This window comes from Plasmodium gonderi (assembly GCF_002157705.1).
Source record: "Plasmodium gonderi DNA, contig: Chr09, whole genome shotgun sequence".
NCBI classification, from domain to species: domain Eukaryota; phylum Apicomplexa; class Aconoidasida; order Haemosporida; family Plasmodiidae; genus Plasmodium; species Plasmodium gonderi.
Window position 1 is genome coordinate 1636485 of NW_021628934.1, and position 288358 is coordinate 1924842.

A 288358-nucleotide genomic window follows, 5' to 3' on the forward strand; every position below is an offset into this window, starting at 1 on the left:
GAGGTTACACAATACTATGGCCTGTGAAAAGTGAAGCACATTTTTTTTCTTTTTTCCCTCTCGCCTTGGTAATATCTATTTTATAGCTTCCCTTTTGTGAAAAATGATGTCCCTGTTATGCCACAAAAATTGGTTATTTCTTCTTCTGACATATGTTCATTTAATATAAGTTTTCCTCTTTTGCGTGTAATAAAATGATTCTTGTTACAATCTCTTTATTTTGTTACATATTATTTGAATACAAGCCTTCTCTTATTTTATATATACATATATATACGTTGTACACATATGTATGAGTATTATTTTGCTGCTACTTGGTGTACCCAACTGTTGTGTTTATTTAAACGTATGTTTTACACATGTGTGTGACGGAAAAAAAAAAAAAAAAAAAAAAGCGGGAAACATTCCTGTTCTGCATTCAACGGGGAATAGGAGTAATTTGTGTAACTTGTACGAACATTAAAATATGGGTTAGGAAATCGTTAGTTTGTTTTATATTTGCAGGTTTTTGCACATGTGGTTCCCATTTCTTTTTTTTTTTTTTTTTTATCCCTTAAAAATTACATATATATGTATAACTCATCATGTGTGACACATTTCTTGAATTTTCTAGATTGTTGCTTGGGGTGTACATGGCACAGCAAAAATTAGTTATTTTATACTATGACTCTCTATTATATTTTTTGTTAAAAATGCATGACATTCAATGTGAATAGGGAAAAAAAGAAAAAAGAAAAAAGAAAAGAAAAAGAAAAGAGATATCAACGTGGCACATAAAATGGAAAATACCTCAAGAACAAAATGAGTAAATGTACAAACATATGGAAGCAGAAAAACGTGTGGACGTACATAGGAAAGGAAATATATCGTAAACACAAGAATACAAGAACATATCCAAAATGCATTTGAATGTACTTATCCCCATATATATATTTATGCTTGTGCCTTCACACCAAGCAGATAAAGCTTATGTATATATATATATATATAATATGTAAACAAATCCATAAAAACTGTTTATTTTTCAAAGAACGAAATAAAGGTTCTTTCATCTTAAACGAGCTGATTGCTTTTTTCTTATTTTTTAAAATTTTCTTTCCTTCTTGGACGTAAAAATTTTACATTTACTTGTTTATTATTAATTTTCCTTTTTTTTTTTTTTTTTTTTTTTTTTTTTTTTTAATTCTCACTCGTTCTTTATTCAATGTTTCAAAAGTAGTAATGCGTTAGCATTTAATTATTTTGGAAAAAAAAAAAAAAAAAAAAAATTCTTTGCAGTAATTCCCAATCAGGGGTTTTGTTATTTTACTATTTTATCATTTTACCCTGTTTATTATTTTATTTTTTTCAGAATGCAAAAATTGAATGTAGGAAAAAATTTAAAACATAAAAAATTTAATCTTTAAGAGGAGATGTGAAAATATGCGTATGTGTATCTTCACAATATAATACAACTTAGGGTATATACTTTGAAATGTATAAATGGAAGAGGGTATATTATAACATTTTTTTATATATGTAATATTGAAAGGGGAACATTAAACCAAATAAATAAACTCAATGGACGAATGGGTAAATGAGAACAACATAGCAAAACAAAGCCCCATAGAATTAAGGGATATAACTCCAGATAAATATGTACTTATGTTTGACAAATGTTGAATGAGAAGGGGAAAAAAAAAAAAAAAATGAAAAAATAAGGGAGGGTTGAGGGAGTTATATACTTGAAAGGGTAATCAGTTGTATTAACAAACAATGTCCTTACAAATCCTTAATAACTATTCCAGATGTGGAATGTTGTCTTTCTTTTCTATTTGATGTAAATAAGAATTATAATGGTTTATATCAATTCCCTGATCTGTATAGTTGTATATGTATATATGTTTATGATTACCGAAAAAAAATGATGTGTGGAAAAAAAGACGTTTACTGAACTAGGCTATGCGCGTTCGTTAGGAAAGTGTGTAATGCATGTACACCATGGTATATTAATGGTATGTACATATATATATATATATGTATATTTACATATACAACTTTATATGTTTAGCCATTCTTGTCTTATTTCATCCTCCTTTCCACGTGTTCATAACAAAATAAAATACCATCTCTACTATGTTTTTATCCCAATAGTTCACGAGAAACGTGAAAATGCAAGGGTGTAATAATAGGACATATAGTGATAAGGTGTGAAAAAAAAAAAAAAAAAAAAAAATGAAGGTTATATTTCTCCCAACTTGAGGCCCATTCATTTTACATATATAACTCAACTAAAATACTTTTTTTATAATATTAATTTCTGTTAAGTTTTTTTTTTTTTTAACGTTTTGTGAAAATGGATCAACATGTTTATGAACATTTTTAACCATGTAAAATTGAATGTTTTAATAAATTGTAAACCAATATGAAATTGTAAGGGAATATATTATACATTTACATCTCTTTTTTGGGACAATTATTGTGCTCACAGTTCTTCATAAATGGTATTGTTATATATGTATGTACATTTGCATGTTGTCACCAACAGGAGTGTTGTTTCCCAAATTTTATTTTTTTTTTTTTTTTTTTCTTGGAACGCACATATAAAGGAGATTTAAAAATCCAATTGATGACAACCATTTTTGCAAGTTGTTATTTCCCCTTGCCCTTTTATCTTTTCCAACCGTCCATTCGTAACAATTCCTTTCTTCTTTTTTTTTCAATTTTGTTTTCTTTATTAAAATGAACAAGGAACTACATTTTAGAGATTAAGCTCATTCGAATGGAAGAAATTGTGAAGAAGCAATTGTTTTAGATTATTGGTAAATATACCACAATAGTGTAAAACTAATACGGAACTCGATAAGTTAGGTGTGAAAAGGTGTGTACTTTGCCACAATTAGATCTACAGATGTAAAAGATAAAATATGAAAAGAAAAAATTCCCCCAAGTGTTCCTTAAATACTTTCATAAATTTCCGTAAATTCTTGTTAAATTTTCCCTAATTTTTTGGTTATTTTTAGCCAAATTTTTTATGTTCATTTGCCTTATATTATTGTATTAATTTTCCGTAATTTTTGCTTTTGTTTTATTTCCCCAATTATTGCTTTAATTTTTGTGTTATTTTTCACGAAAATGTTACACTAAAATCGTTTCTTTGTTGACAAAACTTTAACATTAGGGGAAAATTTTCCAACCATAAAAAAAAACGATCTTCTTTTATTTTTTTTTCGAATAAGTTATAAAATTCACTTAATAGAAAAATGAAATTGTGGATCAGCGTGGTTTTTTTTTTTTTTTTTTTTTTTTTTTTGTCCCTATAATTTTTTTCCCATAATTTTTCACAGAATATATAGAATTTATAAGCTTCCTCCACTCTTACAAGTTATGGAATTTTTTTCAAATTTTATAAAATTCACAACTTCTTTACACCGTTTTCCAATATTCCATGGACAATTGAATTTTCATAAAAGAACTTGATTGACGTAAATTCGCATGACTGTTGTGTGTTTTATGTTACTGCAATTTTTAAAATTTTCCCTTTTTTCCCCCCATTACCATGAAAAAAACAAAAATTAATAGACTCATTTAGAACCATTGTTGAAACTTTTTTCTCAATTTGACAATTTTTTACACTTTTGCGTCGACTAGTTTCGACCTCCCCAAACGGTTCACTTTTTTAAAAACAGGAAAAAAAAAAAAAAAAAAAAAAAAAAAAAAAAAAAAAAAAAAAAAAAAAAAAAAAAAAAAAAAAAAAAAAAAAAAAAAAAAAAAAAAAAAAAAAAAAAAAAAAAAAAAAAAAAAAAAAAAAAAAAAAAAAAAAAAAAAAAAAAAAAAAAGAAAAAAAAGAAAAAAAAGAAAAAAAAGAAAAAAAATGGAAAAAAAAAAAATATACACATGTCAATAGGAACATTTATACACAAACAAAACACATGTGTGGGAGTACGTTATGAAAAACTTCACAGCTGATTTTTCAATATTTTTAAGAGACATTTTTTCCCACTTTTTCCATTTTTCTCTGTTTTCTTTTCCGCTTTTTTCCTTTATCTTGCTTTTGATTTTTTTTTTTTTTTTTTTTTTTTTTTTTTCCTACAAGCGTTATAAGAGCTCAAGTTCCCCTTTATAAAAATTTAATTGAAAATGGTTTACAACAAAATTATTGAAATTATATAGACCATAAATGATCATAAAAAAAAAAAAAAAAAAAATTAAGTATTACAGATGAAGAAGTCTGAAAAACATATATATATGTTTTTAAATATATTAAATTGGTTGTGCTGTAAGAATTTTTTTTCTTTTTTTTTTTATACACACACTGGAGAAACATATTTGCGTGAAGATAATCATAGAACTGTGTATATGCAGACACATGTGACTATAATATACATATATTTGTATATATTTTTCTACATTCATATAAATGAGTCCATATATGTATGTGCGTATATACAGATACGCACAGCAATGTACATTAGAGATTTCATACATCATGTCATCAGTTAAGATTATAATGGAAATCAATTTTAAAAGAGTTATATAACTCGTTAAACCTGCTACGTATATGTAATTTTTCAAACCTCTTTTTTTTTTTTTTTTTTTTTTTTTTTTTTTTTGTGTCTATCCTTAATTTTTTTTTAAATCTTCATATTCTCTAATTTATTTTACTTTCTTTTAACTCTATTTTATTTCCCGATTTTTCCACGTATGTGCAGTTCATACTATTCATTCCGTTCACATTTTTTCCTAAAGAGATGTCCTTTTCTTTTTTTTTTTTTTTTGCTAATATGTAGCCTGATTAAAGGGATCATATGTTAATTTTTGCGTATGCATGTTTGTGATCTTTTGTGCTAGATTTTCTACTAAAAGTCATTAATATGAACGTTCGTTTGCCACGAAAAAAGAAAAACAAACAAACGAGAGAAAGGACGAGAGAAAGAACGGGAGAAAGAACGGGAGAAAGAACGGGAGAAAGAACGAGAGAAAGGACGAAAGAAAGAACGAGAGAAAGAACGAGAGAAAGAGTGAACGTGCACCATCGGTGTAGTTGCAAGGACTCGTGTCTACATAAGTGGACGGGCTCTCACTGTGCAGTGTTATACTTAATCCATTTGCAGAAAGGTGTTCCTATCGTTGTACACAATCTATATATGAACATATACATATGAAGTCGTAGGTTTCAATTGTCTGTAGCTTAGTTGCTTCATTTTAACAGGAAAGATGAAAGCTAGTTTATTTCTATTTTGAAGAATAACACTCTCAAAATGTAATTAAGTTTTTATTATATTATGAACCACATTTTCTTTTTTTCCCACTCCCTCTTTCTTATTTTTTCTTCTTTTTTTTCCTTGTTTTTTTTTTTTTTTTTTTTTTGTGTATGTGTACTTTTCCAAATCTCTAAAGTGTTCATAAAATGCTGAACACATTTTATGTAATACCGTTAATATTGATGAACATTTTATTTCAAAACGATTGGCATAATAAAGTAATTTTAAGCAAGTTAAGGATTTATAACAACAAATTTGTAAAAAGGAGAAATCGTATTCTGTTAAACAATGTAACAGATAGAGGAAATTTTTTGGATGAAATTAAAGAAGGATATAAGCCATTATTTGAAGTTTATGAATTATCAGCTAATTTTGAAAAATTAAGAAATGCCAAAGAGAAAGAAAAAGAGAAAGAGAAAGAAAAAGAGAAAGAGAAAAAAACAGGAGGAAGAAAAAAAAAAATAAATAAAATAAAGAAATATAAAGAAATAAAGGAAAAAAGTAATAAGAAGACAACAAACATAAATTTAATCCAATTGTCTTCTAGAAATCCTGATGTTCATACAAATATTCTGATAGATTCTAAAAACGGGATAGCTAAGCAGAATTCAAATAATAGCGTAACAAAAGATATACGCAATCATGTATATAATTCAGAAAGTATGTTAAATAGTAATGGATCCCATAAAAATAAAGATACTGAAATAGATGATGCGAATGCAAGAAATGTGTTCGGAAAATTAATTAACGATGGGAATATAGAAGATTTTGAAAGTTTGGATGATGATACAGGAATGAACCAACATGAGAATTATCACAAACGAGGGGGAAAATATGAGCTAAAGTCGGGTAGTATAGAGAAAGAGGAAGGACAAAACATCCCTCATAAATCTACCTATATGAGTGAAGAAGAAGAAAAAGAGGAGCTGAAAAAACAGAAGGAAGAACATGGAAAAAATAATAATCTAGAAGAGAAGCCCAAAATGGAAGATGAACACAGGAATGACCAGATAGTAAGTGAAGAAAAAAAGACAGTGAGAAACTTGGGAGATGCTAAAAGAGAAAAGAGAGAAGATGACAAGACAAACGAGGGAGGAAATGAAAAAGATAATTCTGTTCAGGTTGATGAGACGAATGAGGAGGAGGAGGAGGAAGAAGAAGAAGAAGAAGAAGAAGCGGATAAGCAGGATGAGTCTGAAAATTTGGAAGCACCGAGTGAGTCTAACAATTTGGAAAAGCCGGGTGAGTCTAACAATTTGCATGCTCCGAGTGAGTCTAACAGTTCTGGTTCATCTGGTGAGGTGAAAGAGGAAAGAGAAAAATGGAGTGAATATGAATTAAATGAAGAGAGTGTAGACCAAAAAGATATAATAAAACGCGAGTTTGAACATTATACCATCATAACTAATTCAAATGAAATTATAAATGATATTATAATTGATGCATCAGATATATCAAAATTGAGTATCGAAAGTATAAACATTCCATACAACGAAAAGAACAAATCCACATTCACACATCAGAGACACATAGTACTCACGAACAATGGAAATAAAAAATACAATGTTGTTTTAATGACAAAAAATCCAAAGTTTTTTGAACCGGAAAATGACCCAAATGAGAATCCCACCACTAATACCTTCATTGAAAAGAATAAGACACAAGAAAAAAATAAAAAAATAAAAAAAAAGGGAGAACCTGGTAGAGGCCAGCAAAATCATGATCCGAAAGGTTTATATGAAGGAGTGGGAACTCTCGATTTTAGTAAATCATATAACGATAGAAACAAACAGACGCGCAGCAAGGAAGAAATGAACAAGATTGATGGTGCTGATGAAAACGGGGGAATAAGAGGAACGATAAGTAGAATGATTAGTTTTTTATCATTTACAAGTTCTCAAGATATACCTGTAAGGGGAGAAGAAAAACTTAAAAATGGCCCTAACGTGGATGCCACAAATACGAGTAGGAAAAGCAGCACCGAATCAGATAGCAGAACTGACAGCGATAAAGACATGGGTGATAATAGCGAAAAGAATCAAGGTTATGAAAAAGAGAACCAGGTAATAAAGGAGATGAACAAAGCTGTAAGTGCCGACAAGCTAGTTGATCAATACCTGCTGAATCTAAAAAACACTAAGTCCTCGAAACAAGAATTAATTTTTGTCTTGAGAGGAGATCTAGACCTAAATTCCACGCACATGAGAAATGTTATAAAAAGGGGCAAATCTAAATTTGAGAATCAAATAAAAAAACATTTTGAACAAGTAGACAAAATATTATACGACGTCTCATCACCAATAAACTTTCTGTGTTTTTTTGTCCCCAATGTTTTCAATATGAGCAATTTTCATTTATTGAAAGAAGCGTTGATAGTGCTACACAGGGAATTGGAAGAATACACAGAGAACTGGAGTTTTTCCAACACGTACGTGACATTTGATCAGATGCACATGGGTAGTGGTAGTAGTAGCAGCAGTAGTAGTAGTAGTGGTAAAGATAGTGTTTTAGATAACAAAGGAGATGATGAAGATCCCAAAAAAAAGGAGAAAAAATTCGTGAAGAAAAGAAAAAATTTATATAATGTAAAATACTCCTTTTTACGTAAATTTTGGAGTTTCAATTCGATATTTTCACTTGCAAAAAAAATAAATAAAAGGAATTTAGACATTGAAAAAGAAATCTTAAATTTCCTACCAAAAGAATTAAGAGAATATTCTACATGGAATTTGTCCGTTATACGAGTATTTAATGCCTGGTTTTTAGCAGGGTATGGAAATAAAAATGTTAAGGTTTGTATAGTCGATTCTGGAGTTGATAAAAATCATATTGATTTAACGAAAAATATTTTTATCCCTGAATATTCAGAACAATATGAAATGACTGATGCTTTTTATGATTTTATGGTAAGAAACCCAACTGATTCATCTGGGCATGGAACACATGTAACTGGAATTGTAGGTGGGGCAGCTAATGATTTGGGAATGGTAGGTGTAGCTCCTAATACAACATTAATATCATTACGATTTATTGATGGGGTCAAATATGGAGGAAGTTTTCATGCTATTAAAGCTATAAATGTCTGTATTTTAAATAAGGCCCCTATTATTAACGCTAGTTGGGGTTCTAATAAATATGACGCCAATATATACCATGCTGTGCAGAGATTGAAATATACATTCAATGGAAAAGGTACTGTTCTAGTTACAGCTGCTGGAAACGAGAATAAAGATAATGATGTTCATCCTTTGTATCCAGCTAGTTTTAAAATGCCTCATGTTTACAGGTAAATGCCTCGAGACCTTTTTTTTTATTTAAAACGTTGTATAAAAGTCTATAGTTTCATGTTTTACATTCATTTAGCTCACGGGTGGTACAATGCTTCAATCTGTGGTGTGTAAGGGTTACTGCTGATTTTTTTTTTTTTTTTTTTTTTTTGCAAATGTTTTTTTCTGTGCTGCGTTGATATTCTTACCCTACCACTCCTGCCACTTCAACCACTCCTGCCACTTCCTCACCCTTTGCAGCGTTGCATCCATCAGCAAGAACTTTGAAATATCCCCCTTTTCAAACTACGGCGAGAACAGTGTGCATATCATGGCTCCTGGTCATCATATATATTCCACGACACCAAATAATTCGTACAAAATAAACACAGGAACATCTATGGCAGCACCACATGTATGTGGGGTAAATGCATTAATATACTCAGTGTGTTACAACCAAGGGTTTATACCACAAGCAGAAGAAGTGCTGGATATCATAACAAGAACATCCATAAAAGTTATATCAAGAGGAAGAAGAACGATAAATAATAGTTTAATAAACGCAGAAGCAGCTGTGTTAACTACATTACTAGGAGGGTTATGGATGCAGATGGATTGTCATTTTGTTAAATTTAGTTTAGATAAAGGAAAAAAAAAACATATCCCTGTTGTATTTTCAGCCTATAAAGAAGGAATTTATGAAACTGATATAGTAATAGCAGTAATACCTACGGAAGAAAATTCAAATGTTTACGGAGAAATATTGATACCTATACGAATTGTAACTAATACAAAAAGTGAAAATTTTAAAGAATCACCAAGAACTGGGAAAAAAATGATTATCGATGAAAATGAAGCAAGTAATGATGAAATATTGTCTTATATTTGTGAAAACGCATTATATAATTTATACGAGTTGGATAGTTATTTCCTTGTTATTTCCTTAGTATTACTTTTTTTTGGATTTATAATTACAGTGGTAGGAACTGTTTTATATATCAAAAGAACGCGTTTTACTAAATGCTGTGATGATGAAAATCATGAACATAATATGATGAGGAATAGTGTTATTGAACATAATCATATTTTAGGCAGAAACATAAATAAAGATCTTGAAATTACAAAACGTGCACATGCAGAAAAAGTCAGAAGTGGTGTCCGTTTCAGTATTGTAAAAGGAAATAATAAAAATTTTTCATTCATGACCCATGGGGGATATAAAAAATTAAATTCACAAAAAAGTAACGATTCTAAAGATAAACCTATTCTCAAATCACGAACTAGCAAATTTATGAATCACAAGATTGACCACGGCAGTGAATCCCCTAGTGGTGGAAAAGAGGAAAGAAGCAAATCAGTCATGTAGCTACGTATATACATACCTACATACATGCACACCTACATACATGCATACCTACATACATGCACACCTACATACATGCACACCTACATACATATATGTATCATGTATGGAGAACACATAATAACCTCGCAATCATATAGAAAAACCTCGGAGTTGGGGGGGCCCCCCCCCCCTAAGTAAAAGATGTTGAAATATAGCAACTTTTACGTTTAGTGAATGCGTGTCGATATGAATAATTTAATTTGCCTCCGACAAGGGAATATTATCCTGATGAATCCGCAAAGGTGGATAAAAGAGATTTATTTAATTTTTTCACGCCATTTCTGAAGACATTTTTTTTTTTTTTTTTTTTTTTTTTTTTTTTTTTTTTTTTTTTTTTTTTTTTCAACTTTTCCTGCAATTTTTTTTTTTTCTTTTCTTCTAGAATTTTTTTTTTTTTTTTTTTTTTTTTTTTTTTTTGTTGTTGTTCTTCTGTTACTTGCTTCAACTGGTCACTCGTCAAAATCAAGTGACACAAACGCAAGCACCACATCATCATTGCCGATAATTTTTTTTGACAATAGTTTGTTATAAAAAATAAAATAAATAGTCAAAAAAAGAAAAATTTATATATATATTTTTTTTTTTTTTTTTTTTTTTTTTTCTTTGCCCTTATCTTTAGACATGTGTACAATAGACATAACATATTTGTTCAGTATTGCTTATATGTTTTTTTCTACACAATTTCAAATCGTTCATATGGTCTAATTGCCGTTTTCTCCCTCTTTAGCATTTCTTCTTTTTTTATGATTTTTAAGGACCCATAATTTGGTATACATATATATATATATATATATGTATATATACGCTTCCCCTTATACACTTTTTATCTTTTTTTTTTTTTTTTTAAATTTTATATATTTATTTTGTTTTGTTAACTTTTACTTTTACACTTTTATTATCCCCCCCCCCCCCCTCCCTGCGCCATGCGCCACATGCATATGCTGCATTTGCGATATCCGTGTTAAGTGTGAGGAACACGTGTAGTTTGTAATAGCTTTTAATAGAGGCAAAAAAAAAAACACTTTTCATCTCTTTAAAAATTATAAAGGGAACATTATTATTCGGGTGTTTTCTTTATCTACATATATGCATGTGTATATATATGCACGTATGTATGTATGTATATATATATATATGTGCACAATATTTGTGTACAAAACAAACTCCTTAATTTTATTTAACCCCTGCAATCGGTTAAGCTAAAACAATTAGTAGCTAAAAATGTGTACAAGATAAAAAAAAAAAAAAAAAAAAAAAAAACGGACAGACATTATAAATGAACACAAGGAATGTTTCTCCTCTAATCATTTCGGTAGGGAATAGTGGGTAAAAAAAAAAAAAAAAGTGCTAACAAAATTTTTACCAAAAAAAAAGGACATGTGTTAAATATGCAAAAATACATACACATATATAAACATATATAATATATATATATGTGCATGTAACGCGGTACTACAATTGGGGATGTCAAAATAAAAACCATCACAGGTAAAAAAATGTACATAGGTTTGAGATTATATCCTTTCGTTATCTTCATTCTATTTTTTACACGAGGATTCCACCCCCACATTCTCTTCATCCTATGGGGAGAATTATAACAGAGAAAGGGATGGGGAAAAATGACAAAATTTGTAAAAAATAATGTTCAATGTGAAAAGAAGAAAAAAAATTTTACACACATTTTTCCACTTTTTTTTTTTTTTTTTTTTTTCCTCCTTTGTAAAAAAATATACAAAAACAAGTTGGGATAATATATTATATAAGACTAAAAAATTTCCAACATCTATCCAATTTGGTAATTTTAATAAAACCCTAAGAACACTATTTTTACAAAGCAAAGTTTTGCATAAAAAAAAGAAGCCAACGTTCAACAGTAAAATTACCCCATATATACATAACCGACAATTGTGATAAATATATTGAGACCCACTTATATTATTATCAAATAAAACATTGTGTGATAAAGGAGATTATTGATGTTGGATAGGATAGGATAACGAATTAGTTTAATTAAATGTAAAATATGAAAACCAAAAATAAGATATGATGATATGAGATGGATTTATTCGTAGCAAATTTGATACATATTAGCTTTTATTCCTTACAGCTGGTAAGAAAAAAATATTTCAATTAACTTCTTCACCGTTTAGTAGGAAGTTGCTTGAAAAAAAAGCTCAGCCGTAATCACAAAAAAAAAAAAAAATACATATATATATATATTATGTATAAATATATACATGTACAAATGAAATAAATTTCTTCCAACATATATATAAATTTTCTTATAGCTTGTAAATTCATAACTGAAAAAAATTTGATGCATAATATTATTTATATATATGTTATACATATAAATATTGGCATTTTTTCACAATCAGTGAAAGTAGTAAAAAGTATATATCGCCCAAACACACAAACAACTTCCATATTATAAGAAATTGATAATTGATACATAATTTTTCATATACACTTCCCGCGCCACAAGCCATTCCTCCATCCAATACAAATTTTTATACATAAGGGGGGAGTTAGTGTATTATAAAATTCTATAAAAATTATGAACGCCATTTTTAATGAAAAAAAAAGAATTAAAAACAATGATATTTTTATTTTGCATGAGGGAAAAAAAAAAAAAAATAAATAAGGTAAAAAAAATTGATTCATTATAATTGTAAAGGGTGCACTGTACAAACCTATTTGTGCTAGGGTTAGGCAACGCGCGAAAGGTTACTTGAAGCAAGCTTCAAAATTATCCTTTCCCCTATAAAAAATTACTGTGAAAATTGATAAGGTCTCGGTTGAGACCATATCAGCTATCACGCTGATAAGAACAGGTACTACAAATTGATCTTAGCCAAGAGGCCGAGAAGGTTAACTTATTTAACATTTGAAATTCCATTGGGTATATATTTCGCTACCAAAAGTGTACCTATTATGCGTTCATTTTTTGTCGATCCCTGGCAATTCTGTATATATATATTTACATATATGATTATATATATATATATATATATATATATATACGTATATACATATGGGATTAATTTTTAAAGGCACCATACATAGACAAGCAAGTACAACGCTTGAATAGATGAAAGTGTGAAACATATTCGAACCTATTCACGTTTGTGCATATGCACATACACATTATATATAGATGTACAGAGAGAAAAATTTTAAATCCAACTCCCCCCTTATGCTTCTTTGGGAGCATATTAATTATGTTTTGTTGCTTTTGCTAAATTGATATGAACATGCGATTTTTACTCGACTTTCTTTTTCTTTATTTATCTATTTATTTTTGTAGCTTTCTAAATATTCGTCAAAATTGAAGCATATTTATTGCAGATCGGAAAAATGATATTTTCAAAGAATATATATATACATGTTTAAGTCACACTTTTTTATAACCCAATTTGTTAAAAACTTTTGCGAGAAGGGTTTTTTTTTTTTTTTTTTCCTTTTTCTTTCTTTTTTTCCCCTACATTATTTTATCTGGATTTTTCACGTAAACCCTTCCCTTCGATCTTTAGAAAATATTTTTTACCACATAGAAGCAATAATTATGCTGTGACACAGATGAAGCAACTTTCATTACATGTCACAATGGAAAAGCGGGGGATGGAGTGTAGAAGCTATATATGTATACCTTATCCAATGTTGTAACCAAACGTGGGATCGCGATATGTGACAAAATATACACAATCAAGTAGGTTGCTTGATTTACACACACACATATATATATATATATATATATATATATATATATATATATATATATGGGCATGCATGGAGGTACCATTTCCTGAGTCTTAAGTGGCAATACAGAGGTTCATATTATATTGCGAAAAATTGCTGAGAAGAAAATGATGAACATAGTGAAGAAAATTGGGCAGTTACACAAAAGATACGAAAAAAAAAAAACCAATGTGGTATTATTATGGGTTCCTAACAAATATATAAGCACCAGCAACTTGAAGAATGAAAAAAATGTAAAAGTGAAAGTTAACACAAAGAATTACATATTATCTCTTGATGAAGCATTATATTTATCCAAAGAAATGGGGATTAAAACAACTACAGAAATCCAAAAAATGATCATGAGGTCCCCCCCTTTCTCAGCTGATACTAGTCCGTTTCTCATTGACAACTTTTTGTGTAGTGAAAATAGGAATAGCGATTCAGATGATATAGACCAGATTGATCAGAAGTTAAAAGCACTAGGGGAAAAAGAAGAAAATGATAAAAAGGATGAAAAGGATGCAGAAAAAGAAAAGATAAAAGAAGGTTCTCTATACGGTGCGGATAATAACAATGTAGATATTCTTAGCAAAGTTCTTATTGAAAAGTTTAACAAGAAGAGGGCAAAAACATTTATCCATAATGATATGGAATGGTTAGAAGAATCAGAAGGCATAGGAACAAACAAAAGATCCTGTGCATATGTCTATATAAGAAGAGGTAGCGGTATTGTCAAGGTAAATAACCAAGAAGATTTATACATTAGATGGCCATATTTTTATAACAGAACTGATGTATTGGAACCCTTCTATCTAACCAATACTGCATGTGTGTTTGATGTATTTATAAAATTGAAAGGAGGTGGTATAAGTGGCCAATCAAAAGCAGCTAGATTGGCTATAGGGCGTGCCCTACTCAATGCATGTCCATTCATTTATGACGAACTCAAAGAACATGATATTCTTTATGAAGATATGAGACAGAAATTTCCAAAAATGCCTGGAAGGAAAAAGTCAAGGGCTATGAAGCAGTGGTCCAAAAGATGATTTTTTTTCCATCGAATATCATTCCATACCTTGTTACTTCTTCTTCTTTTTTTTTTTTTTTTTTTTTTTTTGGTGTATGTGTCCCTTTCAAATATTCCTTATTATACATTATTCAGGAATGTAGCTACCTAGTTAAGGGATTCTTATTTGTTCTATACATAAACAAATAAACGGTTATACCTGCACAATTGGGTATATAAACCTCCTTGTCAGTTTGGAAAAAAAAAAAAAAAATAAATGACGAGATGAATGGCAAGATGATTGGCAAGATGATTGGCAAGAGTAATGGTCAGATGAATAGCAAAAGGAATGGCCACAGGAATGACGAGATGAATGGTGAGGAGAAGAATATAACTTCCAATTTGTATTTCCTCTCGGTGCTTCCCTTGTTGTACTAAAAAATTTACATAATAATTATTAACGAGACTCTCCCTACTCACCCCCTGAGCGCATCTCCAAATATATGTTCATGGTGGATATGGTTGGCTATATAATGTATCTGCCATTAGACACAACTTTCTTTTTATTTTCGTTTTTTGGTATTTTAAAATTTAAGGTTACGTTTGTGCTTTTTTTATTTTCGTGTTCCTCATTTTGAATTAATTTTTTCAATTTTTCATTGGACTTTTCCAACTGTTCTTTGGTTACTGCATATATATCCTTTTTGTAACCTTTTTTGATTTTTTCAGATTTTATATTATTTACAACTTCATTTTCATTAGTTTTCCAGTACTTTCCCAATTCTGCATCAATGGCAGTATAAATGTATGGACATTTAAATAAATCATCAATAAAATTTGCATACGTGTGTAGACTACTAAGAGGAACTATGCAGTTTTTTGGATGTTTTGTCTTTCGAATGTTAGCAGGTAAAATGATATCTGGAATGTGTCCATATAGTAGCTCTTTTTTTTTTATTTCTGGAATGTTTTTTTCAAAAATACATTTATTTTTTTTGTAAAATTTGTAGGTACTGAGAAAACTTTCCAAATTATTTTCTTCCTTTATTTTTACTATAAAATTTTGATCTTTAAAACTTAATTTTTCATATTCCTTTTGAAACTCTTTTTCTTTTTCTTTTTTTTTTTCTTCTTCCTTCTCCACATTTTTTAGCTTATTCTCTTTTAATTCTTCATACAGTTGCAATCGTTTGATAAAATATTCATCATCCAAATTGTAGTACTTTCTGTATATATCTTCATGTTCGCTCATATATAGTTTTTTCCCGTAAAAATAGTATTTTCCTCCTTCATCTTTTTTTTTTATTTCATAAGGTTTTTTAAAAAAGTATTCATAATCCTTTGCTGCTTGTTGTTCTATGTAATCTTCATAAAACATTACTTCTCCATCGTATATTTTTTTTCGTAAACTTTTTTTTTCCTTCTCCTGTTGTCTTACTTGTTCATCATCCCGAGGAATCCAAAGTTTCAAATTACCCTCGTAAAAAATTGCATTTTCCCTCTTTCCATTTTTCTTTTCTTCACCAGATTTCCCTTCTTTACAAGACTTATTTATTTCGTCATATAAGTACTCTGTTTTTAATTCATCAAAATTGGCATTTTTAAAATTTGGGGGATATCTGTATGCATATACAGGAAGTTTGTTGAACGATTTAGCTGAGTTTTTTTCTTTATATTTTCTATACAACTGAGTGTAATCTAAAAAATTGTGCAGTGTCAAATTGGGGTGTTCTATTGAACCTGTCTTACCACTGAATGTGACACTCCCACGTTTTGCTTTTGTCCGCTCGAAATCATCAGGTTCATCTAAAATTTCGCAGTTGAACAGTTTTTCCATGCCTGTTCAGTTATGAAGCGTCTAAAAGAAGGGCGAAATCTGTGCAAAAATGTGTGCAAAAATGTGTGCGAAAATGTGCGCGAAAATGTGTGAGAAAATGTATGCAAAAATGTGTTCGAAAATGTGTGCGAAAATGTGTGAGAAAATGTATGCAAAAATGTACGCTTACATGTATGCGAAAATGTCCGCTTAAATGTATGCGAAAATATATTTCCCACCCTTTTTTATAGGTCTATTTCTAACCAGAAAAGACGTCTGTTAATGAGACCTACCATTCACAGCGTTGTATAAACTGTTTGTAAACATAATGAACATTTTGCATATCCGTTCGTCGTAGTGCAGTGGGTATGTTATTTATTTTTTTTTTTTTTTTCATATTTATTATTTTATTTATTTATTTATTTTTAAATAGTTGTATAACAAAGAATTGCATTGGTATAACTGATCGAATGTTTACAAAAAAAAAAAAAAAAAGTAATAAATATAAAAAAAAAAAAAAACACCGCACAAATGAATATGTTATACAACCATTATGTGATATGAACATATTCACGAACACTGTGCCCACGATGCACCAAAAAAAAATGAGAAATTTATGACACGGGAAAGAAAAATATATGCAAAATGTAAACATAAGTATTGTATATATGCATATATATACTTATGTATATACTTACGAATATATATAAATATGAAAAGATAAAATAAAAGTAAGGAAAGGATAGAACAGACGCATCAATTTCCTTATCGAAAACTTTTAAAACATAGACAGTAAAAAAAAATTGTCAACACATGTATGATGCACACTGAGTATATTAAGCACCTCACCACCATCAAAGACGCACACACAGACACAGATACAGATTCTGCCTTTTAGGATATTTTAAAACATAACTGGTTTAACACCAATTTTATTCACTTTTTTTTTTTAGGGATAATCTACAATTTTTCTGAAAAGATGGAAAAAGTTTTAACTTCATAAATATTATGCAAATGTAGTTTGTATTTTACCATTTTTTTTTTTTTTTTTTAAAGAGTTGTTTAACAAAGAACTGCATTGGTATAACTGACCGAATGTTTACAAAAAAAAAAAAAAAAAAAAAAAAAAGAACCTATACATGACTAGGAAGATATAAGAGTGATATTATCACTTAGTAGGTTCATCGCTTTGTTATATTTTACCATTCCTATTTGGAAAAACTTCCACCCCTATAAAATGTTAACAATATGAATATGCGTAAATAGGTGTACAGATACATGCACACTTTTTTATATATAGATAAATAGAGTAACAATTGTTCGAGAGTTATTTCTACGAATCAATATTGTGAAAAAAAAAAAAAATGTAACAAAGGATATATAGTATGGCACACATGCGAATCAAAATAGAGTAGGAATGTATGGACACCTTTCAGGGTTTCTTCTTTATAACAATCCGCAATTTTAAATATTTTTATAACTTTAATTTTCTAGCTTTTCTTTAAAACTTTATTTTGTAATTTTTTTTTTTTTTTGGAATAACCTTTGATACAGGAAAAAAAAAAAAAAAAGAAGAAGAAAAAAATAAAGATGTAAACTTATTTGGAACGAAAGTTAAGCGAATTATGTAAAATTATAACAATGAGATGGAGATATGGAAAATGAAAAGGTGAAAAAATGGAAAAATAGGAAATGTATGTGCACATTGGCCTATTACAAGTAAATTTAAAAAAGTAGAAAACATGAGCTTTCAATTTTAAGTAAAAAGTGAGAATAATTCTAAGAATAAAAATTAATGCATCTTTCGGGCAACTCACGTTATGGGAGCTGTGCCAAACAAAAGAGAATGGTGTATAAGTGTTATCAACAGGTGGTAGTGCATTTCCTGCCTCTTCTTCCTCTTCCATCGGTGCTCAGAGAAAATACAAACGCACCAATAGTTGCATTTGTAAAATACGGGAAACGACAATATATATATACACTATGTCGATGTGTAATTATTTATTTTATTTTTTTTTTTTTTTTGATCTTCCCACAATCCACGCGAGAATGGAAATAGGGAACATTTACACATTCCTGGAAAAGGGCGAAGCACAAATTGTGATTAATTTATAGCCGGCAAAATGTGGATGATGGTTCAAAAAAAATAAGACAAAGTAAAAATAAACAATGATAAGTAAATAGCCATAAATATATTCGCATAAATAAAAAGAAAATATATGTACAAATTTTCGCTATTCAAACCGTATGGGGTGCACCCAAATAAAGAAAATCGTTATATTCTATGTTTGCTTTACTTTATTGTGTTCACTCCTCATACATTTTATCTATCTTCTTGTCTATCCTCCTGTCTATCCTCTTGTCTACTCTCTTGTCTATCCTCTTGTCTTCCCTCTTGTCTTCCCTCTTGTCTACCCTCTTGTCTATCCTCTTGTCTTCCCTCTTGTCTACCCTCTTGTTTGATATTTTCTGTCTATCTAAATTTTGCACTGTTTTTACCCTAAACTGATAGGATGTCCCATTTTGTTATTCTTCACAGTGATGAATTTTATTCATCAATTGAAGACTCATATGAAATGTTGAAAGAACACATACTCGTGACGTCGTGGTATAGGAAGGAGGAGGTGGGGGGAGAGAAAAAAAAAAAAAAAAGTGAAATAATATAGAAACTTCATACACACATGTTTCTAATTTCACTGGAGATCCCAATGTTCTCTAATCATTTTTCTTGTCCTTTGCTTGATTCTGAGTTGCTACTTGACTTTGTTCCTGTGCTAATTTCTGGTGTCTATTTTTGTCCACTTTGTATATACACCTCTGATATATGTAACATAAAAATATGATATCGTCACGAAAACATGAAAGTTTATGCATCCAAGGCATGTCAATTAAGAAAAAGGCAATGTCATCAATAAATGTGTTTAATGATTTATATATGAGAGCCTTCCATGGTAGATGTTCAACTGATTTTAATTTGTAATTTATATAAAGTTGTGGAGTCATCATAATAAATCCGAAAGTGTAAACAGTTCCGGCTAATACTGATATTATGTACGAATACCAAGATTTGTATTTGTAATAAAAAAGAGAATAAATTGCATAACCAATAAAACATGGTATTAGAACAATTCCAACATATTTTACAGCTATTTTATCATACTTCTTTGTCATGGATTCTGTATAATTTTTTTTATCTTTCAATAAAATATATGGATATGATTTACTAAATGACACATGAACAGCTTTTGTAACTTTCCATGCAGATAGTGCAACTCCTACGAACATTTCGAATAGTAGCAACCATGACGTATTTTCTGAATCGTATAAATATAATGCTAATATGATATCACATACAAATGTCGTTATAACACTGAGAGCTGATAAACCTTCCATGGATTCATTTTGATACCAAAATTGCATATCACTTTTGAATGCAAAAAAGGAAAATATCGAATGAAGTAAGATAAATAAGGCTGAAAAAATTAGCATATATATATTTGTAGTCATTATAATTTTTTTCATCATATTTATTTCTTTACTAGCTGTTGCATTAGTCAAATTTTGAAATGAAAAAGTTTTGTTATCACTATCCATCATCTGTATCGATGTATCCAACTGTTTTATAAACATGTAATACATAAAACTACAAGTAGAATAATTTATTTCTATATTTAGTACTTTATTTTCATCTGCATTTTTTTCTATCACATAGGAATGAATTTCCTCTTCACTCTTTTTTATTCTGTATGGATCATAAACCGATATATAACTCGTCCTTTTGTCTTTATCTTTTAAAAAATTTTGATCCAAGACGTAATAATCATTTTCTATTAACCAAAAATCGGATAGAAATAATGGAGGGGTATATGTATTGTTGTGTACATTGATTCTCCATCTCTTTAAATGTGGTACGTTAAATTCATTAATTCTGTGTTTTGATTGGTCATAAATAATGTTAATATCTATTCTTTTTTTTATATGATAAAATTCTTCTTTTTCTCCCTTTTCTCCTTTCGTTTTCTCTTTCTCTTTTAATCTTTTTTTTTTATTCTTATAGCTTTCGTCCATCAAATTATATTTTTCATCTTCTTCCGATTCGTACGGTTTCATTTTAACTGTCAGTGGGATATTATCAATTAAAATTTGTTTTTTAAATTCATTCTTTATAGTGCTACTCAGTAACGATTGACTATTTCGATGTTTATAAAAATGTAAAGGTATCATAACGACACTTAAATATTTTTCCCCTTTCCATGAATCATTTAAATAAAAACTGAAATCAGTCTTGTCATATGCACTGAACTTTTTATATGTATACAATTCTTTTTCTCTAACTAGTATCATTTTACTCTTTTTAATATAATCAAAATCGATTGAATGGTTATCACTTAAAAATACATATATGTCAAATATATCCCCATTTTCCAAACTATTACTTAGTATTAAATTTTGACTTCCTACATTATTTCCATTTTTTGGTGCCATCTTATTTTTCCCTCCTGATAAAAAGTACATAACCATGTGCATGATTAGCATTTGCACAATTATTGAAATTAGTTTCTGAAAAAAAGGAACTCTCGCATTTTCGTTCGTACCCCCAGCCCCGTTCTCATTTCCATTCCTTGCTTCACCCACTTCGGTGCTCGGAGAACTTAACGTGGATCCCATTTTTCCTTGATTATCGGTACTTGGAAATTTGAAAACCCAGATGCGTTACTTTTTGCCAGATTGGCTGATTTGTTCTGAATAGGCGTTGCGTATGTGTGTGTGTGTGTACGTATGCATATATTGTTGCATCTATATATTGTTGTATCTATATACTGTTGCATCTATATATTGTTGTATCTATATATTGTTGCATGTGTTTCGTGTTCTTCTTCAATGTTCTTACATTGGGGTTTGCTGAAATGTAGATCTAAGTGCATGCATACTACGTATATAACGTTACTGTGATTGCGATTGTGCCTTTTTGAGGGGTCACGAGGAAGTATTCTCACACCTGTTGATAAGTTTATAAAATTTTTGCCTAAGGAAAAGGAAAATATTCGTTTTTAACCTATAATATAAGTCTTCCTTCACTTACACACTTATATTCCCTCCTTACGATGACATCTTAAGTGTGTATATTTATCCACAGTTCTGTATTTTCAATAAACAGGGGGAATTATAGAGGTACACTCTCTATATGTTTTTTTGTACATATGATTTTACGGGAGGAAAGCTTGGAGCATATACATGTTAAAACATATACAAAATGAAAATGTTACATATGTGCATATATATTATATATATATATATATATATATATATATAAATAGGTCTCCTCGCTGTTTATAACTGAGACGATATCTAAAAATATACATATATGTACAAATGAGTTAAAAATTAATATAGACTACTTCTCATCATTTTAACATGGTCATCCTTGACATAGCATAAACTTTTTTTTTTTTTTTTTTTTTTTTTCCCTATATTATTTTTATCATAACATTCCTGTAAAAAAACTAATCCTTCTTAGGCACAAATTTTTACGTCGCACTGCTGGAGAAAAGTTGCTATGCTTATTTTCTATTTTTGATAATTAAAAATAAAAAAAAAAAAAACATGAAATGTGACACTAGTGTGGCTGAAATAGGAAAAGTTCACAAAACAATCTCATCCAGAGTGTCGCTATATAAATTTTTTTTTTTTATATTCATATGTAAAATGAATATATAAAGGAAAGATCATAGATTTTATTATTTTCCCTCCTATAAGTTATATAACAAAGGAAAAACAAACATTTTTTAATCTGTTCCTTAAGTTTATTTATTATTGTTTAACTTTTTAAATTTATGGAAATCGCCAACCACAATTCAACACTGCCCAAAAAAATAAAAAAAAGGAAATGTAAAAATATGGAAGAATATATAAAAGAAAAAAGATCCTCCCTTCTTCCTTTTAAGACACCTCTATAGACTTAACTAGTTCTTAAGAGTATTATAATTCTGTTCGCATATAATACATTCATCAACAGTAATTTTTTAATACAACATGAATATAACAACTCTGTTTCTGTGTAGTTTGCAGCACTGATTGAGAAAAAAAAGAAAAAAAAAAAAAAAAGAATAAATAAGTAAATAAACTAAAGCCTAAATATTTTCCCATAGTCAAATTTCAGTTCCTTCTGTGGAGAACACGGGAATGAAGCGCAAATTATGCATAAGAAAATTAAAAGAGCAGGTAAAGAAGTGTATAACTTGTAAAATTATGATTTTTTTTCATTTTCTTTCTTTCTTTCTCTTTCTTTTTTTTTTTTTTTTTTTTTTTTTTGCTTAATTTTAAGCGCGCGATTTGTACATATATTAGTCACAGTGCATGTATCAAAACAACGCGAGGTTTTATGCATGTTTTTTCACATGTATTCAAAGGAGAATACTGAAATAGGAAAAACCCTATGGTTTTTTTTTTTTTTTTTTTTTTTTTTCTTTGCATGTTATTTAAGGAAAAGTAACATAACTATATATATATATATATTAACTTCCCCCACCCCCCCCTTTCAAAATTTTTTCGCCGTTTTAAATGAAACACACTTTTGTTACTCTAATATACACACATACAACAAAAACGTAGAAATGACATGTGAATATTAAAGTGTGTCTCATATCATCGTCCACAATTTTGTTAGTGGAACCTTATTTGCAATTTCATTGTTCAAGATAATGATGAAACATAATTGGAACTACATATAAAATGGGCCTTTTTTTGCCCATGCGAAATCTCCAAAATTTAAATTTTTTCCTTTTTTTTTTTTTTTTTTTTTTTCATGAATAATAGTAGGCACATTTTGCAATGTACACCGGGGTGTTGGTGGTCTATATTTTTTGTTTTATTTTTTTTTTCTCCATTAATATAGTACCACCATATATAATTTCCATTGCTTAAAGTGTTCTAGAAAGAAAGAAAAAAATGTTAAACGATAGAATATTCTTTCCGTATTTATAGAAGACTATAAAAATATGCACAGTTTTTTAATAGTCCAAAGGAGGGTGGTGAAGAAACCTTTATACTTGTAAAGTTATGAGGCATTTATCCCATACTTGTGCTCCAAAATTTCCGTTTATTTTTAGTGTACAATATTTTGGAAATATCTTTCCAATTAGTAAATAAACCCTGTTCTCAATTTTAAAATTTTAGGTCTCAGAACGAGTATGTATATACCATAGAGGTATATGTACAGAGGTATCCAAGAGTGTGATAGAATTAGGTAAAAAATTTCAAGCTCTTTCTTTAATATTATCCCAAATGGGTGTGTAAAAAAGAGCATAGAAATCATCCTATGCTGTAAACGAATGAGGGAAAACCCGTAAACTGCTCCTTTTCATTCGCATTTTTTTTTTTTTTTAAACAAAATTGGTGGAAGAGACTACATGGCACTTCATAAACATGCACATAATATATGCAGTGTCATTGTGTATAAAGTTTTAAATTTTTTAAAAGTGGAAGAAAGATGGAAAGACAAATATTTGCACATGTTTCTTTATAAATTTCATAACTCGATAAATTCAGGGGTAGCTAGGGGAAAAGGATAAAATGATTAGTGTGAATTATACAGGACTTTAAATTATTGATAAAATAGGCCCCCACACACACACACATTCCAAATGTTAAAAACAGAACAACTGTGGATAGATACATCACCCAATGATTAGGTGATAAATGGTGCAATATGTTATGGTAAATAAACCATTTAGATATGACAACTTAAATGAGGACTATATTTTTATCATGTTTTGCATTGCAATATTCCCCCACTCCCCCTCAAAAAAAAAAAAAAAAAAAAAAAAAAAAATTTTATAGCACAATCTCCACAGACACATCAATTAGAGGCCAACGTTTTTGCGAGAACTCTTCCCCTTCCACAGGAAATATCACAAACAATTTCATCATTAAACAGTTTTGAATCTACTAGCGTAGGTTCGTTATGATTCTTTTTATCACTTAATGCCAAACATGAGGAGTTGTACTTTCCCCATGAATATAACTTATTATCAGAAAGGAGCATTGAATAGTAGTAAGTACTTCCACCTGCCTGTATTTTATCAATGTTTTTTTTAATAATACTATTTTCATATACTGGACTTAGTGTTATAGCTTTAGGTTCTAACCAAGCCCTTGATCCCCAGAAATAAATAACATTATTTTCTGAACAAGCAATCATATGATTGTCTCCACAAGCTATAAATTTTATTTTAATATTTTCCATGTCGAAATATTTTACTTTGTTTGGATACACTTCATGAGAATATAAATCTCCGATACTATTTTCAATACCTAATTGTCCATAATCATTCCTTCCCCAAACATAGACTTCCCCATCAGATGATAAAGCTGCAGAAAAACTATGACCGCATGAAATTTCTTTAATAATAATATTATTACTTATAAAAAAATCAATTTCTTCAAAAAATAATTGATCTCCATGATTCCCTTTACCTAATCTACCAAATTCACCTCGTCCGCACCCATAAACTTTTCCATTTTTTGTTAAAACTAAACTATGTTGATCACCACAACATATATTTATAAATTCTGCATCATCATTTTTAATAAATTCAACTTTTTTAGGGGTACTTAAATTTTGTTTATTTCCATGTCCCAATCCATTTGCACCTTTAAAAAAATTCCCACCCCATCCCCAACTATATAAATCATTATTTTCATCAACAGCTACTGTGTGTTTGTAACCACAGCATACATCTTTAAATTTTACATTATACTGAGTTTTCACCTCCTTTGGTGTTAATGTATAATTTTTATTTTGATTATTTTCTTCATCTATAGATCTACCCAGTTGTCCTTTGTCATTTAAACCATAAGTGAAAATTTTTCCATCTACTATAAAAGCTGCGTGATTGCAACCAGCTGATAACTTTTCAATTTTTACATTTTCAAAATTTGGTATTTTTTCAGGCATTTTATTTTTTTCTCCAACTTTTATAGATGAAAATATACTTTCACCCGAACATCCCCATCTCCAAAGATTATATTTTTTTTCTATCTTTTCCCCTATTTTTAATTTGCTGCTATAGGATTTTATGTGACATTTGAAAAATCCATTTTTTCTCTTCACTGCGTTTTGAATTTTTTGCATTTTTGCATTTTACACACAAAAAATATATACCTTTTATATATATGCAAACTTGGAAAGGAGTTTTTCCCCTGGAACTTTCCTGCAAATAATTTGGCCACTTTTTTTCCTAGACAGTTCTCCTTCTGCTCCTATAATGCAAATCTCGAGAGGGACATATCACAATCTGTCACATAGAACTTTTATTGTAATCCTTTCTCTCTTTACAGCGTGTATTTTTTCATTAGTACACCTTTGCCACATCTCACTTTACTGCAGTTATCTATATCATATCACATAACTCAACTCCTACAATTAATTAACCACAAGTAGAGAGATAAAATGGTAATAGTATAAAGCCATTCACTAAAGAAAAATGTTGTAAACCTTCTCAGTTTAAAAACATTAAATGGAAATTTTATTTTTACGTATCAAGTTAACAATATTATTTTTATGTTTTTTTTTTTTTTTTTTTTTTTTACAAGTATTGACTGATTTGTCAAATTTTTGCAAAAATGTACCACATCAAGCTATGTAACTCTTCAAAGGATAGAAAATGATGTTCTCTTCTGCGGTTACGTTTTATAGTAAAAAAAAATGTGAATGATCAATGTGCGGGAAAAGTAAATTGAGGTTTTTAAGGGGGCGAAAGCGAAAAAAAAAAAAAAATATAATAGAATAAATAAAATTAATAATAGTAGAGATAATAATAGTGCTTAAAAAAATAAAAAAATGTATGCAATATATTGTCAATAAAAAATAAAATGAAATGAAATAAAATAACACGTTCTACAAGTCATTCTTTACAAAAAAGAAAAGGAAAAGGAAAAGAAATTAAAATAACCGTTGTTCTGTTTTCCCTACCCCTTTTAGTAAAGTTTTACAGACTTTTGTAAATAAACTGTTGCGTCATACAAAATTTGTGAAAATACATATGTTCCGTGTACTACCAATGTTCCTGCTTCACAGACAAATATACAATGCAACATGCAAAAAATCTAAAAAAGTAAAAATGTTGACTTTGCAAATTTTTTATCATACCTGCATTCACACAGGGTATATATAGTGGAACATTTGAAAAAAAAAAAAAAAAAAAAAAAACTAATTCTAACTTGCAGATATATATTCATAGGGTGTACTCGTTAGATACATGTAGGGGACACTATCATGTTGATCCAAAAGAATGTATAATAATAATTGGGAAAATATTTTTTCTTTTTTTTTTTTATGATATAAATAAAATTAACACTTCAAGGTATATGCAAAAAAGGAGGGAAATGCAATTCTTAGCAAATGATACAGGCGAATTTTAAAAATTACTCCTGTTCTTACCAAGTGTGTGTGTGTGTGTGTATATATATAGTATATAATGAATAAGGTGGAATACAAATTTACAACTTTGTGAAAACATTGAAATAATCCTCATGTGTTTCTACGTTGGCATAACATTGTACCATAACCTTCGTATGAAAAAAAAAAGAAAAAAAAAAAAAACTTACGTTGTTAATCGAATGTCCATTTTTTTTTTCTTTTTTTTTTTTTTTTTTTTTTTTACAATTATGCCATTGTTGTAGCAGTTTTCGGTTTATGGTTTTTCGAACGGGTACATAAAAACAAGTGCTTTCTGGACTCAGTATGTGATAGCATCTTTGCATTGTTTAAAAAAAAAAAAAAAAATAGGAGGAGTAGCGTAAAAATACATGATCGAATGAAAAAATGTAGAAAATTAGAAAACAGTAATATGTTTTAACAAATCATTTCTTACAATAAAAAAAAAAAAAAAAAAAAAAATTCTTCCATTTCTATTTTGGTAACTTTTAAAATACTACCAACATGCTTTAACAAAACCTGGGAAAAACATTTTCTGTATCAGTGCTCGAGCTTGATGTCTACACAAACCAAAGAAAGAATAATAACCTCGCGCCCTGCCTGAAAAAGGGGAAGTGTGTGGTACGGGAGGACAGGAGTTGCAATTTGTGTTCATGTTATTGGTAAAGTAGGTACATGCATCAATGTGTGCACATGTACGCAACTTCATTGCACGCCCATGTTTAAATATGTAAGCGACTTCAGTATATATGTATGCGCATATATAAACTCCTTTTTTGTGTGTGTCTTGATACACATACAAACATTTTTCCCATGTGTGAATTTAGCACGAACCTGTGATTGCACATCTGTTCCGGTACCTGACTGGGCAAGAATCCCGTGGTAAAGAAGACAACTTGTATTTCCAATAAACATATTCTATAGGTGATGATGCTTCTGATATATATTTTTTCAACAAATTTCTTTTTTCCTTACATCTTTCAATTAGATATTTGCGTTTTAAATTTCTCTGTACTTTTGCTTCATGTCTTTTTATTACTGTGTACTTATCGTTAGGATCTAGTCTTTTCTTCAAATTTAAAGGAGTTATTTTTTTTATATTGTTTTGACCTTTCCTTTTGGAAACAAATGTTGTAAATCTATTTAAGAACAGTTGAAATGCGCGTTTCTTATTTGGGCGAAGAATTTTGGAGTTGGTTAAAACCAAATAAAAGAACAAAAAATTTATTAATTTCAGCATTTCACATCGTCATGCTTTGGAGAGAATACGTGTCCTGTAGAGACGTATGTTCGTGTCTATGTGGAGAACCATGGGGTTGTAAAATAATAAAACGTGTTACATGAATGTGATTAATAAGTCTCTAGATTGATTGACATACCAATTTATGTGGTATTTCTTCAGTGTCATTTATCAGGTACGTGTATTCAAGTACATTCACACATGTCAATGTGCATATGTGTACTATAAGCGCACTATGTACATAACAAATGGAATTTTCCTTATGTTTGCGTTTCTTTTTTTTTTTTTTTTTTGTTTATTTAGTGGGAAATGCTGTTCATTCGTTAGAGGAGTGCATGCATAAACGTATTTGCTGCATCATGTATATAAACATTTTTAATGCTCTTCAAATGTGCCACTTTGAATGCTCTTCAAATGAGCCACTTTTAATGCCCTTCAAATGAGCCACTTTTAATGCCCTTCAAATGAGCCACTTTGAATGCCCTTCAAATGAGCCACTTTTAATGCCCTTCAAATGAGCCATCTTTCATGTCGTTCAAATATACCCTTTTAGTGTTCTTAAAGGGTAACAAACTTAATATACTACTCTTAAATGGAAGAAAAGTGATTGAAAATTACACTTGGATACGAAAAAAAAATATTGAATAAAAGTTTCCTCCTACGCTTTGATCATTTAAAGTTAACTGAAGAAAAAATTTTGTGCAAATTTTCAACAAAAGAAAGTGGAAAAGGAACAGGTGCACCGCCTAATGTTTTCTGTAAGGGTCTGAATTTCTTCCCTTTTTTTTTTATAAGGAGTTGAAAAAATACTTAAAATTTTGAAAAATCTCCTTCTAGCATAACTTTAAAAAAAAAAAAATTGATAAATCCCAGAATTTTTTTTTTTTTCTTTTCTTTTTAAAAAAAGTGTTTAAATAAACTTCAAAAATTTTAATAATACACATAGATAAGAAGCATATTTTATATGCAACTCCTAAAAAAAAAAAAAAAAAAAAAAAAAAAAAAAATCTTCACAAGACAAAGGGTTCATAATTAAAGAGGTTTACATAGTCAAAAGAATATTTTTAGAGAGAATTTACAATCGAATCGTTCATTTTCTAATGAAGTGTGTCAATTCAATTGAAGGATAAGAGTCCCTCCCAGTTGGGTTTTTAGGAAAGATACTTTTTAACCCATTTTAACCAATTTTAACCCGTTTCAATCCATTTTTACCCATTTTAACCCGCTTCAATCCATTTTTACCCATTTTAACCCGTTTCAATCCATTTTTACCCATTTTCACCCATTTTAACCCCCTCCCCCCCCCTACACTGAAATGGAGTAGCAACAATGCATTTAGAGTAATAGCTCAGTGGACGAGGGAGTGGAACACATTACCCCATACATTTATAAGCAAATAATGTGATCTACTGAATTCTTGTTCTGATTAACAAAATGTTCACGCGGGTTCATAATTTCTCTATGTATAGTGTTATACTTTACATACTTTGGAGCACTACTATTTTCTATGTGCTCAAAGGAGGTATTATTTATTCTATTGTTTAAAATTTCCATTATGTTGTTATGAGCACTAGTAATATTACTGGAAATATTCTTTGCAGATATGTTATGGTTTTTTTTTTTCCCCTTACTACTATTTATACCTTCTATCAAATTCGTTAATCTTTGTTTTATGTCCGTATTACAGTTTACAATATTGTCCACCCCTTTGTGTGTTTCCAATTTTATTCCTTTTTTTTTGTTGTTTAGCATAACATTTTCACCTATTTTTCCATCCCACTTTTTTGCATTAAGAACGAATTTGATATCGTCCTTATTTTTCATGTCGCACTCTTTGATATTTTCACTTTCAGATGCTGAATGGAATGAATTGTTCTGATGAATGTTTAATGCTTTTTTTTTTTTCTTTTTTTTTTGTCTTGATGAAATGTTGAAATTGTCATTTTGTTTACTTATGTTGGAAGAATTCCCCGAATTTAAGGATTCATTATCTATATTTTTGAAGGATTCACATAAACTTTTTATTTTTTCAATTTTTTCATTGCATAAATATTGTTCATTTTTTATTCGTGATTCATTAAAGGGTGATATATCAGGTTGGAAATGTGGCTCACTTTGTGTATTTTTCTTATTATTTAAACGTTCCCTTGTTGCTCTTAGGTAAGTATACTCTTTTGTGTGTAGCTGCCTTTCTTCCTTCCTCGCGCTTTGCATATATTCTTCTCCCCAATTGGTATAAGAGCCACCATCATTATTGCCAGCTTCATCATCATTACCAGCTTCATCATCATTGCCAGCTTCATCATCATTGCCAGCTTCATCATCATTGCCAGCTTCATCATCATTGCCAGCTTCATCATCATTGCCAGCTTCATCATCATTGCCAGCTTCATCATCTCCCTTGTCAGATGTATTAACCGAAAAGGAAATTTTGGGATACCCCTTGTGACGATACATTTCACTATCAAATAGATCACCAACATCGGGAGAGGAACTTCTTTCCTCGCCTTTAATGCTATCCAATTTGCATGAAGCAATTGCTTCGGTGATTTTATTTAAATTTGTGAAGAAGTTTTTAAAGTATTTATCTTGTTCTCCTACTACTTCTTTGTATTCATTTTCTTTGTCCTTCTGCGGGAGGAAGTATGTATGTGCATGTGTGTGTGTGTGTGTAGGGTTTGACTAGAGGGCAGATAAAAGTGGAAGTGAGGATAGTACATGAAAACATTCATATATTGATAACTTTCGAAAGATAAGTAACATGATATGATGATCCATGAAAGACCCTTATCATAAAAACTTACTGTGTAACTCATGAGTTCATTTACTTTTCGGTTCAACTCTTCTAACTTATTCCTGTAGGATTTTCCATTCTGATAAAACTTATCATAATTTTTTGTTAAACTTTCTAAATTCTTTGCTCTGACGGTTAAAATGCTAATCTTTTTCAGTGATTCTATGTTCACTGAATGTAGCCTTTTATTTTCAGCATTCAAAAATGTTATTAAATTTTTCAATTCTTCCAACGTTTCACATTCGTTTTCTTTAAGCATATCCGAAATATATTTCTTTTCGATTTTTCCTCGTCTATCAGCACCCTCTTTATTTTTTTTCATTTTTCCTCTCCCAGATATATGTATGACTCTGTCTCTGTTTATAAAAATCGTTGTGTTCCTTCTTCTGTGTATGGTTAATTTTTTTTTTTTTTTTTTTTTTTTTCTCCTTTTCTTCTTCCTATATCTCCAATTATTCACTAGGAGATGTTCTTATAGAGCATTAAGGAGATCACTAAACTAGGGATGAGAAAGAGGATAAAAATTCTCTCAATTTTAACTTACATTTGTGCTGGTGCATTAGAATATACATGCTTATGTGGATATAAATAAAACGATTTTCCAAATGCATAAGTGGGAAGAATAAGCATGTGTCCCCAGTAAAATGTTAAAGCACATTTGTATGCAGAATGTGTAGATTGTGTAGAATATGTTTGTATCCCTATCCATTCCATTTTTATGAATATTTCAGTAAGACACATTTATGCGAAAGAAAAATCATCGCGACAATTTAAATAAATAGAAATAGAGTATATTACGGTATTAGAATAATAAAAAGGAGAAAAAAAAAAAAAAAAAAAAAAAAAAAAAAAAGACATCCATTTTGGGGATGCAACGATAAGAATAATTTTTTTAGATATATCTAAAATTTCATTTTTTAAAAATTCATTTTTTTGATATTTAAAGAATGCATAATTATATATGCTTGTGTACCCAGTTCTTACTTGTGTAGAAATTTTTTTTTTTTTTATCTCTGTATAACTCGATCTTTTGTGTGAATACATTGTCCTCTTTATACATGCTTATGTGTATATCTCTAGTAGGAAGAATATACAAAAAAAGAAAAAAAAAAAAAAAATTTGCTTACCCTTCCTTTACACGAACATGTTAATATTATAAATGGCAACAAAGAAAAAAGAAAGGTTCCATAAAACAGGGAAATCGAATAAACAAAGTTGTTACCTTAATTTGTCTCATTATTCTAGTGCATCTGATTATGAAATCGGTAAAAGGGAACATCATAAAAACAATTGGGATAGTGAAGGAAACCATTCTTTTGTATTAAATTATAATGGAGAAAATAATAAAAATGTAAACTATTGTGTCAAGTATCCAAACAAATTGATGAATAGACATATAAATGAACAAGAGAAATTTCTTAAAATTGGGAAAAGTGAAAAAAAGCACATAAACGAAGAATTTGTTGATCTACCTAAAACTCTGGATGATGAAAAAAGTGTATATTTTAAAGGTACCCCCTGTAAATTTAAACAAAATAAATGCAAAAAAAAAATAAATGCTACTAATTTAACGGTGCATGATAATACAAATGATAAAATTGAAAAAAAAATTGATATAACCGAACTATGGAATTATTTAAGCCATGTGCACAATTCGGGAGGTAACAGACTGAGGTATAAGTTTAATGAAATAATAGACACACGTAATGATAAGCATAAAAAAGAGATGCAAAATAACACATGTGGAGGAGATAAAGACAGGAAAAATGTACCAGAGGGCAAAGGAGGAGGTGGAGAAAGAGAAGATGACAATTTTAACTATGATGAATATAAAAGCATGGTTAAATACATACTCCCAAGTATGTCAGATAACAAAATAAAATATTCTTGGTGTGTTTTGAAAAATAATTTAAAATGTGAAAAGGACATAATAAATTATAAAGAATTTTCAAATTTCATAAATGCCAAAGGCGGGAATGATGAAAATAGTTATGTGAACAAAATAGTATGTAGTAAATTAAAAAATAAAATGTTAAAGTACAATTTCAATCCCTCAGATGTGAAATTAAAGACAATTAATTATATTGATAATGTTAGGTTAAAGGCTTCTGAATTTTCTAAACATTTTAAAGAACTTATGTCAGAAAAGGAGTTAACAAGTTTGTTTCAAGGAAGGGAAAAAATAAAAATAGATGAACTGGAAAAGTGCATTATGGAAATAATTGAAGAGCGAGTGGAGAATATTGAACCTGTTGGTGGAAAAAATAGCTCTAGCAATCATACTGATCAAGTGGAACAGGAGACATGTGCAAAAAAAAAAAAAGAAGGATTAACAAAATTTAACATGAAAGCTTATATATCCACCTTGTTATCAAATAAAAACAACGAAATACTAGTCGAACATTTCATACATAATTTAAATATTGATTATGAAATGCTGCATAGTCAAAACAAAAGCATAAAAGATGCATACGATTTTTACTCTAGAAGCATACCACCTACAGAAGTAGTGGATGAATTTTACTCAGACGAATTAAATAAAGAAGAAATTAAAAGAGCCAAATTTTTAATTGAAGAAATAGATTATTCTGTCAGAAATAATTTCAAGTCAAATTATGTAAGTTCAAAAAATAGCAACAAAATTGATTCGGAAAATTCATACTTATCCCTTTATGAAATTTTCAAACATCTAGATATTGATAAGGATAGTTATATAACTAAAGAAGATTTACATAAAAGTTTTCAAAAGTTAAAAATTAAAAACATAACAAACACGGATGTAAATATATTTCTCAAGTATATAGATATACAAAAAAAGGGATATATCAATGTCAACGATTTCTTGACAAATTACCAACTTGAAGAAAAATCAATGATTAATTGGATTAAAAATACTAATAAACCATATTTCGAATTTGTTAAAAACCTAAAAAGGGAAAAATACAACCCTAGTCAAAATTCTAGGCAAAGAGCCACAAGTGAGCACGTCTTAACTAATAAAAATGCTTACAATGCAAACAAATACAATAATGTAATAAAAAATTACAATTTAGAATTGGATCCATTTTGCCCTTCTTATGTGATAAGAGAAAGAATACGAGAAAATTTTATGGCTAAAAAAGATGATTTTTTAAACAAACATCTAAAGGCAACTCGGTTCCACTTAACAGGACACAAAAATACCTCTAACATAGTACAACCTATTGAAAGTTCAGACTTGTATATGAGTGATAATTTAAGGTTTAAAACAACATACAATTTAAATTACAACAAATTATAATAATTATGGATACAGGGATGAAGAGTAATTTACACAACATATAAATTGTATCGCATGGAGCAAAAAAATAATTTTTTTTTTTTTTTTTTTTCTTTTTTAAAGACTATGGGGAGAATATAATTCGGTGTGTACTGATTTAAATACGCACTTGTAGAAAATAAATAAAAAGATTATAAAAACACACATGAAATAGTGCATTGTAGCATAGCAATTTTACGCAATCCGATTCCTCAAGTTTGGATTACTTTTTTAGAAAGAACTTCCCACAATTGTGTGTAAAAACGTATATATATTATAAAAATAGGAAATATGTGCAGCATATAATAATGTTTAGCAAATCCTGAGGCGAATTTTCTTAGTTTTTTTTTTTCATAAATGCGTTCGCCTTTACGTTGAAAGAAACCTGTTTTGGGATATCTTAGATTAGGTTCTTGTCATCCTTTTTTGGTTTTTAATAGCAGAATTTTTAAGGTATGCATTATATTTTACCTCTCGTAATTTTATTTACTCTTATGATTTCTTTTTTTATTTTTTTTTATTTTTTTTTTATTCTTTTGTAACATTACAAGGATTATGCTTCACATCGAAGGAATCCTTTCATTCATTCGATTATGCATTATTTTTTTGATTTATTTTATTAATGTTTTTTGTTTTTAAAAAAAAACCGCAAAAAGTAAAAACAGGTGTGTTTTTAAATATTACTCGAGTGACATTGCAGGTCAATTAAGGGACGTTTATTTGGTTTAATATTTTGTATATACGATTCAAGCAAAAAAAATAAAAAAAAAAAAAGAATAGAATAAGGATAGAAAAGGAGTGTTATTAGAACGCCATAAAAATATTGTAAAATTAAATTATTTTAAAAATACAAAGGATAAAAATGTGTTACTACAAAACATATTAAATATAAAAGACAGAAAAAATTAAGAATGATATCCAACAATTAAAGAGGGTAAGAAAAGGATGGGGAAAAAAAAAAAAAATGTTAAAATGATCATATAAAATGTGTCTCTCTATTTTTTTTTAATTTTGTATTTTTCATTGGCGTATAAGCAAAATAATATATATATTACACAAGTTGTAACTATGATTTGAATGCTTCAGGAAACAAAATATCTATATGTGCCACAGTTTGTGTACAAAATAACATATATAGCATATGTCCCAAATGTTGTGTAGAGGGTAAAAGTTTACATAGAACTCCATCTCTACAAAAATGTGGAACTATGGAAAAAGGATTGCACGTGGAACGTAGTAACTGCTGGTGTAATAAAAGGGTTCTACTACAGGTACATAAGTCTTCACCACCCTTTCTCTATCAACATATTCATACTTTTTTTTGCCTGAACTATTTTTTGATGATTCCTCGCTATCACTACCTTCCTTTGAAAGTTTGTCTTTTGACTCTTCCTTGTTTTCATTTTTTTCTTTTTTCTTATCTTTACTTTTTTTTTTGTCGCATATAGTGATAGTGGGCAATTCGGCGGGAGTGTAATAAACATAATAATAGTAATATGGGTAGTAGTATATTTCTGGGGTCAAAGTATATTTTTTTGTACTACCAAAACATCCACTTGATTTCGAACTTGTCACATATTTCCACGTCATTCCCAAGGGATAATAATAGGTGCTGGTTGCTTGTGGTCCTTTAAAAAAAAAAATAATAAATAAAAATATGTGCATGTACATGTACAGATATATATATACATATGCATGAATGTACAAGTGTGAAGTTGTGGAAATATAATCACCAATGAATAGAGTGCTTCGAAATATGCACATTGGGAAAAATAATCCATAATTGAGTGTGCAAGTATATATGTACTGGTGCTGTGGGAGTATACATACGATATACACTCCAGAGTTATTATTTTATTATTTTTTTTTTTTGGTTTAATTACTTAAATAGACGCAATCATAGGTATCTACTATTAGAGGACTCATTTTGTACGTTTTCCAGATGTCTATTTTTTTAATATGTTAAAATTTTCCCATACAAAGGTTTATGTATATGTGTATATATATATATATATATATATATATATATTACGTAAAAAAAAGGAAACTTTCTCAATGTTCTTTTTTAAATTAATGTTTATGTATAAAATTTCGTATTTGGAAATTTTTTTAAGTTCTTTTATTACTGCATTTTTAACTTTTAACACAAGTAATTGTTTTTTTTCACTCTTTTACGAATTCGTTTTCAAATACCTGTGTGTACAAATGGGCTTGCAAAAATGGATTTTTCTTTTTTTGTTTTTCTCCTTTTTGCGTTTTTTTTTTTTTTTTTTTTCTTTCTCTCTCTCTCTCTCTCTCTCTCTCTCTCTCTCTCAATGATTTAATATGGGAAGAAAAGGATTAGATCAAAAAGCATTTTATAACTCAAAAGGCTCTAAAACAACAACAGATGTGCATGTTCGTGACATCCATCTTGAATAAAAGTCATTGTTACCTTCATTTCATTCCTTAGATGAACTTATCCTTTTCCAAATTGGCTCTTTTTTTTTATTTTTTTTTTTTTTTAATTTTGGTTAACTTGATCCCTTTCTGGACTTGGTGTCTTTATGTGTTTGCATGGAACATTGTGAATAGTGCGTTTTCTCATTGCAGTTTATCAGTGACAAAAAAAAAGATGCGCTAAATAATCTGTTTTATTTCATTTTATTCTGCTTTATTTTACATTTTTTGTAAAGATCAAAAATATTGTTACTTGTAATACATATGTGAATCCTTTCATTTTAAATGTCCGACCATAATAGGGATGGAAAACATTTCAGGTAACCTATCAATGTGTGCATTTGAACATTTAACAACTTTTAAAGGTTTGAAGTTTACAAAAAAAAAAAAAAAAAAAAAAAAATGAAATAAAATAAAATAGATTGTAATGTGCAAAATTTTTAATGTGTTGATAAATAATTATAAGTGAATTTTTTTTTTTTTTCCTTCCCTTATTCCTCACAATAACAATTAAGACAACATCTGGGTCAAAATTGCGCTAAAATAAAAAAAAAAAAAAAAAGTTCTCTTAAAAGCGCAACATTAAGCTGTTTAAGCACATGTTTTTCTCGCAAAAAGGAAAAATCAAAATTGAATCACTTTTATAAAGATTTATGAAAAGCACAATGAGAAATGGTCGAAAGGTAATGGACAGAATTACATACAAAATAAAGTGTATGACGTAGTCTTACGAAAAAGAGTTTATAAAAAATTCAAGGTCTTACTTAAGTAAATTCTGAATTCATCATAAATAAGTAAGGAATGTATATGTTCTTCTTCATTCTCTTAAATTGGTATATTTTTAAGAAAATCGATTACACTAAGGGAGAAAAAAAAAAAAAAAAAAAAAATGCAACCAAATTGTCTTATGTGTTACCGTTCACAAAATTATAAAACATACTGTTCAAAAGAAATGCAAGTATAATCACAATTAAATTAATTAAAATATGCTTTGCATAAATATCTACTTCATACAAATGAAAAATATTTAAATGAAAAAATAAGCATGATTTTGTACCTAGTTGAACGATAATTACTAAATTTTCTTGTCTTTCCTTTTTGAGACACAATTTAAAATCTTAACATTAACTGTGAAAAATTATATATCATTTGTTTTGCCATAATATATATGCACCTTTTGGGGGTGGGTGGGGTGTTAATCGGTGTATAAGAATAATATTGTCTATAGGTAAGCTGTTTCGATTTGTATTTCGATTTTTTTTTTTTTTTTTTTTTCATTCAATTTTGCGCTTTAAAACATTTGCACCTTTAAAATTTTTTTTCTCATTTTTTGCACCCCTATTTTTCCATTTATTAGTTCCATCCATATTACCCCTTCCTTTCTCTTAATTTTTTCTTATTTTTTCTTGCTTTTTCTTACTTTTTCTTACATTTTCTTACATTTTCTTACATTTTCTTACTTTTTCTTACATTTTCTTACATTTTCTCACTTATTTTTCTTCAATTTTTTCTCCCCCAAGATGTTTACTCTTAAATTTCCCTTTTTAAAAGCAAAATTGGGCATAGCACAAAAATATCATGTTGGGAAGAGAGGAAATAAAATAGAGTAAAATAATAGACCCCGAAAATTTTCATGCTTACGTAATTTTCACCGAATCTGAGTTAAATTAGCGTTTTCCATTTTGAGGTTATTTTTGAAAGTGGCCCTAACACATGCAAAATATATGAATCTCTTTTTTTTCGGCATGTAGATATATTTTGGCATTAATGATTAGACATGTGCACATATACACATAGGTGATCATATGCACACACACACACACACATGCATGAGTAGCATGTTGTCCGGAGTTTTGCAGTATTACAATGACAAATGAAAAGAAGAAAATTGTAAGTAATGTGTTTTACCAGTTCCATGGTAAATTAATGTTATACATAAGAATTAAACAAAGCCTTATAAACCATAGCGAAGTAAGCAGAAAGGTAAAGGAATTGGAAGAATGTTATAAAAAGTATGTAAATTCGAATTCTACACAATTTCGACAACTTAAATTCTGCTATCATTGTGATGATAATAAGAATGAGGAATTTGGAGAATATACTGAATTTCCCAACTGTTCTGGATGCCCTGAATGTTCGAGTGAGAATCAAATAAATAAAGATATAGTGCATCACCTTTTGAATAATTATATAGAAAACAATAACGGGTGCGTTGTCTCATTTTTTACTAATGAGGAAAATTCACATATATGTAAAAATAGCAGGCAGCGGAACAAAAGAAATATCCCAAGCGGAAACGAAAGGGATATGCAAATAAAAAACTTAGTAAATAAATTTTTTATAAAAATAAATGAAGTAACATTAAATAAAAATAATCAAAATAATTATTCATTACAGTATGGATTTTTCGATTCAATCAGTTCATATGATCTTTTGGAAAAGTATTGTGAACATAGAGAATATTATCAAAAAATAAAAAGTTGCACTTTAAAAAGTGATGAAAAAAAAGTCAAAGGAAAGATTGATAATAAGAGATTTAATAAAAAAAACATTCCTCCTAAAAGTGAATTGAAGAAATTCATTCAAAAGACAAACTCGGTGGAATTTTCAGACTCAAAAAAATTAAATGATATTCTCAATTTTGCAGAAAAACAGGAAAAGGTCATAATGCATAAGCTAAACAGAAAGGAATGTTTATTCTGTACAATAATAAGTATACATATTAATAATGCAAAAGAGGGAGAAGTGCTTATGCAAAGGTTTATGACACATAACACAAATGACAAATCGAAAGGGAGCACATTTTTCTTTGTTAAAATTTATTATAAAAACGACAATAAGGAAAATGAAAGAGGAGAAAAGGGAACAGAAGATGGTGATATGGTTATGCTAGACAAGTTGGAACAACTTAATAGCGTGTTCACGCAATTCAGCATCTTGCTTAGTCAACCTCATAAGGAAAATAGTCCCCCCCTGGGATTTTCAATCTATAACAAAGTGACAAAAATAATATACGAAATTTGTTGCAATTTTGATCTTATTCATCTGAATGTTACTTTGCATACATTGGACGATAGTAATGTGAACGAAATGGACAAACCTATTTTTAATTTCCTTTCTTCTGTCGACTCTCCTTTGGAGAAATTTTTAAAAATGTTCATAAAGTGTATAAAGAGGTCCAAAATATTAACTTACAGTTTGGGGGAAAATTGTGAGAGTGGAAAAAATAGTGATAGTTTCAAAAATTCAAAAAGTCTACAAAACCAAAACATGGCACCAAAATCTGAAACACAGGCAAAAATAGAAAATATATTATTCGATAATATTGATTTAGATGAAAAAACGAAATGTATCATGACAAAGGAAGCCATGAATTTTCCTGAGCAACATTTGAACAAACTTGCGTTATTAAATAAAACATTTCAACACAACTGTAAATTTTTCAAAAAAAAAGAGAAAGAAATTCATACTAGTTTTACAAGTATAGTGGAAAAGCAAAACGAAATTATGAAACATTATGAGGAAGAAGAAAGGCAACAAAAAAATGACATAAATCGAATTCTTAAGGAAATATCGTACATCAATGATCAAAATATAGAAATACAGAATGAAATAGAAAAACATAAGAAATTCAATTTCAAATATGGCCACATAGAGAAAAACAGACAAGAGGAACAATCAAAGAAATTCCAATACGTTGATAGTGTGCTAGATAGGGAATTCGAATCATTACTAAAATTTCGACAGGAATCGTTAGTGAATAACAATTTTATAGGAAAATGGGACACGAAGCAAGATGAAGAGACGGCGAAAGTGGTAGAAGAAAATAAAAGAGAAGAGTTAAAAACATATAACATCATTTCACAAAATGACATACAAGATATCCGAAAAAAGAAAGAAGAAGAATATTCGAAAAATTTAAACGAAGTAATGAATCACGCGAAGAAAATGTTTCGAGAGACTCAGGACATGAGGTAATTATATAGAACAAATCTATGATGTTTTATATACATTATCGAATATGCATGTGCAAGTAGCGGAGTTTTCTCTTTGCTTAAAACGATAAGCAGTTAGGAAACATCCCGAACGCACAAATGGTGCAGCACCCCAAAATAAAATAAAATAAAATAAAAGAGTAAAACAAAATAAAACAAAATAAAAAAAAAAATAAAAATAAAACAAAATAAAATAAAATAAAATAAAATAAAACGAAACAAAACAAAATAGAATAAAATAAAACGAAACAAAACAAAATAAAACAAAATAAAACGAAACAAAATAAAACAAAACAAAATAAAACAAAACATAAGAATCACTTCTCACTTTTGTGCTTAAAAAGTTGCATGCACATGTGGGGGTACACATGCATAAGCATATTCGTTTTCCGGTTTGCACCTTACATCCCTTTTTTCTTTTACATTCATTTTTTCAAACCCCTGAAAAAACTTCAGAAAAAGGTATGATGAAGTTATAAGGCAGAATACAAAATTATTTTCCATTTTAAAAGACACTGCAATAAAGTTTAATGAAAAGGCAAATTATCTGATGAATAATTTTCAAGGTGCAGATGGATTGAAACTTATAAATCCCATAGAGGACAAATGTGTGGATTTTATGGAAAAATATGAATGCCCTAACCTAATCATAAATAATGATATGAAAGAGTATAATGCTTTATTAGAGGAGTTGAAAACACGTAATTTTAACGAAAGGCAATTGCGTTGGATTCACAAAATGAGCTCTTTGTCTAAAAATTTTTAAAATTATATTCATGTACATGTGTATTTAATGATACTAATTTTTTTTTTTTTTTTTTTTTTTTTTTGCCACAACCATTTGCTAATTTTACCGTCCGGAAAAACCACACTTTAACGAAAGCATACAGGAAAGTTACCAAGAGATACTTCAAATTTGAAAAAAACAAAGTGGACGGAAAAGAAACTGCAAAAAATGATTGCAAATGTAGAGGGAGAAAAATATATGCCTTTTCAGTGATATTATTGAATGATAATTCAGCAACGATTTTGTGGAAATTTTCTTTACAATTATTTTTGCAATTTTTTTTTTGTAGTTTTTTTTTACAGTTTTTTTTTGCAGTTTTTTTTTCTCAGTTTTTTTTTGCAGTTTTTTTTTGCAGCTTTTTTTTGCAGTTTTTTTAAGATTTTTTTTTTTCTTGAATTTTTTATACTTTTCTATGGTGCATTTTTTTTTTTTTTTTTTAAGTATTTTCAATTTTAGCATACGTTGCGCATTTATCACTTTTGGACAGTTTTGTTTCAAAGAAATACATTAGAAAAGGGGAATACATTTTAAAATTTTAAATAAATTTTTTTTATTTTAGCAAAAATTTATATTTTTACAACTCATTTGGACTCTAAAAAAAGGCAAAAATATTGTTACCAGTAGATCGTTGTGTGAATTATGGGGATACCTTGTTACACTTTTTAAAGGTGTGTTTTTAATGCATGCGTGTATGTGTAAACATGTATGTATGCAAGCTTATGTGCAAACGTATGCTTATGCTAGTGTATATATATTAATGCAAAAAGTGCAATTTTGAAATTCCCCAGAACGTGTTTGTTGCGCTTTTTACGACATTTGGTTAATTCACATTCTGTGTACTTTGAAAAAAAAAAAAAAAAAACCTCACAATAATTAAAGAAGAAATTCTTGCATTTATTTATTTATTCATTCATTTATTCATTCATTTATTTATTCACTTATTTATTTTCATTTTTAGTTTCGTCATTGTTTTCATATTCCTGAGAATGCATATGCTGACAAAACAAATTAGACAAAGTAAAAAAAGTGAATGAATTCAAATTAGTTTTATTTTGGAAATCGTGGAAATGTTTTTTTTTATTTATTATTTGTTTTTTTTTTTTTTTTTATTTATTCTTTGTTTTTTTCTATTTATTATTATTATTTTTTTTTTTTTATTTATTATTTATTTTATTTTTTTTTTTTTTTGGACATTTACATTATAAAATCGCAAGAATGTGAATATTTATTTATACCTTTTTTAGGGGAATGTATAAAATTTGCTACATTAAGTAGAAATATGCATGCTTTGTGCAGACGCATTTGTTTTATAATTTTTTCCCTTCGTATTTGAATTTTTCCAGTTTGTAATTTTTTACAGGATGGGTCCTGTTTCAACCATGGTCCATTTTTACCGCTTTATGTTCTCATATTTATATGCATATATATTCATGTAAGTATATACATAAATGTTCATGTAAATAAGTATCAGTGTATAAATGTGTGTATGTCTAGCAACATACCTATTTAAGTTTGTAACTTTTTGAATTATGATTTCATTTGAGATGAATTAGGAGAAAGTCCTCTCATAGATAAACACCACACTATTGATTTTTATTTGGGAGCGTTTTCATACCCAGTCTTCTTGCTACCCAAGTAATATTTTTACATACCGAGATTTATTCTATTTTTAACATTTCAAAAGTAAGGGGAGGTACTCTATAATATACCCAATGGAATAAGTATTCATGCACACTTAAGCAGAGATTTGTATTTTTCCTTTTTTTTTTTTTTTTTTTAATGTACTCTTAAAACCTATGTGAGCATCTGTTAATTTTGTAGAAATATCAATTGAAACATAAAAAAATGAACAAAAATTACGAATTCGAGTATTACACAAATTGCAACAAAACTGAATTAAAGGATTATGAAACTCACTCAGATGTTTCTTGCAAAATTGGATACAGCGATTCCGAATCGGAAGGAGTAGCATCAATTAAGGAAATTCCATATTATGCATGTGATAGTAACTTGAAAAATTATAAAAAAGAAAAATTAGAAAAACCAGTGTGGAAAAGTATTTACGATATTGAAAAGACAACAAAAAATTCATATTCAGATTATGAGTATAGTAAGGATGAGCAATGGAACAGTGAAGCGGAGTCCCCAAGATTTGGTAACACATCAGAGGATGAAAATGAAGTGGATAAAGATGAAGGAAATGAGAAACACTGTCGTAACAAAGGAGAGTCATATGAGCCATATGAAACGGAAGAAGCAGAAGATGAAGAGGGAGACATAGAATTCGTGAGAAAAATGAACGAAGCGAAAGGCTATGAAAGAGAAGGTAAATGGGAAAATGAACTCATGAAAAAGGTTAATGGCTCTAAAAATTTTGACCCATTTAAAACAGCAAATGGTGAAATAAAAGGACTAACTGGTAGGGAATCATTTGAAAATTTTTCAAATGGAGATATGTCCATGTCAAACCACCTGAACTATAACTTCAGAAGAGAATTCGAAAATAACATGTACAATAACTTAAGCATTTTTAAAAATTCCAAAAATAAAGGTGATGATGAGGCGGCTAAACACTTTCTGAAGCCCAAAACATTTAAGGATAAGAATGGTTTTTTTTGTGATTTGGATGATGAAAAGTTGGATATCGAGTTTTTGAAAAAGGAACATGAAAAGTTAACGAAGGTGGTAAAAATAGGAAACGCTGGAAAAAGGACAAATGATAATTCCTCCCATAGGAAATTCTCCCACAATTCGAGTGAAGCTAATCATAGGAACAATCAAAATGTCAGTAAATTGAAAAGAAAAACAAACAAACAAATATTGGAAAGTGTTTCGAATAATATAGACAAGAACTCTACTTTGTCTTCTGAGAATAGCACATCAGACACATATGACCATGATTCAATAAACCGCAAGAAAGTCCATTTTAAGAACGAAAAAATTATCAAAGAGAGGAACGGGCATTTAGGAAGTTCTATAAGAATGAAAAATTCCTTTCTGAAGAAGATACCCGTGGATAACATGGGAGGAGAAGGTGTACAGGAGGAAGAAATAGAGGAAGAATCGGAGGAAGAAATGGAGGCACAAATGGAGGCACAAATGGAGGCACAAGTGGAGGAAGAAAGGGAGGAAGAAAGGGAGGAAGAAATGGAGGAAGAAAGGGAGGAAGAAATGGAGGAAGAAATGGAGGCACAAGTGGAAGAAGAAACGGAGGAAGAAATGGAGGCACAAGTGGAAGAAGAAACGGAGGAAGAAATGGAGGCACAAGTGGAAGAAGAAACGGAGGAAGAAATGGAGGCACAAGTGGAGGAAGAAACGGAGGAAGACGTGGAGGTGAATCTTCAAAGGGACAAGAGAGGTTTTACAAAATGTAAACAAAACAAAGGAAAGGTTAAAGTTCAAGAAAAAAAATACCCTGGAAAGAAGCATAACGATAAATCAGTCAATTTGTTCAAGAAAAAAACAAAGGCTAAACAGAAACAAAGTAAGGAAAGGGATGAAGATAAAAGTAGAGACAATAGAAAAAATACATTTTATGAGGAAGAAATAAACAATGATCTGACGAATGAATATATTGCAAAAGAAATGAACTTTGAGTGGTGGAAAATTAATGAAAAAGAGGAAACTGTGGATGAGAAATCAAGAAATAATGGCGATTTAGAAAAATCAGAAACGGGAAACATGAATAAGGGAAAAATATCATATCGTTATGAAATACCAAAGGATATTTCTTATTATGTAGAAAAGTATCAAAAGAGAAAGGATAGGAAAAATGCAGATCATATAAATATTCGAAAAAAAGGTGAACAAAATAAGAATACAACAAATGGAAAGATAAAACCAATTGAAGATGATCCCACATGTTTGATAGATAACCCTAATGATTACTTGAACAAAAAAGATTTTACTTCAAACACTACATTCCATGAGAACAGTGAAAATGTCAGTAATTCCACATTTTCAAGTGAACATAGTAAAAATGAACATAATTCAGATAACACAAGTCAGGAGTTCTCCATCGGAGAAGAGAAAAGTAACGATGTTCAACTTGAAAAAGGAAACTGGTCAATGTATATCCCAAGAAATGATATTAAAAAAGTAAAACCTAAGGATGAAATGAGTCCAATTGGTGTGAATGTAAGTGAAAAAGCAAATGAATTTAAAATTTTGAATAAAACGGGGGAGTCATATTCAAATAATAGGACCACAGTAGTACGAAAAAAATTAGATATGAACCCCGATTTGAGGGAAATAAAATTTACTGAAGAAAATAATATGAGCAGTAGTGCAGCAACACATGATAATTCCTTTTTTTATGATAATAAGACAGATGAAAAAAGTGTTTTTTGTACTTCATCTGAAAATAATTTAGAAAAAAAAACATACGAAACATATGATACATGTAACAATATGGACGACATTTACGACAAAATAAATGCATATTTTGAGAAAAATGATGAAGGGTGTAAAAATATGAATAGTAAAGATTATATGCAGATTATGATTGATACCATTAGAAACTGCAATGCAAATAATAATTTTCATATTAATGTAAATGAAATGGAAAATATACAACTTTGTGAAAAGGAAAAGAACAAAAAAATGGATATTTTTTTAAAGTACTTAAAATGTATTGATGGGAATTCATTAAATAAGGCTTTCAAATATTTTGTTGAGAATGAAGATGACGACATCAGGAGGAAACAATTGGAAATGTGCTTAATCGAAAAAGAAAAAGAAGGGGTGACTAATAAAGAAAATCTGGAAGAAGCAGCAGAAGTAGCAGCAGAAGAAAAAGAAGCAGAAAAAAGATATCCCTTGCTGATGAATAATCAAAATACACAAACGTATAACAACAGTTTAAAAAATGAACATGTACAAACACACAATAAAGATATAAAAATGGAAGACAATTTTATGCAAACAGATATAAAAGATGTTAATACAAAATTGTGTGTTAAAAATGAAATGATAAGCAAAAAGACAAGTATAGATTCTATTTTTTTTAGAAATTTAAGTAGGGATAGCAATATTGCGTCAAGTGTGAATAAAAATAATATATCCATTTCTCAATTTGAAGCGAGAGGAGAAAAGAAAACAAAAAATGATTTACCACATGATGATGGAAGCAACAATTTAAACCGAGATGAATACAATGAACTAAAAAAGGTAAGCGAACTGAAAGAAAAGATTTTAGAAAAAATTAAATCATGCTATGAAAACATGAGCGAAAATAATGATGAAGCAGCCATACTGATGTTGCAAGATAGAAACGAATACAAACAAATTGGTGAATCAAATGAGATGGATAATAGTAGAAGAAACTGTACTCATCGAGTAGAGAATGACAATGTGAAAAAAAAAAATAATAAAAATAAAAACAAAAGTGTAATCACAATGGAAACATTCGAATCAATGAAATCCTTTGAAAAAGAAATGAATTTACTTAAATCACATAACGAAAGGTTAAGAAGAAGGATTGAAAAGTTGTATGTGGAAAAGGAAAGGATAAAATGTGATTACTTAAAAATGGAAAAAATTAAGCTAAGTCAGGACAACCTATTTTTAGCAACGGAAAAGCATATTGAAAAATTACACGATCAATTGGATAATTTATCTAGACAAAATGAAAATATGAAGGGTGATTTGAAACAAAAGAACATTAAAATCATTGCCCTCGAATCTCAAATAGACGTTGCTAGTTCAGATGAAGCTAATTCAGATGCTGCTCATGCCCGGTGGGGATCCAATAGAAAGACAAATTCTGACAAAGAATTATCGCATATGAACTTACACACATTCAGGGAAAATAACGAGGAAAAACAATTTGAGCACCTAAACTTAAACAAAAAAATAGACCAATATAAAGGGAAAATTAAAGATAAAAAGAAAATAAAGGAACAGATCAACCAACTGCAAAACCAATTGCATATTTTGAAAGATGATCTTAAAAAGATGGAATCTGTAAAGCTGGAAAATGAACAACTGAAAAAATTATTAAGTATGAAAAATTCTAGTATTCATGAGTATGAAAAGAACATAAATAAGTTAGAAAATAACATTGGGAAATTAAATGAACACAATTTCCATTTATGTAAGGAAAATTCAAATATGTGTGAAAATATTGTCAAGTTAAAACATGAAAATATGATGATGGTTTTACCAGTTTGTGATAAAAACACATTAGATAATCCTAACATAGAGCAAAATACTATTCGTGCGAATTATCAGGAAAGAGAAAATGAGAATTTAAAAAGGGATAGAGAAAATAGAATAAAATATTTAGAAGATTATATTGATACTTTGAAGCAGCAAATTTTTGATCTAAATGAACAAATTGCAGATTTGAAAGAAAAAAATCTCCACTTAAAGAAATTTTCTATGATGATGAAAAATAACGAAGAAGGCGACTCAGGATGCAGCAATAGAGACATAGAAATCATACAAACAGAGACAGAAAAAGTATATATGGAAAAAATTAACTTATTAAAAATCAAATTAGAAGAAAGTAAATCTAAAATCAGCATGCTCAATGACTTGCTCAAAACATCTAATAGTCAATCAACTCAGTTAAACAAAAAAATAAAAAACATATTAAGAGAAAATAAAACTTGGCGAAAAAAATATGAAAAATGTCTTACTTATTTGGAGCAATTAAAAGGGAAATATGATGAGGATGTTTTAAAAATACAAAGGGAAAATTTATCTTTATCATTGGATCCATTGAGCCAAGAGATCATGCCTTCTCTGCACCATAGAAGCATTGATCAAGGAGCTCAAAATGTGTCAGATGGATTAGGTAATTACAAACAGGAGGGAGGAAATATACAACACAATTGTGTAAATATACTAGATAGAGGAAAGTGCATATCTGAAGAAATATCACATGATGAGGAAAAAAAAAAAAATGAAAGCGTCGAAATTCCCGACCGTTCAGATAGGAATAACGATTGTAAGAACTCAGCAGGAATGGAAAAGGACCTAAATGAAAATCGCACAAAAGAAAGTAGAAATTATAAAAATGTAGATGTGGAAGAGGAAAATAATGTTAAACCGTACAATGTTTTTAAGATTAACGATGTTGCGGAACATGTTGGGGGAAAGTTTTCTCTGAGTAATGCATCACTCATTTGTGAATCGCCCATTAATGCAAAGTCAAATGTTAACCTGAGCATGGATAATAAGGAAAATAAGCATGTCTACATAAATGATATTTTCGAGATCGATAGTATTACAAGGGATATATATGATATGTTCCAAAATAATGAAAAGAATGTGGAGGAAAAATTGCGTGAAAGGAAAAAGAAGAATCACAATGAAAAAAATTTTAAGGATAATGCTGAGTCTTATAGCATTAACAATACTTATAGCGTGAATAATAACTACTTAAGCAGCACAAATAGAACAAATGATTCACATCGTATGCATATTAGAAATGCTACAAATGATATGGTGAAGAAGAATGTAGACTATTTGAGAAACAGTTTCGATCACAAAATAAACGATAAAAGAAAAGCTGAGGAAATAGGAAACTTCAATTTTGAGGGTTATCCACAACAGGTTAAATGTTATGCGAAGGAGAACATGGAAAAAATGCAGCAAGAAGATGCAAAATATGATAGTCAATATACAGAAAATATTAACAAATCAAGAAATGGAAAAAATATTAATAAAATGCAAATGTTACAAAAGGATATAATTTCATCACAAAATAATGAATTGGTGAAGAATAATATTCATGCGTTAGAAAACAATTGGTATGAAAATAAAAACATATTACATGAAAACAATAAATATGAAAACACTTGTGCCATTTCGCAAGGTTATGAAATGAGTATTGCAAGCAAAAACGATGGACAGAGAACCGAATCAAAAGAAAACAACATAAGCAATAAAAGCAAAAAATCACAAGCGTGGATAATTGACATTAACAATAATAATGTGTTCCCTTATAGGAAACTACAAAACACACTTCTAGCAGATGAGGAAACAGACACTTGTTCCAGAAGTAGTCAAAAGGATAACCAGAAAATAGGTTCTAGGAATGGGTTGAAAAATGGGTCCTCAAAAAGTGCGAAGATGTTGAAGAGGAAAACTAAGAATAGAATGGATGAAGATATGAACACGAACAGAAAGAGAAATTTGCATAATTTTCTGATTGAAAAAAAATGTACAAAGGAAGAAGTCGCACAAAAGGCGAAAAGTAAAGAAAAACTACATTTACTAGTTAATAATATTTCGAATCTGGTTAAGAACAAAATAAAAGATGAACTAAATAACAAAAACATCCCAAAAGATATATTAAATTTTGAAATAACAAAAATAAAAAAAAAATCCAATGGTTCAAAGGATAGTTTAAATAATAAACGACAAGATACAACTATCATTTTAAGTAGTGATTCTATGTCCTTATCTTCTGAAACTTTAAATGATACTTTTGAGATGATAGATAATTATAAGAAAAATGAGGAATCACAAAACATTTTAAAAAATCACAAGGGGAAATCTCATTCCACGCACGGAATTGACAGTTCAGATGCATGCATAAGTGGAAGGGACACACATGCACGTGTAAACAAAAATATTGGTGGTATTTCGATGGATTCTGGTTTGCGAAAAATTGGTATAGAAAGTGTGAATGTCCCTGATGATATGTATCTTCTAAAGGACGCAGAAGCAGGAAGGCACATTGTCCATAAGGAGAATGACAATAAATTATTTCCGTTCCAAAAGGACACGACATTGGTAGGTAAGGAAAACCATCTATACAATGGTATGTTGTCTAAAAATTTGACGTTGAATGGAAAGACCCTCAACAATGCTGCATATGTAAACCCAAACTTCAATGATACACAACAAACTGGGGCATCTGATTTAAATTTTAACAATGTGGTAGGGGAAGAATTATACATGAATAATTTTGAAAGTAGCTATTTAGACAATATGGAGCTTTACGAAAGCAGGAATAGAAATAAAATTCATGAATTAAGTCATAACGCTTATATGAATGTTAACCCTTTGAGGAATAGTAACCTGAATGCATTTGTGAAGGAAGCGATGAACATTAGGAATAGCAATGTAGAGATGAAGAAAAACATAAAAAAAGTGGAAATGAATAATACCGATTTTAATATAAGCGTGAGGAAAGATATTAATGGAATAGGAAGTGAAGTGGTTACAATTACAGATTATGCAAACAATAATAATATCGAAAATGTCAATAATTGGTGGGATAAAAATACAGTAAATAATAATTATCAAGGATTGGATAATGTCATTACATATGATTTTTACACTCCTTCCTCCTTTGCATTAAATTCCAGAATTCAAAGAAACACAAATTATAATAATAACTACGATATGTTAGAACAATCGAATAAATATGAAAACATTCGTTTCAACAATTATGAGAATATTCAATCTAATCAGAACAACACTATTTTCGAAATCGACAAGCTGAATAGTTCCTACTTGTTCAACATTAACTCTTTGAAACCGGATGTAAATTCCCCATTTTCTGATAATACACTTTTAAATTACAACCAGCTGGATCGAAATAACCTCATAAAGAGAAACATGGAAAGTCCTTTAGATAACACTTCTGTTAGTCCAATATCATTTCAGCCAAAGGACAATAATAATGTTTGCAATGATGAAGAGATTCCAGTTGGCATAGGTAAAAGTGCAACAATGAACTTAGTTATGAATGATACAGATCAGTTAGGTCAAAAAAAGAAGCTAGACCTTCCTTCTTGCTATCCCAAAGCAGGGAATAATCAGCCACAGCAAGGAGATAATATCTGCAAAGAGAATCATAAGAAAACGAAACAGGTAGTAAGAGAGGATTTTCTAGATAAGAAAAAGAGTGATATTGAAAAAAATGTAAAGAGATCTAAATCGGTGGATGTTAAAAAAAATGAAACGAAAAATGATTTGACGGATAGTACAGGCTCTATGAAACCTAAGATGAAAACAAAGATATTTAACTATTCTGCAAATAAAAAAAACGGGCTGAGAGATATGTCAACGTATGCTGATAAAGTTCTTCAGGATATGAAATCTCTCATTCCATTCAACGTTAACAATATAACTGAAAAATTATCCAAGGAGGAAAAAATGAATAATAGCATCAGCGGAATTATTCCTAATAAGAACAATTCTACCAATAGTAACAAAATGAATAATAAAAATTCTAAAATGTTTGATGAAAATAACGCAAACAAAGTTAACATTGAAAATAATAAATCCAATTGCTATGATGGAGAACCTATTATTAAAAATAGTTCTGTCTCTATCAATTTAGACTCAAATTGTAAGTATAAGGAAATGAATGATCAATCTTGTACATCTCGAACGGATGATGTGAGCTGTACAAGGCAAAATATGATGAAAGGATTTCATAGCAATAATGAACAAGAAAAAGATGATTATATGGGGAAATATATAAATGATCAGCATTTGAAAAATATAAGCACATCAAATAATGTTCATACGAATAATTATTTTGTCACGGGAGACAAAGTATATGACAATGTCATACAAACAAATAATGAGAAAAATATTTTACTAACTAGGCTTTATTCAAATTGTGATAAAATAGAAAAAGATATTTACATTCCTTTGGAAGAACAGAATAATGACGAATATAGAAAAATAAATGTCGATTTAAATAGCAACATGGATAATATTAATTTTTCAAATTTGAGCAATTTTCCACTTAATACATTTAAGTTCGATAATGTGTTAAAAGAAAACCATTTAAATAATTATTCAAATATTGGAAATAATGGTTTAAATAATAAATTAATCCCAACTCCTAGTTTTGCTTCAAGCATATTAGCTTATAATCATAATGAAGAAAATCACCAATTTCAGTCTGAAACACGCAAAAACTTAAGTAGTTTCAGGGAAGCCTTAAAAAAAAAAGGCATTCTGGGTTAACAGGAAAAATTTAGAACAATTTTATATTTTTCCAAACGGATCAAAAATTGCCCCTTTTCTAATATATTTTGTCTTACAGTCATAATTCTTTGCTACATTTTTTTTTTTTTTTTTTTTTTTTTTGTGCTCTATTTTATACTCCTACACCAGATGCACATACGCAACGCGTTCATATAAGGCGTGTGTGTAATTTGTGTATGTAATGCGTGCAGCAATGCACATTTGTAATGATCATATGTTCTTCACATATGGAGGGAGGAGAACCATGCGTATTTCACCTTTATTTTTGCTTTCTCTAAATTTTTAAGGAATTTTTTTTTTTTTTTTCAATTTTAAGAGACCAAAAGGAACTCACGAATATAAAAATGTAACATAAAAATGCAAATCCAAATGTCGCATCTAAGTGTAGCACAAAAAATGCGCGTAATCCTTGGCATGAATATGCAGTGAGATCAATGTTTACCAGTTTTCATGCAACATGTGTGACAATTCATGGATGAGACTAATTCTTTTTCGTTTTTTCGTTCGTCCCTCTCCCCGTTTCATTTCTTTTTCTATAATGAGTTAACCTGTATGTTCATATGATGCGAGTTAGCAATTTATGCAAGCACATAGGTTCAGCGTTCATGTCACATAGAAAAATTGCAACATTTGATGAGTACCAGCTTCGCACAAAAATTATACCTAAGAAATGCATAGGCAAAAAAGGGAAAGGTCAAATTGTTTTTTAAACTATGAGAAATAAATTCACAAGCATGAAAATAAAATAAACCTGTTGTTGCCTCACATGGGTGTAAAAAAAAAAAACAAAAAATTTTAGAAAAAATTTATTCTTTTGTGCCCTTATACTTGCCAAGTTGAAAAGAATTAAAAAAAAAAAAAAAAAAAAAGTATATATATATAGGTGTATGGATAGAAAATAAATTTAGAAAATATAGCAAAAAAGAAAAAAAAAATGAATAAAATATACCTTCACTTTACCTTTTGAATCTGCCTGTTAAATGTGAAAAATAAATTTAATCAACCAATCTCACGTTTGCACAAAAAAAAAAAAAAAAAAAAAAAAATTCCTTATTTAGATGAACAAGAAATAAACTATACATTATGAAAAGAAAAGTAGAATTAAAATTTTTGGGTGGCCTAGAAAGCTATTTGGAAAATAAGGAAAAAAATTATGTGACATTAGAAATTGAGTCAGAGAAATTTTCTTTTGAAAATTTAGCTGCCTACATAAGAAACCACATACTTGTTGAAAGAAAGGATGTATTTGCAGATTATGTTGTAAGTGACGGTGCCGATTTTTGCAAAGTACTACTTGACAAAGTAGAACGTGATAACTATAACTTAAATGAGAAGGCAAAAATAAAACCTGGTATAATAGTTTTAATTAATGAATATGACTGGGAAATTATGAATACATATGAATATAAGATTAAAGATGACGACAAATTATGCTTCTTATCAACGTTGCATGGAGGCTGAGGTGGAATGAAGACACATTTCCTTATAGTTCTACGATTGTGTTATGTAGATATATGTACCTATACATACTGATGACTGTGCTTATATATACTGACATGTATATTCCTGCAATGTGCAGCAGGAAGAAGTTCCCTGCTCTTATATACCCAGTGCGTGTCCAATTGTCGCATCTGGGGATAGGGGGAGTATGTGTAGTTAACCCTACCACTTTATCATGATGAGGGAAAATGCATGCACATCAAGAATTGAAACATTTTTACAATTGGTTTTAATTGTAGTACTAAAAATTGTGATAGTAGGTATTGCCATTTTCTTTTGCACCCCGAATACTTATAGGAACAGTTAAATGCGCTTTCCATTTTTAATAAAAAAAAAAAAAAAATGCTAGGATTTCTAACCCACATCACCCTTTTGGATTAAGCGGAAAAAGACAAAAAAAAAAAAAAACAGATAAATCATGAGGACCCTTAATTGTGCATGGTAAAATGACATATATATATATTTTGGGATATATGCTCGAGCATGTGCACATTGTACTTTTTTGAAACTTGGATTTTTCACTTTCCTTTTTTTGAGTTGTCCTCCTTTCGTTTGTTATTTTCTCCGTATAATCTATGTATATATATATATATATATATATGTATTTTTTTTTTTTTTTTTTTTTCTTCTTTTTAACGAAGAATTTGTAAAATTCATTTTTTAGTTGTACACATGTTGGCATAAACCTGTTTATGTTTTTTAAAAATAAAAAAGGCATATCTTAGCAATATCGCTGTTATATAGGGGTATCCAAGCATATGTACTAACTTTTTCATCTTTTTAGAAAAACAAAACGAGGAAAAAGGAAATTTTCTTGAATATTTTTCTTTTCTTTCTTTTCTTGTTTAAAATGAAAATCCTGAATTACATATGTGGTCGCCCCCTAAGAAGCGGTGGAACGGCTCCACTCATCTACAATCCTATTCGAAAATGGTTAATCATTTTAATGATACTATACATATTTTTATCCGTTTTCTCATATGGAGTATTTTTATATCCTAAAGTATCGGATTTACATTGTTCACCTTTAATTGACTCTCTGTTCAAATTTTCCTTATCCATAGGTAAGCATATATTGTCTTGACTTATTTTCACTTTATAACCATGTAGTGATAATCTACATCCTGTATCATAGTGTTTCCAAAAATTCAATAGAATAAAATTTGAAACTTCTAGTTTTTTCCCTCCACTGCTGCTGTTATTTTGTCATTTTGCCATTTTTTCGCCTCGTCAGTTTGTCTTTTTTTTTTTTTTTTTTTTTTTAACCATGATTATCATAAATAATAACGAATTTAAAGTAATTTTCTTTCTTTTTTTTTCTCCCCATTTGCACCTTTTTTACATCCTCAAGGGGCATCAAACTTCATGGCCCCGTACTACTCTGTTATTAGTTGTAGAGAATGGGGAACGGAAAATGAATGGGCTATAGTTGCAATCATTTCAGCAGTTATGGCAATTATTGATGTTGGTTCCAGTTGTTACGGTATATATGTATTGTGTACAATTATTGATATAGTGTTTACGAATATTACAGGCATGCCTGACTGTAATTGTTACAAAGCTATATTTTTTTTTTCATCAAATGCTTTCGTAGTTTTCCTTCATTTAGTTGTTGCTATAGTTAGCATTGTTGTGTATGTCTTACTCATGGCAAATATAGACAGACAATTACAGGATAATAGAAATATTGTTTAAATTTTTTTTTTTTTTTTTTTCTCAAAATAATTGTTTTCGTGCATGACATCGTGTTTTGCTTATAATGTATTTAGAAATGTGTGTTTTTTTTTTTTTTTTTTTTTTTTTTTTATTCTTTTTTAAATTTTTTTTTTTTTTTTTTTTTTTTTTTTTTTTTTAAAATAATTTTTTTTTTTTTTTTTTTTTTTTTTTTTTTTTTTTTTTTTTGAAATTTTTTTTTTTTTTTTTTTTTTTTTTTTTTTCCGCTTTTAAGCATTTTCTACAATTTTTGATTATTTGCATGATTTGAAACATAACTTTGGATGTCTTTTACCTTTTTTTTTTTTTTTTTTATCACTATTTTTAATTTGTTTGGAGAAAAGTATTTCCAAGAATGCAGATTTTATCAAACATATTATGCAATTTGTACGAAATTGAAAAGTTCAAATTATATACTACTTTTTGTATAAATAAACAAATACAAAATAGAAATTAAAAATTAAAAAAAAAAAAAAAAAAAAATAATAACTCAAAAGTTAATTATTTGAATGATATTCTTTTATATTATAGTTTCATGCGTAATAAAACAAGATTGGTATAATTTTGTTTACCCTTTTTTCTTTTCTTCATTTGCAGTATCGGTCATAATGAGTATCAAACCAATAATAATAAGAATTCCTCCTAATATCCAATAGTAATTCCTTTTTTCATTAAAAAAAAGTGTACCCATTATAGCACTTAAAAAAAAGCTTAAAAAAAAATTCAGGACAGTTGCAATAAAAGCTGAGTAATGATTCATTAATAAGATGTAATATTTAATCATCAGCATGTTAAAAATAAGAAATAGAAAAAAGTAAATTATTCTTAGGCTAATTTCGATAATCCATTTTATATTTATTGTAACAGAACTATTTCTAAAAATAGATATATCTGATGCCTTTTTAAAAAAGACAGATGCTAATGTCCCTGAGAGGCTACTAATGAATGATTTAGTAATGTTACTGTTGGAAACTTTGTTAAGTAGTTGTCGGACACACATCACTTTTACTTTTTACTGATCTAGCGGGTGGTGATGGGAGGTGATAAAAAGAATAAAAACACGTATTTATTAATATATTTACGCTTGTGCATATACATATTCGTGTATATGTACATGTAGAAACGTTTTAAAATAAAACATGGACGCCTGGAAAAGCATTTCATAGAACTTATTTGGGCTACACATTTCTTACCAAAAAAAGGGTATTTCGTATGGTCTGAAATAAATTAAAATAAAAATTAAAAATTATATTTTTTCTCTGATGATTGAAGTTCCCCGGATTTGGAAATCGCTTCGTGTGCACTTGTGCTGCTTCAATCTCATGAAATGACTTTTTTGAGAATTTGGGTTTTGCTGCTATTCTTTCTTTAAATAAGTGTGCAAAGTCATCTAATTGGTTTAGGCGTGCGTGTGTGCACATGGACAGGTAAAAGAAAAAGTACAATATGAGTAGTACACGAATAAAACGTGATTATTGGGTAACTAACGTGGAAAAGTGTGAAAAAACGTAAAAGAAACACTCTCTGGTTTCCACTGATTTTTCCTACGATGCAAGGTTTACGTGAAAAAAAAATACTCTTTACAAGTTTGGTATTGGATGAACGATAATGTAGGCATACGTAGGAATACATAAATTAATTTTATTTTTTTCCCTTTTCATTCTATGAGTTGATACTTTTCTTTTTTTTTTTTTTTTTTTTCTGTACCAATTTCATCCTGTTTTAGTGACACAAGGCGTTCAGCCAATTTTAGAACTTTCAAATTTTCAATTTTTTTACTCATTTCGTTAAAAATCGCAAGGACAAAATGAGTCTTTTAAAGAAATAAATTATATTAAAAGCATTTAAAAGAATATGTGTGAATATATTCATCCAGTCAAGGTAGTAAAAATCAATAATGTGCAATTTTTGTGAAAGATAACGTAAAAATTAGGAGGACATTATTCTCTTGTGTTTCATGTAATTTTGCCTATGCAATAGGTACATGCTACACATGTATATGTACATACGTGTATGTAGGATGTGTATTATTGTCAAAGATCAAGAAAAACAAGCGTGAAAAAAAAAAAAAAAAAAAAAAAAAAAAAAACAGAGAGACAAGTGTACAACAGATGGGTGACGAAAAATCCTCTTATAGAAGCTGGTTCAAAATAATAAACGATGGAGAGAGAGTACTCAAGAAAAGTTTAACTCCATGTTCGCATAAATGCATTTCTGAGGGGAAATAAACTCTGTATAAAAAAATGAAAAAAAAAAAAAAAAAAATTAAAAATGGGGAAGCATCAAAATGTAGCAAGAAATAGTGAATAATAAATAATACATAAAGTACTGAAAAGGGAAAATGAAACGTGCAAAATGTGTGGGGGAAAAAAAAAAAAAAAAAAAAAAAATACAATTTGAGTTAATTATATAAAGCTAAATATTTGTGAAGTATTTATAATACGCGTTAAGGGAATGCGTAGGGATATGTAATATGAAGACGTAGGTTATATACATATACATATGTATGTATACTTTTAGAAAACCCGAACTAGACCCCAAATAACTCCTGGCATCGTTAATAAGACGATTTTCATCAAAATTTGTGCCGGGTACATACCTTTAAAGTTTGTCAATGTGGAAGAAAAGATATAACCGTTAGGGGTTACCAAATATTGACCAGGTCCAATGTATTTTAACAAAATAAAAATTTTTCTTCACGTAAAGTTGGATTAGGGAGGTTGTTAATTGGATGGAGAAGTTCTTCACTGTGTTGAGCTAAAAATTCGATTCTGCATCATTCATATTGATGTAATACAAATCTTTCTTTGCTGATTGTGTATTATCAAAAGAGTTAGAATTACACATTGATGAATTGAAACTACTTCGTTTTCTGCCTCCAAATAGTAGGTTAGCATCTAAATGGTTTGGTCTTTTAATTTTTCGGTTAAGTAAATATCCTCTATTATGTAAGTTTTGGGAGTTATTAGAAGCATCGATTTCTTTTTTATCAGTTATGATAAAAGATTTGACATCCTTGTAAATTACTCGAACTGTGGTATGTGGCTTAAATATAAATCTATTTTTAAATTGTTGCAATAGAAAATTTTTCAAAGTTTCAGAAACGTTAATTTTTCCAGGTATTCCATTGCTTTCCATGAGATTCCCGGTAAGCACATCAATTCCCCATAAATCATATCGGAGTCGACCAGACCCAATAACACCTCCGACACATGAACCATAATGTAATCCAATTCTCATATTTAGATTAGGAATAGATAATTTTTCTCTTATTTCTTTTATAATTCTAATCATTGAATATGCCATTTCCAATACCCTTTCGGTTCCATCAACTGGATCATAGTCTTGATTATCTTCTGTGACAGGTTCACTTATAGCTACATATGCATCACCAATAGTACACAATTTGTATAGCCCATATTTGGTACTATCATTATCAAATTTTGCAAACAATTTTTGTAATAATGTTAAAACTTCAGATGCATCTACTCCGTTTGCCCATGAAGTAAAACCACAAATATCAGCAAAGAGAAAAGTTAATCTATCATGTGTATATGCTAATTTCAATCTATCTTGTTGAAATTCATCTAATACATTTTTTGGAAGCATATCATTAAGCAATTCTGTTGCTCTGTTTTCTGTCTTCTTTGCACTTTCATTAGCATAAAATGTTCTTCTATCTATAGATTCTTTACAGTAGGTAGATATTAAGTTAAATGTTACATACCATGGGATAAGCATAATTGTAGAATCAGTTGTTAACGTTTTTACTACGCTTGTTGATATAAATGTTAGGGACATTGTGATGAATAACAGATCAACTAATATACATGTCTGAAATAGCATTCCTGTATTATGGTGTAATATAACAAGGTAAAAAAAAAATTCAATTGTATCATTTGTCATCCAAATCGTGTAAGAAGTTGTTTGATCCCTCTCTGAAATAGCCCATAAATATGCAATGGAAAAGATGCATGCAGCAGATATAAATAATAAATTTAAAAAAAATATCATCCATTTTACATTCAATAAGGAAGAAACTTCAGGTCTAGTTCTATAATGAAAAAGTAGCCAAAGAATAAAACCAAAATAGGTATATAAAGACCGCACAGACCAATAAGCAAAATAGTTTACTTCTAATGTCTGAGTAGCTAGCTTGTGATCAACAAATACAATGGAAACAGTACTAGAAATTAACGTCTGCATAACAAAAGTAACCAAGAAAATAATTAAAGCTTGTTCTATTGAATTAATATTCGATTTGTTACTATAAAAATGTGCTCTATATTTTGCCTCTAAATTTTTGTCACTAAATTTCAGAAAAATCCATTCCCTGTTTAGTGACATAACACTTTTTGATTTTGTCTCCTTCTCGTCTACTTGTTGTTCCGTTCTATAGTTGTCCACTTTGCGACTCTTACTGTAACATTCTTGTCTTTCTCTTTTCTTTTTTCTTCCAAAGAAGGTAAAAATCTTTGAACAGTATGAAAAAATATTTGAAGGGGATAATAAATTTCTTTTAAGGCCTATTCCACCCTGTTCTTCATTTCTATCAACATCCTTTTTTGCATCGTTTCTTATATTTTTAAGATAATTCTTCCTTATATTACTTAACATTTTATGATATGACACATGATTCACATGATCATAATTGATACAATTATTTGGAATACAATAATTATCACCACAGCTATTACACTTACTAGTACATAGTTCGATATTCTTATAATCATCTTCATTACTGTTTTGAAATTCTTTGTTGAATTGCATCATGGTGTTCCTCATATGCTGTTTACTATGATGTTCAGTTAACTCTTGAGTATCAGATTTTATGGGGTGATGATTATCATTTTCTTGATCTTTTTTTATTAAGTTTTCATTTAAATAATATAAGGAGTCACTTAGAGAAAGTTTATTCATCTTGACATCTAACTCTTTTATGTCATCCAAATCTTTACTACTTTCAATGTAAGGATTAAAATTTGTTGTAGTTTCATTGTTCATACCATTATTTAAGAATGTCATATTGAAAATATCCTTATGTTTTAGTTGATGCCCAACAGCTGTACCTATTTTTAAATTTCTCAATTTTATAATCTCGTAATAGTGGGTATTAACATCTCTTATATGTTCAGTAGGTAAATCATGAAGTGATAAATCTTTTAAATTTACATAATCTTTGTTTGTGTCATTATCTGAATTATTAAAACTCTTTTCATCATTATATATAGTATCATTTATAGTGTATTCATTATTTTGATTAATTTGATTAGAATAACACCCTAAAATATTCTGTTTGGGGTCTAGACTTATATTGTTACTTATTTCATTGCTATCAGCATAAAATTCTGATAAGAAATGATTCTTTTCATCTAGTGCATCTCCTAAAAATGGATAATTCAATCCAATCACAGATGTTAATAGATATGTCGTCATATTACCTTTCCCCTTAATTTCTGTTTCCTTCTTTTCATAAATCAATGTTTTGTCATCTTTAACCAAATTGTACGTAGCTTCTGATATATGTATGTAATCTGGCTTTCCTGTAGTTTTCATTCTAGATGCTGTATTAACAGTGTCACCAAATAGTGCATATTGCGGTTTCTTAGACCCAACCACACCTGCAATAATTCTTCCTGAGTTTATTCCTATTTTTACTCTAATTCTGGTCGGTCTGCTTTCTGTATCTTTGCTTCCACTGAGAACGTTTACTCCTATTCCTGTTTCTGCATTTAATCCTTCTTCTAATTCAATTGTTTCACCTTTGTATGTATTTCCCATGGATTTTTTTTTTTCATATATATTATCCCCAAGACCATTGTCATACGAATTACTTTCTTTGAACATATGTTTTGTCTTTTCGTACTTTATATGACTACTGACTTGTAGAATTGATAATGCAAAATCGATAGAATCATGTGCGTCTTGTTGCCCATTATTTTCTTTGGAATCATTTCCTTCTTTCTTCACCAATCCGCATGCAGCAAGGTAAGTTTCAAAAACTGTTTCGATTTTGGTGCAGTTAAATTGTTCTGTGCATTTATCAAAACACAGGAAGAGTCTATCTAACACTTCCACAAGTCTAGTAGGTTCAATACTAGCAACAATATTTTGAAATTCATAAATGTCGCAAAAAATTACAGTAACAGTTTCGATATCTTCTGCTTTTAACGACGTTGGTATTCCTTCTTCATTCAATTCAGAATATATCATTTCATCAACAACAAAGGGTGGAAGCATAGTATTTAATATTTCTCTTTGTTTTCTTCTAGAAGATTCAACGGAATATTCTAATAAGAAATTTTTTCTTTGATTATATTCTAAACGATACCCAACGAAACCTACAAATACATCAACTCCTATAAATAAAGGGATATAGTGAGCTAGTCCTTTTTTATCTAAAAAGTGATCTCCTTCAAATCTTATAATGAAGAGACTTAAAAAAATAATATTACACAATACAGCATTAACAAAAGGTAGTCTCAAAATAACGAATGTGTATAGAGGGAAAAGAACTGCTTGAAAAACTCCATCAATATGTGTAATTGAATAAGTAACTACATGATGAGTTATTATTATTATAACTACTGCACTAATAATTTTGTTAAAATTTTCTATAAATATCTTTTGTAAAAAAGTAGTAACAGTTGCAGCAATGAGCACCAATTCTAGTAATAAGGACAAGATAAGTACAAACAAATCTGTTGAAGCATTTGATGATACATTCCAATATTTCCTCAAGGAGGATTCTAACTTCCAAATATACAAAAAAAAGATACCTAATAGAATAAAAATAAATCGATACCATGGGGTAAAAATTTTGTAAAATTTATTTTTTTTGTGTACTTGAAATCCAGATTCCAGTTGCATGTCTTTAAATGCTAAAGTAAATCTGTTAATCAAACTGCTAACTTTCACAATTTCTTTTTGTGAATTTTCGTTTTGTTTTTTCTTCTTATCATTGTAATCATTCAGACTATCTGTGCTTGTATAGGAAAATTCGGACGTAGATTCATTATCATAAAACTCAGCATTATTTTGTATAATGTGATAATTTCTCTTATTCACATCTAACGGTTCAGGAATGTGTTCCATCTTTTCGTTATTTTTGAAGAATACATGATCTTCATTAATTTGAAATCGTTTCCCTTGTGGTAACAAATCTACCAAAAAAGTATTTTTTAATGGGTTTAAACAATTCTTCATTTCAGACATCAACGATTCATCAATTCGAGAAACTGACGATTCTGCATATTCATCTGAAGGTGAATATAATAGTTCTGAATCTTCCATCTGATCATTATGTTCGCTAATCACTGTACTGTTACATGTTGGTTCATTTTTGTAATCCATTATGTTACTACTAGATAGGTCCCTTTCGACATTCTTTATTTTACCATTTTTTATTATGACGTCTTTTTTGTCTTTATTTTCGTTGCCATGCTCTTTATACGAATGTGTGCTTTCCTTACGTATATTTTTAAACATTATTTCATTTTTTCCTGTGTTAGAAGTAACAAGATTTTCTTTTTTGCTCTTCTTTTGGAAAACATCTACCTTCTCAGCTCTTGTAGCATTTCCCTTTCCTAATTTGTTCACCATTTCGTTATTTGAGTCCTTTTTTGGATCCTTTTTTGGGTCCTCTTTTGATGCTTTATATTCCTCAATTTGACCCTTCCTATTTTTAGGCGCATCACCCATTGTCTCATATTCACTCTTGTTTTTTTCTTTCAATCGGAATTTCCCTATTTCCTTCGCTTGCTTCCATGTGTTTATTTTTTCTTCTCCCTCGCTTTGTTCATGGCGTTTATATTGTGTTTCCTTAATTTCTAGTTCGTTCGGATTATCTACACTATTCTTATTATGCCCATTGATCATGTTTCTCCTGTCTTCCCGGTAACCCTGCTTCTCATATTCATCATCTTCAGATTGACTAAAATATTCCATCCCATGAATGGTTTGCTCACACAATGAAACTCGAGCACCTGCATAACTTTTCTCTTCATCAAAATGTGTATCGTCGTTGTAATCCAAACTATCGACATTTGTTTCATAGGCATGATGATCAAACTTTGAATCCAATGATTTGTTGAATGCTTTTGAAGAGAGATAAGAGATATCCATATTTGGCTGTTTATTCAAGTAATTTTTAACATTACCCTTTAATTTTTGTTCTCGATTTAAATCATTCGTAGAGGAATTAAATTTGTATTTCTTACATACAAGTTTCTTGAATCTATGTTTAATTTTTCTTCCGAATTTTTTTAAGTTTAAAAATTTTTTCTGCTTCGATAAGAAATAGACATACTTGTGTTTATTTCTCTTTTCCTGATACTGCTCGAATAACCAATGGTTGACAACGTTATAGATGTCTGGAAACATAGCAGCTTTTATAAAATTGATAAATATGTAACATATGATACAAGTTGTGAACCAAAGAATTAGAAGAATGTAAAGAGGGGTCCACAAAAAGGTCTGTCTGAAGACCTCCCTTATGTAATCATTAGACAAGTAAGCAAATGAGATAAACACAATAGAAGGGAAAAAAACAAAAAGACAAAAACCCAAACATGTGATCAATATGGATGGAGACCATAGAGATCCTTCCATAAAAAGACGAAGAATGGAAATTAAAAAACAGCCTAGAAAACAAATATTTCCAAAAGTACTGATCGTAACTACTTCACCATTACTCAAATGAGAATTTTCCTTTAGTGCTGTATATGCAAAAAAAAATACTATAACTGAATAAAAAATGGCCTCAATTACCCATGGAAAGAATTTTAGCATACTCATATTATACTTTCTTCTACTAAGAGCATAAAATAAAGGAATGTTATACAATATGTCATAATTTAAATTATGTTGTAAAAATATATAATAAATTATCGGTATAAATATCCAAAAAATGTTAAAAAAGGTGTATAACAATTCTGGGTATATCTTTACACAACTCCAGGATGCATATGCTTGATAAAAAAAAACAGGTAATATGAGAATTATATTTTTAAAAAAATTCCAATATAAAATTATACTAATAGTATATAAATGTTTTGATCCATATATTAACAATAGTTTCCTAAGATAACAAAACTTTTTTATACAATAGTCTGAATATCCCGCAGATATGATGCAATCAGGTGTCATAATGCTTACTCCTATATTTGCTTCTTGAAGCATTGCTATATCATTTGCTCCATCTCCAATAGCTAATGTGTTAGGTGTTGGTGTTAGTCTATGTTTTATCAGTTGAACTAGGAATGCCTTTTGTCTAGCGGTTATTCGGCAAGCAATAACTACGTCTGAAGTACATGCCATGTTTAAAAAATGGGTTTGTAAATCAGTATGATTTAAAAAATTCTGTAAATTTTTTCCATTTATTAATAAACATAATTTTTCATGAGGTTTTTTATCCTCTTTCTCTAATTGAAACAATTCATATAATGCTTTTCCTTCTCGTTTTAATTTCTTATAATTCGTATTTTCTAACATGGCATGAAATATTTTCGTATGTGAGTTTAAAAATTTGCATAAAAAGGAAATGTGTAATGAATATTCTACATTATCGCCTGTTAGCATCCATATTCGAATTCCAGATTGGCTTAATATTTCTATTGTCTTGGATACATTTTTTTGTAATCTATCTTTAACCCCTGTGATTCCTAAATAGGTTAAATCTGTTTCTACAGTTTCAGCCACCTTTTCGAGTCTCTCCTCTTTGTTATAAATCGACATGCGAGCATCATCATACATCTTTTTATACTTTGCTGTTTCGTGTTCATTTAAATATTTAAATGCAAATACCATGGTTCTTAGCCCTTTTACTGAAAATTTTCGTAGTTGTTTTTCTAGATGCCTATACCGTTCTATATATTTCCAATTTGAATTTTTCATATTATATTCAGGGTAGAGATGAATGTCATTTATATCTCCACCGGGGTGCTCACTATTAGCGTCATACTGTTCAGAATAACTGTAGCCCATATTTTCATTTTTGTAACATACTGATTGATTGCAAAATTCCGATTGAGGGTTATCACAATCCTCATTGTTTTTATGTTGTTCTTCGTTGTCTCTTTTCTCATTATTCGTATATAATTTGTCTCCTTTTCTTTGTTTTATTCCATCATTGTTAGATTGGTTTACTTTTGTTGTTCGTTTTTCACTATTTTGTTTTCTTCTTTTTCTCTTTTTCTTTTTCTTTTCCAAAAATTTGCTATACTTCAAATTTAGCAAGGATAGAATGGAAGTGTCGGAACCCTTCACATATAGAATAGATCCTGATTGCATATACTCTGGCTTAACAACGACAGACATTCTACCCCTTTTATTTGTAAATTCATTTACTCCAATTATTGTCCATTTGTGTAAATTTCCGTCTATTTCGACACACATAGTATTTTGGTTTCTTAATATTAGTCTATAACCTATGTAGTTAGATGTGTATATTAAGCATTCTTCATCAAGAGAACTAGACTGATATTTTATAGCATCCCAATAGGTATAGGATTCAGATGTATAATTATCTCCCATTTTTATATCCCTACATTTATCCAAATCAAAATAAGATTGATGTATTGTATTTCTTTCTTCCAGCTTTTTGGAAATCCTTCTTTCATCATAAGATGGGTTATTAGTATTTGTTGCATTATTGAAATCTCCCTTTTCAGTAAAAAATGAAGTTACTTCAGTACTTCTTTCTTTTAAATTGCAAGTTTTAGTTTTACATTTTTTTTCTCCTCCACCACCTCTTCCGTTTCTTCCATTGCTATTTTGAATACTCGAACTACTGCTCAAGGTTAACAATTTTTCCTTGGATATTTGTTTAAAGGAAACTACGCTAATCCTGTTGGAGATGTATACACTCTCACTCTTTCTACTATTCTTTTCATTCGATAATAAATTTTTACTTTTTTTCATATGTAAATATCTATTCCATCTATTTGAATGTTTTTTTTCTACCCCTTTGAATGTCTCTGAGCTAATTCGTGATGTAAAACTTTTTTTATTTTTTCTATAATTCTTACTGAAAAGGAATTTAAATTTAATATTATTCCTTGTCTTTTCATTTTTGCCTTTTAAATTCTTCATAGTGTTATAATTATACAAATTTAGTTCACTTCGTTTTTTTGTATTAACAACTGTTTGGTTAGCATTACTACTAGTCCTACCCTTAGCATTTTCCAAGTTTTCATAGGTCCACTTTTTTTGGCACTTTTCTAATTTACTTCCTCCATCCTTATCCTCTAAATCCTCGTCATCCAACTCCTCCTCGCAGTCGTAATCTATGGATGTTTGAACATTGGATTCATTTTTCGATTTTACTACATCATTTGAGGATCCTTTAGGAGTATTATTATATCTTTCCTGATATTGAGAAGCGCCTTTAGAACTTCGTGAAGCGTAATGAGATAAATTTTTATTTCTGATAAAATCAAATTGAATAAATGGAACAACAGCATGACAAAGTGTTATGCATTTAAAAAATTCATCTATATAATAACCTCTCCAAGTGTCTGAATTCAAATCTTCATAAATTCTTTTATCCTTGAAATCACATCTGGATTTAATAGACTCAGGGTTCATATTGATCCTGAATTTTTTTGGTCTGCAACATTTTTGTTGCATTAAATAATTTTGATAATTTTTGTCAAAAAAGTAGAAGCCATACCTAGACTGGTTAGGGTATTTTTCATTATCATTGCATTTGTCTTTATCTATATCATCATTTTTAGTTTCATCTTGAAGATGATTTTTGTCATTTTTTTCTTCCCTCAATTCAGAGTAGCTTCTAGTGTTGTCCAAATCGTTATTCATTTCATATTTGTCGTTGTTGGACGATGAATACATGAAAGAAGAATTGAAGCTATTTGAAATATCAGAAGAGTAAGCAGATGATTGTGAATAAGAATCAGATGAGAGGCAAGAGGATGATGTGAGAGAAGAAGAACAAGAGGAAGACATTGACGATAATGAAGAGGAGAACCTTGATGAGTTTCTCAATGTTGAAGACTTTTTTAAGGAGTTGCCAGAATTTTTGCGATTAACACTTTTCGATCGATAATGCCAAAAATAACTAGATTTATAATTTGGAAACACATTACTTTCTTCATCTAAATTATTATGATCTATGGATTGTATATTATCCTTTTCACAAGTGTAATGCGGCTGATATTCACATGTGGTGTTCCCACGGCTAAAATGGCGATTCTTCTTTTTACTTTTACTTTCTTGAGCTTTTCCACATTCAGAAAACGATTCATTGTAGACGTTGGCAGCAAAGGAGATTTTTTTTGCAAACACGTCTTCGGATTTTCGCTTTTTATAGAAGCTATTGCCATTTCCATGATTGCTGTTGTCATGATCGCCGTGGCTGTTATAAACACTATTGTTGTTATAAACACTGTTTATGTCGTTGTTATCACTATCGTAAAAATACATCGGATTCTGATTGACATCTTTTCCCTTTCTACTTTTTTCCTTTTTGCTCATGCGCCTTTCTCCATATGTCCTCCCACCAATGGAACACATGTTAAAAGACATACTATTGTTTGTCAATGTTCCTGTTTTATCAGTAAATATGAAATCAACATTTCCCAAATCACCATGCATATTTGAATTAAGACAAATGCCCCATCCATATTCATCATCATTTGAAACAAATCGGGCATCAGGAAAATAGCATTTGCCGATATTCTTTGTCTTATCTACTTTTTTGGCTGAATAAGTTGTTTTGATTCCTTTTTTTCCCTTTTGTAAAAATGGAAAAAGAGTGTGAAATATGTTTCTTCCATCCTTCGTTGTGTTCTTATTATTTACCAAAATTCCTTTGTTATTATTAGAATAATTACTGGGTGCATAAGGACCGATTTCGGAAATACCATCAGTAACATCATCCGTAAGGTAAGGAGTCCTGCCATCAATCCTATAATTGGTACCAACAGCTCTTTGCAATCCTTTGTTTGATAGGTTAACAGAATATTTATCTCGCATTATATATTCCCTGTTTGAGACCATGGCAGATGAAGCACTCTTCACGTATTTATTGTAGGATATATGATTTCTAGATATATTCGTTTCAAAATTAATAGATTTATTTTTCTTTAAAAGGACATTTTTTTCTTTTGTAAAGTTGTAAGTAGTGTCTACATTTTTCTGTTGAATATTATCACTTTCTGCTATGGAGCTCCTATTATAAACCGCATTGGAGTTCGCTTTTGTACTCATTAAACTGTTTCTATTATGAAAATAACTTTTGAGAACCCTTAGTTTATCAAATGTGCTTATAAAACTTTTCCTGTTTTCAGAATTTGCATCTGTGTTGGCTGCAGCAATTTTGTTTTTTGTAAAATTTCTTCTACTAAAATTGTTTAGAAAATATGTATATTTTCTAAAAAAATTACAGGATTTGATAATGCTTAAAGTATCATATTCATCATTTTCATCCATGATAGAATATTCGGATAAATCATTTTCGAATGTACTAATTCTGTTATCATTTTCTATTAGCATACTTTGTAATATAGAAATTAGATCGATAGTTATTAGGATACTAATTGGGATGATATTTGCATAGAGCAAGATATACTTGATAATGGATTCAAATAGACTATCTTTCTCTGTTATTAATAAAAAATGAGTTCCATTTTTGAATTTTTCATCTTCTGTCCACTTACACAAAACTGATATAAACACAACAATGAGGGAAAAGAGAAGAGTAAATATAGTATATGTATTTAATTCTTTATTAACATATCCAGATTTGTATGTATTTTTAAAAATATTTTTCATCATTTTTGTGTCTATCCCAGTGTATATAATAACTCCAAAAATGTAATCTGTGTTTTTTATGTAAGATCCTTTAAAAACAACATTGTTAATGGATAAAGATGTAGCACGCGGATGTGCATCTAATTTCAATGACCCATTAAATGATTCCATATTACTATTTGGCTTTTCACAAATGATTCTTCCTTTTATATGACAGATTCCATAAATAGATGTTTCATTTCTAGTTTCCTTAACACAACATTTTTTGTTTAAATTTGTTTCTCCATTTATTAGGGATGTTCCAATGTATACTAATCCTTCATTATTATTACAACTGAGCAAAAGGATATCAGCAGGTACTTGCTCATTTTCTATCAAGCGAATAATAGTACCAACAGTTAAATCCATCCATCTAACGGCTTTTAGCTGATTATTAGAACCATCTACAATATGACATAATCTATTATTTATTTGAGAATCTATATTTGATCTTCTAGAATCTTCATACACATTTTTGATAATAGATACACATATAAAACATATTAATAAATATATGGAATAATGCTTTGAATAATACATATAATTAGTTAGGTTTTGGAGAGCAGGCATAAATTCTAACAAGGATATAAGCAAAAACCAAATATTAGGTAAGCGTAAAAATTGCTCGTATATGCTCTTAAAAAGAAACGAGTAAGTTCCATACTTGTTGGATGTTATTTTATTTGTAGGAAAACTAACCAATTCATCTACGTCGGTTGGATTAATTTGTATTTTTCTAAAATCCCACAATGGTTGATTATTTGCGTCTTTATATAATTTCTGCTTCTTTTCCATCCATGCAGCTTCAGCTGTTGTAAAATCATTTTGTTGCTTATTTTCGTTGAAATTCTGATTCTTCATATTTCCGTTATTCGTTAATAATTTATCCGAGAATTTTCCTTTATATCCATTATTTATTTTATCGTGACTCTTTTTTCTGTCTATCATTTTTTCCTATATATATATGCATAATTGGTCTTACGGAATTTTGTTATCATAAGAATATTTTCTTTTTTATGTAAAAATGTGCACATTTTTTCCCCTTAGAAGATTAAAAAAAAAAAAAAAAAAGGGTGGGGGGAGAGAGAGAGAAGCACAGCAGTGGAGTGCAGAAGAAAAAAATATATAAGAGGAAGAAATGGAAGAAAATGCTCAAAGAAAAAAGAGAAAAGTATAGCATGTATATATTGTACCTATACCATAAATGCTCATATTTCCATACGCAGAAGTATATATGTATATATTTTAGGGAATTTTTTATCGCACTGTTGTATTTTTAAAAAGGGAAAACAGTGGGACAAGGGACAACAACATCGTGCTCAGGTATAAGACTACACACATGCATTCGTACATACAGGATAGAATGAGCACTACACACAGTCTTGCACGCGTGCATACAAGCTAGCATACAAGATTACATATGTACGGGCATACAAGATTACATATGTACAGGCATACAAGATTATATATGTACAGGCATACAAGATTATATATGTACAGGCATACAAACAGACAGACTTATATACACACATCAGTAATTCATCTAGAGGTAGAAATATACGATGCGCTTTTTAACAACATATTAAAAAAAAAAAATCTTCATACTTTAATGACAGTTAAAAAAAAAAAATAAAGCTACAAAGTAGTGAATAATTCACATTAAAATCCGTGAAAAGAGGAAGAACACACACTAATAAAAGGCAGTTTGCTTACCGCATTTATCTGTAAATCTAAGAATATACAAAGTGTGAACAGGCATTGTGTGCTAGGAAAAGGTTACACAAAAAATTTTAAACAAAATTTTATCTAAGTTTGTGCCATTTGTACATTCGTACATTCCTGTTTGGAAAAATATTCAAAAAAAAAAATTTAATAAATGGAACATTAATTAGAAGGAAAAAGGGAAATTAAGAAAAAAAACTTATGCATATATATGAACATAAAAATAGAATGTAATGTGGACATATGCTAGGAATGACATAGTATAAAAAATAAAATAGTGAGAAACAAAGAAAGGTAAAGAAAAATTAAGTCAAAAAGGAAAAATATTCGAAAAATTTAAACAAGTGTGTAAAAACTTTTATCACGTAAAAAATTGATATTCTTAGAAAAGTTTAACATATTTTTGTTATGAATTCAATAGCGATTGAAACTAGCATACACATGTATACACACTTTTAATCCTTTTTAACTTTATATATTATTTATTTTTTTAACACTTGGAACTTGTTTAGCTTTTTTTTTTTTTTTTTTCTTTATGGAATATTTTTTTAAGTCAATTTTTTTTTAATTTTTAAACTAGTTTTTTTTTAATTTTTAAACTTTTTTTTTTTTAATTTTTAAACTAGTTTTTTTTTAATTTATAAACTAGTTTTTTTTTAATTTATAAAGTTGTTTTCTTTCTTTTCCACTTATCTTAACCCTATTTTAGTCGCATAGTGAGCATTATTCAATTCCTTAAAAATACGTATGAAAAAATAGACTGAAAATTGGAAAACATAATACTAGTATAACTAAAATTTTTGTATATAAATGAGGAGTGTATTTTCACATGGTAATAGAGGGGAAATATTTCCATATATATACACAGGCATAATGTGCTCATAAATACGTACTTATGGAGAAAATATATTCTGAACAATTGTTGTTGAAAGTAATTTGCGTAAAGGTAGCAGTTTTCCATACAAATATTTTTAAAAATTAAAAACAAAAGAACAAAAAAAAAAGGGAGAAAAAAGGGTTATACTGGTTTGTACCACGTACATAATTCGCGTCCTGTATTAATTTCATTATACCCCACTTTGTGTTTGACAACGAAAATTAAAATGTACAAATGAAACCTTTAAATTGTGAAATGTAAAAATTTATAACATTTCAGCATTTTTAGAAATACCCAATCTTAATTTTCGGATGGAACAAGAAAATAGGAAGATTGGTTTTATAGGAAAAAATTAGTAATTTCCTTTTAAGAATACGCTACCTTCACAACAAATGCAGCAATAGGAATACGGAATAGAATTTACCAAATTTTATGGGTTATCCATTCTACACCTAGAAATTTTAAATAGAAAGAACAGACGTAGATGAAATAAAATCTTGGAGGTGAAAAATGTGGCAACAATAGAGTTAGAATATTTTCCATTGCTTAAATATATGTGCAGACTTATGTATATATCATTGTGCCAACCATAAACACGCAAACAAATTTCTAGTGCAATATTTTATCCACGTTTTAATGCTTAATTATATTGCTTCCATCATTCCTATAGTATTAATAACATTGTATTTTCTTATATTTGATAAGAATACCTTGAAAGGTAATTACGAATGTTACGTGTTGCTACATAATGTCCTCAGCTTGCTCACTCATTTAAAAAAAATAAAACAGAACAAAAATTCCATTAAATCTGACTTCTTAATATTTGATTCACTTGTTTTTTCTTACAACCATGGGTAAACTAGTTGAGCAAATTGCAGAACGTTTTTCGTCATATAAACCATGTCAAAGAATCGATCATTCTAGTAGCATGAACAATTCTTGCGACAATTATGCGGAAATTATATTATCTTCATATTTTGGAGGTAAATGCATGTATAAAAAGGTATAATGAGCAAGTTGCTTCGAATTTTAAAATTATATTTGGTAAATAAAGCATGCATGGAAAAGATCCTTATACGTAATACAGTTTTTCATTTTGTCAAAAAAAAGCAATCTTAGTAACTTCCCTTTTCATTTTTATATAGCAGATTTTATCATGAAGCACGTTGGTTGCGAAAACGCGGAAAATAAAACAAAATGAAAACAAAATAAAAAAATAAATAAAAACAAAATAAAAAAATAAATAAAAACAAAATAAAAAAATAAATAAAAACAAAATTAAAAAATAAATAAAAACAAAATAAGGTAAAAACAAAAGCTTTAAACACAACGTAAGTTTATAAAATATGCTCATTCTCTATTTTATCTTTTCAGATATTAAAAAATAGGTCGAGGTAGTAGTATTAACTATCCTAATTTTGAAAATCGCACATGGGATGATAACATATTTTAAAATGTAGTGTATATCAAAATATTTTATGTCATGAAGATTCGTTCTATATTTTTATTCTCTGTAGTAAATTTTTATTTAAAGGATGATACAATGAGTTGTTTTCACTTCACTCCTTATCTTTATATGGCGTGGTTGTGGCATTGTATCATAAAAACTGGAAATCATACACATGCATTTGATATACGTGTAATATGTACATATGTGTAAACATATACAGTCTGTTTTTGGACAATAGTAAATCATAGTAATATTAAATGAAAAAAAATAATGGTTATGCAATACTAACATACACAGAAATATGTACACTCTTGCGTTTTTAGTTGTGTAATAAATAAAAAAGCCTGAGACTTTCCAAATTTTGTGTTCATATATATTTTCATTTGTCAAAAGGGAAAATTCTAGAAGGTTTACCGAACCGTTAATCTCATATTTTTACAGAATTGTTTGTTAACCAATTCCATCACCACCCCAATCTATGTAATATAAAGAATAGTGAAAATGATATTTTATGTATTTTGTGTAGTTTGTAATTATATGAACTATGTTTCTCACACATTTGTAATTACCTACAATTAAAAAAAAAAAAAAAAAAAAAGTACCTGATTCAAAATAATGCTGCTTAATTGAAAAATATTTGAAAATCAAATGATTTCATAAAATTTTACTTATACGCATAAATATTTTTAAAAAAAAATAATAATAATATTCTCCGTGTAAATAAATGTATTTTACTAACCATTTACCCTTATGCCTCCTTTCTGGGTAATGAAATGTGGAGCTTATATTTATGCGTTTATACTAATGCTCATATGCTAGCCCTTGTGAAAAAGAATGATGTAAGATTTGAGAAAGAGAAATAAACCAAGGCAAAACATTCATTACTCCGTTAATTGCTGTTTCGAGGTAATGTTTTAAGCAGAATTTTTTTTCTCTTTTTTTTTGTGATACACACTGATCATAATATATTGCTTAAGTTCTCAAAAAATGATTGTAAGGGTACCGTAACTATAATTTTTTTTTACATGTTTAAGGGAACAATACAAAGAGTGCTTTAAAGTGTATTTTTTAAGCATGTATTTAAGTGTATTATTTAGTGTGTATTTAACTGTATTATTGCGCGTACTATTATGCGTACTATTATGCGTATAATTATGCGAACTATTATGCGTATAATTATGAGAACTATTATGCATATTTTTAAGCGTACTTTTTCGTGCATGTTTCAGCGCATTTTTAAGAGAATTTTTAGGTATATTTTTAAGTATATTTGTGAGAGCACACGTTTTCCTTCATACAAAAAGTGTTATGAGAAATCCTATGTATACTTGCGCTACATAAGAATGAATTTTGCGTGAGTTATTTCCTCAAAGAAAAAATTACATCCTTTTAATTTGGTACAACTTGGTACAATTTCGAACAATTTGATACAATTTCGACAATTTGGCACAAAATTTCTAGCGTAATTTGGTTTAATCGATATCTTATCATTTCCTTTAAACCCAATTGTTCAAAATCATGAATGAGATATTATACTTAGTAAACATAACAAAAAACTCAAAGTGTAACTTTATGCAAAATTATTAATATGTTGTGCAATGCAAAACTCATACCAACATATAAGGAGCTTAATTAACGTGCCACGCTTAAAAATTATATATTTTTTTTTTTTTAAAAAATCGTGCACGTGTATGCTTATCGAAAAAACATATATGTACACAATGTACGGGTATAAATACATAATGGAAACCGCATTTGAAAATAATATTCTATTTATACTTTTAAGCCCATACGCATAAGCACATGTATATATTTTGCATGTATATAAAAGTACTTAACAATCCTGGATGTGAATTCAATGCATATACAATCCAGAGGATTATAATTTAAAAGTATATTTATCATTTTCCTCTGATTTTAATATCATGTTGTAATTATTGCATTTGATGATACCTCTATCTTTAACAAAAATTACTGTTTTTTTTTTTTTTTTTTTTTACTTCTCCCAAAAGAAAAAGGATATAACTTGTATAAAAAGGAAAAAAAAAAAAAAAAGAGGTAACAATTTTTTGTTTTTCAAACATTGAGTATATTGCTCTCACATTATACCAAAAATTATACAATAACAACTTTTGACAAAAGAACAATAAATGTCACCTGCATATTTTTGAAGCCGTAGGGGAAAGCCATAAAGGTAAAAAGAAAAAAAAAAAGAAAAAAATGAAACAATTAGAATGCAAAATATGATAAAAATAGCCGGTGAACAAAGTAAAAAGGAAATGGCAACACATAAATACGCTGTCAAATTATATCATAAGAAAATACACACACACATATATATATATATATATATATATATATATATATATATATATAAGATATGAAGTACTATATCAGTATACGTAAGAACAACTTAAGTACATATATAAGAGCGAGGGAAAATAATAAGAAAGTAAATCACTGTCTTAATGGGGAGCTTCAATTTATATTATATGCTTAGTATGACAATTCAGTGCAACCTACATTTAAAATATAAATGCATACGCGAACACACATTGATAAGCTTGTGTGCGTATGATTGCAAGTGCAAAGTGTGATTAGACAAACGCTTAGAAAATATGCTATATATACATATATACACAATCATTTGATGTGCACTTGAAAAAGAGTAACCAATAACTCTTCGAGTACATTGATTTAAAACTGTTTTTACTCATGTCCATTCTTACCATGCTTATTTTTAACAGATGGGAGCATATTTGTCGGCACCTAAAACAAATAAGGAATCCCTTGACGGAGGAAATTTAGAGTTGGATCCTAGCAGATATGGACTGTCATGTATGCAAGGATGGAGGAAGAATATGGAAGATAGCCATATTTGTTATAATAACCTAAAACTGAATGAGATAGAGGAGGATATTTCTATTTATGGTGTTTTTGATGGCCATGGTGGACCGAATGTTTCGAAATGGATTTCTTATAATTTTCGAAGGATATTTTTAAGATGCATAAAAGAATCTAGTGAGGAATTAAAAAAAAAAAATCTTGATAAGTCGAAAAATTATAAATTAAAACTAATTAAATTGACACTTGAAAAAACATTTTTGAGATTAGACGAAGAAATGCTGTTAACAGAAAATCAAGAAAAATTAAAAAAGTATAGCGTACCAACACAGGAAAATGAAGAAGAGTCTGATACAAGAGACAATTATTTATATTCAATTTTGAATGATATAATATCCAAAAATATTAGCATTAAAGCTGTAGAGAAAGATGGGAAAAGGTGTTTACAGGTTGTATATAATAAAGATGGAAATCCGATAGAAGAAGGGAATGCAGAAAATGTAGAAAGTGTAGACAATGTAGAAAATGCAGAATCGTCTACTTCTCAAGCTGATGAGGAGAATAACAAATCTTCAAACTTGTTAGACAAGACGGATAGCGTAAAACAGGAGGAGGACGAGGATGACGACGAAGCTGCAAAAAAGAAAGATCACAAAGTTACAGACATTTCGCAAGATGGTAACAATAATACATTAAAAAAAGATGACGAAAATTCTGAAAGTTTAAGTTCCAACAATAAGGAAGAAAAAGGTGAAGTAAAGGCGGAAATGGAAAAAAGCAAAAAAATTGAAGATGATGAGGAAAAAAATAGTGTTAGTACAGAAGAGAAAAATAAAGAAATAAATAAGCCAGACAGTAAGGGTGAAGTGAATAGGAATAAGGAAGTCCATGATGGAGGAGTGCCAAATGTCAGTAATGGTGATAATAAAGACAAAACGAAAGATGAGGACACTAAGGGGTATTCTGATGAGTATATGAATAATGGTGAAATCACGGAAATGAACGCCAAGCGCTTGAAGAAGGATATGGACAATGAGTATTGTATTAATGAAAAGGAGAAAAATAGCAAGGAGGAGAATGATAAATTGAATAGTAACATCATCGAAAACAGTAACAACAGTAATAATAACAATTGCGTGCAATATGGCAGAAACGAGGCTGTAGGAAAATCAGAACTAACATATGACAATCTAAAATATATGGAGGAAGTAGCAGCGAAGGAGGAGAAAAATAATGGTGAAAATGAAAATACAAACCCTTTTGACGAAAATGCCTTGAAGTTATATGATAAAGGGATTAGTAGTAACGAAGAAGGATTTTCATACGATGAAGCTATAACAAACGTAATTGATAACAACATAAGTAGTAACAACAATAACGATACAAATAACGAGACAGAAGATTGTAATGGAGTATATTCATCGGATGAATTACGTTTATTTGAAAATTATTATTCAAATGATTATGAAGATAATATAGCATATAGTTGTGGATCAACGGCTATAGTAGCAGTTATATTAAAGGGATATCTTATAGTAGCGAATGCAGGAGATTCAAGAGCAATCGTTTGTTTTAATGGAAGTTCCTTAGGTATGTCTACTGACCATAAACCGCATTTGCAAGAAGAAGAAGCACGAATTAAAAAAGCAGGTGGTTATATATCTAATGGTAGAGTAGATGGTAATTTAAATTTAACTAGAGCTATTGGTGATTTACACTATAAAAGAGATCCATTTTTACCACAAAAGGATCAGAAAATTTCTGCCTTTCCTGAGGTTACTTGTGTTACTTTAACTCCAGAAGATGAATTTTTATTTCTTGCATGTGATGGAATCTGGGATTGTAAAGATGGACAAGATGTTGTTGGTTTTGTAAAAACGAGACTTGAAAAGTTTGTAGAACCAACAAATGATGAAATAGTTATTGATAATACGGATAACAATAATGAAAATGCAACCACCACTATTACGACCAATGAAAATATTGTAAATAGTATGGGTAATGATGAACACGATAAATTGAAAGATTTAGAGGAAAATAACGTAAACGAAGAGGAGAGAAAAAATTCCATTGCGATAATAGATAAAGATAAAAATAATAAAATGAGTATCAAAAATGTTGATAATAATGAAGATGATAATAATGATGATAAAAATACAGAAGACGGAGCAGGCATTTCTGATGACATTCCTGGTGAGGAAGATTTTGATGTAGAAGAAGATGATGATGATAATGACGATAATGACAACGAAAATGTCAATCAAATGAACGTACATGATGAAATTGACATGGGCACGTATGATGAAGATGATTCGAAATTCGATTCTGCACCAGTTATTGTAAGAAAAAAATTCGAAAAATTTAATAAATTATCACAAATTTGCGAAGAATTGTGTGATGAATGCTTGTCAAATAATTATAAAGAGAATGATGGAATTGGATGCGATAATATGACTTGTTTAATAGTTCAGTATAATCCCGTTTATAAAATACACACGGAAAAGAAGTTTTTGAATATCGACGACATTGAATAATTTTAGATCTTACAATATGCACATAGCAGGCCTATACCTGTGTTTGTGAGTTGTAGTCAAGGATATGGGCTGCGCCAGCAGAGAATTATTCGAATAAGAGATATTAAAAGCGAACATATGCAAATCGTATACATATGAATGTATGCATAGCTTTTTTTTTTTTTTTTTTTTTCTTTTCAAATATAAAATAATTTAGAAAATAATATACCTTTGTTACAAGATATGGTTGTTTTTTACGAATATGAAAAAAAAAAAAAAAAGTTAAAGTTATTTACACATGCGTTAAAAAAAAAAAAATAAAATTACAGGTTTTCTATTAATTTTTCCTTACATAATATATTTAAGCACATATATAATACTTTAGTTTAAATAATTTATAAAAGACACAAATATTATTTAAGCGTTAAAAATAGGAGTTAGAAGAAGAAGAAGAAAAAAAAAATATATAATTAAAAAAAAAAAAAAATTAAAATGAAATATGAAAAGTACATTTCATATGTATGAAAATTGCCTTTTCTTTCTTACTTTAAACGCATACACATCCTAGTGTTGCTTACATTTTTATTTTTTATATTTTAGCACACATGCTATCATGTATAAATTAAGAAACGTGCGCCCTAATGTGTACACTTGCTCTTTCATCCCCATACGCTCTCGTTGTGTGTGTATGTTTTAACATCCATATATATATATTTATTCATTTGTTTTAATATTTTTTACATTTTTTTGAAGATACATATACCCCCCACTCCCCTTTTCTTTTTCATTCCTCATTCTAATACCACTCAAATATTATCCAAATTTTATCCAAGTATTAACCAAATATTATCCAAATATTATCAAAATATTATTTACATATCATTATAGTAGTTTTATAATAATATGTTATATTTGCGTATTCAGGTGGCACTGTGGGAAGAAGGCATTATGTGAATTGTTAATGGTTTATTATGTAGGCATGTCTCTTCACGTGTTCGTGTAGAGAATTTATGACACTCGTCTGTTACCCTGCCGGTCATACGACTTTACAAGTGTACATACATTCGTATATGAATATTTTTCTACATGAATATTTTTCTGCATGAATATTCTTCTGCATGCATATTCTTCTGCATGCATATTTTGCTACATGCATATTTGCTACATGGAGATATATATATGCATACCATTAATTATATAAGCCCATATGCAAAATCGTGACTTCACGGATGGATTTGGTGTGTTAGACGTGAACCCTAAACTCTAAACAATTATTGACGCATATTTATATGCGAAACAAACATGCACATAAAATTGTTGCTATGCATAGAGAAAAATATTGCATAATTATTTTTTCATGCGAATAATGTATCGTAAAAACTGTTTTATCGCACAACTAATGGATGTTTCTGTCCTATTTAACTGTTAATCATATAATATAAAACCCGTTAATTTAAAAAAGATAAATAAGTAAAAAAACAAAATAAAACAAAACTAAATAAAATAAAGTAAAACAGAACCAAATAAAATAAAGTAAAACAGAACCAAATAAAATAAAGTAAAACAATATGAAGTAAAATAATATAAAAAGAACGATTTAGGAATCCCTCAAAGGTTGCACATGTGGACTTCGTTTACAGAAACAGATTCGATTCCTTGGATGCTGTTAGAAAAAACGTTAGCATTTTTTTTAGCTTTTCTTTCAATTCGTCATTGTCTAGACAATCCAAAAAATCTGCAAAGTTGGAGGAAAAATGAAACACAGCATATTCATATGTATATATATATATATATGTTTGTTTTTATATATGTAGAACAGTAAATAGGGAGACGAAAGAACACAAACGATACAAATACAGGAACAGTGGATTACCCAATATATTTTCATATATAGATTGTATGTCAATATTCCTAGTGTACAAGTGAATAAAAATATTATTTGATATATAAGAATTGTTCATAAAAAAAAGAGCTATTAAAATAATATCAGTTAACTGATAAACGAGATAACCCTTGTCACATAATTCAAAATATTCCAAATTTTTCCTACAATCATCATCTATTTGAATATTCATTTTTTGCAAATTTTCATTTACTAATAATTTTGGTTTTTTTTTTTTATTTTCATTCATAATAATTTCATTATATTTCTGTCTAATTTCTAGTAAACGAACTATTTTTTCACATTTCTTTTCTCCAAATTTGTTGAGAACTCTACCAAGACATGTGTCCGTGCAGTGTAAACATAAATTGGAAATGACGGTAATCATATTTTCTTCAAATTCGAATATGCGAATTTTGCTTTTCTTAATATTTCTTAACATAAATAAACAAAATAAATATTTCAATCCGTTCAATTCTACAAATTTGTTACAAGTTTCTTTATCATTAAGAGTAATAGCAAATATTTTAAGAGCAGGAAAACAAAGGAATTTTCTTTCACTCAATAATTTTAACATTAGTTCAAGACCATTCGTACTATTAAATACATTAATATTGTCATTTATAAGTAATAAATTTCCTAATGCTTGAAAAACATTAAGTAAGATTTCTTTCTTATTAACATTTGGGGGATCTTTTTCTTTATATTTGGAAATATATTTCAAAAGTGAATTAAAAATGGAAATGGTATAATAAAAATCATCATATATATTTTGAGAAAATTGATTAATTCTCAAAATCAGTAAAACTAATATTTCACTTGCGCTTAGAGAATTTGAATCGTCATTTTTCAAATCTGTGTCTATTCTTTTTAAAAGAAAGAATAAAAGTTTCGAATTTGTCAATAAATCATTTTGCAAGCTATTTTCTAGTTCAAATATATTTTCAAAAATGTTTAAAATAGAAGACATGGCATTGTAATACTCTTCATTTTCTTCTTCATTTACTTTCTCTAATATATTTATAATAAAATGACATAATTTTTTTTTATTCAAATATTCCACAATTACATCATTTTCTTTTTTATTTAATTCGTACATGTTCGATGGGTTTGTTATTTCTTTAATAATATCTATAACCTCAATTACAATGTCATTATTCGGGTGGTTTAGCAAATCAATTATATCTCCCAATATTTCGCTTTCAACCATACTAATGTACAAATTTGAACAAACACTTAGGTTTTTTATATTTACTAATATTTCATCTAAATCTACTTCACTCATCACCCACTTTTCGGGGTTGTCTGGGTATTCCATTCTGTCTCGTTCATTTTTGCTCTTTTTTTTCTTCAATACTGTTGCTAATTTTTTTATACTGCTTTCGTCTACGCATTCGATCTGTCATGGGGAAGAAGCAGGGTAAAATTTCTATGTGGCATAGATAATGTGCATATTAAGGATGATATATCATATAAGCATGGTGAAGAGCATGCGGGAATTTTTTTTTTTTTTTTTTTTTTTTGACGCAAAAGAGGAGTGTAAAATGGGGAGAAGCTAACTCCGTTGGGGCTTGTGGTCTTCCCTCTTTAATATTTTGTTCCTTACATTTTCAGCCTGTTTCAGAATTTCCTCAACGTCGATGTCGTCATCATCGCTGTATTCCATAGTTTTCAATTATTACATAACATTTGATAGGTCAGGGATTGGAAAAAAAAAAAAAAAAAAGGAAAATGGATGCATTTAAAAATATAAATAAAGTGTGACAAAACGAATAAGGAAATTTAGATAAATATGTTGTAATACAGATGACACAATTTTAACAACAAACAAAAAAAAAAAAAAAAAAAAATATTTAAAAAGAAGTCAATTAATGTTTCATATTTTCTGTATTTCCTAAAATTTAAAAAAATATATACTCAAATGAACTGACATTTGTATGTGTTGTATATATTTTTAGCATAACATACACACACAAAAAAAAAAAAAAGCTAGAAAAATGTCAATAGCTTCGTTAAAGAGTAAAATAAAAGTGGTTTTTACAAATTGTTGTGAAGAATACACAATATTAAACAAACACTTTTTAAAACGTGTTGATCATTTTTCACTTCAAGTACCTTTTCGTGTTGCATAACATGTGCTTATGTAAAAGAAAATCATTTTTTTTTTTTTTTTTCCATGCTCAGTGTAGAAATATGAAGTAATGGCAGTTTTTTAAAAATGTGAAAAAGCGAAATGAAGAGAATATTAAGGGGGAAGAACTACCGAATAATTTAGAAGTGACAAAATGGGAACTACTGAACATTTTAGAAATGGCTGAAAGAAACCGATGAATCATGAAGAAAATGGAAATGGTAAATGGAGCCATCACAATCTGTACGCAGAAGGGAGAAAAAACGTTCCAGTAGTGGTTATAGAAGTTTGGTCTTCAAGTAAAAAAAACAATTAACCTCTAATACCACACCATGCCCCTTTTTACATATTACACGTTATGTGTTACATAATAATACATATTACATGTTTTGACTTTTATTTGTATGATTTTTTTTTTTTTCTTTTGGATCTGAAAAAGTAAAATTCGCTTCATATTGTATGACATGAACAAGATGGGTAATGATGAACGAGCACATTAATAATGGTAGGATAAGAGTAATACCCTGTAAGCAACATTTGTGTTGGAAAGACTAGGAAACATAAGAATAAATAAGAAAAACTAGACACATTTAGGCCTACACTTAAAACTTAAAGTCACCAAAATACATAATGTTACAATAAAGGCAAACGAACAAGTGGCCAACAACGCATATGTATAATTGCAATGATTAATAATGTGAAGTAGTAAAAAAAAAAAAAAGTGGATGTGGGGAGACGGGATTATAACCCTTAATTACTGAAGGAGTATACAAAACTAATAGACAATCTCAATAATGTAGAAATAAATCAGAAGGTGGACGAAGAAATGATAAGTTTGCGAAAATATTCCTTTTTTTATAAAAAATGAGAAAAAAAAAAAAAAAAAAATAGAAATAAAAAAAAAATAAATAGAAATAAAAAAAAAAAAAAAAAAAAAAGGAAAACCTACAAATATAATGGAACAAAATAAACGAGAAAGGAAATATACCAAAAAAAAATTACACAAAAAAGAAAAAAAAAAATTCTGATTCCAAGTGGAGTTGATTCCAAATAGACGTAAAGAAGAAAGAGTGCTGCAAATAAGTACAAGATTCATGGGAGGAATTCAATAAGCACGCTTCTTAATAATAGTGCTCGTTTTGAAAAAAAATAAAAAAAAATGCAACAAAATGGACCTGATAAAACACAACACAATGGATTAGACAGAACAGAGCACATTGGATTTGGTAAAGTACAACAAAATGATAATAAAAGTTCTTTGTACCCCCCTCTGTTAATTACAAAATTTGTTTAAACAAATTTACAGAGAAGCTAATCAAGCTGTTTGACTGAGATATAAAATGCAACTTCACAGTGCCATTGGGTGTGCCATTTTTTTTCCTGACAAAATCGCAAACAATTAATAAAAGAATGTTATTTTTGGCATTAAGAGGATATGTACTGTACAATATATTATATGCGTCGAAATGAAAAACGTTAAAGGAGTTGTATAATTTGATCGAATTAATAAATTCGTTAAATGTTGAAAAATCAATCATATTACAGTAGTAAGATTTGTAATAATATTTATGCCTTCCTGGGAAATTCTTTACAAAATTATTTAAATATAAACTGTTTGGTTTCAGCAGATGTAAATGGGGAAGAGGCAAAGCTATTCTGAACTTAATGGTTGAATTATCATTATTTAAACATTCTATATTCAAGAATAAGGGTAAATTGTGGAGGAGATTTTTCCTAAAGCATAGGGTGTATAATAAACATATTTCATTTTTTTTTAAATTTATATAATCATTTTCTTCTGTCACTTTATTATAATTTTTTTTCAAATTCCTCTTTACAACTTTTATGTGGTCCATTTTGTTTTCACGCAGATCACTTTTGATGTAAATAATATTGTACAAAATGGATTTTACGTAAATGTTCATGTAAATATTTTCCTTTTTTATACTTTTCTCTACTTTATTCATCGTTTTTCTTTTCTCATCACGTAGACGATTACGTTTGAGGTTTCTATTACTTGTACTGTTTCCATTGTTATCATCATTTTTGTCATCACCAGCTTTTACATTTCCGTTACTTTTTCTTGTATCATCTTTATTATAATTCTCCGTGCCAATCAGACCTTTTTTTTTTTTACTATTTTTCCTAGAATCTTCATTAACATAGTAAAGCTTGGCATATATCTTAACAAGGGTGTTTTCAAAAATTATGCCCTTTGTATTTTTGCTGTAAAAATGTCGTAAACGGTTTTTATGCTTCTTTATATCATTGTCTGATAAAAAGTTTGACTTGATTTCTGTGCTAAGATAGCTGTCAAGGTAAGAAAGTTCCTGGTCCTTCTTATTGCATTTATTAATAATTCTTTCCAAATTTCTGAAGTAATTTTTTTTATTTAAATTCACTGCGTAGCTTATTTTATCGCTGTTATTTGAGAGGATACTTCCTTGCAAATTTTTTGACACTTTTACAAAATAGTTAAATTTTTTTTCAAAACTTTTGTAGTCACTCAAATAGTCACTGGTTCTTTTTTTTTTCAAGCGATTGTCACTTTGTTTATTTTTATTTCGTTTTCCCTTTTTTAGTTTTCCATATTTCCCACTTGTTGTATCGTTCTGTAGGTTTCCTTCATCTTCATTTTCATCACCATCAGCTTTTTCGTAATCGTCTTCATTATCTTCATCTTCTTCGTCTTCATCTTCTTCGTCTTCACCTTCTTCGTCTTCATATTCTTCTTCCTCCATGTGGCTTTCACTATGATGTCCTTTCAGCTCTAACAAGCCATTCCATATGGAGGGTAATTTCTTGTGATTAATTTTTTTCCCTTGGTTTTTACTCTTACAATTTAAATAGCTATCACTAACTACGTTTTTTTCATTTTTGTTTCTCATTTTTGATACATCTTCACAGCCCTCATTATCACAATAACTTGACAACTCTCCGTTACTAAAAGTGTAGTTTTCGTTATATACCAATTTATTTATGGCTTTTTCTTTACAATTATGTAAGGAATGTCTTACCTTATTCCGCCTATCCATTTTAATGTGAGAAAGTAGGAAATTTCCATCATTATAATCACAGGTGTATGTCTCTTTTCCATTTTTATTTTTTCCACTTGTAACTTTTTTGTTTGTTTTTTTCATCTTATAAGGAGGAGTAGGCTTGTTCTTCATTTCCTTTGAATCTTTGAGTCCCTTTTTGAAAACGTCATTTTGTTTGCATTCTCCTTTTCCAATTTTATTATCTTTTGTTGTTCTTTTCGATTTTTTTAGATGAGATAAATTTCCACTATTTTTTATATTAAAGGAAAACACGCTATTTGTTTCAATGTCTACATTATCTCGTTGATGATTAAAAATACCGTCATGGAGGATATCACTTTGATGATGCAAAATTTGGATACTATTTTTTCTCTTATTTATAAATGGGCTTTTTTCTGTTTTTTTTTCATCATTAAATAAGCGATAATTTTTTTTTTCCCCTTGATTTTCTTCCTCCTTTTGCACTTTATCCAATCGTTTAGTATTAATGTTGAAGTTATGCCTTTGACTGTTCTTTCTTTCCTTATCACTATTGTAGTTTATATTTCGAATATCTGTGTTCAGATAATTTTCATGTAATCCATTTGGTTTTATACCTTTTTTTTCATTTAATTTTTCCTTCTTTTTCTTTATATCTGGATGATTGTCATCAATTGGGGGAAGATACTTTTGATTTATATCATTGGAAGCGTTTGTGGTCATGTATTTTTTGTATTCCTGCACGAGAACGTGATCAATAGGTATGTCTTTTTCTTTCTCTTCTTCATCTTCCTCAGATACTTCCTTTTCATCTATGATTATGGCATTTGGGGAAGATGGGTGCTTGTTATTTCTGTGGACTTTACTTTTATCCTCTTTTTGCTGACCCTTCAAAATACCATTCTCTTTTCGCTTGTTATTAACATGTGCGAGGCTACTATTACTGTTCTCACTATTCTCACTACTGTAATTAGTTATATCCTGTTTCGTGGTATTATTGAGACCGAGAATATTTTGCATAAATTTTCGATTAATATTTTCCTTTTTCTGACTTTTCATGTATCTATTTATCATTGAATCATCAAATTTCAAAACACTTCTCACATAATTACAATTATTCGCTATATCATCTAACATGTTCTGAGAGTTGTAATCTGGATCTGAATTTAGCAAATTCCAATTTATTTTTTTTAATTTCATTAGATTTAAAACATTTGCATTACCGTTACAACTGTTTTTGTGAATATATTTTACCAAGTATGATAAATAAAGGAGAAGTTTTTCATTTTTTATTTGTGCATTTTGTAATTGGAATAATAAGTTATTTACCTTACTATTCAGATTGTCATTCACTTGACTAGAATCTTTTAATTTTATTTTATTTTCCTTAAAATCATTATTCAATTTGGCAATCTGTTCAGATAAATAACAATTTTCTTTTTTATTTTCTTCAATTGTTTTTTTTGCTTGTTCAGCCTTTTCATTTTTTTTTTCCAATTTTTCTATTTTGTAATTCTTTTTTTTTATAATTTTTTCAATTACTTTAATTATTTCTTTATTTGTTTCGATTATTTCCTTCAATTTGTTATTGGCCTCTATGTAGCCCTCATTATCTAGTTCTAGAATCATTACTGCTTTATCCAATTGTTCAATTTTTTTTTCATTTTCCTTACTCTTATTTTCATAATAAACTTTTTCTTTGTTACAAGTATTATATAATTGTTTGTATAGATTCAGGTTGTTTTGTTTCATTAATTCTGTTTCGTGATCAAAGTTTTTATTTTTTAAAAAAATATTCATTATGATGTAGGGACCCTTGCTTGAAAAATTCCTTTCATTTTTCTCCAATTCTTTTTTTTTTTCTTTCTCAACGTCTTTTTTCTCCTCATTTTCGTTCACAGCCCTGTTGTTTCCATCATTGATATGTGCACTACTGTTAGTATTCTTTTGCCATGAGTTGCTGTTGTCAAATGTGGGATTACTTGTTTGAGAATTGTTAATCATTGGGATATCAAAGTTGGAGGGCTCATAATTAGGGGTTCTAAAAGTGGGGATGCTAAAGCCACGGGCGCTAAAATTAGGCCTTCCTAAGTTGGAAGTTCCAGTGCTGGGGCTTCTGTGACTCGGACTTCCAGTGTTGGATGTTCCAAAGTTAGATGTTCCAAAGTTGGAAGTTCCATAGTTGGAAGTTCCAAAGTTGGAAGTTCCATTGCTTGGGTTTCCAAATGTCGGATTGCCAAAGTTGGAAGTTCCAATGTTTGGATTTCTAAAATTAGGGTTTTCAAAAATTGGATGGCTAGCATTCGAACTGATAACATTTGGACGACTAACATTCGGATTGATAAAATTAAAATTGGACATGTTACGATTCATGACATTTCTCCTGCTAACAAAATTAAAGTTGTTCGAATTGGTCCCATTTTGGTGATTTCTTGAAAAGTTAAAATTAGTTGCACCGGGGTTATAGATATGATTGTTCATACTGTAGGTGTTACTCGGGCTGGCCCTCCCAAAGTAAAATTCATTCACGCGCTTGTGTGGCAGGTTATTGTTGAAATGGTAAATATTTGTGGTTCCGTTTTGGAAGAGATCATTATTGGTAGAATTGCTGACGATGGGATTATTATTAACAATGTGATTTTCCATGTTACGATTGGCTACTGGTTGACAACCCAAGTTGTTTTTTTCTGGAAAGGAATTAAGGATGGGTGACGAGAAATTGAAATCCTTCAATTGTGTGGTGGCATTTTGCGCTCCAAAACTTTGTTCAGCAGATGAAAAGCTAACTGGGGTTGTGGGGATCAAATTTTGGTGTTCTTTATGAGAACTAAAAGGATCAGTAACTTGTGTTAATAAATAAGCAGTTGGTACATAGAATAGTGTTTTTTTCAAAATGTTTTTATTTAAATTTATTAAACAAGTATAATAGTAAGTGTTGTTATGTGTATCTACTACATCAATGTATAAAAACAATTGATTATTGTAAAACACTGAAAATTCAAACAATTCTGATACATTTATTGTAAAATTATCTACCTGTTTGTTTTTACTTTTTTTTCGAATATTAATTTTATTATCTAAAGATTTTAAGGTTAAATAAATATATATTGTTTTAAAATCTAATGATACATTTATTATATCTGATATGTGAATTATTATAACTAATGGATTGTTACTAATATGTGTGATGCGTTCTTTTCCACGATTACTTTTTTTGTTCTTTGAATTGTTGCTACTTAAAGGATTTAAATCATCTAATGAATCAATATAAGTTTTATTGAAAAAAGAGTCATCACCACTATCATCTGCATTTTCTACTTTTAATTTATTATCGTGTAATTTTTTTTTTTTTTTTTTTTGATCTTTTTTTGGTTTCTTTTGAAAGTCGTCCAAATCTTCATCTAGTTCACTACTTAACATATTTGGTGTACCATTAAGCGTTCCTAGTTCTTTATTAAATGATGCAAATGAATCCGATTTTAGCATTTTTTTATTATCATATGTATATTTTTCTTTATTGTTACTTTCATCATCACTATGGTAATACTTCCTTCTCTCCTTTTCCTTCGTTTTCTTTTTCTTTTTTTCATGTTCTTTTCTTCTACCAAAACTTCTGCCTAAACTTTCACTTCTACTACAACTTCTACTTCTGCTCCTACTTTGACTTCTACTTCGATTTCGTTTTACACTGTCCCCCTCTTCATAATCCATATTTTTATATTTTTTCCCTTTTTTCTTATTATCATGTTTCTTATGTCCTTGATGTTTTTTTTTTTTTTTTAAAAAATCCTCATCTCCGAAATCCATCTTTGTCGTTTCGATTTGTGCAAATTCTCCTGGAAAACTACGAGACCGATCTTTGTGATTTTTTTCAAAACTTTCAAACCGTTTGATGGATCGGCTCACATGAGTAGAAGCCTAAGTAAGGTTCAATAAACATTTGTGTACCATTATTGATGTGCAAAGAAGTTGTGCAATATGATGCATTGTGTGGAAAAAAAAAAAAAAAAAAAAAAAAAAAACATACTTCTACTAGTTGTTCAAACAGGTATGCGTTTCCTTTTTCAAGTGCTTCTAGCGTTAATTTCTCCAATATGATTAAATCTCTAACGAGGAGAAAACATATGAATGCGTGCACATATGTACAGACATGTCGTAGGTATGTATGCATATATACATATATGTATACATAGGTGTAAACACACATATCTGCATATAATGAACTCCCCCCCTTGGTATGTTTTCATGGCAGATGTTTTGACTCGTGAACGTTCAAGTGAAAATAAATTTCAATATTTTTATGCTTTCCTTACTTTTTACATTCCGCGTATATGTCCTGCATTACTTCAATATCTACATAGAAAAAGGGTAAAAAAAGAAAAGATTGATATTTTGAAATTGATTTATATTCGAACATTATTTTTCCTTATTAAACACATACACATTTGTGCTTGTGTGTACGTTTATAGACTATTATTGAAGAATCGGGAATAATAGCTAGGGTGTGCAAAACTAATGTTTAATTACCAGTTGAGTTATATTGTACGCATGCCTCTAGCTGCTTGGCTAGGTCCTTAAAATTTATGATACTTTGCTTGACGTTTTTCATTTTTTTCGAAAAAGCCTAATTTTTATTAATAATTTAATGATTCCCAAAAAAAAAAAAAAAAAAACATATCTTTTTTTTTTTTTTTTTTTTTTTTAATTATGTTTTCCTTATTTATTTATTTTCAACTAATAATTATTATTTTTCTCTTTTTGTAAAACATTTTAGAAGTTATTCTCCATAATTAAAAAAACAATAGGGGTAGTGACATGTACGAATAGAGCTATATATTTATTTATGCAGATGTGATGGCAAATTAAACAAACGAGAGATTGTTGCTACTGTTGTTGCACTATTATTAATGTTCTGGTGCGGTTGATTATGGTGGCGTAGAAAATCAGTCTCATTTCCTAGTTCTAAATTAAAAAAAGCTATAAATGAAAAAACAGTAACGTAAAATGAATGTTGCAAAATTCTTTTATTCATATATGTACAAATGTGTGTTTAAATGTGTGTATAAAAGTACCTAAAAAAGGCATAAATATATACTTGTGTATACAATTAAAAGTAAAAAAAAAAAAAAAAAAAAAAAAAGCCGGAAAATCAAATAATTTCTTTACCGTACATTTAGCCTTAAAATAATTTAGTGCCTTTTTTTTTTTTTTTCTAACTTTTGTAAAGAAGTTTTAAAGTGCATTTTTACAAAATAATTTTTTTTCTTTTTTTTTTTTCTCATTTTATATAATTCTGAAATATATATTTTTCAATGGACTTTTACAGATTATCTGTTTATTACTTATTTTTTTCATTTTAAATTCTTTAACAAAAAATTCACTGGGCTCATTAATTTAAGATTTTTTTTTTTTTTTTTTTTTTATTTTAAAACGTTCACAATGTTAAACAACGTGGAACGTAAAAAAAAAAAATGTTTACATTGTAAACATTTAAATTGTACAAATTATATTTTTTTCTCACGCCCCTCTATAAATTTTCTAAATCTTAAAAACTTGGGCTTAAACGGTTTTTTCCCCAATAAGCACAACACTTTTTGTAAATTAAAAGAATCCCCTGAGATGAGAGATGTTTTTATTATTTTTATTGATGATTTTTTTCAGAATCTTAGAAATGGATGTGTGTGACACAAGTTGCCTACTTGGCATGTTCACCTATATATAACAAAAATATATACGCATATATATAATATATACGTTTATAATTTTAAAGGTTCACATATATTACCAATTTTTTTATTTTTCTCCTTGCACTATTTGGCATTTTTCCATAAATTAAAAAAAAAAAATGTTTCATAAAAATTAGGCGAACATTTTAAGAACGGAAAAGTAATTTTAAGGGTGAGAAAAATAGTGGAAAATATCTGGAAAAGATAAAAAAAAAAAAAAAAAAAAAAACGTGAAACTTTAAAAACATGAGAAACAATATCTTGCAAAAAACTTGCGCAAGCCCAAAACACAAAAATGAAAGAAAAAAAAAAAAAAAAAAAGAACTTTCACAAGAAAAAATGGATCAAACTCTAATTTTTTCATTTTAATAATAAAGCAAAAATTAGGGGCGAAATATTTAACATATTCCACAAAAAATAGGATTGAAAAAAAAAATAATAATAAAAGTAGGACGTGCAAAATTGTTAAATCAATTGAACAAAGTGAAAAACCAAATTATTTTAAAAAAAAATTGCGGAAATAATTTTATGTAAAAAAAACGGCAGAAGGACAGTTCGATGAGAAATTGTGATACGTGCTATTCCTACGTTGATATATTATATGTATATAAAACATTGAATACTCAAAAGGGGGAGATGAAAAAAATAAAATAAAAAAAAAGAAATACTTTTACAAAAGTGTAAACACTAATGTATTACTAGCACATTCATACAGTTATAACATACTAACATTTTGAACATTAAAAAACATTGTAAAATCACGGAACAAAAACAATTTTGAAGGAGCATTATACTCAGTCTTCGTGGCTTTTTACCATTAGATTAAAGTATTTATACCTGCGTAAGAGTGTATGGGGAAAAGAAAAAAAGTAAAAAAATTTTTTTAAACACGTCTAAAATATATTCGTCAATTTTTTTTTTTTTTTTTTTTTTTTCATATGATAGGAAAAAAATAAGGCTCCTGTCTTCGCACAAATGCTTAAAAAAAAAAAAAAAAAAAAAAAAATATATATATATATATATTACCAAGTAGAAGCAGCACATTTTCAGGAGTAAATTTGGCAGATATTAAGTTTGAGTGCTTAACGCCATATGATTTTGATAATTTGACATATGGTATATTTTTTCTGTTTTTTGATTTTTCTATTTTAATTCTCTTTTTCTCCAAAGCCTGTTTTATATCATAAGATGCTAAGAGGGGAAAGTGAAAAACATTAAAGAGTAGACATACTAAGCATATCACATATTCACGTATTTCAGCAATCCATATAAGGCAACAAATGTGTATCTCTATCATTACAAATGCACACAATTTCAAGCATGTTTTATATCTCCCAAGTCGAAACTATCAACAAAAGGGGAAAAGTTATGTATACATGGACTTTATTTTCTCTGCCATATATATATTGCCTGATTCTCACTTAGACCATTCTTCACCACCCTCTACGTCTCTATAATGTAAGCACATTTATCTGTGCACTGTTAAAGAAGATGGTTTTATGCTTATTTTTGTCCTTTTTTCTTACCTTTGGAGCAATTGTAAAAATCGATGTGATTGTTACAAGACATAGAAACTAATAAGTTATTGTCATAACTGAAATCGATACTTAATATTTTATCATCATGGAAATTTATATCTGCTCCAAGGGGTGATTTGTCATATTGTGTTACTTCATTTACTTTTTGTAAAAAATTTGGGTCTAAAGGATTTCCAAAAGAATTAGATTTGGGGGCGTATTCGACGTCATTATTCCACGATTTTGTAGAAATAGCAATTTTGGGTTCTATATCAATAAATTTGTCCATTGCCAAATCGATTAAATTTATGTTATATGTATAGCCACCTTGTGAAGTAAAGAAGATGACGTGCATAATTGAAGTGCAGGTGATACTGTATCACATTGTACAAAAGGTTTATATACCATATACTCTTTTGACATGCATAAGTAATGAACACAATGAATGCAATCAACTCAATCAATGTAATTAACGCAATTAACATTTATGTTAACAGTAATCTCTAATGAACGCCTCCAAAATAAGAATATGTACCTGCATAAGATAACAACCGTCCATCTTTTGAAAAACTTAATGAAGTGACTCCCTGATTGCTTGGATAGTTATTTTTAAATCTCTTGATAAATGAATTTACTCTAACATCGTAAAGGTGTATATAATTGTCTAATGAATGGGTGTGTGTAAAAGAGGAAAATATGTACGTAAGTTAGTTGGCGTGTACTCCATATGTGCAGTTTATATTCAAACATATTAAAACTCGTTGTTAATAGGCACTATGGCTTAGAAGAATTTACATGAGTAATTTACCGTAATAACCACATGCAATGAGTGTGTTGTTATAGTGATATTTGCAAACATTTGCAGGACAGTTGTACTTGTATGTGATAAATGGATAAGTTCTATTGGTAGTGTAGATCCTTAGATTTCCATCATCTTCACTTGAACAAAAAAAGTAGCCTAAAAAGGCCGTGTCGAGAGACCATATAGGTGTATTTCCACCTACATATTTAACATAATTTTTATTACTTACAGTACTGTATAAATATATATCACCATTAACATTTCCTGATAATAAGATTTTATTTGATTCACCAAAACGTAGGCTAGTAACATTAAAAACATTTCCATATAATTTGGAAACTCCATCATTTTCATCCTGATTATCTAAGTCTATGGGAGTAATATTATTTCCTTTAAAATAATCATATTTTCTCATATTTTTTGATTGATATTTATTATTTTTCTCCATCTCTTTTTTTTTTTGCCTCATTTTATTTAATTGTGATTGCTTGATATTCCATAATTTAATTATATTATTCGAATGCGCGGATGCAACAAAGGATCCATCAAATTCGGAAATTTCTGCACATGTCATGTCGTTGCAATTGTTCAAGCAGTAATACAGCATACTGGGCATTCGGTTTTTCGTGACCTTTAGTCTGTTCTTTTTTTGCATTTTCAATATATATTTATAGTAATAAAACACATCACAGCTTTCGTTTGGCACGTACGGATTTTCCTCCTTTTCACCTTTTGATTTGTTATTCTCGTCCTTCGTTGTTACAAGATGAAAAAAAAAAAAAAAAAAAAAAAAATATGCAAATGTTGGAAATATATTTTAATATACAAACACTTCAATGCACATATGCAACACACTTTTTCACAATAACGAACAACAGATGTGTACACCTGGCATAAATTGTAACGCACAATTTCCCACTACATATTAATATACCTCAATAACTTCATCCTCTGTGGAATAAATAGACGGTAGAGACCATACAACAGGAACGTCTATCTTTGTGTTATAAAGAAAATTGTTCGAAACGAATGAATTAAAGAAATTAAAATTTGTTTCTGTGTCCTCAATTTCTATTATTTTTATTTTTGTTGTAATCAAATTGTATAGAGAAATTCCCCCGTATACAGTTAAGTACTGCCACAAGGATTTCTTTCCGAGTCTAGACAAAAGTGGGAATATGTTGGTGGAAAGGGTTAATAAAATATGCTCAAAAATGGATACATAGGTTGTCGGATATATAAATAGATGTGTGGGAACCAAACAAGGTTTCCATTAAAACATAAGAACAAACAATGTCTAACACGATTCAGCTTTCCACATCAAATTCAATTGGTATTGGCAAAAATGAAAAACTTACTTGGTCATGTGAACCACATGTTTGGAATTTTTCTCTTTAAAACGAATAAGCGATATTTCAAACATTTGATTTAGGGTAACACAGTTTGATAAAATTTTTGTTACTGGCTCGTACGCAGAAAATATTTTTAAGTATTTTTTTTTAAAATCGGAAATGTTGTAATAATTATTTGTTAATAATAATATATAAATTTCTAAAAACAAACAGAATGAAATATTGTGCAACTGAAGTTTTATTTGAATTAAATTATTTTCATACCAATTTATAAAATCATCAAAGAGAGTTATCAAATGTGGCAAATCAAAATTATCCAATCCTATATGTTCTGTTTGTTTCTCAATGGTTGCTGCTGTTGCACATATATTTACATTAATATTTCTGTTAATATTATTTATTTTATCCTTTAGTATGTTCAAAACATCTTTATCTATATTTAAATTATTTAACAAAGTATCTAGTGGCATATTCTTGTACGATTCAAGATTGGACACAAGATGGTTTCTGAAGGTGGGTGCACATGTGTAAACATTTTTTTCCAAACTTTTATCATTTACTTTTGCATTTCCTCCGTTATCATTTTCGTCAATTACATCACTAAATAATTTTGCTAATGCAATAAATTTTTTATCACCTTCCATTTGCTCTGGTGTAACGGGTGATAAAACTGAGTCATGTACGTCATTATAATTTCTCTTCAATTTTGCTGATTTCAAGTTGTCTTCATTTATGAAATCATTTCGGTTTAGCATACTTTTGTCATTTTCCAAAAACATTTTTGATGAATTTTTACTTATGTCGTAACTGAGAGGAAACATGTTTTTTTTGTTGTCTAGGTACTTTTCTTCCTTCACATTTAACTGGGTGTTCATCGGTATATTCGTTTGGATGTTCGTTTGGGCATTCGTTTGGATGTTCGTTTGGGCATTCGTCTGGGCATTCGTCTGGGCGTTCGTATGGGAGTTCATTTGGGAGTTTGCTTGGGAATTCTTTTGCACATCCATTTGCATGTTCCTATTGGGGTTTGATCCAGGGGATGAATTTCCCTCCGTGCTAATAATGCAATTGTCTCTTTCCTGCATTAAGTTCTGCGGAACACTATTAAAAACTTTTTGTTCGCTGTTTTCATTCTTATTATATATAAAATTACTGTAATCAAATTTTTTCTTTTTCTCTTTGAGATTTTGTTCCATGGGGAATAACTCTGCTTTTTCATCCTTGGCCATTTCGATTTTTTTCTCTTTGATCTTTTCTGTTTTCCTATCTTCCTTTTTCTCTCTTTTCTTTTTCCTTTTTTTCTCTTCAAACTGTTCCATTTTTTTCAAATTTTCTGGATCAACTTTAATTTCTTTTTGCAACATTTGGTTGTATGGATTGCGTGTATCTTTTTCGTTTATGAAATTTTTATTACTGCTAATACTGTTCGTCTGGTTGTAGGCTTTATCTATTGGGGAATTACTGTTGTATATACCAACACTGTATCCATTGCCTTTGTTGGGTATAGCTCCTTCCGTTTCTTTGTTAATATTGGGGAGATTCATCATGTTGATTTCTTTCAATAACTTTTCGTTAAAATGTGATGGTGTATTGTTAGCTATCTTATCTAAAGGAACAATTGTACTATTCATTTTAATTTCTTCAAATGCTTTATTTTTATTAATACTTATATTAGCACCTGTACTATTTCCATCGTTATTATTTACCTTTGTGTTTATTAAATCTAAATCAGTTTTCTGCATTGGGGTAATTTTATTCTTTTGTTGATCTACTGGATTTAAATTTTGGCCATGATTTGTATTCCTCTTTTCAGGTAAGTACATGGATTTGTTATTATCTTTTAGGTGATTTTTCCTAATATTCACTAGATTCATATAATTTGGGGATTCCTTGGAATTTAAGTTTTCATTGTTCATGCTAAATTTGTACATATCTGTACTGTCCATATTTTTTGCGTTATTCGCTATGTTGTTATTTGATATGGATGATCCGGATAGTGTCGTTCCACTGGGAATGACATTATTTGTCAAAATGCCACCTTTAAGGTTGGTTTTCTGCTTCTGATCACCAACATCATTGTATAGAGATGTGGCTATATTAGCATTTTCATGGATAGCCTTGTTCGAGTTACTAACCTTAATTAAATTGTTATATCTCATTTGTTTCTCTTCACTCCCATTTTTGAGTTCCTTTAAATTCTCTACATTTTTATTATACTCCTTAGCATCATACACTGTGTTCGGTGCTGTAAAAAAGTTTTTTGCATTTACGTTATTCACATCAGTTGGACCGATAATACCAACATGGTTGTTGCTGCCCATGTGTGCGTCATTTACATTATATGGCCTATAATTGGCCTGCTCATTATATAACATATTAATTGCTTTGTTCATATGATTGTAGTTTGTATCCTTCTGTTTGAAGTTCAATTTGGCTTCTTTCATACCTTCTGCATGAAAAGAGTTTTTATCATTTTGATTAAAACTATATACCTCATTTATATTTGTTTTTGTACTGATTGAGTTTATAATTAGAGAGTTGTATAATTGGGGGTTATCTATGTTTTTTAAATTTCTCGATTGTGCATTGGCATTATTTATACTTGTATTACTACTGATGCTGCTACTCCCTTGATTCAAATTGCTTAACTGCTTAGATGAAATGTACAAGTCATCCTTTTTGTTTTTATTTAATAAATATTTGTCTCTCTTATTATACACATTTTCTAAATATTCTTTTTCCATATATTGGGGTATAGAACTATTTTGGTTGTCTTTTATATTATTTATTTTATTGTTTAGTGGGATGACATTAGTTTCTACATTTTTTATATCATTTAAATAATATCTATTCATATTCGTTGCATCAGAATTGATGTAATGATTGTTGTTCATATTGTTTTTCAAGGTTATTTTGTTGTTATTGAGCTTTTTTACAAAGTTTTCAGAATTACTACTAACATTGCTGTTAGTATTATTATCATGCAACGATTTCCCATTATTTTCATTCATTAATAGTTTATTGTTCATTTCCATATTGTTTTTCATAATGTTGTTATAATTCACATTGTTGTAATTGTAGCTTAAATTATTCATAATGTTTTCCCTTAAACTATTGTTACCATTATTAAACATGTTGTTCATATTTCTATTGGTGTTTCCTATGTCAGCGCTTCCAATATTCATGCCATTTTTCAAGTTAATATCATTTTGTACATTTACAATGCTGTTATTTATGGATATTTTCGAGTTCATGTTACTAAAAGGAGGGGGTGCATGGTTTCGCGTGTTATTAATGTTGCTTGGTATGTTATTAATGTTGCTTGGCATGTTATTAATGTTGCTTGGCATGTTATTAATGTTGCTTGGCATGTTATTAATGTTGCTTGGCATGTTCTTCATGTTGCTCGACATATTCATATTGCTTGGCATGTTCTTCATGTTGCTTGACATATTCATATTGCTTGACATATTCATATTGCTTGACATATTCATATTGCTTGGCATATTCATATTGCTTGGTATATTCATATTGCCTGGCATGTTCTTATTGCTTGGCATATTGTTCATATTGGTTGATATATTCATATTTTTGGTCATTTTCACATTGCTTAGCATGTTCATATTGTTTGGCATGTTCATGTTGCTCGGCATGTTCATGTTGCTCGGCATGTTCATGTTGCTCGGCATGTTCATGTTGCTCGGCATGTTCATATTGCTCGGCATGTTCATATTGCTCGGCATGTTCATATTGCTCGGCATATTCATATTACTTGACATGCTAATGTTGCTTGTCGTGTTATTTGCACTGCTAGACATGCTGTGTTTCATATTATTTCCTAAGTTGCTTAGGTTATTTGGCACATTCTTTAAATTTCCGTGTATCTTACTGATATTGCCATGTAGCTTGCTCATTCCGTTCATGTTATTTGGACGATTGCCAATAGCGGAGGCAATATTCAAATTGGTGTTTATTATTCCACTGGAATTGTTTCTTGTGTTGTTGTAATTCTCGTTGTTGTTTCCATTATTATTACCATTACTTTTACTGAAATTGTTGTTCTTATTACTATTCATGTTATCCTTTTGGGGGGTTCCTTGTTATGTGTGCTTTCGTGCTATCTTGTGATGCTGTTACTATGAGCGGCTGGAATTCAGCATATATGATAAGTAGTGCAAGTCTGAAAAGCTGTGGTTCTTTATACAAGACGAGTTTCGATTTTATCAACCTTGGTGCTACCTCTTTTTTGCTAGCTTTTTTCTTATCATCTATTTTTTTCCCTTAATACTGAAGTCATTAACTTGCTTCTTTCTTTCTTTCTGTTTTTTTTTTTTTTTTTTTTTTTTTTTTTTTTTTTTTTTTTTTTTTTTTTTTTTTTTTTTTTTTTTTTTTTTTTTTTTTTTTTTTTTTTTTTTTTTTTTTTTTTTTTTTTCTTTTTTTGGTATAAATGTATTCATTTACTATATGTGATTAATATTGCTTACATTTATATTCGTTCATTTTTTTATTTTTTTACAATAAATTATAAGCTCTTCCCCTTTTTCAAAAACCATTTTATTTTATTTTTTTTCTCCCGTTTTATTTAATATGAGTCTGAATGGACTTTCTAATCTTTGCCTTTTTCATTGTTTATATTTAAAAAAATTGGGTAAAATATATTTACTTGGGCTGATTCCTAGGCACAAAAATTTCATAATATTGATCAACTGTGATGATTAACAAAACTGGTAAAATTGATAATTTATGATAAATATTCCCCGTTATTTGCGAATGTTAACTAATTTTGACGATTTTTCCCTGCAATTGCCAAAATTTCACGAGTTTTCACAAGTTTCACAATTTTTAGTGTCCCAATTTTTCTTAATTGATCATTTGACAATTTCTTTCCTGATTTTTTGAGAAATATAACTAAAAACTCGTTGAGGTAAAATTCATATATATTCATGCTATACATATTACGCGTACATATGGGTTAATGTACATACATTTATATACATATACACATGATATATATATTTGCATACCACGCATATAACATATTCATGCAAAATGCACTTATATCTATAAGATTATACACCGCGAACTATAGGAAAAATTAAATAAAAAAACATAAGTACTCAAAAGTCACACACAAATTTGTACCATTATTTATTTTCTCTTATTTTTATTTATTTATTTTTTTTTTTTTTGATACATATAAAATGATAAGTATAAAATAATTACAAATTTAATCAATATACTTGTGAAAAGGTATATATACATAAAAAAATAACTCATCTGTTGTCATTTTTTCACAAAAATAAAAAATCCTCATATAATAAACCACGCATGTAGTAACATTTGTTGAATTATTTTATGGGCCTCAAAAGCAAATTTAAGGAACCTGAGTTATAGTATTATTTGAATATTTTTCCCAGTTGTGAAGAGAAGTGTGAAAGTATTTATGTTATTCTCTCAAGTTCTTCTTAAGTTTCATCTCCATGAAATCCCCTTACACTAACATACATAAAGAGTACATAGGTAATTTTAACACGAATTATTTTTCACCTTTCTAAAAAATCTTTTTCATTGTAATAGTTTACAATATTGCCAAAAGCAGCAACAGAAATGTTTTTTATCATAAGGTTACGCAGAACGTCAGCTGTAGAAAAGGATATATGCATTACACTATATATATATATATATATATATATTTATATGTGTTTTACATATTCTTATACATAATATACAAAAAATTACCAGAATTGTGCATGCAGAGTTACGGTTACACTTTGTGAAATATGTAAATGTGAAACAACACTCAAAAGATTAAATCATATTCGTATGCTTTTTCCGTAAAGACTTGTGTAACACATTATTAGTAAATTTTTTTAAAACATTAAACACAAATTGGTAACGATGCCAAACGTGTAAAAAAAAAAAAAAAAAAAAAGAGGAATGGAAATGAAAGAAAAACATAGCCACGCAGTTGTAAACATATACCATAATATTTTGGATAATTTAAAATAAAACATTAATTGAAATTTTTTATTTTTCGTAAATACCATGCTATCCATTTATATACTGCTATAGATGAAAAGCTATTTTACCATTTTCACGCACTCAGTCACTCATTTATTTATATACATTCCAAAAAAATAAAATAAAAAAAAAAAAGACTTTAGTTCCGAGTAACGAATAAATAAAATACGCGTATAAAGGTTCTGTGTAATTTTTTTTTTTTTGTTTCATTCACCACCTAAGAAAACAAAAAGAACAAAACAGAAAAAAAAGGGTAAATGCTATATATCATTTAACACACTAGTAAATTTTATTTAAAAAAATATAAATACGTTTTAATTCTAAGATTTGAAGTTACAACAACGTTAAAATGAATAGACCGCTTTTAAAAATAACAAAAAAAAAAAAAAAAGAAAAAAAAAAAGAATAATGTAAAGGAAGATAATAAACAGAATTTTGCTGTATATTTTTTGTTTATGGTGCATAATATTGCTAATATTTATTGCTTTGCTGTATATGATATTGATTTATTTTTGCTTATCCCATCTGAACAGAATCAAAACTAAGGGATAATTATCGTGTGTTCATTCTCGTTCATTTATACTTTTCTAAATTTATAAATAGATTTTTCTTCCACTCAAAAAAAAGAAAATGACGTTATTCTGTAACAAATTATTTTTTAAAAATGAATTATCCTCAAAAGGTAATAGAAAAAGATTGTTCTCGGACCAAGTGCAAAGATGAAAGTTTTTTTTTTTTATATACCCAATTTAAAAAGAAGCAATTTTGTAGAATTAAGAACAGAACTTGGGAAATAGAACAACATATACATATATATATAAGGAAATAAAAAAACATATTTTTAAGAAAAATAAAGGAAGAAATTAAATTTAAAATGTAATTTTATGATTTATCAAAAGTCCATATAATGATAAAAATGCAGATTATCATGATGTGCATACATATTCCATACACATCACCGGTAAATTAAAAGCACAGTAATTGAGTAAATGTATTACTAAATTATATTCACTTATAAGAACATCCATTTATCAAATGAAAATATATGCTTTTTTCTTAAATTTATATACCTAATCTACTTTGATTGAAATGCATAATAGAAAAGGTATGTTCTTTAACATTCCGTTTTTTCTCAATGCACTTTATTCAGTTCTTTGTGCACCTAATTTTTTCATTTCATTCTTTTATTGCTCCAGCATTTGAATTACTCATTCATAGGAAATGTTCGAATTATATGAAATAAAAAATATTAAAAAAAAAAAAAAAAAAAAAAAAAAATGCAGTTGGATGTATATGCCTTTGTAAAATGTAAGTCAATATTACCTGTGTGCTGAATAACCGACTCGGTTTCAACAAAAAAAAAATTCAATGTCATTCGTGAAAAAACACACAAGTGTCTTGATTTAAATATATACATATATTTCCTTTTTGTTGGTTTTTTATTTTCTTATATTTGCGAAGAAAAAAAATATAGGTATGAATTAGAATAATTAATGTACATTACATGGAAAAAACAATTTTAAAATGGTTTTTCTAAAAAAAAAAATAATAAATATATAAATAAATAAAGGAGGCTCCCTCTTTTTTAAAATAATTTCCAGAATTATGGAAAATTTAATTTTACTTTATATGGACAGCATATATAAAACGAAAAATCCTGCGTAAATTTAACCCCCGAATTAAATGTGCACTATCACTCTAACTGAAATGTTAAGTGTACATGCATAAAAAGTAGTATTTTGTTTTACTGTTTTATACACTTATTTTGTATTACGGGGGTAATGTGTTTAATTAACAACTTAGAAATTATATAATTTTCCGTGTCATTCTTAAGAGGCTCTATCAGTTTAATAGGTGCACTTATCACTATTTTGCGTAAAGTATGTGAGAAATTAGCAGTATTTTTATATATGAAAATAAAGTGCACATGCATGTGTGGAAAAGGAGCATTTCAAAATTATCCTATTATTAATTAATGAAATTACCTTTCCACGTTAAAAAGTTAATAAGTGCATAAGAATACACATTTTATAATCGTTTACTTAACCATTAGGTAAGTGCAATGAAAAACCAAATGTCAAATGGTGTAAGCTAACTAGTTTATGCCAAATGGTAAAAGCCAAGTGATAAAAGTGGTAAAAATGAGATAGTGAAAGGAAAAATAAAAAATGAAAATACAAGAGGCAAAATTATAAAAGGAAAAATACTATAAGCCAAATTATATTAAGCAAAATACTATAAGCCAAATTATAAGAGGCAAAATGGAAAAAGTCGAATTATAAAAGTCAAAAAAGAAAAAGTCAAATGGAAAAAAACCAAATGGAAAAGGTTAAATGTAAAAAAAACAAATGAAAACAATTAAATGAAAAAAAAAAAAAAAACAAGTGGATACTGTTAAATGAAGTAACTCAAATGATTTAAGCCAAAAAACAAAGGTAAAAAATCTAAGGGCACAAACAGGATGCACCCCTTATGCGAAAAAAAAAAAAAAAAGCGAACGAACGAAAGAAATGGTGGCAAAGGAAGAATATATATACTTGTATATTTATAAAATATATAACTAGGTCGAATTTGAAGAAGCATTTCTCATATGTAACAAAAAAAAAAAAAATGTGTATTTATATATATACAACATTTTGGTGTTAAGCCAAATAGCCAAAGTCATATAAATTACTTATGAACAGCTAGCTTTTTTTTTTTTTTTTTTTTTTTTATATATTTTTTTTTTTTTATATTTTTATTTATTTTTTATTTAGCTATTTACTAAATAGCGATAAAGGAGCTTAATTTTAAAGGCATGCTCAATATGCTATGGGGAAATAATTTTGTTTCATGGAAAATAAATATATATAAACATTATAATTCTAATATAGCTTAATTTGGCTATTAAATTTCTATCTGTAATAAGAATTTTTATTGTTTTAATATTTTATCTTGTTTTTATTTATTAATTTTATATATATGTGAGTATATATGTATACATACAAGTTCATAGGCAAATATGTAACTTTGTATACAGCTGAAAGAATATAATAAATGAGCCCAAATTACTGCTACATATTCCTTATGTGTAAAAGCATTGATGTTTATATTTTCATTTTTGTGATTAGGTAAAATTAAACACAAATATTCTATTTACAAGATAACATATTTTTTTTATACTTTTTATTTTACTTAAAAAATTTTTTTTTCTCTTGAATGCAATTAATTTTATTTCTTTTTTATTTTTATGTACCACCAGATGAAATTATCCTATGGGTTGCAAATATAAGTAACCACAGTTGAAATATTGAGCTATTTCCTTTTTTCTTAATATTTATATGTATCATTTTCACTTTTGATATTATTGTGACACCACGCTTTTGTTCTTTTGATTGCCTTTCAGATGTTACATGCATATGCTTGCATGTTCACATTTCTTAATCCGTGCATAAAATGATTTGCACGCATACAAAATTGTGAATTTATTAGCGTGTTCATATGTCAACTTGTGTGTGTAGTGACGTTCACATATTCTAACCTGCACACATATGGGGATTAAGCCTATATTAGTATACATATGCATGATATTTTACGCATTTTAACCTGTATATATGTAAAAGTGCTCCTACATTAACTTCGACGTACATTGGCTTTTTGCTTACATGAACTTGTGTGCATTTGAACGAGAGCATATATTAACTAGCATATATTTTAGCATCTACGCATAATAGTTTATACATATATGCACTCTTACATGAATGCCTTCGTATATATGTGCACTTGTAACTGCATGCAAATTTTTATGTGTGAATTGGTTCATGTATGTATATGCCAAAGAGCTTAAATTTACAAGACATTAAAATCACTTTTTATTGTTGATATAAAAATGAATAAGTGAAATAAAAGTGAGGTTGCGTATGTTATATATACATATATATGCGTATATATATGTATATATGTGTAAACATTTTTTTCACTTTTTTTTTTTCTTTTCTCTTATCATTTATAAAAAATTTTTATTTTTGTTAGATGCTTCGTTTATGTATATTATAAATTCCTTTTATTATTTTTTTTTTTTTTTTTGTTCATTGAAAGTTATGTGACCTCTATTTGAAAAATTCTGTAGAGCACCTATGATTCTTGTGAATATATTTTTTTATGGTGAATACAGATGAAATTTTTTTATTTTATTTTTTTTATTTTTGAACCCCTTTCATCTGTTGTTTGTTACAATTGCTAAGAAAGAAAAAAATTATTTTATTAAATACATGCAATTTTGTGGAAAAAAATAAATGCATTCGAAAGCTTAATGAAAAATGAATTTGCAATTTCCTATACGAACATAGATATGTAGAGAACAAAGAAAATTTATGGCTATATGGTGGCCACTTCATTTGTTATTTAACCTTATTTGCTTTTCCAATTTACTCATTAACAACTTTGTGGACTTGTTAGCGAATGACACTGTGCATTTGTTAATGAAGTCCTTTGTGAATTTGTTAACAGAATTTTTTCCAAATTAATTAGCGAAATTTTTTTTTAATTTGTTAACGAAATTCTCAGCGAATTTGTTGACAAAATCCTCGGCAAATTTATTGATGAATTACTTTGCAAATTTTTCACAAAATTTTCACCAATTTGTACGAGAATTTGTTCACAAGAATTTTCATGGATATTTTCTCGCACACAGTTTTTCTAAATTAATGATAGTAAAAATCTGCAGCTGTATTTTTCATAGGCACTATTCAGTTTTAAAATTGAGGCCTTTCTAGGAACTAAATATATATGCACAAATACATCTGTGCATTTGTGTATCGTACATTATGCATATTACATATATTTATTACATTTTCCATAAGAATGATCATGAACCACAATCATAGTTCATGCGTATATAAGATTTTTTTTTTTTAAAGGCAAAGAAAAATTTAGAAAGATGCTTAACACAGTGCATCATCATTTCGTGTCACTTTTGAATTTTTTCTTATCATTCTCACTTATTTCACATTATTCCCAATATATTATCATCGTTTCATATTAATTCGCACCACATCGTATTATTCTCCACTCATAATGCCATTATTTTGTATTATTACCCACTCTTCCTTTTTTTATTATCTATTCCACATTATTTTTAATAGTTTAGTATTATTCTTAATCATTTGACATTATTCATAACCATTTCGAATTAATTCGATTCATATAGTGTTTTTTTTTTTTTTTTTTTTTTTTTTGGATCAAGCTCGTGCTATTCTTAACCAGATCGTACTACATCTAACAATTTCGTACTACATCTAACAATTTCGTATTATATCTAACAATTTCGTATTATATCTAACAATTTCGTATTATATCTAACAATTTCGTATTATATCTAACAATTTCGTATTATATCTAACAATTTCATATTATCTCTAACAATTTCATATTATCTCTAATTATTTCATAACATTTCAGAATTTTTCGTATAATTTTATATTTTTTGGAATAATTTTATAGCTTTTCGAATTTTTCCTTTATTATTAATGTGCTCTATCGAATACCCTTTACATAATGCACTTATTCGAAACTCCACCCAGAATAAGCATGTGTATATATATATAATTTGATTTGCTCTTTAATATTGTGAATACACATTACATTTCACACCTGCATGTTTAGTTATATATATAAGGATCGAGAGAGAGAAAAGGGAGTTGAAAAAGAATTTAAAAAAAAAAAAAAATTATAAATAGTATGTAAAGCTATAGAAATTAATTTTATGTATCTGTTATGCCCTCACAAGCGCATTTACATGACGTGCACAATGAATACACCTACCTACGCCTATACACAATTTTATTCGTATGTATACACACAGATATACATATATATACAAGCATAAACGTGTAAATGCATAAATGTATACACATACAAATGAACGTAATCATATACATACAAGTGTGTAAGTGTATATATGTACAATTGAGAATATGTATTAATGCACTAATTTATGTATGTATATATATACACATATTCCCATATTCATATATGTATACAAGTGTATCGTTGTCCATATATAAACAGGCGTGTTCTCCATTTATATGCTCATTTATGTACATTTATAATTAATTTCTCTGGAGGATTATTTCTTTTCTATATTGTTATATCTATAATAATAAATATTTTTGAAATTATTTATGGGGAAAAACACACCATTCAACAATAAGAACGTTTGAGATAAGCTGAAGTTACGAAGGAGACTATTAACATACCTTTTTAGATAAAGAAAAGAGAAAGAAACAACACAAAAAAAAAAACAAAAGAAAAAAAAAAAAAAAAAAAAAGAAAGATTATTATTAATAAAACAACCAAATAATTTATTTTATTTATTATTACTTTTTTTAATTGTAAAGAATAATTAAAAAAAAAAAAAAAAAAAAGTACATTATTAAGAGGATGTATAAAATGATATTTCATATAAATAGACTTCAATATTTAAGTGGAATTATTATTTTATTTTCTTTCTTTTACACTTTTCAATATTTCTTTTATATTTCTTTTGTTTTTTAATTTAATATTCCTTAATTGTACATGCTCAATTTTTATTCTCCCTTTATTTACCCTACCTGTTTTACCTTATCTGTTTTCCCCTACCTGTTTAACCTATCTGTTTTCCCCTACCTACTTTTTTCCTATACAATTTTTCATGTTTTATTTTTTTTTAATTTTCTTTTTCAAAATATAAGATACTTTCATTTTTTAATAAATTTACAATATTTTTTTCCATTTTATTTATTTATTTTCTATTAGTTTTTTGTTTTATTTTATATACCTATTTTATTTTTTTTTTTTTTACTTTTTATTTTATTTTTTTTTTTTTACTCTCCCTTTCTCGCCACGATATCCAGTAACTACTGTAAAGCACTTAATCGACAAAATGAGTGCCTTTTTTTACAATAGAATAGAAAACAACTTGAATGACAAACTGCATGGAGATTTTTTAAATTATCCAAATTTTAAAAAATTCATTGATAATAATAATAATAATGATAATGAAAATTTCGAAGAGTCCAGAAAATATATACACAGAGTGATAACTAAAACACTTAATGCGAATTCAGTGAAAGTATCCAAAAAGGTCGATGAACGAATACTACAGGGAAATTCTAATAATAAATTTTGTTTAAAAAATATGGAAAATCGAAATAATAAAAAGGAATTTTCGTATAGCAGTAAAAATAATTCACAGATGAGAAGGAACAGGAACCTCAATACGTTTACTCATGGCAATAGTAACAGGAGTAATGAGGAAAATGGCCAAAACGATCAAAATACTATTGGCTATGAAAATAATCCTACTTACTTAAGTAATTCTAGTAGTATGAATAATCAGAGTTACCCAAACAATCCGATAGGTATGAATACTTTTAGCCTTCTAGATAACCACACTGCTAGTAATACAAAGGAGGATCTCGGAACATTGCCATCGACGCAGGTTTTTCATGGGAATTCGAATGAACTAAGTGATAATTTGAACCATCGTGCTATTAATTATTCAAAGAAAAATGAAATGAGCAATGAAAGTAAGAATAGGATAAATGAAGCATTATTATTAAAAGAAAAAAAAAATTTATTAAAACATGAATTATTTTTCTCGGAACCAAGAAACAATATGCATTTTGAACATGGAGATAACAGAACGTTTCGAAATTATAGTAATATTATTTTTACAAATGAGGAAAAGTTAGGTTTTCCAAGAAGCAGTAGTACATATAATCACCCATATGAATTGGTAAAAGGCAATGGAATAATTGAAGATGTAAGTTCGAGTGTTTTTAGTTCGAATGAATTTACTAATATGAAAACGAAAACAAATGGTTCGTTAAAAGCTAAAGGAGAAGATAAAAAGAAGAAAAAGCTAAAAGAAAAGAAAGAGAAGGAAAAAGAAAAAGGAAGAGAAAAAGAAAAATTAAAGGCAAAAGAATGTGAAAACGAAGAGGAAATAAACAAAATAAGGGAAAATGATATCGAAAAAATAAAAAAAAATCAAAGTGAAAAAATAAAAAAAAATGAAAACGAAAAAATAAAAAAAAATGAAAATATAAAAAAAAACGAAATCGAAAATATAAAAAACGTTGAAAACGAAACTGTAAAAATGGGTGAAAACGAAGATATTGAGCTTTTTCTTAAGAAACAAATATTTAACTGTGGCAAAATACAGATAGATACATATGGAGATAATTTCAGAAGTAATGTATTATACCATAATACGTTTGACAATAGAATTAGTGGTGCTATCAGTAGTAACAATTCCAATGTGAATACAAGCAGTATTCATAGCAGCAGCAATACGCACAGATATGAAGGAAAAAATTATATGTCACGTTTCCAAAAAACAATGCATGCAAAAAAGGAAAATAATAATTATCACAGACTAGAAAGCGATACAAATAAATATAAAAAGTACAATAATTTGAAGGACAATTTTCATTTGAATAATAGTCAAAGGCACTTTCATACCAACTTAGAACAAGTAAAAAATAAATCAGAATTCTTTTTAACAAGTGATATTGATGAAAAAATTTATGCAAACAATACAATGTATGATGATTATTTTACTATTGAAAATATGGAAACATGTGAAGATAAAAAAGAATTTTTTAAAAAGGATGGATTTAACAATAAAATAAAAAAAGATAATATGTTAGGTTTACATTTGTGTAAAAATTTTGATAATAAGGAATTACTAGCGAATAAGAAAAAATATTTTAATTTTGTTGAAAATAGTAATACAAACAGAGGTAACAACTATAGGAAAAATGAATATTTCAATGAAAATTGTATCAATGAGTTTTCCGTTGATGGTATTTTGAATGAATATAGTTTTGGTCGAAAGGAATATATATGCAATAATGTAAATGGAGAGATAAGAGGCATAGGTAAATTTAAGGAGAAAATGGATACTAATTCTATTGGGGGAAAAAAATTAAAGGATATTTTTCCTCAGAATAATATCATATCATTAAATGGTGTTAATTTTATGCCATCCCCAATGTATGATAATTATGTTGGTCATGTAAGTTGTAATGAGAATGGTATTGCCTCCGCGAATGCAGATTTTGGAATTGCATCTGTGCATGCAAATTTAGGAAATTCCCCTGCGCATGCAAACTTAGAAAGTACTGATTTACAATGGAATATTCAAAATATCGTCACACATGGAAATATTAGAAGCGCTGACATGAATGAACATGTTAGAAGAACTAGTGCAGATGGAAGTTTTAGAAGCACTGCTACCCATACAGAAAACGATGTGCAAGAAGAAGAAAACAAAACGATAAATACTATGATGAGTTCATATATGTTGAAAAGACAAGATAGCTATTATCAAAATAGAAACGAGATAATACATCCTTGTGATAAAAGTAAAAGTAATAGCAACAATATTGCAGATGTGAGTAGCATGTTGAACTCGAATAATTGCAGCCTGAATAATGAAAATGACAAAATTGTGAATAATAGTAGAAATGCCAGTATTAATATCTTCCTGAACAAATCAAACAATGGTGACAATTATAAAATCTTCAGAAGATGTGACATAATGGAACCAAAGGATTTTGTCGCCAATAGCAAAATTGTTAGTCATGTTAATGGAAATATAAATGGTAATGTAAGCAATCATGGGAATAACAATAAACGTGGTGAAAAAAATGAGAACGAAGAATTGGTAATTAAATTATTTTTCGGTAATTTAGCCCCGATAACTACAGAAAAGGATATGCACAATCTGTTCAGCAATTTTGGAAAATGCGATTCTCTTATTATATTAAAGGACAGGAGGAGTAAATCAAGAGGTTCTGGATTTGTTACCTTTTATAATATGGAAGAAGCAGTAAATGCAATTAAAAATTTAAATAATAAAATTATTTTGTCAGGTGCTCATAAACCTTTAGAAGTTAGATTCCCAGAAAATAAAGAAGAAAAAAAATTAAGAACCAAATTGTTAAATGCGGCAAAATGGAAAGGGAAAAAAATTGCACCTAGTGGATGCTTGCCAATAAGTACAGAAGATATATTAAATCAGAGTAGCTTACATTTGAATAACAGTTCAGGAGCAGTAGTAGGAGGATTGGCAGGAGAAAATGCAGGGGACCAGAATTCTTTATTAAATACTAATGAAATATCCTCGTACATTTTATCAGAGAATGATAATATTTTATATGATAATAAGGATGTAATTAATTTCGATTGTTCAAATTTTGACATGTTCGATCACTCGAATATAAATCATTATGACTACTCAGAAGATTATTCAGAATTAAGAAAATCAGTTAGCGAAACAACTATTGATATATTGAACTCAGATTATATGAACGGAACATATGAAAATAGCAATATATATAATAGTAGCCGACAGTGTTCTCATAAGCATGCACAGGAAATTTTATCAGATGATATGAATAATAATATGAATTTATTAATGCAAAGGAAAAATTATTGCAACTTTTTACCTAATTTTTTAATAGACAATAAATCATCTGGAAAAGCCGCTTCGAATTCGTTTCACTCCTTTGATGAATCTTTGGGAATAATGAAAAATTTTAATCATGATATGGACATGGAAGATATAAATGTAACAATGAATGACTTCACGTCCAGTTTAGAGATCAATTGTGCGAGGGATGAGCCGATGCACAAGATAGTGCACGAGGTAGTGCATGAGCTGTTACCGGATCTGCGATATAAATCAGTCAATATGGAAGAAGATTACATTTATCATGATAATAGAAGTGCTTCTTCGGGTAGTTTTCTGAGGATGGATGATGACAATAAGGGGAACAGAGTTGAGAAAAGTATATATAACGGGAATATTGGTAATGTGAGTAACTTCAGCACAAAGTGTTCCAATCCAAACAGTGGAGTCATGGATGAAGGGGACGAAGGAAAATCGTACTTTTCCAATTTTTGCAATGGGTTCCAAGGACAAAGGGATATAATGGAAGATATCAACAATACTTTTTTTTCTTACTTGAACCATAAAACAAATGTTTTAAATCATAACAAGAGTAATGATGATGAAGTTTATGATGAGAAGAGCAATCTTTGCAGAAAGGGAGATTTTCCAGGAATTGATGAATTAGAAGAAATAAACCAATTTCGATGCATGAGTGAATTGGAAGAGATGAACGAAATATACAAACGAGAAAAAAATGAAAATAGCATGAGAAGTTTGTTACTTATGCCAAATGATATTCAAGAAGTAGCAAAAGAGGATATTTTGATGTGTGAAATGCATGAAAACAACAAAAGTTTAACGAATCTTATGGATGATAGTTACAATAATATGAATATACATTATCTGGGTTTTGATTTATCAGATCTAATACAAACAAATGAAGATGTGTTGTTGCCAAAGAAAGAGAGGAAAAACAAAAAACATAACACATGTTATAACAATGATGAAATAATAAAAGATAGTAGTGTGAATGGAAAAGAAATAATGATAGATGATGATGATTATTATTATCAAGAGAGTTGCAGAGATACTAATAACATGTACAAACTAAATGTTGGTCACTGTCATCGTGCCACGGCAGATTCACTGAATGATGACCTCTTTGGTAAAAAAACTGATGAACTAAATGATAACTTAAGTGATGAAATGTTAAGAAATCTAATAAACCTTTATACCCAAAACAAATCTTCCATCATTACTTCTCACATGTTTAGCTACTTGAATAATGTCTTGTGCGAGATAAATAACGCCTTGGAGATTTTTAACAAATTTAATGTTAAGGCATCTATCAAGACTGTGTCAGACAAAAAAATTCTAGAGGAGTGAGCATCGTAAGTGATGAAGAGGTACTTCTCTACAAGCTATACAACACTGTAGCTATTTACGTGACGTGTGATGACTCCCGAATTAGGTTCATACAAATCTTTTTTTTTTTTTTTTTTTTTTAACTGAAGGAGAACATCATACGTAAATATATATACGTGTATATTTACTTGTAGATGTATATATGCAGATGTATATATATATGTATATACACGCAAACGCACAAGTGAGCACTGACTCTTGTGCGCAGAACAGGATAAGAGGATAAAATTGAACGATTTTCAAGGGATTATTTTCCCCTATCATAATAATCATCTACCCACTTTTTTCATGATGAACGGTGCCTTGCTTTTTGTCATTCAGCGAGTACGCAGCGCGTGTTCTGATTTTGCAAAAAGCCGATTGAAAAAATCGGCACATATATGCACACCTACGTACAAGTGTACCCACATACAAGTGTACCAACATAAAAGTATGCCTGCATAAAAGTGTACCAACATAAAAGTTTACATCTATATAAAATATATACGTTTTTTATACACACCTTTTTTTTTTCCCTCTATATGAAGTATTCAAGAAAAAAAAATTATTATTTTTTAGAGTATATATATAATTGGGAATTGCATAATTTTATCAGCATGTCTGTATAACCTATACCCTCACAAGTATGGACATTATATAAATATGAATTCAATTTTTACCCTACTCAATATGTATGTAAATGTATATATTCCATTTGCATGTAAATACGTGCACATGATCTGTCCTTTTTTTATATTAACTCAATTTATACATTGTTTCCCTGGTGATGTTTATTACTAAAAGTTAATTTATTTCCATGAATGACAAACAGCAGAGAAAATAAAATAAAATAACGAAAACGAAACGAAAAAGACCAAGCTCCGATTTAAAAAAAAAAATAAGAAAATGTTCTTATTTGATAATAACAAATTATGTGACTGACAATTTGCTTTAATGATTATATAAATTATGATATCCTTGCTTTAGGGACGATTTTTTTTTTTTTTTTTTTTTTTCTCCATCTTCCTAAATTAGTCTTGTAGAAATTCACATATTCACAACATATTAGCGTTTTATTTTACGCGTTTTAGTTATTTTAATTTAATGAATTTCATTTATTTTGTTTTTCTTACTCTATTTTTTTATATCTCTCCCAAATTAGCAATATAAAACATTTTTTATAATATAAAAAGTGTGTTATTTTTAGGTGTAAAAGTAGGAAATCATTAACATAGAAGAAACTCATATAGCCAGGTGCACTACCTACATCTATACTACAGCATGAATATTTATATTGCAACTATTTTTGCACATGAACATGCGCTGTATGTTCCAAACATTCGGTTCATTTGTGATTTTGCGTTAGGGGAATAAATGGTTAATCCCCTTTAAAAAGGTAAATACAAAAACTATTTTTTTTTTTTTTTTTCTTTTAATTTTTACATTATGTATTTAAAAGTGGGAACCAAGTGTAAACATGTGTGAAATGCGAAACAAATAAAATAAAGAAAAAAAAAAAAAAAAGTCAAATTATGGTTATTATTGTAATGGAAATCATGCGAACCTGTAATATGGATAAGTCATACTAACCCACATCTGTGTCTGTGAGTGCGTTATTCTTACCAGAGAGTACTTGGGGTTACATCTCTTTCATATCACACAGGTAAATAATGGACGAATGAAATATGGTAAAAACAAATGACAACTTATCTATTTTTTCAGAGGATTTTAAATTATCTATATACATATGCAAATGAATGGAGTGACTAATTATGTTTTTTACTTCTCCATACGAAATTGCAGCTACCAAAATTGCAATTAAGCTATCACTGTTAATATCGTATATTGCTAAATTTTGTTTTTTCAAATCCTGATTTGTGCATGTAATTATTTCGCATATTATTTTGCTTGTATTATCAAGGATGTGTATTTTGTCAATTGGATTCGTGCACTTTTCAATCTGCAATGAGAAAAAGGGTAGGGATATGAGTGTATAATCGCACAAACATGATAATGGATATACCTGGAAGCAGCTCTCATTTAGACATGTTGCGTTGTGCAAATGCAGTACGTGCATGTGATGTCCACTGCAAAAATCGGTGCTTTAAGAGGTGAAATGAGTTCAGCTATTTACATTTTTGCCTATGCATTTTTCTTCACCTTATTTGTTTTGCATTGTTTTGTTTTGACTTGTTTTACTTTATTTATTTTTTATTGCTTTTTCTTTTTTTTTGAATCTCCTTTCTAACCTGCTTAACATAGAAAGAAACCGTTTCTACGTGGAACAAGCTAATATTCCCTAGGTTTATTTTTTTTAAAAATCCCTTAATATCTTGTTTCAGGTTAATCATTTTTTCCTGAGTTTTATTTTCTATTTTTTCATAATTCATAACTAATTGTTTCCATATTATGCTATAAAGGCAGGAGTAGACATGCTTAACTAGTGGCATTTTTATGTCATTTTTTAAAATATTCTCATCAGTGTTATTTTGTAATTTCATTGTATCCTTCACTATACTAATAATTTTTTTCCCTATACAATTTTCGAACCCCTTGACAATGATATGTGAACGAGTAAATTGCAAAAGCTGATTGTGCAGAAATTCATGGCAGTTTACATTTTTGTTAAAAAATATGAATAATTTGTTTTTATCATTTAGTACATTTAATTCTCCATCTGATAAATCATTAAACTGGACATCCAATTCAGCATCATGAATATAACTCACAGGTTCGGCGCCTTCTTGATATCCCCCTTCTAGTGGGATGTTAATGGAAATTATTTTTAATAACCTATAATTAGCATTAGTTTCAATTTTCACAATTTTGCATATTCTACTTTCTTGAAAACCATACCCCGTGCATACATATTTTGCATCAATTTCGATGGACTGGCCAAGTAAATTTATATACACATTTTTTAAGTGACTTTTACAGCATATATGTTTTTTCATAAAATCAATATCTATGTTGATGTTTAGCAGCGTTTTGGCCTCAGGAAGTAATAATACATGTGTTTTGTTCGATAAATTTTCATGGAAATATTTGTACTTGCTTACTAGGATACTCAGCACTGGGTGAACTTTGACGGGCTCCATTTTGTTTCAGTTTCTTTTATTTGAATTTATTTAGCTGTACATGTAGGGATGTATTTATCTAGGTATATATATATATACATATATATATATATATATATATATAGAAATATGTACTTTTATTTAGATATATTTTTCCTTATTTTGCCTTGTTTCAATACAACATTTCGTACTTTTTTTTATTTCTCTATTTTTTATTTCCTTATTTTTTCTTCTTTTTTACCTTTTCTCCTGATGACTAATGCCTTAGGGGGTGATTGCAGTTGTGAGGACTGACTTTCCCCAAATGTGTTCGCTCTACTATTCATGACAATATGTTTATCTAAATTGAATTCAATATCATTTGATTGAATCCCCCTTTTGTAACATATTTACTGAAAAAAAAAATGGGAAAGTGAACTAAATTGTCAAATGTTTTGTCATAACTGTAGTCTATGCAGAAGTAGTGGGATAAGAAGTGGTAATAAGTCATATCAAAGTATTTAACACGTATGATGAGTATGTATTATATGCATTCGCTTTTCTGTATATCTTATCTTCAGATGTATTATTTTTTTCATAATGTATTTTTCTTTCTTTCCATGTTGTGAAGCATTTGTTTTTTCATGATGAGATTAAGATGCATAGCCAAAAGTGCGTTTCTCTCGTTAGTTGGGCAAAAATGGAAAATTGACAACTTGCTAATTCTGGGATTTTGCTACAAATTAAAAAAATTGCACTTATATTTAACATATTATTATATTTTTTTTTTTTTTTAATAAAAAAGTGCCAACGGTTGTCGCGTGCATTATCAATAAGGAATGAAATTAAATTTGGCACAGTTCTTGAACCTACTATTTAAAATAATCTTATCTATTTTTGACAATATAAAATGAGTTTATAGCTTTCCTTACAAAGCTTTTGGAAAATGTGAAAGGGACAATAGAAAAGAAAAAAAAAAAGTGACCTGACAGCTTTTTATCAATTTTTTTTATTTTTCATTTCTATTTTTCCTTTTTATTTTTCGTTTCTATTTTTCATTTCTATTTTTCGTCTCTATTTTTCGTTTCTATTTTTCATTTCTATTTTTCGTCTCTATTTTTCGTTTCTATTTTTGTTTCTATTTTTCGTTTCTATTCTTTTTTGTACAAAGTGCACTTTTTCAGTCATTCGAAAAGCAGGACTAAAATATCGTAATGCATATATCCGCTTACAATATAATTCAAAAACACATCACAAGAATGAAAGGGCGAAAGGAGGGTGGAACATGTATAGAATGTTATTACACTGTGCTATTTTATTCTATGGTGGTGTAGCACACATTTTGTTTTCGTTTATTTGTAGAGGGGTACGTAATAAAATATATAGAGCCCCATTTTTCTTTTCCTTTTTATTGGCTAAACTTAAGAATTTCTCTCATTTTATACATATATTATGTATCATTATTTTGCAAGTCAGTTTTGTTTGGTGTTTAAGTGTGAAAATACATATTAATAATTAATCGCACTTTAAAAGGTTGTATAGTCGAAAAACAGAGAGAATGTTTGTTCGATGTGAAAATTAAAAAAAAAAAAAAAAAAAAAAAAAGAATTAAAATGTGTTTTTATTTACATGTATTTTTCTTTCCCTTTTCTTTTTTTCCTCTATGTTTAAACTCAGTGCGAGGCATTATATATATTAATGTTCTTGCACGTGGTTATTTTCCACACGTTTAAAAGTGGGAAAAAGTAACAAAAAAAAAAAATACGAGGGATATATATTTAATTTAAAATAACACAATTATGAAATGACAATAAATTGATATACATGTTAATTGTAAAGAGGGTGTGTTCTTGCGTACATATATATATATAATGTAAAACATTAACTGTTTAGCGTTAAATGAAGAAAAAAAAAAAGCGTCTTCTCATTAAGAGGTGATGCTATTTAATTATATGTGTATATAATACTTATAAAAAGTACGTTATGTTATTATGTGTTAAATTATGTGGGGGGTTAATTCCTTTTTTATTTAAAAGTTTTTTTTATCAATTTTTTATCATTTTTTTACCACTTTTTTATCATTTTTTTACCACTTTTTTATCATTTTTTTACCACTTTTTTATCATTTTTTTACCACTTTTTTATCATTTTTTTACCACTTTTTTATCATTTTTTTACCACTTTTTTATCATTTTTTTACCACTTTTTTATCATATTTTCATCATTTTTTTTATCATTTTTTTTATTTCGTTTGAATTACATATGTGTTTAAATTGTCCTTTCTGTCAGTTCGAATGTTTCGCGTTTTCCTTGGCACCTTTGCCTCGCAGGCAAAAAAAGGCTTGACGATACTATAGTGCGTCATCCGTAGGACGTGTTGTAGGCCTGCAGATCGAGGGAGTGGATGATCTGTCTTTGTGTTTCCAAGGATTGGGTTGATGGTAAGACGTTGTTTAAAATCTCCATGCTGAACAATCTAAGGTACGGAATAAGAGAAGACACGCCTATGGAATTTTGAGCATATTCTATATGGTATTTTATGGATTGCTCTTTCCGCTTCTTTTCATGGTTTATTACATCTTCAAGTTTTACGTTATTCTTTTGAATAATATTTCTGTATATATGAAATACTTTCGGAATTGAGTTCATGAGGATGTCGTTCAAGCAAATAACGATGGCTGTTTTTAACAGATCGTAGTATTTGTCATCGATGTTCAAAATTGGGAAGATGCTGTTTAGGGGAATCTGCAATACAAGGAAAGGGGAATAATATGTACACACCCACATATATATATATATATATATTTTTATGAAAAATGCGCCGTTTAGATAAGTATATACACATATATATATTCATGTGTTCGGCTGCATAAATACATAGCACAGGGGTTGGAAATAGATAGAATATAGAATCAAATGTGACCACAAAAAGGGCGAAAATGCTATCACTAATGGTAAATATTACTCACAAAATTCGGCACACGCCATACATTCGGTATATTAGATGCATTGGGGATATTATTCCCAACTTTGGTGCAATCGGTATGTGTATTATAAATCTACACATTTGCAGAAAAGGACTAAACCCACTTATCGTATGTAAAAGTCATTGTTACCTTTCTTGTTTCTCCAAGATAATCATCTTTATTGGTATCAATGTGCCTGGTGTTATTATTGTTTAAATCAGGTGCATTATTCTCATATAACTCATCTAACAAGTCATGTTGCGTATCCTGCTTGTTCTTATGCTGATAATTCTGCATCGAGCCGTGTCTTGAATTATCGGGGCTGGAGTTGTAAAAATGGGTTAAATTATTGGAATTTATTTGTCCCTGTTCAGAATTGTTGTTCAGGTTACCACTATTCGTGGCTCCGTTTTCCAGCTGTGCTTGTCTGCGTATCTGTTGTATGGCTTCAATGCTCAATTTATATGCCTCTTTGACACCTCGTCTAATAACTGAATATGCTTTTCTATATCCATTAATTTTAATTCTAAAACATTTATTAGCTTCATCATATATCAACCCTTCAACAAATTTACATTTATTGACTTCCTTATTTATTCGTATATCCCTTTCTTCAACTGTTTCATCTAGTAGTCCATTAAAATTGTATGATTTATTTTCAGCATCAAAATTATAATTTTTAAATAAATCTTCTTTATTATTTTCATAATTATCTTCTGTTGGACAGGATACATTATTTGAATAAGAAAAGCATAAATTCTCATCGATGCTGTGTGATATTAATTTATTTAGCAATTCCATATCTGTTAATGTTTTATTGGTTTGGGCATGCACATCATATTCTTGGTTGTTAATAGCATTTTTTCCATATTCTTCCTCTTGTCCAAATTGTTCGTTGTACGTGCTTAATAATTTGTATAAATTGTCATTATTAAGGGTAGAAGTTCCACTAGAAATTCCAGCTGCAGTACCATTGCCAGTACCGCTTCCAGTACTAATGTAGTTACCACACTTATCACCATTATTATTACTCCTACTACTATTGTTGTCATTGATGTTGATGTTTGAACTATCGTGACTATCAATTCGTGTAAAATTAACGCTAGATATTTTACTTGTATCATCACTGTTCATGGAGCTTTTCATCAAATTAATATTTGGGCTCATACGATTACTATTACTATTAGTCTTCCCATTTTTATAATCTTCCAATTTGTTCAGATCCATTTTTATATCTTCCCCTTTTATGTAATAATCTTGACTACTGTTAATATTGTCAACTTCGTAAATATGAGTTGGTGAATAATTATTTGTTGTAATTCCAATATTGCTTATAGCACTATTATTGCTTGATGAAAGGTTGTTTCCATTTCCTTTTTTCATTTGATTACTTTTGTTATTATCTTTCATTGATGTATTATTTCCCCCTCCTGATGTTCCTCCTCTTCCTGGTGATGCTGATCCTGTTCCTTCATTTAGGAAATGCAGGAGATTTGAATCCATCATCATCATCTGCATACTATTTTCATGTTTCGATGATGGTGATGATGAGCCATAATTTCCTCCTCCTCTATGTCTTTTTTCATTATTGCACTTATTCAATTTTACATTAAAATTTGTTTTGTTTTCTTCCATATCAGCATAGTTGTCATCATTACATATACTGTTTGTGTTACTATTATTCGTCATATCTTTTTTACTATTACTACAATTACCTGAACAAATTCCACCACATGCTCCTCCTCCTCCACTACAGATTGCACCTCCCATTGTAGTACACATTCCGGTGCAAGCGGTTCCACAAATTGCATTACATGCTGCATTGCAAACGCCAGTATATGTTGTTCCACCATTGACACCTGCTCCTGCAGTTCCATTGGACTTTTTATCCCAAATATATTCATATATACTGGATGACGATGAAGCAAGATTATTTCCTTTTGTACTTTGGGTGCTTCTTCCTCCTATATTTCCTCGTGAATCAGTACAAGGAAAGAGATCTTTGTCATTATTATTATGTGTGATATTATATAGGGACATGGCTTTTTTTTTAAATGATTCTTCTTCTACATTTGGAACAGTGGAATCTTGTGCAAAAGTGGTGCCACCTTTTTCATCTTTAACAAGTCCATTATTATTATTATTATTTTTTACATTATATTTGTAATTGCTGGATAAACTTGAACTTTTCTGTGGGTAACATTTTCCTTTATTTGTTTCTAAGATGCGATTACGGAATTCTGCAGCTAATTTATATGCCTGAAAAACTCCTCTCGTTCTAACACCAAATGATTTTCTAAATCCACAAACACTCACTGTCCAATAATTTCTTCTCTTATCAAAAAACATTCCTTGTAATTTCGGCAAACTAGCGGCTTGGTTTAATATTTCACTTTTCGGTAATCTAACATTTATATTGCTATCTATAAGGCTATCTAATTTTTCATTACTTTTATTGGGGGATCTATTTTCCATGTTGTTGTATTTCTCATAATTCCTCATAACATTAACGTTATTATTATGCATTTCCATTGTGCTGGATGGCGTAACATTAGAAGCTGTTGTTGTGTTATCTCCATTCCTAGAATACGCTGCTAACATGGCATTTAATTCCATCCCTGAATTTTGTTTCGATAAATTAATATGACTTGTGTTATTACCATTCACCATCATCATTGTATCAATATTCGATTCAATACTATTACTTGCTAAAAAATTTGAATCATAACTTACTTCATTTTTTATTCCCCTTCTATGTGTACATATTGTAGTGGAGGTAGTGGTTGTCATAGCATCCTCTTGATATATATTGTTGTTATTTGTATGACTATACTGATTTGTTAAACTTCCTTTTTTTTCTATCTCAAATTTTGCATAGTCTATGTTATAATTTCCATCTTCATCGTTCTGCATATAATCATTATTATTAACTATTCGTCTGTTTTCGTGCAGATTTAAATACTTCTTATTTTCTGTGTGTCCCCTGTGTGTATTTCTACTACCTCTACTACTACTACTACTACTGGTACTACTGCTGGTACTACTACTACTACGGCTGCTTATATTTTGGTTCTCATCATTTCGCTCTTTCTTATTTCTGTTACTTCCACCACAGTTAATGTTACTTTCGTTGTCATCGTCGCTCACAGTGAGATCACTACAACCAGTATCAGCATTGTGTGCATTCCCCCTACCAATTGTTATTGCAGCTGCAGTTGCTCTAACTCCATGTTTTCCATTCCCGGTGGTTCGCTTGTTTTGTTTCTTTCTTTTCTTCGTCTTTTCATTTTCATCAATTTTTGGATGATTAATGTGATTAAAAAATTCACTATTATGCATGGTTAACAAGTCATTTTCCCCATTGTATTTTATTTCAGATGACTCTGCTGAATGTTTGTAGTTGTGATGTAGAGATGTACTGGTGATGTTACTATCGTTCGCACTTGCACCAAGGGATACGTCATAATTTGGTAATTCTAGTCTAATCAATTTCTTTAAATCTGCGTAGTTATTATGGTAACTATCGTTCTCACTTGCACTATTCATTGAGTTAAATTTTCTTTTTTCTGCGAATTTTCCACCATTTATAAAATGTTGTCTATAAACTGCATCATCTTGCTGATCATCATCGTCATAATGTCCCTTGCCCCCCTTGTTATCCAAAATTTCACTACTATTGTTTTTTCTCTTGTTAATATATGTTAATATACCATTATGATTATTTTCCTCGTCATGTTTCATTTGGTTATAGTCAATACAGCTTATGTGGTCTTTTTCTTCACTATAATTGGTTAACTTGTTCCTTTGTTTTCCATGCACCGAGTCGTTTCGCGAAGCATTATCATCATTGCAGTTATCATCATTGCAGTTATCATCATTACAGTTATCATCATTGTAGTTATCAACATTGTAGTTATCATTCTCATCATTCTCATTATTAACTCTGTTCTGCTGATCATTACTAGATTTATCGAACTCAAAGTTGTTAATAAAATTTCTAAGAGTCTCTGAGAACTCCTTATTATCATCAAAATTATTTGATTTCTTAATTTGAAAAAAATAATCGCAACATTTTTTATAAGACAAAATAACATCATTGTTATAATCGCGTGGATTAAAAAAGCTTAATCGTAAATTTGTATTCTTATCTTTAAAAAACACAACCCATTTTTTCAGTCTTTCTTCCCAAATTATTCCCTTTATCCAGGGTTTCAAGCTATGAGCCAATTTCGTCTCTTCGCATATTTCCGTTGCCCCCAAATTTTTGCTGCATTCAAAGTAGTTTAGTTCTTTGAACGTATCTTCTAATTGTGCGTGAGTGTTTTCCTCTTGTAAGAAACTGGCAATGTCGTAATGAGTTTCGTTAATATTAGTCGTTCGGCTGTTAGCACTCGTTTCATTATTAGCTCTCGCTTCGTCATTAGCACTTGCTTCATCATTAGCACTCGTATCATTATTAGCATTCAACAGATTGTCTGCTGTGGTTCGATTATCTTCATCGATTTGGTCATTCATTTCAGTTTGTGCTCTGTCACCATTCTCCTCTTGCACCTCCTCTTCCTCATCATTTATGGAGGATCTCTTGCCTGTTTGCCCTACTGCGTCGTTCTCTCTTTTTTTCTTATTCAAATATTCCACGGCATCAGCAAAGGCTTTGCATATTCCTCCCTCGAAGGAAAAACTGACCTTTCCATCCTCATTTCCATGTTCCACCCAAAAGCAGAGATTTTGCAAATCATGTGTAATTTCTTCAATTGAGGGAAATTTTTTTAATTCTTTGGATAAATAAAAATTAAACGAATTAACTCGTATTTTCGAACAATAGCTATAACCAATTTCTACTCCTTCTTTGTTCTTTACATAAACATGTTTTGTTATTTCGCTTCCATTTTCATCCCATAATTTACATATCCACATATTTTTTAATTTATTCCATTGTATTCCTTTTTTCCACGGGTATAACTTCATCGCAATGGAGTTATTACATTCATTTTTTTGTTTTTTTTTCTTACGTTGGTTTCGTACTGCTGTACTATTACCCTCCTCACCCATCTGTATTTCTGATATACCCTCGTTTGTTTCATTTTCCGTTTTATAATGATTCGTTTTATGCTCTGAATTATGTTCTAAGCATTCTTCATTCTTATTATTTTCATGGAAATTTTCGTCCCTATTCAGATTGTCCCCCTTTTCGCCATTTAAATTTTCATCTTCGTCAATATTTGTCTTCTTCGTTAATACATCGTTAGTGTTGGTAATGTCATCACCTGCTTCATCATTCATGATATCATTCAAATTATTTGTATTTTCATAGTCCCTTAATGATAACTCATTCTCCTCTTTATCTTGATTCTTGTTCATCTCATCATTATCATCATGCACGTCAACATCAGCCTCAGCCTCAGCATCAACATCCACTTCGACACCAACATCATCTGCTTCATTTTTTACCACAATGAAATCGTCATAATTTATAGAATATTCAATGTTTCTTTTGATTATATCTTGTATGCTGTTATTCATATATTCTCCTGGTGAAGAATAATTAACATTTTCAGTTATACGGTCCGTATTGGATACGTTGTTTTTACTTGTATTATCATCATTCACAGGTGATGTCGTCATGTTTTTTAAAATGTTAATTCCTTTAATAACTTTTTCATTATTCTCAGATTTATTATTATTGTTCTTTATTATATTTCTTATCATTCTATTAAAATTAAGTATATTTTCGTAATTTAAGTATTCACTAATTTTGTGATTTTTTCCATCCTTTTTATTTTCATTTTGAAAAAAATCATCATTGTTACGTGCTTTCCTTCCTCTTCTTCTTCCATGGTTTGAATTTACTTCAAAACTGTTGTTGTTTCTCTCTCTGTTTATGTTATGTTCCTCTTCGCTGCTATGATCCATTTCTGCGCTACAGTCCTGTTCTTCTCCTCTGTTGTCATTGTCTCCATAATATTGTAATAACCCATTTCTCTCTTTTCTGTTTTCTCTAACATTTCCACTTTCATCCAAATTTATAAATGGATCTAATAACCCTCCTCCATGCTCAACTTCCCCCGCTCCATCTTTGTTACTATTAAATTTTAAAAATGCTTCAAGCATTTTAGGATCTGTTATACCGGCACTTCCGAATCTTGACGTCACATTTTTATTATTATTACTTGAGTTCATGTTGTTATGTATATTGTTGTAGTCATCATTATTATTTCTTGATTCATTATCCTGTTTTTTTTTTAATGTGTGTTTCCTTTTTGTCATTTCCCTTTTATCATTTTGTTCGGCATCTATATTTTGGTTCAGATTACTGTTATTACCACCATTATTATCAAAAGATTTAGTATTTAAACTGTTTCGTTTAAGTATATTGTTTAACATGTGGTATGCATTTTTATCTTCCTCGTTTATAATATTGGAATTCAAAAGTTGAAGAAGTTTTGAATTATTATCATCATTATGTTTTTTTGAATTATTATAATAACTTATATATGGTTTTGTGTTATTGTTTTTATCGGATCCGTTGTTATTGCTATTATTGTTTTTGTTCCACAGAATATTTATATGGCTATCATAGGATGAGTTAATAACCTCATCCTTTTCCAAAATGTGATGATTAATAGGATTTACTGATGTATTACCTGATTCGTTGAATGGATCCAGTTTAAAATTGAAGTTATTGCTACTGGAACTGGTATTTATTATATTTTTGTTTGCGTTGCTTCTGTTCTCTCCATGTACGCTATTACTTGAAAATTTGTGGTTCCTCATTAAGCCATTGCCATCATCGTTGTCATTTTCAAAATTATTCGTGGAGTTCATCCGTTTTACACCATTATTAAAATAATGAAAATCATTGCTTACGTGGGATGTTTCATTTTTATAAAAATTATTATATTCGTTTGAATATGTTCTTTTCTCCTTTCCATTATTAATGGAATCTGAATCCATTTTTCCTACTTTTTGTTTTGATTCAGAAAGGAGATTCTCATTGTAATTGTTATTATTATTATTATATTCTCCACTACTCAAGTTTTTGCTTATGCCCTTATGAATATTGTTTTCATGGTGCGCTATTATACCGTTCATTTCGTCACTGTCAAGAGGTGCTACTAATTTATTATTTATTGATGAATTTCCACTATTATTTATATTGAATAATTTATTGGATTTTTCTTTACGTAATGATAATGACGATACAATACTATTGCCACCTTGTTCGTTTACATCACTTTCTGAATTCATTGTTCCTTTCATATTATCACCCTTGAAATTTTTAGCACTTTGATTCTCATTTTGGTTGACATTTTTACACATTTTGTCTTGATTACATACGGTCAGTTTGTTAATGCACTGAACAGCCATTTCATATGCATTATTGTATCCATATATATCTACTGGAAATTTATTAACTAATACCTTGTTATCGTAATCATATGTGACTACCCATTCTTTTTGAATGGAATCATAGGACAAGTATTTAAATATCAATTTGTTTTTTCCTTGGATGTCTGTTAAAAAAATAAAAATAAAAAAGGGTGTGTGTGTGGGTGGGTGAGGGAGATAAATGCAGAATATTTTTCACCATATATATCATATATATATGGTATATATAATAATACATACACAAGAACACATGTTATTGTCTACACGTAAGTTGCAGCATTTGCAAAAGAACAAGCGAAATGTACAGTATGTAATAATAGGGATAAATAAGTTTGCATATATTTTAGTACCTTTGAATCCATTTGGTATTTGTGAATTAATGTTTAACAAATTTAAATGTGATGTTTTGGATTCTCCTTGTTGCTTTTTTAAGTGTCCCAAATTGGCTGTTTCGAAATTTTTTCTGTGTTGTATAGCTAGTCTTCTGGCTTCTTCAAAACCATACTTATAAACAGGAAAATATCTATTGATACATCTCCCATTGATACATATACCAGATAACCATCTGTTTTGAGATTTGTCAAATCTAACTCCAACAACATGGGGTAATTTTTCTGCCATTTTGGCATAATTATTCTCACTATTATTCCCTAAATGTTTTGAACGACTACAACTAGTTTTACCAGATGCACTTGAACCCGTGTAAGTTTTCCCTTTATCTGCTCTATGTGTGTTATTATTACTGTTACTATTATTATTATGTTCCATTTTTACTTCATTCTTTATATTTAAAATGTCCTCCTTCTGACCTCTATGGTTCTTCATTTTCATTCTTTTTTCACTATCACTAGAATCTTTTATATTATTATTATCATCATCATCGAAAAAATCATTTTTCTTATTTTCATGAGAAATTGTAGAATCACCTTGCATTTCATTCATCATTTGATTATCGTTTCCTACTCCTTGGTTGTGGTTATATAAGGCATGATATTTTCTTGGCTCTTTTGTTTTATTAATTCCTGTTGTTGTTTCAAATCCTTCTGATGTTTCTAATCTGTTAAGAAAATTTATTCTATTTTTTGAATCTTCATTATTTAAATCGTTACTATAATCACTGTTGTAATAAAATGAGTTCATAGTTTTCTTTCTTCTCGCTCTTATTGGTCTTTTATTTAAATCTTTCTTCATCTTTTTGCTTTCTCTTTTCTTGATGTGACAATTTTTTTGAGGGTTCTATGTATCTAAAGGGTTTATCGACTCACTGGTTTTACAATCTATTGATTTATGTATATATCATAATATAAAACAGATGTTTAAACTATGTATATGCCTTCTCGTACGTATTTATATACATACATGTCTAGGTTTCCATATATCTTTACGTCAATATTTATGTACGCACCGATGTCTATGTAAACGTACGTATTGTAAAATAGTTGTCAATACAACTTGTAGGCAAAACAATTCAGGTACTCGTGTTGCAAAACAGGTGGCTAGGTATATATAGGTAGATGTTAAATGGGATATTATATATGTATATAAAAGAAAACAGAGAATTTAAAAAAATATAAATAAATTTAAATTAAATACTATTATTATTGCAGCATATATATAAAAAAATATATATATATATATGAATGCAACCACATATTATAGGTTTTTTTAAAAGACTCAAAAAAAAAGACTGCAAAAAAAAAAAAAAAAAAAAAAAAAAAAAAAAAAAAAAAAAAAAAAAAAAAAAAAAAAAAAAAAAAAAAAAAAAAAAAAAAAAAAAAAAAAAAAAAAAAAAAAAAAAAAAAAAAAAAAAAAAAAAAAAAAAAAAAAAAAAAAAAAAAAAAAAAAAAAAAAAAAAAAAAAAAAAAAAAAAAAAAAAAAAAAAAAAAAAAAAAACTAAATAAGGAACTATAAAAAGAACAACAAAGAGCGTTGTAAACAAAACTATAAAACGAATTACAAAATAAATTATAAAAAGAATTACAAAAATAATTACTAAGAGAATTATAAAAAGAATTGCAAAAAAAGGTTACAAAAAGAATTATAAAAAAAAAATACAAAAAGAACTACAAAAAACTATAAAAAAACTATAAAAAAACTATAAAAAAAACTATAAAAAAAACTATAAAAAAAACTATAAAAAAAATTTATAAAAAGAACTTGTAAAAAAGAACTATAAAAAAACTATAAAAAAAAAAATATATATAAAAACAATTGTGAAAAAACCATAAAAAAACTTATAAAGAAAAACTGTAAAAAAAAAGTTGTAATAAAAAAAGGTTATAAAAAGTTTCCTCTTATAGTTATGTATAAAAAGTACACAAAATTACGTAACTAGGAAATATGTTCTTCGTCAATAAATTTAAATATAGAAATAAAAAAAAAATAATAAAATGTGTGAACATGTACGTAAAAAAAAAAAAAAAAAAAAAGTGAAATTATTTGTTATATATGCATAATAGGACGTATTAAATAATCCTCATATGTACATAAAAAGCATATGGACAAATGTAGATGAAAATGAATTATGAGCATTTCTATTCTATACACTATGCATGGACGCGTTGGATTAATATGATTAAAAAGAGTGGATGTATATATATTGTCTACATTGCACTGACATATGCATATGTATATATATATACCTACATTTGTTTGCGCCTATATCTAATGTATCTATATCTAATGCATCTATATCTAATGTATCTATATCTAACTCATCTATATCTAACGCATCTATATCTAACGCATCTATATATAATGTATCTATATTTGTATTTTTCTATGTATGCAAATTCTAATTCTTAAATACCATTCGTAAAAATATATTAAAAGTAATTAAAAATGTAAAAAAACAAGGCAAAAAAGAATAAATAATGATAAAAAAATGGGATAAAAAAAAGGATAAAATGGTTGAAAAAAAAAAAAGGCATAAACGTACGTAAAAATGACCTATAAGTACGAAAGAGTAATACAACTATATTTAAAAAAAAAAAAAAAAAAAAAAAAAAAACAGTTTATTTCAGCATTCGTTTACATATAGTAAAAAAAAAATTTTATAAAAGAATACTTATATATATATATATATTATACGTACAAAGAATAAACTAATGGTAAAACTGCATCTTAAGTGAATGCCACATATATTATAGAATTTTCAAAATGAAATTAAAAATGAAAATAAATAAAGATATAAAAAAACACTACTTTAATTATAATTATATATTTTTTTTTTAAATTAAAATTTTTATTCTCTAATTTTTGTATAATTATCTTTAATTCAATAAAATGAAAATAAATATGTGATGAACATTTTAAATTTTATATAGAATAAAATTTTCTATTTTAATTAATCTAAAAAATAATCTATTACATATATACGGTAGCAACAACTATTTTTCTTTTTTCCTAATGAAAATAGTAATACTGTATACATTTTTTTTTTTTTTCCCCTTCCATTTAATGGTGGTAGTGCAATTGTAAAAAAATGCATGTATTTATTTTATGTATAATTATTTGTAGGTTACATTGTAGGAAAAAAAGGCATATGCTTTATAAGCATATATTTTTAAATGCAAATTATTCCATTACATTCGTATATATTGTAAGAGATGGCGGGGGGATGGGGTTGGGGTAAAAAAAATATTATTTTGAAACAACATAAATGTAAATAATAGATATTTTATGTATAAATAAATTTACAACATGTTTTTTTACATGCAAAATAATATAATTTATTTTATTAGTACATTTAATATTGTATACTCGAAAAAAGAAAAAATTGAACGAATAGTATGGAAAAATAAAAAAAATTAAAAAAAATTTCAGGTAGCAGATAAAAAATGATGTTTCTTATTTGTGCTGTTGTATACTATTACGTGGTTTATAAATATTATGTATAAACCTATGTTTTTATATAATATATATATAATTAATTTAAACACCGAATGTGATAATGAGAGAATAGAAAAAAAGAAAAAAAAATTAAAACTGGAAACAAAAATATACATGCAATTAGTACAAAAAATTAATGCATCAAAAAATAAATACAAAAATGTTTATACATGTATGTATATATATGTATGTACTTAAAATAAATGAAGTAAATTTGGACACTTAAAATTAATACGACATATAGTGTATACGTAAAAAGAACAAAAAAATATATAAGGAAACAAATTAAACGAACAAGTGGTAAATAGAGGAAATATATAGATATACATACATATATATATATACACAGAGCATACGTGGCTTCTTTTGCATGTTTGATTAAAAATAAATTTTTCAAAATTCCCTCCTTTTTTATATTTTTAAGAATAAATGATAAAAAAAAAAAAAAAAAAAAAAAAAATACACATAATTTATTTTAATTTATAAGAAGGGTTTTACTTTTTCTTTTTTAATTTGTTTTCACTTTTTTTTACAAAACATGGATTTATAAAATAAATTTTCAAAATAATGAAATTAAATGAACGCTATTACACAAATGTTGCCTTTAGATGATCTTATGTAGATATGTATATATATTGTACAAATACATATCTACATATTACATATGCTTTTACATATACATAACTTTATTCTGCTGTTTAATATACAATATGGAAAAAGCATTCAAATAAATCCTTACTAAACAGTGTACGTGCTTACGCGAATATGCTTACTAATGAATATGTATCGCATATGCAAGTGTAAACTAATTTAGGTGTAAATTCGTGCAAGTATAAATTAATGCAGGTGTAAATTCGTGCAAGTGTAAATTCGTGCAAGTGTAAATTCGTGCAAGTGTAAATTCGTGCAAGTGTAAATTTATGCAAGTAAATGTTTATGCAGGAGTAAATTCATTCATCTATGGGAACATGCTCCATTCGTACATGTATTTTACGTACGTTCATGATAGACATACGCACCATACATTTGTATGCAACACATAAACCAAGCACTAGTTCCCTGAAATGAAAAAACAAAAAGAACAAGAGTTGTAAGTTGCTTGTACACTTTTTGTATCTAGGCATTTATGGGCGTGCGTATAGGAGTATATTCATCACCACTGTTGGATTAAAATGAAACAAACGAGCATTAAAGCGTCGTGAACTAGCCAAAATTTATTTGCTCATAATTTGTGTGTAAATTGCATAAAATATAAATCCGCATAAACATGTAAATGTAAAGATGCGCTTATGCTTACATGTACGCGCACCTTATCGATTACTTCGATCCACTCATTATACATAATAATTCACCTTCCCACTTTTCCGTTTTGTGAAAATATCCACGTAAACGTACTATAAAAGTGGCATATAGGATAATGGCTATGCCCTGTATATATATATACCATGTAAAAGAACACGCATACATGTATGAACTTGTGACAAGGGTATATGTTATGATATATACTTGCAGAAACTGGCAAATGTATATACATATCTAGGTATATATGTATATATATTATATAACATCCATGTTGATAGAACAAAGTGTGGTAAGTCAATTCTGCTATATATAACAGCGTAACCATATAATAGTTGTGCATAAAAATGCATGTATGAAATTATTCTTAAAAGGAGAGAACGCATATATACAGAAGGATCTTTCATTTGCAGTGGGTGTGGGGCGTTTGTTCGTGCATATGGCAATAAGTCATATACGGTACATATGCGTACATACACGTACATATATATATATATATGTTTTAGTATAGGAGCATTTACATATATCACAAGTTTATGCGTATGCAAAACTCATATATAAACACATGCATACATAGTTTAACACGTACATATATGAAAGCAAAGAGCAGGGGAATAAATAGGAAGGAAAGAAAAGAAACTAAAAAAACGTCTCCATGTACATAAGTACAAACATGTACTCTCTCATATATTTGTTACATATATACATACGATATGTAGCATGTGCACAACGTGAAGAATTTTTTTTTTGCAATAAATGATTTATTCGGTGAGTGAGAGAAATGAATTATTTATGTACAAATTTATTTTTAACTCTCGGTTATTTATCATTCTCTTTTTTCAACTTCACAATATACCACGTGCGTAGAGAGTAGGTGGGTTATGTAAGTACGCATGATGTATAATATATACGCTTAAATATGTATACATTTATACAAATACATAGCTAACTTACATTCAAAACACAGTAAGGGGTTGTGGGTTGTTATGTAAGATGCTACCTTTCTGTATAATATTTTCAATCTTGAGTTTGTTTATACAATATGCTTCTTTTTTTTTTTTTTTTTATACAAATTTGCAATTTTGGCAACTTTTAATGATTTTATAGTTCGGCTATGTGAGGGGGGATAACTCAAAACAATTTGCGAATCCAAATATACTACTTCTGTATCAACAAAACTCTTGTAGCTTTCAAAATTTTCTTAAAAATTTATTAACGTCATTAAGGTGATTACAATAATCCCCTGTGAAGGAGTCAATGTAGGTTTATTTTTATTTTTTCTTTAATTTTTTTTTTTTTTTCACTCACTTTTCAACGTTAGTTGAACATGAATTACTGTTTAAACTTTGTGAAAACTATTTGCTCAAGGGATTTGTCTACGTATATATGGTTCGATTGTCAGAATACATAAACGTGTACATATATAAACATATGTATATATAATGGCACATGGATGCGTTTTTTTGGCTATTACAGCAGGCATCTACATGTTTACAAAGTGACCGTTTTTGCAAAATTGCAATTGGGCATGTAGTTGTATATGAAATTGGAACACATGGGTGTATATGAAGTTACATATGAAGTTACTTATGAAGTTACTTATGAAGTTATATATGAAGTTACACGTCAAATTACATGTAAAGTTGCATATGAAGTTATATATGAAGCTACATGTAAAGTTATAAGGAAAAGTATAATTACATATGCGTATGTGTGTTCTTTTTTTTTTTTTTTTTTTTTTTTTTGTTCTTCCTATTACAACTTGTAATGCGTTGCTATTGTGTCGATACTCAGTCTTTTTTGTTGAGGGATCAGAAAGAACAACAAGGTAAACAGTGCGCGTGTGTATATATACAAGTAGGCGTATATATATAAATAAAGAGACATGTACGTACAGGTTAAGAACTTACTCATATATTATTGTTTTTTATTTTTCTACCTAAACGATATAACATATTAATAAGGATATATGTAACATCGTTGTAAAAACTTCACCATAAAAGAAATAAAATAATGAAAAAAAAAAAAAAAATATCGCATACTTTCCTAACAACCCTTTTACAAATTGAGTTGACTTTTCTATTTCTAATTCATGTATTAAATATAGGATAAAAAAAAAAAAAAAAAAAAAAAAAGAGCCTAAACAGTTAACACGTATTTTATCGAAATGTGTGAAAAGGATATAACGTTGAAATAAATAATATATCAAAATTTTATTAAGTGTTGACACTGAACAATTATATACATTTGCAGCTGTCCACAATTACATTTAGCAGTTGTATAATTCATACATGTGTTTAAGTATTACATGACATGAGAAAATGTGTAAATCTCTATGTGTCAGCATAAGAAAAATTGTCATTTGGGCGTAGGAAATATAAAAGAACTGGGTACATATAACTACTTGTTCTATAGAAACTATATTAACTACATTTAAAAATGTGAAAAGTTCTAAAACGGCTAAAAAATTGTTATAGCTTCGAATTGAGGAACATAAATTAGGTTATTCTAAAGCGTAAAATTACATAAATACATGTATGTAAAAATAATATAAATATACACGCAGCATCTGTCACTTTTTTTTTTTTCTTTTTTTTTTTTTTTTTGGCGTAATAACAGACATAACGTTCAAATGTTCGCACACGAGAGTGAGTAATATAAAATAAACAACAGGTAAAGATATAAAAAAAAAAATTTTCTGTCAATATTTAATCATATAATTATGCATGCATACATATACTTCTTTATACGCTTCACATGCCATGTCAATTATGAGAAAATATGTGCGTGTAAGAGTAAGCATGCATCTGTTCATACGTTAGAAGCGGCATATACATAAATATATTGAACACATATAAGAAATAGTAACAAGATTATGCGTCAAGAAATTAGTTATGCAATTTTATCTCTCCTTGTGAAGCATAAGAACTAAATCGATTTGTAGCATTAGACAATAATGCAAAAGGGAAATTAAAAATAATTCCTTGCATAATATGTTCATATAAAATTAATAAACGTAGAGTGGAAAGAAGAGGGGGGATGAGAATAGGAATGGGGAATGTTTGTGTGCATATATGTGTGGAATTTAAGCAGCACACAAGAATCACGAAAGGTATGGAAAATCAGAAAACATAAATCAATGTATAGAACTAGTTATAACGAAATTTGATGTGCATCTAGATATACATAAAAGTATTTTTTTATGTAATACAGATTTAAATTTTTTTTTTTTTTTTTTTAAAAAATAGTATTACGGTTGTACAGAATAATTATAAACAAAGACTTCTATTATAAAAAAAAAAAAAGAAAAAAAAAATCACAATATTTGCACATGAACACACACACATGAATACATCACTATATGAATACCATTGTTGAGGTAAATGTACTAAACGTGTGCATTTACACTTTCGCGTCTATCTGTGCATGAATAAATATTTTTTCGCGCCCATCTGATCTTAAACAAAATGGAGATGAATCTTTGATCAAAAAATGCACATGAAATATAGATGCACGGTGAGTGAAAAGGGAAAAAGTGATGTGAAAAAAAAAAAAAAGAAAAAAGATAGATGCATATATACATGTGTAAACGTGTACATATGCATGTGTGTAAAAAATATTTGTGCTTGCAATTATATAAATTAATTTGCCCATATGTTTACAGTTAAATGCATGTGCATCTATATAGGTATGTCAAGTAAAAATTTATAAAAGGATGCAGTTCTAGGTGTTTCTTAAATTCCCATTAAAACGTTTCACTTTTTCTTGAGGAAAATTCGCAATTTAAAGCAAAAACAAATAAAAAAAAAATGCTCGTAGAAAATACAAAACGGAAGGTAAAAAAATTGTGTAGCTGTAAAGCAATAACAAAGTTAGCAAAAGGTTGAAGTAAGAATAGGAAAATTCCTTAGTAAATTAATCATATAGATGTCGCATTGACATTTATATTAATTAATTTCGAGCGTGACAATTATTTATTTTGCAAATTGCAATAGTGAAAAAAAATAAAAAGTAAAAAAATAAAAGAGGAAAAAGGTAAAAAGAGCGAAAAAAAAAAAAAAATGAAAAAAAAGCAAAAAAAAAAAAAAAATGAAAAAAAAGCAAAAAAAAAAATAAAAGAAAAAATCAAGAATCCAAATAAAAAGGCGTTTCAGATAGCCCAAAGGGCATACTACAATAGCTGTGCAAGTGCAAAATGTCAACAGTATGCTGTTGCAAGGTGAGACCAAAAGTAAATGGAGAAGAGTATGATATATATATATATATATAGGTGAATATTTGCTCACTAGCGCGTATGCGTAACATATAAACTATAAAGCTCTCTTGTATATAAACATGTAAAAAGCTAGTGCAAAACAAAATTACCTTTCCGTTCTTGGGGTTAGTTCACGAATTATACTACAAAAAGCTAACTAAATGGTTGAGCGATCGTTTCATTGCATATATAAAACGTCCATAATAATTTTTAAATAATTTGAAGAATAAACAGATAATCAACGTTTGGTAGATGAACATAAATGAAAGAAAAATATAAATTTTCATATATTATATGTGCATATATAAAAAAAAAAAAAAAAAAAAAATTTTGAATAAGCTATTACATTATACTTTGCAAGAATTCTATCTTTGTAAATGATTATGTGCACAGATGCTTACACAATTGTACATATATTTTACCTAAATTTATATATATAAATATTTTAAGAAAAAAAAAAAAAAAAAAAAAAAAGACCTTAAAAAATGCAATTTTTAACCAATTGTTAAAACGTTTGCATTTTTCTAAACCTAGGTAGGTTATTAAATCATGTGAATTAATATGAGACAAAAAAGAAAAAAAAAAAAAAAAAAAAGTTAACTAACTAAAATTTTAAAAAAGCAGAATTACCGATATTGTCGTTAATATGAATAGTACCAATAGCATCAATCGCCTCAATAGAAATATTAAGATGGGGTTATTTTTTTTCCTTCCATTTGATAAAATAAAATAGAAGTACGAACATACATGTGCATATATAGAGTTAGGTAGATATACAAATTAGTTATGCATCATATATGCATGCATGTACTCACGTCTTAAATTAGGATAACTCGGGTTCACTTATCTTCAAGGAACACAATACATTAAAAAGAGAGAAGGTGCATGAAGGGTATTTATGTGGTCATATATATATTTATATTTAGATGCATACATATGAGGTATACGTTTAATGCACTTCTCTGTCAAACTGGGTTTAACGAAAAATAAAGTGATCAATAGGAATAGAAGGAGAGAAGTTATAATGGCACATATATATATGCTTATACACATATACATCTAAATAATAGTTAAAAAAGATATTTCAGCACATAAAATATTATTTCAAAAGCGTGCAACTTAATTAGAAAAGATAAAAAAAAAAAAAAAGTATTAAATAAAAGATGTATTAGGAAAGGCTGTAAAAATGCATATGGAATTTTGTACACGTACGTGCAACATGTACGCGACATCATATGTTTCGAGAGTCATGTGAATATATATGAATTTTTTTTTTTTTTTTTCAAAAGCATACAGAATTGCTGACGAGTTAATAATATTTAGATTAGGACATTATTACTACTGCTACTGTGGCTATAGAAATTCATGCTTAAGTTTAAGGCCATGACATTTTAAAAATTTGCAAAAGATGCAATCATATATTCCATACCCAGTTGCGTACACTAGCAATCTGCGTTGACATATACGTGTGCACTCACAAATAAGAAAGGAAAAAAAAAAAAAAAAATACACCGTTTGAAACAAAATTTTATACTGTAATATATTCCTACCCTTGAGAAAGGTTACTTTAAATGCATAAGCGTTGTATATATTAAGTACATACTAATGTATATATATATTTTTTATTAGTTACGAGAACTTCATTAAAAAAAGGCTTTTTAATTTTATGCGTTAAAAATGTTAGATTTTATTATTTTTATGTACATTAATAGAAACAATATAATGATGAAAAAAAAGCTAGAATTGTTAATATATTTTTTTACACGCATAAAATAGAAAAGAGTATTTAAAAAAAAAAAAAATTACACACACATATATGTTTGAAGAACATCTATATGTGACTACTAAATTTTTTCTTGTGATGTAAACATGGTTAAATTGCTCCTTTTAGTTGTAGTGATAGATTTAAACTAATTTCTCATTCATCCTATGTAGATGTGTAAATTTATTCCTCTTAGAAATGAAATTTTAATTAGTGAACTTAAAAAATGTGCTGATCTAATTAATGCTTTTAAAAAAGAAAAAGAAAGTCCACTAAATTATTTTTGACACATTGAGGAGAGGCTACATGAATTGCACAGATAAAATTGCCACAGTACGAAATTGAACTGAACACAAGTATGAACACATTTACAACTCTGCTAAACATTCGTAAGTGTGTATGTGTGTGTGTCTACCTAATGGTTAATATACATGTTTCAATGAAAATATTTATTTGAACTGCGTTTTATTACTTTTATACGCATAGAAAGTTAGGCATTTAATATCGAAATTATCTAAAAAAACAAAAGGCTACTAGAAAATGAGGTTTCTCACTTTATTTAAACATAAAAAAATGCATTATTTATGCACATTTATTTCATTTAGGAATATATGCATTCCTATCATTTTTCGAAGTTCATTGTGAATTCCCTTTCCCACCTGGACAGAAAAAATAAAAAATTATTCTACACGTTGAAAAGAAAATTTTTTCATATTACTTTTTCACTTTGATTTAGAAGTTGCTCCGTTTTGTGTTGTGTCATGTGTTACTTGCTATATACTATGGTTTTTTTTTTTTTTTTTTCTTGTACTACTGGACGTGCCTCTACTGCAATATATATACACGATGTGTGTTAATAATAATCAAGGAGGTGACATTGATAATACTTTAAAAAAATATATATTATAACATGCATATTAGGAGGTAGATTTATGGAAAATTTTTGAACTTTATTTTCATAAATGGGTAAAAGGATCTGATGATGTAGTAAAATATATGCATGCAGTGTAGTATGATTTTTAATTCGTAAAAAAAAGAAAAAAAAAAAAAGATAGACGTTTTTTTTAATTTTGCATGAGTAACAAATTGGCTTAGTTTGTAAATAGGGATGCATATGTGGGTAAAATATAATCGTATGTATAAATCAAATGCATTTGTGCATATATATATATATATATATATATATATATATATATATATATATATATATATATATATGTATATATATGCATGTATAGGCATTTGAGAATACTGAAAGTAGCTTAAGTATGACCACTTTTCCTAACCTACCTCATTTATATATACTGTGCTAACAGAAGTGAAAACAAATGAATAAATGTAAACTTGTTTTTTTTTTTTGTTTTTTTTTTTTTAGTGCAATGAAGAGGATAGTCTAAACTCATGTAGTGTGTAGCAAATGAAATGCTTAAATAACAAAAACACTATGTAGAGAGAAATAACAATACACTAATATAACCATCATTTTAATTTCAGCCTTTTGATGTAAAAATAAATAATTAAAAGTGAAGTAAATGTGACATGTATTTCTATACACTTTACAATTACATCACAGGTAGGAAAACAAAGTAATCATGAAATTTTATTGTTATTGTAGGGAAATAAAAAAAAAAAAAATGATGAATAATAGAATTTTTAGAAAGAAAAATATGATGTTTTCAGGATAGTTTTTTCATGTCAAGTCGGGAAAAACGATATTTTTGCATAATTTTAAAATAGCCAAATGAAATAATAAAATAAAAAAAATAAAATATCCTGAGAACACATCCTTTTTATGATTAACTACCTCTTAATCATTCTAGGCATTACAGAAACGGAGCGATTTGACTATACATACATTGTCTTTCCATCCCTGATTTTTTTACCTGGTCACATTTTTACTATTATGCAAGAATGTACATTCATTCAAGTACATATATGTACATATATATGTGTAATCAGATGGGTTAAAAAGTAGAAACACAAAAGGGTAAAGGTGCGCACACATTTTTTTTTTTTGAGATCATGTTCATTAAATCCAAATAAGGATATTACTCCACAAAAGGTTAGAAGGTGCACGTTCTTCATTTATGTGAGGGAAAAAGAAAATAATAACGTAAACTGTATTACATTATAGGAAAAAACGGTTTATGTGAAATAATTAATATCATCTCCTTTTTTTTGAAAGCTCTATTTTAAATATGGCTCTTTTGTTTAACTGTACAAATGTAATTTTCACAGTTCATTAACAGATGATAAAAGGGAGTGTATATAATAAACTATTAAAAAAAATATGTAAAAAAAGTGAACAAAAAAAGATAGAAAAATTAATCCCAATCGAGAAATGTCTACCACTCTGTTAAGGTAGTATTTGTCTTTATTTTGTTAATGGGGCATGGAAGAAGATTTCAATTTTGCACTTTATACATTTCTTAATTAGTGTGTGCGTAAAAGAATTGATGCCATTGTGATAAGGTAACTTTTCTCTTTACGCGGATAGAACATTTATATACACTACTTATAAATATATGTATATATATTTGTATATATTCTCTAAAAATTTAGGTAAGCTAAAAACTTCACAAAAAAAGAAGGAAAAAAAACAAAAAAAAACGAAATGAGCAATGTGAATAAACGACATGTACATGGAAATGTTTCCTCTAACTCTTTTGATGCCAACCATCAAAGAACAATGAAGGGCTAAAATCCTACTTTTTTTCTTTGATGTAATAATTTATCCTTATTTATAACTTCTTTTTGAATAGCCCTTTTCAATGCTATCAAAAAATCCATCAATGAAATTAAAACTTTTTGATCGCTGTTATTTGTCGAATTATAAAAGCGCAGAGTCTGTAAAGAACATTTCATCGCATTGTTATGTAGCAGGGCGTTCTAAGGAAATCATTATTACACAATTAACTGCATATTTTATATATATGCTTATATTTCAAGTAGCATATATTGTGTTTTATATTTTATATGTACATATCTTCTTTTTTCAGCTAGAAAATTATGTGCAACACACACTGATATAACACTGCCTTTGTTTTGTTTTGTTTTGTTTTTTTTTCCTATTACCGCTTGGCAGAAGTAGGCATATGCTTGAAAGGGTATCCTTCTCATGCAGCGGCCACTGAAACCTTCACTCATTCTTGAGCACTTCATCAGCTCTAGTCCGTATCTGGTGCAAAAGAAAGGGGTGGAAATAAAAGTACAGTAAGATCAAATAAAAATCGAAAATTTCCCATTCTCGATAACAGTCCCCCAAATGAATATCCTTTTACATGATGCAGTTATTACATGAGTTCCTCTCTCGCTTTGTCTGTTTCGTTCTGTAAAATAAAAAGAGAAGGTTATTAAGGATAAGTTGAACGATCACATATATGTGAATACGCATAACAGAAATAGCTGTTTTTATAAGTTACGGACTTTCATTGACCTCTGAATTTGCTCATAATTTAGTATTTTAGAAGAAAAGTCAATTATCCCTTTTTCCACCTATGTATTAAAAAAAAAAAAAAAAAAAAAAATCAGTTAAAACATGGGGGGAGGGGAAAAAAAAAAAAAAATGGTGCAAATTTTTCATAATTAAAGAAATATCCCGTCTTTTAGATGTTACTAATTCATCTATGCAGTCCTTATAAATTTCATATCTGCATTTTTCATTGGGTAACCCTATATACTGCTTCAAATCTACCCTATCGATGAAAGCATCATCAATCATTTCTTCAAAGGGGAGAAGTGATGAAAATGTTAAGAATTTGGAAATGTGCAAAAGGGTTCTTCTTACAGGTGTGTTGTGTAGAAGTATCATTTATATAAGTGTCACGATTATGGTTGCATAGTCATAAATGATGCATAACAAATGGTGTGTAAAAAGCTCTACGTAATAGCTTGTTTGTCATGAGCGATAGTGATGTTCCAGGAACACTGATGTACCACAAGGTTGTTGGTTTACCCTACCGGAAATGTTGGATGTGGTGAGAATCAAAGTGTTGTGGTAATATTTTAAGGAATCAATTTGAGTTAGTAACGTATTAACGACTCGTATAGTATCAGACGGTTCTGAACTATCCATAGATCTCCTTCTATCTGCAGATAAACTTTCCACCTCATCTATTAAGAGGCAGATAAAAATATCATTTTCACCATAATCATTGATTATCTTTTTAATTTTGTTAAAAAGCTTTAACACTTGCTTTCCTGATTCGCTGAACCATTTTGAAAATAATGTGTGTGCGTTTAGTTCTATCAGAACTCCTTCAAAAGGTAGGGAAATAAAGATACTATTGTGTAAATAAGTATGGTTGAGTGTTAAACTAATTTTTGTACATGTGTCGAAAGGGACATAGCGGAAAACAGATGTCATTTCAGAAAAGCGAATCGTGCACAAAATAAAAAAAAAAAAGGACGCATACAACGGATATATCTATCTATGTATATATATTCACGCTCGTATATACAATAAGTAATCATTACGCACGGTGGCACATGATGAGGTGCATTTTCTATAGCATCACTCAGAATTTTGCAACTTATTCGATCTATGAACCATACCTGTCGCATATATGTTTGATAAACGAATGCATATTTTATTAGCTAATGCTTTACACAAGGACGTTTTCCCGGTTCCTGGAGGTCCATATAATAGCACAAGATGATTGTAATTTATTAAATTTCGATCAATTTTTTTTGTTGCAAATAACATTAATGCTGATACATATTCTAGCAAATCTCTTTTTATATTTTCTTCATAATATAGACTATCCCATAATTTATGAAAGCGTAAGTGAGGTAGGATATACTGAGAAAAAATGGGTACATCTTTTCTTTTCTTTTTTTTCCCTTCATCATATTCTTCTTCATCTTGACTTTCTCCATTTTCACTTGGTTCATTAAATTGTTCTTCCATCAAATCATCATTTTTATAATATGTCACTACATTTACAATGCAACAAAAATTTGGTAATATTATTGGATCATCTTCCATTGATGATACAGATTTGTCACCTATCATAGGTACAGTAAATAACAAATTTGGATTTGTCTGCATGCATTCTTTATTTTTTATTTCGTTGGATATGAAAGTGGAAGGAGAAGAAGAATACACAATATTTTGCGGAACAGCAAGAGAGCCAACTAAGGTAGTGTTATTAATCCCATTACTAAAAGAATCTCCTTTCTGTGAGTTCAAATGATTAGTCTTATTTATCTCAATTAAATTTATCTCAGATGACACTGTTGTATTTTTTGTTGTAATTTCCTTTTTCCCTTCATGATTCATGGGGTGAAAAGTAGGCCAATTGTGGAGTTTATGATCAGGTGAATTAGTTTCATTGACATCTGCATCGTAACATGAACTTGTGTCGTAAATGGAATAATGTGTAGTGCACAATTTCCCGTACATTCCATTTTCGTAATTTCCACTAACTTCCTTTACTATTTTTATAGGTACAGCTGGTTCTATAATTATATAATCACAACATTTATTTAACTTTTCACAGTTAATTTTTTCTGGATCATGCCTTCCTAACGTTATAGTTATTCCTAAAGAAAACAACCATTTATGAGCTGCAGTTTTTATTATTTCATTTGACACATCTTTTCCGTCTTTTAAACAAATTTCACAGCATAGTGGAATTCGTTTTTCTTTTTTCAAATTCATTTTTTTTTTTTTTTTTAATTGTAAGTTAAACAATTAAAAAGTGGAAGAAAAACAGAAAAAAATTATATATATTATTTGTTAAACGGAGTACACATTTTTTTTTCATAGTATTACATTGACCAATCTACAAAGTTTCTTCTAAATAGACCTTAATGTGCATATATTTTAGCTAAAAGGAAGACGAAGAAGAAGCAGAAGTGGAAGAAACAGAAGTGGAAGAAACAGAAGTGGAAGAAACAGAAGTAGAAGAAACAGAAGTGGAAGAAACAGAAGTAGAAGAAACAGAAGAAGAAGAAACAGAAGTAGAAGAAACAGAAGTAGAAGACGAGGGAAAATAAAGTTTACCTTGCATTTTTAAGAATCTTCCATTTTTTCACAAAATGTCATCATATTTTATACACGCTTCCCAACCCCTTTTGCTATAATGCTAACAAAAAAGTAAAAACTGTTACGCTCCTGTTCATTTTAGTAATTGTGAGGAATATTCACTCTACTTTTTGATTATTAGATGTGTGTGTAGAAGGGTTAATAAAAAAGCTTCGTTCTGTCACACATAAATATGAATTTATGCGTATATATAATCCACTTGACTAGAAAAAGCTGAAAGAATTAATTCCTGTACACAATTATGTGTATAAAAAAAAAAAAAAAAAAAAAAAAAATATATAAGCAATGTACATACACCAATAAATTGAAGATTCCTTCAAATGGGAAATTATTTTATTCGAACTATTAAAAAAAAAAAAAAAATCACAACAGAATGATGTCATGTTTTGTTTTTATTTTTTGAGTCGTCGTGAAAATAAAAAAATAAGCCAAATTTTAATAATAATGAAAAGAAAAATAAATAAAAAGGGGCGTGACAGATGATATATTAGCACTGAACAATTTTTACTTAGGGAAATATTATCCATATATAAGGACAAAATAATAAAATAGACTCAAACGATGTGTTAAGAATTATGCGTGTTCTTTCATTCTCTGTTAACGAACAATGGGTGTATTTCATGTGATATCAGTTTAAACCTTAATTTGATTACACGAAATGGTAAGGTGGTGAAGCGTTCAAAATGTAAAAACATTCCTGATATGTTAACACTGAGTTTTAATGAAATGCGTGCCAACAATCATTTGTTATGCGTATGTATATATAGCCGGAAGTCCACGTAGACTTGTCGTTAAACTGAACCACTTTTCATGCTATTAATTTAATTCTTTTGATGAAAGAGGTAATTTCCTATCTTTTTTTTAACACAGTTGTTTTTAATCATTTTTTAACAGAGTAATTTTTTGCGCTTTTTTTTAACAGAGCTATTTTTGCACAATTTTTAAATAGAATCCTGAATTAACAGCTTTCCTGTTTTAAGCAATTGGCAACTATATTTGACGCAAACCAGAACTTTTTTAGTGTCATGTTTGGTTAGAATGTATCGATGAGGAAATATTTTTTTTATAAATGGTGCATTTGTGTGTAATCATAGAGAACCTATTTTAATAAAATGGCAACAGAGGACATATCTGTGAGCATTTTTTTTGTTAACAGTAAAATTTAGCCTAAAAAAAAGGATATAGACTGTGTCTATGCGTATGTAAATATTCTTAAAATATATATATAAATAGCAAAATAAGACCCTGATGGGGAATTTTTGTGATGACACACAAATTTTGAGAAATTCATGAACACCTATGACAATGGGTTATGTGAGTGGTATATTTTTTTTTTTTTTTTTTTGAAAACATGCAGCTACTGTTTTTCTTTTAAGGTTGAACATTTTTTATTTTTTATTTTTTTGGACAGATTAAAGGATATGCAAAATAAATACAGTTTTTATTATAATGAAATGAGGAAGAACATCTGGTTAAAAATAAGTCTTTCTTCTCTCATTTACACCTCTCTTTGTTTTTTTTTTTTTTCATTTTTTTTCGTCACTTATTTATAGGAAACCACTACATGTCCAACTTTTTGCTTTTCATTCGAAATAGCTCAATTCTTCATTTGATAAAAAAAATATAAAATAACATAACAAAGGAACATTACTCCCCTTTTGGTGCCATAATTGAAGTTATTTTGCAAACGTTCACCCTCATTATTTTGAAATGTTATAAGAAAATTAAATAAGTAAAATTTTCTGTCATAACAAGTGCATGAAACAAGAAATATGAGACGTGCAACCAACTTTTCAACAAATTTGATGAAAAGAGGTTATGCATAATTGGGAAAAAAAAAAAAAAAAAAAAAAAAAAAAAGACTGAAAACGAGAACAATTTTTTTCCAATAAAAATATGTATACAGATAAGTGCTAAAACAAATGTATAGACTCAAATTTTAAAAAAAAAAAAAAAAAAACACAAAAATAATTGTATTAAAAAAAAGAAAAAAAAAAAGTGTAACATTTGCAAAGTACACACAACAACGAAAATAAAATCAAAATTGTGCAAATTAGCAAGATGACAACAAAAGATTATTTAAACGAATTAAATTTTCCTTCTTATGATGAGGATCTGGATTTAAAAATCATGGAAAACAAAAATATGAAGACGAATTCTCACAATTCAGATAGTGGCATAGATAGTGAGAAAGAAAATTTTATAGACTGCTTTGAAACGATCCCAAAAAGGCTACACAATAAGGATAATGAATTTTTTTTGAAAAATGACACTATTGAAGAGTGCAAAAAGCTTACATATGATAATCCCTGCATTAAAGAAATCGACCTTTTCCAATGTAACAAAAAAAAGGGATCTCAGGAATATTCAAAAAATGATGATTACATGGATGACAATTGCGGAGACGATCATGATTTAACAAAAAAGTTGGAAACTTTTCAAAGTTTTGATTTATCTACTTCCGACATAGGCGATAAAGAACTGAGTGAATCAGAAGCAAATTTCCAGAATTATAACATTAATTTAAAAGTCGATTCGGACATATCCATTAATGAGAAAAAAAGCTTTAATAACCACGGTATAGAAGTAAGAGAAGTTTCAGAAGAGAACAAAAGGAAATCATTAAGCTTTTATGGTGGTATAGGATATAACAAAGAGTTAGCGGATGAAGATATAAGAATTCATTCGCTGTATTTAGAGAACAACGCTGAAAATGAAATGAACAAAAAGGAATACATTATTGAAAAACAAGAAGGATTTACTAGAAGTAAAGACATGCAGGAACTGGACACAAAATTCGAGATAAAAGAATATTCTGATGAGGAAGAAGAAAAGAATAGAAAAATAAAAACAAATATCAAAGAGAATAGTAACCAAAAAAAAGTAACCAAAGAAGAAGATGCACCAAATGATATACAAATAGACAGAGACATAGATAACAAAGAAATGGAAAACGATGCAAGGGATGAGATAAGAATGAACTCAAAAGAAAAAGCAGTAAAGGACAGTGAAGAGTTAGAAAAAAACATAAATACTAATTATAATAAGAACATTTTTAAAAAGGAACATATGCAGAGCACAAATTTAACAAATGAAAAAAGGAAAATTATTACATTAGAGAGGAACCAATGGCATGAAAAAGTTTCATTCTCTCCCAAAACGGTCATAATGGATGATATCTCTTATCAAAGTTGTGTAAATAATAGAACTACGAAAAGAGGTGACGATGTGGAAGAACAACTGACCGACATGAGCGAAATGGATGGGGAATCCAATATATTTGATAGTTTCAAAAAAATAACATCAACTTTTAACCATTATACTAGGGGGAATATTATTGATAAAGAGGAGAGTCAAAAAATGGACAAAATTATCAACAAGGCGACTCACGAAAAGGATGATATTTTAGACTCTCGTAGTAGTAAATCTAAAAATAGCACCGATAATTTTAACCAAAATAAAAATCAGAACTTTTCCCTCAAATTGGAAGAGTCCCCAAATACCCATCCCCCCAATGAGAAAAAAAATAACCTTAACATATTAGCGCACCGAATTCCTTTGAAAGTACCCATGATTCGAGAACAGTATTATAATAATTATCTTGATGAATGCAAAATAACTGAGAAAAAAAAAAAAATTAACAGAGAAGGTAACCATTACAATTATAGATTCAAGGAACAGGGTAGAGGAAGCAGAAATTATTCATATATTGAAAATTTCTACAAGCCCGTTAAACAACCAAAACAATATGGGGAATACGTGTACAGGTATAACAAAATAAACACTTTCAAAAATGTAGGTAGAAGAACGATAGGAACTCAAAAAAATTTTATAGCAGGGAAAAAACACGATAAAAAGATGAATATATGGAGTGAACTTTGTATTACAAAACAAGAAAAAAAAAAGAAAAAAAAAATTCCAGAGTTTAAATTGAAACCTGCTGAGATAAAAAATTTCGATTTTGATGCAATTTTTGTGAAGGATGGTCACATAATTCCACGGAAAATAGATCCCTTAAAGGAATTTTTTAAGACATAAATTTCACACATATAAATAGAGCTAAAACAAGTTAAATATGTTTTTAATGCAAGCCCCCCAAATAAGCACATAAAAACAATTCAAAAAAGGGAGTAAATCGAAGAGGCAGTGAATTTATACTTGAACGGATTGGCGTATCTTTTAATTTAGTTTTTAGTCTTGCTCTACTACACGTTTGCGAAAAATTTTGAATTTCATTAAGTCGAATCACAATCACATGGTAACACTCATTTGACTCTTGAAAAAAGCATTTGCAACTTTAGCATTTATGTTTGTCCATTTTGATGAATGAAATTTACGAAAATGTTTATCAAAAGGATAGCTATCCATTTGGAAAAGGCTACATTAAATAATAAAAAAAAAAAAAATACTCGAACAAGTTACATGTGTTAAGCTATTTGAAGGGGTATTTTTTCATAACCCCGAAATGTAATATATTAATTTCATTTGATATGCAATAGGATTGTAACTAGTTTTTATGGTTGATATAAAGAAAGACACAAGGGAAGATTCTATAAAATGGATGTAAACAGATATATAAGTTTAATACGAAAACATATCAAATATGACATGGAAAAATTACGAAAAAATTGTTTATTCTTCAAGGTGTTCTAATTTTAAGGAGATGAAAAAAAAAAAAAAAAAAAAAAAAACGAATGAACGAACGAAAGAAAGATAAAACACTATCATTACTTTAACGACGCTCTTTGGGGGTCGTGAAGTGGAAGGAAGATTTGCCCCATTCATGGGGTTCTTCCGATTCGATCATTCACTATACGCAACACCTCTTTCATTTCGGAAAATTTTTGTGCAATTTTGTTTTTTTGCTTGCCGAACTGTTCCTCTAATTGTTGAATGTACATCCAGTCATCAAAAGTGAGAAACTGAACTTTCTTTTTTTTTAACAAGTCGGAGATATCATTGTCAAAGAATGTAGTTACATTTTGAAGAAAATTTAAAACAAGTTGAGTACAATTTTTAGAATTTAAAATCTGGCTAGCTATATTTCCCTTGGGACCTTTATCAAACCATCCTGCTTTGAAAACATCAAACCTGTAATTGAGCTTATCTTCTTTAAAATTATAAACAGATTGATTGTACAAATTTTCAGAGAATTTATTTTTTTTAAAACCTGTAGCAAAAATGACTAGCGGTGTTGTTAAAATTTTTTTCTGCTGAAGAGACGAATGAGAGATGTCTAACTTTTTGTTCAGCTCAAATTCTATATCTTTCATAAAGTTATTGATACGGTGAATTTTTTTTATTTCATAATAAAAAATAAATTCAATAATTTTATAATTTTTATAAAAGTTTTTATTTTTTTCTACTTGTTCATAATTTTTAACCATATTTAAAAAAATATCATGTTGTCTTTTTTTCATATTCGAATTTGAATCATCACTTTTTAAATGATAACATATGTCATAATTTTTTCTATTTAATATCACCTTAGTATTATCCAGGGAAAGTAATTCTCTCAATTCTGCATTCGTAAAGGAAGATTGCCAAAATCCTCTACGTCCTACTATATATATATGTTTAATTTTGTGTCGTTTTATTGCGTTGATATAATCACTGTTGATGTCCGTTTTTTTTAGATCGTCACACGATTTTGTCAAAACACGTGCAATGTCCAATGATACATTTCCGTTTCCTATAATAACAGAACTAGAAAAATTTTCGAATGAGTTAAGATATTTGTCTACTTCTCTACACCGAACGTCTTCGTACATGTTATTGTAGAAATAGATGAGGTCTCGAGCGTGGAACAGACCTCCATGGAGGTCACTTTGGGCGTCTAGGTAGTTTTCATTCATATTTCCATTCAGATTTCCATTCAAGTTTTCATTCATAATTCCATTCAGATTTCCATTCAAGTTTTCATTCATACTTCCATTCAGATTTCCATTCAAGTTTTCATTCATAATTCCATTTAGATTTCCATTCAAGTTTTCATTCATAATTCCATTCAGATTTCCATTCAAGTTTTCATTCATACTTCCATTCAGATTTCCATATTTATAAGCCGTATGAACTCCTCCCCCCTGTGTCGATTTTTGCCTCATACCTCCGTGCCCCTTTTCACGCCTTGTAACAAGCTGCAAAACAGGGAGCGAAACATCCGAAGCACCACAACAAAAAATGATACAGTTGTAGTGGTCTCGAAGTTCTTCCATTTTTAAATCATAACCTATGTGAACATTTCCAAAAAATCTATAATTGTTACTTAAGAATACTGGGGTAAATGTTTTGTATGTATTTTTCACATTAACATGATCTGGTGCTACCCCATATCTTATAAGTCCATATGGGTTGGGTAATTTATCAAATATATCGACTTTAATTCTTTCATGTTTTAATAAATGTTTACAGCAGTATAGAGCCGAAGGACCAGCACCAATTATTCCTATCTTAAATGGTTTTGTTTCATTTGTAGAGAAATATTTTCTCGTAAAAAACAATTTCCCTTTTTTTCGGTATTCCCACACTATTCGTGTTCCTATTATTTTTTTCCAAAAGAGGTGTGTATTCATAATTCTGTGATTCACCCTCTATTCTTCTTATTCCCTTTCTTAGTTGTTTTAACATTTCTCCTAATTGTTGTCACGCTACTTAACCTTTTGACCAAACTTATGGGTTCTGAAAGAATGAGAAATTCCTCGGCCACGTTCTGCAGATATGACGCAAGTATGTACTCATCCTATGCCCTCATACGTGTATGCATATGTACATATATATATATATATATATTTTTACATAAGAATGTATGCGTGATTTTTACTTATTCTCCTCAAAATGAGGATATGTTCGTTGCCAAGAAAAAAAAAAAAAAAAACTCAGCGTCAGCCAATGATTTATATTCCCTCTTGAAAAAAAAAAAAAAAATACATTTTGATAGGATGAGCGATTTTTTTAAAACAACTGAGGAAGATTCATACCAGTAGCATGTTCGATAAATACCTGCCATCACAAACTAATCTACAATCCTCTCATTAGTTTTACTAATTTTTGTGATATAATGACTTTTAAGTCAAGCCAAACTAGCATATTCAAGCGGTTTTAATGTTTTTTTTTTTTTTTTGGAAACAGATGGAACAACATTTGTGTATAATCATTACAAACCCTGAAAGTGCATTCATAAATACTTGTGGAACTTGTTGGAAAAATACAAATTTTAACCATTTTATAAATAAAAAAAAAAAAAAAAAAAAAAAAAAAAAAAAGTTGTGACATATTTGCTTTAATCTGTTTTGTTACCACATGGGAGAAGTAAAAAATGCTGGAATCGTTGAGAGTGGGATAAAAACCAACATAAAGATTATTTGTAATATATCCACTTATATGAGACCCTTTAAATGAGGACAGTTGATTATATTTACTCTTCCTTTTGAACATTTCCTCAAGTGCACATATATATAACACCCTCTAGACAGCTTTGGAGTGTTCCCATAAATGGCCTATTTAAGACATAAAACAAATTGGGACTATTTGGAAAATGCACATTGAGCCAATTTTTTTTTAAAAAAAGTTTTTGATCAAAATTGTAAGTGTTTTTTTTTTTTCTTTTTTTGTACTTCTCACCAAAAAAAAAAAAAAAAAAAAAAAATCATAATTCTATCGTATGATAGGGTTATTCTCTTATGAAAGTTTTAACAAAAAAAAAAAAAAAAAAATTTTTTTTTTTTTCCAAAAAAAAAAAAAAAAAAAAAAAAATCATAATTCTATCGTATGATAGGGTTATTCTCTTATGAAAGTTTTAACAAAAAAAAAAAAAAAAAAAATTGTATTAACATTGAATCGGGCATAAATATGGTAAAGTACAACATCTAAGAATTTATCATTCGGGTGCCAAAAAGGAAAAAAAAAAAAAAGCTACACTAACTGCCACATCTTTGGACTAAAGTGCAGTGGGGGGGAAATGATAACTTGAAAATTTTCACTTTTTTCCAAAATTTGGGTAATTTCAACCCATTTGTCATTTAATTTTACATAATACATAATTTGAGGGAAGTTAATTAAGCCAATTTTTAAAGGAATAACTGTCAGATTTATGGTGTGTGACGAGTTTGTTGGCAAAAACAGTACTCTCTTTTTAAATCCATTAATTAGCCAGTTGTATGCATCATTACATTCGACATTATTGTTATTGCTATTATTGTTATTGCTATTATTGTTATTGCTATTATTGTTATTACTATTATTGCCATTATTATTATTATCATCGTGGTTATTATTTTTTATCTTATGTTTTTTTTCCAGACATACAAAATACTTCATATAAATATCTTCTCTCATATTATTTGATAAAACAATTTTAACATTGATCGTTGTATGAATCATTCCATATTTCGGTATCTCATAGTATACAAATATTGGCAGCAGAAATTTAGGGATAAATACATCGAAACTGTATAAATGTTTCTTTTGTTTCCTTGCAAATGTACTCATAATAAAAAGGTTTCGATATTCATATGTTATGCTTACCTTTCCTGTTACGCTTTCATAATTTAGCAAATTTGTTGAATTTTTCTCTTCATCATCATTATCATCTAATGTGTCCTCATATACCACTTGGAAAAGTAAGAAAATACATGTTCCTCCATGAATATAACTGTTGATATCAATTTCGTCATTAAAATAATTTACCTCCTTCCTTATGTTAGACTCGTTGGATCGGTCAGATTTGGGAACTAATGGATTATTTTCCCTCTTTTCCATTTTTTCTTTCGTCATTTCTAAATTTTCTTCATGCAGCTTCTTTTCCATTTTTTCTTTCGTCATTTCTAAATTTTCTTCATGCAGCTTCTTTTCCATTTTTTCTTTCGTCATTTCTAAATTTTCTTCATGCAGCTTCTTTTCCATTTTTTCCTTCGTCACTTCTTGGATTGAATCATCTTTTTGGTTTTCTCCTGTTGGTGGCTCCATTCCCTGTTTCCGTTTCGATAATGTGTAAGACTGTAGCTGACTCATGTCATTAAAATAATTTTGATCATTGTTCAAGATGTGGATTGGTTTATATTCCACATTGTGAATATTCGGAGGGAAAATTTTTACCCTTTTGATGTGAGTAATGTGTTTGTTCGAAATAGAAATGTGACATTTTTTTAAAAAAAGAGAATAATTGTCTTTATGTAATTTCAAATTTAATTCATACAACACGGTGTTATTTGATCTGTATGTATTTATTTTTTCTTTAAAAATATTAACAAGATGAAACGTTTTTTCAATGATTATTTGATTGTTTAATGGCAGAATGCATGATGAATTTTTTTTTTCTAAGTTAATAAATTTATCAAATTTCATCTGTCCAACATAATTGACATCAGATAATTTATATAAATCTGTTCTTCTTTGCTTCCGCTTCTTTTCCCCTAGTTTTATATTTAAAACACATTTTATTTTTACCTTGTTCATGTCATTAGTACTATGGAGACAACAATTCGAGGGAAAGGTATCATATATATCGCTCCTGTGTGTATTATTTGAGATTTCAGAAACGTTTTGACACAGTTTATGATTAACCATCTTACAGCAGTTTGTCTTTACTGGGACGAAGGATATGACTGCATAGGGTTTCTCATCCTTCTCCTTCTTATCCCTTTGATCGTATGAACAACTGTCGTGATAAGTATCTTCTTCTCTTTTAAAAGAATATTCATTTCTCTCTTCCCTTAGATTAAAACAGGTTTCTTCCTCAATTAAAACCTTCGGTTCGGTAATTTGTATATGATCATTTTTTTCAATAAAAAAAAAAACCGAATCGGTTAAGGTACAAATTTCGCTCTCGTACTTGAGATCAATATTTTGATTTTCAGTATGAACGAAAATATGGATATTTTTTATTTGTTCATTCATGTCTGTGGTGAACTTCAATTCTTCTGCGGATTTGTTTGAATTAGGTTGAATTACTCGATTAAGAAGTTCATTTTTTGAAGCCTTTTCTTGATTAGTTTTATTTAACGAGGCTTTTTTCCTCTCAGTAGATATCAATTCATTGTGCTTCTTCAAATCCATATTCCAATGATTATTCGATACAATTAATTTGATGTAGTTCGTGCTGTCGTATACCAATGAAGTGCTGTTCAAATATGACGCAACCATTTTGCAACTTAAAATAGAGTGCAGAATTTTTATTTTAATATAAAGTGGAGAAATTAGCTGATTTAAAAAGAAGGTTGTGTATTTCTTGCAATCCAATAAGGTGTAGTTTGAATTTATAAAATTTGAATAAACGCTTAAAAAAGATGTCAATATATTTCTACTTGGTAATATTCCCATCTGTTGATACAAAGAAAAGTGATTAATTTGGAGGTACACATAATTAATTCTATAATAAAAATATTTCCAATTTATTTGATTGGATTCGAGGACACTGGATACATTTAATTTAATTAAATTTAATCCTTCTTTAATGATATATTTTTCTTTTGCAAATTTTATGTATATTTTTTTATTTTCCTTTTCTTCGTACAGTTGAATTATTATACTATCAATTTGTAAATTTTCTGACAATGCAGAAAAGACAAAGAGGTCAATATTTTCATCATACTGAACACACAGCTCCCTAACTCGACATCTGTTTATTTCCCCATGTTCTTTTCCCTTCTTCTGGGTATATTCTTGTATTCTTAGCCTCAACAATGTTCCAATATGTTCCATTTGTGAGGGTGTAGTATAGTGCACCTGGTTATTCTCTTTGTCCACATTTCCCACATTGTTCTTATTCATCTCTTTCTCCCTGTCATGGTCTTGATCCTCCTCATCCTTTCCAAAAATTCCAAAATTCATGCTTGATATGAAGAGGTAAAGATTATAATTCGACTGCACAAACACTTTTATGTCTGATTCAGGGATGTACATTTCGCCCTGTTCCTCGTTTTTACACACAGAGAAGTTAAACCTCCTTAGGCTTTTTAGGAATCCCTCGTTCGGTTCGAAATAGTAATTACTCTTGCAAAACTGTTTTGCTTTGAATTTTATCAATTTGTTTTTGCTTATGGTTGCCACCGATGGTTCCCTGTGTCTGTCTTTGGTTGTCTTATCAACTCGTTGTTCGCCAGTATGTTCACAATTTTCGCTCTTTTCACTCTTCTGGAAATTTTCACTATTTTGGCAGTTTTCACTCTTTTGGAAGTTTTCACTATTTTGGCAGTTTTCACTCTTTTGGACGTTTTCACCTTTTGCACATTTTTCTTCTTCCTCTCTAATCCCCTTGTTGTGGAAGAACGAATACATTTCTACATTTTCGACGAAGGGCTCCTCACAGCTGAAAACAGATTGCAAGACGTGATGCACCACACTTCGATATGATATAACGATGTCCTTATTCAAGACACTGTAAAAATCGTGTGTATGATGTTTCTTGTGCTGGATTCGCAGAAGAGAATTTGAGGAGTTCCGAAAAAACAAATAATATTGATGATTTGCAAATGTAGTAAAATTTACATTAATATCTTTGAACGAGAGAATTGGGGTATGTTTATTTGATAAAAAAAAGGAACAACAAAAATGATAAAACTTATTATTCACGTTGTGAAATGATATAAGTTGCATACAGAAAAATATCAAAAACTCGTTGTTTGATTTTTGAATAATTTTTTTTAAGATTTTAAAGGATTTCTTATATTTGGAATTTTCAAATAAAATAACTGCCAAAAAAAATTTATTAATAATAGAAATGTTGTAATATTTTCGATGACACAAATTCGTAATTTTATTCATAATATTTATAAGCAAATTAATTTTCCTTTTTTCATTCCCTTTCAAAAAGTTTTTTATATGATATATTGGAAAACTTTGATACACATTTTTTTTCACATTTTTCACTTGCTGAATATCTTCTTTTTGTATATTCTTTTCAAATTGTTTTTCTTCCAAATAATCTAAGAAGAAATTAAATAAGTAAGTCTTCTTTACGTTCCTTTTGTTATATAACAAATCTGTCTTGTAGCTATTTAGTATATTTTTCAAAATCATAAATGCGAGTTTAAAAATGTTTGTTACGTTTATACAGAAATCATTCTGAAGGTTGAGATGAAAGCTATAGTTGTTTTTTCCTTCCGATCGTTCTGATGAAGTGGATGATATCTGAGATGTGGATGAATCATCCAGTGAGTTACTTCTTTTTGTTTTAATTTTCAAACTTTTTTTCGATTTTTTTTTTTTCCCAAAATTTTTTTGGTATCCCAATTTCATAATATTTTTTTGAAGTGATAAATATTTGCTAATATTGGTATTATTTTTATGTACACTTTTTTCACTTTTGTTTTTATTCAATTCTTCCTCATAATAAAAGGAGCTCCTTCTCTCGAAAAGGAACTTTATCAAATTCCCCAAATTATACAAGTAAATGGCGAAGAAATTTTCCTTATTCATGAAGCAACACTTGAGCAGGAACATGATTTTATCCTTCGCATTAGGAAACTCTACTAATAAGTCTCCTCGGATTTTTCGTCTTTCCTGAATAGACTGATCATTGGATGGTGTCTTCGTGGGACTCTCGTTTGTTGGTGCTTCACTCAAAAGTTTACTATTTTCTAGGTCATCTTCCTGTAAATTATCCATTAAGTAATCATCTGGATCATTGTATGGATAATTATATGTATTGGCATCTACGACGGGTGTCTCTTTTTCCAATTGCTCATACGTAGTGGTACCTTCCTCTGGTTTTATGAGATTTACATTTCGTATTGCGATCAGAGTGCTATCTGCTCCCTTTCTAAACACATCCTTGAATTCACTTATTAGACTTTTTTTATTTTTGTTTATACTTTTGTCTACATTTTGGACTGCATGTTTGTCTACATTTTTGATTACATTTTTGTCTACATTTTGGACTACATTTTTGTCATTCGTAGGAAGATCTCCCCTTGGAATGGCATCTCTATTCATTTCTTGCAGATCAATGTGTTGAATAATACTATCTTTGTGATTTTTGTCGAATTGATGGTTATGATTAACCATTTGTTCTTCTTCGGTGTTATGGTCATTCTGATGTAGCATAGAGGCACGAAAAGAATTTGCTACGGCACGATTCATAATGTCCTTTTTCCTATATTTTGCTATTTTTTTTTGAATATTTTTTAAAAAATTGAGTTGCGTCGAATTTCTGATAACACTATTTTTGAATCGAGTGAAATTGTGCATAATGATGAAAAGCTTATTTGTGTAAAAGAATTTAGCAAATTTTAGAGCCTTACTGGATATATATGCATATTTATTTAAAAGTAGAAGAATGGTGAATTTTTTAAAAAATATATATTCTAATAAATGAATAGAGCATATGTTTTTTTCTCTTATATGACTAGCTATGGTATGATAATTTTTTTCAAAAAGGATAGATGAATGGATAATGCATTTTTTTTTTTTGACAAAAACTTTTAGATATTTCATGAACAACTTGGCTACAGTACTGTAATGAGTGTAGCTTTTTTTAAAAAGATTTAATTTGCTAAAAAGTAAGCACATATTTTCACACCATATAAAAAGTAGTAAAAATTGGTCATACATTTCTACATACAGTTCTTCATCATAATCTGTAACAAATTCTAACTCATTGATATATGTACAAAGGTCATTTTTTTTTAAAAAGAAATTGATGTCTACAAATTCGTTGCAGAAGAGGAACACATTATGATTTTTATAAAAGTCTACAAATTCAAGGATTTTATTTTCTTCTTGTTCATTGCTTGGTTCATCTCTAATGTCTGTTATGTGAAATTTGCTTTTTTTGTCATTTTTATTTTTTTTTTTTTCTCCTGCAAGAGTTTTTTTGCTATGTTCTACAAAATTTAAAAAATTTGTCATACTTTTTGTATATCCACTTTTTATCATGTGGTATCTCTTTACTATACATATTTTTAGATGATCCATATAACGTATTTTAAAATGTTCATATAATTCTTTTATTTTATTATTGGAATAGTAATAGTCTTCATTATTTAATATTGGAAGAGATAATATTTTTATGCTTTTATAACTATTATGACTAAAATCAGATTTTATTTTTTTAATATTCTTAATTTCATTCACATTGTCATCCAAGTTGTACGCATATATAATTATGCATTCATCATTTTCGTCATTTATTGAATCTTTGTAACGACTTAAAATGTATTCCTTTTCATTTCGATATTCTTCTAAATTGTTCAGACACAAAAAATATATATAAATTAATGGTCTCTCTGACAGAAAATTTCCTTCATTCTTAAAATATTCAGAAATCGGGTTATTGTAGAATACATAACTCAAATGAATTCGTAACAAATTTATACGTTCGTCTAGCTTTACATCTGATAATTCATACATGTCTTCATTGAAAAAGTATTTCAGTTTATTTGGAATTTTCTTATCCCCATGGCAGTAAATTCGGATTCTGTCTGCGCACATTTTTATCACACTGTGTAGAAATTTGCATTAGCACATAAAACAAAAGTTAAAAGAAAAAAAAAAAAAAAAAAAAAAATGGAGTGAACGGTTGGCTGTGCTCTGTGTGTCACTCGGCCACAGTAGAACAAAAATTCACATGAATTATATGTCACAATATTTATACCCCATTGGGAGTTTGTGGGTTCTGTTGAACCTATTATCACGATACTAGTTTTGAGTTTATTGTAACAACGTTTACATGAGACTACAGTTACAATGCATGGTTGAACCTATGGTTCCTGCACTCTAAGGCACTCATGATGCTTTGAATTTCACAATGCTGGTTTTAATTAAATGTTAAACCCCAATAGTAAATATCCAAGTCATGCTAGTTTGTGTTCTCTCTCTTTTTTTCTCCTTTACTTCCGCTCTTGTGCATGGAATTCGAATGGAAGGTATTTGTTTTTTCCCTCTGTTTTCATGAATTAACCTATTCAACAGTTGAGAAATAGTTAGGGGGTGTAAAAAAGGGTGTTGGAATGAGATGGTGTATAAACCTAAACAAGCAAAAGATGGCATTCTAATGCATATATATACACAAATATGTAAAAAAAATATATGAAGAAGTACATGTAACACCCTAAAATGCTGTAGGGTATAGAGGTATATCCATACAAAAGGGAATTTTGTTCAGCCCAATTTTTAAAATAATGGGTAATATTTCATTCGCACGTCCAAAAGTGCATAATTTTAATGGAGAAAAAAAAAAAAAAAAAGAAGAATTCAAAAAAAAAAAATTTCTTTTTTTGCTCATTTAGCCCTAAACATATATGCATATATGTATATATGCATATATTGTCGTTTACCTTCCCCCTGCTTTCTCTCCTTATCTTTTAGAATAGAATAAAAACATTATTTTGTTAAGTTCTTTCCTTAGAGCATTTTATAGCGGTTATCATTTTCCTATTTAGTTCTCATGGTGTGAAAACCACATGGTTGGCCAGCAATTAAAGGTCGGATGGAACTCATCATTTTTCTCCTCCCCCCTACCCTTTGTGTTGTTATTCGCATTTTATGCACAAGTTTAGTGTTTTTTTATAATGTATAAACACCCTTACGCAAATGTATAGGTTTCTTCCATTTTTTTAAATTTTTTTTAGCTTTGTTTTTTTTTTAAATAGCCAAAATGATGAAATAATTCTTGAGGGTTAAATAAATGTCTATAATTAAGTGCAATATTAAGTTTCATTCCAAAGCGCGTGTTGCATATACGTGTGCCTGTTTATGTATACATTTATGTATGTGTAAGTACGTGCGTATGTATTTATACATGTATGCATACTTTATTTTTTATTTTTTTTTAAAATTGCATACTTTTATTTCCTTCAAAATGTTTTTCCTTTTCATCTGACCTAACAACCCATTAAAGGATGTCGCTTTTATGATTTTTCTTTTCCCTTTCAATGACCATAAATTCATTTTTTACAAATTCATATTTTTATGTACATACATACCTGCCCCTTATTTTTGAACACTTTATTTTCTTTACAATCTGTACCTTTCCCTCACTTAAAAGGGTAAACAGACTTATGCCAACCCATCGTATAGCAATGGATTGCCCAGTCACACCACGCCTGGATGACTTTTTCTTTCACTTAACCTTCCCCCACCCAGTTGTTTGACGAGGGGAAAATTAATTTTGCGCAAGAACATAAACTTTTAATCTTTATTAGGAAGCATTATTACTACGCTTTTTTAAGGTGCCTAGGAGAAATATGAATTCAGTGGGTGGGTGGGCGACCCAAGTATATCAGGGAAAATACATCATCGAGAATGCTCATATCATTATATTTGTTTATTTTATTTTTTTTTTTTCCGTCTAAATGAACAACTCATAACAAAAAGTTTTTTCTATTTTTTCCTTTTTTTTTTTTTTTTTTTTTTTTACGACACTACCGAACAATTGAGATTTTATGTACGTTCGTAACATTTCATTCTTTTGTTTATGCAACAAAGAATTAAATACCATTTAAGTGTAACAAAAGTAGCACATTGAAAAGTATGGATTGATCCGTTATGCTGATTAGGAATGTATCAAATCCTTGTATATATGTAACTCTGATATGTTAATTTATACACCTTCAGAATTCCCGTTTTTTTGAGACAAATTTGAAAAGTTGGTAAATGCATACGTAAGTCCACCTATATACGTGAACATGAACATATGCGAATGAACATATGCGAATGAACATGCGAATGAACATATGCGAATGAACATATACGAATGAACATATGCGAATGAACATATGCGAATGAACATATGCGAATGAACATATACACATGAACATATTCACTTGAACATTTGTTTGTAGATTTACGGACGAACAAACGACTGCAGAATATTTGTGCCTGAAAAAAAGAAAATCATGAAAGAGACTGAAATTACTATTGAAAATTTTGCATATGCGAAAATTTTTATGCATGCTTTGAAAAACTCTTATGATGATGTATGTGGAATTCTGATTGGAAAATATGACGAAAACGAAAAGCATAAACAGAAATGCATAATAACTGATAGTGTTCCATTGTTCCATACACACATACTGAGCCCATTTCTGAATTTAGCATTCACTTTGGTAAGTGTCCTTAGGAGGAGTGGAAGATACATACGATTTTGAAGTTTCACAAATTTCCATATAGTGACCAAATAAAAGAGAGATGTCTATCTTCAAATATTTGTTTGTATGTGTGTTTTTTCCCCTATGTTTTATGGATGACAAAATTAGTAGGTGTGTATGGATGGATGGTGTTAGTACATAGATGTGCAATTCATTCCCCGAGACAGAGAAAAATACACCATTTCACCTCCTCACAATATGAACAAGTTTTTCTTATTGAGCCATTTCCATGATTAAATTTTTTTCTTTTTTTTCATTTAGGTTGAGAATCATTACAAAGGAAAAGAAGAAAGGATACTTGGGTATTACCATATATGCATAGAGGATGGAAAAAATATCAACATAAAAAATATAAAAGTTTGTGAATTAATAGCCGATAAATTAGTTAAAAATTATAGTGACGCCATGATATGCTTAGTTCAGTTATCCAAATTAGAGGATGATAATTCTGGTTGTTTAAATGTAAAATAATGACATAAAATATATAGTTTTAATTTGGAAATGATTTTTTTTTTTTTTTTTTTTTTTTGAAGATAGGCACAAACACGTAGTTGCGCTGTCTGTATTGTTGTAACATTCTTCATATGTAAAACAGAAGTATACATAGAAATGTCCATTTTTTTTTTTTTTTTTTTTTTTTTTTTGTTTACATACATTTAGGTATTCATGCAAGACAATGATTCGGAAGAATGGAAAAAAGTAGGTATAGTTGTTACCACAATGAATAAGGACTTCCTAAAAAAGAATATTTCTAACAATGAGTAAAATTATTTTAAAGGAAAATTACATAAATTTCCATGCTATAAGCGAATGGGAAATGTTTAAACAGTGTTCCCAATGAACTAATTCCTTTAATTCATCAATAAGTACATTCTTATTTACATGAATATGAATATCTAAACATGAACTAACTATATTTTCCATGTCCTACATCTCTATCCCCTCGCTTTTATTTTTTAAATTTTTTAGGTATCTAAATATACACGACTTTGACGATCATTTAAACTGCATTAGCTATGATTTTATGAACCCTAACTTGTTTAAAAAGGTTTAAGGAGCCCTAGAGTTTAGAAATTGAAAAAAGTATATACATTTGTCTATCTCGTTGCATTCTTTTGCGCATTATTATTATTATTATATACGTTGAATACTTTGTTTCTAATTTCGCACACACACGAGTGTCTCCTGGCATGTTGTGTATGCATGCTTATGCTTATTACCTTTTTGAAAAAGTTAATTTATGATTTTATCTTTTTTTTTTTTTTTTTTTTTTTTTTTTTTTTTTTTTTTTTTTTTTTTTTTTTTTTTTTTTTTTTTTTTTTTTTTTTTTTTTTTTTTTTTTTTTTTTTTTCTTTTTTCTTTTTCTTTTTATCTTTTTATCTTTTTATCTTTTTATCTTTTTTCTTTTTTTTTTTTTATTATAATATATAATAAAATGAATATAAGAAAAAAAAAATAAAATAATAAAAAACTTTAAAGGGAATGTTGTTTTGTCCTATTCATAAATAACTTTCCCTATATTTTGTTAAATTTTCTCGGAACAAACAGTAAAATGATTTAGTGTCTCGCGCAGCTGTGCTCCTACATTAAGGTGTTAATGTTACTGTCTTGTTGCATGAGAACAAAAAAAGTAGTTTTTTTTTTTTTCCCCCTTTACGCATCTAGATGCAATTATCATTTTTTCTTTATTTTGATGGCAATTTGTGAAATGGAAGAATAAATGTGAAAAAAGTGTTTTTTTTTTTTTTTTTTTACATTCTTTAGAGAAATATAGTCGCACAGACTTGTAAAGAATATTAAACGAAAAGCATGTGAGAAAAAAAAGAAAAAAAAAAGGTTATCTTGAGAGTGAATAATTGAATAGGTTTACAAACAAACACAAGTTCAATTATGTCTTATATTTTTTTGTGAATTCTTTAGGTCAAGTGGGGGAGAAGAGAAATATATCCAAACAGAAGATTTACAAAAGAAAGAAATAAATGATAACATGTTATTAACATGTTGTGAAACCGTAGAAAAATAAAAATGAGACACTCTCTATTATTCACATTCGCATTGTATTTCTGTGGTGATGAAAAAATGATTAATATAGATAAACCAAGTCGCATGGCTACAAATGTAAGCGACATTCTAAACCAGTTGACTTCCAAACTAAAATATGAACACATGACAAAGAATACAAGGGATGGACTCTTGAAAAAGAAGGTTAGTTGTGAAACTAAAGGAATTAGTTCCAGTAGTGGTAGTGAACTAAATGCTGAAAACAGCTTCAATGTAAAATTCTTAAGTCATAGAACCGATGAAAATGAGAGAAAGCAATGGAAACCTCTATGGAGGGTAGAAAAAGTCCATGTAGAAGTGAAAGAACAAAAACTTTTCACTAAATTAGAACGAAAAGATGAAGGTGGGAAAATAAAAATTAAAGAAAATATTTCAAACGAGAGAGGAAAAAATATAAAGATAATAATAAAAAAAGCAGAAACTTGACAGAAATTTAAAAAAAAAAAAAAAAAAAAATCATGCACATGTGAGTGAAAAATTGAGCAAAAATAAATAAGGTGGGAAATGTGTTGAGTTCAGTAAATGAAAAGTAAAAAAATAATACTTTACTTAATGTTTCTCCATATGATAAGAGCAATTTCAGAAAGAATAGAAAAGTCGATTTGCAGATGGACGAGAAAGGGGAGGATGCTAAAAGCAAATTAAACAGCAACACCTTCTTGTATAACCATTTAAGTAACGTAGATTATTCTGAACACGGAAAAAATTGGAACATAGGAAAATATAAAATAGGGAAATATCATTCCCCTGTTGATTTACATGTGAGGGGATTAAAAAAAGGAAAATATATAGAAAACGTATACTTAGACATATTTTTCAACTATGATAATAATTATTCATGGAATAATTATAACAAGTCATGGATAAAAAGGATATATGTTTTACTATTATGAATATTATATAAATAAATTAATTATTAACAAAAAAAAAAAAAAAAAATAACATGTTTCAAATAAAGGCATCTAATCATAATGGGAGAATTCCGTTTGGTGTATAATTTACCACTGATGAACCTGCTATGTTCTGTGCTAATCATATTAATTTCCATTTTCCAAGTGAACATACATTTGAGGGGCCTGATAAAAGACGAGAAATTGAAGTGCAGATTTTTCACAGAACAAATGGTTTATATGATTATGACGTAGACGTATGGAATAATTATTCCCCAATATAAAGGGGGTAAAAAATTTAAGGAAATGCTCAAAAGTAATTCGAATGGACAAAATAATTATTATCATTCATATGTTGTAACCTTTTTGATGAACAGTTTGTCTAATAAGTAACTTGAAAAGAAATTTATTAAACGGTGGGAAAATAAAAACGTAATTAATCAATACCAAGTTATATCTACTACATTTCCTAGTGCTTAAATTGGTAAATCTATCATTCGTTATTTTAACAAGCTGCTTTCCGAGATTTTTTTTTGCGTACTATTTTGAGAGCCGCATATGGGATTTTCCTTGTGTCTGGTAAGAAAAAAATAAAATGAAATAATTTTAGTCATAATAATAATAGTAACAACAGTAGTAACAACAGTAGTAACAACAGTAGTAACAACAGTAGTAACAACAGTAGTAACAACAATAATATTAGTGATAATAATAAATACAAAGTGAAACAGGTAATTTGGCTATCATGGCTAGTTGCACACAGAATTCTATCCCCCTTTTCCCATTATCTATATCTCAAAAAAAAAAGAAAAAAAAAATGTACTCTGTACAGACATGAGATGCCCTTCCCTCCAGTATCACCTCCCCAAGTATATATTGCATTATCATTCCCTTTTTTTTTTTTTCTGGCTGACTTGAACTGTTTTTTTTTTTTTTTTTTTTTTTTTATTTAGATCCAAAATTAGTAAATTTAAAGGAGGTTCTAAATTTAGACTCCTTAATGATGATGCTGAATATTGAAAATCTGAAATTTATATCATACCATGGGTCATCTACAGTACCCAATTGTGACGAGAACCTGCATTGGAAGGTAGCTAAAGAAGCATTACCCGTATCACTGAAACTATATTAAATTTTTATAAAATGATAAAAAAGATCTCCCCTACTTATAAGGGACGTGATGAGAATAATTATATAGTTTTACAGAATATTCAAAGGAATGCATAAAAACTATGGAAAGGTATATTTAATTCAAGTATTCCCGATGTAAATCCTCATATCATCTGCGATGTTTACTTTAGAGGACATGGTTTTAATGCATTCTATCAAAGAGTCCATTACAAAATCGTTTTCGCCTTATCTTTTCCTGAACATTTTCCTTTTTCTCATTTTTGTTCTGTAGCATTGGAATATTGGAATTCAGTCAACATTTGATTGTTGACTATATTATGTTTTGACAATACTTTGATTCAACTGGATCTTATTAATAATGCGAATTGCAGCTAACTGCATTTTGCTTTATCATAATTCTTTTGCAAAAAAATATGCATGGCCCCATTGGTGCTTCATTCATGTGTTGCAAATCATACGTACAACGAAATTTTTTTTCTTTTTTAAGCCAAATAATGAATATCAACGAATTTGTCCTTTTGTTTTTCACATTTGAATTTTTAACATGTCAATAGTTGGGAAGAAGAATGTTTGTTTATAACACGATGCAATGCTTTTCCACGGATGTGGCCTCTTTCATTTCTCCCCTTCACACATGCACATGTACATAAGTACACTTGCACATATGTATATGTATAGTTGTGATTTTTTTCCCTCATAATTTTTTTTTTCCTTTTCAATGTACTAATAATTTTTTCATTAACCAAAGGAATTTCACAAGGTGAATCCATTAGGCATTTCCTCATCTGAGGGTAGCTAAGTTATTCCTTGTCCCTGCCCCTTCCCGCATATACTTCTCTACCTATGTTGGTACATTGATATGTAGGGGAGAAAAGAATATACACATCTGTATAAAACTAGCACAATAATGTGTACATGCGAACAGAGAGGCGAACTACTTTAAAAAGGATGCTTTTTACATTCCAATAAATGTTTGCAGTTTTTACGTTTAACAAGTGAGTAGTAACAATCCGATGTAACAAAGAATAAATGATGTAAAAAAGACGAATAAATAATTAATAAAAAAAGCTAATTTCCAAGGGTCTACAAAAAAAACTGAAATCAGAAAATCCGATATAATAAATGGTTGGACGAACAGATTTATCATTACATAGATATAGGTAAAAAGTAGAATTGTGAGAAGTATTTTTCCCTTTACCTTTACATCCATTCTTGTTAAAAATAAATTTGCAATGGCGAAGTAAAGGGGTGTTTGAGTGGTAATCGATTTGTATGTGTATGGGTAAAAAAAAAAAAAAAAAAAAAAATCAAAGGGAACAATTTGATACTTGGAGGGGGGGGAGGAGGAGGGGAATAATATTTATATTCAGAAATACAATATGTCAAATAGAGACTGATGAATATGATTTCGTTCTTGTGTCTATCCAGATACTCATTTTAAGTGTGAAATATCCCCCCCAAAAAAAAGCTTAACCCTTTGAATAATAGAATCTTTATTGGGATCAAAAGGTTTATCTTTTGATGGAATTTCCAATACAGTTGGTAGAATTTTGTCATGTAAGTCAACTAAGTGTCTAATTTCATCGGCAATCTTGAGAGAAAAAAAAAAAAAAAAAAAAAAAAATGTGGAAACATAGTGAAGTTGAAGGATGTTTAAAGAGCAAAACTAATTTCTCATGATTCTTCCCTTAAAATATTCACACTATGTAAATGTAATTTGCTAATAGGCCATTTATTTTACTCCTTCTTTGTCCCTTTATTTCATAAGTGTCATATATGTAATGGGAATTTTTTCTTTCTTTTTGTGTGATTACCTGCTGATTCATCAATAAAACTCCACAATCGTTTTTTGAGGTGTATTCCTTGAACACTTCCTCGATTTCGGTTTTGTTTGTTTCTTTGAAGATGGAATGAGGAGGTTTAATGATTGCGTGGTGGGATGCAGATTTGTGCAAATGATGAAATAAAAAATGTCGACATTCACATATCACTCACGACAACATGGAAGACAAACCAACGTTGTCATCTTTTTTATTTCACGTAGTGGCATCATCAAAAAAAAAAAAAAAAAAAACTCAAAAGTCAATTTAAAACAGTTGGAGGGGAAACATGCTTGAGTAACTGTATTGCCACTGCATATAATATCACTTGTTCAGGACTCCACATATGTGCATAGTGACACGGCATATATATGAGATATATAGAGATTTCTTTTTTTTTCTTTTTCTTTCTTTTTCTCTCTTTTTTTTTTTTTTTCCTAACTTTTTTTCTAATTTTTTCTTCTAACTTTTTCGTCTAATTTTTTCTTACTTGAATTCACGATGAAGAAATTTTTTTTTCCCAACCCATCCCGAAAGCCTATGCCAGCTAGTAAGAATCCCACTACAGAATCCTGAGAAGTTAAATATTCGAGTATGCATTAGATTGGGAATAGGTAAATATATAGTCCTATCATCATATGTTTGTGATTATATGATTGTTCATACTAACACACACAAGTATACATTCGCAGGGTCATGGTGTTTGAGAGTACTCATCCTTTCTCTCTTACCTCATCCCCTATGATGTATATCTTTAAATCTGTTTCATTAAAAAACTTATGTCTTCTCGATGTCATTATATGTTAGGAAAATGAACTTAGGATAATATGAATGTCTCTTTTCCTTTTGCTCTTTTTTTCTTATACACCAAAAAAAAAAGGAAAAGAAAAAAAAAAAAAAAATGGAAAAAGTGCAAAAATGGAAAACGGTAAAAAAATGTAAAAAAGTAGGAAAACTCCTTTCAAAAAAAATATGTTAATATAAGCGAAAATCGACGAGAGATGTATTAAGATAAATGAGAAAAATATAAGAAAGATTGTTTGTGCCTTTTTTTTTTTTTTTTTTTTTTTCCTTTTTTAGTAAGATTGTTAATTCTCGAAAATGCTGCACTTCTGAAAAAATTAAATAATAAACAAATAAATAAACAAATAATAATAATAATTAAATATTCCCATCTGATTTTATGTAAATGTTACAATAATTTTTGTATGTGCCTTGACTTGAGGACTGCACTGAGCAAAGGACTGTTGGAGGGAGAAAATTCTAATTTTGCTTTAAGGATGAGCAGGTACGAGAATGAAAAATAGGAATAGTGGGAAATCCGGCGAAACCAAAAAAATTGATAAGGGATTATGATAAAAAAAAAAAAAAAAAAAAAAATACGAAAGTAACAAAACATAAAAAAAAAAAAAAAAATTAAGTTTATACATAATTAGTGCATGGTTCTTTTAATCATCAAATTAAAAAAAAAATGTAAAATGAAATAAAATACTAACATCTAGCCAGGGGTTATATCCTGTCCCCCACATTAGGGAGTATATGGAGTATATTCCAGCATATGTTATACGTATATACGCATATACACATATACATATATATATAATATATATGTGTGCCGTCCCCTCCCCCCATCCAAATGTTTACACAGCGTATAGGGATATACACTATCTTGTCATATGTCGATTTCCAGCCTATGGATGTGTGTATTCTCCCATGTGATTAATAACACTCTTATAGAGCAGATCCGTTTCGTGAAATTCTCGCAAGAAGTAATACAAAAAGGTACGAAGTGAAAAAAAAAAAAAAAAAAAAAAAAAAAAGGCTTAACCCAACTGGGGATAGTAGTATTTCCCAAAATTGGCGAATTTTGCTAAGTATTGAATACAAAAAAAATTTTAAGGGGAAAAAAAGAAGAAAAAGAAAAAAAAGTTTTATAATATTAAAAAAAAAAAAAAAATTACGTAAAGAATGAGAGGACTTCATTTGCAAAATTAAAAACATTGTTCTCTTCATATGGGCATATATGTGCAATTATGTGTGTATATATACACCTGAATCAAGAGGAGGAATTAAAGAGAAAGAAAGAAAAAATCCATATCATTTGGGGTATACCTTAAATCTTTTTACTCCTACAACGGATGATAGGATGTAACAATGGGTTTTTTTTTATCATTATAACCATTCTGAGTGTCATTATATTTGTCTTTTTTTTTTTTTTTTTTTTCTTTCCCTTCATTTCCCCCATATACTACCGTATTTGAGAGAACATATTCGATGATATGTTATGTATATATACATTTTACTTCATTGAAAAAAGATTCCCATTTAATCACTTTTTCCAAAATGATCGAAAAAAATATATATATTCACGTTTATGTTGCAAAATGAAGATATATATAAGGGTAATTAAGAAAAATAAATTGATAATAATTCGAAGCACAAAATTAAAAATTGTGTATAGGACAGAGTCTTCTCACGGAGAGGAATGGGAAGCACTTTGGAAAAAAGTTCTTTTTTTTCTTTTTCATTTTATTTTTTTAATTTATTTTGGCATTTATCATTTGTCATTTTTTTCCTTTGTATGTTTCCCACACCAAATTGGAAAAGTGTCATTCTTCGTCATCGTCATCTTCTTCCTCATCTTCTTCCTCATCTTCTTCCTCATCTTCTTCCTCATCTGCTTCCTCATCTTCTTCCTCATCTGCTTCCTCATCTTCTTCCTCATCTTCTTCCTCATCTTCTTCCTCGTCTTCTTCCTCCTCCAGATTAGCCTTTTTTTTTAATTTTTTTTTCTTTTTGGTGTTCTTTACCCTTTTTGCATCTTCGTTCTCTTCATCGCCCCCCACGTATTCATCATCGTCGTCATCCTCTTCCACCTCATCTACTTCATCTTCTTCCGTGCTGTCGACTTCTTCATCATTTTCCTCATCTTCCTCTTCATCAAACTCTGCAAAACTTTGTGGTACATAGGCATTAGGGTTCCTTCTCCTAACCCTTGTGCTTGAGTCCAGAATGTTCGAAGGGTCAATACCATCTAATTCTTCCTTTAGCTTAAGTTTTTTTCTGTACTCATGTATTTCATTCGGGTTGGGCAATCTATTGCTTTCTGAACATACTTGTTTTTTTTCACAGAATTGAATTATTCTTTGTTCTAGTTTTTTATTATAAGCTTCTTCATCTTCTTTGCTTAGATCTTTAAATATAGTTGGTCCAATTTTTAAATCTAATACTATTTTTCTTAATTTTTCTTTTTTCAAAGTATGTATATTTTTTTCTTTATTATTATTATTTCCACTGCTGGCACTTTTTTTTATTTTTTTTTTATTTTTTGAAGAATCATCATTACTTTCTTTACGTTCGTAGAGATCATCATAGTTATCATTCTGTCTATTATCTTCTTCTTCTCCTTCTTCTCCTCCTTCTTCTTCTTCATCATCGTCATTATGAACATTTTTTTCTTTCCCTTTTATCTTTTTCTTCGGCATTTGATTGTCGTCATCTGAATTTAATTCTCTCTTTTTTTTTTTTTTTATTTTATTTTTTGGTTTGGATTTTGTTGTATCATCATCCATGCTTTCATGCGTGTAGTTTTCATCATTATCATAATTTTTCTTCTCATTCTGCTTTTTTGTTTTTTTTGCATTTACACTTTTTTTTGATTCGCTCTTTTTCATTTCATCATTATGTTCACTATTTTCAATATCATCTATCGTTTCTTCCTCCTTCTGCTTTTTGTATAGAATTAAGAGTTTTTCCTTTAAGATATTTTTTAGTAATTCTTTTTTCTCTTTGTTTTCTGAAAAGTACGATTCACTTACATTTAAATAATCGGATACATCTTTTCTGACGCTCTTTAAGGTTACTACGTTTATGTCCCTATGCGGTAGAATTTTGTCAAGTATGGCTTCTATTTTGGACACTTCAGAGGAGTCCTTAGTGGAGACTCCATCTGGATTTGATTTATTTTCAATATCTACATAAGAGGGGAAGAAAATAGAGCACTCATTGTGTTTGTGTATGTTGTCTGTTTGTTTATGTGCTTGCACTCTTGCGTGTTGGAGTTCATATCTTTGCAAATATTTGTGGGAATACATCCTGGAGATGCACTATACACGCAAGAACTTATTGTCATTAACGTAGTCCTCATATTCTCTTGGTGCACACATGGGTACATAATTTCCTTTTTGCTCTCAGCCAATTTGATACGTCAGCTTTTGGCGTGTTATATGTAAATATACATACGTGCGTGCGTATGATGAAGTATCCACAAGGAGAGACATTGTCCCCCTTGGAATGGAATGGGAAATTCTCCCAGAGTACATACAATCAATTTGTATATATGTGAAAAAAAAAATAAACTTACCCATTTGTTAGATGAGGATATATGTTCGAATAGAGGGATGGAGGTAATTTTCTTCTCTCCTTAACAAACTTACTAATAATATTAGGGTGAGAAAATTAACATATGATGAACCAATTAAGGTAAAGATGTATATAGTATGAAATCTATAAGGTATAAATTAAAATTACATGCATTTATTCGTTCTTTTTTGTATGTAAATTTTTTTTTTCTTTTTCCCTTTGTCAAGCGCTTATACTTACGATATAATATTCAAGGGGGGGAGAAAAATCGGCAAGAAATTGTGAAGCAAAAATGGTAAAAACAGCGTGTGTAAGATAGCGAAAAAAATGAGAGGTGGTGGAAAGAGTAAAGAGACGAAATTAATTGTAATTTCCTAGGGTATATCTATTTTTTTAAAATTTGGAGTTTTACAGAAATACATCATTAAGGAAGAGTATGGTAGCTGAGCACATTTTGCTTTCATTTACTCTCTTTTGCGCTATTAATTTCCTTCCTTTAAGCTACTTTTTATTTTATTTATTTTATTTTTTTTCTTTTTTCCTGACGTGGCTCCATGCATCTCTTTTCCCTTATAGCGTTTTTATGCAATATTGCAATTAATTTTTTTTTTTTTTTTTTTTTTTTTTTTTTTTTTTTGAAATAATATCACATTTGCGTAAGGCACAATTTCTCATCGCCTGCGATATTAAGATAATCCATGGGTGGTATACGATTATATGGGGGGGGGTTATATATATGATAGAGGGATTATATATATATACACACATATAAGTGCTTATAAACGCATATATTATATGTATACATTTATACTAATGATTTTATAACCCATGCATGAGTTCTCTTATCACTGCTATCATTAAGCGCTTCGTATAAAATTCTTCTTTTTGTTAAATATTCCATTTCATGATATTATCTGTATGGTACCACTTAGTGTGTTTTATTTGTGCATTTTTTTTTTTTTTTTTTTTTGCCAATTTTGCTGTAAGCTTTTTTAGTCTTCACATTTTATGCATGTAATTATGGGAGAACGCGATGTGATTCGAATGTATATCCTTTACACAAAACCACAGTAGGTGACGAGCACTTCTATTCGTTTATAGACACACATTACTGAATTCATACACCTACATGAGCATTTACCTTTGCCAATACAATGATCATTGACAACATTCACATGTACATTAATATCCATGTAGCATATTCTAACTCAAACTACCTTAGCAACCTCTCCCACTCCATTAAACAAGGAGAATTCTTTTGTTCATGATTATAATTGCAGTATTTGTGTGATGCTTGTTTTTGCACACACGCACAGTTATTTAGCTGATTTTTCCATCACTACGAAAATATTAAACACGTTATCTTGCTACGTAGATAATTTAATGCATATTCCATTCAAATGTCAGGAAAATAATTTGTTTTGATTCATCTCAATTCGTAAAATGGATATGAAATATGAATATACACAAAAATGACCATGTTTAATATGCGAAAGTAGGCAAGGGATAAAGATGTACCACTCTTTGTTAAAAACAAAAAGTGTACACTTCAAAACATGGAAAACATGGGTAATTAGTTAATGGGAAAGGAAAAAAAAAATCATACATAGATATACATATATTTTTTTTTTTTTTTCATAAAAACATCCTTAATACTGTCATTATAAGAACAATTGTTTTAAAAAAGTAACATTCTTTTCTTCCCATTCCACCAAAATTGTTGATCTCTACATGGAAAATAAAGAAAAAAAAAAAAAAAAAATGGAGTGTGGGAGTAGGTTAATTCATTTTGAGTGTAGATTATTTGAAATTTTACTCTTTCTCAATTGGGATTTATTATTTCTCTATTTATTATATAAACAAGTATTTCAAAATTCAGTTTCACACAAATAACACAAATTAACATTCTACAAAAAGGAGATTGGTAGAAAAACATTAGAGGAGTCTTTTCATTTTTCATTTATAAGTGTATAATAATAAGCATCATGATTATTCACAAATTCTGTATATAAGTATTTTTTTGGTTGGAAGAATATTTCTTTTTAGTGCACTTTTTTTTTTTTTTTTTTTTTGTGGGGGGGGGGGTTTTATTGAACTTTTTAAAAATGTAAAGCTACAATATGGGGAATAAGCTAGTAGCCAAAATGTATAACATTTGGTTTATGTATATATAAATATGTATAAAAATAAAAGTTTATTTTAATTATTCTTACTTTTTTTTTCTTTTCTGTGACTTTCTATACATACATGAATATGTAAATATACATGTCCCGTTTTCTCGCTCCCCTGCCACCTCATCATGCTGACAATATTCTTAATCCTATGTGTAAATAAAATTAATATAACATATGTAAGTTGATCGCTTTTTTTTTTTTTTTTTTTCTCTTTATTTCTTAATATTGAAGAACACTTGAGAATGCTGCAAATTGTGCACTGTGCGAAAAACGAAGTAAAAAGAAACATAACGAAACAAAATGCAATAAAATAAACTGATAACTCAGCACATACACACACACCTGAGATATACCTAATAACAAGGAATCACGCACAATATTATAAAAAAAAAAAAAAAAAAAAAAAACTCGGAAAAGAATCACTCAAGTATAAGCGCGCAACATTTTTTCAAATGCAGCACATAAGTGTACCGCTACTGCTTAAGTACTCATTGTGCAAGAGCATATATGTGACTATATGTCAAACTAATGAGACTTAAATCGATAAGAAAATTGTTACAAAAAGGTTAAAAGAGGGGGAAAAAAAATCATACTATTTTAATATGAAAAAAAAAAAAAAACTCACTTTTTATGCAAAGCACATATTTCAAGAACACCATATTGATGTTGTAAAAACGATGTAACACTTAGCAAATATATGGTTACATATTTATAATTATTTCACATTTTATATGTTTCCAAATAAATAGAGAAAAAAAAAAAAAAATTCCAGCGCTTTTACACACAAATGTATGATGTAAGAAAGGATGGACATTTTTTTTAAAATCGAAAGGGATAAGTTCATATCTTTTGAGCATAAGACAATAAGAAAAAGGCTGAATGTAATTTGGAAAAGACACCATTATATATTTTACTAGTCATAGTTGTGGCGAAGCTCAACTGAGGAAGCAATTTTGCATAAAGGCTTACCGATAGACACAAAGGGAAGAAAAATAAACAAGAGTAACATACTGTCCGCAGAGGCAACAATGCATGGCAAATAAATACAGGGAAAGTTACAAAATTGATTGTACATGCTTGGACCTATTTGAAGAGAGTGCAAAAATATACAACTTCAGTGACTGTGTAATTATAAAAAAGTGTATTAATGGTGGAACATTAAGGGAAGCAGACAGCGTGTGTATATATGGAAGGGAAAAATGCGCGAAAACATTGTTATTAACTGAAATAGTAGCTGAACTTACGGCCGTAAAAGAGCTGAAAGGCATGAATTGCAAAGTGGTATACCTGGATTGCGATCTTACATTCAATTATAAAAATTATAAAAATATGATAATTCAAAAATTTAAGAAATATATAAATAACGACTATAGTTCTATTCTTAGTAATGGTGCTAGTTCTAAAAATATCAATTTAAAAAAAGTATTTTTGGAAAATTCATTTTCAAATGTGTACTATTTTCGTATATTTAATCCAGGGCATTTATTAATCATTTTAAATACATTAAAAAATTTATTAAAAAAAAAAAAATTCTTTGAAGCTTTATTTATTGATTCTTTATCTTTCTGGAATTCTTGCAAATATGACAAAGTAAATTTCTTCTCTGATAACAATTATGTAAAAAGGAGCGCGTCCGATTTGTTGGATTATGCATTTACTATCATTTTGAATTTGAAAAAGAACTATAAATTTTTATTTTTCTACACCAAGTTATGTAATGAGGATAAGTTTATTGACTACACTGTTAAGTTTATTATTGGTAGGAAAGGTAAACAAGAAAAAACAAGCGTCATAGGGGAAGGGACGCACAAGTGGAAAAAGAGAAAAGAAATCCATTTAACACCTAAATATTATACATCAAAGGAAGAATCCTTTCAAGTACCCTACAGCTTTAATGATGTGCTGAATACACACATATTTAGAAAAAGAGATTTTACGAGCAATAATTTTTTAGTAGAAAAACCATTTTTCATTTATTTAATACCAAATGAGAAGAAGCATTTTATAGATATTCAGCAAAAGGACATTCCCAATTTGAATTTTTTAATGTGTTTATCATCCGAAATGAAAGACCCTAACAATTCTCAATATTTAAAATTTTTTTTCATGATAGCTAAATCACACACAATTATACCTTTATAATATCCTAATGGAAGAAAAATTGGACAGAATAGAATTCTGTTAAAGTTTATAAAGTTCGTGGAAGGTATCATCATTAGTTAATGAAAGTATGTTTGGTGCATGAACCTGGAGGTCACATTTAGTTGTAATTTTTTGAGTCCGGTAAACGGGAGAGATTTATAATTTTATGTGAAAATTTATGCACAGTACATAAAAAAATAAAACAAGTTGTTATTCATTGTTAATTATCTTTAAGATATAGCTGTAAGACGTATCTATATAACCGCATGTTGGATACCTTTTTTTTTTTTTTTTTTTTTTTTTCCCATTCTCCTTTTATTCAATGAGAAGCATATGAAAATATAAGTATAATTTTAGAGTCACGTTTTTTGTGTAGACACGTCCGATATTCAGAAGGAATGGAATCCATGTTAAAAAAATACATATTCATCTACGTACGTGTACATGCATATAAACATACGTGTGTATGTATATCCACTCTTTCCAAGAATAAACAAGATTTTAATTGTGATTTATTTATTCTTATTAATTGTTCTAAAATTGCTTGTTTTCGTATTAACGAATAATTATATTCTGAGGCAAAACCAATGAGTAAATTTTCATTGATTGTTTTATACTGTTTACTCCTTTTCATTTAGACGACATAAATTGTTTAGAAATATTTATGTCGTATTTGAAAGTAAGGCAAATGTAAACTAATTAACCCTGAATGCTTTTTTATGCACTTATTTTGCACAAAAACGTGAAAACATGCCTTTGATATATTCTTTTCGGTACGTATCACCAAAGGGAAGAAAAAAAAAAAAATGAAATGCAAAATACGATGATTTATTTCAAAAAATTAAAGTCATTTCAAGCAATGTGTGCTACTCACATTAGTAGAATATATATAATGGCACATGTAGGCAGACATCAAACAATGTATACAAAAAACATTGAAAAATGTAGCCATTTTTTTCGTATTCGAAAATGTAAGTAGGGAAAATAAATAAGTAGAAATTTGAAAGTGTATTTCTGAAAGTACAAAAACAGGTTTTCAAAAAGGAAAACCATTTGTCACATATGTCACATCAACATATGCACGCACTTGTAAATACTCGGAAAACAAGATCTACATATTTTGAACGAAAAAAATTATAAGAATTTATAGAATTGTTGCAAAGTGCGTACAAATTGTTGTATTATATCTTTATGCTATTTTCCTTTTCGTTTAATTTTTTCAAGTGCCTAAATTGGGATACTTTTAACTTAACGGAAAATAGTAAAAATTATGTGCAACATGTTTTTTTTACAATTTTTATATTTTTTTTTATTTTTCCTTCTGTAAAAATATATGTTAAAAAAAAAAAAAAAAAATTATCGATGAATAAATCCAAAGATTTTTTTTTTTTTTTTTTTTTTTTTTTTACATTTGTAGCCTTGCTGTTAAGAAAAAATATAAATAATTTTTCACAATTACAACTGCAACATGACTGTTCAGAAAAAATCTTCGCTTTTTACGCAGAATCAAAACGCATGGAACGGTATTTTACAATAATTAATTTTTTTTTTTTTTTTTTTTTTTTTTTTTTTGTTAATAATACAGCTATTATATGCATGTGTTTTTTGCATTATTTAATTATTTAATTATTTTTTTTTTTTTTTTTTTTTTTTTTTTGCTAAAAATGTAACAATTGTACTTGCATATATATATTTTTTATTTTCTGCAAAACAAATTTTACATTTTTATACATACCACCTTAAAGAACGAAAAAGACACGTCTTTTATTTTTTAATTCTGAAAAAAATTACAATATATACAACTTTAAAGAAAAAATGGAGTCTTCCGATGCACAGAATTTAAAAATTACACAAAGCACAGCAAATGAACAAGGAGTGCGTAATGATACACATACTAACATATTACAAGAGAACTATGCTGAATCTAGCAACAATGTAGGCAAAACCAATCCATTGGAAGGATATTATACAGTAACACAGGACGATAGTAGACCAATAGATGCTAACAATATTCCGTATATAATTCCCGACATGAATGACTCTGGGATGGTAGTGGACCCGACAACAATGCAAGCAGCTTCAGTAATCAATCAGAGTTTGATGTATCAAAACCATGGTGTTCCAACAGATTATCCTGTAAGTTTATTTTTGTTTCTGCTTCTCCAGACTTTTCATATGCATCGGTACTTGTATACATATGTATATTTATATATGCGCATGCATGTATGCACATATACATGTCAACATAACTAATCCTTTTTTTTTTTTTTTTTTTTTTCCCCTCATCTTTCCTTCTCCCCCTTTTAACATAGTATCAAATGTTTAATGGAATGAACACAATGTACAATGGAATACCTCAATATTATGGAGGAGTGAACATGCCAATGAATCCATATTATGACCCATATGGAATCATTAACCCGTTATCATGTGCACCCATAAATTTAGAAAAAAACAAAAAGAGAAGCAAGAAATTTTATTGCTGTTGAAAATTATGCATGAGAAAAATAATTTTTTTTCATGTATGTAATAAAATGAACTTCTATAACTACATAGACATTATAATTGTTTGTTTTTGTTTTAAGCATATTTTATATCTGTGACACTTTTTCAAAAAACATACATTATGTTCTATTAATCTGTGTCCTTCATATGAATAACCAGATTTGTTCCAAATAAGGAGAGATGTACTTAAAATAGGGAAGGATTTACATTTATGTAAAAAAAAAAAAAAAAAAAAAAAAAAAAATCGTAGTACACACGTGTACATAAACAAAATTAAGTATTTGTATACACCCTCTTAAAAGTAATCATATTTTACGAAAATTTATATTGAAGCTAGAGTTACAAACGAAAAATTATTTGGTGCCTTTTTTTTTTTTTTTTTTTTTTCCTTTCTTTTTTTTAGTTGTACTTTAACATGTGAATATTTTTCTTTATGATGAAACTTTCATATTATTATTTTTTTCATGTTAGACTTTGTATAGACTTTGAGCTTTCATGACATGATAACTTACTAAAGGATCTTGATATATACATGATCGTGTATTTGTGTAAACGGGATGTTTTTTTTTTGTCCCCATGTGAAAGAGTGTATTTTCGGGCTTTTTCATTACGCACCTTTAATTTATCTAAGTCTGGGTTTATCTACTGTAACATGTTTATTAAAGCAGATGAGAAAGGAATGTACAATGGATTTTCATGTGTGTCACCTTTTTGAAGAAATTCAGAATAACATCGAAAATATAAAAAATTTATTGGATATAAACTGAAAAAAGGCTTATTTGTAAAAACTCCGCAGCACTTTAGGGAGTATTATTTTTTCAATTTGCATATTGTATCCTAGATTTGTCTAACATTTATGGGGAATTCACTGTGATTTTTTTTTTTTTTTTTTTTACGTATATGCTGGTAAATCTGTGATACAGAAAAGAGGAAATAATTGAAGCACAACTATGTTAGTTTTATGGAGAAGTGATTAAAGTAATACACATGTATGTATATTTTTTTTTTTTTTTTTTCATATTACTTTTCGTTGATGCAAATAGGGAGCATGGGTATGTTAGCAAATGTTATTCTTTATGCGTGCACACTGGGTCATTTCATCGTTTTGTAGAGTAATTTAAAAATGTCAGGAAGTGCTTGAATTTTTTTTTTTTTTTTTTTATTTTCTTTTTCTCATTTTAGACATTCATGTATTGAAGGATTATTTTTAAAATGTGAAACAAAAACATTGACAGCATGACAATAACATGTGTAGATGCTCATGATTAGGTTTAAAATATTTTCTTTTGATAACACATTATAAAGTGCAGGAAATCATCTTTTGCAAGGATTATAAAATTGCTAGTTTCCCCTTTACATGGTCATGAAAAAAGTGTGTCTTTTTTTAGCCATTTAATCGATCAGCCTAATTGGAAAAAAGGTTTAATCATTTTTGTGAGGGGCACACATTACATGGATCATGAAAATTTTCATCTTTTTATCATTCGTTAACACTAGGAGACTAGAAACAAAACATAAAGTGGGTGAAAGCACGATTTTTTTTTTTTTTTTTTTTTTTTGCAATGTGCGATGTTTTTAATCAGTAGTGACACACACACCTATGCATTACATCCATCACTTTCACTTTGCTAACACTGTTGGTCACTTTGAACAGGCTGAGCTTACAAGAACGACAAAATTTGATTGAGTTTACGGAGGGAAGTCAGAAATGTACAAACAGAAATCGCTGGAGCTGAGAGATATAAACTATGTGTATGAAAATTCGTGGGTTTGGGTTAACATACATTCCATAAAAAAAAAAAATGGAAGTTTATATAGGGAAATATTTGAATATTATAAAAATAAAAATAAGATATTTTGTTTTTTTAAAGGAAAAGTAAAAAGTTTCGTATCAAGTAAAGATGTAGAAATAAATATTTGTGTAGACGACAATTATGGAGCTTTTAAAAATAATATTAATTACAACATTATAGAAAATGTAAAATATTTATTACCTATTGATACAAATTTTGGTTGTAGCGATAATACAGAATTAATTTATTTAAATCCGCCAAATTTATTAGAAAATATTAGACAGAGATATAATAAAGCATATGTGAATGAAGAGAATAGAGATTGCATATACACCTACATTGGGTATATACTTTTATCAGTAAATCCTTATGAGAATTTTAAAATATATGATGAAAATTATATGAAAAAAATAAAAAATGAAAATAATTTATTTGCCATCCCTCACCCTTTTTCAATTGCAAACGATGCATACAATTGTATGATCAAGGACAAAGCTAGTCAGTCCATAATTATAAGTGGTGAGAGTGGTGCTGGAAAGACAGAGTCTTCAAAGCAGGTACTAAGATATCTTACTTTTTTGAGTGCTTGTCATATGAAAGAAGAGGTGGAAAAACATGAACAGAAGAAACAGCAGGAATGGAAGGGAGAAGAGGAGGAGGATGGGGAAGATGAGAAGGAGGAGAAGACGAAAACGAAGAAAAATAAGAAAAAATTAAAAGAAGAAAATGAATATAATCACAAAAAAGGTGTTATCATAGGAGGTGCAACGGGGGATCGTCGAGTCGTACCGCCTTCGAATGAAGGAAAAGACAAATTAAACCCAAACTTTAAGGATACAGCAAAATTTAGAGAAATAAGCGAAAATTATATGCACAACTCAGATAAAAAAAAAAAAGAAAAATGGAGCAAAAATAATTTCATACAATGTGAAGAAAATAATTTTTTAAAAGGTTGCTCTTCTTATGAAGAAAAAATTCAAAATAGTAACCCATTGTTAGAATCATTTGGAAATGCTAAAACAATAAAAAATGACAATAGTAGTAGATTTGGAAAGTTGATGAAATTAAATTATAATGAAAATGGCATATTAAGCTCTGCGTCTATTGAAACATATCTTCTTGCAAAATCGAGAGTAGTTGATGTTCCTTACGGGGAAGGGAATTATCACATTTTCTATTCCTTGTGTGAAAATGTTAAAATACGTAACGAGTTTGATTTGTTGCCTTGGTATAAATACAACTATTTGAAGACGAAGAATGAAATCAACAAATTCAGAGAAAATAGCGATGATATTAGGAAGGCAAATTTTGAAGGAAATAAAGAGGCAGAGAATAAAGGGAATAACAACGCAGAATGTAAGCGCCATAAAAAAAGTACGAGTACAAGTAAAGGGAAAAATATGGAAACGTTGAACGAGACGGAAAAGGAAGAAGTGATGTCTGATACAGTTGAATCCGGAAAGGACGAAATGATGAAGACGAGAAATAAACAGCAGGGGAAAAAAGAGAAAAACGATTTTTACACCAATGAAGAAAACCTAAAAGTGAACAAATGCTTGTACGATTTGGATTCTATAATAAAATGTTTTCAGAGCATAGGGGTTTACGAGCAAGAGCAGAAGGAAATTTACAAAACCCTAATTTGCATTTTGCTTTTGGGAAATGTGGACTTTGTTTTGGACAAGGAAGAAGAGGGAGGAGCGCTCAAAATTAAAAACGAGGAGGTGTGTAAAAAGCTGAGCCAACTCTTGGAAATAAAAAACGATAATATGGAGAGAAGTAGCACAAGTAGCAGAAGCAGAAATAATATCGAAAAGGAAAGTAACAAAAACAGTAGCAATAGCAACAGCAATAGCAATAACTACGACAACAACAGAATTGTCGAAATATTAACCATAAAGAAGGTACGGGATACAAAAAAAAATTACACCTATCAACAAGCAATTTACAACAGGGATGTCATATCAAAGGCTCTGTACCACCTTTTATTTGAGTACGTAATAATGAGGGTTAACGATTCACTGAATGCACGAGATGGAGGGGGCGTGGATGAGAGGAGTGATAAAGAAACCGATGACGAAATGTACATTAGGGAGGATCTAGGAGAGGAGGATTGTGAAACACAGGACAGAAAAGGGAAAAACCCAAAATTGAGCAAAAGAAGAAAAATAGATCAAAAAATAGAGGACGGAAATTACACAGAATGCGGGAAACGTGCAAAAAATTCTGAATACAGAGAATATACCGAGCACACAGAACATGCAGAATACATAGAACACAGAGGACACATAGAACATACAGAACACATAGAACATACAGAACACATAGAACATAAAGAACACAGAGAATACGAAGAAAATGAACTTATCATGGACGAGAGGAATGAAAATAAAAACTACTACATAGGAATATTAGACATTTATGGATTTGAAAACTTCTCGAAGGAAGGAATGAACTGCTTTGAACAACTGTGTATTAATTATGCGAATGAAGTTTTGCATGCATTTTTTTTAAAACAAATAATTTATAATGAGCAAAAAATACATTATGAAGAAAATTTATTTCTGGAAAAAATTCCATATAATGATAACAGTAATGTAATATCCCTCATTGGAGATACTAGAGATGTTAGCATATACACTATATTAGAAGATTTGTCTTTACTATTTTCATCAAATAAATCGAATGAAGAAAACAATAAAAATTTGTTTTTTGAAAAATTAAATAAAAATGTTATAAGTTCGGCAAAATACAAAAATATTATAAGAAATTATAAAGCATCAAGTAATTGCTTCATCATTTCTCATTACGCTGGTGATGTTCTTTATGACTCTCAAGATTTTTTTAATAAAAATGTAGACATACTTACAAATGATATAGAAGATTTTTTATCTAGTTGTAATCCGTTTATCAGAACTAATTTGTTGAAAAGGAAAAGATTTGTATATGATAAAAATTGCATGAAGGCTAACAGTTATAAAAAAATGGAGGAGATGAAATTGAAGAGAGGAAACAAACATGGAAGGCGGAAATTATCTGTAAAGGAAATGATATCCCATCATGAGATTGAATCAAGAGGGATTCATCTATTTTCTCACAAAGACAATTCCAATATGAGTGATTATGATGAAGGGGACGCATGTGATAGGAACTATCGAGTTGGCGACCGGAACGGTGTTAGTTGTTATGTAGGGCGAAAAAACAAGGTAAAATCCATTTTTTCGTCTTTCAAAAAACAACTGGAAATTCTAACGAACAAACTAGACAAAACAGTATCAAGATTCATCAGGTGCATAAAACCAAATGAACAAAAGAAGGCTAAATTTTTTAATAAAAATTTGGTGTTGAATCAATTAGTTATGAGTGGAATGGTGGATATCCTAAGTTTAATGAAAAATGGATATCCATGCCGAGTTCCATATGATGATATGTGGATTAGCTATAATAATATTTTACAAGACGAAATGAAATCCTTCTTAACACCTAAAATGTTTTGTGCAATTATACTAAAATTTTTGGATATCAATTCTAGTGAATATACATTTGGAAAAACCAAAATTTTTTTTCGTTTTGGTGTATTATCTATAATAAATGAAATACTAAATAAAAGTTATGAAAAAAAAAATAAATTCATAGAATGTGTTTATAAATTCTGGCTGTACAAAAGAAAAAGAAAAATTTTACATTTTGTTCTATATGGATGTAGATTTAAAATTTTAATAAAAAAGTTGAGAGCGAAAAAGTTAATGGAACATGGATTGCATTACTATAATAATTATTTATTACAGAAAAAAAAAAATAATCTTCAAAAAATTCTCTTTTATTATTTTTATGTCTATAAACAGAGAATCTATTTCTTGCAATTAAAAAAAAGTTCCCTCGTTATACAAAAGCACGTTCGAGCATATATTACGAGAAAGAAATATTTACATATCAAAAGACAGGTCTTATTTATTCAAGATTATTATCTATTTCAAGGGTATTTTAAGCAGAGAACAAAAGCATCTAATGTTATTAGAAAAAATTGGATTGCATATATTACCAAATCGGATTATCAATACGTTCGAAGGAGTATTATTAAAATACAGCGGGCGTTCAGAAAGTACATGAACAGTAAATATATAAAATACTGTTTAAAAGTAGTCAATGTTAAGAAACAGCCTAAGCGTACACATTGTACTGTTGTCAAGAATGAGACCTGGGACGAAAAGAAACCTGAATTTGAATTTCCCCACGGGATGAGCTTAAAACTCCAACAGGATCAGGAGAATCCAAGCAAGAACAGTTCATCTCAATCTTTAAAAAAAAAACACTGCGAAGATGCTGATCGAATTGGATCCTTCATATGTGTAGAGAGGAAAAAGCATAGACACTCCTTCTCCGTAAGACATTAAACTTGACCAACCATGTGGCCATGTGTATGGTGTCATCAGAGTATATATATTTGTATATTTATGAGGATACCCACTTTTTTCTGAATCCTCGAAACCTACTTTGATATGAAGTTCAAAACGCATCACACTAAACGTTTCCTTCTCAGATAGGCGAAAAATTGGATATTTCGAAAAACAGAAATATCCTTAAAAGAAGAAAAACCTGGAGTGCTCTGGAAAGCCATTCAAAATATGTTTACACGCCAGAGAGATATGATCATAAAGAACTAAATTATATTGATAGAGGTATTTCCAAGCATAGTTATAGTAATGTGAGGATAGGAAACACTTTGAAAAAACAGAATGTGGGTATATATACTGATCCAAAGGAATTTATCAGTGTTGGAGACATGGGGAATAAAAGAAAAGCAGAAATAAAAGCAGTTAATAAGCATATTTTTGGTAATAAATATGGGAATAGTGGGAGAACAAAAAATAAGTTTCGATTCAGTAATATGAGCATATGCGATGATAATATGAAGAACAGTAGAAATAGAAAAAATGACTTACTAAGTATGTGTAAGTTGAGTAAACGAACAAACACATATATGCATACAACTTTTAGCGCCACTCATTCTATTCATCTTCAAATCTATGCAAAAAAATCACACCCTAATTAGCAAAAGTATAAGCAAAATTTTGTTCCTATTTTAGGTAAAAATCATATGAAAAGAAAAACATATAATCATGCGAACCCGAAAAGTGATTTCGCTTCGAGTTATAAAAGAGAAAAAAATAAAGTCTCTACTTATTTGAAAAATACGATATATGACAGATATATCAACAAGTATAAGCAGAATCATATGAATAGGCAAAAGGAAAAGAAGAAAAAATCCATCTACATAAAAAGCAACTATAGCAATATCAGTAACATTTACAGTGTTTACAAGCCTTCACGGGAGGAGAAATTAGCTCAGCAGTACAATTTTAACATCACAGATTCGGTAATACCTATTGGTTTTGAAACAAGGGAGCTTACTAGCTCTCTCTCAACACATACGTGCGTGCACATATATATGTATAACGAATTATCCCAAATTTCAGCTCATCATTCCAGAGGATTTCTGTGTTAGCAAGTCCAACATCCCGGAGCCAAACATAATGCTGCAAAATCACGTAACCGTTTTGTTATTTGTTGCATGAAACCTCATGTTATCATATGACATATACATGCAAGATGAGTTTATAACGGACACAGACACACAAAAATACCTTTTTGAAACTGCTTTCAGGAAAATTACCTGTTGCTATGTGATTACTTGAACAACAATTTGGATTCTAAAATACCCTTAATAGAACTGAATGCTTTCAAGTGCTTATAAAAGGATAAACGAGAAAGGAAATGTATTCTTGTGCTGTTGAAGTTTTAAGGGGAATTTTTTCAATTTCTTTTTTTTTTTTTTTTTTTTTTTTTTTTTCCCTCTTCCTTTTTAATTTTCTCTCTATCGATCTACTACATTTGAAATTTTTTCATTTTAAATTCCTGTTCCAAATTCCTCCTTTTTATTGAAAAAAAAAATTTGTTTTTAATTTTTTGAAATGAGCATTTGTCTTTAATTTGTCAAACGAAATGTCATATTTGCTTGTCGAAATTGCATATGCTTTTCCAGCACAAAAAAAAAAGGTATCAGATGGAAAGGTATAAGTTAGCAACAAAAGCTAGCGAAAAAAAAAAAAAAAAAAAAAAAACTAAAAATCAAATATTAACCCCTTCAAATAATATATACGGCGCAAAAAAAAAAAAAAAAAAAAAAAGTGACTTAAGTGTACCTTTCGGAAAAGGTGATACAAAGTCGTATGAGTAATTAAAATTTTGAGGGAGGATTTTTTTTTAAAAAAACGTATCCATCCCTATAGATCAGATGGTTCGTTAAAATTCTTTCATGTTGTCTCCGTTTGAGTAATTCAATAATATATTTCCTTTTAACTTTGCTTTCTACATTTTTAATACGTTTTAGAGATATTTCAATATTTCTTAATGATCCCAATGTTCTAAGAGTCTTTGCATAATTATCAATCCTTCTTCGTCTCTCTATTGATTCCCTAGTTTTATATGTTCCCCATATAGAAAAATAATCATTTGTTTTTTCTTTTATTTTTCTACCACTGATCATTTTTGTATTTACCTTATACTTAACTTGTATTTTTGGAAATGTGTAGTATTCAGTTTGAACGTATTTTTCATTGGTGATAGGACCAACCATTCTTTCTTTTTTCTTAAACAATTTGAATGACTTTTCATCTGTCATTTCGTGTATGTTTGTATCTCCTTGTTGCTGCATTTGTGAATGATTTTTCTCTATCATCATTACCTCACTTGGGCAATCCAAATCGTCAATAATGTAACTCCTGCTTTCCGCATTTTCACAACATGTTCCTTCGTTCCTATTTTGGAATTTTTCTTGTATAGAATTATTTTGTATAAAAATATCACTTTTTTCCTCTTTCTTGCATTTTTTAGTGTAATCTGAAAACTTATACTTTATATTTTGATTAGACGATTCCAGGTTGCTTCGATCTGTTGTGTTTTCATTTTGTCTAGGGGAAAAAATCATATCCGTATGATCATTGTAATCCTCTATTGCAACAAAAAAGTGTGTTTCCGGTGGTGATTGTTCACACATTTCTTTGTCAGACAAGGAATAATCCAAGTTATCCTTCGTACCATGATTACCATATTTTTTGTTCTTTTCATTATACGGGATATTATTATCTTCACAATCTGTATTTGCCTCTTTTAAATTTCTTTGTTTTTTACATTTTATAAAAATTTTATCATTTACAGCTTTTACTGCCCTGTCTGTTTTGTTGGCTCTTTTTGTAACTGCCATTTCCATATTTTCATAATTTAAATATTCATTATTTCTATTTTTGTATGAACTGTTTAGGTCATTTTTTTTAAATTTCTCATCATTAAACTTATTCAAATTGTCATAAGTAAAGTGCTCATAAACAGATTCCTTTTGATGTATACCCTGATTGTTCTCTTCTTCATTTTCGCTTCTAAACACAGAATTACTTTTACTCTTTTTTCTAGATATAAGGTTCAAATTGTTCAAAATATACTTTATATCTTTATTTTCTCCGTCCCTAGTAAGGTATGATAAGCTCTCTTGTGTACTGTTATATTTTGTTTGATTACTAGGAATATCCCTTTGTTTTGCATTGGAGATTGGACTGTTTCTTTCCTTTTTACTCGTACCCTTATCTGACGTGTTAAATTCCTGTTTTCCATTTATTTTAAACTTTATTATTGTGTCTAATGCATTAATATCCTTCTTAACGAACGAGGTAAATAATTTTTTTTTAATATTTTTTATTCCTCTAATTTTTAGAAGATTTATGTTATTCCTTTTAGTTATTTTTTTTAGTTTCAATTCTTTTAGCTGTTTTTTGAATTTCTCTTTCCTTTGAATTTCTTGCAATTCCTTGTAATTTTTTTCGATTTCTTTTATATTTTTAATGTTTTCACGAATTTTTATTTTTTTATTTTCATTTTTGTCTCTCCTTATATTTTGTTTCATATTGTATGATTGTTCAGGATTCTTTGTCTCAAATAGCATCGAATCAGAAATATGTTTACTATTCAAACTTTTGTCATTTTGGATTTTGTTCCTTTTCTTGGATAGAGTTTTCTTGGCCGCATTTTCGTTCTCACTATTTTGAATAAATGATCTAAATTGCTCCTTTTCCACTCCTCGGTCACAATATGCATCTGTGGGTTGATTCCTTAGCAAACTAAGCTGTCCGTTTTGTCCAGAGTGACGACCCACGTTATTATTACCAATTTTTTTTTTTTTTCCTTGTTTTTTTTCTTCTCCCCCTTTTGCTTTATTTTCTCCTTTTTCTTCCCCCTCTTCTTCTTTTTTTTCTCTTTTTCCTTCACGTTCATACGATTTGAATACCTTTTTCAGTCGATCAATTTCATTTGCTAAAACTTTTTTTTTATTTTCGCACTTTAACTTAATGCAATTTTCTTCATTTTTATGATGTACTTTTCTGTTTAAATGCTCCTGCACAGCGCAAGAAAAGGAATTTTTAGATTTCTTTCCTTGAATGAATTTTCTATAGCATGAATCTTTTTTTTCCTCCTCCAAGCAACTGTTAGACGTTGAGAAATTGCTTATATCTAAGGACTTTCTGATATTTCTGACTATGGTTAACGCATTTTTTGTTTTCAACATTTTGTCTATATTTTGCAAATACTTGGAATCTTCACCATTGTTAAGTGAAGAGCATGTAGACATATTATTTGTTGTAGCATTTGATAAAATCGTATCGTTTCTTTCTACCATTACTTTGTAATTCTCTTTAATTGAATTTTTACTTTCGGCACGCTTAATTTCCTTGTCACCACCATCATCTCCCCCCTCTTCTTCTTCTTCTTCTTCCTCTCCCCTTAATTTGCTTCTTTTTTTCAAATTCTCTTTTTTGGTATCACAAGGACTACATAGTTCAGTCATATGAAAGAAATTATGAACATTTTTATCCATATCACGAGGGGAATGAACAAAGTTTTCATCCCAGTAATCATCTTCCAATACTCCTTCACATTGTTCGGTATGTTGATCTTCTCTAAAATGAATGTTATGTAATGCATTTTTCATAAGACTATTTAATTCATTGTAAAAAAAAATGTTTTTTAATGTTGTATATGTATTTCCCCCTATATATTTTTTTATTTTTCTTAAAATATTATTTTTAATTTTTTTATTTAAAAAAAGAGAGTAGATCTTTTTGTTTTTCTGAAAATTGGTAAGGTCAAAATTGTTGCAAATATTTCTTACACTTATTTCACACATACATTTGGATTTAACTAGCACTGAAAAGATTAGAAGATCATATGGACATTTTGAACTGATTAAAATGTTAATTTTGTTAATGGTATAATCCCTTTGATAATTTTTAAAGTTTTTTAATTCAATTAAATATATATCTAATATTTTTCTAAAGATGAATATTTTTTTATAATCAGTATTTAAGTGATTCACTAAATTGTTGTAAATATTTGCAAGTATGTTTTTTTCATCTCTGTTTAAGTAATTTTGTGTTTCCTCATTTTGCATATTTTTTATTTGGACATAAAATTTTTGTATTTCAAGCACATTGAAAGATATGTAGTTTGAAAATTTTTTTACAAAAAATAAATAACTACTAATCATTTCGTCATTTAATTTAAAAAATGAAAAAATAGAATTCTGAGCTTTTACCAAAGTGCAAATATTACTATACACACTAGTTATGCATAGAAAAAAATCCATCCAATTTTTTATTACTATAGTTTTTGTCTCTTTTTTTATATTCCTTATAAGTTCCAAATGAGGTATTAGATTAGCTAGTTCTTCCAGTTTTTTATCTATTACTTTAATTAAACTTTTTATTTCTGCTGTTATTTTGTTGATTTCTACAAATAGTATGTTCATTTTATTTTTCATTTTTAACAATGTAAATAGGATCATGAAATTTTCAGCGCTCAATGAGATACTAATGATTTGGTAAATATATTTCCTCTTCTCGTTGAGAGACAAATGGTTGCAGTAATTTTCTATGATGTCCTCTTTCTTGATAATAAATGTTGTTGGTTCGATTTTATTGTTGGGATGTTCGTCAGCATTTCGACAAATCTTTCGATTGACATTTGAACATGGATAGTCAATTAATTGAGATTTTATGTTTAAACCTTTAAAGAGTTTGCAGTTTTGTTCTAATATGTCCAGTTCGATTTTAAATTTTCCAAGCTCAGCTTTATTTGATCCATATAAGTATATGCAGATATATTCTTCCCATCGTTTCAACTCTATTTCTTGTACTAATCCCTTCATTTCATGGATATTCATATTGTTACTGTGATTTTCTGAAATGACATTATTATATGTTTTTTCATTTTTGGAAATGTTATAAGCTGGTGGAATTTCACGTCCTGAAGCAGTTAAGCTGATTTCATTTTTGGAAATAACTTTATCAGAGAGACTATTATCATATTTGCTCCTAACCTTTGATTTTCTCAAAATAGTGTACTCTCTATTATCATTATTAAAATGGAGGAAGTCATTTACCATATCATTCATATGAATAGATTCCACATTTGATAATTCTTTTTTGTCATTTATCAGTACGTTTGTAGTGCAACTATGTTGGCAAATTTCCTTAGCATTATTCGAATTTATTCCCCATTTATAATTTTTTATATCAAGATATTTCTCATTTTTGATATTACCTGTTTTGATGATGTTAATATCTTTCTTTTGGTTATACACGTTATGATTTACATGAACGGCATGGCCGTTCCGTTCTCCTTCATCTCCTATTATTCTATTACTTTTATGAACACTGGTAAGATTAGACGTGATTTTGAGGCCATCACTTTTTTTTTTTAAATGGTAAGATGTTTCCATGTATTCAGAAGGAGAAATGATACCTTGAACATTGTCCAAAATGTGTTCACGACAATTGTCTGTTTTAGCTGTTTTGAATGCATGCATGTCTACTTCGTTCGTTTGAATATTTACATTTTTTTTTTTCATCCCTTTTGAGGCTAACATTTTATTTCTAGAAAAACGAAAATATATAACAGTTTCATTATTTGTGTTACATTTTTTCTTTCTTATGTGACACTTAGTATATACATTACTGCATATATGATAATTATGGACACGTGGAATGGAAAAATTAGGGTTGATATGAAAGGATAGTTTGTGGTAATTTGTGTTTTTTTTTTTTTTTTTTTTTTTTTTTTTTTTTTTTTTTTTTTTTAAGTACACTCCTGATCCAATATTACCCCTTTTACGTGTTTTTTTTTTTTTATTTTTTTTTTTTTTTTTTTTTTTTTTTTTTTTTTTCTTTTCTTTTTCATTAGTACACTCCTGATCCAATATTACCCCTTTTACGTGTGCTCTTTTCAGTGTGTCTCTTTTTTCAGAGTTCTGTGTGTTATCATATAAGGGAATTATTTTGCATAAATCCTCCTTGTTTTTTCCATTACATTTCCAATGTTTCATTGTTACATCTTCTGATGTTGAAATTTCAAGTTCATGAGAATTACGTTCGTCATTTTTGTGAGAATTTATTATGCTCAGCTCATTAGAGTACTTTTTTTCCGCAGGGCATATTTCCTCAACAGATGAATTTTGACAAATTGGGTGTTTTTCTAACATCAGTTTAAATTTTTTATTTTTGCATTTGTTAGCTTCCACATGGGTTATATTTTCGTTATCATGATTTAGCTTCATAACTGAATCTGCAATAACAGTTTTAATTTGGTTGTAGCTGTGCAGATGATGGTGGGGGGAAGAAAATTCTCCCTCTTTCTTCCTAATCCTTGTCTTATTCATTTGAGTAAAATCATCATGGATGTCGCTCCTCGATTGCTTGTTAAGAATGTTATTGCAGTTGTTTATAAGTGTTTTTATAGACTCATCTAAGGAAAAATTGGATTCACAAAGTTGAGACTCAGAAAATATTTCTGCAGAATTATTTTCTCCTAACATATTAGTCTCAGATGCACTTTTCTCACAAAATTCTTCCTCCATAAAATTTTGCTCAAAGTATTCTGTATTACCGTTCAGGTAAGAATCGACGATATCACATTTGGTGGGACATTCTATAAATGACGATTGACTATTTCCATGTTTCTCCAAATGTTCATCTTTTAATAGTTTCATCGCTGTCCTTTCTTGATCCAACTTTAAAAGTGCAATATTGTTGTCAGAACTGGGGTGAATATCAGTGTTCCTTTCCTGAATTGAGTTACTTACATAGGGAAATGTTCCACTTTGATTTCTTATCTTTATTCTTTTGATAAAAGAACTATTTTCTTTCATTTTATGAGTACATATATTTCGCGTTTTCGTTAGTTTCGATTCTTCATAAGAGCGTGCATGATGTTCATAATATTTTGTTTCCCATTTTGTTTTCCAAATTAGAGGGGTTTTGTACTTGAGCATAATTTTGGCAAAAGGGTTGGCAATTCCTTTTATTTCTTCCCCTTTTTGCAATTTAAACAAAGCACGAATTTTAGACTTAGTTATCCTTCTCTTAAGAAATTTTATACAATTATCATTTATATCTCTAAAAATGGAAATACGAATGTTATTATTTTTAAATTGATACCTCTTTTTTAATAACTTTTGTCCAATTTTGCTCTCAAATAGATTTCCTAAAAGTTCATTTGTAGTTACATTATCGTTATAGTGTTTCATTAATGGGATTTTTTTTTTAGGTGTACATTTTTTATGACTTCTACTAAGTAAAGATTCTTTGAATGTGATGAGAAAATGGGGAATTTCTTTTGTAACTGGGTTAACAAATTTAGTATTATGGACATTATTAGGAAAATTCATAAAAGATTCAGTTGATCTTTTTTCACCAATTATGCTATTAAATTTTTGATGATTATTTTTTTTTTTTTTTTTTTCAAATGCATTTTGAAAAAAATTATGTGAGTTAATTAATTCTCTTTTTTCTATTAAACTTTTACACATTTTACGTTTCGTTTTTTTTACGTTTTCGCACAGTCCATTTGGTTGGTTCTTTATCACGTTCCCCATATTATATGCATCATCGTCATCATCATTATCATTGTCACCATTATCGTCAGTGTTGTTCTCCCAATTTATTGCACTTTCTACAAGATCGAAGTTTTCAATTTCGTGCTCTTTGCCAGGTAAACATGTTGGATTGTTATCATTATGTGTGGCTGTATAGTACTTACATGTAGGGGTCCCGTATTTCATTTTTTCTATTGAGGAGTTAAAATTATGGGCAAGGGAATGATTGTGTCTCGTTTTGCCAGTTATGTCTCCATTACTCTGATAATAATTCTGTACCTTGTTTAAAATCGACATTTCTTTTAAGGAGAGCGAGTGTAAAGAAAAATTTTTCTTAGACATAAACTTCCATGCAATTAGTCATATATGCATAGGTGAAATTGGCTCAGACGATTCAATTCCTTTATGGGGAGAAACTGTGAGATGTGCATGTTTTTGTGGTGTTGGAGGGGATAATAGCATTACTCTCACGCCTGCACACTAATAGAACGATATTCCACTGAATTAGTCAATTGTCCATATATACGTAAAATATGTGAGCACATTTTTAATACTTAGAAGTTTTAAGAATCCTTCTTATACACATGTGTCACAAAAAAAATTGGATTAATTATGGAAGAGAAGAATAATATGTGCACAGGTTTACATGATACAGGAATGTTAAATTCATACATATCTTGACGTCACTAATATGTGTATGCACACACACTATAAACAAATATAGGCGTATATAATATCCAAAATTCATTCTCAATCTGTGTTGCAAATGTGCGATATGTTCTCTCTTATTTTTTGAAAATTACACATTGGTAGGTATTTTCAACTTTGTTATATGATTAAAATAAAAATTAAAGGAACAAAAAAAAAAAAAAAAAAAAAAAAAAAAAAAAAAAAAAAAAAAAAAAAATAAAAAAAAAAAAAAAAAAAAAATTTTTTTTTTTTTTTTTAAAAAATAAAAAAAAAAAAAAAAAAAAAAAAAAAAAAAAAAAAAAAAAAAAAAAAAAAAAAAATGCAAAGAAAAAGTTGAGGTATAATACGTAAAAGAAATTTTTTTTTTTTTTTTTGATATATGTTAAATGGTGAAATAGGATATCAACATGAAAGTTATAAGGACGAAAGAAAATATATTATAATGTTTAAAAAAAGACAAAATACGAAAATGGACCCCTAGTATGAATTATTCAATATTGTAAGGAAAAAAAAGGGGAGAAAAAAAGAAAAGAAATGCATATACATGCATAATATATAAATACAGAATGCACATAATTGTTATCCCTAAATCTGCTGCCGATACCTCCCTGACAATGCCCTTTTTCTCCGATACAAACATATGTGTCAAATGTATAATATGTGTAATGTGACTACGTATGCATTTTAAAAAATGGTTGAACAGATCTAAAAATGAGAAAAATGAGAAAGATCTTTGTATATAAAGTTGTATTAAAAAAAAAAAAAAAAAAAAAACGAAGAGGAAAGAAAGAAGTAAAAGTATATTAGAAATAACAAATACAATGTTAGTACAAAAACGACAGTTGTATAAATAAGTACAGTTGTAATTAACAATGCACGTAATGTTGCACATGTTTTAAACATCACATACCATCATCCGTTATATACAGTCAAGTTCTTAATGTGTATAAAAAGAAATGTGATGAATTGGTTACAGTTTAGAATCCGAATGAATAACCTTAGGGTTAACAAATATATTGTAAAACCATTAAAATGTTTTCCTGGAGAAATGCCAAATTTTTTTGTTTTTTAAAAAGTGTAAAGATGTTCTTTCGTTTAGCATATTGTATACAGATGGTATACATATATATATGTAAATATATTTCTTGAAATGTGCGTTTTGGGCCAGGAAAAATCTCAGTCCAATCCGCATATGGCGTTATAACAATAAATGGTTCCAGTAGCAAATCACCTATGAGGTATGCATGCTTGGAATAATACCCTCTATACACACAGACACGTATACAACTGTGTACATAAGGAAAGCTTCCATTTCGTTTATTCTCTTGACAACTTTGCTGCAGCAACGAAATTGTCTAAGGTGCCTACTGTTGTGATCAGTGAGGGAAAAAATACAACAACAACGACAATGACAACGAAAAAAAAAATAAATAAAAATAAATAAAAAAACAATAAAAAAAAATATAATAAATAAAAGGTCATCTCTGTTTGAGACAAAATATGGTGACATAAAACATATGACATTAAAATTCAATTACATCTATTTGTTAATATATCAAGAATATCATGAACCCATAGGGTAAATAACTTTTGAGGAACTTTTAATAATCTTTCATTTTTCCGTTAGGACTGCATAAAAAACATCATCCTCTAAATATCTGTTCTCATTTGTTACATGTAACAAACGTGGTTCGCAACATAAAGGCATGGGGGGGAAAATCCTCTTGGCCGACTAGACTTGCAATATTTAGAAAGCGGTAAGGCGTGTCATATATAAACATATATATTTATATATTTATGTACACTACGAATGACTTACTATGCGAAGGAATGTCATCTATGAAGTATTCGGATCGTTATATGTATGCATTTAAAATGGACTATTGAGCTCATGCTTGTAGTGCCTCGTTTTCACAAATTGGGATAACGAATAAGTTTAGTTCACTATGATATATTAATCCTTTTTTTATTTTATTCTTTTTTGGGGATGGAATGATGAACGCGGGAAATTTTTATAAATTTTCACGTTTTAAGAATAGAAACTAGAGGAAGGTTACAATTATTGTCATCTTCATTCAATATGTTATCATTTTGTTTGAACAAGGAACAATTGTCATCTGGGCATGTGTTCGTCCCTTCAGCAGAATTACTGTCATTATTGTTATTGCTGTTCCCCTTTGTGTTATTCGCATTGTCAATATAATTATTTGCATTAGTCGAGGAATCGTTATTACTCCTTAAACTCGTAGATGAATTTCTGTTAGACACATTTTCACCTGAGTTATTATTATCATCATAATCATCATTGGATACATCATTCCCCTGGCAGGTATTCACGTCTGTCTCAACTTTGCAAATATTTTGTGCATTGTCATTGCTGTTCATAATGGGAGTGGTAGTTGTAGCGGTGGCTGCACTGCTGTTGCTACAGTTTCTCTTATTGGGTTTGTCGTTCATTGCGTGTTCTACAATCTCATCATTTTTCTCACCTTCAGATGAAGTACTATTACATTTTTCTCGTGACTCGACGCAATTAACAATAGTATCATCTTCGTTCTGTTCATTTGGCACATCGATCTGAGCCTTTTTTTTTTTTTCTTCTACTACTTTTTCTATGACTTCTTCTGCTTCTTCTATTACTTCTTCTATTTCTACTTCTTCTCCTACTTTTTCTACTTTTACTACTTCTCCTACTTCTCCTACTTCTCCTACTTCTTCTACTTTTTCTACTTCTACTTCTTCTCCTACTTCTTCTACTTTTTCTACTTCTACTTCTTCTCCTACTTCTCCTACTTCTCCTACTTCTACTTTTTCTACTTCTACTTCTCCTATTTCTACTTCTCCTATTTCTACTTCTCCTATTTCTACTTCTCCTACTTCTCCTACTTCTTCTACTACTTCTACCTTTTCTACTTCTTCTACTTGAATACTTAATACATCCTGAAATGCTAATTCATCATTTGTGTTGCTTTGTTCTTTGTTAATGTAAACTTGGGATAAGCAATTCATATTGTTATTCAAGACAAAATTTTCATTTTTCTTTTCCCAAATGGATTCCAAATGAACATCTTCATGATAAGATGAGTGTTCTCTTCCAATATCATTCGAAATGATATCCCCAGTGATGTCATTCTGTTTCTTGGGTACATAATCCATGTTCTCACTTGAGCTCTTGCAAATATAATCTGAACGTGTGTTCAAATTGCATTGTTCAATATTACTAATTGTTCCCTCTATACAATTCTGCGGATTCAGTATATTGGGATTGAAACTGCATATTGGGTTAGGTTCATTATCACTGATAATTCTATCATGATATATGGCTGATAAATTTTCTCTTAAATGAATATTATTCTGCATTTTTTCATGTGCGAGAGTCTTATTTTCGTCACCATTCTTACAAGTTGCAATGATTTGCACATGTTCCTTATCCTCGTAATGATCATCACGATCTTGATCTTTATTATTTCTTCTCCTCCAATGAACAAATAGCTCTTCTGTTTGTTGTGATAAATGTGGCGTAGACTCTGGGGGGTGTTTTTGTTCTTGTTCTTCCTCTATTGCTCTTTGAGCTGAAATGGTTTCTTCCTGTGGAACGGAAATAGCTCTTTCTTGAGTCATTCTTCCATAGTTGTCCATTTCCTCATTCAACTCATTACTCAGTTCGTTTTGAACCTCTTCTTGGATGATATTTTGGCTAGTTTGTTCGAAAATCTCTTGGTTAACTTCTTGGCAAACCTTTTCGCTCGTCTCGTACATATTCTGAATCTCATCAGAGTCCTTCAACGCGTCATTACTACCCATGTTCTTCTGACAATCATTTTCTCCTAAAGGCATGTCCTGGTAATTAATCTTATCTGGGTGATTCATTTCAAGTTTTTTTTTTTTTTCTTCTTCTTCTTCTTCTTGCTGTTGTTGTTGTTCCTCCTCCTTCTGCTCCTTGTGCACCTCCATCGTCCTCTTGTTGTTGTTGTTCCCTTGATCTAAAGTATCGGTTTGGTTATTCAGATGCAAGTAGAATCTCACGAAATAATCCGGAGATGGGAAAAAAAACAAATTGGGCTTCACATTTATAGATAAGAAGATATCTTTAAAAAATTCATTTAGTTTGTTATTTAATCTAAAAATTTCATCAAACAACATAATATTTTTTGATAGTTCATTGAGTGAATTATCTGAACTAAAATTCTTACTTTCAGTTTTGGTATCACATACATAGTCTAGCAAGGTGTTAATAAATTCACAATTCTTATAAATAAAGTTGTAATTTCTGAAATCGTTAAAGATGTCAAAATAAAGTAAAATGTTTGTATAGGATTCTAGTAAGTGTACTTGAAAATTTCCTTTAATAAAATTAATACTATTTTTATTTTTCCCATTATAAAAGTTTATAACCGTCATATTTTTTATAAGTGCATCTATGTTGTTAAGAGCTAGCTTGTCAATAGATTCACTATATTCAAAATATCTCTCCATATAATTCATTTTGACAATAGGAATATTTAGATCATCTAATTTTGCGTACTTCATTTTGGGTTCCATATTTTCCACATTATTATTGATGCTACTGCTTTCGTTTGAACCATTATCTTGTAATATATTGGGTTCCTTTGCATGATCTATTTTTACCGTTTCTAATTTTTTTGTAATTATTGTTTTATTGCTTACATTCAATTTCGATGAGACTTCTTCATCCACTTCTTTTTTCTTTTTTTTCTTTTCATTTTTTTTGCTCAAAAATGGAGCCATCATTTTTCGTTCTCCACTGAATTTTCTCTCATGGCATGGCTTGTTTGCGAAATGGATATGAATACTGTTTGGTGCGTTCACATTTTCACCATAAGCTTCGTGGTTAATTTTAAAAGGAACATTATAATTGTATCGACTAATGATATCGTCATTAATATCCTTGTTGGTGTAACCATTAATTGCACCAGAATCAGTTGCTATATTGTTACAACTGTAGGGGATATTCTTTATCCCCAAATGTTTCTGCTTGTTGTAATCATGAAGACAATTTTCGAAAAGGAGTTTTTTCGGGTATTTAGAAAATTTATCAAATTCGTCGGTGCATTTATTACTCTTATTCCGATAAATATTTATAGCCATATTTTTGTCTTCACAGAAGGGCTGTAGCATATCCTTGGATGGATAATTTGGATATTTTTTCATAATTTCAATACCTTTGTGTTTGTTTACATTTAATTTAAATTCGTTTATCAGATCTGATGCATCCGCTCTACATGATCGTTTTTCCTTCAATGCATTCAAAACATTTTCTAAAAAATTGATGTAATAATCACATTTATCATTTTCCGTGTTAAACAAATCTTTTATGTTTATTATCATGTCCATGTCTTGACAACTGTCCGCCCTGCTGTTGTGTGTTAATGTATTAGTGTAAATAGTGCAACCACTTCCACTGAAATTGGCGTTTACATCTACATTTCCATCTAGATTATTATTGCTGCTGTCGAAGGAATTATATAATTGGGGATCATTACTCTTTCTTTGATCCGTTTTCTTGTAATAGGTCATTATTGTGTTAGAACGTTCATAAGATATACGATTGCCCTTACTACTATTCTTGATTTCATTATCGTGCTCATATAATTTTCCATTTTCTTGCTGTTTGCATCTGTTATCTTCATTCCCATTAAGCAAACAGCTAATACCTTGTAATTTTATTTTCCTTCCTTCGTCACATATTTTTGTGGTTAGAGAATCCGAATCTGTGTCATTTATTTTTTTTAAATTGTCTGAATTTTCCTCTTGTTCATTCGGGATAATATTTCTAAAGTTCTTCTTTTGATCATCCTTATTGTCGTTTATACTATTGATTCCAGTTCTATTATCACTAGTATCGGATTTATTGAAAACATTTCTAACATATTCTAGCACCTCTTCATTATGTTTTACATCCATGTGATTTTTCTCATCACTTATATAATTTTTATCGTGTTTCATCATGTTAATTTGGTTGTTGCTGAAGGTTTCAGTATCTACATATTCTCTAAATTTGATGACGTCATTACTTTTTTTTTCAAGGTTCATTTCATCGAAGTATTTCATATGTTCGTTGGAGAATTGGTTCACTTCGTATGTTTCATTCGCTAATCCATACATCTGATGCTGCATATTAGTAACACTATTTTTATCTTCAGAATTTATAATGTTAGATACTTGTTCATTATTGCCTTCCTTTTGTATTGTTTCCCCTTCCCCTTCGTACGAATTTTTCGTAACATTTTTTTCTTTACTCACGTAACTTTTATTATGAATATATTCACCTTCATTTTCTTCATATTCTGTATTGTTTGTATTTTGGACATCATCAGATGTATAATTTTCCGTATTATTATATACTATCCCTTGTGCATTATTATTTGCACAATTTTGCGATTCCATATTAATATCATCCTGGATAAAATTCATAACATTTTTTTCACACCTATTTTCTGTTGTATTTTCTTTTTCATAAACTTTCTCATTCATAAAATTTATGCTATATTTATTGCATACAGTTTCGTCCTTTTTTATATCTTGCTTATAATGGAATTCATTTTCCTGTACATCATTATTCTCAGGTACATTGCTATGCCTCTCAATTCGTTCGTTCATATACATTTCGTAAAGAGAATTTACATTTTGTGCTTCACTTGGAAGGTAGACCTCGGTCGAGTCCAGTGTGTTTTCGTCTACATTGTTGCTGCATCTACTTAGGGTGTTGCATTTGTCAGGAATGATAATCTCACTGAGACTATTGCTTTCGCTTGGAACATTGCCCTCACTTCGAACATTGCTTTCGCTAGGAACATTGCTGTCGCTAGGAACACCGCTTCCATTGATTTTTCCATCGTTGCTAATTCCCTCGTCTTTTTCTTTGTTCCCATCACAAACATTTCCACATTCATCATTCAGGTGCACTTCAACATTTGCATTTACGAAACATGATTTGGGATTTTCCGGATAGTCTTTAATGTGCATTCTGTCATTGCCATAAAAGCTTATATTCTCCGTTGTATATTTCTTTCTGTACACAATTTCCCCTGAATTCGAAATATATTCTGAGTCTCCATATGCCTTGTTTTCATTCATCCTAGTCATGCCACTCATACTATTAAGTATGTCTATATTTAAGCTATTATGCATATGCATGGGCGTTGTGTTTCTTGTAATTTGCTTCGAATTTTTTTTTAAAATATTAACTTTCTTTCTAAATATATTTCCTGACGATGATTTGGATGGCGATTTATTTTTGTAAAGTGTTTTTTTATTGTGATTGTTAATGGTGATATAATTCGTATTGTTGTTATTTATGATGCATGTATTGTTGTTGTCTATTATGTTGTTATTTTCTCCGACGTTCTGTTTGTTATGGCAGTTATTACCGCTTACATGGTTATTACCACTGATATTATTGTTATTACTGGTGAGATTGCTATTACTGGTGAGATTGCTATTACTGGTGAGATTGCTATTACTGGTAAGATTGTTATTGCTTGTATGGCTGTTATTGTTTGTACGATTATTACTACTGGTGGTAAGGTTATTGTTGCTATAGGTAACATTGTTGGTGGTAGCATGGTTCATGTACTTCTCCCTATTATCAATTTTTACATTTTCACTAATGTTACTTATTATATGATTTGTATTGCTATAGTGGATCTGAGATCCAGAAACTATTCCATTGTTGTTGTTTAGGCAACTACTGTTGCTACGACTGCTATTGCTAATTTTTTCATTCTCTAATCCTTTGTCGATATTTAAATTTGGTGCGAGAAATTGTCTTTTATCCTTGGTATTCATATTATCTTCATCAGCAAGCTCGTTTTTTACTACAAGGTGGTACTGCTGATTGTTTTGTCCATTATAGAAATCGTTCATGTAGAAGGTATCTTTAGTATTTCTCCTCACATTAGAAGATGATGTAATCATATTTGAATTGCTATTTCTCGCTATATTATTACTATTAAAAAGTTGTTCTCCAATGTTTAACGTTTTTTTGTAAAGTTCGAAATTTGATTTTCCTCCAAATTGATTAATCATTTCATCTGTCATGTATATGAGTTCGAATGAGCTCGAGGAGTTACATCGCCTTTGGGATATGAATTCTCCCTCGCAGGTATTGCCTAAGTTTTCAACGTGTTCAATAACGCTATTATTGATGCCCTTGTTATTACCGCTCCCGTTGTTACTACATACATTGTTACTATAGTCATTGTTACTACAGACAGTGTTACTACAGTCATTGATACTACTACCATTGTTACTACTACCATTGTTACTACTACCATTGTTACTACTACCATTGTTACTACCCTCATTGTTATTACAGCAATTGTTAGTAATGCTGTACTTATTGCCACAATTTATCTTCTTCAAGCATTTATTCTCAAACCCAACGGGCACACAACCTGCATTTCTTATTTTGTTACTTCCCCCTGCATAATTGTTTCTGTTGTGGCCCATGTTGATAGAATCATATTTCCTTTTATCTCTAAATTTCCAGTAAAGAAATGTATCATCATTTGTCACATTATTTGAAAACCCCATACTATTATATTTCCTGTAATATTCGGCATGTATATGATTTGGCTCATTATATGCATATGTGTGGTGTCTATTTTTGATATGATTGCGTATGTGCGTTTGGCTAGTCATTTGGCCATGAATCTGACCGTGCATTGGACTTGATTTTTGTCCATAGGTTCGATTGCAACTGTGACTATAACTATGATTGAGGTATGAATGCTGATGCATGTCGTTTTTTTCTTCATCATAATTCGTTTCCAGGTGATCAAATATATTCAAATCATTATTTCTTCCAATTTGGCTATTTTCATTATTTAATTCTTGATTTCTGTTATTAACAAAATGATCCAATAAGCTCTTGTTATTTTGTATAATTTTATTAAATTTATTTTTTTGTCTTATATGATAATTTTTGTCTAGATGTTCCAACATTTTATTCTTTGAATGATTTTCCATTTTTTTATTTTTATTCAAAATTCCAATATTATTAATTCTGTTAGATATACATAAAATGCTTTTAATACTTCCCAATTTTTTTCGATGCGTAAACGTGTCATTCTTTTCGTAGTGCTCACTGATGTTTGCATTCATGCTTGTATTTATGTTCATATTCATGTTCATATTTTTAAAAAGGTTGTTATTTTTTATTAGATCTCCCTCTTCGTCATCATCTTCATAGTCTTCAGCATCTCTCGTCATATTTCTTCTGAGGCGATTATTTGTATTATTATTTTCTGGATCTAATTCATTGGAAATTATTTTTGATCCCCGTACTTCTTCCCCTTCTTCTTCTCCTACTCCTAATATTGTTCTATTTTTTTCCATTAAATCATTTTTCATAGAATTCATAATTCCTTTTTTCTTCTTATTTATATTGCTAACACTCACTCCGTTCACCGTACCAATGAAGTTCATAGTATTTATAGCACCCATGGTGTTCATATTGTTTATGCCGTTCATATTTTTTCCTGGACTTGCACCTACAACACCTGCTATACCAGAAGCACCATTCCCAATATTATTCACAGGGTTATCTTCATTTTCATTTACAATACCTAATTCTTCTGTTAACTTTAGAGCTGCTTTTCTTGCTTGGCCCTTTAATGTTGAACTTAAATTTTCAAATGGTTCCCATGTGTTGTCATCACTGTCGTAATTTTTCCACTTTATAAAGAATTCAAAATTATCAAGACTTTCTTCCTTCCTATTTTTTTTCCTTTTTATGTTTAATTTGTATCTAGCCATGACAATTTTTTCGACTTCAAACACTTCATTATAATCAGGTTCCCCAACTGCTGCTATGCTTAGTTCTGAGCTGTAATCATCATCGATCATGCTTCTCAACTTGCTTCTTTTTCTCGGTTTCGTTGAGCCACTTCTCCCTTTCTTTATTGCCATTCTTTAAAATATATAGAGTTTTGGATGTATCGCGACACGATGTCTTACGACTCTGTGTAACATCTAGGTGAAGAAGGACAGTCACACGTACATACGTGTAATGTGTGTGAGATGATGCATGTAGTTAAGATACGAATGTTGCCACATGGGTGTATGCATTCGCCGTAGTCATACATACAATTGTACATACATGCATGTGAGTATTTATAACAGTATTCATACATACACACATGTACGTAAGAGATTGGTCATACGCTTCATGTTTGTGCTCATGCGTGTGATCATCAATACGAAAAAAACATGAACGTTTTATCAAATAGAAAAATAGAAATAATTCTCTTTACACATTTTAAAATTATTAACAAAAAAAAAAAAAAAAAAAAAAAAATTGAGCAAAAAAACACGTATTTCAGAAAATGGGTGTAAACTACACAAATAGAGAAATAAATCTTATCCATGTAACGTTTAAAATATAAATTCAATTTTGTGTCGATTTTTTTTTTTTTTTTCTTTTTTTCTCTCTCTTACTATCCTTCTCTTTGTTCCTGTTTATATATAAAACAATCTTGTACCTCAATGAATTACAAATAGCATTTCAAAAATTGATGTAATTCGTTTTTATATGTACATGTGCTAGCAAATAATCATAGCTCTAATTATTTCGGAAGTTGGACCTTTATGTTCAAAATAAAAGGTTCTTTTAAAATGGATTGATATTATTTTCAGTGTATATGCGTATGTGGGTACATCTAGGTAATGTGTAGTAGGTGTAAATGGGTGTGAATGTGTTGCGCCAATATGTGTGTACAAATGAGGTATGTATAAAATAAACGTAAATATTAAAGTATATAAATGAATTTTTGAATAAATACTCACGTGAATAACTATAGTGGTGTGTGTATAAGCTTTCTTGTATATTCTCTCACTATTTGTGTAATAATGAAAAAAAGAAAATTCCCTCAAACTTCATTAAAAATGTGTTTAGAATTTTTTTTTTTTTTTTAAATTAAGGATTACAATGATTAAGCCAATTTTAAAAATTAAAAGAAAGGCATGTATGAATGCGTGAAGAAATACATGGGCATGCGTTTCATGTTCACACAAATGATTAGGTATTTTGTCAGTATGTTTTTCTTCTTTCAAATTGTGTATAAAAAAAGAAAATTCAATAAAACATGCAAAAAAAAAAAAAAAAAAAAAAAAAAAGGTAAAAAAAGGTAAAAATCGCAATAACGATAAATGCAATACTTTTGTTTGACTTTTCCGCTCTAATTCTGGTAAATCCAATTAGCGACAAAAGATTAGTGCTAAAACTTTACAACTCCCAATACAAGTTTAGGTTAGTATAACGCTTATGCTCATTTACATGCATAAGTTACATGTTCAAGTATCTATGGTTGCACCAAAATGTCAATGGTTATATGCGAGTTCGTGTGTATATTAATATGTGCCAAGAATCGGTGCATATTAAAATTGGTACATTTATAATAACCATGTAAATTTAATCATTCATAATTTTCTTGATATATAAACGTAACATATAATTTTTCAATTAAAACAGAGCAAAGATAAGTAAACAAATTTTATAATCTTAACGTATTAATCACACTTTATATGCATGTAGTGTATATAAACTTCCCATTTATCCAATGGTTCGTAACAATAACGTAAATAGTTGCGTGCGGGTTAAATTGCAAAGGCATAAAAATAAATATATTATATTTTCCAGGTATATATTCTTCAACTATTGTGACATTCATGCAGCAACATTTTGTTCCAAAAAAAAAAAAAAAAACTTATAATTTATTAATTTCGCTCATTTCTTAAATGCGAGAGTGGCCTGTACATACATGAGATATATGCATATATACTTATACATGCATGAATGTATGCACACACATGTGTGATCGCACGTCTATTTTAATTTAAGTGGGAGCAACACATGCTTAGACATAAAGTTGCATTCACCTAGGTATATTTTTGTGCACAGGAAAAATCATTAAAATCAATTATTCGAGTAAATATAAAAGTATGCATTTTTCTTTTTTAATACTCTAATGGAAAAAAGAAAACATAAAAAAAAAAAAATAAATAAAATAATAAATAAATAAAATTAATAAATAAAAATAGAATATTCTTTTGCTTTTAGCCTGGTCAACTTGACAAAAAAAAAAAAATAAAAAAAATAAATATAAAATACATGTAACATTGGTGCGGTGTTAAAGGGTACACACGTATGCGTATAAAATGTTACACTTGTATAGGTAATAAGGCAGTAATGTTTGACGGTACCTTGTCATTTTAGTGTCTAAATAATAATTCGTGTTTTAAAAAAAAATACACGGTTTTATTAAGTGGGTAAAAGTTATATATATATATATATATATACATGCTTCTGCATGTATGGATATATATATAAGTGCAGATACATATACATTCGCTTCTCTTACAATCAAGGTATGTGTATCCATTTACATCAAATGTAATTTTTATAAAAGGTTCTACGTATAAGGTTGCTTAAAATTTGAACTTCATCGCACACCTTTTTTTTTTTTTTTGGTAACATCCAACCATGTAGAATATAATATATGTAATATGCAGTATGCAATAATATTTACTAAAAATAAAAAAAAAAAAAAAAAAGTGCATTACTCTTTACAGATGCATAAATTTACATTTTGTTAAATTTGTCTCGTTGAAAGATAGAAAATACATAGCCAATATAATCGGTCAGTTTTTCTATTCCACTTTGAGAATTCTGTTTCCCACAAAGTGATTGTGAATGTGAATTATATACCCCTAATTAATATCATAACACAAAACGTATAGCACGTCTGTCTTGAACACTTAAAAAGGTACTTTATACATATATACAAAGTTCAAGCGTGTTCTTAAAAGCAAACAATTAATTAGCAGGAGGAGAGTGTTTGTGCTAAGCAATTTGTGTATACATGCAGAGTGGTATAAACAATTCGGCCATGTGTGAATACATAAATGGTTCACGTGATGTGCCTCTCTCAGACGAAAAAACGTTTTAGCGGGGTTCTTTAAAAATATGCATATGTAAATATTTATATGTATATATATGTACATGAAATTGCGTGCCTTGCATTATATGTTCCAGTTTGCATATTAATATACATGTATATATATATATACATATGTACACAAAATGTAAGCATGGGTACGTTCCTCTTTGGTATGTATAAAATATATTCCACAATAATACACAATATGTAGATATACTTTTATATGTATTCTCATCCCGGTTCACGAACGCGGTTGAGTGTGAGGCAACGCTGCCTCCTTATTTAACTAAAAAAAAAAAAAAAAAATTGATACAGATAAAAAAAAAAGAAAAATGGTGGAAAGGTAAAAAACCTTGGAATTTCTTCTAAAAAGCATTTTTTTTTTTTTTTCTTTTAAATAATTGTTTAATTGCAAAAAAAAGAAAAAAAAAATAAATAAAATAAATTAAAAAAACAAGAACATTATGCAGGTTAAAATTAAATAAAAAAGAAAAAAAAGCATCCATAAAAATGTACATTAATATATATGAATATATTACTTGTAATCACAACACAAATATGTATATATATAGAACTGCTACGAAAAATATGGAAAAACAAAATGCTCTGTACCCCTTTTCTATATCCAATATAAATAAGTACGCTTGCTTAAAAGCCTAAAAATGTTTTCACTGAAATTTTTTTTGCATATATTTTTTTTTACCTCATTGTCGTTCCTTGTGTTCATTACATTGCACCCTTGCCTTGCCCTCCTTTAAGAATCAGTTAATTTCCTTATTTTTTTGCATAGTAGGATATGAAACTAGGCACTTTCCGTAAACACCTTAATATTTTAATTTTATGTGTTATGCATGTACCTAAGCGTTTGCTCAAACTTCAAAAATGTATACATACATTAATATGGTGAAAATGGGATTTTCTTAAAAAGTTATATTATATATTGAAATACGTAAATCGAGGTGTTATACATATAATACTTCAGAGGACATTTAAAAGTGGAGGCAAACCTCAAAAAGTGCGTACATTGTGCGTGCATTAATGAGTATATGTAAATATGTGCATGTATAAATATATAATAAATGCTTGCAAAAGTGCATATAATATAAAATGCATGAATATTAAGTTCCAACACTTGCTCATGCTCTGCTCATGTGATGAGAGCATGAAAGAGCTTATTAAAGGCGAAACAAGGCTTAAAGCAAATCTCGAAACAAATCGAGTGAAAAATCGCGTAACAAACCGAGTAATAAATTGCGTGAAAAATCGAGTAACATATCGAGTAACAAACCGAGTAACAAATCGAGTAACAAACCGAGTAACAAATCGAGTAACAAACCGAGTAACAAACCAAGTAAAAAACCGAGTAAAGAACAAAGTAACAAGCCTAGTAACACATCGCATTTATATAAATCACAATGAAAAACACTCACTTCGAAAGAGAAAAGCCAACCCAAACATAACGATTTTAACTTAAAATGTAATTGTAACGAGTTACCTGAAAACGTCGCATAAGAAATTTTTTTATTTTTTTAAATACGTTGTACTGCTCACTAATTATGGGTATATTCTTATGAAATGATTTAGAAAGAAGGGGGTTAAAACATTGGATTACATATTAGTATTCCCAAGTGCTTTTTTTATTTCATATTTTAGCAAATGAGTAAAGTTTAAAATAAATAAGCCCATTAGTATTTCATCACATAACGATTTAATTTTTTGTGGAATAAAAGCAAAAAAAAAATTTTTTTAAAGGAAAAAAAAAAAATATAGAATTTTTATTTCTGAGAACGGATAATATTGAATTCGTTTCACAGTAATGAGATTACTTAAGTAACATTACGTGTAAGCATTTGATGCATGAGCTTTTCGCGCGTAAAAATATTATACTAAGTGAATGTTCTGCGATGAGCACGCGCTGATGAACATGAGATGTTTAACACGTGGAGTGAATTTTTTTTTCTTGTATGTGCTCCTTGTGGACAATATATATCTTCCCACAAGTTGTATTCCACGCATGAATGAAAATTCACTACCATTTTGAAATACATTATCAATAAGCCCAGTGGAAACAGCTTTCCCACGTCACTATATAAATATATATATATACATGCACATATGTGTGCATATTATTAATAGAAAGGAACGAGAGTTATAAAATGAAATATGAGAAAAAATACTGGAATAGCGATAAGGGGAAAAAAAAGAATGAAAATTTTCCGAACGATGACAATTATAGGGTAAAAAACAGAAGATATGGAAAAAATGAGGAAGGAGGGGGGGGATCAGGAAGAGGTTATAGTAACAAGCCACATCACCATGACACGCGACGCAGTGAAAAATTGCACAGTGATATAATTTCGAGCAATGAATTAAATTTAGAAAAATCGAGTTATACACCATTTTCCCAAAATTTTAAAAGAAATAATAATTATGAAGGGAAAAATAAAATGTTAGACAAGAGGGGCCATCGAAATAATCAGTATATGCCTCCATCATATAAAAGGGGAACGATGAATCAAAAAGCGAATATGACAAGTGGCATGAAAAATAATAATTCTCGTTTTCATAAGAAATATATAAGAAATTCTGATGAAAGAGGATTAAAATTTAATACATATGAAAGTGGTGATTACAATATGAAGAATAACTTTGATGATGATCATCAGTCGCATGAGTATAATTACAACAAAATGCATAATTACCTCAAAAGTGACACTTATCATGCAGAAGACAATAATTTTCATCATAGTGATAATAATGATGGAGCTGGTGCTAATTATGACAACTACCATGACGGTGATAATGGCTACAGCTTAGGAGACTATTACTATCTCGGTGACAATAATGACAATGGTAACAATAACAACAACGACGACCATAGTGGTGGTGATCGATTCTGTGATAGTTATAGTAGAAATTACAATCATGGTAAATATAACAAAAACAGTAGTAACAGTACCATTCATCATATTCCTAAAAATAAATATGCGTATGAGGATAACCAAGGAAATAATTATATGCAAAGTTACGATGAAAAATATGGAGCAATCCGTAATGATGTTTGTAATCATCATGATAATCAAGATATTGATGATTCCAAAAAAGGTGACGTTCGCCAAGATCTGAATAATCTACATAGGGACCTGCACAATTTACTTTTTTGCCCATCGAAAACGGATAATGAAAAAACCACAAGTAAAACAAATACCACACCTCAAAATAAAGATAGAAACGAAAGTGTGTTGAGTAAGTTGTCCATTTTGCGAAATATTCCTTTTAACGTGAAGCCGTCCGAGAAAGGTGGAAACAAGGAAGAAGGGAATGGCAGTGAAGAAGATAATAAACATATTAATAATCAAAGGACTGAAAGACAAACAAGCGGTGATGAACATAAAACCAATTACAACAATAAAACAGCCATGATACTGGATGATCTAAAAAGGTGCCTTTACAGCAGTAGCAATTGCGGGGCAAAGAAAACTCACGCAGTGAGTGATGACATTATGACTAAAGTTCCAAATCGCCATGATAGAGAAACGAAAACTGACCAAGACTATTACTCAAATAGTTTTGTGGAAAATGATGATAATTATTTTAACGTTAACAATGTTAGAGCTTATAGAAAATTTGGGGGAAGTGAAAGTAGCAGTAGTAGAAGTAGTAGTGGGAAAAGACATGGTGAAAGTAGAAATAAAAAGAACTGTTTTCCATCCATGAATACTGAAAAGGTTAATAGTCATATTCCAAAAGCAAATGAAGAGGAAGAAAATAATGAATATAATAAAAGTAGAGGGTATAGGAATGCCTCGAATTATTACAAGTTTGGACAAGTGGATGATGAATCATCCATATCAAATGATGGCAGTGCTGTCATGGATGCATATAAAAACGAAATGAAGGAAGACCAATTAATGAATTTTAGTGGAAATTTATTTTCAAAAGATCAAATAACTGAATCGTTGAAAGTGTTAAATACATTACAAGTAGATATTGAAAGAGTGTGTTGTTATATAAAACATTTTGTAGATCCACCGGAACAGTTATTTAACACTATGATAGATGTATTTTTAGATAAATCAGTATTAGTAAATTCCAAAATTGCTATTTTTTATGTGTATAATCATTTAATTCAAGAGTTAAGAAATAATTATAAGAACGATTTAAATAAATATTATTCAATTGCGGAAAAGGGGCTACATATTTTTGTCGTTCCTGTACTGAGATACATATTATATGAAGATGTGAACGTTGATATGATTAATAAGTTTTATAGGTGTATTACCATTTGGAATGAAAGAAATGTTTATGGTAAAGTAGTTTGTGATCAGCTAAAATCTTTGCAAAAGAATCCACACAAAAAAATTAATTTTACTGTGAAAAATGTATCTAGCCAAGCTCATAGTTTATTATCAAATGAATTGTCTAAATTTGTTCCATTAAGTTTTATTTTAAAGATGCCAAGTATAAATAATGAACACAAAAAAGCTTTGGAAAATAAAATTCTAAGTGCTCTTTTTGAGAATATTTCAAAGGATACTCTGAAGGGATTCGATGAGAAGGATATTGAAGAAGCTTCTAAAATGTCAGACAAGGTAATGCGCATGTACGGACAGGAATTAATTTTAATAAACTCTCAAATTTTGGAGTTATCATCCTTAATAAATGACAACAATGATCATTTGATGAAGCTGCATAATGCACTGGGAAAAAACTGGGGGAATGAAGAAGGAAAATGATGAAGGCTAGCGCAAAAGAACGCAAAATTTTATGGACATTGGTTTTATGTATGTACCTGTTTCATACACGATTCTAATGCACTTGTTTATACATATATATATATATATATATATATATATATATGCTGCGTGAACAAATGTTTTACAAAAAAAATGTATACAACATTTGTGTAATACGCAATGGTTTTACTATAACATCAAATATGTTCCTAATTTGAGGTAACATATTTACATTCCACAACTCCCGCCAAATCTTTGTCTTTTTTGTTCCTACTACATTTTTTTTTTTTTTTTTTTTTCGTTTCCATGTTCTGGATCATAATTTCCCAAAATGTTCGTATTATTTTATTTTATTTTTTTTTTTATTGAATGTAAATTGATGTATTTGCCTATTTATACAAATTTTTAGATGATCCATTTATTTTTATATTATTTAATTTCCCTATCCCGTCCATTTGTATTTTTCTTTCTTTGTTTTTGTCTCGATTTGCGCACTTGCTTGGGTATTTTTTTTTTTTTTCCCACTCTCCGGTACACCCATGAGCACGCGTACCTTTATTCTTACCTATCCCCCATCACATTCCATAATTATTATTTTATTTATTATTTTTTTTTTTTAAGTTATTTTTACATTTCTACAAATTTAAGGAAGTTTTAAAAAATGAACTCCTTTTTTTTTTTTTTTTTTCTTTAATTAATATTATATGAGGATATGTCTGGAATGGTGAAATATACATTCATTTGTGAAAATGGGCTAAAATAAAAAGAGGCATAATTGATACAAGGTATAAGAGAAATTTTTCAAGGGATGAAGGAATCCTCTTATTTTTTTTTATTTTATTTTTTTTTTTTTCTTTTGTGTATCCATTTAAAATGGTTAGGTCCATTTTCGCACCCACTCCCTGAAGAAAAAAGAAAAGTATAAAAAGTGAGGGTTGGTAAAGTGAAACAAAAACTGTTGTAATGAAATGGGAACAAGTTTAAGGAATGGAAAAATATTTGTAACTACAAATGAAATATTGAGATGAAACAAATGAAAAAATGGCACTAATATGAAACTCATGAATGAAAAATGTTGCGGATTTGCAAGGGTTATAATATAGAAGTATATAAGACTCGTTCCCCCTAATCATTTATTGAATTTACGTACGAGGATGTCATTTGAATGTTAAGAGAGTATGCCAGAGAGCGTTTCCAAAGTTCCCTTGTATAATCATCAAACATGATAATTTTAATTTTTTTTTCTGTTGATTCGCCATGCTTCACTCTGTAGTTAAGCGCAATTATACTTTCATAATTATTTACAAATTTAATTTTATTTAAATTTTCATTGTTGTATTTGTGCACAATTTTTAGGAAATATTTGTTTGCAGATAGATACCTCTGGTTATGTTCAAAATGTTGGTAATGTTTTACAAGTTCACCGTCGTTGGGTTCATCTGTCTGAACGGTTGTAGTAACATTGGCAGACAATACCATTTGTTCATTAGTATATTCTGTATTGTTGCTTGAGTAGACATGTTTTATAGTATTTCTAACTGCACATTTTCTGGTAAATACAATATTTTCATCATTCATTGAATTGACACACAATCCTAGGAAATTATTTAAATATATCTTCTCATTGGTAAAAATTTTTTTTTTCCCTGTACCTGATTCTTCGTCTGCACTATCTATGCTCGATTCGACATAAAGATGTATATCATCTTTTTCTTCATCGATAAATGGACTTAGACATAACCAGTTTTTAAAATTTACTTTGAAAATGTATAAATGATTTTTTGTTAAAACGAAGAAAAATAATTTTCTTTTTTTCTTGTTATTAGTATTTCTTCTGAAAATGTTGAATTGCTCAGGGTTCGATTCAGAATCAGAATTCTGTGCTTGTTCATCGTTCTTGTATGTACTAATAAAATCGCTATAATGTGATTCGGAAATTATTTCAGATTGATATGATTCTTCATAACCGTTTAGATTGTCTTGCCTTTTATCTTCTGTTTTTATTTTACTTTTTGTACAAACACTTGGATTTATTTCCATATATGCAAAAGATGTAATAATAATGTTCTGAACGTTCATGTGATTTTCCAAGTTATTTTTGAATATATTATCTTGTACCAAATCAACCTTTGCATGATAACTACCCCCAGATAAAAATTGGGAATATGAAATTATTTCATCACGAAAATGTTTATTTAAGCTTATAAACATGTCATATTGCTCATAACTTTTGCCGTTTTCATGACATATGTAACCAAAAACGAAAAAGTTGTCATTCAACTTACTCAAACATATTCTTGTTATGTCTGCATATTTTTTTTCAGAATGTATTACTAATTTTATGTCTTTATCATCTGTAATATTTTCTTCCAAATTGTCTGGTATGTATACAAGATAATATTTATCCAATCCGATTGCCAGGAAATACCATTCTATAGCTTCGTACAGATAGAAGTGAAGTGAGGGGTGGGGTGGGGTAAGTCGGTAGAGAAAGTAAAAAAAAAAAAAATAAAATAATAATAAAATGACGATTTGGTGAAATCACTGAAGAAGGGATACATTTAAGCAATAGCCCTAAAACCACGAGTCCATAATTTCTCGTGAGAACTACATATTTTCGACAAATGAAGAAGTATATCGCACTCATTATATATACCATTAAGAAGTTGTCATTTATTTTGCCCCGTTTTGTAATAAATTCCTAAAATCTTACCATTTTCCCGAAGGTATATAATCGGTGATATGTGATAAACCTGTGTTGGTGCACATCTTTGAATGGACAACTGATTCTGCAAAATTATTCGTAGATATATCAACTTGTAATATAGAAAGAGTGCATGCAACATAGACATCCTGAATAATACGTTGTGAATATATTTTTTATAATTTATAAAATACAAAATAAAATATTTCAACTTTTTTGAAAAGCACATCAAGTAAGATATTGTAAAGAAGGTGTAAAAAAATATGGTATGGATATAGCTAAAGCTTTTCTTGTGATAAATATACGCGGCATATACAGACCCATGATGGACACTATTTATATATATAAAAAGATATAGTAATAGTAAAATATTATTTTTGTAAAAGAGGAAAAATAGAGAACAATCTACACACCATTTTTGTATTTCACTGTAATGTGAAAATTGTATATAAATAATTTTTTGTGTAAAATAATAAAATAGTTGACAAAATTCTGCATAAAAATATTGTTCATTATCTGATAATACATATTCTTCATTGATGAGTTTGCTAACAAATTCCCTACTTAATAATTTACAATAGTAGGAAAAAATATTGTAAAAAATTAACATATCCATAGATTCAACTGCTGTTAAGTTTTGTTTTAAAATCTCACTGTATAAACGGAAAAAATGAGCATACACATTACAGTCGTAAAAACTGCATTGACTTAAAAGATTTATCAGCGATTTTATGACATTTTTTTTTAAAAAATATTCTTTAACTCTGGTGTAATTTTCATTATTATCTGTGTTATTTATAATTATGCTGTAGAAAATTCGTAAAAAGGTGTGCAATATGTAAGCTATATTTACCTTTCCTTTGTTATAATTTACAAAAATTCCTCTTTTGTTAAAAAGAAGCATATTCAGCTGGTTACATTTGTGATCATATATTTTTTCCTTATTAAAGCATAAAAGTTCGCATGCAATTTTGTCTAAAATACTTTCGTTTGGATTTTCTTCCACGAGAGAAGATGCAGACGATTCGTTTATATGGTAAGTTGGGTCACTGCTAGAGGACTTGCCAGAATAATATTTATTTTCACCGTTTTGTTTCACACCTTTGTGAGATTCATGTGTTTTTATTAGTATTTCACCTTCAGTTTGGTTTAAATTATTATTCATATTTTTTTGTTCATCATTTACTCCCCCATTTTTACCAATGTTGTTATTTTTTTGATCATCCTCAAATGAGCCATCCGTGGAATGAGCAGATAGCTTCTTTTTCAAAATTGTTACATTAGAGTTGTTTTTATATCCATAGGTATTTCCACTCATATATTTAATGTTTTTTTTTTTTTTCACCACTTTGGGAATTTCAAACATGTGCTCAAAATTGAGCTCAATTTCGTCATCCACAAGAGATATGTCAAATGTCTGTTTGAAATTGTTATTATGTAGCCATAAGAACAATTTCTTCTTTTTGTCTTTTATGTTTTGTAATTCCTCAGTAAGATGGTTACTTGGTGTAGTGTCCTTTTTCTCCGTTTGTTCATGTTGAATTTTAGATCTGATTTCCTTTTCTTTTAACTTTAGTTTTGAAATTTTTTTTTCATATTTCAGTTTGTTAAATTTTAGTACTCCAGGAAAATAATTTTCTTCTTGTTCTTTTTTCAAATGTGTGAAAATATTTTTTTCAACAAATACTTCCAATAGGGTATGCAAATTCATCATGTAGTGTTTGAAAAATGTGTTAAGTTGTTTTTTATAATCACTAAGGTCATCATTAGTCATTTTATAAAAATATTGTAAAATTTTTTTCTTATTCCAATGTTTTTCTTCAAGAGTGCATAAATAGAATATATCACAATTGGAAGGTACTTTGAACTGATAAAAGTAACCACTAAATATATCAGCTACATTAATTAAAAGACGTAAACATATTTTTTTATTTTTTGAAATATTGTTTTTCATTAACGCTTTGAATATATTATCAATAGTAGAACACCACGTTCGTTCAATTAAAATGTCATAGTCTATATTTATTTCATTGTATAAGCTATCTTCATTTGTCAAAGCATTTATGTAGTAATAGCTGATTGAGTTGTTTCTCATGAAGAATCTTAATTGGGTGCATCTTGAGCATGTTATCAATAGTTCCACAGTTATTTTATTCAAGTCGATTTCTCGTGTATCCAAATCAAAGTTGGTGTATCTATCTTGGTATGTATCCGTCTTTTCTTCACGTTCTGTTTCATCAGCTCCATCTGCTTCTCCAACTTCATACTCACCATGATTCCTCTGTGAATTTATTCTCCCTTTTAACAATACGAGATCGTTTTTTTTTTGCAGAATAACTGCCCTGCGGAGAAATTGGTTCATAATTCGCAAAATATTCGTGATGGTATCTTCAAATTTGTATAATTCAATAATTTTTGTTACTTCTTCATTGTTTACTACATTTATGTATATCTTCACGCAATAGTAGTAAATTTCCTTCCATTTTTCGTTCAGAGTAACTTCCTTTTCTCGAAGGATGAAAAATATTTTGTGAAATTCAATGGATTTGCAGTCCTCAAATGGGATTAGGCAGATGCACCGCAGAAGGCGAATCATAATATCTTCGTTCTTCTTTTCTGAAAGAGTGGTGCATTAATGGATCGTTTGGACGTGAGTGATGTATGAATGGATCGTTTGGACGTGAGTGATGTATGAATGGATCGTTTGGACGTGCGTGATGTATGAATGGATTGTTCGGATGTGAGTGATGTATGAATGGATGATATAGGAGAGAACCCCGTTGATAAGTTCCCCATATTACTTCAAACAGGGAATGTAGGTCGTCCCTCGATATAGCTATCTAAGAGGAAGAAAAAACTTACCTAGACATGTGAGCAAGTAATAGTTAATGCCGCTATCCACGAACCCCTTTTTTACTTTTATTGAAAACTTATCAACCCCCTTCATAAAAAAAAAGGCAAAAATACCAAGGGAATATTTAACAACTTCATATAAATAAGTTTCCACATTTTCATCTGATTTACTGTAATAGTTTAACATACTATTATATTTTTGTCCAAATAAAAAAGGTAATATTATTTTTAAATTATTAGTATTATTTAATATATATTCAATGTTGTTTTTATACATTTCTTCATTCTTCAAAACTATTAATAATCCAGCCAAACTTGCACTTAAAAAGTATGGATTGCTCATATCCATTTTAATGCCAGTTAAAAGTAAATCAATGAAGTGATGAGTGTTGCATAATTCGTATAAAATTTCCTTATCAGATTTGCAAATATTACTTAATGTAAAAATTATTATATTACAAAAAATAGATTTTTTTTTGGAAAAATTTTTCATAAAATCCTTATTTATCATTTCTTTAATCTTTTTGAAATAAAAATTTAAATGCATCTTTTCCTTTACCAGCATTGCGCAATGTTTAAAATGGTTGCAGCATAGTTGTTGCACGATCAGATATACCTTTTCAAGGTATTCTGGTGCATCTTCAAAGTTGTCTTCCTGCCGATTGGTTATTTCTGTTGTAAGGATCTTCAGGTGAAGCAAAATGCATATGTGTGATTGCAGGTGTAAACTTATGTGTGAACCTCTAATTATCTCGCTATCTACTTATATGTGGTGTGTCCACGCCCATATTCATGTGCACACTCGGGAAAATAATTTAACCATGAAATGTCAGCGATACGTTCGCAAAAATGCAACATTTAACAAAAAGGAAAAGAAAAGAAAACTCACCTTTAGGAGGCCCTCGTCATATGCTATTAAACAATTTTTCCGATCCAACGTCGCAACGGAAAGAAATTCCAATATATGTTCATTAAAGGAGCTTCTCAGCAATTTGATAACTTTATGTATGCAACTACTGAAGGTGTGTGCGACCATCTTATCCCTTGGTGTGTATTGTAGTCCCTCAAAGATGTTCTTCAGCGTTTCTTTCTAAGGGACGAAAAAAGTAGGGAAAATCACGAAACAAGTAATAGATAAGGCAAATGTATCACTAAAGTGAGGGTTTGTGGTGATGGTATGATCCTGTGACAGCAGAGCGTTGGAGGTGCATATACAAACATGAACAAGCTCAAGGGCAAACACATGCGCATGCACAAAATGGGTGCAAAAAAGGGTGCGAAAAAGGATGCGAAAAAGGATGCGAAAAAGGATACGCAAAAACATATGCACATGTACATTCAGGCAATTACTTGCTCACCTCAGCCGAATTCAGTATGGCTGGAGCCACTATTTCCTCAAAGACCGAATATATGTCATACTTATACTCCTCATTATGTCCTAAGCCACAAAGGATACGCAAAATTTGGACATTCAAATTGAAAGCATTGATAAATACTAACTTTGCAACTGCATATATAAATGTCCTTCTTGAATCTTCATATTTTTCTAGGACAACTAGTATTCTATCCAGAATTTGGTTCACGTTTTTTTTCCGTTCTTCGACATTTTCACTTTTTACAAAAAAGAATTTCCTAAAATGTATTGGATCTTCGTAACATAACGTTGTTAATTCATTTAATACATTTGCATATTTCCAATATGAGTCTTCATGGGTTATTATCCCTTCGATTAAATATAAAATGTTTTTGCTGTGACTAAAATCGTCATCTTTTTCTTCATTTGATGTGTTTAGGTTATTAATTATTTTTTTTATCATTACTTGGGTTGGCTAGAGGTGGGGATTGTGTTCTCTGTCCCTATCTCTGTCCCTATCTCTGTTCCTTTCTCTGTTTTTTTTTCCCTTTCTTTCTTGTCTTCCCTACTAGATTGGTTACAGTACAATGCATAAACATATCTTTGTGGAAGTACTTGCGTGTGTGTACACGTGTAGCTTCTTTGCGTAAATTTTTTCACATTTGATGGTTTATTTGTATGCATATGAATTCATGTATTTATTTTATTAAATCTCCTGCTTAAGATAAAATCCCATTTGTCGTGTTTGTTTTATTTGTTTTCTTAAACATTAAATAAGGAAACATGCAGACGTGTTAAAAATAATGCTTTTTTGGTGTTATATATATATATATATGAAGGCAAAATCAAAAGCCAATGGAAAAATAAAATAGAAACATGACTGAGTTGAGAAAAAAAAAGAGGAATTAATACACAAAATTGTGATGTGTGCTAGGATATGATCATGTGTTAGGGAATTCTCAGTGGAAGAAGGTACATAAGGACACGTATATGGGATTAGTATCATGAGGACATGTTGATGTTAGCGTCAAGAACCACGATTGATTTCAGTTATGTAAAAACGTAAATTATATAGTCCCTGGGGTGCGAAAAAAAAAAAAAAAAAAAAAAAAAAAACCTGACATGAATAAGTTCAAAGGTTAACTTTGAGAGAAAAAATTTGGAAATAATTACGAGAGAGTTGCCAAATGGCCCCAAGAAAAAAAATGAAAAAAAACATAATAATCTAATTATATAATTGCAGGATTGAAAATTGCCCTAACGGGAATGGAGCATTTTTTTTTTTTTTTTCTTTTTTTTTCTTAACACTTTTTAAGTCTCAAATATTTTATTTTGAAAATGTAACAGATTTTTTTTTTTTTTCAAATAAGTTTGTAACACGTTTTCCCTTTCAGATGGTCACCTTTTTTTCATTAACAAAACGGTAACAACTTTTTCTGGTTGAGATTTGTGCAGACAAATTTACAGACACCAGTGCATTTGTATACCCCTTTTATTCCTACTTATTATGCACTTACATTTTCGTTCATATGTCTAGTAAATTCCTGTTTCGTGTGTCAATGGGATGATTTTTCATTTTCAACATATGATCATTTTGAGAATTCTGTGAATAGAAAATTAAACGATGGTTTGTCAAAATGATGTAGTTAAAAAGAAAGATGTCATAAAGGGAACGCACGAGAGCTACGTAAGCCTGCAGAAATAAGCTGCCTACTTAAATACATAAAATGGGGATAATAAAATGCAAGAAAAGAAAAACAAGTCTTTTTTTTTTTTTTTTTTTTTTTTTTTATGAATGTGTATAATTGTATAATGCCTAATGAGGTACCTTTCTGTGTGTCTATGTGTGCGTAGAGCGATGGAGTAGTAAAACCAAAATATGATTATGTCAAACTTCTCCAAAAATAGTTAAAAATTTCGAATCCCAAATGTACGTTACAATCCAATGGCGTACAAGGAAAACAACTAAGTCAGTATAGTAATGGAAAAATATTATTCAAGAATATAGAAAAAAAGCCAAAATTCGTGAAAAAGAAAAGGTAAATAATAAGGTGATATGTTAACAAAAAAAAAAAAAGAAAGGCCAATAACGTTGGAATGTTAGCAAAAATAAGGCAAAATCATGATGAAATGTTGAAGGAAAAAAAAAAAAAAAAAAAAAAAAAAAAGTACTAGTGAAACACGCTTTAGTCTTACTAGATAACAGTTTAGCTAAGAAAATTAAATCACCTATTTTGTATTTTTACTTTGTACGCAGAAATTTTTTTTCTGTGATTTTGTTTAAAATTAGTTGTCATTGGTTTTTGGTCTTTGTAGCGCTTCACCATTTTTGCTATAGTTTTTTCAATGAGCATGTCGAATAAAGGGCAAAAGTCTGCAATATAACAAAAATTTCTTTTTGAGTTTCCTGTTGTTAATTGTTATCCCTTATGAAGAAGAAATAAAAAGGGGAGTGAAAAACACTTGTAAGTACGGAAATTTGCTTATCTCTTTGAATTTATTTGAGAAAGTTTGTTTTTAAGATTAAACTTTTTTTTTTTTACTATTTGTTTTATATTGTTTTTTTCTTGTCTTTTTTTGTCTATTGTCTTTTTCCTGTTTGCATCAAGTTCGTAATCCTTTCTTTTACCCATTCCAGTTATAACATGTTACAAAATTGTAGATAAAAAAAAAAAAAAAAAAGAAAAATGGAATAACTCAAAAGTTTATTTCACTCTACGAGGACTTCTACATGTTTATAGAAAAGTTTGAATATAACCAAGTTTCTCATCACAAAAGCCTATACTTTGCACACATGATAAAGAGATACCCAAAAAAAGAAAGAGAAAAAAAAAAAATAAATAAATAAAATAAAATAAAAACGTGAGGGGAAGAAAGAATCATGTGCTATGAACAGCATTAAATGCTACGGTCGTTTTTTGCCTGGGTCTAATTTAGACAATGATAGACTAGAAGAAAAATATTTCTTGAAAAGAGAACAAAATTTAACAAAAGTTTTCGGAGAAAATATATCCAATTTGAAAATTTATAATGTTTTACTTAAAAAAAGAATAAAAAATATTTCAGATGGGATAAATAATTTATTTATTATTTTAAGCAATGAAAAAAAGGATTCAGCTATGTTTACTGTAGGAGGTAGATATACTACTCCCTTTGGTATTCTTTTATATTTGATTAACGATTTGCTATATAATGATAAGTCCAATTATAAATATCTCATTAAGTTTAGTTTTTTCGAAATAATCAAAAATAGAGTGAATGATAAGTTGAAGAGATACATCCTTCCTCAGAATAATATCATCGACGTTGACAGCTCCTTAGGGAATTTGAACGGAGGTTACAGTTGGTTAAGCAACACTTACAGAATAAACCAAGAGAATGTCAGTTCTTCCAAGTTACACTCTTTAAAATATAAATGGAATAGGGTTCAACACAAAAGTCGAAGTTGTAGCATTGACAATTCAGAAAAGTTGACAAGAGAAACTTGTCTAACGAATCAGAAATTGGCAGAAAAGGAATTCAATAACTGTACGGAAAGTGCTCATGTAGACAATTTTATACAAAGGAAGAAAGAAGAAAAGTATCACAAGATCTATACTAAGAAGAAGGGCACAAGGGAATGGGACCCAAGTAGCGTAAAAAAGGTGTATTTAACTACACAGAACATAAAGCATATCTTTAAAATATTACGCAAAAGTAGGAAAGGCAAATGTGGGATGGATGAAGAGGTAAAGAATATGCACAATAATATTACATATGAAATTTATGAATTCAACACAGAAAGGATCAATAGATTGAATTATAACACGGAGGATGTAGTAAACTCTTCGATAATCATCATAGTAGTTAATAACGTCAAAGAGGCGTATTCATTGAAGAGAAGTTCTTTATCTAATTTTTTTCAGTTCTTTTTAAAAATAAAAGAAAATAATTATTGTCTAAGGGACATAAATCTGAATTATATAAAAACGAAATCCCTCATAATTAAATACTTATATAATTTATACAAATTAGATCACATAAGAGGCAGCGAATCAAGGATAATTTTTTTTCCATTTGAGCTAAATTTTTTATACATATCAAGCAATTTCAACAAATATAGAAAAGTTTGCGAATTTATTTATTCTTATTTAAAAATTCTGAACAAGTCAGAATATTTTGTAAAACCTAATAGGAAGATTAAATACGTGAAAAGTGAGTTTCACAAAATAGATGAAAATATTTACATGCTTAAATGTATGTTAAATTATTACAGCAGATTTAAGTTATCTGAAGAGGAAATAAATTGGAGATGTAAGGACATAAGAAATTATCTCATAGAACTAGAGACATCTGTCATATGTGGTGCTAAAATAAGGGGACCCAGTTATACATCCATTGAAAATAGAATAAATAACATTTTAAACCTTTGTAGGTACAGTACATCCGAGACGGATGAATGGAACCAAATAGGAAGAAGAAATTCTTTTTATCAGAAAAATGAAAGCATACCTTTTTTTAGCAAGCCAAGGGGGAGAGGAGGAGGCTCCAGTAGCGGGAAGGACTTAGAAAAAGAACATGACGAAAAATGTGAAGCAAAATATGACGAAAAATGTGAAGCAAAATATGACGAAAAATGTGAAGCAAAATATGACGAAAAATGTGAAGCAAAATATGACGAAAACTGTGAAGCAAAACGTGACGAAAAATATGAAGCAAAATATGACGAAAAACGCGAAGACGAGTTCGGAGAAAAATCTGAAGATAGTGAGATATCCCAAAGATCTAGAAGAATGAAGAATAGCGCAAATCTAGGGATACATAATGCAAGGAATGAAAAAAACATACATGGTATAAATAACGACAAAAAATATATGAATACAATACTTTTAAAATTAAATATGTGCAGAGAAGATAGAATAAATCTAGTTAAAAGTGGGGGGGGCGAACCCAGAATTGATACTGATTTCTCAAACTGCAAAAAAAATAATGAAAATTGTTACACACACTTCAGAGAGAAAAAAAAAGAAATAACATTGAAAGATCACAGTTCACCAAGAAAACGTAATAAATCAAAACATAGAATTAGTAGAACGTATGTAGAATATGCAAATAACAATAATGATGTCTACAATACAAATGATGATTCGTCAGTAGATCGCATAAAACTACATCTTCATAGTGGTAGGAATTTTTTACATGCACTTCATTTTGATGACAATAATTCGAGTCCTTCCTTTAAAAAAAATTCCTTTAAGAAGAATTCTATATTTACAAATAAAATGGACCCACAAAGTAGTGAAATAGAATACAAAAATATGTTCAATAACTCCATGAGGTATGATAATTTATATGACAAATCCATTATAAATCATAAGGGGAAAGAAAAAAAGTTTCATTCCAGTAGCATCTTTGGCACATCTTATTTGAACAAGTCAGATAGCTCGTGTGACGAAAATGGTGACAGTGTTGAAACCTTTTTAAACAATATTGAAAAAAATAAAAAATTTCTAAAAAATATTTCTGAGTTAAATTCGTGTATTAAAAAAAATAGGAAGATTGACAAGAGAGCAAAAGGCTTACTCGAGAAAGTCGAAAAGTGTCTCATGGGTGAAACGTGTGAAAGTAAGTTCAAAACGGAGTTGAAAGAGAAGAAGGGGATGCGTTACGCAAATGGAATAATTGATAATTATCAGAAAATTGGAAAAGGTGAAAAATCGATGAATGAAAAAACAGACGAAGAAAAGGAAACCAAAAAATTGAAGAAAAAAACATTGTTAAGAGAAAGTGCCCTATCGACGCATATGAGTGGGATAAATAATCTGATCTGTTCAGGAAAACGAACAAAATCAAGAAAAGCAGTTAACATTGTCAATACATTAGAAAAAATTAAAAATGAGAATAGTCACATAACGAGATCAAACACAACGAACAATCTTACTTCTCTCATATCAGGTAGAAAGAAAAATAAAGACAAATTTTATGACTCGGATAATTTTTCCCCAAAGCTTAATCACACAAGTTATTTTCACGACACCTTCAGGGGTAATTCTTCCGTAGATATTGCAAAAAATGAAATTAAATCAATATATGCAAATATTCCCGTTGAAGGACATAATGGAAAAAATTTTGATAACGAAAATGGAATGTCTGATAAATTTTATGACGAAGAAAAAAAAAAAAATGTTCGAAGATGTGGGAAATACCCTTTTCATTTAAATAGTTGTGAACCAATTAATAAGAGTGCAGAGCCCATTTTTCCCCGTGGAAAAAAAAGGGATAATAATATATTTTTAGAAGAAAATAAAATTAGTGACTTTGATTTGAAAAATAATTCGTGGAGTCAGAATGATGGATGTAAAAAAAAAGAAATAAAAAAGGAAAACAGAAAATTGACGGAGGGGAAAGTCATGCTTGACGAAAAGTCTACTAATTGCAATCTTCATAATGCCATTATGCACCACGGAAAATTAAAATGTGAGAGAAAATCCAGTAGTACACAGAGTAGCTTACATAAGCATTCATCTTATAGTATGGATTGTCCTAGTATAGCTGATGAGCAGATCAAAGGAATAGAAGAAGAGGGAGACGGAGATGGAGAGAAAGAGGAAGAAACATGTGGAAATCACTCGGATGAAAGTGTGTTTTCATTTTCATCAAAAAATAGAAATACTTCAAGCAAATGTAACTATTACTCTAGCAGTCACGTTTTCAATGATGAGATAAAGGGAAATTACAAATCAAACAAAGATAATATCTGTAAAACATCTCCAAATGGAATAAAAAGACATGCAATAAATAACTGTAACAAAATAACAAAGATGGAGAGAAATAAAAACAGTAATTGGAATTCTATGCGTAAAGATGTCATGGTAATGACTAGTTCAAATTTTGATTCAGGGCATGAATGTCTCAGCAGCAGCAGAAGCGGTGATGCCAGCGTAGAACCACTTGATAAAAGTATTATGGACTACCATAACAATTTTAAAAAATTATTAAAAAATTATAATAATTTGCTGAGAAGAAGACACGAAGACAATAGTAGCGATTTGGAGTTTTTGAAAAAGATAAAATTTGCAAAGGGAATCTTAAGAGAATACAAAAAAGTTCTGAGCACTAAATGGAATAGCAAAAGCAATCATTGCTTGTTGTTACAAGAAATTATTTCAAGTGAATTTGCAAGTTTAATAGAAATGTTTAAGAAGAAGTGTGGACGAAGTGGTTGCAGTAAACACGAAAGCTTTGTGAATATATGTAATAATTGCAAAAATGATTTTTTAAAAAAAAATAGCAAAACTCAGAGTGAAAGAACCTTTATAGGAGTACCACACAGGATCAATGAAGGAAGTGAGGGAAACACAAACTATTTAAAGGAGGATCAAATACCTTCTGCTAGACCTAATCTAGATGATATTGAAGGTGCGAATATGAACAAAAATGTGGATGCAAATTTGGATGATAATGTGGATGCAAATTTGGATGATAATATGGATGCACAATTGGATGATAATATGGATGCACAATTGGATGATAATGTGGATGCAAATTTGGATGATAATATGGATGCACAATTGGATGATAATATGGATGCACAATTGGATGATAATGTGGATGCAAATTTGGATGATAATGTGGATGCAAATTTGGATGACAATGTGTACGAAAATATGGATTATAATGTGGATGCAAATTTGGATGACAATGTGTACGAAAATATGGATTATAATGTGGATAGGTATGAAAATGAAGAACACCCTAATGGGAATTGTAGCACTACTGTTTTCAGCGTTGCTAAAAATGAAGACAGGGACTCGTATCACAAAACAAATGACAATTTGAAGGAAAGTAATTCTGGCAATTTTTTTGAGACAGAAATTGAGAATAATCACGCTCTTACAGGGGGCTGTTTCGAATTGGAAGAACTCCAATTGCGAACCTTAGCAAGCGCGGAAGGAAAAATATTTGATAAAAAAGAAAGAAGCATAAATTCTTCTACTCATTGTTATAGAGAAAATATTTCTATTGGTGAACTTTCACATATGGATAATTACATTACTTTTAGTCAAAGTGATAAATCTAACCGTTCTGAGAAGCAAAAAAATGTGAAAGATGAAAACACTTGCATGCACAATGTAACTTTTGACAAGTCACAAAATGAAATAGACATTATCTCGAAGGACAATTACACCTTAAAATCGCATGATAGGAAAAACACTCCCATTTGCATTGATGATATCAAAATAAAGAACTCAAATAGAGAAGAAAAAAAGAACAAGATTAGGAATGTGTCACACAAGAAGATGCACAGATACAACGGAATAGGAAACTTTCATAAGGACGAAATTTGTACACAGAAAAATTTCAACTCATATTTGAGCCAAGTTGAAGATATATGGATAAAAAACTGCTTCATGCTAGATGAGAAGAAAATACCCGGCTGTCCACGTGTAGAAGAATCTAGAAATATGCGTTATATTATCCATAAAATAAAGAGAAAAAAAGAAATTCTGAAAAGGAGTATAAAAGTAGAGGGTAATAAATTAAATAAAATTTCCTTAAAAAAAAAAAAGTTAATGTACTTCATTTTGAGGGCAATAGAAGGAGGAGAAAAGGATGAAGAACTTATTGGGGTTGTGAAAAGTACTATTTTTAAGATGGAATATTTTGAGCAGAAAAAATTAAATAAACTGAAGAAAATAAAAAACGAATTTACAAGATTAAATGATTTAGAAAAAAATATTTTAAGTGACTTTTTAATGAAGAAAAGGCAACTTGTTGTAAAAAAAGACAAAGAAAGGGAACTATATAGCAAAATTGTAAAACAGATAAGAGATGAAAACGACGACCTGGACGCTGAAAACATTTGTCAGAATTATGCCAACCATTTGAACAAAAAAAAAAACATTATTGAAGAAAAAAAAATTGAGGATGTACATGGTAATGTAGGTAAAAATATAGAAAACATTTTTGAAAAGAAATTGCAAAAAGACCATCAAAAAAATAGTGTGCATACGTTCCGCGATGGTAAAAAAAATGAAAAAAAAAAATCCTGTGCACATGTGCACGCATCTCGCAAGAGCTGTATTTGCAACAGTGCTCACATTATAAATTTCCAAAATAGAGAAGGCAAAAATTTAACTGTTTTTTCGGACTTGTCTGGAAAATTAAAAAAAAAAAATCAAGAAAAACAGGAAAAGAAGGAAAAGAAGGAAAAAAAATGCAAGACTTCACCATTAGACGGGGAAAGCACTAGACTATTTGCACATCCCTTTAATGAGGCGACGTTGTGTGATGCTGATCTCTGTGAAAAAAATTCAAATGAACACATATCGCTGATCAAAGGGTCACGGCAAAGTGTGCCCAAAACTAGGACCCATTTAGCTCAAAATAGTCAACTCAAAGTGGGGCAAAAAATAAAAAATCTAAATAACAGCATTAAAAATTTCCACAATAGTGGCAGTAGTAACACTGATAAGTGGTGGGGAAAAGGTTCCATTCCAGTGAATAACCCGAAGAAACCATTGACAATTTATCAATATTGTAAGGATACTCCAATCCAAAGGAGGAAAGCAACGAAGAGTTGTTCGAAAGTGAGATTAAATCTATATGATAGGGACGAGTTATATTTAGAACATTCCCCTTCTTTATGTGACAAGAATTCAGAGGGGAAATATTCAAAAGGAGACAGTGGCTCTTCAAATAAAAGAGGTAAAAATATAAGTACAGCTTACAGAAATAGGGACAAGAGTAATTTTTTTCCCAATTCGTGCAATAGTTATATATTTGATGAAAAATTAAAGGGAAAAAGAAATAATAACTCAGGTCAATCTTATGATAATCCGTTGGAAGATCAAAACAGAGTTTCCCCCAAGGGGAGCCATGTGAAGAAACACAAAATTGAAAAAATAGGAAATTCAAAATTTAATCCATTTTACATCTCCAAGAGGTGTAGAAGTTGCAAAAGAGAAAAATTTTGCTCCGGTGAAATTATCGAAAACTTTAAGAACCATTTCAAGGTTGGACTAAAAGTTCCACTCACTTCTAACATTAGAAAAAACGAAAAAAGAAACAAAAAAGAAAATAAAAAAAAAGTATCCGATAAGTTGGAAAAAAAGAAAATTAAGATTATCCCTAAAAACGAGAATAGAAGTGGTAAGAAAAACTCCTTTTTTGGAAAAAATTTGATGGGAGTCATAACAGAAGACAGAAATCAAAACAACAAAATTGAGAGTAATTCTTTAGTAGAAAAAAAAAATAATTTTCAAGTAAATATTAAAATGTTAGACGAACAAAAGGATAAAATGAGAGGCAATAATTTGCATAGAAAAGGTCTATTTCATAAGGAAAACATCAAAAGGGAAAATGAATCTTTAGAAAAATTTCCAACCAGTTATACCCCATTTGGGAATGCACAATATGAAGATGAATATCCAAGATTTACTCCACATTCTCCGATTTTCTATCCCCGAAATGTGGAATTGCCATATTATCATGAAAACATTAATAAAACTATGCACAACAATAATAGAAACATCTTCCCCATCTATAAAGGTAAAAATTATGAAGAAGAAAGAAACAAGTACAATAGAGACCAATTAGGATTTGTAGAAATGAAAAGGAAAGAAAACAAATTTAGTTGTAGAAATGTGAAAAAGAAATTAATACATGAAGGAGATGATGATAAAAATGTGGAAAAAATTTCAATTAAAACGATTATTAATAGACCAAGAGAAAAAACAATTCCTTGCATTAATTACGATACAGATAGTTATAACATTAAATTAGGGTGGTGGAATTGGGGAAAAAAATCTAAACTATTCTCAAATATAGAAAGATATAAAGAAAATATTAAAAAGAAATATTATGAAAACAGAAAATTTTGTAAAAATAGATCATTCAGTACTTCGACGAGTAAATATTTTACAAAATTTCAACCAAATGAATATCTATACATTCCTGTAACGAATAAAAATTACTTTAAGAGTAAAACCTCGCTTAAAATTAGAAGCAATCCAGTAAGTGATTTTCATAAGCTAAATTTAAAACCTATAACTGGATTTATGCAATCCTATAAAAAGGAAAAAGAAAGACAAAGACAAGTCCCACGCTCAGTTATTAGGGTGTCTACAATACCATACGTTATGGATGATTATAATAAACACAAGGGAAATCAAAATATGGGGAAAAGGATGAGAAATAAAGTAGGTTTAAGCATGGGGGAATCCAAAATTCTGCTTCCAGATGAAGACGAATCAGATTTTAATAATACATCGGGTTTTTTTGCTAAGATCTCTAAAAACAATATTACTACAAACAGGGGCTCCAAAAGGGGAAAATCCCTCAAACGCAAAAATAGTTTCTCCAATAGTGCCATCTCAAGTGATGAAACAACATCCAAGGGAATTTTATTTAAGTACAAAAAAAAACAACTCCATAAAAAAGATATAACGAAAAGAAATGTAGATAGCTTAAATGGGGATAATAAAATTACAGCCAAGTTAAGCAATATTGGGTATATGGGAAATGAGGCAAGGAATCACATTTATAAACACGGTGAATTGCATAGTGATGATGAAGAAGATAATTCCTACGACGAGTTAGACCAAACAAGGGACGAAAAAAAGACCATGGTTAATGTAAGGAAGTACAGAATTTGCTCGGTGGAGTCGATCTTATCTGAGAGGAGTATCCCAGAGAAATGCCCATCTGAGAGAATACCCATGGAACACAATTCAGTGATGTCGCAGATAACATCTGGAAGTAGCGAAAGAAACAACCATGGAATAGAAAAATCTATAAATAAATTCAATATCAACCGAAAATCTAAGAAAACAGTGAATCACCTCGATGGGGAAACATCTATGTATTCTACCATATCCCAATGTAGCAACGTATCAAAAGAACAGAACATCAACAAAGGGAATGATAATAGTTGTTACAATACATCTTCATTCAACTCTGAAAACGAGATAATGCAAAATTATATGAAAAAAATTCCTGATATTTCTATGGATCAATGTGATAAATTATCAAATTATGAACAACATGGAGATGAGAAAAAAAAAAAGTTGTCCAGAAAGAACTGTTATAAAAAAAACGTGAAAGAAAATGATAAAAGAGACTGTTGTGAATATATAACTAATGATGAGGAGACATATTTGAATATGTATCCTGAAGATTATGTAAAAAAACAGAATGAATTAAGTGAAAATTTATACAAAATGAACTGTAACGAAAGCGATGGGGAAAATTTATCTTTCGGTTCAGTTGAACAAATTTCAGAAGAAGAGTTAAACAAAAACCAGTTTCATACAAATAGAATAGAGAGAGGGAATTTCTCACAGTATGATACTTATTATAGGAAAAATAATCCCCCCCATAAAAAACACTGTTATAAAAAACTTCAGAATAATTCACATCATCATACAAATGATGAATATTACGAAGGGCTCAATAAAGATAGTACCCACCTTAAAGAACAAAATAAAATCATTGACAAATCTGATTACATAGAAAAGCAGTATGATGAGTATTATTACAATAAATAGACGTTTATTTTGGAAAAAAATGTATATATATAGCTAGCACTAAAAAAAAAAAAAAAAAATTAACTTGTCTTTTTAATAAGTCCTTTTTCATAAAACAAGGATCCTTAAAAAAAAAAAAAAAAAAGAATCTCAACAGAATGTTCCTTTTTTTGCGTGTACAAGAAAAAATTTAATCAAAGAGTTAACATGATTAGAGGATAATGTTATATTTTAACGAGGTATTTTTTTCTACGAATTAATTTCCTATCAATTTCTTTTTTTTTTTTTTTTTTTGTTGTTTTAACTTTTTTCCGTGAATACTTTCAGCACTTTGACAGTTAATTTGTTTGAATAAAGTGAGAAAAAAAAAAAAAAAAATTAAGTTTCGAAATATTATGAATTCATCATTTTATTCATAAAATCGTAGAATATATTACATAGCAAAGTATAGCTAACATGAACACAGAGCACTACAATTTTTTGTGATTACACAATAGTGTATATGATTTATTAATGTGTATCCTTCAATTTAGGCAAAATTTTATTTATTATTATCAGACAGGAAATACACACGTGGATTGCGAAAAAGTGAACTTACTCATCATTGTCATTCTCTTCAAAATGATGTAAAAAAAAAAAAAAAAAAAAAAAAAGTATAAAATAAGTAATGTGAGAAATATTTGATTATAAAACTGTTACCATAGGGGATTATTTTGTATGACTTCAGTTCTGTGCTAATCATTTGACAAGTTCTAACTGAGAATATGAAATGTGAAAGGGCAGTTTTCATTTTCTATGTTCCTCAGATTATGATGTTGTAAACTATTGAATATTCATATCGATAGAAAATTGCACATTTACTAGGAAAATTAATGTGTGCCTAAATGTGTGAAGATATATACATATTTTGCACATTCTGTATGCTTACAAATCATTTTATTAACCTTTGTGAGAATTTCAAAATGTGTTGCTCGACCTTTGCCTTGTACACATTTTTGTCTTATGACATATACATATATATATATATATATATTTTTAAGGTGTGAAAATAAATTTTATAGGGGGGTTATTTGTTTTTGAAGTGAAAAAAACAATAATTATGACATAAGATAAACGATTAAGATGTTAATCTGTAGAACAGCTAAACAAACAATCGAATGATTAACGAGAGTCTTTTTAAATTATGTCTTATTTCTACTCATTTTCACTGTGGTTATTCAATATATTTTGAGTAATTTTTTACAAATAGGATAATCGTGAGTTTTTTTTTTTTTTTTTTTTCTCAACACATGGAAAAGCTAATACATTAGAAATATTTTGCTTTATAATGGAAAATACTTTCATCTCTTAACTGTGCATTGTGTGTATAAAAAAAGGAAGATGAATTAAAAAAAAAAAAAAAAAAAAGAGCACACATTTCATATTGTTCATTTTTCTTTGTAGAAAAATTTCACATTGTTTATATTTATTTTTAACTTCCCCTTTTGTTTAAAATAAAGAAATGGAAATCTTTCTTTTTTTGTCTCTTTGTGTGGTGATATAATTGGGTTTGTTTAATTTTTTTATTTTATATTTTTTTTTTTTTGTATTCTTTTTCAAACTATCTAGTTTTCTACCTCTTCACATCATTCTTTTTTGTGGAAAGTTTTTTTAGTTGTAATTTGTCTCATACCATTTCACGTTAAGAGGCTTCGATCCACCACTTAATGACGGGGAATATTCCACGTTCTCAAACACATTATTGCCTAAGGACAGCTAATCATCTCAATCATAATTTATGTAGAGCATGTTTTTATTATTCATTTGTTTGCAACATAATATGTATCATTTTCCTACACGTGGAAAGCTAAACAAAGTAAAATATATACGCATGGGACGAATTGTAAGAAATACATAAAATAACACCACCACTACAAGAAGGATATAGTAGAACCAACCAGAAGAAAAAAAAAAAAAAAAAAAACACGTTGGATATATTATGAAACGAATAGATAAGAGGTCCCTTAAGGATAATATTCAGGAAGAACACTTACCATTAAGCAGATGTAACCATAATTTTTTCAATAATTTAAACCACGTAGACACACACACGAATAGTGAATCCAGAAGATCTAGTTTTGAAGAATGTGTGTTTACACCACAATTTCACAATAGGAATAATAAAAATACGATTAATATAAAAATAAAAAAAAATATAAACACAAATTCACAATATTCTGAAAAAAAAAAAAAAAAAAATGAAAATAAATCCTTCATTAAATCTATGGTTGATAAGATAGATGAAATGTGTAAAAAGGGATTATATGATGAGAAAAATAATTCACAAAAGTTACCATTTAAATCGAGACCAACATTCATTTTAAATGAATATTTAAATGTAGAACCTACAAATACTGTAATGTATAGACGTAGAACACCAAACGAGACATTGCGGAGAAGTGATTTCAATGGAATAAATTTAAAGCCATTTATTAGACTTAAGAGTCATCACAACTGTGGAAGAAGCAAAGATAAAAACAGTAACAAGAGCAACAACATATGTAATAATTGCATTAGTGAGGAGAGGAGGAAAAAGGCTACTATAAAAATTACTAGTAAAAGCCCATTTCAAACATTTAACTCCAATTTCATGAGTAGAAATCAGTCTCCTTCTATACACCCTAATCCTGTAAATTATTCTTCCCTAAGAAATAATATAATAAATAAAGACCTTACTTTTCGAAATGACGAAAAGGGAAAAAAGAAAGTGATCCCACCAGTACGTACGCATAAATTGAAGAAGTTAAGTGATGGGCTAACTTGCAATGCTAGTATGATTTTTACACCTTTCATGAATTCTATCGCTGATAAAAGATATGCAAATGATTATCCATTGTGTAAATGGGGAGAAACAAATGAAGTGAATAGAAATGGAACTCGTCACTTAAGTAGGACTGATCTAGAAGAAAATTTCTATAACGATACAAAAGAAGGAGAAAAAACAAGAACAATGAAAGAGAAGAAAAGCCAGTTGAAGGTAGAAAAAATGAACAAAATAATTCACCACAGAAACGATTTTTTTAACAACTCATATAACCATTTAATAATTGCTAACGAGAAAAATTTAAAGGAAAAAAAGAAAACAAAAAACAAATTCCGAGTTAGGATGTCTGTACCTTTGAACAGAAACAGTGGTAGATATTGTGAGGAGAAAGGTAATAGAACCAATATGGATAGAAATAGTAATGCAACCACCAATACTTCCAAATTTTTATTCACTTCAAAAACAGATAGAGGAATGAACTTAAACTTAAAGAAGGGATTAAGTAAAGATATCAAATTTCGCTATGTTCATAACAATAATGAGGAAAAGAAAAGCGCTAAAAAGCGTTACCACTCCTCGATCATATGTGATATGGATAATCATAATAATAATGAGAGTAGTAGTAATTCTTCATCTGATGAAATTCCCAATGGAATTTGTAGTGTCGATAATAAATGTGATAAAGGCGACTTAAAAACACATTGTAATCACGGAAGGAGCAAGTGCAGCAGCAAGGGAAGTAACATTTCTGAGCATGAAACAAATATAGGGAAAAAACTGGAGATCTCCAAAGGTATAAAGAAACGGGAGAATGTAGATATGTGGGATAAAGTACCAGGAAGATCCTACAGCGAATATGAAAAAAGATGTCTTAACAAGAAAAATGAGAAAAGAATGAGGAAGAAATTTTCTCATTACAAGACTCAGACAGAACATAATATTTACATTCCAGATAATCATTCAGAAAATAGACATCATTCTACTTCATGTTTTCAAATAAGGGATAATAAAAATATGGAATCAGATGAATTTGCCGAGTCCATGAATTCAAACAAATCAAGAGAATTTAGTAAAATCAGAAATTGTCACAGTCAACATAGTATAGAAACAAAGAAAAATGTAGTGAATAAACTGGGTGTGGAAAAGGAAAAATCAAATAACGAAAGAAATTTTTGTTCATTAACACGATATAATTATAAGCTGGACCAGGATACATATAACAAGAAAAAATTCCCAAATTACAAAATATTAAAAGGTAGGAACCAAACATGTGATAGTGTAAACTACAAATTAAGCAATAGTACGGGTAGAAAGAATAAAAATCATACAGACTTGAATCACGAAAATTCTCCTTCCTATTACAATTCGCTTAATGGAAAAGACAAATACAAAAATTTAAAAACGATTACTATACGATCAGATAGTGCAGATAAACTCAATAAAGAAGATTTAAAAAGGACAGAAGAAGACACAACAAGAACTATCATGCAGAATAATGAAAAATATAGCTTTCATCACGACAACAAGAGTAATTACAATTTATTAGACGAACCAAATTCTCATGAAGATTATGGAAATAAGTACAAATTGGTGCATTATTACAACCAGAATGAAAAAAAGAACAATAACGATCAAAACAGTACCCGTGAAGACAAGGCGTATGAAAATTACACCAATAAAATCGAGGGAGATATACACAGTTTCGCAAAAGTCAAACATTTGGTTGATGAAAATAAAGTATTAGAAATAGAAGATAAAAGGGGGAGAACCACAATGAGTATTCCTATATTATCACACGGCAAAAAACATAGCAAAAAGGAGGAATTTCCGTCTGATCTGATAGGAAAAAAAGGCATGTCTATTTGCTCATACCATGGAGGTTTAAGATGCACAGATATTATTTCAAGCGCGATTGAGAATAATGGTAATGACAGTTATTACGACAATGAGAAAATCAGTTGTTCAGAAGGAAAAAAAAAAAAAAAAAAATCTAATTTCTATTCAAAGCACATTGCAAGCTCCATAGGAAAAGAACGAAAAGAGGCCAATCAAACAATTCCAAAAGAATTTACTTACAATTCTAAAACGTTTTACAGAATGAATGAATGCAAATCGCCTAATGGTCATTGTTCTAATTGTTTTCATAATATTGTTAGAGGCAAGAAAAACGAAAATTGTGATTATCCAATTCCAAATCAGGATCAAATGGAATACACAAATACAAGAGATGCATTCTATGGAGGGAGAAAAAAGCAGCAAAGCAGAAGTATATATAGGAATTACAAAAACGGATCTTATTGTGGTTCTCATGAACAAGTGAATAGAGGTGGCATGAGACATTCATTTAGTACAAAAAAAACATCCCATGTAACATGCTCAGAAAACTGCATAAGAAACGGTCAAGAATTATTATCCCATGCATCGTTAGAAGGGGAAATTTCATACATAAAACAAAATGAAGAAAAAAAGGAATTACATCAGAATATTGAGGATCAATTAGTAAAGGATAAGAATTACACATTGATGTTGCCACTAACAAAAAAGCATATGTTGTTAAATGGAAATGTTCTTGGAGAAGAAATCGAGTATTATAAAGAGAACTCACAAACACATCGTGGAAAAAGCAAATCTAAGGGAAACAGAACCTCTGTTGCGGATATCACAGATGAGCTCTCTTTTGGTCATCAACTAATGGCAAGAAACACGAAAGAGACGAATATGCAAAGAAGAGCAGAAGAGGCAATTTCAACTAACTATGACGATGAATACCAAACACATTCGAGAGTTAGCAGAAAAATGTGCGATAAATATAGTCGACAACCAAAAGAAGATCGTCAGGATGAGGTAGAGAGACATAAAAAAAATAAGAAATCAAGTAGACAATATTCAGAGCAGAATACCCATTCACAACACCATCTCAAATCCGAGTGGACTCCTGTTCAATCACCACAATTATTTTGTAAGGAAATTTGTGATAAAAAAAATAATAAAATGAGGACAGTATTACTTTCTGATAGTTCTGAACAAAAGGTGAATTCACTGTTAAGGAAAAGACAGGAAGTATTAAAAGATGCACACTCGAGAAAACAAATTACTAATTCGATTGAAATTTTTCACAAAAAAAATGCTTATCTTGGAATGGACAGATGTGATATAAGTAGAAATGGAACCCCATGGAAATGTGCATCATCAACTTCTTCTTCTAGTTTTTGTGATTATTCTGGAATGAACAATGTAGAAAGAATTCTTTACAATTCCGAGGGATTGTCTAATGAAGAACGATATAGATGCAGAAAGGATGGGGAAGGTGGAAATTATTCCAATCGAAGGAATCATCATGGAATAATACAGACTATTACAGGAGGTAGCCTGACTCATCATAGTGGTAATAATACATCGTGCTATAAAAAAATGAACCGCTCGAATTTATCTAGAAAACACGTTCGTGAGAGGACTCTCCCTGAAAAGCGTGTTAATAGTATTCCCCATCTCAATGGAAATGATACCATGTCGAAAACTTCAAAATCGTTGAGCAGAGATGAACATGGTCACAGCAGTTTTTTCCACAGCCGAGACAATGTGGTAAGCAGCGAAAATGGAGAAAACAACTCCAATTGCATAGAAATTAATAGAATATGTAGCAACAGAAACAAACTAAAAATTAGAAATACCCAATCGAAAGATCACAATGGACACAATGACTATGGTTGTCGCACATGTTCATTGCATCGAGGGAAGTATGTGTGCGGTATAATGGACAAACCTATGAATGGCGAAAGAAGAGTATACGATGCAAGTATGTATCAGATCGATCAAAGAGGATTACATGATAAGAAAAGAAACACAACAGATGAGAAATTATGGAACCTTCCAACGTCATCCATTTATTATGCTCAAGATGAATATAAAAAAAAAAAAAATGTAAACCAAAGAATGAACAAATCATCGAGGAGAGGAGGAAGCACATACAACAATCACAATCCATATTTGGAACATTCATCCTTTGATCAGTTCACCAATTTGAATAATATAAATTGTCCTATTAATGGTGAAACGTACGCGAGGAAAAATCAAGATGACGAAAAACATGATGTATTGAAAGTTACAAATACAGAAAGGGACAATCTAAGACAGAATAAAAATCGCACAAAATCATGCATCTCATCCACGGAAAAAGAACATAAGAGTGGGGAAATACTAAGAGAGAATTGTGTGAAAAAGAAAACGTACGATAATTGTGTTGTTGATTCATTGTTGAAGGAAGAAAATATACCTATTGGAAACTGTTTGTATAAATTAAATGAAAAGTCGAGCAATGAAAACAGCTTCAAACATTTAAGAGATGATTCTTTGAGGAACACGAATTGCAGTAAACATAGATATGATCACAAAAAGGAACTAATTTCTGATTTGGAAAACAAGTCTCATATTAGCTTCGATGGCATAGATCGAAGCATGTCTATACGTAGAGGTACATCTGCATGTAGAAGTGACAATTTTAGAGAGGAATTTCACAAATGTAAGTTCTCCAATGATGATTATGTTGAAGGGAAATGCTATCAAACGTGTAGAAGTAAAAATAAGGAATATGACTCAGATAACAAAAGCTATTACGAAAGAGAGGTAGTAAATCCACATAATATATTACAGAAAATGGAAAATAAAAAAAAACATCAAAATGAGGTTGCTAATAAATATAACAAAGTCAGGGAAAGAAAGTGTAACAATAAATCATATCATAGTCAGTTCTGTTCAGAATACTCCCAAAGAAATAATCCTGTTTCTGGAATATATATAATGAAGCGCTCAGATGAACACAACAGTTGTAGTGAAAATAGCTCATGTGCATTGTCAAGATCGAATATTTCCCACATAAATGGAAAGAAAAAAAAAAATACAAAAGATAGTGATATAAATTTAAACCTACACAACAGGGAGCATAAAAATGTGAATAAGGAGTCGCGAATTTGGCACAATGATCAAGTAGAAGGAGGGAAAAAAAAGTGTTACTACTCCAGTAGCAGAACTCGAAGGGACGAAGAGAAAAAAGAGAATAAAGCACATACGGACATTTTGAAAACTAATTGCAAATGGTCTTGGATAAAGGAGAAAAGTAGGAATAAGAAACATGATCATATAATAAGTACAGAATGTGTAGATAATAAATTAGCTGAGAAAAACTCAAAGGCAAATAACACGTCCCATATACATGACAATTATGCAAACTCATGTGACAATATGTATTCAGATTGTGAAAGCTCAAATTATTCAAACAAGTCAGAAAAGAAATGGAGTCACAAGAAAATTTCCTCGAAATGTGTAAGTAAAAATAGTTTTAATAATGAACCTTCTTATATTCACAAATGCAGTGAAGAAATAGGGATTAACCCCTCACGCCATGGTAGCAATCACGCGCGAAATGGGGATCTGTTAAGGAATGTAAATAAGAAGGAAAACTATAAAATGTTGATATGCAATTCGAAAGATGACATAAGAATTTGTCGCAGCAATTCGAAAGATGACATAAAAATTTGTCGTAGCAATTCGAAAGATGACATAAAAATTTGTCGCAGCAATTTGAAAGATGACATAAAAATTTGTTGTAGCAATTCGAAAACGAGTAATTTATCAAAAGATGACTCAAATGGAATGATTCAAACATGTTCTCCATGTAAAATGATTGAATATCAGACAAATGTGAATATCGGAAAAAATGATGAACCATCTTATGCTCAGACACATTCCTCATCCTTGAATCATCAGATAAATCCCACGACAGATGAAAATACAAAGGAAAAGGAAAACGAATCGAAAATATCAGAAAGAGTAAATATGCATCATTTCGGTATGCTAGATAAGGAAAATGCTATGAATAGACTATTACACCAGGGAAATTCCCATCCAAATTTTATAAATGGAAATATTCACAAAAATGTTCTTCGAAAAACAGTTAGTGGGGTTGTGGGAATTAAAAATGCCAATGAATACATGAAGAAGGAGTTCAATTATTATCTAAATTGTGATAATTCTATAAAAAATGGCAATAATTACGAGAAAGAAAAAGAAAAAAAAAAAACGGGAGAATTGTCCAAATTGTCGTTTGTGAAAGATAATTTCAAAAATGGCTTATCAAGCACAGATATGGAAAAGCATAAATGCAGCAGTGGTGAAGTATCAGATAACGTTTATTCCGTATTAATTGGAGAGAATAACACAATTAATGTTTTAAATAATAATGAAAAGGAAGAATCATTTGAAAAAAATAACAACTCTATTGGTAATATTATTCTTCCGAGTGGGAGTCAGAACACAATTGGGAATTTAGATCTTCATAGTGACAATACAAGTATAGATGCTACTAATATCATGATAGGTAGTGAGCTTCATAACCATACGCCGTCAAATGATGAAAAGAGAGATTTCATAAGTTGCAATGAAAAGGAAAATGAAATAAAAATTATTTACCCCAAGGAAGAAGCAAAAGGTTACAATAGCAAGAATTATTATAACAATATTAGTATGAACCAAAGTCTAAAAGTTGCAAATCCATGTTCTACTACACATCCGAAGTATAATGACATGCTTTATGGAAACACAAATAATTCCCTTTTCATGAACAAGCAGTATTCGTGCATGTCTGAACCCGCTCTTAATCACATTATACACGAACCTTATATAGGTAAAAACAGTTTAGCCATTGATCAAGGACTAATGAACAATTATAATTTAAATGGAATATATTACAGTGGTAAAGCATTTAATAATCCAGATTTGGGGAATATAAATATGCATAGACATTTATATAATAGTGGATTTGAAAACAGATATGGTGAATCTGCTAATGTAACGAGAAGTGACATTATCACATCGAGCGTTGCGTCCATGAACCATTTGAACCCTCAACAGAGGCTCAATCAGAATTTTAGCAAAACATTCCAAGTTCCGATTGAAACTCGTGATCTGACAAATGGGAGAAATTACAATTTTGCTACTGTTGGTGCTAATGCTCCATTAATTAATAGTCAAATTTGTGACGGAGGGATTTTCTACGATGCAAATGGTAAAGCATACGTAATTGGCAGAACTGGGAAATCCAATTCAAGCGCACTGAGTGTTGTGGGTAGTTATATGTCAGCGAATAATGTGGGTGATTCTGTTATACCAAGTTATCACCTCTCAATGAATAATAAAAACAAAGAAAATTTGAACAATAACGAGTTGACCAGACATACGAGTCATGCTAATTTGCACATAAACCCTTCCATGAATGGGGAAGTTCCCTATGTAAATAATGCTACAAATCAGGTATGTGGTGCTACAAATCCGGTATGTGGTGCTACAAATCCGGTATGTGGTGCTACAAATCCCGTAAGTGGTGATAATCCTATCACAAAAGATAGCAGAGGTATGAATTTAAAGAAACCTATGGTAATACTATGAATGGTGAGATATTTATAAATAAGATGTTAAATAATTCTGGACACATTTTTTGTATGAAGAAAATATTTCGAAAGTATCAACGAAAGAATAGACAGATGGAAAATAAATTAGGAGCATATGCTTAAAAATTAAGTGTGTTATTTTATCCCCTGATGGGTATATTTTATACCTTTTGTCAAATGACCAAGTGGTCTCACAATTCTTTTTGCCTTCCTCGAAGGAACTCATTTATCTATTCGCATGTACAAGCCGATAAAGAGCGTCTTCACACATTTTGTTCAGTTTATTCATCAGGGGGGAGAGGGGTTAAAAAAAAATTGTTTTTCGTTTTTGTATCCACTTTTTTTTTATTGGATTTTTGTAATTATCTCCCCTTTATTGTTTTATAAATATCCGATACGCATTCCAATCATTTCGAATATTCATATGAGCAAAAGTTTTTTTTTTTTTTTTTTTTTTTTTCCCACTGATCGATACTACACATAATGTTCTCACCATTTAGTCATATCAATTTTTGTTATATTATATACTGCATTATGCTATATTATATTTTATTATATTTTATTATATTTTATTTATTATTTTTTTTATTGGACTAGTGTGTTCATAAATTCCCCACAAAATTGTTCATAAGAATATACAGGAGCAAAGCACTAAATTAATTAATTGACGAAAAAAACGAAGCTCACGTAGGTGAGTGGGTATTCCACTGGCTGTATAATTAGATAAAAAAGTACATGTACGTGTACTAGTATCTGAATAAATACATATATATATATATATATATATGCAAACAATAAGCTGGTAGAACAAGAGAGTAACAACCCCTGAGGGGGCGTGGGAGGGTTGTAGACATTGTATTGATGCAAAATAACTTTATGTTCATTTCGGAACTGGGTTAAGCCACTGACCACCTTGGCCATATGCTGATGCAACAACTTGAGCAACCTTTCTCTGTTTATGATTCATGTATACCATATACCATGCTTTGTATCCAAGGTAAAAAATAAGTCCCATACCAAACGGGTTGGCCCACCACCAATATCTATATTGGTACCTGTGTTTGCGGAAAGGGGAGGGGGAAAGGGATGAAATGTTGAAATGATGAAGTGATGTAAGTGTTCCATAAGGGGTATGTATGTATGTATGTATGTCATGATTTGGTTATCTATATGTTACACATTGTAATGTAACTGTAACATGAATGTACAAACACATGACCATGTTTAAAATGTGTTTGCACTAACACAATAGTAAAAATTGGGGCCTTTTTATGTAACTTTTTTTTTTTCATTTGACGATTCGTTCGATAACTTACACTCTGGCTACTTGTGCTATTTGATTATTCGTGAATTCAGTGACTCCATTATATACATCTATGATTTGTTTATTCTTGTGATTTAACCACATTTTTTTCCACGTTTTGGGGTTTATTCCTCTCCCCATCATGGCAATGTAACCCTGGATGTGGAATCCCATTTTTCCTCTTCCGTTGGTATGCTTGGTTTGCTTCCTCGCTATGCTTCCTTTTCTCTTTAGCTAAATACACACCAAAAGAAACAGTGAAACGTTCATTAATATCCTGAATGGTTTATGCATGTATATATATATATACACAAGCGCATACTACATGTTTGGGTTATTGTTGTGGTATTCCCTAATTAGGTTTTTTACCTAAGCTAAATGATGGTTCTTTTTAAATAACATTTTTCTCCGTGCTATCACTTTTGTCAAAATAATATCCAGGTACACTCAGAATGATTTTGCACCTCAAAAAAAAAAAAAAAATTGTAAAAAGAGAATAAATAAGCAAATAAATAAGTAAATATGCAAATAAATAAATAAGTAAATATGCAAATAAATAAGCAATTAAATATGCAAGTAAATATGCAAATAAATAAGCAAGTAAATATGCAAATAAATAGGCAAATAAATAAGAAGTAAATATGCAAATAAATAGGCAAATAAACAAGAAGTAAATATGCAAATAAATAGGCAAATAAATATGCAAATAAATAGGCAAATAAATAGGCAAATAAATAAGCAAGTAAATAGGCAAATAAATAAGCATTTCTGACATGTTGACTCAGGAGCACAACATTGCGGAGCATGCCGTGTACAACTGCTTGCAAACATTGCAAAAGTTTATGTATATACACATACGTATAAATGAATATATGCAACATAGGGGCCACGAAAACCCGGGTCTTACCTCTATCACTTTTTCCTTTTTTTTAATTTGGCAATTACATATGTGTAAAGAGGATGGGAGAACAAAAAAGAACTATTATAGGCATCTGAAAATGTAACATTATTATTCGTCCTTGAAATGGCGTAATTATTTTTAAGCACTTTCGAATATAAAATATTTGCTTTTATTTGAGCTTTATGAAAAACTGTATAATCAAGTGGACATACGGGTATGCATATATTATTTATTATTTTACAGATTTTGTGATGCGTATTTTTTTTTTTTTTTTTTTTTTTTTTTATAAATACATTGTTTTATAATTACTGGGACACCTTCCTTGAGAAGTTTGAGGGGACTGAAAGAAATAATCAGTGTTCTTTGCTCAGATGAACAACTGCGTTTCAAAATGGATGGAGATAGGGAAAACATAACGGAAGTTTTTCCATTATGAATATATTCTTATCAAATAGCATTATAAATGTTATACGACATCGCCCATAGGCTCATTCATCAAACGTCCACACAAATAGACATGAAGAAATGAAGAAGCAATTTTTTTTCTAGCTCATTTCAGTGCAAGCGATATTTTGCTGCATTTTGCATAGTAGACATGTTTGGATTTCAACGCGCCAAAAAAAAAAAAAAAAAAAAAAAAAAAGAAAAAAAAAAAAAAGATAACATATTGACAATATGTATCCAAAATAATAAGTGAAAATCACAATGACAATTGTTCCTTCGTCTTTTCAATGGCTTCTTTCCACAAAGTAGTATAATTTATATTCCGCTTAATACAGTGTAACTTCAATTTCAACTGAACTTTTTTAACAATAAATTCAGATCTTGATTGTATATTAGCAGATTTATTGTATTGGTAGCACAACACACCAAGTCCTATCACCCATGTAGCAATAACGTCTTCATCATTTGAAAAAAAATCATAAGTTCTTTCTCTGGTACGTAATGTGAAACATTTACAAGGGTGTATCTTATACGCATTATTGTAAACTTGGTTGGGTTTTATTTTCTTTTTCTTAAGATTCTTTTTATTATTCTTTTCAATAAGCCAATACACAGGTCTGCTATTTAGTCCGTATTCAATGGATGTTATGTCCTGCAAGGGAATGACAAATGGTGTGATTTTATCGTGTACATGAACAGTTAAACCATTGGGGGAAGAATGGCCAAATAAAGCAGAAAGGTTATAATTAAGATGAGATTCTTAAACGCATATATAAAAATAGATAAGGCCTGTATGGGGAAGTCATGCAGAAAATATAACAATGGGTTTTGCAAAAGTATCACACGAAATAAATAAAACTAACCTGAATGTCTATCAACTTCTTCCGCTTGAACCCGCTTTTTCCCTTAAGATTTTTGGTCCAATTGATAAATCGATTATTCACAATTTTCATATATATAGGCACCGGTATGTGCCTAAAGCCGTGATATTTGCACTTATGTAAGAGCGTTCCAATATTCATTTTTTTTATCTCATCAATTATTGGTCTATCATTTAATCTACCTTGTCCAATAGATAGGAGTAAGGTTTTTTTCTTTATATTATTTCTCTGGATAATAACAGAAGATAATTTATTTTTTAGTTCGTTTATATAACTATTAGCAACTTCAACATTGTTAATATTCATTTCATACATATTTAAAATTTGATCATCGAATTTAATTTTCATTTTTTCTTTTTGTTCATTATATTCCTTTTCTCTTTGCTTGACAACCTTTGCCAGAGAGTCTAATAAGTTGGTGTCTAACAAACGAATGATGTCGTCACATGTATTGTCATTATTTGATAATTTTTCTTCAATGAGAGATGCATTTTCTTTAAAAAAATTAACATAAGTTAAAATGTTTTCATCATTGGATTTAAAAATTTGAAATATTTTATTAATGATATCTATCAAATTTTCTATTTTGGGAATGAAAAAATTGTTGATACTGTTGCCACTTTTGCTCATAGTTTTGTATTTATGCTTTATATTATCATTCTCTTCTTGTAAGATTTTATTTTGGTTTAATGCTTCGTTTAATTCTTTACTTACTTGATCTAGTCTATAGTGTAGGTCTGTATTTTCTTTGTTAGCTGTTTCAAGAGAATTTTTCAAAGTGATGCATTCTTCTTTCTTTTTATTTAAAACAATTTCTTTATCTTCTATATCTTTTATGTATTCATAAATTTGTCCTTGTATTTCTTCATTTCTTTTTTTAAGTATATTAATTTCTTGTGTTAATTTCAAGCTTTCTTCACTTTTAATTTGCATAATTGCACACAGATTTTCTATCTTCGTTTGTTTTTCTCGATATGCATCAACATAAGAAATTCGATGTTCATCTAGCTCCTGATACATGTTAAATAGTTTATTATATTTGGATTCCAAGTTTTTTATTAGCATTTCATAATGTTGTATGGTTAAATTGTCTCTTTCTTGTGCATCCATTAGGGTATATGTATTATCATGTAGATCTTTTATTTTGTCATTTAAAATTTCTTTCTTATTTTCTAACATATATACCTTTTCTTCTAGTAAACTAGTTAACTTTTTCGATTCTTTACATTTTAATTTGGTTCCATTTGTTCTTCTACTATTTTGTTCAATTTCGTTATTATTTGAATGTAGAGTTGTACAAGAGAAATTATCCCTCGAAGTTATTTGATTAGCAACAGGTAAAAATGTTTTCACGCTTTCATTTGATGATTTGTAATTGAAATTACTATCATTATGATTGTCTATAGTGTCGTTTTTATAGCTGTTCTCATCTTGCTCAGTAGGGATATACTTAGATCCCCAAATAGAAACCTTTGTATTTAAAAAATTGTTAATGCTATTTTTTGTTTCATTTTTTTTCACTTTTCTTGTTAATTTGATTCTCCTCTTAGTATTAGCAGTGTTCAAATTGGGGTACGTGTCATCACTGTTTGAACTTAATGTGTTGGATTTGTTTCTGCTCTTTTCTGATATTATTTTTTCGTCTTTTACATTTACATCCGTTGGGATTTTAAAAAAAGATTCCTTTATGTGTATATCTGGTTTATAATTCTTGTAAACATTATTTATTCTTTTGTTCATCGCACTGTGCAGAGAGTTTGGTTCAATAGAATCTGCTGAGCTATCGCTGATGATTGACTCCTTAAATTCGTTATTTAGATTTTTCTCTTTATTGTAATACTTCTCAATGTAATTTAGTTTCACTGAATTCTTCTTCTCATCATCACTTCCACTTGAATTTGATCTTCTTCCATGTGTTGCAAATCTGTTTTGTCTCCCCTTATTCTCTTCTAATTTTGGTAGTACATGTCCCTTCTCCTCTTCCTCCTCCCACGATGGGTATTCATTTTTCAATTTATTTTTCTGAACATTTAAGTGAAATTTGCTCATGTCTTCAAGGTTCCCCTTTATATTAAGTCTAACTTTGTTAATACCGTTTTTTTCTCCTGTATCATATTCTATCTCACCTTTCTCATTAGTGTATTCCTCACCTTCATTATTTTTCCATTTATTATGTTGCATACCTCTTCTCTCCACTCCGATTTCATATTCGTGTTGTTCCAATGAATCATCACTTGAGTATTTCCTTTCTCGTGCTTCCTCATCTACCTTATCAGAACATAAGAAAGAAGAGTTATTATTTTTTAATTTAATAGACCATTGAATTAATTTTTCTCTCTCCTCCTTCAGTTTTAGTAATGGGTCTACTGAACTTGTCGATTTTTTCCCTGACTCGTTCATATTATTTTATTCTTGAGATTTATAATTATTTTTCCTTTCCAATGTTAAAAATAAGACATAAAAAAAAAAGAAAAAAAAAAAGAAAATATAAAGAAAAAAATTGTCTATAAAACTAGAATTTGGATATTCATGATCTCTTAGGAGAGAAGCTTCATAGGTACCTTTTCTTACGCAATAATATGACAAAAAAAGGAACGAAAAAGGAACGAAAAAGGAACAAAAAAGGAATAAAAAAGGAACAAAAAAAAAAAAAAAAATGTTAACTTGTGGAGGTATTACGGTAGCGTGATCGTAAAAAAAATACATAAAGTTAAAAAATATGATACGAAAAAAGGGGAGTGTGGTCTCCCTTTAGGAGTAATATTAGCACATAAATATATAAATAAAAATCATTTACATATTTCCCCACTTATGAGATAAGCAGCACACACAATAAGAGTATGTGTTCTTAGATTATTAGTATGTCTTTGCAAATTGGTAAGGCAGTTGGACATTTAACACCTTACACACAAATTTGATGCGGGATTATATAAAATAAAAATGTTTTAAAAATAATACAAAAATTTAAGCTGTTATATATTAAAATGATATGGAAAAACAAAATAAATGGCAGTAAAAAATAAAATAAATATAGTGAAATAATGCAAGGGGACATGGGGAAGGGCGTAAACCAAATAAAACAATATGACAAAACAACACGTGCAACAATGGTCTCAGCTATTTGCATAATTGCTATTATGGCCAAACATAACTTTTAATGACAAATTCCTTTTTTTTTTTTTATTTTTTTTTTTATAACTCCATTTTTCACTAAAATCGTATATGCACAATGAATTTTTTTTTTTTTTTTTTATCTTTAAAGAAATATTCTAAAAATGTAATTTGGAAAAAAAAAAAAAAAAAAATTACGCTTGTTAGCACATTCTCACGCTAATTACTGGGAGCATTTTATTTTGGAAAATGAAACGAGAAAAAGACTTTAAAAATATTATTTAATTCGCTGAGGCAGTAGTACCATTTTGTTGGTCTTTGCTTTGTTTATTGGGGATAAGAAAGTTTCCATGTGAATTGCATATGTTATGTATACATGTGTTCACTAAAGAGTTTTAGTATGTAAATGTGTACCAGCTTGTATGCACTCCAGTGTACGTAGCTTGTCATGCAGAAGAATCATGATATATATATTTTTTTTCTTTTTTTTGGTATTTCATAATCCTTCAGAGTGCATAAAGTCGTTGGGCAGACCGAGCACAAAAGAAAAAAAAAGTTATCAAAAAAAAAGGGATATGAAGCTTGGTCCCATAATAGTTAAGAACTAGTCCAAAAGTACATCAAGATGCAAAGCCAGAGCAACTTCAACTTAATATAACTATATCCCCATTGAAACATCTTAACATTGGATGAACAAATAATTTCAGAAAAAAAAAAAAAAAATAAAAAAAATGACATAAATTGATAAACAAAATGATCTTAATTTTTATGATTAATGGAGGTATAATGCTTAGATTCGTTTTCGCTTCGTTTCATTTCTTTTCATTTTTTTTTTTTTTTTATCCTGTTGATGACGAATTAAACTGAAAAAGAAAAAAAAAAAGAAAATGAAAAATGAAATAAGGAAAATTAAGCACGATTATGGCATTGAATACATATCAGAGAGAAGAGAAAAAAAAAGAGACGTTCTTCTGGTGATACTAACATTGACTGTATATTACCTTCATTGTCTATACTTGGTACGTAAGACGCATGTATGTAAGCATGCTTGGAAAAGTTGTTCACATTTTTTCCCCCAAGGGGTAGAGTGTAGTTTATATGCTGGAACATCGAGATATGCACTACAACTTTCTGTAAATACGCACCTGTGTAGGATTCATCAAAGCATCACCAAGTTTAAAAATAAAAGAAACAGCATACAAAGGGGAATAAACAAAAGAGCGGAAAACGACATAAAATAGGACGAGAAAAAACAGCAAAAAATCAAAAAGGAAAAAAAGAGAAAAAATCTTTGAGAAAATTTCGGTTGCAAATTCGCTGCAGCGGCACAAACAAAATACATTCCCAATCTTTTCCTTCTTTTACCCACCTTATCAGGGATGCAAGAAGGGACATGTTCTCCTTAACGAATTTCAGATCTTCCTGTTTATTTTTTATATTTCTTTCATCATCATATACTTGAATAATCACCACCTTGGTTAGTCTTTTTTGAGTGAAAAAAAATAAATATGTACACAAATATAATTCTCTAAGTCTATATATGTGTATGTATCTTTTCATGTATAAGTGTGCTACATACATCTATATCATATTTTATCAAATCTTTTATTTTATTTTATGTTATTTTATTTTTTTCATTTAACTATACCCTTAACAGAAAGGCTATTAATTGTAAGCAACATTGGAATACAACTAGAGAGAAACAGCTTGTTCCAACATCAATTAAAATTTATTTGTATAAGTGACGTGAAAAACATTTTTATTAATGAAGTAAGTTTTTTTTTTTTTTTTTTTAAAAAAAAAAAAGAAAACATGCTCTACATGCCTACTTCTACATAGTTTTAACGGTAGCATTTAATTTTCAAGTCTATATTGCATATTCTAATGTATTCTTTATTTTCACCACCTCTTTTCTTTTTTTTTTTTTTTTTTCTTCTTTTTAAAGGCTATATACATATTCGAGATATGTCCATATTTGTGTATCACTCTGAGGAATAATAAACTCATTGTTTTGTTCGATGTATGGGGAAAAGCAAAAAAAAAAAAAAACATACTATTCATCTTTTGCGTGTGCAGAAGTAGAAAGTTTTAAATTTGTTCACATATTATGATTTGTACCGATATGTGCATTAATATGTGTCAGGACTTAATGAATTTTGTGTCTACGCTTACACATGTACACACATTGCATCCATGGGCGCACTCTTTACCCCATTTGTGACATATTTCCATTACCCTTTTGACAGAACTTCAACTTGGGGATGAAAAATCTCGTGAACATATACAGGGATCTGAAAAGAGTTATCGTTCCTAATGGACACGAGAAGTTCAAAAGTGTGAAAGCATTGCATTTCCAAGAGGAGGAAAAATACGGAAATGGTGAAGAACAGAACTGCCCAGCGCCAAACTATGTGAATTCAACATATAATAATTCCTCAAGCGAAGAAGAAAATATTTTTAAACTCCTGAACTTTAATTCATGTGAAAATTATAAAATGAATAATAAAATTAGAGAAAGTAGAAAAATAAAAGAGTTTGACATATATATAAGCAAAAAATTAGCATTGGACATAATGAATAGTTGAGTGTCTTTTTTTTTTTTTTTTTTTTTTTTTTTTTTTTTTTTTTTATTTTTTTTTTTAAATTTTTTGTTTTTTTTTTTTTTTTTTTTTTTTTTTTTTTTTTTCCTTTTTTTTTTTTTTTTTTTTTTTTTTTTTTTTTTTTTTTTTTTTTTTTTTTTTTTTTTTTTTTTTTTTTTTTTTATTTCATCAATTTATTATTTACAAGATTATAGTGTAATTTTTTTTTTTTTTTTCTCCTTTTATTTTTCCCATTTTTTTTTTTTTTTTTTTTCATATTTTTCTATCATTTTTCTCATTTTTTTAACTTTAATTATGAGTTTTTCAATTCTACCCCATGATAAAATGCCTGTCGTTACAGTACCCCTCGTTGGTTATTTAATTCATTTTCATTTAACATATTTAATTTTATTTAATTATAACTGTTTTTTATTTTACTCGATTTTATTCAACTTCAATTAATTTCGACCCAGTTTTGACTCAGTTTTGGCTTAGTTTTGATCCAATTTCGACCCACTTTGGACCCAGTTTTTGTTCAACTTTAACTCAATTTTTGCACATGCGTTGTCTTTTTCGATATAGTAACGGGCATAAATAGAAAAGAATGTGTAAAAAAATATTCGAAACGAATTAGCTTCAGACGGTTTCCACAGTTGAAACATTCTCTTCCAGCAACGAAAGGATTAGACAGGTCCAAATGGAAGGAATTCAATGCACTCATAAAAAACCAGCACACTAATGCCTACACAAGTATATCGATCTTCTCACTTGGTGACAAAATGGGAGATTACATAAGGAAAATCCCCATTTATAACGATTATGAGAAAAAGAAAGATCTTCTAAAATATACTTTTTTAAAAGATGGAGAGAATGAAAAGAGAGACATAAAGGAAAAAGGCATGAACGATGATTTTCAATTTATTGGTAAGCATCATAGAAGAGAAGATGATTCGTGCAAAATATATTGAAATTGTAGGAGAATAACAGAAATCTTATTTTTTATTATATTTTATATTTTTTTTTTTTAACTTTTTTCTTTGGTATATTTTTACCTCCTGTTTGTAGTAAAAAAAAGGGAGAACATGAAGGACATCCTGACCCATGCCCCAGATTTAAGTTCGTGTAATCATTGTGCCATGTAAAAATATAAACATTTGAATAGATGCATTTTTTTTTATGTCTGCGTGTAGAACATTACTCTGAGTCGTATTCCTGATATCTCATTTGCTTAACCCGACAATTTGACGCATTAAGATAAGAGAACTCAAGGGGATGTGTTAACTGAAAGGAAGGTACCTTAATTTTATGTTGTGTTGTATATACACAAACTAAGGGAATTGTATCTGTTTATTAAACAAAAAATAATTTTTTTTTTTTTTTTTTTTTTTTTTTTTTTGTATTCCTTGATAGAACAAATTAATGGAGGACATGAGCGAAAAGTACTATGCCCACGAAAAGAAGTTCCCCTTTCTCATCGACACAACAGTGAAAAAAATGGACGTAACTAGAAGCATGAGGGATGTACTAAATAACGTATATGGTTAGGGAAAACAAATGTGTTAGAATAGATTTATGCACATGCACGAACATTAAAACATGTACATGAATATTGACATAAACTTATGCTCATACTACCCCTTCCACATCCCACAAATACGCAAAAAACATACCTGAATATAACCACGAACATCTGCAGGACAGGATGATACAGAGAAAATTAGAATATCCGATGATATTAAAACCAAAGTAACGTTACTAGAAAAAAGGAAGAAAATATTTCTTGATGAGTTAAGTAGGTTTACATAACATGGAAAACTTTTGCATATCACGTGGTGTAGACTCCTTGAAAATACACATGTTGTTAAACTTTTTGATTTATGAGCAAATTCCATTGGGAGGAGCCTAGGAGCACAGGCGTCTAATTGCAATTATTACAAATTGTTCCACAGGGAAACTTTTGTTTATATATATGTGTGCATTTTTATACACATTAGTCTATCCCCATGTGTGTACACTTCTGCATACACCTTTGAACGTCATTCCACCTCATAGGCAATGGAGAATTAGAGAATGTTCATGAGGAACTGTTTTTAGACCCAGCGAAAAATTACATGTATGCACGGAAATGGACACTCAGATGAAGTGCTAAAAGAAGAAATATGTGAATAAAGAATCGTTACACCACAAATAATGAAATAAAATAAATAAATAAATAAAATAAAATAAAAAAAATAAAATAAAATAAATAAATAAAATAAATAAATTAAAAAATGAAATAATAAAATAAGTAAAAAATAAAATAAATAAATAAGACAGAACAGCACACATCACCCGAAACGATATGACACATGCTTCCTTCAGTGATGCAGTAAAAAACAAGAACAAAATGTTGACTCTTAAAAATTACGGATTTGGACAGTCCCCATCGGATTTCATTTTTTCTTACCCTGACATTAAAGCTAGTAAGTATTTGATTCTTTCTTTCTCATCCAACATAAAGTTATATTGTGTATATGTGAATATATAATGACGATGAATAACATGCTCAAACATCCAGGAAAAAAAAAAAGTTACACAATAAAAATTATTGTACATGTAAAGGTGATGAAAATTATTATTAAAAAGTTACATTATTAGTTCTGTATTTGCTTATAACACGACATTACATTTTGTCCTGGTCTCAAAAACAGAAGGAAAAGGTGGTTATGCTACCGAAATAATGAAGATGAACATACTAAAAAATAGAAATGATGGAATTACAAAAAGGGTAAATACAACCTTAAACATGTGTCTATATTATTATTATGCATTCTTATTAAAATTTGAAGCATATTTTATTATGTTAAGTTATATTATATTACATTATTTATTTTTTTTTTTTTTTGGTGGTGGTGGGGACTTTTTTTCATAATGCAGATAAACATACAAAATGTAGATGGTAAATTATTTCTGTGCTTGAGAATAAAATATAAACAAGGAAACTTGTCTTAAAAAGAGGCAAAAAAAAATTGAAAGTGTATGATGCAACAAGAATGAAATACATAAAATGAAAAAAAGAAAAAAAAGTAAATTACCACAACATAGAAACATACAACTCCTCCACTTTTTTTTGTGCACTGAAGATTTACACAAAAGAATAACTCACGAAATTAGGTTACCTAACTATACATTTTCGGAATTTTTTTTTTTTTTTTTTCTTTTGGCAAATGTTTCTTAATAATATTGGTGAAATAAGCTCCGCTTCACCTCATCCACCTTTTTTACTCTGTTCAGGGACCAAGCAGGTTTGCAAGGGAACACATCACAGTCGATTAGTGTGTACTGAGTACATGTGTATGTATATGTATATATATATATATATATATATATATATATATATATATGCACTTACGTGTACACACACGAGAAATTAACTTCCCCTCTTGAAAGTTTTCCTGATGAAGAACAGACTGAGATACATAAACCATACCAAAAATAGTTATTCCTTTGATAGTTACCTGAACGTAATTTCTAATCGCGTATAAATGGGATGTGCACCCTTGACGTCTATGACTTGTGTTCCATATTTTATGTTTTACACTTTGGATTTACATTCTAGGTTTACATTCTAGGTTTACATGTTAGATTTACATCCTAGATTTATATTTTTTTGTGCCTGCACTGACACAACCTTTTCTTTCCCACGTTACTTCACCGAAGGAGAGGCCACGAATTATTTTGAGGTATAAGGGATTTCAGAAACGGGAATACAGAGGAGAAAAAAAAGATGCTCTATCTTCTGAATATTCTTAAAAAGCTTACATGGAGAAACGTGCGAAGACAAAAAGGAATCCTCTTATTTGAGAAATGCAGAAAGGTGTTAACTTATTAATAAATAAATAAAAAAAAAAAAAAAAGAACACCCAAATTTAATCACTTTTGGTACATTTGTGAAAAAAAAAGTGTCGTAATGTGTTTCTTCAAAATGGGTGTCCTAAAAAAGCATGTGTAGTTTTATTTCTTGCATACTACCTAATAGTGTTACCATACCACGGCACTGCAACGCAAAAAAAAAGAAAAATAAAATAAAATAAAAATACATATATATATATATATATATATATATATATGTATACACCCTGGAACAGCATTACAACACGGCGGCCCTTCGCTACTGCTTAAGAGAAGTCTAACTAACAAATTAGACCGTCCAAAAAAGTTTTAAGAGTCCAAAGAGGTACTGAAAAATCTCGTTGGATGTTAACTTGGATTGACCAAACATTCGATCAACAAACACATAACCAACTTCTTCAATTTTCTTCCCCAATTTACTGGCTCTTATAATTACCTCCATCTGAAATACATAACCTCTGCCTTCAACCATATGAATAACTTCTCTCAGCACTTCTGTTTTATACAGCCTAAAGGAACCAGTTAAATCGGTTAAGTTAGTAAATAAAAGAAATTGGGAAAGAAAATTTGCAATGCGACTAATTAGAACTCTTTTGAAAGTCCATCCTGATATTCCCCCTTGTTTATTATATCTAGTACCAGTGACAATATCACAGTTTGTTTCCTTCTGTTTTGTTATAAAATCATATATATATTTAGGGTGATGTGATAAATCAGCATCCATAATAATTACAAAATTTCCTGATACAATTTTTAATGCTTCAATATATGCTGAACCTAAACCTAATTTTCCTTTTCTTTCTATTAGTAATAATTGTTCTTCTACAAATATGGATTGCAATTTTTTATATACATCAGATGTTTGATCTTCACTGTTATCATCTACTAAAATAATTTCAAATTTGACATTTTTCTTTTTTAGTTCGTTTATGATCATATATATTACATATGGTAAATTGTCTTTCTCATTATATGTTGGTAGTATGATGGAGTATTTCTGGGTACAAGTCATTCTTGTATTTTGGCACAGCGGAAGCCACGAGAAGATGAAGCATAAAAAGAAAAAGGTTATGTAATTAATCATGTTCTAAGATGGTGAAATTGTTACTCCCAGTGGTGTATTAAAAACAATGTGCAAAAATAAACACCTACTTATATAAATTCTACTACACATTATTACCCATTTATGCATGTACGTTGGAGTAATGTTACTTGAAACATAGGCTGCTTAAACTGTCATCACTTTCTTGTATCATATATCGGTTGAGCTCTTCACATTTTTTTCCTTTTTAAGGTGAAATTAGAAATACAAAAGGGTATTTCACACATTTGGTTATTTAAGCCTATAGGAGAGCATACTACATATAACCTTATATTTTTGCCTGCAACTTTTGTTGGTGATATTTTTCATATTTCCCCCGTTGTACCGTTGAGATGGGAAAATTTGCTTAGCCATAAACGATTGGCAAAACAAATATTTTTTTTTTTTTTTTTTTTTTCTGGAAGCAACGCGCTTAAATAAATGATTGTTTATACTTGTCACATTTTTTCATGCATTCTTAATTTTGCAGTTTATTTTATCTTTTTCATTTCGTACTGCACATCATATTTCATATTGATATATTCTGTTATTATATGGGTTCCTCTTTGTTTTGCTATAACTTTTGTGATTTGACCTTATCTTCTCCACCTTTGGTCTTCTCCTATTTGACGTCTTTCAATTTGCATCATATTTCATTTGTGACTTATAATTTCTCTATTTGATTAATTACAAACCCGTTTCAGCCAGTTGTACGTTTTCTTGAAAAATATAGAGTGGAAAAAAAAAAAAAAAAAAAAAGTGCCAAAAGGTTTTTATATGCGAACTTTAACAGCCTTGCATAATCCAAAGAAATGGGTTTTGCTTGCAACCCACAAGAATAGTGAAAAAATTTGATCATTCTTTAAATGTGTAGAATAATTACAAGATAATTTTTTTTTTTTTTTTTTTTTTTTCTTTTGAATCGGTGGATATATCCACGGTTCTCGTTGAAGGGGAAAAAAAAGGAAAAAAAGAAAAAAAAAGAAGAACGGTATCCTTAGAGTATCAATTTGGCTTCCACATTATCACCACCTGATAACTGTTCACAAAACCCTAAATCACAATATGGACAAAGAAGGAGAAATTCGCATCAGCTACCATGATTATAAAAGGAGATTAAAGAAAATCACAGAAGAAATAAAAAAAGAAAAAAAAAAAAAAAAGAGTATTAATAAAAAAAGTGACAATTTGATAAAGCTGGAAGATGAACTGAACAAGTTGAATGCGATGTACAATGTGAGGAATGAAAATGAAGCAAATGGGACAAACAGGGAAGAGGAACAAGATGATAGTAATAAGGAGACAAATAAATTTGAAGAGTTCACTGATGATATGATTACAAATAATTTATATTCTTATAATGAGGTTTCTAAGAAAGCCTTAAGAAATATAAAAAGGATGCAAAGGAAAGAAATGGAAGATGAAAGGAATGAAAAGTCAAGAAACAAAGTAGGAGAAATAGAATATAATGAATTATCTGAACTCTTAAAAAAAGTTAATAAGACTATTCATCCTATTGCTCCAGACGGGAATTGTTTATATGAGTCAATTATACATCAATTGAGACAAAGAATAACCAATTATAAATTTTATAAAACAGATTTTTTAAATCTCATTCATGAAGAGAATTACTCATTAGATAATATTAATTTAAGAGATTATATAAACAATACCAAATTTGATTTTTCCATTTTTTCGGATTTCAATCCACGAGATTTAACTAGTGATATATTGCGCTTTCTCACCGCATTGTATATCTTGCAAAACGAGCATCAATTCGTGCATTTTATTTGTGCGAATGACGAAGATGTTGTAAGTGAAACAGGGGGAGGTAAGAAAAAGCATGTAACACAAAAGTGGAAAAAAAAAAAAAAAAAAAAAAAAAAACTAAAAAAATGGAAAAAAAAAAAAAAAAAAACATAAACAAAAATGTTTGAATACACATTTCTATTACCTTGCTAATTTTTTCACAGACATGTATTTCAATTATTGCGAAGCAATTACCAAGGGCGTGTATGGGTGAGATAAAAGAGATGGAAAGTGGACATATGAATATGCAAGTGAAAGGGATATGACATCGCACTCCATTTTTTAACTTACATGCATCTAATTAATTTTCAAGAAGCTTTTGTGTTAGGGGTGGGGATGATGTATTTATCTATTGTAATATTTTGACTGTCACATTTTTTTTTCTTTACTCTGATTTTGGTATTTTATGTATACGCCATAACATCGTCTATTACTAAATTATGTGATTTTTTTTTTTTTTTTATTTTACAAATTCATCTAATGAGATGACACTCGTTAGTAGAAGTCTCTCTCTTGCATGTACTTAATTATGATGTCTCATTGTGTGTTTCATTTAATTGCATTTCTTCATAGGAGCGAAATCGAAATTAAGGCACTCTCAAATATTCTGAAAAAGAAAATCACAGTCTATGATGTAAATATGGACATATCCTATGTATGTCCATAAAAGGAAAAAATAGTTTTCCAAAAAGGCAAAATACACACACATGCATACATATATTCATATATATATATGTATGTATGTATGTGCACGTCATTTAGTAAGATTGTATTATTCCACACTTTCATTTTTGTCAACCAGGGGGAGGACTATGAAAAGGAGTTATTCATATGCTTCCATCACAAGCTATATGCATTAGGTAAAAGAACCGAAGGGGAAATAATATCCGTAATGAGCTAGAACGGGTGCAACATTTGGGGGTAGAAATAATTCCTTTTTTTATGTTCAAAAAAAAAAGATTTTTTTTTTTTTTTTTCCATTTTGCATTCTTTATATGCTCATAATTTTTTACGCTCCTGCATTTTTTTTTTTTTATAGGAAAACACTACAATTCCGTTGTTGACATATGAATCGGACAAGGTAACTTTTTGAATAGCAGATGTGTATGCTGGAAATTATAAAGTGAGATATAGGATCAGTATATCCCCATTAGCATGTTCTTCTTATACTTTTCAATGATATAGTTTCTGAAGATTTTTTTTTTTTTTTTCAAAGAACACAAAAAAGGAGAAAAAAAAAAAAAAAAAAAAAAAAATGAAAAGTTGCAAGTACAGATACGATACAGGTAACATCGTGAAATGAGTAAAGAAACACTACACAGATGCAGATAAAATGAAGGGGGTAAAATAACTAATAATAAAATAGCTGTTTTTAATTAAAACGTTTTGACAAATTGTACAGGTAAAATATCATATAGCATTATTTTTCAACAAAAAAAATAAAATAAAATAAAAATAAAAAAAAGTATAAGAAATATATAAAAAAAAAAAAAAAAGTATAAAAAATATAAAAAAAAAAAAAAAATAATAAAACAATTTAATAAAGTGTTTTTTTCTTTAAAAATTACACACGCATGAGCAAATTGAAAATAAAAAAAAAAGTTCATATAGAACTGTAATTTTTTTACATAATATACAGAAATATTACTACCATTGGGTGAGTCGATAGCAACCTTATTGGTAGATCCGCTTGGGTGAAGAAAAAAAAAAAAAAACTGTAAAGTGTAAAATAATGACCGCTAAATGGAACCACAGAGATTGGAAAACACTATAACAATTTCGCCTGCACCTATCGGACAAACGTTGTACACCACATGCGGAATAGTACTAATTTTAAAAGCAGCAATGTTGTGCAAAAATTGTTTTAACTTAATCATATTATTTATAATCCTCGCCATAATATTCTTCATCATCTTTATCATCTTCATAATCTTCTTCCTCCTCGATTTCTTCCCCTTCATCATTCTCTTCTTCGTCCACCACTTCATCTAATTCGTCTTCCTCTTCATCATCTTCGTCTTCGTCATCATCTTCATCTTCTTCATCCTGCTCTTCAAGTTCTTTTTTTAATGCATTTCTTGTGCGTTCATGTGGATAGCTAGATTCGATTATGTTGTTTTTATTTATTTCACAGTAATATTTATTTTTTTCATTTCCGTTATAATTGTACTTTTTTTCATCCAACGAAATTTCAACGGAGCGTTTTATGTAACTTTGAAGAAGTTCCGATGAGGGATAAGGGGAATCTGAGAAAAAAAGGAAAAAAAAAAAAAAAAAAAAATGATTCAAAGAAACACTATTAGGCTTAAATTGAGTAGATTAGATATGCACACACATCGTATCAAAATAAACAGTAAATCATATTCGTATCATCAATCGAATTTCTAAAAAAAAAAAATAAAAAAGAAGATACTATTGCCACATTCTTGTGGTTGTGGGAGAAATAGTTATGCTCTAATAATTTGCGTATGCTTGTTTTTTTTTTTTTTTTTTTCCTTTTATGTGTGTAATAAAGGCATACCTGATATTTGTCCTCTTTTATCTCGTGGTCTCCACTTGTTTTCGTACTTCCTTATGGGTGGATCGCAAATTTCTTCAAATAAGAGAAAGGAGAAAATACGGGGAATATATCACAGTTGTAAAAAGAAAGTTATTGCATGACGGTGGAACTCTTAAACGGTAGAGCAGGGTGTAGTGACCTTATGGTACATTTATTACATTTCATATCAGAGAAGTATTGTGAAACTATTGTGTAATATTACTGTGTGAGTAAACAAATGTGACATATGCACGAATATGCTTATCCATGCGGTCACAAATAAATGTAATTGTATATGAAAACGTGTATTTATGTATGTACATTATGATACGTTATGCGTAAACATGAATAAACGGAGTCATGAGCAGGTACAAATGGGAAATATATATATATATGCTTACAGGCACGTATGGAAAAATAAATAATTAAGAATGGACACCTTATTTTGTGGATTACCTAAAAAGTTAAAATCAGCGCTTTTTAGCAATTCTATAGCTCTTTTGGGATTGTAATCAACTCGATGTAAAATTTTGAAGGCGTATTCAGGAGTAAACGGGTGCCATCCCAATTGGCATTTCCAGTTTTTCGCTAGTTCTTTTATAAAAATAGCTAGTTCGTAATCATTTTTTATAACTAATTCGTATTGACCCTCGTTTAAGTAGCTCTCTTTCATCCGTTCGAGTAAGTATGGAGAGTAAACTAGCTCCGATTTGTTGGATTCTACAAAGGAATGAATGAACAGTTTTGAATTATGGGAAATGTAAAAATAGGAACGTGTCTAGGTTCATATGTGAGCATATATAGTCATCCGGAAAAAAAAAAAAAAAACATACATACATAAATGCGCTTTTTTTTTTTTTTTTCCCACTCTGTAACAACAGTGTGATTAATGTAAATATGAAAAAATATGTACCATCATATTTTTCAGAATGACTATTTAAGAAAAAGGTAGAAACATTTGACACTTGGTAGTTCTCTCCTATGTTTATCTGTCCTGTATATTTGCTTCCTTCACTTTTCTGTTTTACCTTTTCTTTCTTTTTTTCGAATGTACTATGTGAATGTTAAATAAAATATAAGCAAATGCAAAAATATATATAACAAAAAGCTGCTTGTATAAGAAAGCTCATAATTTTTAAGAGTGTTATCTTTTTTATATATCATATTAAATGGGAATATATGCGCGCAAATATTTATATATAAAAAAAGAAATTCATGTGTATATTTTCAGTATATCACTACTCCGATACTTGCACAAACCTTATAGTTTTTAATTTCTTTCTTCTTTTTAACGAAATGTCGAAGGATACTCCTGTGGAAAATATTATAAAAAAAAAAAAAAATAAAATAAAGTAACATATACACCTTTTTTTGTTTTTTTTTGCGTCTATAACTGTCCAGGAGTAGTAATCAAATTGAAGGACATTTCTTCATTACCATTTCTTCTGCAGAGTGGGCAATACCAGTAGTTGTAGTTTGATTGCGGTTTTTCTGATTCTTCTATGCACTGTTAAAGAAAAGGAAGGGATAAGCATTTCGTTAAAGTGGGTTTCAAAATTTTGTTCCAAAAATGGGGGGCAAAATATAGAACACGTAAAAAAAATAGCATGGGAGTCTTATAAAAAAAAAAAGAAAAAAAATTCCTTGAAAAGTATTCTTCCTTCATCTGTATTAAAACCTCAAACGTATTTAAAATTTGAACTCAACTTACATATATGTGGTAAGATCTAACACAGTTATCACAACAAATTAAATTCCCTCCCTGATAACATTCATAGCAGAAAAGATCGTTCCCATTACTTTCGTTAGCATTCCTCAGTTCTGAATTGTTTTTGGATGATTTTCCATTTTTGTTATTTGTTTTTTTGTCGCTGTTAAACGTTGTATTTTTATGGTTATTCATTCCATAATTTTCAATTAAATTAATATCCTTATTTTTGGACTTATCTATTTCTCTTCTTTTTGCTTTATTGTGAACAATCACAGATCCCTTTTCCATCTTGTTCTATGAATAAATGGAGTATGTGTATGTGTGTCTGTATGTGTGTCTGTATGTGTGTCTGTATGTGTGTATGTGTATGTGTGCATGATTTGGTTGTAATGGGATGTAAAATACAACAAAAAGGGAAATTTCGCCAAGTGTACGTAAGTTATGTGCGAATTTATAAGAGTGTACAGACAAGAGTAATTTAAAAGATCGAAAAAAGTGCGCGACAAAAGAAAGTTAAAAAATTTTCCACAAGGTTATGGAGATCATATGAAAAAAAGTGCTTACAACTATTTTGGAAAAAATTAAAAAAAAGAAAAAGTTAGTTGCATTTGTCCAAATAGCGATTTAGTAAATTTATTATTAATGATTTTTTTGTGTCCTTCGGGGTTTTGTATGATGTAAAAATATTAATAAGGTTGTAAATATTCTATTTGAAAAAGATAAAATAGATATATACATGTGTATTTTCACATATATATATATGCTTTTTCTTTTTTTCAATAAATATATTTTTAAATTAAATAATAAAGGTGGCATAAAAAAAATAAAAAAAAAATTGGGGGATTTTTTTGTCTTACCAAAATTTATTTTTTGCTCTCCCAAAGCGAAAGATGTATTTTGGATTATTACTTCTTAGTCTGAAAAATATTAACACTTCAATATTTTAATTTTTATTTTCGCATGTAAATGAAAATATTCCCTGAAATTTTTCATTTTTATTTTATTTATTTTTTTTTTTTTTTTTACCTTAACTCTTTTTTATAGTATATTATACAACATTATGTAACAGATTTAATTTACGCTACTCATAAGTGTTTATGGCTGTACATGCACTGATGCGTGCATGCATGATGCTATATCGCATGTATATATATCGTATGTATTTTTCTTCACCTTTATGCATTCGCATATATATATTTTTTTTAAAAAAACCATGCTAACAACATTTGCTGCATAACTTTTTTTTTTTTTTTCTTCCTTATTTCAACATTTACGTGAAATTTTTGTACTTACACAAATTTACTTATTACTTTGTACATAATTAACGCTAATAATGAAACATTTTAGTTGTATATTAAAAGGTAAATGAGGAGCTAAATTGTGTCCAGTTTTTTTTTCTTATACTGTAGGAGTAAAATGTGTAAGTACTTATTTACTTATGCATATATATAAATATATATATATATATACGGTCTATTCGCGTGTATGTTAAAAAGTGTATGGATATTTTCCTATGTGTATGTGTATACATCCATACGTGTCTACACATTATATATTTCCGTAAGTCAGTAGATTATCGTGCATAAGTATAGATATATCTTTAAGCGTTTACATAGGTTTTACACATCAAATGTGCACTCCATGTATACAACGCTATAGATTACGTATATTCAACAAAAACGTATGTATTGTTGTATATATATATATATTTTTAATTTCGAACAGTATTATTACAATCATGTACCATATAAGAAGGCAATTGGGAAAATACAAAAAAATGGAAAAGATTGAGTAAAATGGGAAATAATGAAGAAAATAGGATTTGCTTGGGCAAAATCGGGAAGATGTAAAAAAGGAAATTTTTACAAAATACATCAAATTGTTATTAATGAAAATAGAATATAAAAATTAAAACACAAATTTTTTTATAATAAATATTAAAATATAAAGCACAAAAAAAAAAAAAAAAAAAAAAAAAAAAAAAAACTATAGCCACAACAATTTTAAGCGGTTGCATAAATTGAACTTGTGCGCACAAGTCCATAATTTATATCCCATACATTAAGATGTTGTAAAAATTTACGTGTTTATGTTCTCACAAGGATTTATGTGTACATGTGTTTGCATATGAAATTGTTTCATTCTAAGGCAGTTAACAAAAAATATGGAAGTGTATATAATAATAGGGTAAGTTATTATGCACACATCGTTCAAAATTGTTAATTCTATGTTATTTCTCGTTTGGTAGTCTTTGGGGACATAAATGTGTATACACAAATCCATAGGTACAAATGAATTTGCGGATGTGCACATAACTAACTTTTTTTTTTTTTTTTTATTTTTTAAATGGTAGACATACATTACACGAAAACATATGCAACACCGGTAACAGCCTTCATGACAATTTTAAATCTTCCTAAAGGGTGCGCGTTTCGTAAAATATTTTACAATTACATGTTTCCCAAATCAAATCAAAACATATATATCAATAAAAAATATATAATAACAATAAAACATAATGGAAGAAATTTATTTATATTTTCCATTATATTTACATTATTCAAAGTGATAAAGTCCAATGTTCCTACAAAAAATGCATTGCCTCCATTTCATTTTAAACATAAATGTAAGTGAGCTGATCTGTTTCTTTTAAGTGAGTCACGACAACAAATATGAGTTTATAAGAGTCTTTATTTATGTGTACAAATGAAGACATTTTCGTTCAGGAACATACTTCTGCACACTTAGGTACCTACTACTGGAACTCTGTGAAGCTTGTATTCCCATTCGGAATACAAAAAATGTAATCCTGTTTACTAATTATAATATGAATGATCATTGAGAACGCAACTTTCTGTGTCAGTTTGAACTACTTGCTAAGAAACAAGCTTCACAAAAGAATATAACGCAACTGTGTCTCTTTTTTTTTTTTTTTTTCACCTATGTACTTTTAAATGTTGTTACATTTTAACAAATCCGAGATTAGTTATATCATTATTTTCACACATGTTTATGTATGAAGGACGAAATGAAAATTACATACACTAGTTCATATTTCTTCTGAAAAAATGAAACAAAAATTGGAGTTTCATACATGCAAGTCTCGAAAAAGAAAAACCATTCACGCAAATACTTATTTGGGGAAATAATAACAAAAAAAAAAAAAAAAAAAGTTCAATGAATATTACAGGACATGGGTTCCATGTATATGCACATATAAGTGGAAAATCGAAACAACAGATTTAACAAAGAAAAATAAAAAGGATACAATATTTGAAAACACATGAATGATCATCAAATGAACATTTCTACATATATATACATACGTCACATACAAAAATGCACATTTGTCATAAAACGCTCATCAGTAAGCTTCACTGTATTCCTTCTTCTCCACACACTTTTGGAGGTGCGAAATTTGTCTAACTTCTATTTCTGCTTCACGAGGAATTTTGGTAGATAAATTAAACATTGCATTTCTGTGCGAGTCGAAAAAGTTATCCTTATATAATTCCTCCATCTTCGTGGTGTCCTGTTTGATCCACTTATTCTGCAAATGAACCATTTCGAGTGGATGTCCTGGATGTATGGGAAGAGTATCCAAAATACTTTCCTTAGACGACTTAATGGTTGTTGTCATATCTTGTGAAGAATTTAATTCAGAAGTTGAGCATTTTTCATATGAATCACAATCGGAGCATTCGCATGTGCGATCAGATGAGTTATCATGAGTTTTCTTCAAGGCATCTTTCTCTTCTTTCAAATCAGCATTTACTCGCATCCATAATGCCAAATTATCTACTTCATATAAATCTTGAGGGTTTATTTTAGTTATTCCCTTTGGATATTCTCTAACGGCAATTTTTGTATCAGTTGGTACAATTTTTATTATATCATGATAGACTAAATAAGGTTTTTCTATAACACAGTCTACTTTGTACACTTTACTTGTCCATCTTACTTTAGGTATTATTCTTTGACGAACTGGTACAGGGACATATTTATCATTAAATTTAAAAATAGGAATGTCCACATCAACTATTTTCGGTTTAGGGACTATATAAGGAACTGGTAGGTTTATCGGTATATCAATTTTTTTTTTTATTTCAACAACTTTTTCCACCTTTGGTATGAACACGTTTTCAAATATCTTATTTTCGGTTATGTTTACTTGTGGTCCAAATGGTTCCAGTAGTGGGGGATGGAGCATATCATCTCTTCCACTTTTCCCACTACTCTTGCAATCAGTATGATTGTTCATGTTGTCATAACTTTCGCTACTTTTATAAGTGTATAATGCCGTGGGGTCATATTCAGATTGTGTCTTCCACTCTCGTGGAAAAATTTCTTTGTGTGATATACTCCCTTGATCTATTACAAACCTGTTATTATCTTTATCAATATAGTGATAAACCTCTTCCACAATTTCCTGATCTTTAAAACTTATTTTTTCCTGAACGTGAAGAACATCCACTTTTTTTTCTGTTACAATTTTTTTAATTACTGGTTTTTCAATAATGTTATATTTAGTAACTTCTTTTGGAACATACTTTAACTTTTGAATAACAAAAGTATCACATTCAATTTTGTCTATAAACTTCAATTCAGGTACTTCTATCACTTTAGTTTTATTTTGAAGTGTATTAGCTGGAACATCCATTGTGTTTTCCATTATGTCGAGGTTTGACCTGCATATAATTTTTGTTTCCCTTTTTTGCCTATTTGTATATCTAGGATCACTACTCAAGGGAGGAATAGATCTTGTCAATGAATGTGACGATTTTTCTGCGTTTGCACTATTTTTTGTAGCCGAATTTCCTTCTATTTCGCACTTGTTTGAAAAATTAACAACATCGTTTGCGCTGCTTAGGACACTTGTGGTTTCGCTTTTCGTTACCTCCATTTTCTTGTCACAATTAGTGTGTTTTGTGTGGTGCGTATATGTAAATATTGGGAATATACATATATATATATATATATATACGCAATTGCAAACGAAAATATCTATTCATGCAAGCAATTGTGCTATGATTAATAAAGGCTCAAAATATGGGCGAACAAAAAACAATTTAAGCACTAGGGGCTATGTGGGTTTAAAATAAAACAAATTTAGCTTTTAAGTTTTCAAGTGTTATGTGTCTACAAAAATAAGGAAATAAACAAATACACGCACATATAAGAAAAAAAATATTTAATTACAAACACAGATCTGTGCCTTAAACATTACATAAATGTCTTATCATAAGAACGTTTAAAACATGAACAAAATTTGTGCAACGTTTTAGCGTGCCGTTATATACTTCCATTTCTTGAATGTATATTTAAAAAAATGTGAAATACGTAAGAACGCATAAGATATAGAACACCATGTAAAAAAAAAAAAAAAAAAAAAAAAAAAAAAAAAATTACGAGCAATACGTGCACATGTAACAAATCGCTTTTTATGCTGACTATCAATAATGTGTGTGTGTATTTTTTATAATATGTTATGTGTCCTTTTATTAATAATTGTAAAAAAAATAAAATAAAAAAATATTGACCTAAAATGCTAGGTAATTTTTATCACATGAACAAAAAAAAAAAAAAAAAAAAAAAAAAAATAGCTAGCTAGCTAGCTAATTAAAAAAACAATGAAAAACATATGTCATAGTCATGCTTATGGAACCCTTGTGGACGAGGCAAAAAGCTACAAACAAATGAGAATAACATGATTAAAAAAAAATATGTTTAACACTTATTATGTGAATATATTTTTGTAAAAAAGAAAAGACATTCAATAAAGTTCAAAAATTTATGCAACGCTTTAAACGATAGACTTTTTGGCTGCACATGCTTGTAGAACAGAGTGAGGCGTAAAAATTTGTAAATCATTTTTATTAATAATATGTTCAGTTGTGTATGTTTTCCATTTATATGCACTGCAATGGGGAAAAAATGATACGAAAAAATGCTTTATAAAAAAAAAAAAAAAAATAATAGCTATAACATAACAACAGAACTAAAATTGTAGAAGGTTAAAAAGATAAAAGTGATTACAACTGAAAAGGGGATGGAGAAATGCTGAACCTAGTTGCGACACACTAAGCGAGAGTGATGCACAGCATACATATCAAATGGCTACTTTTAATGAAGAGTAAAATGATTCTTAAGTACATTTTTAAAAAAGTCAAAAGCGCATATTTTCCAACAAAAAGATGAATGAAGTAAAATGTATTTGGAATTGCGTGAAAAACCTTGGAACAAGTAAACAAAATTATTTTTCTTTAGATAAAGGAACATGCAATACATTAAGGATCCACAGCACTACTTCATCCAGGGAAAATATATTAAAAAATAAAGAAATAAATCGAAACAAGAAACAGCAAATATGGATGAAAAAGATCAACGTGAAGGAATTACCACGTAAAAAGTTTGGAAATAAATTAGGAACAGTAGCAAAAAGCTTATATTTGAAATATGTTAATGAAAATTGTGAAGAAAACAGTGTTTATTACAAGAACAAATATGATGTAGATTATGGGGAATACAATAATTGTACTATTTTACGAGATGGGAGAAATAGTCAAGCATATGAGGAAAATGGTACACAAAGGGGTTGTAATGACAAGGATAAAAATAGGAGCAAGGATAATGTCAGTAAGAACTATTCACATGTGAATACCCCTTTGCTTAATGAGAAGGAACAATATTATAAGCAAAAAGGACATACAACTTTTCGATTCAATAGTAATATAAATGAAGTGACTTCAACCCTGAGTAATGAAAACGTATGCAAAGAAAATTGCACGAATGAACCTCACTATGACAAACCTCTGTGGATTGATATATGTAATGAACTGAAATATCATTTACCATTTCTTCAACCGTATAGCATATCTATGGCTTTGAATTACTTATCTAAAATGAATTATGACGAATACAACATTTTTAAATTAATCGCAGAGAATGTAGATGAGAGATGGATAAAAAATTTTAATATAAAAGATCTCTCCCAATTACTCATGTCTTATTCAAGACTTAATTCAAAATATGATTCCTTCGTAAATTTAATAAGTAGGGAATTATTATATAAAATATGTTTCGCAAATTTTGAGGAGATATCTCTAATAGCTTATTCATATACAAAAATGAAAATATACGATTATGAAGTTTTTCTACATTTATGCAATGAGACAAAACATAAAATGAAAAAGGGGTTAACGCAAAATTTAACAAATTATAATGATACTACTTATAATGGGTTAAGTAATATTATCCCTGTGTGTTATAACAAACGCAATGACGTGGTCAGAAATTGGAATGAAGGAGAAATTAATCCCCCAAATGATTTATCCTACTCGTTAAAGGAAAGAAAAGGAAAGGAAAGTTTTCAGGTACCTAAAATGCAAGATATAATTTATGTAAAAAAAACTAGCCAAGATAAGATACTCCCAAAAAGAGCACATCATGGTATAAAAGAACCCCCCTTCGAAGTGGACAATGGTTATAACAAAAGGGAACCGAATCAAATATTAGATTCTGCCACGATACATACACAAATAATTAGAGGGGAAACTGAAAATATTGATAATGAAATTGAACAAAGAAAGAAATATTCTCACATTTGCCTCTTAGTATACTGCCTTGGAAAAATTAAACATCGTGATGATGATTTGTTTGGAATGGTTTCGGAATATATAAATGTAGAGAAGATTAATAATATAGACATAAGCAATTTGTCTTACACATTTTCTGTATTCAATTTTTATAAAAGCCGATATTATGAAAAATTTTGTAGGAGAAGTCTCCAAATTGTTAACTTTGCGCAAGCATCACAAAAAGTAGTTATTATGACATATCTTTTAAAACACCCGAGGGATGAGATGCTAAGTGTATATTTTTCCTATGTAAAAAATATAAGAATAGAAATGGAACAAAAGGAAATTCACAAAGAACCACTACTTCTTAACATGTGTATAAACAGTTTTTCGAGTGATGTATTTTTAGATTTCATACTTAATATTATAACTTCACAAGAAAAGAATCAAGAAAAAGAAGAAAAAATAAATCAAGCCTATTTTATATTAAATGTTTTGATTGATTACGCAAGTTTTTTTATGAAAAATAAGAAACTTTGTTCGCGTGATTTTCCAAAGATTTTGAATATTTTATTAAAAATTCAAGGTGCTATCAATGAATACAAAGGCACCATTTTGTCATATGTTCATTCTCACTACAAGGAAGGGAATGATCAAAAGGTTAATCTATTAATAGAAGACCTTTTAGATTTAATAGTTAGACAAATGCATACATTTCATACGTTTGACTTGGCAAACATTAAGAATATTTTTTTGGGTGTAAAATGTGAATGGCAAGGTGTTCAATCTAGAAAAAAGGCAGAAGAAATTTTTAATTTTGTTAATAAGTGAGACGGGAGTAAATCACGATGAATAAAGGTGATAAATTGTGCACAAAAAAAAAAAAAAAAAAAAAATGAAAAAGGATTCATACGGAATACATAATTGTATAGGTACATACATGCATGCATGCACATGTGTGTTTTTGCGTAATTATGATAAAATAAAAAAAAATAAGCATTCGAAAGATTAAGCCAGGAAGTTAGTAGAAACCGATCCATTACTTACCAAAGCGTATACACCATATGCATTTTCAAATACCGAATTTCAGCAAAAAATTAACAAAAAAAAAAAAAAAAAAAAAAATGCAGTAATGCACATGTCACAAGGGTCTTTTATTATTATGTGTTCTTACACAAAATGGAAAGTTTAATATAAAATTGGAAAAAATATATAATGAAAATGAAAACAAAAATAAAAAAATAAAACAAAATGCCTTTTTCTTCTTCATCTCCTTCATCTCTTTCTTCTTCCGTTTTTGAACAAGTTATATAGAAAAATTTTAATTACGAAAAAATGACAATTGATGAGTTGCAAAAAGTTAAACATATTAATATGACTACATTAATACATATGTGCAAAAGTACAATATACACATAACATATATATATATATATGCATGCATACACAAACTGTGTGATGCCCATTAATTGCTCACATCACAATCATTACAGGTAGGTATTTTTAAACGTTTTTTTTTTTTTTTTTTTTTTTTTTTTTCCTTCAGCTAATCAATATCGTCATGCGTCGTAGGTAAAAGGGGACAACGGTGGAAGTACAGCATATTTCGGATGACTAGAATTTTGGTTAAATTGTGTGTTCACATTTCATTCATTATTTTAAATTGCCTATTATTGTTACAGCTACCGTTTATTACTAGAATTGTCTTTAGCTTTTGGTTTTCCCTTTTTCGTATGATCAGCTGTCTTGTACGTATCATCAGTGTTTATATTTTTTTTAAAATTTTTTTTTGGTGTTGAAGCACCAAAGGGTTCTACTCCTGTGGACCTAGTTTTATTTACGTCAATTTTTGAATTTACTTTATCTAAAGAAGATTTTTTCAATTTGATTAAATCATTTCCATCATTTGGAACTTTTCCTCTGATATTTTTAAATTTATGTTTATCTACATCATTGTTAAATGCGGATTTATTTTTTTGATTAAATTCTTTATCTATCGAAACTGGAGCTGTTATTACATCATTTGAAAACATTTTTTTAACATTTTGATTTTTTTCTTCATTTTCATTTATATAAATGAATGAATTTCGAAGTTTTACGTTCTCATAATTATATGACTTGTTCAGCTGATTACCATAATAATTTCCGCTATTATATGGAAAATTGTCGTTATCATAAAAGAAATTATCTTGTTTCATGTTTAATTGTTCAGAAAAAGGATTGTCAAGATTCTTTTCATATGGGTTATTGCTATTACTTTGATTTGCATATAAATCTGTATTGAAGAAAATTTTATCATTTTCATTATTTGATCCATTTATTACTGCTCCTTCATCAAGTTGGTTGTGTTTTTCGTGTCGCTCGTTACTACTGTAATGAGTTGCATTATCTGAGTTCATGTAAAAGGATCCCCCTTCGGCATTTGTATACGCATATTGTGTATGATTGTGTTGAAGATAATGGTGTTGTGATTGGTGCGGTTGTGACTGGTGAGGTTGTGATTGGTGAGGTTGTGATTGGTGAGGTTGTGACTGGTGAGGTTGTGACTGGTGAGGTTGTGATTGGTGAGGTTGTGACTGGTGAGGTTGTGACTGGTGAGGTTGTGATTGGTGAGGTTGTGATTGGTGAGGTTGTGACTGGTGAGGTTGTGATTGGTGAGGTTGTGACTGGTGAGGTTGTGACTGGTGAGGTTGTGACTGGTGAGGTTGTGACTGGTGATGCTTCTCCTCTTGGTGATATTGATCATTGGTAAAATTTGCAAAGACTTCGCTGTTATTATTATCCTTTTGCATGGCGTTCCTGCTTCCATTCTTTCTACTAATTGAAGCTGCATCATGGGGGGGGACAATACTCTGATTAAAAAAGGACTGTTTCATGTTGTTCAGTTTGCTGACATTACAATTGTCTATGTTGTTTCCTCCGTTGTTTCCTCCGTTGCTTCCGCTGTTGCTTCTGCTATTTCTTCCGCTATGGTTTCCCATATTGCTGTTGTAAAGCCTGTAAATTTTCTCATTATTTATCATTTCTTCACTATCACTTGCATACTTAGCACCTTCTCCTCCTTTGAAACTAGTTCGCTTTTTCTCTTTCCCTAAAGTGTCATCAGAATATATTAAATTTTTCTGTAGAAAATTTTCTCTGCATGAAGTCTTCAAATTGCCAGAACAACTACTTCCTACATTATTAATGTTCATGTTAAACATATTTTTATCTACATTTTTGTGAATATAACTGTTGCTTCCAGGAAATATCATAGCAGAAAACTGTTCCTCTTTCTTCAAACTATTACTTGAGATAACGATATTCCTTTCTTCATCGTTTATATTATACTCTTCTTCTTTATGTTCAATTACTTGTTCGCTTATGTGTTTACTACCCAAACATTGTGAATGTCGTTGATTCATCATTTCGTGTGCATTATTTCTGAAGAAGTCATTATCACTGTTGTTGTCACTGAAGTGATCCATTCGGAAATTACTGCTATATTGCATGCCACTATTATGTTCACTAATACTTGGTACATTGTTATTTGACATTTTTTCCATGGGATTTAGTCTTTTCTCCTCCTGCTCTTCCTCTTCCTCTTCTCTGTCACTTATAACACTACTGCAATCACTTCCATTGATATGGTCAGCTATAACGTTATCATCTCTACGAATGTTCACTTCTTTAGTAGCTGTGTTGCCATTTCTTCTTTCTTTATTCTCGTTGGTATAATTAGTACTTCCAATGCTGGCAAAATCCTTCATTCTACCCCTGAGGTAGTTATACTCGTCCTCTTCGTTTGAATAAGGTTCTGTCTTTCCATCTCTGCTAAATTTTTTACTAAAAATTGGTTCCTCATTTGTGAAAATAGATTTTTGCATATTTGAGCTGTTTTTTACATTTCCACTATAGTTGACATTATTTGTTTCCCTCTTTTCGGTATAGTGATCAATGTGGTTCAACACGTTTCCCTTCTTGTTATTATCTCCAGTAGAATTTCCGTTTCCATTACCAGCATTACGAGATTCTAACTCTTGATAGTAATTGTTACTATGGATGAAATTAAGGGAGGATCTCTCATTTACCAATTTTTCAAAATGCTGATTATTGGCATCTGCCTCACCTTCCTCTTCTGTTTCTTCCTTGGTGCGAACATCTTTATCTTCAAATCCATTGGGGTTATCATTATTTCCATCGTAAAAAGAATCATTTGGAATATTTTGATTCTTTTTAATATTATTACCGTTATTTTGAGAGAAGAAATTATTATTTCCTAACTTATTCTCGTTGAAATTGTTTTCACATCCGTTCAATTTGTTATTCTCCACAGGTATATCGTTTGAATGTCTAAAGGATTGATTGGACTGATTTTCTATTAGATTTTCAAAAAAATTATTGCCTTCACATTTTCGTTGATTTTTCCCTTGATCTTTTTCAATAAACTCGAAGGTATCATGGATATCATTTCCTTCATGTTGAATGTTACTTTTTTCATCGCAAAACATGAAGTTTTCATGATCTGTTGTCAATTTGGTATTATAATTTTTTTTTGGGGAATTTTCATTGGATTCATGTTCTTTCCATTGCATGTTGTTAATATCTTTAAAATCTGTGTTTTTTTTTTTTTTTTTCTTTTTCTCTCTATTCCCGTTCTCCATATTGTTATCTCCTGCACAGTCATTATTGCTAATGTTTGAAATTTTTTTATTTTTATTTTTCTCATTAGACGAATCGGTAGCTTCTTTATATTTCCCCCTTTTGTTGTCTTCATAATATTCACTTTCGTCCTTATAAAATAACGCTTTAGTGTTGTTATCATCCATTTTTTGTTCCATATTTTTCTCTCGTGCTACTTCTTGTTGATGAGATTTTTCATATTCCGTCTTGTCTTCGTTTCGATTTGTACCATGTTCCTTATCATCATCTTGAATTTCCTCACGATAATTTCCCCCTTCTGATTGCTGCTTCCGTTGTTCCAAGGTTGTGTAGCGATTATCTCCCTTGTTGTTTACCTTCGAATCTCTAAAAAATTCTGTTTCCTCAGAATAGCAGCTACTGTTATCAGTGCTGCTTCTTCGTGATTTTTCGGATTTGTCTTCATGTTCGATCGTGGCTTTCGCAAACTTAGGCAAACTTTTCTTTTTATTTTCCTTTTCCTTTTCTTTCTCTTTTTCGTCCTCTTTTTCTCCTTCCTCCTGCATGTCAGTGTATACACTACTTTTTCCACTTTTGTACGCTCCCTTTTCGTTTTCGTGCAGGTCGTCCTCGTTAGCATGATTTTTCACATAAGTGGATCCACCGCTAGCTGTGCTCCCACTAATATTCCCATTTCGGTTTGTGTTGCCATCTCCCGTCTGGTTCCCATCTCCCATCGGGTTCTCATTCTCAGTTTTACTCCAACTGGCTGATACTTCATCACTCCTGCCTTTAATTATGCTATCAACAACTTTAAGCTTCCTTTCTTTGTCCAATCGGACACATAAGGCCTTCTGTATTTCTTGCAAGATGCAGAGTCGTGCATTCATGATAACATTTGTCTTTTCTTTTATACACAATTCTTGGTATTCCCTTTTCAGATTCAACTCAGTTTGTATGAGATTGTTAATCGAATTGGAAATTTTTGTTTTAAAATTAGTTAACTCATCATCAGTGTATCCTTCATATTCTTCTTTTAATTTTTTATAAAAATTTTCATCCACTTTTTCGTTCTTCATATTTGTTAATTTCCCATCAAAAAGGTTCAGAAATGGATTTGCATTCTTATTACCCTCTGATTCTGTGTTCAATCCTTTGCTGAAATTTTTTAGCTTTTCTTGAAATTTATCAATGTCATCTTTGTATGAATTGTAAAAGTTATTCTTCACCTCATTTTCGTTCTCGTTATTCGCCATTTTTTCCCCGTTTGTGTATCTCCCCATTCTTTTTGTAAAGCTGGACGTGTGATTGCCACATTTAAATGTTCCACTTTTACTACTGATGGGTATCTCAGCTGCATCCCTGCGTTTGTCGTCTTTATGAGTTGTATCATTTGTAACGGTTGTAGTTCCAGTTCCAGTTGCAGCTGGAGCTGCTGCAGGGGAGGAGGAAGTGGTCGAGGTAGTGGCGTTATTTTCCCTTTTTGTGGATGACTGTGAAGTGATGTCTTGATTAGGACCTTTTTGGTCGTTCTGGGAAGTGGTTGGTTTACTGTTATTATTAGTACCTGCGTGGTTAGCATCTTCAATTATTTGTGGATAGACATAATTGGTCTCCTTCTTCTTCTTCTCCTTTAGTCTTTCGGCGTCGTTCATAAGTAACTGTTTAGCCTTAAATAATCTCTTGAAATGATTGCTGTGTCTTTTTTTAATATCAGGACTTATGTTAATGCCTAATTTGTCTGGATGCCATTTTTTAGACAAATTCGAGAAGGCTTGTTTGATCTCTGCAACGGAACAATTTCTGTTTACATTTAGAATTTGAAAGGAAGTGGCATTAATCTGTGACTTGAGTTTATCTTCTTTATCATCTGGTTTAATGTTACATTTGATACACATATTTTTATATGTCAAAAGAGCATTTTCATATTCTAAAAGGTTTTCATATGCATGTATTTGTGTGTCAAATGCATTTATATATTTGGGTATATATTTTAAGCAATTGTTACAATTTTCGACAACATCAATCCATTTATTTAGATGCATTAAAGTTCTAGCTCTATTATAATACAGCTTCCCAATATTTTCATTCATAGATTTACCCATTTTAACAGATTCGGATAATTTTATTTGTTTTTCCAAAGCTTCACTATATAAATTAAATGCCATATCATATTTGGCATTTTTATAATTTTCTGCTCCTTTCCCTGCTATGTCTAGGATATATCCTGATATGAGATCGATTTTTATTTCTTCGTTATCTACATAATCGAGAGGAGTTTTATTTTCTGCATTTTTGTTAAATATGTAGTTGTAATTTTTACCAGATAATTTAAGAAGTTTCACTAAATCAAAGTTTTTTTTCTGTAACAGGTAATGGTATATATTATCACCATTTTGAGGATTTATTGGATCTTTAGAAAAATTCAGAAACATACTTGAGGTAAGTCTCTTTAACGTTTCATTTGAACAATAAAACATGGGATGCTTTATGTTGTATTGGATTTGCTCTATATTTTGGCTAGCACTCGGGTTCAGGTGCAAGGTTCCATACGAATTGCTATTCACTGTGTTATAAAGACCTAGTGATGCATGTATTGGGTTACCATCCATCAAATTGGAGATATCATTATTCACAGATGTGTTCATATCAATTAAGCATAAATCGAAGAATTTAAGAAAGATAGACTTTTTAATCAATCTTATCCACCTAAAATTGTCACATTTTAAACAAGTGAAAAATATTCTGTACAAATTGTAAATGTGCATATTTTTGAAAAGAAGTGTTAACATAATAGAGTTGATAACCGAAATTCTTTCTTTATTTTTATCAGAATCTGGATTCTCTAACTGTCTAATAACTTCCTTTTCAAGTTCTTTAACAGGTACATTGTCACATCTTTCTTTTCTCAAGCATAAATGAACGTTTAAAATTTTCGATTCCACAACACAAAATTCTTGCAAATGTTTTAAAATTTTCTTATGATTACATATGTCTTTATTTTCTAAAATAAAATTTGAAATGTAGCACCCATAAATCGTTGCTTTCGTATCATCATCATACTTTTCTATATTCTTTTCATAAGTAATCCTTACTGTTTTCATTTTTACGATAAGGTCATCCAATACAGTTTGATCAATTTCTTCACTTTTTCCATAGTAAAAGGGAAATTCATAAGATGTCACGAATTCTTTATTTTTTTCATGGTCATTTCCGTCTGGCTCCTTTCCTTGATCCTTTTTGTCATTCAGAGCTTGCATTCCGTTACCAGTTGTTGGTGCATTTCCTGCGTTCATAACTTTAGTCACGTTAGTATTATTCAATGTACCACCTGGAATGTTTGTATTACTGCTAGATGCTCCTAACACAGTAGTAGCCCCACCTCCACTACTGTGCATAACAACATTTTCCGCACTGAACTTCTTCGACATATCATTCCAATTTTCTATCTTCTTAATTTCGTTATTTTTTTTTTCTATCTCCATTTTGAGACGCTCCACTTCCTTTTTCAATACATCATTTTGAGATTTGGTGTCTATTAATTCTTTGGCAAAATTTTTATCAAATTTATTTATTAAATTGCTTAATTCATTTTCGAAAGTAGATAAGGTTAGTTTCATTTCTTCATTCTGTTCTTTCAATTTCGTTATATCTTTTTCGTAGCTAGCCATTTTGGTTTTATTGCTATTATTCAGTTCCTCTAGATTTGTTATTTCTTGTCTTAGACTTCTTGTTAGTAACACATAATCGTATAATTTGGATTCCAATTTAGATCCTTTTTTTTCTTCATTATAAATTGAATATTCTAATATTTCTACAATTTTCTTTAACTTATTCATTCGCTTTTTCGTCGGATTTTTTAAAAATTTCATGCTCCCTTCCTTTTTCATATCTAAGAATTTTTCTTCATTCAAATGGTTATTCAGCTCGATAGAGCAAGAACTATCCAGGCTAATGTTACTCATGTTGCTGGCATTGCTCACGTTACTGATATTGCTTGTGTTGCTTTTGTTATCTTCATTTTTTACCTTCGTCTTCTTTTCTTTTAAGTTTGCGCCTCGATTTGGACTTCCCGTAGCTGCCTCAATCGAATTGTTTGAGGTCGACTTGGTTCTCTTCTTATACGAATTAACATATTTAGCATAAACAATTCCGCTACTCAATTCGCTATTTTCCTGATTATCCATCACCCCCGGCCTCCTACTTTTACCCTTTGCCCTTTTGACAATATTAGCAAAATCGTCGGTTATGTGACCATACTTTTTCTTTATTTTTTCTCTGTTTATATTCACACTCATTCTGGGCTGCAAGTTCGGATGTAAGTTTGGATGCATATTCTGGTTCATGTTCTGGTTCATGTTTCCCTTCAATTCCACAAATTGCGTATTTTCCTGGTTGTAATCTACGTTATTCTTCATATCACTGTATTTCTTTTTAAACTCATTTAGATTTATGTTTATATCTTCTTTGTCAATGCTTATGTCTTCATTAGCATTTTTTTTTTTTTTTTTCTTTAATGAAATGAGTTTCTTTTTGTTACTATTGAGAAGTGGATCTTTGCTTGTCATGACTTTTTTCAAGTTATTCCTTTTGGTTGTCATTGCATTCCTATTAACATAGAATTCGTCATTGCGCCCACTCATCGTAGTGTTCGGATTTGTACTATCAATATTATCATTCTTATCATTCTTATCATTATTATCATACTTATCATACTTATCATACTTATCATACTTTTCATACTTATCATACTTATCATTATTAACATTGTTGTCATTATTAACATTGTTTCCATTGTTGTCATTATTAACATCATTGCCATTGTTGTCATTATTAACATTGTTGCCACTGATATCATTATTTTCATTGTTTTCCCTACTTCGTAGATGGTCCCTGTTTGCTCTAGTATTCCTACTATCACTATTTTGATACACATTGTTGTTCATAAAACTAATGTTCATATTGCTTTCAATTTTGTCTCCTGAGCTGTTCGAGTTCCCACTTTCTACCATTGAATGGTTAGGATTATGGGACAAATTTACTCTTTCCTCCTTGATATATGCTCTTTCAAAATGATTGCCCTTTTTATTTAGAGGTGTTGTAGGGATATGTTTTTCTTGAAACTTCTTGCTTAAGTCTAATCCGTAGTTAAATTCATTATTTTCATATTTGTTTTCGAAATTAGAAAACATGTCGTTAAAATATTTAAATTTTTTTTTTTCATTTTTATCTTCAGTAAATATATCATAATATGAATATATATTGGAGTAAATGTCATAATATCCCGAGTTATAATTTTTTAAATTTACTTTATTTTTTTTATTTGATTTATTTAACCCTTTATAAAAATAACTGTTATTATACTCTTCCTTTTCTTTCTTTTTTTTGATCAAGGAGAAATTGCTTATTTCGCTGTTGCTCATGTCTCCATCCTCATCCTCGTCTTCATCCTCGTCCTCATCATCTTCATCATCCTCATCATCCTCATCATCCTCATCATCCTCATCATCTTCGTCATCTTCGTCATCCTCATCATAGTCATCATCTTCTTCATCTTCCTCGTCCTCTTTTACTTCCTTTCGTTGTTCTTTATTCTCCTTTTTTGTAACATTCTTTCTACTCTTACTATTTGCAGCACCGTATGATTTACCATTACGACTTGTGTTGGAACTTCTGTCTGAATGCATTCTATCAATGTTGTTGTTGTATGCATTATACTTCAGATCGCTCATAAATTTGAATACCTTTTCTCCATTTGATTGATTATAATTGTTTTCTTTATAACCATTATTTTTCTTATTAAAATTGATATTCCCTGATTGTCTATTAATTTTTCTGACATTATTTTTTTTTGGATGCATCTTTTCCTATTTCGGTTATATTAGCTGTGATTCGTTCTTCAGGAATTCTTGAAATTGAACAAATAAAGGTGCACAACTGGTTGTGCATGCAACTCGATTGGTGCTTTTTTTTTTTTTTTTTTTTTTTTTTTTTTATGCTGCTATGTTGTGTAGTTCGTGTGTGTGTGTGTTTTTTATTTTTATTTTTTGTTTTGTGTAGTTCCCAACATTTCTACTTTTCGAGAAAGGAATCGGGATAAAAGCGTTATTTACGTGGTGAATGTTTTTGTACATATATATATATATATATATATATATATATATGTGCTTATATATTTTTGCTGTATTTCACCTCACATTCTTGCACAAAGCGTTTGAAGTGTACGCTTTCATCAATAGGCTATTCCCATTTACTTTCCCTTTTTGAATTCTTTAAAAATGAGGAAAAAAATGTCATTTTTAATTAGCTGCAAATGTAAAGATGTCGTAGATGGAAGACGAAGAAAAAAAAAAAATAAAATAACATACGTACGCAACTGGAGGAAACTGTTTTGGTATGAAGTCCTGTATTTGTGATAGCACGTGTACAAACTACGACACATATATCATTAAATGTCCAAAAATGAATATACACTTTGTGTCACCACGTTGAATGTATATATTACATTCAACTGCAAGTGTCGAGTTGGGAAGGAGTAAATTTTAGTTTCTTGTAATGACGGTAAGGATGTATATATACACATACATATATGTATATGTATACGCGTCAGAAAATGTTATTTACTTAAGATTTAAAATTTCTCCCTCACCTTTGCTGCGATAACAATTAATAATGGAAAGACAAAAAAAAAAAAAATTGAACCCACGAGGAGTAAATATGCAACGTATTGGTCATAATTGACGTTGGCAAAAATGTATACATAGGAAATGTCAACATTGTAGAAAACATGATTCTATCATATGTAAGCATTTATGCAAGTGTACAAGAATGTAGTAACTTACTGTGTCATTTACTTGTATAAGGATATATAATACTGTTCACACAAAAAAAAAAAAAAAAAAACTTTTCACTAATGTTATGCGTATGTGTGGATATGAAGGTGGTACGATGTGGTAGTCATGTGTGTGCGTATGGGGGAGAAGAGATGTAAAATAAAAAAGTGACAATTATGTAAAAACCAAAAAAAAAAAATTCATGTATTAAACGGGAAAGCTGAGATGTCTTTTGTTCAAGCGGTTGTTCTTATATATAGAGATTGGAATATAAACACGGGTGTATTACTCCAGAAATTATATAAGAATAATTGTTACATATTGTTTATGCCGGGATGTGTACAGGCACGAGCATATATGATGAAAATTTTGTACACAAAAAACAAGTACATATATAATAACCCCAAAAATTAAGTTTGTGCATTTTTTTTTTTTTTTTTTTTTTATTTTATCTTTGGTGATAAGGGAACTTCCTTCGTCGTCTTATTGGGGAAGATATTTTTTTAAGTGGAAAAAAGTAGCTTTTCTTATAAAGCTTATATAATTTTGTAGGTTTTTTTTTTTTTTTTTTTTTTTTTTGGTATTTTCATATACAAAAAATATGTACTTTCCAATGCTACGAAAACATATAAACATATGGTATGGGTGCGTGTTTATTGAATTTTTGTTAATCTTAAATAACATCAAATTTTAAGTTCATATAAACCTAACAGCCATTTGGGTTAATCGTTTTTTTTTTTTTTTTTTCTTTTCTTTCCCTCGTTCTAATTAAACAGCAAGGTAAGATAATTTATGTTCTTGGTTTTACATGTATACACGTTTTTTACATACATCCTTGTAAACATGTATATTTTTTATTACTCTCACGTGTATGAATATATATATAGTACAAAACTTTTTTTTGAGATATGAAATTTACCTCCATATTTTTTTTATCCGCTTAATTATTCTCATTCATATTTTTCTTCATTTTTGGAATTATTAAAACCATTTCATTGATTTAAAAAAAATTACAAACAATTCGTTTTTCTATAATGCATATTTTCTAAAACGTACATACGTAATGTTTGCTCTTCACGTATGCAATGTATATATTATTATTTAGGAGATTCGGGTTTAACATTACCCTTAGTATATTGCAAAAAAAAAAAAAAAAAAAAAAAAAAAAAATTGCGAACAGTGCAGGCGCAAGTTTATATACAAAAAAAAATATATTGATACAGTATATGAATACTTATATGAATGCCTAAATGACCTAGGCATAACATGTGCATATGTTACAGTTTATATTTTTTGTTATTGGTAACTTTTTTATTCATACAAGTGGCGCTTTTTGGGAAAATAGCTTATTTCGTTCTTACACAAGGCACATTTCGTAAATGGCGCTAATTTACCAATTTTATGAAGAAATATGAGGAAAAGAATAGATTTCATCAAAGTCATCTTTCTTCCCTACATAATAATAACTATGGCAAAATTGTATATATAATTATGTGCATGTATACGTACCACATGTAAAAAAATATATGGAGTTTAAAATTAAAAACTTGCAATTTTTTTTTCTTTTTTTCTTTCTTTTTTTTTTTTTTTTTTTTTTTTTTTCCACACGCATCCTCATCCATTCTACGTTTTCACGAATTACTTATGAATATAATAACGAACATTACTCATAAAAAAAATAAGCAACAGAATAAATTGTGCATGAGAAATATTCCTCATATACATTAATGCAGATAGAGTGGTTTGGTACAGACATGATCTTTTATGGGTTTTGTGTACTTGCTTGTTTCCTGTGCATGTATTGCATATACACACTTGTTACGCATGCACAAATTTGCAAGCTAGGAATTCAAACACAAAGGCCTTATTGTATGCACCTATTAAGGTACGCACGTACACATGATGACTTTTTTGTGTTCATAAGTGCACAGGAATATTTCGCCTTTAAAGGATATTACAAAAAAAAAAAAAAAAAAAAAAAAAAATACCTGCGATGGTATTCATGTATATATACATATATGTATGCACGTAAATATGTGAACATATTGCACAAATATATATTTTATATGTATTTACTCATGCACTGTTAACCATTTTATTAAAACCAAATAAGTTTCATGTGCTTACAAATTATGCAAGTTCATATGCCCATGAATATGTTTTTGTGTGCGTGTCCCCCAAGACCTGCTTAATCCATTTTGCTCATCAGAAATGGGTGGTGTAAGGTTGTGACAATGCAACCTGGTAGGGATATATAACTTTTCGTAACGATTGATCTGGTGGAATGCTACTATGTGTCATTACTTACTTGAGTGTTATCCTCCCAAGAGTGTCTTATTAAGTTTTTGTATTAAGTGATTCTCCATTTCTTTGAATATTTTTTTTTTCTCATTATCGTGAACACTCTCTGCATGTGTAGAATATGCGTTAACGATTTGAAGTATGTCCTTTTTTCTCACCATATGAAGAATATCATCATTTTGTGGGAAGTTGCAAAATTTACAAACACATTGATCCGCCTGATAATTTATTGGTATGTGCATTTCGAAATAAAAGTTATTTTGAACTTCTGCAATCTCTTTATGGGAAAAGGTGTATTTATTAATAAGGGTATATACATATCTGTCCAGTAGTAGATAATCCATTTCAACATGTTCAATAAAATCTTTTCCAAAATGTTTTATAAAATGAGTTCTTACATTTTGTGTATTGCTAATATTTAGTTTGTCAGCACTGTACAAAATATTTCTTATGCATTTTTTTAGCTTTTTTTTATTTTCATTTTTTGGATTGCTCAATGTTGCAAGGGATGTTGATTCGTTACATAGACTAATCAACTTGTTACATATATCACAAATATTTTCATTTCGAAGCATTAGGCAGATATTCTCATGGGCTTTCTCAGTTTTTGAGTTTCTGTGCATAAGTGGAGGTACAAATGGTTATATTATAGAAAAAAAAAAAAAAAAATCTAATGCCATACAAACAAGGTCCAAATGGACATACTATTTCTGTGCAACAAATTACACAAGTATGGTGGGGGAGTGAGAAAAAAGTAGGATGAATAAATCTACATGTACAATTTGTATGCTTTGGGGGAAATGGCATTATTATACAATACAGTGTCAATATATATGCATGCAGGTCCTACAATAGAAAAAAGGTAATGTTCTTCTTCTGCACCATGATTTCAGTTCTGCTTTTTATTTGAAGCAGGTTCACTGGGATGCGGGGAACGGTTGTGCGGTTATGTATGTGTGCATGCATGCGGCCATTTCGTACGTATATAGAGCAAGAATTATGGAAAATTACTTAGGTATGCATGCAACATTTATATAGTGTACAATACATGTTCGTCTAACCTCTCTCTTTAAATAAGTTCAAAAAGGTACCAAACATTTTTAAGTCCCTTTCATCCATTGGCATTTTGAATGTTTTGAGCGTCATATAGTTATGATTATGTTGCTTCGCACAAGGGAATGATTTCGCGTTTTAAAATTTGCAGTCGTTTTGATATTATTCAAAAGGGGAAAAAATTATGCAGCTCTTTTTTTTTTTTTTTTTTTTTTTTTTGTTACGATATAGAGTGGAAATTATATAGTCATATTGTTCATTTTGCGATATGGTGGTGAACACATGGCATAAAAAAAAGAAAAGAACAAAATAGGAACAAATGGAAAAGAATGAACAAATGGAGAAGAATGAACAAATGGAGAAGAATGAACAAATGGAGAAGAATGAACAAATGGAGAAGAATGAACAAATGGAAAAGTATGAACAAATAACAAAATAGGAACAAGTAAAAGAATAGTGAAGTCGTTTTATAGGGGATTTTCCAAAGAGGGCCAATGGGTAAGGTAGGATAAAAGGAAACGCAATTGTATTCGCACACAATGGATCCTAAGAGCACCCTATTTTAAATTCATAATGTAGCAAAATCGTGAACACCATACCTCTTTTTTTTTTTCTTTTTTTTTTTTTTTTTTAAAGTTGTAAAGGAGAACAAAGTGGTTACGCCTATTTGAGATGATGCGAATATGTAAAGAGTCTTGCAAACTGGTATGTAAAAAAGGTCTGCAAAAATGTCACACTTTTTTTAACACATTAATTCGTTGGTCTAGGCCTCCGATTGGCATATTCATGCTTATTTACGTATATAAATATATATATATATATATATGTATACGTAAAAAAATGGTAGGTATGATATAACAGTTGTTAGTTCCTTTGTTACATATATAACGAGTGTGATGTAGATAAAGGAAATTTAGGCAAATTTTATGGAGAGTAAAACGTTTCTGATGTTAACATTTTTGAGCTGTTTAATTTTTTTTTTTTCTTTTTTCCCATTTTGTATTAAATGTAGCTTCCCAGACATTAACTAATATCAAGTGGAGGAAATAATTTTGTATCTTCATTCGGCAGTAAATCATGTGTTTCAATGGACATTTTTGTGTATACTTTTATGATGTTACTATTTTATAGGTTTTTTTTTTTTTTTCTTAACGTCACACTCTGTAACAGTAAGCATTCTTTTTTTTGTTTGTTGTGCTTTGTAGAGAGTTGTTTAAGGTGGATGTTTCAGCATGAATGCAACACCTTGGGGGTTAAGGTGAAAATGTGCATGTGTCGTACTTGCGTACATAGAAACGGGTGGAAGAAATTTATAAAATTGTGCATTCCCATATTTTTCTTACTATCGCTTAAACGTTCATCCAGAGCAAACTCTCATTTAAATAAATATCTTTATGCTATTACATATAGGCTCTTGTGTATGCGTATTAATTCCCCTCATATAGTATCCACTTCTTGTGATTCACTCCAAATGAGCTCAATGTAGCATGTAGGATGTGTGTGTGGGAAGAAACTGATTTGATTTTCTCGCAAAAATGTGTTACCGTCTCACTATGACAATCTTTCATGTTGACAGAGAAATTGTGCTTGGGAAAAAGAGAAAAATATAGTTTCCTTGTGAGGTTAAAATATGCATGGTCTTTAATAAATTTGGTAGGTACACATCTTTTTTCTTTTTAAAATAAAATTTCATGCATGTTCAACAATTATGCAAAAATGAGCGAGAGATTATTTTTACATTTTTTTTTTTTTTTTTTTCTGAAGCATGCAAATCGATGTTTAAAAAAAAAAAAAAAAAAAAAAAAAAAAAAAAAACATGCTTAATTAATTCGCTTTAATTCAATGCGAAAAAAAAAGAAAAAAGCATCAATCTAAGGGAAAAAAAAGAAAATGAAGTAACAGTTTTTTCCCCCTTTACATATTATGTTTTTTTTTTTTTTTTTGTTCGTTTGTTTATTTCTTTGTTTTGGTTTTCAAGAATTTTTTAACTTTACGTTGTTTTTACATGCTTCATTGCTTTGAGTTTCCGCTAATCCTGCTTTTTTTTCCTTCTTTAAAATTGAATTCATATGATCACCCTGACAGACTTCATATTCATACTTCCCCCCCCCCCTATGTATGGGACATAATAAAAGTGAATGGAGGCATAAATACCCTAAGTTGTGTATTCATTTTTTTTTATAAAATACATTCGGTCTGTGATGAAGAAATGGCCATGTGACAAATGAAAAGACGCATAAATGTATATGTATTACTATGAATATATAAACACACTGTATAAATATATACACCTACAAGTAGGCACGGCTATATTTTCATCTCCACGTAGTAGTTACCACAGAACAAAGTGATTATCTTTTATCTAGCATTTACCATCTTCTACTAAATTAAATCTATACATGTGGAACCATGTCAACATGGATTAATAAAAAGCTAATATCCATTTCGGAAAAGGTCATTGAAAATGTAATCGATTCCTTTACAAACAAGAATACACCCATAGAAAACATTCAGAATATACAAGGGGTAAGTTGTATATACATTTTAACCATACTCTCTTCATACATTTTTTTTTTTTTTTTATTGTATAATACCCCTTTGTGACGTTTCTCATAGGAACTTTTTCATTTTCTGTCTACGTCAACCATTGAGATTGTGTTTACAAAATTGTGTGTAATCCATCTTCGACCTTCACATCCACATTTATTTGACACGCCTACACTTACATACAATTACGTGCAATTACATACAATTACGTGCAATTACATACAATTACGTGCAATTACATACAATTACGTGCAATTATATACAATTACGTGCAATTATATACAATTACGTGCAATCACCTCCCCCCCCCACGGATGATAGACACAATTAGGAAAAATAATAAGCAAAGTAATTTCATCGAAATATTTCTTCAAAAATGATGACATATGTTACAATTCGAGGAATCTGGATTTCAATTGGCACGTAAAAAATAGAACATACAAGAGAAAGAAAAAGAGAGGGAAAGATAAGATAAAAAGAATTCACAAGAAATTATTAGATGAAAGGAGAAGGAAAATAAACAGTAAACGTCGTAGATATATTGGGAATAAAACAAAAGATGAAAATGAAGATGAATGTAAGGAGGACTCATATAGCAACATTTGCATAAATTCCAAAGGTCCCAATTATTTAAGTATTGATGAGTCGTATATTGGTACTAGTACACAGTTGAGTGTTAATAAGCCATGTGAAGCAGAAGAAAATGAAAAAGAAATATCGTTAAAAAAGGAAGTGATGACATGTAAATCTAGTGTGCAAAGTGTTTTTAGTGAAATTCCAGATTGGATGACTTCAGTAAATTCGAATGCAGCTTCTGGATATGGTTCTTGTGTTGAAAATACATCGGATAGTTATCACAGCAACTATGGGGCCAATTCAGATTGCACGTCTCGTAGAAGTTGTAATAGAAAATTTCGTGAGAGATCCCGTGGAAGTTCATTTGAAAATTCAGCGCACACATCATTAAATCTGTCTACGAGTGAATCTGTATCTAGTTCATTGAATGAATCGCTTTCCTTATGCTCATCTAGGAATAAAACATCAACTGGGGAGCAAAGGGAAAGTTCATTGAACTCAAATCATCATTCAGAGGCTAGAGAAAATTATGTAATGCTGAAGCAGTCCCATTTATGCAAACTAAATATTTTTATAAAAGAGGCGAAATTATTATTTTTCAACAAGAATGTAAGTATAAATGACATATCCATATTTGTAACAACAATTTTAGAGGATAAGAAATATGTAGGAAAATTGAGAAAATTAAGCTCAAGAACACTACCAATGAATAATTTAATCATCAATGAATATATAAATCATAATTTGAAAGATATATATAGCGATATAGTTATAAATATAAAATATAAAAATCGGAAAAAGAATAATGAAGAAATAATTTTAGGAAGGGTAATTATCCCCCTATTTTTAGTGTTGAATACATATAAATATAAAATAAAAAATATAAGAAATAAAATAAAATATTGTACCAAATGTTTTTTATGGCTACATATATTTCCTTGTAATAATAAATTATTTAATTATAAATTTTTTAAACCAGTAGAAGGATTTGAAGAATATGGCATGTTAAATCCTTTGTACACATTGGGCTTTCTGAATATAAAAATGAGAATACTTTTTAAGAAGAATCCTTTATTTTTAACTCTCTATAGTAATATGAGAAAGCCTCTATTTTATTATAAATTACCTATACAATTTGAGCCTCTGTATTGCCAATATTACAGTGAAAATTTCTTTGTCTATGTGACGAATTTACCTATATGGGTTTATAAATTTTTTTATATTTTTAATCCAAAAAGAGTTGAAATGATACCTTTAAATTATTATGATTATGTATTCATTTTATCATTTTGGTTATTTTTTTTTCGTTTAATTGTTTTTTCTCCTATCTTTCATATATCCGTTCATTTTTTTTTTTGTCTCATTTTTATTTCCCTATCGTATAAGTATGGAAAGATAAACTATTGCCATAACATGAACTACAACTTTCGCCCTGTCCAAGTAAAGAGGAGATCCCATCGAAATTTCAATCATGAAAGGAATAATAATCAAATGATTTCCATATTCCACCCTGAAAATAGAAGAAATGTTCATTTTTTCAACAAGAGAAGAGAAATATCCCTTACGGCGAACGATGTCGATTCTAACTATTGCTGTAAGTATGAAGGTGAAGTTTCTCTGTTGAAAGACTTTCCACACTCTAGCGCTCTTAGCTCAAAAGAAGGAGAGACATATAAAGCAGAAACATTGATATGTTCTTCAAGGATGGTAGGTTCGAATCTTGAGACACCACATGATGAAATTCTTACAAAAGTAAAAGAAAAGGAAGGCAAGTTTGGACACAATGTGTCAGAAAGAGATGTGATGATCCGGC

At 29.2% G+C, this 288358-nt stretch overlaps 50 protein-coding genes across 50 annotated transcripts in view; 22 read left to right on the forward strand and 28 right to left on the reverse strand.

Annotated features, from left to right (window-relative positions):
• Positions 1-5389: 5389 nt before the first annotated feature.
• PGO_093360 (subtilisin-like protease 2) lies at positions 5390-9875 on the forward strand (the record flags this gene model as incomplete). Its single annotated transcript, XM_028687924.1, has 2 exons — positions 5390-8529; positions 8771-9875. 2 exons carry the CDS (start codon positions 5390-5392, stop codon positions 9873-9875), a joined length of 4245 nt encoding a protein of 1414 aa, XP_028543725.1.
• Positions 9876-13780: 3905 nt separating this feature from the next.
• Positions 13781-14701, forward strand: PGO_093370 (30S ribosomal protein S9; the record flags this gene model as incomplete). Its single annotated transcript, XM_028687925.1, has 1 exon — positions 13781-14701. The coding sequence occupies one exon, from the start codon at positions 13781-13783 to the stop codon at positions 14699-14701; it is 921 nt and encodes a 306-aa protein (XP_028543726.1).
• A 486-nt stretch (positions 14702-15187) lies between these two features.
• On the reverse strand, positions 15188-16498 carry PGO_093380 (hypothetical protein, conserved; the record flags this gene model as incomplete). The annotated part of the gene is made up of 1 exon (XM_028687926.1): positions 15188-16498. One exon carries the CDS (start codon positions 16496-16498, stop codon positions 15188-15190), a length of 1311 nt encoding a protein of 436 aa, XP_028543727.1.
• Positions 16499-19192: 2694 nt separating this feature from the next.
• PGO_093390 (hypothetical protein, conserved) lies at positions 19193-21145 on the reverse strand (the record flags this gene model as incomplete). Its single annotated transcript, XM_028687927.1, has 1 exon — positions 19193-21145. One exon carries the CDS (start codon positions 21143-21145, stop codon positions 19193-19195), a length of 1953 nt encoding a protein of 650 aa, XP_028543728.1.
• A 3190-nt stretch (positions 21146-24335) lies between these two features.
• Positions 24336-25610, reverse strand: PGO_093400 (hypothetical protein, conserved; the record flags this gene model as incomplete). Its single annotated transcript, XM_028687928.1, has 1 exon — positions 24336-25610. One exon carries the CDS (start codon positions 25608-25610, stop codon positions 24336-24338), a length of 1275 nt encoding a protein of 424 aa, XP_028543729.1.
• Positions 25611-27411: 1801 nt separating this feature from the next.
• On the reverse strand, positions 27412-28155 carry PGO_093410 (30S ribosomal protein S14; the record flags this gene model as incomplete). Its single annotated transcript, XM_028687929.1, has 2 exons — positions 27412-27511; positions 27746-28155. 2 exons carry the CDS (start codon positions 28153-28155, stop codon positions 27412-27414), a joined length of 510 nt encoding a protein of 169 aa, XP_028543730.1.
• A 1386-nt stretch (positions 28156-29541) lies between these two features.
• On the reverse strand, positions 29542-31271 carry PGO_093420 (hypothetical protein, conserved; the record flags this gene model as incomplete). The annotated part of the gene is made up of 2 exons (XM_028687930.1): positions 29542-30786; positions 30960-31271. The coding sequence occupies 2 exons, from the start codon at positions 31269-31271 to the stop codon at positions 29542-29544; spliced, it is 1557 nt and encodes a 518-aa protein (XP_028543731.1).
• An 837-nt stretch (positions 31272-32108) lies between these two features.
• Positions 32109-34229, forward strand: PGO_093430 (hypothetical protein, conserved; the record flags this gene model as incomplete). Its single annotated transcript, XM_028687931.1, has 1 exon — positions 32109-34229. The coding sequence occupies one exon, from the start codon at positions 32109-32111 to the stop codon at positions 34227-34229; it is 2121 nt and encodes a 706-aa protein (XP_028543732.1).
• A 1224-nt stretch (positions 34230-35453) lies between these two features.
• PGO_093440 (hypothetical protein, conserved) lies at positions 35454-36173 on the reverse strand (the record flags this gene model as incomplete). Its single annotated transcript, XM_028687932.1, has 2 exons — positions 35454-35875; positions 36131-36173. 2 exons carry the CDS (start codon positions 36171-36173, stop codon positions 35454-35456), a joined length of 465 nt encoding a protein of 154 aa, XP_028543733.1.
• A 2379-nt stretch (positions 36174-38552) lies between these two features.
• Positions 38553-41447, forward strand: PGO_093450 (hypothetical protein, conserved; the record flags this gene model as incomplete). The annotated part of the gene is made up of 2 exons (XM_028687933.1): positions 38553-40660; positions 41138-41447. The coding sequence occupies 2 exons, from the start codon at positions 38553-38555 to the stop codon at positions 41445-41447; spliced, it is 2418 nt and encodes an 805-aa protein (XP_028543734.1).
• Positions 41448-43313: 1866 nt separating this feature from the next.
• Positions 43314-52409, forward strand: PGO_093460 (hypothetical protein, conserved; the record flags this gene model as incomplete). The annotated part of the gene is made up of 1 exon (XM_028687934.1): positions 43314-52409. The coding sequence occupies one exon, from the start codon at positions 43314-43316 to the stop codon at positions 52407-52409; it is 9096 nt and encodes a 3031-aa protein (XP_028543735.1).
• A 1104-nt stretch (positions 52410-53513) lies between these two features.
• PGO_093470 (ubiquitin-related modifier 1) lies at positions 53514-53891 on the forward strand (the record flags this gene model as incomplete). The annotated part of the gene is made up of 1 exon (XM_028687935.1): positions 53514-53891. The coding sequence occupies one exon, from the start codon at positions 53514-53516 to the stop codon at positions 53889-53891; it is 378 nt and encodes a 125-aa protein (XP_028543736.1).
• An 889-nt stretch (positions 53892-54780) lies between these two features.
• Positions 54781-55625, forward strand: PGO_093480 (hypothetical protein, conserved; the record flags this gene model as incomplete). Its single annotated transcript, XM_028687936.1, has 2 exons — positions 54781-54994; positions 55282-55625. The coding sequence occupies 2 exons, from the start codon at positions 54781-54783 to the stop codon at positions 55623-55625; spliced, it is 558 nt and encodes a 185-aa protein (XP_028543737.1).
• Positions 55626-56211: 586 nt separating this feature from the next.
• On the reverse strand, positions 56212-56643 carry PGO_093490 (hypothetical protein, conserved; the record flags this gene model as incomplete). Its single annotated transcript, XM_028687937.1, has 1 exon — positions 56212-56643. One exon carries the CDS (start codon positions 56641-56643, stop codon positions 56212-56214), a length of 432 nt encoding a protein of 143 aa, XP_028543738.1.
• Positions 56644-58400: 1757 nt separating this feature from the next.
• Positions 58401-70400, reverse strand: PGO_093500 (Adenylate and Guanylate cyclase catalytic domain containing protein; the record flags this gene model as incomplete). The annotated part of the gene is made up of 1 exon (XM_028687938.1): positions 58401-70400. One exon carries the CDS (start codon positions 70398-70400, stop codon positions 58401-58403), a length of 12000 nt encoding a protein of 3999 aa, XP_028543739.1.
• A 5848-nt stretch (positions 70401-76248) lies between these two features.
• On the forward strand, positions 76249-78879 carry PGO_093510 (protein phosphatase 2C; the record flags this gene model as incomplete). The annotated part of the gene is made up of 1 exon (XM_028687939.1): positions 76249-78879. The coding sequence occupies one exon, from the start codon at positions 76249-76251 to the stop codon at positions 78877-78879; it is 2631 nt and encodes an 876-aa protein (XP_028543740.1).
• Positions 78880-80660: 1781 nt separating this feature from the next.
• PGO_093520 (beta-catenin-like protein 1) lies at positions 80661-82406 on the reverse strand (the record flags this gene model as incomplete). Its single annotated transcript, XM_028687940.1, has 2 exons — positions 80661-82139; positions 82347-82406. The coding sequence occupies 2 exons, from the start codon at positions 82404-82406 to the stop codon at positions 80661-80663; spliced, it is 1539 nt and encodes a 512-aa protein (XP_028543741.1).
• A 1742-nt stretch (positions 82407-84148) lies between these two features.
• Positions 84149-90497, reverse strand: PGO_093530 (hypothetical protein, conserved; the record flags this gene model as incomplete). The annotated part of the gene is made up of 4 exons (XM_028687941.1): positions 84149-89806; positions 89916-89994; positions 90202-90241; positions 90416-90497. The coding sequence occupies 4 exons, from the start codon at positions 90495-90497 to the stop codon at positions 84149-84151; spliced, it is 5859 nt and encodes a 1952-aa protein (XP_028543742.1).
• A 1934-nt stretch (positions 90498-92431) lies between these two features.
• On the reverse strand, positions 92432-99361 carry PGO_093540 (WD domain, G-beta repeat domain containing protein; the record flags this gene model as incomplete). Its single annotated transcript, XM_028687942.1, has 7 exons — positions 92432-92451; positions 92641-92805; positions 93141-93458; positions 93667-93795; positions 93940-94684; positions 94868-95093; positions 95292-99361. 7 exons carry the CDS (start codon positions 99359-99361, stop codon positions 92432-92434), a joined length of 5673 nt encoding a protein of 1890 aa, XP_028543743.1.
• Positions 99362-108207: 8846 nt separating this feature from the next.
• Positions 108208-113112, forward strand: PGO_093550 (hypothetical protein, conserved; the record flags this gene model as incomplete). Its single annotated transcript, XM_028687943.1, has 1 exon — positions 108208-113112. The coding sequence occupies one exon, from the start codon at positions 108208-108210 to the stop codon at positions 113110-113112; it is 4905 nt and encodes a 1634-aa protein (XP_028543744.1).
• Positions 113113-114769: 1657 nt separating this feature from the next.
• Positions 114770-116228, reverse strand: PGO_093560 (hypothetical protein, conserved; the record flags this gene model as incomplete). Its single annotated transcript, XM_028687944.1, has 2 exons — positions 114770-115090; positions 115380-116228. 2 exons carry the CDS (start codon positions 116226-116228, stop codon positions 114770-114772), a joined length of 1170 nt encoding a protein of 389 aa, XP_028543745.1.
• Positions 116229-118547: 2319 nt separating this feature from the next.
• Positions 118548-127732, reverse strand: PGO_093570 (transcription factor with AP2 domain(s); the record flags this gene model as incomplete). Its single annotated transcript, XM_028687945.1, has 3 exons — positions 118548-118931; positions 119303-126666; positions 126892-127732. The coding sequence occupies 3 exons, from the start codon at positions 127730-127732 to the stop codon at positions 118548-118550; spliced, it is 8589 nt and encodes a 2862-aa protein (XP_028543746.1).
• A 12713-nt stretch (positions 127733-140445) lies between these two features.
• PGO_093580 (AAA family ATPase) lies at positions 140446-143410 on the reverse strand (the record flags this gene model as incomplete). Its single annotated transcript, XM_028687946.1, has 7 exons — positions 140446-140595; positions 140824-140926; positions 141046-141077; positions 141175-141243; positions 141365-141471; positions 141709-142005; positions 142303-143410. 7 exons carry the CDS (start codon positions 143408-143410, stop codon positions 140446-140448), a joined length of 1866 nt encoding a protein of 621 aa, XP_028543747.1.
• A 2448-nt stretch (positions 143411-145858) lies between these two features.
• On the forward strand, positions 145859-147835 carry PGO_093590 (hypothetical protein; the record flags this gene model as incomplete). The annotated part of the gene is made up of 1 exon (XM_028687947.1): positions 145859-147835. The coding sequence occupies one exon, from the start codon at positions 145859-145861 to the stop codon at positions 147833-147835; it is 1977 nt and encodes a 658-aa protein (XP_028543748.1).
• Positions 147836-148578: 743 nt separating this feature from the next.
• On the reverse strand, positions 148579-150369 carry PGO_093600 (adrenodoxin reductase; the record flags this gene model as incomplete). Its single annotated transcript, XM_028687948.1, has 1 exon — positions 148579-150369. The coding sequence occupies one exon, from the start codon at positions 150367-150369 to the stop codon at positions 148579-148581; it is 1791 nt and encodes a 596-aa protein (XP_028543749.1).
• Positions 150370-151708: 1339 nt separating this feature from the next.
• On the reverse strand, positions 151709-158224 carry PGO_093610 (hypothetical protein, conserved; the record flags this gene model as incomplete). Its single annotated transcript, XM_028687949.1, has 1 exon — positions 151709-158224. The coding sequence occupies one exon, from the start codon at positions 158222-158224 to the stop codon at positions 151709-151711; it is 6516 nt and encodes a 2171-aa protein (XP_028543750.1).
• Positions 158225-160629: 2405 nt separating this feature from the next.
• PGO_093620 (conserved protein, unknown function) lies at positions 160630-161935 on the forward strand (the record flags this gene model as incomplete). The annotated part of the gene is made up of 4 exons (XM_028687950.1): positions 160630-160839; positions 161143-161343; positions 161542-161642; positions 161851-161935. The coding sequence occupies 4 exons, from the start codon at positions 160630-160632 to the stop codon at positions 161933-161935; spliced, it is 597 nt and encodes a 198-aa protein (XP_028543751.1).
• Positions 161936-166395: 4460 nt separating this feature from the next.
• On the reverse strand, positions 166396-167580 carry PGO_093630 (vacuolar ATP synthase subunit f; the record flags this gene model as incomplete). The annotated part of the gene is made up of 4 exons (XM_028687951.1): positions 166396-166554; positions 166778-166860; positions 167274-167355; positions 167515-167580. The coding sequence occupies 4 exons, from the start codon at positions 167578-167580 to the stop codon at positions 166396-166398; spliced, it is 390 nt and encodes a 129-aa protein (XP_028543752.1).
• Positions 167581-169392: 1812 nt separating this feature from the next.
• Positions 169393-171150, reverse strand: PGO_093640 (hypothetical protein, conserved; the record flags this gene model as incomplete). The annotated part of the gene is made up of 2 exons (XM_028687952.1): positions 169393-170756; positions 171147-171150. The coding sequence occupies 2 exons, from the start codon at positions 171148-171150 to the stop codon at positions 169393-169395; spliced, it is 1368 nt and encodes a 455-aa protein (XP_028543753.1).
• A 3201-nt stretch (positions 171151-174351) lies between these two features.
• PGO_093650 (hypothetical protein, conserved) lies at positions 174352-175461 on the forward strand (the record flags this gene model as incomplete). Its single annotated transcript, XM_028687953.1, has 1 exon — positions 174352-175461. One exon carries the CDS (start codon positions 174352-174354, stop codon positions 175459-175461), a length of 1110 nt encoding a protein of 369 aa, XP_028543754.1.
• Positions 175462-177276: 1815 nt separating this feature from the next.
• Positions 177277-177950, forward strand: PGO_093660 (hypothetical protein, conserved; the record flags this gene model as incomplete). Its single annotated transcript, XM_028687954.1, has 2 exons — positions 177277-177597; positions 177774-177950. The coding sequence occupies 2 exons, from the start codon at positions 177277-177279 to the stop codon at positions 177948-177950; spliced, it is 498 nt and encodes a 165-aa protein (XP_028543755.1).
• A 1724-nt stretch (positions 177951-179674) lies between these two features.
• On the forward strand, positions 179675-185514 carry PGO_093670 (myosin heavy chain subunit; the record flags this gene model as incomplete). Its single annotated transcript, XM_028687955.1, has 5 exons — positions 179675-184141; positions 184300-184594; positions 184847-185136; positions 185237-185308; positions 185425-185514. The coding sequence occupies 5 exons, from the start codon at positions 179675-179677 to the stop codon at positions 185512-185514; spliced, it is 5214 nt and encodes a 1737-aa protein (XP_028543756.1).
• A 483-nt stretch (positions 185515-185997) lies between these two features.
• On the reverse strand, positions 185998-193080 carry PGO_093680 (hypothetical protein; the record flags this gene model as incomplete). The annotated part of the gene is made up of 1 exon (XM_028687956.1): positions 185998-193080. One exon carries the CDS (start codon positions 193078-193080, stop codon positions 185998-186000), a length of 7083 nt encoding a protein of 2360 aa, XP_028543757.1.
• Positions 193081-195450: 2370 nt separating this feature from the next.
• On the reverse strand, positions 195451-203361 carry PGO_093690 (hypothetical protein, conserved; the record flags this gene model as incomplete). Its single annotated transcript, XM_028687957.1, has 1 exon — positions 195451-203361. One exon carries the CDS (start codon positions 203359-203361, stop codon positions 195451-195453), a length of 7911 nt encoding a protein of 2636 aa, XP_028543758.1.
• Positions 203362-208546: 5185 nt separating this feature from the next.
• Positions 208547-211126, forward strand: PGO_093700 (hypothetical protein, conserved; the record flags this gene model as incomplete). The annotated part of the gene is made up of 1 exon (XM_028687958.1): positions 208547-211126. One exon carries the CDS (start codon positions 208547-208549, stop codon positions 211124-211126), a length of 2580 nt encoding a protein of 859 aa, XP_028543759.1.
• An 877-nt stretch (positions 211127-212003) lies between these two features.
• Positions 212004-218500, reverse strand: PGO_093710 (hypothetical protein, conserved; the record flags this gene model as incomplete). Its single annotated transcript, XM_028687959.1, has 6 exons — positions 212004-212028; positions 212277-213564; positions 213840-216446; positions 216693-217368; positions 217573-217773; positions 218042-218500. 6 exons carry the CDS (start codon positions 218498-218500, stop codon positions 212004-212006), a joined length of 5256 nt encoding a protein of 1751 aa, XP_028543760.1.
• A 2425-nt stretch (positions 218501-220925) lies between these two features.
• PGO_093720 (hypothetical protein, conserved) lies at positions 220926-230564 on the forward strand (the record flags this gene model as incomplete). The annotated part of the gene is made up of 1 exon (XM_028687960.1): positions 220926-230564. The coding sequence occupies one exon, from the start codon at positions 220926-220928 to the stop codon at positions 230562-230564; it is 9639 nt and encodes a 3212-aa protein (XP_028543761.1).
• A 1957-nt stretch (positions 230565-232521) lies between these two features.
• Positions 232522-240786, forward strand: PGO_093730 (hypothetical protein; the record flags this gene model as incomplete). The annotated part of the gene is made up of 1 exon (XM_028687961.1): positions 232522-240786. One exon carries the CDS (start codon positions 232522-232524, stop codon positions 240784-240786), a length of 8265 nt encoding a protein of 2754 aa, XP_028543762.1.
• Positions 240787-241668: 882 nt separating this feature from the next.
• Positions 241669-242265, reverse strand: PGO_093740 (hypothetical protein, conserved; the record flags this gene model as incomplete). The annotated part of the gene is made up of 2 exons (XM_028687962.1): positions 241669-241843; positions 242105-242265. The coding sequence occupies 2 exons, from the start codon at positions 242263-242265 to the stop codon at positions 241669-241671; spliced, it is 336 nt and encodes a 111-aa protein (XP_028543763.1).
• Positions 242266-243692: 1427 nt separating this feature from the next.
• Positions 243693-246717, reverse strand: PGO_093750 (hypothetical protein, conserved; the record flags this gene model as incomplete). Its single annotated transcript, XM_028687963.1, has 2 exons — positions 243693-244088; positions 244300-246717. The coding sequence occupies 2 exons, from the start codon at positions 246715-246717 to the stop codon at positions 243693-243695; spliced, it is 2814 nt and encodes a 937-aa protein (XP_028543764.1).
• Positions 246718-248315: 1598 nt separating this feature from the next.
• PGO_093760 (phosphatidylinositol N-acetylglucosaminyltransferase subunit H) lies at positions 248316-250013 on the forward strand (the record flags this gene model as incomplete). The annotated part of the gene is made up of 5 exons (XM_028687964.1): positions 248316-248447; positions 248806-248905; positions 249086-249198; positions 249374-249448; positions 249675-250013. The coding sequence occupies 5 exons, from the start codon at positions 248316-248318 to the stop codon at positions 250011-250013; spliced, it is 759 nt and encodes a 252-aa protein (XP_028543765.1).
• A 773-nt stretch (positions 250014-250786) lies between these two features.
• PGO_093770 (hypothetical protein, conserved) lies at positions 250787-253799 on the forward strand (the record flags this gene model as incomplete). The annotated part of the gene is made up of 11 exons (XM_028687965.1): positions 250787-250931; positions 251073-251123; positions 251262-251299; positions 251418-251547; positions 251704-251799; positions 252060-252120; positions 252369-252469; positions 252698-252778; positions 253281-253313; positions 253437-253510; positions 253707-253799. 11 exons carry the CDS (start codon positions 250787-250789, stop codon positions 253797-253799), a joined length of 903 nt encoding a protein of 300 aa, XP_028543766.1.
• A 388-nt stretch (positions 253800-254187) lies between these two features.
• Positions 254188-254982, reverse strand: PGO_093780 (dolichol-phosphate mannosyltransferase; the record flags this gene model as incomplete). The annotated part of the gene is made up of 1 exon (XM_028687966.1): positions 254188-254982. The coding sequence occupies one exon, from the start codon at positions 254980-254982 to the stop codon at positions 254188-254190; it is 795 nt and encodes a 264-aa protein (XP_028543767.1).
• A 1062-nt stretch (positions 254983-256044) lies between these two features.
• PGO_093790 (hypothetical protein, conserved) lies at positions 256045-257859 on the forward strand (the record flags this gene model as incomplete). The annotated part of the gene is made up of 5 exons (XM_028687967.1): positions 256045-256795; positions 256953-256998; positions 257362-257443; positions 257591-257648; positions 257828-257859. 5 exons carry the CDS (start codon positions 256045-256047, stop codon positions 257857-257859), a joined length of 969 nt encoding a protein of 322 aa, XP_028543768.1.
• An 807-nt stretch (positions 257860-258666) lies between these two features.
• On the reverse strand, positions 258667-261326 carry PGO_093800 (hypothetical protein, conserved; the record flags this gene model as incomplete). Its single annotated transcript, XM_028687968.1, has 7 exons — positions 258667-259034; positions 259310-259381; positions 259784-260047; positions 260241-260380; positions 260588-260639; positions 260765-260834; positions 261039-261326. 7 exons carry the CDS (start codon positions 261324-261326, stop codon positions 258667-258669), a joined length of 1254 nt encoding a protein of 417 aa, XP_028543769.1.
• Positions 261327-264402: 3076 nt separating this feature from the next.
• PGO_093810 (inner membrane complex protein 1b) lies at positions 264403-265941 on the reverse strand (the record flags this gene model as incomplete). Its single annotated transcript, XM_028687969.1, has 1 exon — positions 264403-265941. One exon carries the CDS (start codon positions 265939-265941, stop codon positions 264403-264405), a length of 1539 nt encoding a protein of 512 aa, XP_028543770.1.
• A 1291-nt stretch (positions 265942-267232) lies between these two features.
• Positions 267233-269446, forward strand: PGO_093820 (hypothetical protein, conserved; the record flags this gene model as incomplete). The annotated part of the gene is made up of 1 exon (XM_028687970.1): positions 267233-269446. One exon carries the CDS (start codon positions 267233-267235, stop codon positions 269444-269446), a length of 2214 nt encoding a protein of 737 aa, XP_028543771.1.
• Positions 269447-270297: 851 nt separating this feature from the next.
• PGO_093830 (hypothetical protein, conserved) lies at positions 270298-279096 on the reverse strand (the record flags this gene model as incomplete). The annotated part of the gene is made up of 1 exon (XM_028687971.1): positions 270298-279096. The coding sequence occupies one exon, from the start codon at positions 279094-279096 to the stop codon at positions 270298-270300; it is 8799 nt and encodes a 2932-aa protein (XP_028543772.1).
• Positions 279097-282383: 3287 nt separating this feature from the next.
• On the reverse strand, positions 282384-283515 carry PGO_093840 (hypothetical protein, conserved; the record flags this gene model as incomplete). The annotated part of the gene is made up of 3 exons (XM_028687972.1): positions 282384-282984; positions 283220-283289; positions 283431-283515. 3 exons carry the CDS (start codon positions 283513-283515, stop codon positions 282384-282386), a joined length of 756 nt encoding a protein of 251 aa, XP_028543773.1.
• Positions 283516-285831: 2316 nt separating this feature from the next.
• PGO_093850 (hypothetical protein, conserved) overlaps positions 285832-288358 on the forward strand; it is a gene marked incomplete at both ends in the record, with an annotated part of 5685 nt that continues 3158 nt past the window's right edge. The window contains 2 exons of the mRNA XM_028687973.1: positions 285832-285948; positions 286291-288358. The exon at positions 286291-288358 is cut by the window's right edge and continues 2586 nt beyond it. Of these exons, the coding sequence (XP_028543774.1) occupies positions 285832-285948; positions 286291-288358 (2185 nt within the window). The remainder of the gene's footprint in view (positions 285949-286290) is intronic.